General features: G+C 38.0%; 2 protein-coding genes across 9 annotated transcripts; one reads left to right on the top strand and one right to left on the bottom strand.

Moving 5' to 3' along the window:
* Positions 1-599: 599 nt before the first annotated feature.
* LOC108718477 (A-kinase anchor protein 9) lies at positions 600-145,608 on the bottom strand. 6 transcript variants are annotated; one of them, XM_041565885.1, is made up of 51 exons: positions 145,379-145,608; positions 129,133-129,369; positions 125,002-125,046; positions 118,939-118,992; positions 118,340-118,513; positions 115,101-115,256; positions 114,505-114,702; positions 110,211-112,604; positions 108,902-109,115; positions 108,441-108,520; positions 108,081-108,204; positions 105,215-105,297; positions 104,571-104,664; positions 104,187-104,409; positions 101,594-101,687; positions 98,050-98,415; positions 95,084-95,470; positions 86,967-87,191; positions 81,931-82,053; positions 81,328-81,452; positions 74,048-74,256; positions 66,158-66,360; positions 45,771-45,933; positions 38,614-38,826; positions 35,849-35,887; positions 32,911-33,143; positions 31,998-32,117; positions 31,472-31,648; positions 29,732-29,836; positions 29,431-29,583; positions 28,604-28,768; positions 24,683-26,566; positions 24,131-24,262; positions 21,936-22,448; positions 21,159-21,222; positions 20,560-20,672; positions 19,174-19,365; positions 17,414-17,602; positions 16,369-16,513; positions 16,022-16,244; positions 15,008-15,158; positions 13,660-14,328; positions 13,211-13,422; positions 12,973-13,081; positions 12,561-12,743; positions 10,789-10,992; positions 9,730-9,962; positions 8,318-8,403; positions 5,531-5,663; positions 3,343-3,467; positions 600-1,093 (listed from the first exon to the last, which is right to left on the bottom strand). In XM_041565885.1, exons 1-51 carry the CDS (start codon positions 145,433-145,435, stop codon positions 1,056-1,058), a joined length of 12,831 nt encoding a protein of 4,276 aa, XP_041421819.1. In that variant the 5' UTR covers positions 145,436-145,608; the 3' UTR covers positions 600-1,055. The 6 variants fall into 6 exon arrangements, with proteins under 6 accessions (XP_041421819.1, XP_041421820.1, XP_041421821.1 ...); XM_041565886.1 differs by having other exon boundaries at positions 66,158-66,357; XM_041565887.1 differs by having other exon boundaries at positions 118,945-118,992.
* A 20,597-nt stretch (positions 145,609-166,205) lies between these two features.
* mterf1.L (mitochondrial transcription termination factor 1 L homeolog) lies at positions 166,206-184,162 on the top strand. Of its 3 annotated transcripts, XR_001936080.2 has the most exons (4): positions 166,206-166,358; positions 169,564-170,687; positions 182,760-182,926; positions 183,243-184,162. XR_001936080.2 is itself a non-coding variant. In XM_018267303.2 (3 exons), the coding sequence occupies exons 2-3, from the start codon at positions 169,582-169,584 to the stop codon at positions 182,842-182,844; spliced, it is 1,191 nt and encodes a 396-aa protein (XP_018122792.1). In that variant the 5' UTR covers positions 166,206-166,358; positions 169,564-169,581; the 3' UTR covers positions 182,845-184,162. The 3 variants fall into 3 exon arrangements, 2 of the variants coding, with proteins under 2 accessions (XP_018122792.1, XP_018122793.1); XM_018267303.2 differs by having other exon boundaries at positions 182,760-184,162; XM_018267304.2 differs by having other exon boundaries at positions 166,219-166,375; positions 182,760-184,162.
* The last annotated feature ends 59,771 nt before the right edge of the window (positions 184,163-243,933 follow it).

The following is a 243,933-nucleotide window of genomic DNA, read 5'->3' as shown; positions in this document are numbered from 1 at the left end:
AAATTATGGTCAGGCCGTCTCCCATAGACTCAATTTTAAAAATGGTTTCCTTTTTCTCTGTAATAATAAAACAGTACTTTGTACTTGATCCAAACTAAGATATAATTAATCCTTATTGGAAGCAAAACCAGCCTATTTGGTTTATTTAATGTTTACTAGAGATGCACCAAATCCAGGATTCGGTTCGGGATTCAGCCTTTTTCAGCAGTATTTGGATTCGGCCAAATCCTTCTGCCAGGCCAAACCGATTCCGAATCCGCATATGCAAATTTGGAACGAGGAGGGAAATTGCGTGAAAGCAAGAAAGTAAAAAATGTTTTCCCCTTCCCGACCCCCTAATTTGCATACGCAAAATAGGATGCAGATTCGGTATTTAGCCGAATCTTTCACAAAGGATTTGGGGGTTCAACCAAATCCAAAATAGTGGATTCAGTGCATCCCTAATGTTTACTTTATTTTCTAGTAGACTTAAGGTTTGAAGATCCAAATTATAGAAACATCCATTATCAGGAGAAGCCCAGATTCCAAGCATTCTGGATAACAGATCAGATTTAGCTTGTGTGAATACTGTATAGAAAGGTAAAAATTGTACAAAAGGGTTAAAATGATGAAATTTATTTTGTTTCAGTACCTTGACAAAATACCCATAAAATTCAAAACTTCTACCTTTACAAAAATAGGTCTCTACATATAAGTTCAATCCGCATTGCCAGTAGCAAATATGAGGACACAACGTTTTCTTCAGCCTCCAAGCAAGGCCGTCCGTTCCGCAATACATAAAAAGTTCGTTCACCCGTTTGATAAATACGTATAAGTTAATCGTTTAAATTAGAAATCCACAAAATGTACATTTAATTCAGAGGCTGATTTTTTTTTTTATAAGGAAACACAAAATAAAAATGCTCATATACAGAAATTCCAGACTGCTGGACGGGTGTGGGTGAAATTGTGTGCGATTGTGTCTGTGGGCTGCTGTTGGTCCCATTCGTGTGCACAATACGGAATCACAGAAGCAGCGCAGATTTACAGGAGGCAGGTCAAGTATTGCAAAGATATTACCTTCTTGTAGTGTGATGTGATGTGTTGGTGGAACCTGTAGGAATGAACACACTGGTTATTGAGCACAAGGAAGGACTGCTGGGGCACAACATCACTCTATGTCTGAACATTTCTATTTTGTCATACCTTTCTATACATGTGCGGCACATTAAAGCAGCCGATATCAGTCCTTTAGACCAATTCGGCAACTTATCTGCCCCTGTATGGGGGCTTCCTATGGGTCTGTGCGATCCATATCTGACCACAATATCAATCGGGAAGGTTTCATTTTTCAGGTGATCGAGCCGTCTGGCCCATTGCTCCTCGTTGCAATCCCTAGGGCCGAATGTTTGGAATATAGCCCTGCGTTGGTGGACATATCGGGAAAAGATCAGCTAGTTTGGCAAAGTCGCCAAACGAGTATGACCAGTTTTACACAAGCCTGGGCTTTGCGGCTGCCACATATATGTACGTGTTACACTGATTACTGCATGTACTGAACCTCTAGTAACTACTAGGGGATGCATGGAATCCAGAATTCAGTTCAAGATTTGGCCTTTTTCAGCAGAATTCAGATTCGGGCGAATCCTTGTGCCTGGCTGAACCAAATCCAAATCCTAATTTGGGAGGGAAGGGAATCGCTTAACTTTTTGTGACAAAACAAGGATGTAAAAAAAAATGTTTTTCCAACTTTCCCCCTTCCTGTCTCTAATTTACATATGCAAATTAGGATTTGGATTTGGTGTTTGGCCGAATCTTTCATGAAGTATTTGGTGGATTCGGCTGAATCCCAAATAGTGGATTCGGTGCATCTCTAGTAGCAACAAAGCGCAAAAGCTTCAGTTACACGTTTCTTTTCTATTTATTCAGCAGGACAATATCTGTTCTTATGCACAATCACAGTTGTAGAGTACAGGGTAGTGTACAGAATTACTCATAACAATGGGGTGATTTGCTCCTTATACCCTTCACCTTGGAAGAATAAGAGGGGCCAGTGCTAAGCAGCTAGACCCACACTCACCCATCTTTTGCCTGCTGGACCTGCTATAGCATCTGACCTGTTAAATGCCCATCCTCTTACCCATTCGTAGCCAAAAAGTGATGTCATTACTGACCAGCAGACCAGCTGCCCCGCCCCCATACCTACATGTGCACATACTAGCATGAAGAGTAAGGATTACATGGGGGCTGCACCCCACACTACTGATCATTATACTATAAAACTGTATAACGGTTTAACTACACCATATAGGGTTGACACTTGACCAGTTTTTACCCTAGTTTTCTTAAAGGGGTTGATCACCTATGTGTTAAAGTTTAGTATACTGTAGAGAGAGATATTCCGAGACAATTTGCAATTGGTTTTCATTTGTTATTTTTTTTAGTTATTTATCTTTTTATTCAACAGCTCTCCAGTTTGCAATTTCAGCAATCCAGTCGCTAGGGTCCAAATCACCCTAGCAACCATGCATTGATTTGAGTAAGAGACTGGACTATAAATAGGACAGGCCTGAATAGAAGTAATAGCAAAGTAGCAATAACAATAAATGTGTAGTCTTACAGAGCATTTGTTTTTAGATGGGGTCAGTGCCCCCCCCCCCATTTGAAAGCTGGAAAGAAGGAAAATAATTGAAAAAAAAAAACTATACAAAATAAACTACAATTATTTTTAACAATTTAAAAATATTTTAACAATTTAAAAATTTGATTAGAATGGGTCATTCAATAACCTACTAAAAGTAAGCTTAAAGGACCAGTAACACATTTTTCTTTAAATTTGTTTGTACTTAACGAAAAAAAACACCAATACAATTTTAACTTTAAATTCTTTAAAGTCTTTATTAAGAAATAACTTACCAATTCTCCCCCTATGCTCCTCTTCAGAAACGCTGACAGTGCGACGATCCATTGTGCAGTGCTCAATTTCTCCTCCCTGGCTATCTCCTATAGAAGGCAAAGAGGTGAAATCGAGTGCCGCACGATGGATCGGCGCCCTGTCGCCGTTTCTGGAGAGGAGTGCAAGCAGAGAATCGGTAAGTTATTTCTTAATAGATCGCAAATTGAAGGTTAAATGTGTCTTGGTGGTTTTTTTTCGTTATATAGAAAGGAATTTTTTTTACATTTTTATATTTTTAAAGGTGAACCACCCCTTTAAGGTATGGTGATCCATATTACGGAAAGATCCCATATAGGGAAAACCCTAGGTCCCAAACATTCTGGATAATAGTTGCCATACCTTATTTTCCCAATAAATAAATAAATAGTAGTATTTAAAGGTGTCCTCCGCCTGTAGGAATGGATTACCTGTGTGTACGCTGCCGAGCCGTTTCTGTAGTGCTTCTAGGCGGGTTATGTAGTCTGTTAAAGCTCTGTCAGGGTCATAATTCCGGAGATAGGAGGAGGGACTGGCATCAGAGACCGTATTATTCCTGTGCAAATAAAACAAGGCTCATTCTGTAGCTGGAATTATTTACAGGACACTTTGAAAGCAAAGGTATAACGCTAACAGAGGCAGTGCATTGATATCGCTGATCGACTATGCTGAACTGCTGTTTCAAGACAACAATGGCTTCCATCCATGAATAAGAATTAGGATTGTAATGAGCCTACAGCTTTATGCAGATCCCACAGTCACTCGCTGCAATGGCTTCAACCATGAGCCATACACTGACTGCTGGCAGACGTTTCAAGATAATAGTTTAATTTACCTCTGTAGTCTCAGGAGAACACAGAAACGTTTGGAGTTAAAGGAACAGTAACACCAAAACATGAAAGTGTTATAAAGGAATGACAATATAATGTGCTGTTGATTTGCACTGGTAAAACTGGTGAGTTTGCATGAGAAACACTATAGTTTATATAAACAAGCTGCTGTGTAGCCATGGGGGCATTCATGCAATCACAGGACACACAGTTAAAATCAGATAAGTTAGAGGATTCCATTTTCTACTACAGAGCTTTATTGTTATCTGCTGTGAATCCTGTGCCTTTTCTCATTTTTCAGCTTTGAATGGCTGCCCCCATGGCAACACAGTAACTTGTTTATAAAAACTATAGTAGCCTTTCTGAAGCAAATATGACAATTTTACCAGTGCAGGGCAACAGTACATTAAATTTCTGTTCCTTTAAAAGACTTTCATTTTTTTGTTTTACTGTTCCTTTAAGCTTTATCCTCCTGGAGACATGACAATTGACGTTCATTGTTCTTATTACTATTACCCTCACAGTAAAAGTAATGACACTAAGAAGCCCATGAGAGTACATATTTATTCCCTTGAGGGATGGAGACACACTTCGCTCATTAAAGGGATTCTGTCATGATTTTTATGGAATAGTTTTTATTTCTAAATTACACTGTTTATACTGCAAATAATTCACTCTACAATATACCATTTCATTCCTGAACCAGCAAGTGTATTTTTTAGGTGTAATATTGGTGTGTAGGAGCCATCTCAGGTCATTTTGCCTGGTCATGGAGCCAGGATGGAACTGCTTTCTGGCAGGCTGTTGTTTCTCCTACTCAATGTTACTGAATGTGTCGCAGTGGGACATGGATTTTACTATTGAGTGTTGTTCTTAGATCTACCAGGCAGCTGTTATCTTATGTTAGGGAGCTGCTATCTGGTTACCATCCCATTGTTCTGTTGTTAGGCTGCTGGGGGGGGGGAAAGAGAGGGGGTGATATCACTCCAACTTGCAGTACAGCAGTCTGAGCACAAGTCACATGACTGGGGGCAGCTGGGAAACTGACAATATGTCTAGCCCCATGTCAGATTTCAAAATTAAATCTGTTTGCTCTTTTGAGAAGCTGATTTCAGTGCAGAATTCTGCTGGAACAGCACTATTAACTGATGCATTTTGAAAAATGTTTTCCCATGACAGTATCCCTTTAAACTTACGCAAGTTTTTGGATCCTCATCCTGAGTATGCGTTCTCCCTAGGGTCTTAATACCAGATTTGAGATTTCTCGTCTTACATGAAAACACTTTCTATTTTATATGAAAAAAATTCTCTTTTGTTTTTTGGATCATTCATTATTAATTGATGCCTTTTTGACTATTTTGTTTATAATGTTTGGTTCTTTTGCATACTGAATTTTTACTTTGTTTTCTTCTGTTTTTTTGTGACAAGATATTTATGTATTACGAATGCCCATAACTAGGTGCACTGTGAAAATATTTTACATCCACCAACAGAGGGTGCTGTGAAATGCATATTATATATATATATATATATATATATATATAGCGACAATCTAGATACTGTTTTTTTAAGCCTATGATTAAGGGCAGAAACACTTGAAACGCGTCAGGCGGAATATGCTGCGACTGCGAGTCTTTAAATGCGGATAATTAATAAATACACATGTTTCCGGTGTTGCGGAGCTCTATTTCAACTTTATTTATCTAGCAGAGAGGCCAAGAAACATGCATGCTGTGCAGGATAACAGCAGTACAAAACCAAAAGGCTGCCCATTTTACAGACTAAATACCTGTGTTGGGAATTCACAGTGGACTGTGGGGAATCAAACTCTGATCTGGAGCGACATGCCAAGTGCCTCTGCTCCCCGTAATTATCCAAACTGCCGCTGGGAGGGTAGGGGGACTCTGTCCTCAGCTCATTGCCTGAAAGACAAAGAACCTGTATCAGGGGGGGAATGTTTTGCTGTTGAACCAACAGTTCTTCTGTGTAACATTCAAAATCAGGCCAACGTTGATTACAGGTAGACATGAACAATCTGGTTGAGCAATAGTGATAATTAATTATAGTCACACACAGCAGCTGACATTATTAATCACACTCAAGCTGGTTTTGTGAATAGGAAGCATTATAGATACAGAGAATGAATGAAGACACTAATATGAGAAGCCTCCCAGTTCTTGAGCATCATGAACAAGGGATGCACTGAATCCAATATTTTGGATTTGGCCGAACCCCCGAATCCTTTGCGAAAGATTCGGCTGAATACCGAACCCTAATTTGCATATGCCAATTAGGGGTGGGAAGGGTAAAACATTTTTTACTTCCTTGTTTTGTGACAAAAAGTCACACAATTTTCCCCCCCAGCCCCTAATTTGCATATGCAAATCAGGATTCGGCTGAATCCTGCTGAAAAAGTTAGAATCCTTGCCGAATCCCAAACCAAATCCTGGATCCGGTGCATCCCTAACATCTACACGCATTTCTGTGTTTTAAAATGACAAATATATTACTAAATATATTAGAGTTACACTAAATAAACTGTATACACTAAATATATACAGTTGAGCACACTAAAGTGATTCTATATATGTAATTCTTAGGACAAAAATGTTAAAGTAGAAATTGACCCCACCACCCACCATTTTAACCCAATGCTCACCCCCATGCAGAAGGCCTGCTGCTCTTTCCCAATACAAATCTATACCTGACCCCAAAAGTCCTCAGGGTCCCAGTACCAAAGCTGCATCTTTACCATTGTCAGATATGGTGTCTGGCTCCTTGGAAGAGATCACTGACCAGGAAGCCAAAAGCAAATCTACATTACAAATAGTAAGATTAACAGGATGGATTTGAAAGCAAATTGACTTGCAGTACAGGCCATATAATGCATCGGTGGGCTAGCAAATGCATTTCAGAGTGGGAAGACACTGGGTTTCATTTATAAACACTGGGCAAAATTTTCATCTGGGCAGTAACCCATAGCAGCCAATCAGTGATTAGCTTTTTTCAGCCATCTGTAGGTTGTATGGTGAAAGCAATCATCTGATTGGATTACTGCCCAAGTGCAAATTCATCGATTGTTTGTATGGTGGCCATACACGGGCCGATAAAAGCTGCTGACAGACCGAGTCGGCAGCTTATTGGACCGAAAGTCGGCCAGATCTCGATCGAATGGGACTAAAAATGCCGTTGGATCGCGGCCGCATTTGTTCGTTGATGCGGTCCTGCGATCTGACCTCCCGTTACTATTCGTTAGGATCCGATCGTTGGGCCCTACGGCCCACGATCGGATCAGCCCGATATTGCCCACCTCAAAACTTCCTTGTTTTGTGACAAAAAGTTATGCGCATTCCCTCCCTGCCCCTAATTTGCATATGCAAATTAGGATTTGAATTGAATCGGGCGAATCCTGCTGAAAAAGGCAGAATCCCGAACCGAATCCTGGATTCAGTGCATCCCTATGTACAACTGAGGAGCATTTCTTTTTGGGGAATATGGTTTATGGGGAATATGGTTTATGGGGAATATGGGGATATGGTTTACGGGGATATAGTTTATGGGAAATATGGTTCATGGGGAATATGGTTCATGGGGAATATGGTTCATGGGGAATATGGTTCATGGGGAATATGGTTCATGGGGAATATGGTTCATGGGGAATATGGTTCATGGGGAATATGGTTCATGGGGAATATCGTTCATGGGGATATGGTTTATTGGGATATAGTTTATGGTGAATATGGTTTATGGGGAATATGGTTTATGGGGAATATGGTTTATGTGGAATATGGTTTATGTGGAATATGGTTTATGGGGATATGGTTTATTTGGATATAGTTTATGGTGAATATGGTTTATGGGGAATATGGTTTATGGTGAATATGGTTTATGGTGAATATGGTTTATGTGGAATATGGTTTATGGGGATATGGTTTATTGGGATATAGTTTATGGTGAATATAGTTTATGGTGAATATGGTTTATGGTGAATATGGTTTATGTGGAATATGGTTTATGTGGAATATGGTTTATTGGGGACACAGTATGGCTGAGAACAGAAGGAAGCAATGCATTACTCTAACACACAAATCTGGTGTTCAGCAATGCAGGTATGGGGTCCATCATCTGGAAACCCGCTATGCAGAAAACTCTGAATTACGAAATGACATCTCCCACAGACTCCATTTTAGCCAAATAATCCAAATTTTTTACAATTATTTCCTTATTCACTGTAGTATTAAAACAGTAGCTTGTACTTGATCCCAACTAAGATATAATTAATCCACATTGAAAACAAAACCAGCCTATTGGGTATGAAGATCCAAATTACAGAAATATCCATTATCCAGAAAACCCCAAGTCCCGAGCATTCTGGATAACAGGTTACAGCAATTTGAATTAAAGAAAAAAAAAATCTTCATTCAGCCTCGGTGTATATTTTTTATGCATGTTTGTTATATACAGGTGCCTCCGTGACACCAAGCTGTACCAGGTATGAGCTGTTACTGACAACAACAATTAAATGAACGCCTTAATCATGTCATTAAGCAGAATACAATTATCGAATGTCACGTACCTGTAATTTGCCCAAATACGTTTCTATTTATACTGCTTGGACTAGAGCCAGTTGCTCGCTGCCACCTCCGAACTAAGAACTTCATTCTGTGCAAAACAAGAATCTTCACTTAATGATAATAGGAAATAAGAAAATAGTTAATAAAAAAAACTATAAAGTTTTACTATAGAAATACGATTGTACTTATTGTACCACTGACTGGCAGAAGGAAAACCCTGCTGTGTAAGTAAATAAATAATACAACTTTTATTGATACATGAGCTACATTTAATGAGCTGGCACTATATATAGTACTGATTACCTGACCTACAGGTTTTTGTAACATTAAGTAGGCTAATTTTGGCAGTACTTATGATTGGTTAGTAAATACATCAGGGATAGGCTGAGGTGGCAATTTCCCTGTTATGGATTTAAAGGGGTGGTTCACCTTTGAGTTAACTTTTAGTATGATGTAGAGAGTGATATTCTTATTATTTGTGGTTTTTGAGTTATTTAGCATTTTTTATTCAGCAGCTTTCTACTTTACAATTTCATTAGTGATTTGAATAGGAGACTGGAAAATGAATAGGAGAGGGTCTGAATAACAAGTAGCAATAACAATAAATCTGTAGCCTTACAGAACCTTTGTTTTTTTAGATGGAGTCAGTGACTCCCATTTGAAGGCTGGAAAGAGTCAGGAGAAGAAGGCAAATAACTAAAAAAAACTATAAAAAATAAATAATAAAGACCAATTGAAAAGTTGCTTAGTATTAGCCATTCTATAACATACTAAAAATAAGCAAACTACCCCTTTAAAAGACTTGTCTATGGCAAATACAACAATGGATGGATCACACGGGCACATTGGACTTAATTGGACTTGAATGGACTAAAGATTTTTTAAAAAACAAATTTGAATTAGATTTTCAAGATTTATCATACTCTGGCCCTTTAAGAACTCGAATTCGACTATTCGCCACCTAAAACCTGCTGGATTGCTTTTGAAGTCAATGGGAGAGGTCCAGGGATCAATTTTGAGTTGTTTACAGCCTTCCTGATATTTGAGTTTTTGGATCGATTCAATTCATCAGAGTTTTAAAAATTCAATTTTATTAACAAATTTCGATTGGACGCATTTCAAAATTTATGGGAGTTTTTAAAAACTAATATGAACTGAAATTCAACCCTTGATAAATGTGCCTCGTAGTGTATTTACACTGCTAATAACAGCAGACTTGCCGTTTGTAACTACTGCCTTGGAGCTGTTCATTCTTTTTCTATGTGAATTATCCGTTGACAGGCAAAGGGGTAGTGACAAACCTTTTAGGGTACAGTGTGCCCGATGTTAAATTGAAACCCCCCCCAGAGGAGCTGCTCATAGGGAATACACAATACTGTTACACACAGATGAAACTGGCCTCAGTATCACTCACCTTGAAATGGCTATGGACACTCTAACAGCGGAGCGGAAGCGCGTGAAGGCTCTCGTATGGTGCGTTATGACTTCTAGGTCTGTGTAGCTGGGTTGCCCACCCATTCTGCCAATTAGAGCTAATGTGGCATCTTCACATTCCTGAAATCCGCCAAGTAACAGTAGGAGGTATTTCTTCTGGTAAACAAGGGCTTTCCTGAAACTCTCTGCCCGGAGGTATTTGCTGTACACTCTCTGAAATACATGGAGGGAGATCAATTTTAGGAAGAACTTCTGCCTTCCTTGCTGCTGCATCTACAGTGAAACCTTGATTTTAAGTACCCTGATAAGTACCCTGTTTTCCCGCATTTTACATTTTTTATTTGTGGTCCACTAATTTATAATTCATTTCAATCGGAGCATTTCCATGATTTTAAAGGGATCCTGTCATTGGAAAACATGTTTTTTTTCAAAACGCAATTTTTTCAAAATTGAATATAAAAAAATCTGTTTGCTCTTTTGAGAAATGGATTTCAGTGCAGAAATCTGGTGTAGCACTATTAACTGATTCATTTTGAAAAAAATTTTTGTTTCCATGACAGTATCCCTTTAAGTAATGCTTTCCTGGATTTTACATCAAAATTTTGTCCTGATGTAGCCAAAACTGTTTTTTCCTCTATGAATGTTATTATTTGTGAAATAAAGAGGTTTAAAATACTAACCAGATGTATATTTTACCATGGTTCTGCCTTTAAATGGCCAATTCCAATTAATCTGCCCCTGATACAGTCCTGCACCAATCACTTATTGCTTTAGGTTGTGTAAATATTTTATCTCAAAGTAAAACAAACTTCTGTGTATCCTTTCAGTACTTGAAAATAAAAAGTTACTTTAACACATTTCACTGATTGATTTTTTCCCGGATTTTACATAATTTTTTCCTGGTCCCCTGAAAAATGTAAAGTGGGGGTTCTACTGTATGTAATAAAGGCGCCTGAAATCCCTCAGATTTAGCTGGAGACATAGGATAACGCTACCAGAGTCACAAAATTCATTTATATTAAAAAAACCTCATTATTACTTTCAAAGCAGTATTTTCTGATCCCCGTCCCGAATCCCTCTGCGTGGTTTCAATCCTCAGTTCAGCTTTCACTTTGGATAACTCTGCTTCTGTCAGTTTCAAAGACTGCTGTAGCCTTAGCTTCTCTCGGGTCCACAGCTCTCTCTCAGAGGCAATGAGTATATCGATATTAGTTGTATTCTCCACTGATAATGGTCCAAAGGACTGCAAATAAACAAATATTAGGATCATTATCAGGTGTTATTATTATTATGTGCATCACACATAGACAATCTCCCCAGAACACCAGAGTGGGGGTGACTCAGAGCCTATGAGTAAGGGCCCCTATAGGAATGAAACGAGTTAGGCCTCCATTTACTATGTCCTAATAAACATTTTTGTATTTTTATAAACTTTTGAATGACATTTTGGAGGGACTCGCACCTCTTGGTTCTCTTGGGGGTGACTCATAGTTAGACAAACTGGTGGAAGGATTTCGTATGTATAACAACATTACTATGAAATGTCTTTATACGGATATTCCTATCGGTTTATTTTAGCAGAAGTCTTCTCTTTGGAAAGTGTGGTATCATTCAGCTGCAGTCTAATGCTATATATCAAATAACGCTTTGGAGTATTAGCTATTAAAGGCACTCTGATGCTTTATAGAACATCTTACTACCTCCTTGTAATTGGTGGTGGAGGGCATAAATACTACCTTAGAACCCATACATTTTTGGGGATTTGTTTTGAATTGCTTTTTTTTAAGTTACAAGTCTTGTTCCACAGCCCATCACTTCCAAGACAAAAAAGAAACAATAAGGGGGTGGGGAGGATACCCAAATAGTTTAATGTTTTTGTTTGTGGTTGTGAAATACAGGGGAAGGCAGTGTGTAATGTGTAAAAAAATGTTTTTAATTTTTCACACTGCCTTCCTGCTTTAAAGAATTGTTGCAGGTCTCTTGTACTTCTGCCCCAGGTCTTTGTAAATGATCCCTTGTATCTACTTACACTATGTTATAAATATTAGCACATATATCCATATTCTCCTGTTTGCAGCCAGTAGATATATGTCCCAACACTAGTGCCATATTGTAGGTAGATATACTGTATTGTGCCAAACAAACTCACTGCAAAACCTACAATATTATGCTAACAGGTCTTTCCTTCTTTCCCATTTAAACAGGCAATTTGTCTTCACCGATTGTGATTGGTTAACATATGTGTTGCTTTTCTGATTGGTCACAACCCCTATATAAGCACTGTACAGGGGTGTGCCATTTAGCCTATGAGTAAGTGCAACAACAGGCACGAAACGCGTTAGGCCACATTCTAACATGTCCTAATAAACTTTTTGTATTTTGTTTACTCGTTGCTCTACTTTTTGGAGGTACTCACATCTATGTTTTGGTTCTTCTGTACACGCACCCTTGGACTGGGGTGAACTGTGAGTATGCCCTCCAATTGAAATTATATTTACTTCAGTAGTGCCCATATGGGCTTTGTGCACCATTTAATTTTGTAGGGCTTTCCTTTTTCCCTTTCTTATTCCATTTTTGTCTGAGTGCTGATGTTCTGAATATTACATAGGAACCAGTAGGGTTTGATAGGCTCCTAAAACTGAAGTTGCAAGTGTCGTGAGTGCTTTAAGACTAACCCCCTGATTTTCAATAACTTCCAAAACATGCTCACCAGAAGCCAAACAAACAGCAGCTGAGCTCGTTCTTGGTAAACACGAGTTGGCACCAAAGATGCCGCTTTGGGTTTGCAACCGCCCACAGTTTTGTACTTACATGGTCACCTGACGGTCCTCTCAGTCGATGGCGACAGGCCTCTTCCTCAAGTCTTAGTAACGCATTCCGGAGATCGTTCTTTTCCTCCGTCAATCGACTGACATATCCTGTAAGCTCTGCATTTTGTGTCAGCAACTTTTCTGTAAGTGTGTTTGTGGATATCCCGGGTGGGAAAACAAAATTCTGTGGTTCAGAGAGAAAACAATCAATCCAAATGGAAATAACAAGGGCTAATATATCCAATGTAAACTACTTCATGCAGGTCCTAAAGGAGGAATCTGATTCCTACAAGGTGCAGTATTACACCATAAAATGACAAAGTGAAAGGCCTATCACCAGTGTCAAATGTTGTATATAAAACAAAACATAAACACATTTGATATACATTTGATATACTGTATCACAAACTCACCTCTCCGTCAAGTGACAAAACTGCTACTTGTCCAAGCTGAAATATAATCTCCTGAATGCTGCTTTTTGACCAGGTCAAGTCTTCATGGTCTACATCCTCAAACTGTATCCTTCAATGACATAAATCAATAGGTAATTAGAAATAAAAAAAACAAAGTTATTGGGGGAAAAACATGCCATGGCTTGAAAATAAAAAGGAAACGCAAAAGGAAAAACAGCCGTCAATGGGCAGCTCTTACCTTTGGCTGGCTTTGTTGGACAAGTGTTTCAGCTTATCGGACACCCTCTGCAACCTTTGCCTGATGGTCTCTACACTGAAAGGGCCCCCTCCTCCAATATAGTCACCATTCAGTGCGATGGAAGGAACTTGTCTCAATGATCTGGGAGACCTTTCCTCGATCTGCTGGTGCCCATTACTTCTTGGTGTGTCTATGGTGCTTTTCCATCCACTCTAAAAAACATTTGTAATTAAAAAAGTTCAATTTATAGGGTTTTTAACAGGGAGGCCACAGACCTTACAGCCCTAAAGCTCATTGCTAATTTTGATATATTAATCACTGGTTTCCGTTGCTATAATGCAGTAATAATTACTTGAACATTATTAGGAGCAATACTTAAAGGAGATCTAAAGGTCAGCAAATGATTAATACTGAGTTTGTGGCATATGAAACATAATGACGTGACTTACAGTACTTGCACCAAGCTCTCTTCTTTCACTTCTCTGCTCAGCGACGACCTGTTGATTATTATTATTTTCCAGTCTGTGGATTGTCTCTTTCAAGTGTTTTTCCTCTGCCTTCACTTTCAGTAACTGTAAAGTTTTCTCATTTAACTTCTGCTGGAGGTCATCCACCATGGCCTTAAGCTCCTGTGCTTGTACATGAGCAGCTTTTCCAGAGTCGTTCTCTGCTTCTATCTGCTTTCTATGATTCTGCTTTTCTTCATCAATGCTTTGTCGCAACTGAACGCACTCCAGCTTATAGGACTCCATTTCTCCCACCAACTCTACAATGCGATGATGCTTAGCTTCCAACTGACTCTGCAGGCCTTTCAGTAAGTCATCAGCCTGGCTGTGTGAATCAGACTGTTCACCTCCTTCACACTTTTGAAGTTGTGTATGTAATTTTGTTCTACAGTCTAGTGCATTTGTCAGCTCTTTACACCGATTCCTCTCTTCGTCAAGGAAAGCTTGAAGCTCTGAAGCCTTGCTTTTCTCCTGTGACAATTCGGCATCAAAGGTAATTTCCCTAGACGCTATCCTTTCTTGGAGATCTTTTACCATCTGCTTTTCATTTTCCAAAAGGTTGCTGATCTCCATAATCTTCTCATTTTGTGTCTCAAACAACATTTTCAAGTCCTATTCAAATAAAATTACAGTTGAATATGTTTTATTTTCTATGAGCCAGTGTGGCCTATTATGTGCCTGATGGATATAAAATATGCATCTATATACATATGTACACTTTATATTGGCACCATGTTCATTAGTTAAATTGCAATAATGGTTGCAGGCAAAAATCTTTGGCCTGTGTAAAGCAGAAGTAAGCCATGTGATTGGTTTAGAGCTGCAGTATAGTGCATTATTCACACATTGACCCTCCCCCACTATGCACTAACACAAAATCTATTACTGAGGCTTAGCCAATAATTTTTAATTTGAAGCCCTGCTGTTTCTTTCATGGGAGATCAATATAAATGAATACAAGATGTTTGGCATGAATGCTATCACTAGTATGGTCCTAAGAATAATAAATATATTAACCGGCATATATAAAGTCCTGTCTGATGCACACAGAGAAACAACAGCGGTAATGCCTGGGTGCCAGTTAAAATTTACATCATATTTCCATTCCAACAAAACAAACCTCGCTCGCAGGGCTTTTCACTGCAAACAAAAAACAATGGTTTTATTCAACGTTTCAGCCCTTCAACTCGAGCCGAGTGTTTTGAGGATGGATAAGCTGCAGGAGACATATCTATAATAATACTCCGCTTCATCTCTGTAATATTTGCAGATGATGAAATGGTTTTCTTACCTCAAGTTCTTCTTTCCCCCTCTCTTCACTGCGCTCCACTTTGGATTTTTCTTTCTCCAGAGCCCACTGCAATTCTCTAGCCTTTTTTTGCTCGTTTGCTAAAGCTTCGCTGACTGCGTCAAGATCATCTGACCTCTGTTTGATTTCCAGCCTGTAAATTAATATGCCCTGTTAATAACAGTATAAATGGTACCTGATATCAGGATGGTGCCCAAACATTAGATCGTAATCTACTAGAAGCTACTGAGTTGGTCAATATTAAACTGCAACATTCGGATACATTGCTAAATTAGATTTAACATTACCAGACTACAACAAAATATACCAAGCAAATAGCCATGTTTGTTACCCACAACACTATATTTTCCAGAAGTCTAAAGTAATTGTGGGAGTTTGCTAAATGGTGTCCACCATAACTACAAATGCAAAGCAGAATCCATTTTGGTAGTGCACATGTATACTATTCTTCAGAGCAGGCCAGATGGGTGCATTGCTACTCCCCGCAAGTAGCCACAAGTTGCTAGGAGCATGTTAGGGCAGAGACACACGCTCAGATTCGGGGAGATTAGTCGCCCAGGGACAAATCTCCTCTTCTTCTGGCGACTAATCTCCCCGAACTGCCTCCTGCTGACTAGAATGTAAATTGCCGAAACTTCGGGCGACTTTGGAAAACCAAGCACTCCAAGTGCCATCCCGCTGGCGATTTCGATTTTAGCCAGCGGGAGGCAGTTCAGGGAGATTAGTTGCCCTGAAGAAGAGGTGATTTATCGCCGGGCGACTAAGTCTCCCAGAATCTGAGCGTGTTTCTGCACTAATAGTGAAGGTACTTTTGTAAAAAGAAAAAAAAAATTAAACAAATATAACAAAACAAACTTACTATTTATGCAAACACCCTTTACATATTTACATAGGCATAAGTGAAGTATTATTCTTTGCTTTTGTTCTTTGTTTATGTTTCTAATAACCAGCATCCAATGGTTGTTGTGCTTAAAGATCTACAATTAACTGTGTTACCTGAGAGACTCCAGCTCTTTAAAGTGCTTGTGCTGTAGGCTGAGGGTAGACTCCAGTTCAATCTTGGTTTGTGCAAGTTCATTTTTAACTTCGGCCACCACATGTCTCTCTGAGTTGAGCTGCTCTTCCAATTCACTGGATTTTACGCTTATCCTATTAAGTTGCAGGTGCAAATCTTGAATCTGATGCGCATGATCATTTTCCAAATTTTGATAAGACATGTCTGATAAGTAAACACACAAACATTTTTTTTTAAATGTGCTTTAGTCACAGCTAGAAATACTGTGTAATGATAATCCATGAATGAACTTCTCAACCATGAACTGGTAAAAACTTAAAAGCAGTACCTTCCACTATTGACACTGATAGTGGTTTAGCAGCAACATCATTCCTTAAACTTAATAGCTGAGAACGAAGATCCTGGACCTCGAGTAACAAGCTTCTCCTGTCTGCATTCTGTATGCAGTCCATTGCATTTATCTGCTCCATTCCCTTTAAGAAAAAATATTTTAGATTATATATATATATATATATATATATATATATATATATATATATATATATATATATATATATATATATATATATATATATATATATATGTAAAAATGCAACTCAAACATGCACATTAAATTATCTACATTAAAGTTACTTTACACAGCTGACACACTATATGCTAAAATACTTGCTACTGTTCTATTAACAACATTTGGCAGCTCCATGGCTTCTGCGCATATCTGCCCTCTTCCTTGTTCATTTGTACACCATTTATCCTACTGACAGCCAATTGGATTAATGCTATGCAAAATGAATAAATAGTGGGCATGTGTACAATATCATTTATGAACAGTCTCTGCACTCTGCAATCAGGTAAGCATGTTACACATCACACAAGTTGTATCAGAAAAAGTCTTTATTTTGCAATGTCCTACCACTTTAGTAGGACTTTGCAAAAAAGGTAAACAACCCATTTAAGCAGTGGCGTAACTAAATGTTACTGGGCCCCACAGCAAATTAATTTTAGGGCTCCAACATATCTCCTGGGGCCCCCTGCAGCCGCTGTAGTTATGCTCCTATATTTAAGTGTCAAGCAAAAATGATACTGAAGGGTAGGTTCAGAGTCCGGTCGTTTTCCTGGCGAAAATTAGGGTGAGTGCTTTCCTTCTTGTGTCTAATCAGGTTACAATTATCTTTTAGTATCTTGTATATGGAAGCAATATAAGTAATTGGTCTATTCATTTGTAGCCAATCTGCCTCCTTCCAAATTGGAATTTGCTATCAATGGTTGACCTAGGGTTTTATTTTTAAATATTGTTCTATTCAGGGCCTTTCCTGTGCATATTTTGGTACATCATTCAAACACCAATAACTTTTGAACATTCTTATAGCAACCTGCTCCTGAAGCCTGTGTTGCATGTGATTCACTAGTGTGGCTGCATCGCAGGTACCCAGAGATGTCAGCTGTGTGTGGAATGCAGAGATCATAACATCTTGTTCCCTGTCAAACACTTCCTGTATGGCTCTGAGAAGCTCTCCTCGCCAGTCCGGGATAAGGTCATACAAGTCAGGACTTGCTGAAGCCTACAGAAAATAAGAAACATCTGATATAGTTTTACATCAACATCAATAAATCCAATATTACAAAGAATAACCACAGAAAAGATGAACATGATGACATGAAAAGATGGATATTTGGTAACACAAACACATCTCATTGTCCCCTACATATAAATGTGTAGCCCAACACATCCTTAGCACTGCACCTATACCTTGGTCTAGTTTAGCTAATAAAACTGCAGAAGTTCCTCCCTGCTTATTCACTGGAATATAAGTTTGTGTCTGCTTCTCTCACAGTCTCTTCTTAATATACTCTTGGACCCAGAGCCTCCTTTCTGATACGAACCATAGAGTCCTGCGTGGAACCAATTTCTAAGACCCGGACCCGACCCAAACTGCAACCCTCATATTTACCCACTTTGATCTGCTTACTCTACTGACCCGGGCCCGCAACTGCCTTATCCGCAACCCGACCCGCCGACCACCATCAAACAGGAAGTGATGGTGCTACAAACCGGAAGTGACATCATCAAAAGTGGGCGGGACATAACGTTTTGTAAAACTTTAAAAGGAGTAAAATATAGACAATATTACATAACATAAGAAATTTAGATAAGACCCGCAACTCCACCCACCACCCACATCTATACCCGTACCTGAAAATCCTCCCCTCATTACACAGGGTGCCTGCTTTTTTTGCAGGTAACCCGCGGGTACCCGACCCGCTGCAGATCGCTAGTTCCTGTCTCTGGTGTTTCAGTCTGTCAGATCAGTAATTCAGGTGCAGAATTTAGTTGATACATTTCTCAGCAGTCACTGCTGTATTAGCAACAATTGTATCAATTCTAACAGCTGCCTTCTAAGAAAAGTATCAACTAAATGTATCAATTTAGAATAGTTTACAGAGTTGGCAAACCCACAGCTGCTTTAGAAAGACATAAGAAGATGAAGAATGAAACTTTAAACTTAAATATTAGAAAAAGGTCACACATAGAAATTAGAAAGTAATTGGAAATTACTTTCAGTACAGTACAGTAATTATTTCTGGTGAACTATATGAAACCAACTGAACAGGTAAAAGCGTTGGAAAGGGAACAACCCCTTTAAGAGTATTTTGGCATAAGCCTTTAACTTTTCCGGCACACGCTGCTATTTCGGGAGATTAGTCGCCCGGCGACAGATCGCTTCTTCTTCGGGCGACTAATCTCCCCTTATTGCCTTCCCGTAGGCTAGAATGTAACTCGCTGGCGGGATGGGACTCTGATCGCCTTGGCTTTCCGAAGTCTCCCGAAGTTTCCTTGTGAGGCAACTTTGGAAAATGAAGTGCTCCGAGTGCAATCCTGTCGGCGATTTAGATTCTAGCCAGCGGGAAGGCAGTTCGGGGAGATTAGTCGCCCGAAGAAGAAGCAATTTGTCGATGGGTGACTAATCTCCCGAAATAGCAGTGTGTGCTAGGTGCTAGTCTGACAGGTAAAACATGTCGGTCCATTTCCAAGATAAAAAAAAAAAACAATTAGAGTTGGTTTGAAGTGCTGACAAAGCAGCCACCAATAAAGGAACACTGCTTGAATGATTAACTTGTATGACAAACACACCTTAGCCTCCTTGTGAATTTGCATTTTGCCAATCAAATCTTTCAGAGATGCAATGGTTTCAAGCAAAGTTTTTCTCTCCTTGAGCCAAGGCTCCAGGTTGGCAGGGAAAGACTGGGAATCATCGTCAGCACCATCTGGCTCAGTTAGTGATAAAACCTGAATACTCTCTTGGTGAACTGCTCTTAACAAATTCTGCAATTAAAGAACAACAATTAGTGACGTAGACCAGACAGCTTTCAGATCATAACAGGAGAATAAATACAAAGCTATTCTCTACCCTGGTGGCTCTGACTTTTCGAAACAATATCACAGAAGCCAGCTCATTAATAAACAGGTCTTTGCTTGAGTAAAGCAAACATCAAAGCAAGGATTACAGAAAGTAATAAGCAAAGACTGCTTTCAATTGCATTTACAAATAACTTTAAAACCAATGAAAATGTGTTATGAATGTGTTTGTGTAATGACCTTGGAATTATATTTTCTCTCATTGGGCATAATTTTATTTTTAGGTTTATGTCCCCAAGTCAGTATATTAAGCAGACCCCAGTCTGTAAAAGATTTAGAATTCCTGGCCAGGGACCAACTAATCCAACTGACTATCTTCCAGCAGACAATACTGCTTTGTGCTTTCAGCTATTGCCATCTTAGATTTTATGAGCAGTTTTAATCAGTCTTTAAAACTGCTTTTAACGCTGTTTATTTTTCCACTATTCATTAAAGGAATAGTCCAGTGTGAAAATAAAAACTGGGTAAATAGATAGGTTGTGCAAAATAAAAAATGTTTCTAATATAGTTAGTTAGCCAAAAATGTAATGTATAAAGGCTGGAGTGAACAGATGTCTAATAAAACAGCCAGAATCCAACTTCCTGCTTTTCAGCTCTATAACTCTGAGTTAGTCAGCGACTTGAAGGGGGGCCACATGGTACATATCTGTTCAGTGAGTTTGCAATTGATCCTCAGCATTCTGCTCAGATTCAAAAGCAACAGATATGACCCATGTGGCCCCCCTCAAGTCTCTGATTGGTTACTGCCTGGTAACCAGGGTAACCAGTCAGTGTAAACCAAGAGAGCTGAAAAGCAGGAAGTAGTGCTCTGACTGACATGTTATACATCAAATCACTCCAGCCTTTATACATTACATTTTTGGCTAACTAACTATATTAGAAACATTTTTTATTTTGCACAGCTTATCTATTTACCCAGTTTTTATTTTTACACTGAACAATTCCTTTAACAAGGCAGGAAAATGCAGAGTTTAAAACTTCCATATCAATACAGCACTGTAATAGCATTCAAAGGCTTTATGTTTCATTCCAAATTGGCAACTTTCATCCGAACCCAAAATTTCATTACTGAATTTCATTTTTATAAACGAGTGGCCTCACCTTTATCTTGTTCGGAAATAAATCTGTTGTAACTTCATCGTCACTTCTTACTCCATCTGGAACAGATTCAAAATTTGGAACGTAGGCTCCTTGGCTCCAGTCAGAGCCTGTGTCTGAGAAAAAGATAACTTACATTATTACTAAACCTGCATGCCAACATCTAAGGAATGAATGTAAAATTAGCAGGACATCCCTTTTAATACTGTACAAGGTCTAAACGGTAAAAGGTTTCTGTTTCGGCACAACCATTATATAATTAAGCACTGCTGGCAGGCAGGAAAAGATAGGGCATATACCATTGAAATCAATACAACGTGTACCGAAAGGTAATCCACATACATGAACATAATACACAAATGTAATTTAGCTGTAATTTGCCATTGAATGCTTGTAACCTAAGATTTAAGATACTCAGGCCCCTGTAAAGCAGGTACAATATGAATATGAAGAATGAATGAAGAAAATGGATATGATGTAATAGCAGAATGTTCTATTTGCCAGGAAAACATCCACGACTGATTCGTGTTTAAAGCAGTTATTACAATGTAAACACCCATAATGACCATTTAAAGACAAAATGTAAGCAAAAAGTACCTTACCGCTAGAGGTGGTATCTGTAAATTGGTATGGAGTAGGAAGAAGTGAATCTGGCTTAACAGGCCCCTAAACAAAAGAAGACATTTTTGCTGTAAAATACATAAGAAGACTTCTATATTAACAGTAATGCTTCATAAAACTGAAATCCTAAGAAAATTTGCAGTGAGAAAATAACAGGTATGAGATTAATCTATCACTTTGCTGTTATCCTAATTTGTAAGCAAATAAGAATGGCTAGAGAAGAATTCAGCTACAAACAATTTTAAATGTCCCACTTAATTATTAGCAAGACCAGTTTTCATTAATATTAATTTATATATATATATATACATATATATATATATATATATACCAGGCAATGTGTGGCTGGTGCACACGGTGAAAAGAATCCCATGCCTGTGTGCTGGTTTATTATTATTATTATTTATATATATATATATATATATATATATATATATATATATATATATATATATATATATATATATATATATATATATATATATATATATATATATATATGCTATATAAATAAATGTTGATGATGAACCGAATCCTAGATTTGGTGCACATATATATAAAGAAAGACACAAATAGGTGTCAGCCTCAAACCTACAGGGCAGTAAGCTGACAATAACGTTTAATATGAAAGATCCTGATAATGATAAAAGTAAACTGTCTATAGCTTTCCCTGTTAAGGTCTACGAATATTCAGCTAGAGAACAATGGAAAAATATATCTATTTCATTGTTTAATGGGAAAAAATGTTAAATTCTTACAGCTGTGGCTCTCATGGATCCTATCACCGCTTTCAATGCTTCACATTCCTCAGTGAGAGCCTGAACTGCAACATACTGATCTGTTCTCAGTGAGTCTGCCTCTGAAATGTGTCTTGCCTCCATATCAAGGATTTCAGCAGCATGAAGATCCTGCATTTGCTCGATCTTTTCTATGTACGGTTTTATAATTGCTGCTACGTCATCAGAGGTGCTGCCCCACCGTGCTTCATCCAGCACATTTTGGACTCCCGTATCAGTAAGATGGATTGGTGGAGTCTGGTTGCTATTGTTAACACTCTGGGTTTTCTCAGTTTGTGAGGAAGATGTTTTTGTTTCTAGGGGAGTCGGCTCCAGGTTTCCTAAGCTGCCAGGTAAGTCATCCCTTAATTGTTTCTCTTCTGCTTGTTGTGCTTCCATTATCATATGAGCTTTAAGTTGCTCCTCTGCTTCCATCAGGCATTTCCTCACATGACATAGGTCTTCTTCTAAGTGGCTAATACTTGCCTCTTTTACCTGCAAGGTCAAAAGATACTTATTATTACCAGTCAAAACAACTTTTGCTCATCTTATTGCCTGTCTATAACCTCCGAGGCAAGTCATGCAAGAAATGTTTATCTAGTTATAGGGGTTGTTCCAAACACTTTTTTCAGTTCAGTTCCATTGTTTACAGATTGTTCGCCAGAAATAAAGATCTTTTTCAGTTGCTTTCCATTTTTTATTTGTGACTGTTTTTTTCAAAATTGAAGTTTAATGTTCCTGTGTCTGGTGTTTCAGTCCTGCAGTCCAACCCACTATACCCCACTACTCATCCGCAAGTGATGTCACTCCAGAGGCAAGCCAACCAGCTAAAGGAAATAAATTTGCTAGATCGTCAAGGCTGGGAGGGAAGGCTAAGACCCGCAGCTCAATCGGATAACCCAGGCAGGGTACCAGCAGACCACTCACCTAGTTTGTGAATTAGGAACGTTCTACCTGACTGCAATGTGGGTATTCCACAGGTACCCAACCTGCTGCAGGTCTCTAGTTTCAGTCTGCCAGCTCAGTAATCCTGGTACAGATTCTAAATTCTTATAATTTGCTACATTAGTTGATACATTTCTCAGCAGCATCTGTATTAGCAACTATTATATGAATTCAAACCACTGCCTTTAAAAGGGAACTCCACAAAAACATAACTTAAGCTTTTTAAAAAGTAAACACAATTTCAAGCAACTATGCAGACTTTTCATGATTTGTAATGGTTTGGAACAGTTTCCTAAGCCTAGCCCCCTGCTCTCCTTCTGATCTGTCTGACTACTTTGCTGAGTTGGCTGACTACTGTTACTTTGTATCAGCAGCCATCTGTCCTCAGCCTGCATCCTCCAAACCCCACAAATCCCTGCACATGTGATTTTAATAAGGAACAGAACATCACAGTGCAATGCATTGTGGGTTATGTAGTTCCTGCATGCTGTCTGTAAGATATGGAGAAGTTGTTACAATTTGTCATTGTTTAGTTCCTCTTTCCCTGCTAGGATTTCAAATGATGCAGAAAGAGAAGAACTGTTAAACAGCTGGATTTCAGCATAGAAAATGGCATGTATTCATACTTTTTGAAGAAACCGATAACAGTAATGGGTATATTAGGGATTTCTGTGTTATGTGGGTCTCTTTATCAAATTTGGGTTTGGAAGCCGGAGTTGCCCTTTAAAGAAACTCAGGCTTTCTGCTCAGCGGGGACAAAGATAAGAAATGTAGCAACTAAATGTGTGACGCCACTCCCAGAGCTGCTTCAGAAAGAAGGTGAAAAGTGAAACACAAATAGAAAACAGAAAGTAACTGAAAAAAGTATTTCTGTCGAACCATCTTAGAACAACTGAATGGAGAAGTGTGTTGGAAGGTGAACAACCCCTTTGAGGAGCATTTTAGGTACCTGATAAAGGTACATCCAGCAGTCACCGATCCAAAATGAACTGCGCTAAAGGTTCTTTAAAGATGGAGGATGTTGACAGTGGTATAACAATATGACTTACATTTAGCAATATATTATAAGCTCTTCCGATTGTAAGTTTTTTTTGTAATGTAAATCTGTTTGTTCAATGTATAATATATTGGCACTTAAAAAATGTGATAATTATGATATATCCTAGACAGTGCTTCATAAATAAAATACAAATACTTGTATTGTGGGTGTAAGTGATGTATGTATTGCCTACCAAAAGCTCCTCTTTCAGTTTCTCTGCCACCTCTCTGTAGTGAGCCAATTCTTCCCTGGAAGCTTTAGCCTCTGCTTTGAGTCTTTCAAGCTGCTCTTCTGCAACACTGCCTTGAGATGGCACATGTAAAAGCTGCACAAAAATAAACAATTGAAAGGCAATGTTTCCTCACTGGAAAGGTGACATTTAAAAAGTTACCAATTGATTTATGTTAAACGGTTTATGACTCTAAACAACTAACACTGCTTAAAAAACCCAACAATCATGGTGTTTGAAGAATTAGACTGATGTAACTGTTCTGATACGTGTAATTGATAACAATATATTCAAAACATTAAGATCCCTTCTTCAGGCAAATTCTGATATGAACATTTGACTTAAATAAAATCAATATCTGTAGAACATGCATTAATAGAAATTCCTATGTTTCAAATTGCAGGGTATTCTGGTGGCACTAATAAGATAAATAAAGGTTGTGCTTAAGACTTCAGAATGCTTTATTTCATAACAATGCAACGGATTATAAAGAAACAAAAGGAAGCAACCGATTACCTTTGCAGCATCAGGTGTTTCCTCTAGAATTCTCTCATCACTTCTATCATTAGTGCAGTCCAAAAGTTGCTGCAGTTCAGCAAGTTTCTTATCTTTTTCAGCAATCTGTTGATTCGCAGTGACGGCATGCTCCCGTTCAGCCTGCAGTTCTTCATGGAGGTCTGATAACTGCTTCTCTAGCTGTAAAAGTCTTAATGATAGAACAGAGAAGTTGGTCTCTGCTACTTCTTTTTCATGAGATTTTGAAGTCTGAGTTCCTTTGGATTCTTCTTGCAGAATGTGCAAATCTGTCTGTCGCATCAGCTTAGAGTGCACTTGGATAGCCTTCACTTGAGCTTCACTCACCAAAGCTGCAGCCACCTTTTCCCTGAGTGTGTTTTCCATAGCTAATATCACTTCATCATTGTGATTTCTTTGAGTCTTTACTTGCTCCTCGAGCAACTCAATTTCATTTGAACACTGTAGAAGTTCTAGGTCTTTTTTGTTAATATCTATCTGAAGTTCTTGTAACTGGGACTCCATGTTCTTCATGGCTTTCTTCATGGCTTCTTCCGCAGAAGCAGACAAAGCCTGGTTTTCCAAAAGTTGGACCTTTTCACTTAATGCCTCTCTTAAATTCTCCTCACTCTTAGAAAGAGATGCATGCAATTTGGATAACTCATCTCTCAAGAGTTTAACCTCTGCCTGTGCATTTTCTAGTTCTATCTTTAAAAAGGTGGCCTCCTCCCCATTTAATTCTGTGTTTTGCAGCAATTTGTTTTGCATCTGATCTGTTAAAAAGTCTTTGTCTCTTTCCACCTTCTCTGGTACATGACTTTGCTCTACTTTGTCTAGTTTGTGACGAAGATTTTCGATTATCCCATTTAGTTGTTCAATCTGCACTTCTTGTTTTTCTAGAAGCTCCTTCTGAACTGCATATTGTAGAAGTTCTGCATCCTTTTCCTTAACAACCTTCTGCAAACTCTGTACTTGAGACTCTAAGTTCTGCATGGTGCTTTGCACAGTCTCCTGCACAGAGTCAAGCAGAGCCTGACTTGTCAAGAGTTCAGCTGTCTTTTCTCTTAATGTATCCTCCAGTTTCTCTATAACTGCAGACGTATTTTCTGGAGACTGTTTCAGTTTTTCTAGTTCTTCTTTCAGCGATTTCAATTTTGCTTGTGTTTCCTCAAGCTCAATGCTTTGTAGACCCTCTTTGATACCAGAACTTCCACCACCTAAAGACATTTCCTCCTCATCGGTTTTATTTTGGTATTCTGAATTGCCAGAGACTTCAATGCTAAAGACTGAATCTGCAACAGTGCTCTCTTCCTTTTCAGCCAATGCCACCTGGAGTTTCCTTATATCTTCATTCAGTTGTTCTATGACTTGGCTCTGTTGTTCTAGTAGCTTAACTTTATCATAATATTGCAGCAGCTCTAAATTCTTTTCTCTTATAATTTGCTGAAGTTCCTGTAGAAGAGAATTTGCTAAAGGCTCTGATGTAGCTTCCACCTCATTGTCTAATCTTTTATCAGCAATTTGGCCTTCTCTCACATTATTTAATTCCTTTTTCAGCAACTCCATTTCAGCTTTTGTTTTGTCTAGTGCAGTCCTTGTAATGGCCAGCTCCGTATCACTGAGCTCCATCTTCTGCTGTAGCAAATCTTTTTCTGCTGTTATGGCTTCAAGCTGGTGCTTACTGCTATCCGAATCCTCTGTCATGCTAGTAAAGTCCACAGACACTTTGCTGTCTATATTTGCCAATTCATCTTGAAGTTTCTCAATGATTTCATTAAGTTTTTCTATCTCTTCTTCACTGTTCCTTTTAAGACGTTCTTGGTCGCTTTTTAAGCATTTTATTTGACTCTTATATTCTTTAATTTGATTATTCTTATCCTCAATAATCTGTAAACATACAAAATTAAAGCTATTTATAATAAGAAATGGAATTGTTCAATATGATCTAAAACAATAACTTTAATAATGCATTCATTGGTGCAACAGCCCTTCTGTAGAGATTTAAGGTGGCCATGTTGCTTTACCATCTGGATGTTGCACACCACCACAAGGGGTCATGCAACATTTAACAACAATCCAATTTCCTTTGCACAAGCTGTCTCACAGATATGAAGTGGGGTGAATATATAAAAGCTGCAGAGATAGCATGATTTGATGGTGTGTTTAGGGAACAAGGCACATACATTTAAGATAGTAAATAGTTGTAAGTGCATGAAGTATACTGGCTTTAAATTACATATCTGTTAAGAACATTTACAGTCTCCAGTGTGTTTCTATATATATATATATATATATATATATATATATATATATATACATATATATATATATATATATATATATACATATATACAGTGGTGTGAAAAACTATTTGCCCCCTTCCTGATATCTTATTCTTTTGCATGTTTGTCACACAAAATGTTTCTGATCATCAAACACATTTAACTATTAGTCAAAGATAACACAAGTAAACACAAAATGCAGTTTTTAAATGAGGGTTTTTATTATTTAGGGAGAAAAGAAATCCAAACCTGTGTGAAAAAGTAATTGCCCCCTGAACCTAATAACTGGTTGGGCCACCCTTAGCAGCAATAACTGCAATCAAGCGTTTGCGATAACTTGCAACGAGTCTTTTACAGCGCTCTGGAGGAATTTTGGCCCACTCATCTTTGCAGAATTGTTGTAATTCAGCTTTATTTGAGGGTTTTCTAGCATGAACCGCCTTTTTAAGGTCATGCCACAACATCTCAATAGGATTCAGGTCAGGACTTTGACTAGGCCACTCCAAAGTCTTCATTTTGTTTTTCTTCAGCCATTCAGAGGTGGATTTGCTGGTGTGTTTTGGGTCATTGTCCTGCTGCAGCACCCAAGATCACATCAGCTTGAGTTGACGAACAGATGGCCGGACATTCTCCTCCAGGATTTTTTGGTAGACAGTAGAATTCATGGTTCCATCTATCACAGCAAGTCTTCCAGGTCCTGAAGCAGCAAAACAACCCCAGACCATCACACTACCACCACCATATTTTACTGTTGGTATGATGTTCTTTTTCTGAAATGCTGTGTTATTTTACGGCACATGTAACGGGACGCGCACCTTCCAAAAAGTTCAACTTTTGTCTCGTCGGTCCACATGGTATTTTCCCAAAAGTCTTGGCAATCATTGAGATGTTTTTTAGCAAAATTGAGACGAGCCTTAATGTTCTTTTTGCTTAAAAGTGGTTTGCGCCTTGGAAATCTACCATGCAGGCCGTTTTTGCCCAGTCTCTTTCTTATGGTGGAGTCGTGAACACTGACCTTAATTGAGGCAAGTGAGTCCTGCAGTTCTTTAGATGTTGTCCTGGGGTCTTTTGTGGCCTCTTGGATGAGTTGTCTCTGCGCTCTTGGGGTAATTTTGGTCGGCCGGCCACTCCTGGGAAGGTTCACCACTGTTCCATGTTTTTGCCATTTGTGGATAATGGCTCTCACTGTGGTTCGCTGGAGTCCCAAAGCTTTAGAAATGGCTTTATAACCTTTGAAATTGAACTCAGGTGTGATAAACCACAGTTAAGTTATTTTTTTAACAAGGGGGGCAATCACTTTTTCACACAGGCCCATGTAGATTTGGAGTTTTTTTTCTCCCTTAATAACGTAAACCTTCATTTAAAAACTGCATTTTGTGTTCAATTATGTTATCTTTGACTAATAGTTAACGGTTTTTGATGAGCAGAAACATTTAAATGTGACAAACATGCAAAAGAATAAGAAATCAGGAAGGGGGCAAATAGTTTTTCACACCACTGTGTATATATATATATATATATATATATATATATATATATATATATATATATATATATATATATATATATATATATATATATATATATATATATATATCCATAGAAAATGCATGCAAACCCATGCAGTAAAAAGCAAATTTACTTTGTTATCTGTTGCGGTCTCAAGTTGTGCCTGTAGTCTTCCGACTTGCTCATTCAGTTGATCAATTTCCTGCTCCTTCAAAAGTAGTACCTGTTCAAACACTTCTGGTTTCATGTGGTGCGTCTTTATAGGAGAGCCTTTATCATCATCCTCTACATTTTCATCCTTTAACAAATGCAAACATAAAAATTTGAATTCTAGATAAATCAGCCATTACCAGCTCCTGAGACAAGGATTTCCATAACTATATTTGCCTCTACTACATTTGCAAGTGATGACACAATGTCACATATTTTAGGAATATAGTTACTTAGAAAGGGATCTAACCTGGTCTTGCATGCCAAAAGGACCTTGTTGCATATGCCGCCTGTCATTCTATGTGCAACAGCCTGGGAGCTGGATGAAGCTTATGGTGAAAGAGTGTCTATAGACTTAACTTGCTTTCAAGTCCTTCTATTTTGTTAGCCCTATGATCATTCTACACATACACAACTTTCTGCAGTCACATCAGAGCATATTAATAAAGCAGCAGTCTAATTAAAGCAATGAATTGGTAGTGGCAAGGGGTCTCTTAATATCATTTGGTAACTCTCTCACAAAGTCTTAAGGGAAGAATTTAAAAGCTACTGCCTTTTTAATAAAGGAGCCCTGTGTCAGTTTATCACCCAATATAATTTTTTGCTTCTGCTCATAAAAACATGATATTCCATCTTTTAACTATATTTCAGAAACAAATTATGCCATAAAGAATAGAGTATATTGTGAAGAGATGTGCTGCTTCAGTAAAGAGAACATAGGTGGATGCTGCTTTGGTCCTGTCTATTTACCTTGAGCACTTTATTTTCCTGTTCCAGCTCCAGTAATCGGGTAGAAGATTCTTTTCGCTGAATTTCTAGCTGCATGTGGAGCTGCTGTACTTCTTCATTCTTGTTCTCCAGTTCTTCCCGGAATTGTTCTAGTTGCTCTTCTAGGTTTGTGATCTGTGAGATAAGCATGTAGAAAGTTATATGTATGTACGTATGCATGTAAGAACAGAATTGCATGCAGGGAGAAAGGATTCAGATATTTATAATAAACCGATAATAAATTGGCCATATGTCTTCTAAAATGGAAAGAAGGAATACTCACCTCATTCTCTTTTCGATCTATTGCATCACGCTCCACTTGGAGTTGTGCTTCCAGAGGCATTTCCCCCTTGGAACTAATGATGATCGACTGTCTTCTGAGCTCCACCTTTAAAAAAGTTGACATTTCCAGTCTTTAATATTTCGTCTCTTATCCATTTCATAAGCCAGCACACAAAATCACTACAAAAGTTGGATTTCCTATTTTTTTATCAATAGAATTTTATTTAGGATGATTGCAGAGTACATAGCAGTGCATTATTATTTTGTAATTAGGTTGTAAAATATGACACTTGGTCTTTACTACTTGTTTAACACCAGTGAGGTAGGCTCATAAATGTTTTTAACCATTGGAAACCAAAAACTAAAATAGGAAAAGAAAAGGAACAATACACAAAGGAAACATGTAATCTGTCTGTATATATTAATAAACACATTGTCCCAATATCATCTGTGTTGCCAGTGTCTTTCTTTAGAGGGTAGGCATTGGGGATGCTGTTGTTATGGGGGGGGTCTTTCTTTGTACATAAACATCCTGAAATCAGAGGGCATGTGCAGAGATAATTAGGGTTAATGCAGCATTTCTACCCAGGGTGACCAGACCTTTAGGTATTTATCTGGACATCTCCATCTGGGGTAGATGTGTTTGTATTGTGGCAAGGTTCAGGTCTTTCAACCTCATAGTAATACTTTTCTTAGCATAGGCTAATAATATAGATATCAGTGTTCTCTCAGCTCTAGTGGGGGCTAGATAATTTACTTGGTTGAGGAAAGCCACCTGTGGGTCAAGAGGGATTGGTAGGTCTAATGCCTGAGCATCTCACCTATAAGCTTTAATATCCTCCCCTCTCATTACTGTTTTCAAACCCCATTCCTTGGCCCAAAGCAATCAACTAGAGAGACCCCCACCCCCTCCCAGTCAGCAACATCTAGTCCCAAGAAAAACAGGTCTCATGTGCCTCCATTTAAAGAATTGCAGCCTTCTTTTACTTGGTTGAGGAGAGCCACCTACGGGTCAAGAGGGGTTGTCAGGTCTAATACCCGAGTTATAAAATCTGTTACAGAAAACTAAAAATGTCTTAATTTACTACAGGTCAAACCATGTGCAAGAAATTTGCAGGTCATAGGAGGCACATGGGCATTCATCTGGGTATCTTGGGGAGATTTTGTGGAGTCTGTGGAGTGCAAGATATGCCAGATGGAGAAATTTAAATTGAGTTAACCTGTCCCTAGCTGACACCAAGTTATCAAGTAGGGTGTCAAGAGTGCTTTCCCAATCCTCATCAGTTAGCATAGGTATATCTCTTTTCCACTGTTCAAAGAGCTTGGGTAATTTACAATCATTAGCCCGCATCAGGTTTCTGCAGTTTCAGAGAGTGGGCTAAATCCTCTAACCACCATGGGGTGGTGTTGATTGGGATATTGGGAAATTCAGTTTAAACCGTATGTATTAACTGAAAGTAGCGAAAAAACGAATTTGGAGAGTGTATGGTTATGTTTGAACTCCTCAAAACACGCTATACCTGAGTCTTGTATAATATCTTAGGAAATTCTATTCTCGCACTCTTCTTGCCTAAACACACAGACCCATTACAGCAATGTGCTGTGCCTATGTTTTGCTTCTTTTGTATAGTTGATGCCTAGTTAACCAAAGCTCTACAGACACAACAAGATAAAAAGTGGAGGCTACTTTTATGTGTGTGCACGTATTTAGGTCGGTAGAAGGACAAGTAAATGAACTCACCTTCTTAAGAGTATCATCACTGGTGAGCAAGGCTTGCTCCAGTTCCCTGATCCGACACTCCAGCTTCTCAATCTCTTCATTCCTTTCCTGAATATCCCGCTGGAACTGTTCTTTGCAGAGCAGAAGTTCATTGCATTTGTCTGTCTTTTCCTTTAAGTTAGTTTCCAGTTTTTCAAGCTTGAAAAGAAAAAGGGAAAAAAATCAATTATGATTTACTTTTTGTATACTTATGTATAATTATATTTAGTAATAGACTGATAGTATTCAGTTAGTCTGCTCATTTTCCAGGTGCCTCTAACTTAAAACGGATCGTTCAATGAAAAAAAGCTCTAGTCTTTAATAAAATCATTATTATACCCCAGAGGAGACAACCTTCAATTTGCAGCAATAATTACTAACAAGAAACCCAGCAATACAACTGACCTAATGTAACATAAGACATTATGCATACATTAAGGCAAAACTATGTTCACAGTTGGATCACCTTCTTTATTTTATACATTATTGTTAATAATTTTCTCTTTACCGCATTGCTTTGATGATCTGTAACAGGCTGGTGCCTTTGTGGCATTTTAAGTTGCTGCTCAAGTTGCAGGATTTCCTGCTGAAAAACATCTCTTTCATGCTCTCGATCCACTGCCTGTTCCTGGAAAAGAAAATTCATAAGAGCACTGTTAGAGAGAGAGCAAAAGTTTACATAGTGTAAGAGTCTTATGGCCATGCCACAACCTAGCAATTGTGTGGGCAACTAAACAGAGACTAGCAATGATCTAAAAGCAGGCAGAAGCATAGCACAAATATATATAAATGTATATTTACAACAAAAATACAAAAATGTATTACAGGTACTTGTCCCTGCTTCTTGCATTCACGTATAGTTAGGCTAGGTCCCATTGCATCTGTCCTGCCTCTTCTACTGAATCAAGTGGAATCGCACCTGCTGGCGCTAAAGAACCCTGGAGCTCTCTCCATCCTAAACATAGAAGTAATTCCAGCTGGTTGTATCAATAGTGAAAAAGCTAATACAGTAATAAAACATTGTGCTGCATCTTGTCACTCCCTGTGCAGCTGCAATTACTCTGGAATTCAGGGGGGAAAACTGCTGATACAGTAAAACCCCCATTTTACGTTTTTCAGGGTACCAGAAAAAAATGGTGTAAAATCCAGGAAAATGTAAAATCAGGGAAAATGTATTATGCATAATATATAGGTGGGACCAAAAAACAACAATGTAAAACTAGGGAAAACTTAAAATCAGGGGATGTAAAACTGAGGTTTCACTGTAAAAACCATGGTGCTTTGTGTCCAAAACCTGCCCTTTGCACACTGCACTTCTTAATTGACCCCTGTAGTGTGTCATTTAAGAAGTGCAGTGTGTTAAATGTTTCCCTTTTTATCCAGTATGCTATACTGATTTGGTCCCTTTCCTTATAACTTACATCTAAAAATTTGCGTGTTTTTTCGAGTTGCTTTTCCAAGGACAGATTCTTTTGGCGAAGGTCTTCTAGATCTAAATTCTTCTCTTGCTCTATTTCCATATTCCGGCTCATCTGCTCTTCCAGTTCTGTTTCCAGCACTTTGACTTGTTTGTAAAGGTCCCCAGAGTCCTTTTCTGCCTGACGCTGCACCTCTATTCTCTCCTTCAGCAGTTTCTCAGACTCCTCCATCAACTCTGTTCATAGAAAAGGTCCCCAGAAACATGTCAGCTGGATTTCTTTAGTGTTGCTTTTCCAAGCCAATCATAGATGCACCCGTGGAAAGCTCTCATCAGGTTAAGAGAATATATTGGATTTGATTGAAATATCAAAACTTGTTGTGAATTGCAGGGAAGGTCTCTGTGATACTATTTAAACAGACTTTCAAGCAGTGTTTTGGTTTGCATGACAGGGCACTAACACCATCACTGGTTTATAAAGCACCAAAATACAGCTACTGTGCAGCAGAGCATAATAGGGAAAAATAGACAGGCTTGAAAAATGGCAACTAATTATAAAAATACTAAATAACAAACATCTCGGTCTTGAGGAAAAAAGCTCACAAGGTAGGTGAACAGGATTATTTTCTGAGGACCTGGGAACTAATTCTTCAGTTAAGAGTGCTAATCATTTAAGCTGGCCATTTACTATTACTGATATACTTCACCCCAAGTGAAACTGGCCATCCTATATCCTATATAATAAAGTTGAAGTGTCTCTGCGTCCAGTCCCTGTGTCCGTGGGATTGCGCTACTGCGCATGTGCCCCACGGACCGTCTCTGGCGGCCCGTTCTAGCCCCCGTTAATTTAACGGGCTTAATGTCTAGTACACTATAATATACGCTTGTTAGGCAAGGTTGCCAAACAAGCACATCTTCTCCCTAATATGCCCACCTAAGCTTGGCTATATATCGTGCAAATTTGTTTGTTTGCCCCTAGGGCCAAACAATCAGATTTCAATGGCGGCAACACGAACAGTTGGGAGGACCACATCAATGAGTTCAAAACGAAACCCACCAAATTGACATGTGGCCAATTTTCGACCAGATATTGGTCGGATGGGCTGTCGGTGGGACCCATACATGGGCAGATAAGCTGCCAAATTGGTATGATGGGCCCAAATCGGCAGCTTAAAGGGATACGGTCATGGGAAAAAAATCTTTTTTTCAAAATACATCAGTCAATAGTGCTGTTCCAGCAGAATTCTGCACTGAAATATGTTTTTAAAGATTTTTTTATATTTAATTTTGAAATCTGACATATTGTCAGTTTCGCAGCTGCCCTTGTCATGTGACTGGTGCTCTGATAAACTTCAGTCACTCTTTACTGCTGTACTGCAAGTTGAAGTGATACCACCCCCCTCCCTTTCCCCCCAGCTGCCTAACAACAGAACAATGGGAAGATAACCAGATAGCAGCTCCCTAACACAAGATAACAGCTGCCTGGTAGATCCAAGAACAGTACTCAACAATAAAATCCAGGTCTCACTGTTACACATTCAGTTATATTGAGTAGGAGACAGCCTAAAGCAGTTCCATCCTAAAGTGCTGGCTCTTTCTGAAAGCACATGACCAGGCAAAATGACCTGAGATGGCTGCCTACACACCAATATTACAAATAAAAAAAGAAAAAAAAACACTTGCTGGTTCGGGAATTAAATTTTATATTGTATAATGAATTATATGCAGCGTAAACAGTGTAATTTAAAAAAAATACATCATAAAAATCGTAACAGAATCCCTTTAAAATTTTTATTTTGTATGGCCACCGTTATTAAGCTCACCCGGAGTCAATAAGCAAAGGAACAGCATCCATCACTAGTTACCCAGCTAGGTGACACCTTTGAAAATGATGGTGCTTTATAAAATGTCTTTTATATCACCTTTTTATGAAAACCTCTCTGCTCTTCTAGCTGCAATGAATGAATGCTGTATTACTTTTTTTTTTTTTTTTATTTGCTCAAGTTACTGCCTTGGTGCCTCATCCGTGGCACAAATCAGATTGTGGTGCTGTTCTATGGCGGCCCAATGGGAAAAACTATCTGTTTCCATGGCGAAACAGTGGCACCGTAACTACTAATCCTTTCATTTACTTGCAATAACATTTCCATGAGATTACCTATTTATTATTTTTTTTTTTTATCAGAAGTGATAAAAACCCTTAATAGATCGACTCTGCTAGACATGCCAACTCAGTAAGAAATCTGATTCTATTAAGCCTGATATAAGAACACTGCAATTACACATTGTTTGATATATAAATAAATCAAATCCAATATTTCTTCCTAGAATAGGCTTTAGGCCAGAAGATATTCCAAGATACAACCCAGTGTAAGTGTAGGTGTAGGAACAGTTGAAACACAGTTCATGTTGTTTTAGATGTAAGAGAAACAGCAAACACCTAGTGCTGTTACAAGAGAGGAGAACCATCACAAACAGGGTTAATGTGAAAAAACCACAAGAAAGAAAATCAACCCGCCCCCAAAAAAAACAAACAAACAAGTGCAATTTTCATATCTCTGCCTCACACCATCATCTTACTGATTATGTGAAAGTATAATAATAATAATAATAATAATCAAAAAATCATGTCAAATTTTTTATTTAGATCATGACTTTTTTCTGTTCAGGAAAGTATGAGATGATGGTTATTGACATATATAGATGCATATTAGAGACAATGAGTAAAAAAGGAAATTCCATGTTAGTTCCTTGCTTGGTAAAGGAGGATAAGCACCTTGAAAGAGTATGATCAATGCCAGAGGGAAAGAAGCAATGGAGCATTTGAAAGTTAATAAAGGTTAGTGCAAGAAGTAGAATCCCAAAAACCAATGATTAATTCAATCTTCCCAATCCGTGATTAGGCACCCAATTACAATTGGCCATGCGGGATACAAACACACCTTCAGTGGGAGCTGCATCGACTGCAGCTTCTACTAAGCCTAGGAGAACAGAGAAAGAAAACAAATGCAGAGTAATTCACATGCCGTCTAGCGTTCTTCCGCAATGTGACAATGCTAGAGAGGAAAGAGCAGCAGACATGGGGGTGAATTATGACAAGAAATACGATGGTTTGATAGTCAAGGAAAGAATATGATGTTCCTAAGTGTGCTCAGTACTATGGGTCCATCGATATCCATGGATTCCCTTAACCATAGCAGGATAAAGAGAATCCAAGGAGATCCTGATTTTGTTTTTGGACTTACTACAATGATGATCTCACTCGTGCTGGAGTTTATACATGCATCACTGCTTGTACATTTGTTTTTAATGTTTCCTAATATGTTCCCATGAAAAGACCATATTAAAGCCTTTACAATGGCACATCAGCTGGTTGCAATCCTTAACATTTTTAATCAGGCAATGTTTTCCTTTTACACAATGAATAAGAGCATGCCCTAATGAGATATGAACAAAAATGGTAAGATGGAATTCCACGAGGCCTGTGTGAAATAGATACAAAAAAGAAGCAAATTATGAGGAAAGTAATATAAGTAACAATTACATTTTTTAAATGGTTAACAGGGACCAGTACTAATAATTAATATACCGGCTGTTGAGGAAACATAGATGAACCATTTGGCAAAGCAAACATGTAAAAGGAGGTAAAACGATGAGGATGGGATGAGTGGAACTAGGAAAGGTTAGGAAACCTTGAGTAGAGCTTACTATTAAGGAAACAGTTATAATTATTTAGTGATATATCCATCTAACACAGTGTCAGTTATATGAAATCTCGAACCCCCGTCAGTTCTACTACCAATATCAGGAGTGGTGTGACTTCAAACTTTAAGTAAATGTACATGTCTGTGTATTAGGGATGCACTGAATCCTCTATTTGGGGATTTGACAGAACCCTTCATGAAAGATTCAGCTAAATTCCGAAAACTGAATCCAAGCCCTAAGTTGCTTATGCAAATTTATGCAATTTAGAATAAGTGCACATTTTCAGCTTCCTTGTTTGTATGATGAAAAGTCATGATTTTTAGGATTTGAATCCTGTAGAGCCAGGCACTTGGAATTGGCTGAATCCGAATCTTGCTGAAAAAGGAGGAATCCAGGCTGCATCCCAAACCAAATCCTGGATTTGGTGTATCCCTACTGTGTATACACGTAATGCAATCTTAATTATATACATATGCCATGATATGATAAGCTCATTAAACTGCAATGGAATTAATACAGGACTGGAATTTAGGATTATTATCCTAGGATTAGATCTATGGCACCTGAACAGCAAGGTGTGCAATAATGAATCCTGGATCTAGATTCACAGCTTATGTGAACAAGAAATGAAAAGCAACATTGCTGAGGATCTATCAAAGGCAACTTACTGTACACCTTCTTTATAAACTTTATTTTCTATGTCTTTTCCCTAGAAAGTTTAAAAAACCTTTAGAAAGAAACATGAATGTGTTGCTAAGAATATTACAACAGCAGATTATACTTCAAAAGCAATTCAGCGAATGTTTAAAGGGATACTGTCATGGGGAAAAATTTTTTTTCAAAATGAACCAGTTAATAGTGCTGATCCAGCAGAATTCTTGCACTGAAATCCATTTCCCAAAAGAGCAAACAGATTTTTTTATATTCAATTTTGAAATCTGACATGGGGCTAGACATATTGTCAATTTCCCAGCTGCCTAAGTCATGTGACTTGTGCTATGATAAACTTCAATCACTCTTTACTGCTGTACTGCAAGTTGGAGTGATACCACCCCCCTCCCTTCCTCCCCCCCAGCAACCAAACAAAAGAACACGGGAAGGTAACTAGATAAGAGCTCCCTAACACAAGATAACAGCTGCCTGGCAGATCTAAGAACAACACTCAATAGTAAAAACCCATGTCCCACGGAGACTCCTTCAGTTACATTGAGAAGGAAAAACAGCAAACAGTATTCTCGTCACTATCGGCGCTGATCCAGGACACGGCACACAGACAACGGCATCAATGCAAAAAGGTTGGCTTTATTTGAACACACACATGCGGTTGTGGATTACAGCGGTGGAAGGCTGTCTGACTTACGCGTTTCTTGCCGGATCACCCGGCACTTCCTCAGACCGGGAAAACACAGCGCTACTGGGTGAGCTCCGATGCGGATCGCATCATTCTTTGTATTATTACTTGTAAGGAAAAACAGCAGCCTGCCAGAAAGCATTTCTCTCCTAAAGTGCAGGCACAAGTCACATGACCAGGGGCAGCTGGGAAATTGACAAAATGTCTAGCCCCATGTCAGATTTCAAAATTGAATATAAAAAAAACCTGTTTGCTCTTTTGAGAAATGGATTTCAGTGCAGACGTCTGCTGGAGTAGCCCTATTAACTGATGTGTTTTGAAAAAAACATGTTTTCCAATGACAGGATCTCAGCAATTTTCATATGTTGCAAACTACACACCATTGGGCGCTTGGATCACACAGGAATCAGCCCTGGTCAATTGTTTTGAGTGACTCTTCATTTAAGCAGAAAAAAACCTGTCTTTTTCAAAAAAATATTTTCTACAAGCGACTAGGGAAACATATGCCAGCTGTTGGGTGTCTGTGATTCCATAAGAGGTTTTTTTATGGCACTGCGTGATATAATAAAAGAGTACTTATCTAGAAACATGTGGTTGCAAGATAAATACTCACAGGTATGACAAAAAGACTTAAATGAAAAGAATACATACGTTGCACAACAGGTTCTGCCTCGGCCCTCAGTGCAATTTTCTGCCTGGAGAGAAGCTCCCTCTCCTCCTGTAGCTGCTGGCGCTCCTGTTCAAATTCCTGCAATCTGTTACCTGTACGCTGCAGCTCCTGCTCCATATGCTGGACCAGATCATTTTTTTCCTGAATTTGCTTTTCAAGAAAGACTCTCTCATCTGAATATCCATCGAGGAGGCCTGTGGGATTAAAAAGACACACTACAGTTGTAAAACACAGACTATGTAAAAATGACTAGAATATGTAAATGAAAATAGAGATTAAACTAACCGAACTTCAAAGGAATTCTGCTTGCTGCTGAAATACCCCACTCAGAAGCTCTCACTCTCCAAAACTAGAGAGGGGCTTGATTAGACCTGTATTCTACAAAGAGACCAAGTGCCAAAGGCTGTCAAAGTACTAAACACTTTGAGAAGGTACTGTGTGCACTTTCCCCCATTAATTTGTCTTTTAACATTTGAGAGTATTTGTAAAATCTGAGAGTGGGCAATTATTTAAATATGTATGGGACATAGGATCCCCATCATCCATCCCCTAACTTATGTGTCACACAGATGCACAAATTAGGGAGCAGCAGGAAGTACACCCCGCATCAGGGCTGTGCTGCATCAGGGTCTGTTAGCTACATCTGCCTCCGGACTGCTCCTCAGGCTGTTTTTTCTTTAAGGGGAACTATAGTAAAAATGAAAAATTGTATATAAGCTTCAGCATACTGAAATAAGAAACTTTGTAAATACAATCAATTAAACATGCTGCATCGTTTCTGAAAAGTTTATGTTCATTATCCCTCTCTCAACATCTGTAGACTGTTTCTCTTCATTCTGTCTTCATGCAGCAGTTGGGTGTCAAAAATTCATTGACAGTTAGATCCAATATATCTTATAGGGGGGCTCCTTTCCTAGCTGATGTATTAGAGCTCAATAAAATAACAGTACAATAATGAAACAAAATAACTGCCTTTTGCACAAATCCTGCATGTAGAGAGACATGATGTCTGGTGCATCTTCTAGGCAAAAGGAGCCCCCTATAAGATATATTAGATCTAACTGTCAATAAATATCTGACACCCAACTGCTGAATGAAGACAGAACGAAGAAAAACAGATGCTGAGAGAGGAATAGTAAAGATAAATTTGATTATTACATAAACAGTAAAGATTTTTTAATTGATTTTATTTATAAAGTTTCTTATTTTAGTATGATGAAGCTTATATTAAAATTTCTTTTTTGCAATAGTTCCCCTTTAAGTCCCGGTAAAGCGCATGGGGATTGGATGGGCAGTTCTTCATTCCCAAGTCTGCAGCTCACTAGAGCACTTAACTATACAACGATCTCTATGAATAAATGCCCTCCAATGGTCAGTAGCCTCAGAGACAGTATATAATAGTGTAAGGCAAACAGAGCTGGACTCAATTTAAATGTGTAATGTGCAGCAATGTATTTCTGTTTTATATAGATCTTCATTTGCATCAGCCAGATACAGAAAATAAACTGAGTGCTCATATTCACACCATTTGACAGAAGGATGAATCATGGTGGGACATTCACTAAGATTCGTTATTGCGCCAGCGTCCGCTTTGCCGCGCTTCGCTGCACTTCGCCAGGCGTATTTTCGCCAGAGCTACGCAAATTAACTAAAATCCGAAGTTGCGCTGAGGGGAAGCGTAAGGTTGCGAAGTTGCACTACTGTTAATTCGCCAAGCAAGCAAAGTTACGCTAGCGATGCTTAATTTGCATACTGCGCCAAATTCAAGTTACAATGGAGGTATATGTAGCAGCAGTACAAAAGCCTGGGAAACCGTCAAAACAGCAAATAAAATTTTTATTTTGCCCTACACATGTGCCCACTGTATAGTTAAGTTGCCATGAGTTAGGAAATGTAGGGGGGAAGGAGGAAATTTTTCGATCTTTTTCAGCCTATCACCTCTAAAAAATGAAAAAACGCCAGCGTTTTTTGGGACTTTTTTTTTTAACTTTTTTTTAAGCAATCCCTATCTACTCTACTCTATTGCACTTCGCCTGGTCTGAGGTGGCAAAGGAAGTCTGGCGTAAAAGGTAGCCTTCAGAATAAGGTGAATAAGTGAATTTGCCTAGTTACGTCCAGGCGTAAGGGTGCGAAGTAACACTAGCGAATTTACGCCAGCGTCCATTAGTGAATCGGCGAATTAACAAAAATGTGCTACGCTGGCGTATTCACGCTAGCGTTAGGCGCTTCGTCGTTTAGTGAATTTGCCCCATGGTGCATTTCCTCACTGGTAAAATTAAACTTATTACGGGATGAGATTCCTTCCTCAAATCTGTATGTTTATAAGCACAAATTTATAAAAATGGTATATAATATAAATAAATGTATATTAGGATAGGTGGGAGGGGGCACCCTAATAATTTTGTTGTACGGGGCCTTGTGGTTTCTGATGGAAGCCCTAATTATGGAGCACACACTATCATCTCACGGTATGGTACGTGACCCCTAGCATATTTTTTGTGGAAGTTCTAGGTGGCACAATCTCAGCACATCAGTTGCAACGCACACTGCAAACTAATAATGAAAACTGACTTTTAGCAGCACAAATGCCCCCAATTGAAAAAAAAAAATTAATTTCCAGAAAGGAGATACCGGAAGAATCACAGAAATTGCGCACTTACAAAATATATTTTATAGTTTACAGTAGAAAATTTACACTTCCTATCCTAACATAGTTGATCTTATGTAACCTTACATTTTACTGTAATCCCATTTATTCATAATCCTTTATCTTTCTCACTAGCACTCAAGAAGTTAAGTAAAAAAAAAAAATAGAAAAAGGAATTTGACTCAAAGAACCACTCTTTAAAAAATTAGCAGATGTATCTACATTTACAAAAAGGTGTTTCTCTTCCTCTTGGGAGCATGACACAGCATGCAAAACGCAAACAAAAACGTCTATTTTGAATACCTGAAACAGGCAGAAGACGGTGTGCAATAAAGACAACCTGTGCTGGGCATGCATTCTGACCATTGTTTCCATTAAGAATTATCTAGACTTTTTGCTATTGACTTCACTCCTTCACACAGAACAGTGACATTTAAAACACTTTCTATTCTGCAAGTTTGTTGGAGGAGAAGGAAGCTGCCAGTCCCTCTCAAACACCTTGTACAATGAATTCACTTTGATTATGAATTGTATATTTTCAGCATTGTTACACTGAGGTCTTCAAAAATACTAACATTCTGTTCATTTCTATTCTGGTGATGTTACAAGGGAATACGCATTGAGAAGCAGCAAGCTCCTGTCTCACTGCTTTCATTAGAAGAATGACTATTAAAGGCACTGTATTACACAAGAACAAAAGTAGCAGATATGAGCCCCATTGATATCCTATGTCCTGTTTAGCAGAGCGCTGTGGAAGACACTGTAACGCAGGGTCAGACTGGGAGGGTGGGAGACATTGGGGAAGAAACTCGATGAGCCCAGCTGACCCAGACCCAATTCCCGTCTGCCTTCAGGAGTATTGTGGGGCGGGGAGCCAAGTATCACACACAGGATGCTTGTTAATATCTGGGACCAGCAAGGTAAAATGGGTAGAGGCTAATTGGATTAAAGGAAGGAGAAAGAAAGGTACAATAGGATGATGTGAGGGATGTGAGTGCAAGGACGATCCATACAAAGTGCAAGTAGAGGCAAGTGATAAGCAGGAGAAAGTTGCGTGACTTCTGCTGTTAATGCATTACTATCAGCTCAAGTGAAAAAAAACTAAGAAAATCCCGCTTGCTGCTGTTGCCTTTCTGGGACTATTGCTTTTTATGTGGTGTGCTGTTATAGCTGTCTGTCCTTATGTTCGCACACACTCTCTCAGGGCCCTCGGGTAACTACAGACTGGAGATTTGCCCCATCCCGGGGTTGCTTTGTAATGTTTGTCCCATGGGGCTGGAGTGCATCCGCTAGTGTGTAGTTTGTACTACTTCTTAGGGCCTAGATCTGTATTGTAGCCAACACTCATAGATCTTCACTTGATACTATCAGTTGTCTAGGAAATCTCATTGTACACCCTTGTAGTAACATCACATTTCTCTGTACAATAGAGCAATCTCATTGGATTCAAGCTCATCAGCTTTCAAAACCCCTAGATAAATTTTTTTTTCTTTTGTCACAAAATTCTGTCAAGTAGTTGAAAAAACAGTGGAATGCTCCATTTAGTATAACTACATAGTGATGCCCCACCCTGCAAAAAATCTTCCAAGGAACCCAGGCACAGAGAGCCTCCTGCCTACAACCTTTTTGCAGGCCCAGATTTGTGGAAAGACCAACAAGGCCCGGGCTCAGGGCGGCAGGATTTTAGGGGGCAGCATGTTGCCCAACCACACCCACATTGGTTCAGAAACACTGGGGATGCGCAGGAGATATAATAGTTTTTTAAATTTCCCATGCGCCAATCCCCATTGCTCCTGATAATGAAAATTTGAGCGATTAAAAGAGAGGGATGGGGGGGCGACGAAAGACAGCGGGCCTAGGGACGCCCTGCTGCCACCCTGATCATGGCAAAAGTAAAAATAAGGTGGGCAGGGGGGGGGAAGGGCTGGCTGTGGGTGGGTGGCACGGGCCTCAGAGGGGTGTGGGGGCCTCTGGGGTAGCAGGCCCCGGAGGGCCTTGCACACCACAGTCCGACCCTGTTGTAATGTTACTTAGTTACCTCAAGTGAAAGCTGCAGTTGAAGGCAGTTTAATTTTCAGAACATAATCCTAGATACATTCACCATCTGCATAATCTAATCCTGCCCAGGCAAGTCAATCTTACATGGAAATTTCTCTCCATGTACTGACACTGATTTATGCCATGTTAATACTATGGGGCAAATTTACTAAAGGGCGAAGTGACTAACGCAGGAGAAAACTCACAGCGTGACATCATTTCGGTACTTCGCCAATTTACTAACAGTCGCTGGCGTAACTTCACTAGCAAAGGAGATGGACTCTAGTGGTTCTTCGCTCTCTAATGCCTGGCGAATTTACATAACTACACAAATTCGCTAAAAAGCGGATTTTACTGAACGTTACCTCTTGCGCCAGACTTGCCTTCGCCACCTCAGACCAGGCGAAGTGCAATAGAGTAGATAGGACTTCCCAAAAAACGCTACCATCTTTTCCTCATGTGTAGGGCATTATAACAACTTTATTTTATTTAATTAAGGTTCCCTGGGCTTCTATACTGTAACTTCCGGCCATATGCAAATTAGCCAACACTCGTGCAACTGCGCTTCACTTGGCGCAGTAACGCTAGTGCGACTTTGCCAGCATTCGGCGCCCTTGAAGCAACTTTGGATTTTAGTGAATTAGCATTGTCCTGGCGAATCTACGCCTGGCGAAGTGTGTCGATGTGAGTGAAGCCGTCGCTGGCAAATTTTCAGAGGTTAGTGAATTTGCCTCTATTTGCCTTTAGGGTGAAAAGTAATCATTTTTTTTTATTAAGGTCAATTTAAATAGTTGTTAAGTTAATTTATCATGAAAACAGATATAGAAAAGATTATTCTAAAGGCAACAGAGGTGTTAATTTAAAGCAGGCATCCTTTATAATTGGGGGGGGGGGAATGTCTTTTCATGCCATTTACTCTAACATGTTTGGAAGAGAAGCTCAGAATACATGAGAGATGCTGTATGAGCTAGAATTCCATTGCAGCATGGTTTGATATTTTATAGCATACTACAAGAACTCTTTAAGTCAATGCTTGTCTAGGAAAAAATCCAACTGGTATTGTTGACATTAAAAACACTCTTGCTACTCGCCTACATAATAATTAAAATTTCAAATTACTTAAGTGGGGGTTGTTTGCTTTCCTTTATTAAACAGGGTGATTAGATAAATATTGAACTTCAGTCACAGGAATATCAACTTTCACATGGTGAGGCAAACTTTCTAAAAACGTATCGTAAACAGGAAAGTTCTTTGACTTTCTACTGGGCCATAATGTCAGACTCTGCCTAAAGTGATGCTCTAGCCCCCTTAAACCCCACATGTACCATTCACTAATCATTTGTTTATAAGCTCTGGAACCAAAGTTCAAAGGCTGGAATTGTTCCCGGTTAAAACCTGTACATCATTATCATCATTGCTCAATAATGACAAAATATGATATGAATATTGAGAAAGGCAGGTAAAGCTCAGAGAGCAAATGTATTATATAAAAGTTTTATTTTGCTTTAATCTGTAAAGTTTGAGAAGTAACATCTGTACAACTTTTCTTTTTCACTGTGCCAGAAACTATCATATGGAGCAACTTTCTCAGTGGTGTAAAGCTCCAAGAATGTCAATACTGCCAGGTACTATGGATCATATACTACTGCCCTAGACAGAGTACAACTTAGAAGGGAAAAGCAGGCTTTTCACTTTACTGCCCATGTATACCCTGCCCAGGCCACAGGGGAGAATGAAAAAGTGGAAGAAGATTGTGACATGATGCTCTTACATAAATACCCTGGGCCAGTGCTGTTTTTAGGTAACAAGAGCACCAGCCCAGGGTCCCAAGCAACTTTACCTTTCCTTCTCTTTTAAAGAGGTGCTACATAGGATCAGGAGATCAAACATTTGAGTAACGTTATCCTTAAGATTTTACTGTCATGAGAATAAAAAAACAATGGAAGCTATTGTTTTTGCTTTAAAACAAAGTTTCTAAGTGGCAGCTCCACTAACCCACAAAATTATGAAATGTTATTTAAAATGACTACTCACTTAAATATGCAAAACTGAATTAACAATGTAAAAGAAAGGTAAAAAAAAAAAAGGTCAGTAGACAAATTTTTAAAAAATAAATACCGGTAAAAGGTATTTTATTTTAATAAACAAGTATAATAATTTGATCATAGTTTCCCTTTAAACGTGGTTTTGTAAATCACAGCTCAGCTAGAAAATAAATGCAGCTCCTTACACTATTGCCTAATTATTAAATTTTTTTTTTTCTCCGAACCGACAATCATCTGAAAAGTAGTTACACTATTACCTAACAAATGCAGCTCCTTACCAGCGGAATGTCAACAGAAGGAACTGGCAACGGTATTCTTCGTTTTTGAAGCTCACACAATGTTATAATTGTGAAGTTTTGCTACAGGCAGCTTGTAACCTAAAATTTGGTGAGGACCCAAATAAACCCACCTTCTGCTCTGCTGAGTTCCAGTGCCAAGTGCTCTCTAGCTTTGGCCTCCTCGTTGAGTCTTTCTTGAAGCTCCTCTTGGCATTGGAGCAAATTTGCAGTCTCCTGTTTCCTTTTAATGGATTCACGTACAAGCTCTGTCTGGGCAGCTTTGGCATGTTCAAGCTGTGCATAGAAAAGGGACAGAATCCAACATGAAAAACATAAATGATACAAAACAACCCAATCTGATTACATAGCATTTCTTTTTTTACCTTGTTCACTACTGGTGTGTCTTCTAAACTACTGGGAAGCCTACTGTATAACTTGACAGCAGTTAAATTAACAAAAATAAGCTTATGTCTTCACCAGAAAGATAATGTCAAATTGTCCCACAGCTATTGTGTTACCTAAAACGTGACCAATATTCTCTACACACCCAATAAGGCAGTCACCAGACCTAGCAAATGTGGATTTAGTTGTATGATAATTGAACTACAGACAAACATGACAGAGAAAACAAATGTGATTGGTTGATATTATTATTATTACTGTTATTAATATCATTTTTGATATTTCTGAGGTACCAACATTTTCTTCAGTGCTGTACAATAGAAGGTTGTATACATCCAAGAGACTGACACGGGAGGTAAAGAGAACCCTGCTTATTGAAAGGGGAACTCCGGCTTCCAAACCAAAATTTGATAAAGAGACCCACATAACACAGAATCCCTTAATATACACTGTTATGGGAGTCTTCAAAAAGTATGAATAAATGCCATTTTCTATGCTGAAATCCAGCTGTTTAACAGTTATTCTTTCTGCATCATTTGAAATCCTGGCAGGGAAGGAGGGACTAAACACTGATGTTACAAATTGTAACAACTTCTCCACAGCTTACAGACAGCACGCAGGAACTACATAACCCACAATGCATTGCACTGTGATGTTCCGTTCCTTATTGAAATCATGTGTGCAGGGAATTGTGGGGTTTGGAGGATGCAGGCTAAGGACAGCTGGCTCTTGATAAAAATGAACAGTAGTCAGCAAGAGCAGCAAAGTAGTCAGACAGATCAGCAGGAGAGCAGGGGGCTAGGCTTAGGGAACTGTTCCAAACCATTAAAAATCATGAAAAGTCTGCATATTTTTTAATTGAAGTATAATGCAAAGTTGCTTGAAATTATGTTTACTTTTCAAAAAGCTTAAGTTATGTTTGTGTGTAGTTCCCCTTGGAGCTTACAAGCTAAAATGAGAGAGGGTATAAGAGTCAGCAAAGTGAGAGATGTACAGGGGTGTTTCTGAGCCCCTAGAGAGGGCCCAAAAGTGCTCTCTCATAGCAAAAATGCCCCTAGATAAGTGGGCTTTTAGCATCATGAACATCATGGGTCCTTTAAAGAAATCTTTTCAAGAATGTTTTCAATGGCTGAAAAATTGGAATCTTAACATATTGGGACTAGAAATGAAGAGCAGCTCCATTGAAGTCTTTAATGTGTATGCATGATGAAATAATAAATGAGGTGTTGCGGAGTAGATCAATAGAATGAGAGGTAATGAGAGGTTTGGTGTAGACTTAGTGATATATTCACAGATATAGGTTGGAACAGTTGTGAAGTACACATGGATGCCCATTTATGAAAGATCTAATTTCGAATTCTTTGGATTTTTTTTCACTCTAATAAATACTCACAATTGGATTGGGAGGTTATTTAAGAAAATATTAGAATGTCTAATATTCGATCGAATAGGTCCGAGTAGAAAATTCGAATCGTAGTCGAAATGTACGAATTTAGTTTTTATTAAAAAAAAAACAAAACTTGAATGTCAGGAAGGCTATTAACATCTCCAAATGGCTCAACGGACCTCTGCCATTGTACATGATCTCAGCAGGTTTTAGGAGGCGAATATTCGAATTAAGACCGTTTCCATGGTCGGGTGTGATAAATCTCACATTATAATTTACATTCGAATAAGGGGATTAAAATTTGAATGTGTGAATTTTGACACTCAAAAAAAAATATTCAAATTCACTATTCAACCCTTAATAAATCTGCCCCTGAATGCCAGGGTCAGTAATTGAAATTGTATGATGAACAGAAGTGGAGCCCAGTGTAGGGATAAACACAAGGAAGAGGAAGAGCAGTTGGTGAGTGTATGAGCCTGGCACTGATATTTATTAGGGACTAAATTAATTATTCCAGTTGCTAGCTATTTAGCAGACAAGCAGCAAAGATTAAGGTCAGCCTAAGAGACATTGGGGCAAATTCACGAAGATGCGAAGTTGCGCCAGGCGCAACTTCGCCGCACTTCGCCAGGCGTAGTTTCGCCAGGGCTCCGCAAATTCACTAAAATCCGAAGTTGCGCACAGGAGTAGTGTAAGGTTGCGGAGTTATGCTAGCGAAGGCTAATTTGCATACGGCGTGAAATTCAAATTTCAATGGAGGAACACGTATCTGCACTACAAATGCCTAGAAAACCTTCAAATCAGCAAATAAAAATTTTATTTTGCCCTACACATGTGCCCACTGTCTAGGTAAGTTGCCATGAGTCAGGAAATGTAGGGGAGGAAGGGGAGCCCCAAAAAATTTTCGATCTTTTTCAGCCTATCAGCCATCATGTAGAAAACACGCCAGCGTTTTTTGGGACTAAGAAAAAAAATTGACTCTTTTTTAAACAATCCCTATCTACTCTATTGCGCTTCGCCAGGTCTGAGGTGGCGAAGGAAGTCTAGCCTAAAAGGTAGCGTTCAGTACACTGCGCAAGTAAGTATTTTCGCAGTAGCGAAAATGCCAAACGCTAGCGAATTAACGCTAGCGTTCGGCGCTTCGCAGCTTAGTGAATTTGCCCCATTAAGTGGGCTTTTTGGATCAACCAACCCCCTGGCCAGTAGAACCAACCTGAATGCCTCAATATTTCCTCAAGGGGATATCAACATTTCCACTTCCAGTACAAGACCGAGTGACAAATTAAACCACAGATCAAAAATTAACCTCATTATAAGAGCTCAACATTTGCATACCTAAACCAATACATGTCACACAGAGGGTAAGGTGATGTTCACTGTCTCTGACATGGATAACATCGTATTTCTAGAACCTGGTGCATGTCCCCAGTATCTCACACAGTCAATTTCAAGGTGATTGTTTAAGTTTGGTTGTACTTCAGGACTATGTTTGACAGTTTAAAGGGTGAGCTAACTTCCAGGCATCCTTTATAACAGAGCACTTTTTACTCCCCTCCCTCTTTCTTGACATGGAACAATCAGGCATTACTTATTTATAAGAGGAAGTCACATTTATCTATACTACCCAGAGCAAAAAAGGCATACAGAACAGCAAATGAAAAACATTACTGAAGCATTACGAATATGGAAAAAATATAAATTAAATGGTTTACAACCAATATATAAATGTTGAGTTCCAAAAATGTACAATATTGCCAGGCTTGTTGAAATATAAATACATTAACAAGAATTTTATACAGTGAATACAATTACACAGTGAATGTAGAGTGTTATAGACTTGGTCACTACATGCCAGGTAAATTTAAAGTATAAGAGAAAGAAGTCAGATGTATGTCTAGCCCCATGGAGTTTAAACCCAATCATCTTCTGAAGTTGTTTGTTTTAAAGTGAATAAATGTGTGTACAGTTCAAATCTCCTCCTTCTACAACCAAGGCAAACAAAGAATTAGAAACATCTTACAAATTCTTAAGTCTTAAAAGAGGGCAAATTGGTTCAACACTTATTACAAATACTGCATTAGCTCCCTGAAAATGGCAAATCCTAGTTTCTTTGCTAAACTTGAGTATACATGTAGATCATGCAGGATTGTAGTCCCCATGGATAATATTTCAATATGGATATAAGCTTGGATACATATGAAACAAAATGTTTGCTACATTTGTACATGTGATCTTGCTGGGCTTTAAAGTCCAGAATATAGAAGTTCTCTTCTGGTACTTCCCTTTTTAATCCTGATCTGTCCTAACTCATCCTCAGTTCTGGACATCAGTCCAGTCATCCAAACCGATTCATGATGCTTGTGATTTAAACATATACCTGACGTCTGAGAATACACATTAAGGCTCTTTTACACATACAGAGTATTTAAAAGAGAAATAGCCAATGGGAGACAGGTAGGCGGTACTACCAAATGTGCCATTCCATTGCCAATTGGCACATTTGGTAGTACCGCCTACCTGTCTCCCATTGTCTCTTTTAAATACTCTGTATGTAATTTTCAATGTTCAGCCTATGTCCAAGTGTCCCTGGTAGACACGAAACGCGTCAGGCCTTAGTTCTTAATTATGGAGAATAAAATGTAAGCATTTTAACCTTTTACAATCTGACTCCGGCTTTACTACTTTGTGGGTCCAGGCTTGTGCCAGCCTCCTTTGATGTTTCCCGGTGTCTGCTCCCTTTGTTGAAGGTCTGGGGCGTGTGCAACCGGGCCCACCGTACATATCGGTAAGCTCATTCAACGCATTCAAAACACTGCATATACTGGTTACATATTTGTAATGCTGTATGTAACCTGACAACTAGAAACGATATTGTGAATAACATCCTTAATTTTGTTTCTTATTAAAGACAGACCAAATTGGTAAACGCAAAATGTTTCTGAATAGAGCCTACATTTTGGAAGCTACTACAACTGTAGTTGGGTAATTTTTGGGTAAGAGCTCATGGACCCTCATCCTGAAAATGGATGCCTTAATATGAAAAAGAAGACGACTGAAAGATAAATATTGCATATATAAGATCACTACATAAATTATGTAATTGTATTAAAATGAACTCATGAGACAGCACTGCCCCAGTTAAACTGGAAATAGATGGGATAATTAAAATAAGGTAAAATTATGTGATGAATAAGCATCCCCTTAGGCAGATACTTGTGGTGAAACTATTCTAGGGTAAAGCAGTACAATGGGACTTTGTAAATGTGATCTGCTCTTGTGTATTGTGTTACCTCCAAACATTGATATTCAGTGTCATGAACAAAGAGCTACACACCAGATACAAACACATAATGAAGGCTAGCCATTTAAAATTTTAACAAGCAGGAAAATAGTCATTACTACAAAAAGAACTTTATCTTGTAGGAGACAATCATTTTTATTTGTATACTGTATAAAGCATATACTTGCTAATTAAATACAGTGTAAGAACCATCAGATTAAGCCTGACTGTTGGCATTTAATACAAATGCACACATTATGAACAGATCCAGTTAACAGGATAAGACAATACTTTTGGAAATGTTGCAGGTAAAAGAGAATCAATAGAAGATAGATAAGACTCAATCACCTGTTTTGGTCTTCAATGAAATGCTTATGCATGCTACTGGAAAACCTAAAGACCCATTCTAAAGAAAATTCTGGAGAAACATATGGTCAACAGTCAAAGTTGACCTTAAAAGCATCTAATATTACAAACAAATACATAAAACAAACTAGGAGAGGCTGTGAAGATTCAACTTGAAAGAACTGCAACTCACTAATTTAAGGTTTATCTTAAAGGACAAGGAAAGTCTAAAATAGAATAAGGCTAGAAATGCTGTATTTTGTATACTAAATATAAACATGAATTTACTGCACCACAAGCCTAATCAAACAAATGATTTATGCTTTCAAAGTTGGCCTCAGGGGGCTGTCATCTTGTAACTTTGTTAAACATCTTTTCAAGACTAAGACTGTGCACATGCTCAGTGTGGTCTGGGCTGCTTAGGGATTGTCATAAAAAAAGCTCCCCCTGCTGTTCATAAGTATGATTGTTTCCCTGCTCAGCAGTTAGGGACCGTCTGACAATTCCTATCCACAGCAGTAAATGAAGGGAGAATTTCACTGCATACAGTCAGGTTTCTTATAAAAACTGTTCACATTTTTTAATTAAAGTATATTGGAGATAGGTTTCTTTTTCATTAAAGAAAGCAAAAATGGGATTTTATTTTTTTGCCTTTCCTTGTCCTTTAAATATCATTGTCACGGCTGTCTTCTAATAAATATATCTTCTAAGAAATGCTCAAGTTATCTCTTTTGAGTGTAGGACCTGCCGTCTCTGCTACAATTGTTTTTTGAAAAACAAAAACACCAGTAAAACTTCTGATGTGAAACTGGTGAAAAAGGGTTTTATTATCTCAAAGAGCAGTGGCAACATTTCAGGCCAATACTGGGCAACAGCAAAAGTGACCAAAGTAGCGAAAAGGAGGCTCAGTCTGATTCCAAGTATGCTTCAGACACAACGTTTGTCATAGATCAACTAGGGAATGGCGGAGTGGGGCTTTTTGACTGTTGATAGTAAGTAGGAACATATAAGAACCAGTACCCAAAAGATGTGCTGCAGACAAACCATTGAGGTTAAAAATTAAGTAATTGCTACGTTTATTTGTACCGTGTTTTCAGTATTATGACTGTTTAACCTATTATTCTTTGAAAAATCAATAAAATGTTCAAATGGAAAAAAAAATTAAGTAATCACTAAATGAAAAACCTTGTAGAGAAGCAATGGCCCACTAAAGAACCCCAACCAGTTTAACAACATATTACTGGGATGAAGAGGATGAATTGATACATTTGCTTGCTTGCTTTACATCCAATTTAATGACATGCAGAAGATAGGGGGTGTCCATGTAGCTGGATAAAGCTAAACATAAAAAAATTCAAACCTTTTTGTTTTTTTGTTTGTCCCATAATATATTTTTTTGGGTTCAAACTGTACCTGCCAAGCACCGAAGTTCTGAAGCCATTTCATCAATTTTCTGGCCCTATTTCATTGCATATTTTTGGTGATCATACACAAAGTGAAGTATAATTTGAACACTGGTAAAAGACTAATGTCTCCAGGTCCTTTGTTGCAGTCTCTTTGTTGTATGTCTCATTGTTAACATAATAAGACAGGTGGTTCCTTTACCTAATATAAAATAAACAGAGCAAAGGCACATCCTTGTTTTTATAGCTCAAGTCCTGGCACAAATCTGGGAGTGTTTCCGTGTTTGTCAAATGGAATGTACTATTTGCTCATCTTTATACAGTGTACTTGCTAACTACATACAGCTATACAAATTGGGGTACAGTAACTATACCAATATTTGTAATGCAATTCTGGTTACAAGAAACATATGCTTGAAGAAGCAAGGGAAGGAAATATATACACAAACACACACAGAGGATATGTTATGGAGTTAAGGAAAGCCCCTCTGATCATATCATAAGTAATACCATCATTATTTACATCATGCTGGACCACTGCTAATGAGTTCAGATGCACAAAGCAGAATGCCATTACATGTATTCAGCAATATAGCATTCAGCTAAACTAAATACAAATCCATCGTGCAGTGGATTGCTATAGACACGCCGCGTTAAAGAGACACCTATAATCCTACCCTTTTAAAACGAATAACCTGTATAATCCGCATTGTGTAAGGTTGATTGGTAATTAGTTCAGGTGTACATTGCTTGGCTGCATAGAAATTCATGATAGCAAACAGAATGCATCAGAGCGGATTGGGAATCAGTCAAGCATTATGTGGGTTTCATAGGTGTTCGCTTTCAAATAAATGGGTCACAAACTCTGTGCCGCAGGCAGAAGTTTCTCCTGTTTGATATAATTGGCAACCCAGCTATAAAACAAGTCAGAAACGGAACCCCAGTCATTTATTTGTTTTGGTAAAAACTACGAATTTTTTTCAATTCAGACATACCCTCAAGTTCTGCTTATTCTAATGTATTGCTTCTCACCAGCAGCTTTACTTTGACTTGAGTCACTGTAGCCACTATGATATGATACTATGATATTGAATCATCTTAATGAGTCCTAAGCGAAGGCATGGGCTCCTTTGCTCAAGTTGCCCAGGCCAGGCCAAATAACAGCATGAGCGGATTGGTCCACTGCCAAAGCTAGGGTGAGCCCCATCATCCCGACCTACAACAACCCTCCGAGGGTGTTTGGGGCCGTTGGACTACCCTTCGCCATTGCAACTAAGGGGAGTCTCCTCTACCCTGGGTTCTGCTGAAGCTTCCTACAGGATGCAAGACTGGGCCTGGGGTCAAGCCCAGAGGACTATGACACCCATCCAGTGAAACAAGATTAAGCAAGAAGTGAATGTGCATTGTGCAAGACCCAAAATAATGAATCAAGCACCCCTCCCGGGAGCACAGTGCCTCCACTTTCATCAAGCTTATCTTGCCAGCCGTAGGACCAAGTGTTTCTCCGTTCTTCACATAAGATTATAAGAACGGATATTAGTTCCTAGCCAAAGGGCCCAGATGACACTTGATCTTAGCCAAAAGGCAGAGAAGGGATTGATTACTATGATATATCTAATTTTTTACATCTAAAACTACTAATTGTGAATCTTTAAAGGAATTGTTCAGTGTAAAAATAAAAACTGGGTAAATAGATAGGCTGTGCAAAACAAAAAATGTTTCTTATATAGTTAGTTAGCCAAAAATGTAATGTATAAAGGCTGGAGTGATTTGATGTATAACATGTCAGTCAGAACACTACTTCCTGCTTTTCAGCTCTCTTGGTTTACACTGACTGGTTACCCTGGTTACCAGGCAGTAACCAATCAGAGACTTGAGGGGGGGCCACATGGGTCATATCTGTTGCTTTTGAATCGGAGCTGAATGCTGAGGATCAATTACAAACTCACTGAACAGAAATGTACCATGTGGCCCCCCTTCAAGTCGCTGACTAACTCAGAGTTATAGAGCTGAAAAGCAGGAAGTTGGATTCTGGCTGTTTTATTAGACATCTGTTCACTCCAGCCTTTATATATTACATTTTTGGCCAACTAACTATATTAGAAACATTTTTTATTTTGCACAGTCTATCTATTTACACAGTTTTTATTTTCACACTGAACTATTACTTTAAGCATGGAATCTAGTTGATGGTGTTACCCTACATTCTATATAGGGAATCCACTATTTGGAATTCTGCCGAATCCCTGAAACCTTTATGAGAGATTAGACCGAACACCGAACCAAATCCTAATTTGCATATGCAAATTAGGGTCAGGAAGGAAAGGGATCCCACTATTTGTGATCCTGGCAAATCCTTCATGAAAGATTCGGAAAAGTGGAAAAATTATTTTTTACTTCCTTGTTCTGTGACAAAAATTTACGTGATTTCCCTACAGATTCAGTTCAGCCAGGCATGAGGATTCTGCCAAATCCGAACCCTGCTAAAAAAAGGCTGAACCCCAAACCGAATCCTGGATTCAGTGCATCCCTAATTCTATATGAACTAAAGTACCCTGTCTGAACAGAACATTCTTTTTTTCTACACTTGCATTTATACATACATACTGCTTGTGTCGGATAAGCCATTCACAGTGAGATAAAAGCATGTTTAATGCACTTAATAATTATGTGGTGTTTGACTGCAAAAGTCTTTCCTGAGAGCAATAAAGCAGTCAAAACAAAAAGGACAAGAAAAGAGTAAAGGAATAGGATATAGTAATGATAATGAAAAGTTTAAAGGGGGAGTTCACCTTTACATAAGATTCATTTATATTGGTCCTACATAGGCACAAACACTGATTTGGCAGTTCATGATCTGAGGCAAAAACCTGATGTGGAAATTGCGTAAATTGAAGAAAAAAGCAACAGGTTGACAATCATCCCAAAACATGGAGATTAGAGCAATAGTGCCACATATTTACAGGAACAGATACAGCCGGCTGAAAAATTTTACATAATGAGCAGTGAATTGTGGCCTGATCGGAACAAATACCCAACTAAAGCTGATGGTCGTATATTTAGAACGAGTGGACGAAGCGCCACCCAGATGCTGTTTTGAAATGAAGGAAAACGTAGCATTTTTTCAATATATATTTATTAAAAAGTTCAATGAACATATTAATGAAAAATGAGAAAGAACATATTTGTCATGTGGGATTTGGTCTTCAGTAGAATGTTTGAATTGGATAAAGATTGTAATATTTCCATGGTAAAGCTCTATAGACAAAAATAAACGTGAGAGTACACTAACCATGCCAGTTTCTTTTCCAGAATCCATGAATACTAACAACTTGATGGTTTATTTATTAACTCCTATTTCTATAAGAGTAAATGTATGGCGAGTGAAATTATTTCCTACTTTCTGTATGTATGCATTCATTCAGATAACATCTAGTTATTTCCTATAAAAATACTTTATCTCCTAGATGATAAAGATGACCACAAATGGGTCAATGTGCTCATATAAAAAATCTTTTAAGGCTCTGTTTCTTAGCCCTGGGTTCAGAAATGTTGTTAGATTGGAACTCCCATCATACTTTAATATAATTAGAAGTTAAATCATGGAATTTGTAGTCTAGCAATATCTGAGGGACCCAAGGTTAATATAAGGAGACTGCAAATCAGTGAGCTGTGTATTACTTGTCACTTTTGGATCTGGCAATAACCTACCAATTGTGCTACAAAGGAACTGGCAGAACTTTTTATCAATGATTTAATGGAGTTTTCTGCTACAATACAAGTGGAAATATCCATTGACTCTGTCTATTGTAGATGGTCCATGAGTGGGCTAGCAGTTGGAGCCCCCAAATACTATGTCTGACGAACATATTGGTGCATTCAGTCATAATGCCAAAAATATTTAAATAAACAAACGTTGACCTCGGAATTTCAGCCTAACTGACCCTAATCAGTTTGGGTCCCAGGAGTATTTAGGAAAGCAAATAGACCTCCCAAAATATTACTTCAACTAATCATTAGGCTGGGTCCCCCAGCCACTCATTTGTGGCCAGCCCTACGGATTATATAGCACTTCTCTGTGAGATGTACAGGCACAAAGAAGATCTTTTTAAAGGAGAGCTAAACCATAAAAATGCATGTAGCTAAAATTACCATATTTTATGTACTGAAATTATTACTCCAGCCTAAAGTTTCAGCTTCTCAATAGCAGCAATGATCCAGAACTTCAAGCTTGTCACAGGGGGGGGTCACCATCTTGGAAAGTGTCTGCAACACTCACATGCTCAGTGGGCTCTGAGCAGCTGTTGAGAAGCTAAGCTTAGGGGTTGGCGTAAATTATCAAGCAGAAAATGAGGTTGGCCTGTAATATAAACTGATGCTACAGGGCTGATTATTAAATTATGATGCTAGTTGCAATGGTTTCTGGGCTGCCATGTAGTAATTATCTGTATTAAATAATAATCAGCCTTATATTGTGACATTTCTATTCTATGTGTAATGTATATTGTGAGTGGGTCCCTAAGCTCAGTAAGTGACAGCAGCACAGAGCATGTGCAGTGAATCAGCAGAAAAGAAGATGGGGAGCTACTGGGGCATGTTTGGAGGCACATATCTTCACTCCTAAAGGGCTGTGGTTGCCTTGGGCTGATACAGAAGCCCAAAACATAATGTACAACATTTCTACCCTAATTCTTTAGTTAAGCTTAAATTCCCCTTTAATAATAGATTCAGAGACAATTGTTCTGGCTAGCACCAAAAAGACACTCATCATTTAACACCATTGTTTTCCATTGAATTACAGCAGTGGTCAAAACTGCTATGCACCTAAACATATACATATACAACCACGTAGGTTGTTAGCAACAGCTCTCAGGAGATGCACATTCACAACTCCCCTGATTAATCAGGTATATAATAGGGACAATTATTTTGGCTATTTAGTGGCATACAAATATAACGTTGTGCCTACATTGTTTTTGTTGTTAAGCACATTAGAGGAGATGAATGATAATGCCCTTGGGTGTTGGGTTTGGCATTTCAGTATTAGTAGTTTGGAAGAGTGTCAAAACAATAATGCAACCAGCCAACAAATAAATAGTGTATTTTATCCGAGGCATATTAAATAACACATTCACGGTTCCACAGTGCACCCCAGATTATCTGCAATAAACAGTTCACTTGCTGAAAATTGTGGTGTTCCCATTGGGCAGTGGCACGGGAAGTCATACTGGGCATCATCTCAAAAACCTAGTTCATAAAAAGCCACAAATCAACCCCCCTGTGGCAATAGTATAAAGGTGAAAAACCTACAAATATCTGAACTTCCCCCTAAGTGAGGGCTAATTTCAGATTTAGTTTCATATAAAATATCCTACCAGATTAAGATCATTTTCTAAAACCACAGTGTTCCACTGAAACAATCCCAAATGCAAAATCCCTGGGCTGTGACTGACAATTTCTACTAGAATTCATATACATAAAGTTCTAAATACACTGTAACTAGACTGCAGTTTTAGACAGACTTTTGCAATGGCATTTAGGAAATTCTTTCACGCTACATCTAACGTAATAATTCTTCCATGACTTTCACAGTTCATTGGTCGCATGGTACTGAGCATCTAACTTTTCCTTTATGTGACAGACGGCGCTGGAAAGGTAGAAAGATAAAAGCACATACAATATTGTCTCCGCCTTCTACACGATAGGATGTTTAGAAACCTTGCGATGAGAACAAAAGCAGGAATATTTTTGCACATTATTGTTCAAATATCTTCAAAATAGGTTAAAAAATGTGTGAACACGTACACATTACATTTAAAGGCAATAGTCAATAGTATAGGGAGCTAAACGATGACTGCAGCTGTTGATGAACTACACCTTGAAGCCTGTTGTTATGATGCGACTGAAGTTAGAAGGCTACAGTGCATTTCTTGCACATGAATATGCCTTTAGGGCAGAGACACACGCTGCTATTTTGGGAGATTAGTCGCCCATCGACAAATCGCTTGTTCTTCGGGCGACTAATCTCCTAGAACTGCCTTCCCGCCGGCTAGAATGTAAATCGCCGGTGGGATGGCATTAAGATCGCTTCGGCTTTCTGAAGTCGCATGAAGTTGAGGAAACTTCGGGCGACTTCGGCAAACAAAGCAATCCTAATGCCATCCCACCGGTGATGGCATTAGGATCACTTCGGGCGACTTAGGAAAACGAAGCATTGCGAGGGCGATTTACATTCTAGCCAGCGGGAAGCAGTTTGGGTAGATTAGTCGACAGTAGAACCAAAGAAGAAGCAATTTGTAACTGGACGACTAATCTCCTGAAATAGCAGCGTGTGTCTCTCTGCCCTTAACAGAAAAATGCAGAAACATAAATTAAGGTTTAATCTGAACATATCCTGACATGTTATCCTCTAGTGATCTGGCACAATATTCCATTTCCCAGTTAGCAATGAAGTCATCAGATGTCAATGAACTATAGATTTGCTTTCAGCCAAAGCAGATCCGCTGCACTATTATCAGTGTTAACACTCTAATTATGATTCTAAATGCAAAATAATTTTCCATAGGCTTATAGGTGGTGTTAAAGTACCATTAGATTTTTTTTTTTTGGGGACAAGGTTATACTTACAGAATATGGAGGTGTTGGCAAGGAAATTTCGGAGACTACTTTTAATAAATGCCCGTTTTTTTTGTGGTTGATATGTGCAATGGAAGTGTTCACCACGATGGCATTGTTTTCGTTCAGACTCCAAACAAACGGATACGGGTCTGGTAAAGGGATAACCGATTCCACTTCATAGGTATCTTCCTCGTGCCCAGTAGGCCACAAGTCGCTAAGAACGTCCGATGACCACAAGGACTTGTGTGAATCCATTTGATTTGATTTCAATCCGTATCTGATTACGGGATATCAACCAAGATATTAAAGGTGATCTTTCCTTGGGGGAACCCAGGTTTGTTATAACATTGCCTTTGTAACATAGTACTCCGAGACAATCCAGAGTCCAAGGTAAACATTTCATAAACAGGAACCATTCAATAATCCTCAAGTGTTTTGGAAGCCTCCACTTTTCCTAAAGAGTTCCACCGAGTACAGAATTGGCATGATGCAGAATAGGTGCTGTTAAAAGGATCCGTGGCAGAGCAAGTGAAGGTGCACCTGTAGTTAATTCTGCAACGTCAAAGCAGGTTGTGTCTCCTGTCAACGAGACTTCATCTCCATAGCAGCAAGGAAGCGTGAGACCTCCACCAGCAAAGCTTTAACTCTCCATACGCACCAGGTGAAGTCTGCAGTGCAAGCAAAGCCCGAGCATTCTCTACAAACACATCACCTCCGTCTAAGCCCCAGTGTTTCTCTCCCTGCCTGTTCGTGAGAAAGAGGCAGTGACAGAAGGAGTGGCCTAATACCTTCGGGCAGGTAGACTTTAACTCATTAGAGACGGGGGATTCATGCAAAAAGCTCTCAGCAGTGCACAACAGGGCCCTGGAGCACTAAAGGTGTTTAAGGCACACCCCACTATTACCACAATTTGGCAGAGCTTAAAATACACGTCACTGATTGGACAAAGGGACCTCTGGCTGAGATTTAATAAGCCGACGGATTTATCTCCCTACCTAAGCTATTTATGTAGACAAAATTAAAAGTCAAACGAGACGGACAGGTTGTCACCGGCTCTGAGTGAATTCAGTGTGATCATATGGTAATCCAAGCTACTTTTAGCCTTAATAGCAATAATTCCACTGGCACGGAGACATTTTAATCAGTAATAAATATGATACAGGTATGGGACCGGTTATTCAAAATGCTCAGGACCTGGGATTTTCAAGATAACGGATTATTTCTGTAATTTGGATCTTCATACCTTAAGTCTACTAGAAAATCATTTAAACATTTAATAAACCAAACAGGCTGGTTTTGCTTCCAATAAGGATTAATTATATCTTAGCTGGGATCACGTACAAGCTACTGTTTTATTATTACAGAGAAAAAGGACATTTTAAAAAAACTATTTTGGATTATTGGATTTAGATCTCATACCTGTACCATTAAATGAAAACTGCATTTAATTCTAAAATTGAAATTCCTGTATAACCTCTTAAAAAGTGATGTTGAATCGCAGTATTAAATCTTTAAATGTGTCGGTGAGGTTATTAGACATGGAATGTTACTCATACAATTACGGAGTTGGAACATATATTTAAAAAACAGTTTAAATATAAACCAAACAGCTTCATAAGTATACAGCCATTAAAAGTTAAGCAACTGGGAACGTTAATATGTAACTCTGCAAACCCTAAGGATCATCAGTGTTTCCATACTTTTTTACTCTCAGCCTGCTAAAGAGGTGCACTGCCATTTCTATTACAACTATTTGTAGGCATAGTATATTACTAATAGGTAAAATAAATAATTGAACAACTTAAAAGGGTTGTTCTCCTTTTAGTTCTGATGTAGAGAGTGATATGCTGAGACAATTTCATTTTTTATTTGTGGTTTTTAAATTACTGTGCTTTTTATTCAACAGCTCTTCCGTTTGCAATTTCAACAATCATGTTGCTAGGGTACAAAGTGCCATAGGAACCATACATTGATTTGAATAAATTGCATAGGAATATGCATAGGAGAGGGTCTGAATAGAAAGACAAGTAATAAAAAGCATTAACAATACATTAGTAGCCTTACAAAGCATTTATTTTTATATAGGGCCAGTGATTCCCATTTGAAAGCTGGAAAGAGTCGGAATAATTCAAAAACTATAAAAAAAGAAAGAAAAGGAAGGCCAATTGAAAGGTTTATTAGAATTAGCCATTCTATAACATACTAAAAGTTAACTTAAAGGAGAACCGCCCCTTTATGGATAAAGTCTCCGTTTTTGCTAAACCGTGTCAAGTAAAAGAGATTGAACGTGACTCTTCGGACTGAAATATAGTGCAATAATGGATTCACAGATATTTCATTGAGAATTAAATACAATTTACAGGTACTGTAAATGAAGTGAATTAGAGTTCTCAGACTACAACTCCCAGGATTTTCCAGTTAGCCCGGGACAGGCAGTGTGGGATTTAGGATTAATAATAGCACCATATGCTAATTTGTTTAGCCTCTCTCAGTGTTAAAGAATATGATACATACAGATGCATTGAGCTAGGTCTTCAGCAATACAATGATCCAGGGTTTAGTGATATCCCTGATTAAGAACAGGTAGGCAAGCAAATTACCTAGCCAATCATTAACTTGCATGGGGAAGATAAACATTCTGAAGCTATTAAGTAATGTTAAGTAAAGTTCTACCCAAATGTGCTGTATGCATCTGATCCGCCAGCAGCTAACTATGCTTTCCTATCCAATAATAGTACAGGTATAGGACCTGTTATCCAGAATGCTTTGGACCTGGGGTTTTCCTGATAACGGATATTTCGGTAATTTGGATCTTCGTGCCCTAAGTGTACTAGAAAATCATGTAAACATTAAATAAACCCAATAGGCTGGTTTTGCTTCCAATAAGGAATAATTATATCTCAGTTTGGATATGTACAAGGTACTGTTTTATTATTACAGAGAAAAAGGAAATCATTTTTAAAATTTTGGATTATTTGGATAAAATGGAGTCTATGTGAGACAGCCTTTCCATATTTCAGAGCTTACTGGATAACAGGTTTCCGGATAGCGGATCCTATACCTGTGTAATAAAATACTTTTTTGGTTGCATTAACTGGATCCAAGGGTGTCTGCAGAAAAAAATGGGAGGTGGGGGTATGGAAGCAAAGTCCTCAACCAAAAGTTACCTGTATTTGAAGACAATAGGGGTAATTTACAATGCTCCATGCAGTGTGCAAAAAGGCCACAATCGGGCAGAAGCAGAGCACAGCAAAGTGAAGAGCATGGCTTACCCTATGGCACAGGTGCTTTTAAGTTCATGTCAGATTCAGAAGCATGGTGCAGCTTTCTTCTTCACCTCACAGGGCTGTATTTTGGTATGGGACTGCCCTAGGCACTGGACCTTGGCCATTCAAGTACAGGATACACATTAGATAACAGATAAGTTCTGAAGAATTCCATTGTATACTACAGAGCTCATCTGTTATCGGCTGTGTATCCTGAGCTTTTTCTTCTTTTTTACTTTTGAATGACTGCCCCCATGACTACACGGCAGCTTGTTTATATAAATTATAGTTGTGTTTCTGAAGCAAACACACCAGTTTTACCAGTGCAGGGCAGCAGTACATTATAATGTCATTCCATTAAAACACTTTGATTTGTTGGTGTTACTGTTAGGTGATACCTATAAGCATCACTACAACTGTACCTCCATTCATTTTAAAGATCTGTAACTTGTGTAAATGCTGATCATGCTACTGCATGTTACATAACTATATGGTTTTTATTCCTTTGTTCTACACAAACTGTCACTGTTGGATTTAGGTGTCATTTTCCATGATTTATAGGTATAAATGGGATGGGTCGGCATGTTTATTCTGATTGCAAATATTGAAAACCATTTTTCTCTGGTTCACTTTATGCACCTATGGGGGGAAGACACTAAACTGGAAGTGGAATGATGGGGCCCCATATAACTTCCTTGAACACAAGCCTGACTTTGTGTTAATACATCTTTGTGTTACCCCTTGTCTAGCAGAGTTAGTGGCAGATACAGAGCAGCTGACATGGGATGTGGAGAGGGTCTAATTAAGAGCCACCCAGAAAGTGAGCTGCTGTGCATACCAACAAATAGCTAAAAAATATTTGAGAGAGGAAAAGGTTGTATCCATTGTATAATGGATAGACATTCGTTATCTTAACAACTATTTTATCCATTTTATGAAATACTGAAATACGAGAGTCTTTATTGCCACAGATACAGGATGCCACAAGATGATATAATAGAGCATGGATTTCATTTAGTGTAAATGCTGTGGTTTCAGTTCCCATAAAGAAGAATGGGGTCAGACAACGTGTGCTGTGTTTTTTTCTTTTTGGTGTTATACCACATGGAACACTAGAAACTAGACCTTAAAGGAGCAGTTCAGTGTGAAAATAAAAACTGGGTAAATAAAAAAACGTTTCTAATATAGTTAGTTAGCCAAAAATGTAATGTATAAAGGCTGGAGTGACTGGATGTGTAACATAATAGCCTGAACACTACTTCCTGCTTTGCAGCTCACTAACTCTGAGTTAGTAAGTGACTTGAAGGGAGGCCACATGGGACATAACTGTTCAGAGAGTTTGCAATCTATCCTCAGCATTCAGCTCAGATTTAAAAGCAAACAGTTATAGCCCATGTGCCTCCCCCTCAAGTCATTGATTGATTACAACATGGTAACCAATCAGTGGAAACCAAGGGGCAAATTCACTAAGGCGCGAAGCGCCAAACGCTAGCGTTAATTCGCTAGCGTTTGGCATTTTCGCTACTGCGCAAATTAACTAACGAACGCTGGTGTAGTTTCGCTAGTGTTACTTCGCAACCTTACGCCAGGCGAATCTTCGCTAGCGACGAAACTAAGCAAATTCACTAACTTGCGCAGTGTAGGGAACGCTACCTTTTACGCTAGACTTCCTTCGCCACCTCAGACCTGGCGAAGCGCAATAGAGTAGATAGGGATTGTTTAAAAAAAAGTCAATTTTTTTTCTAAGTCCCAAAAAAAGCTGGCGTGTTTTCTACATGATGGCTGATAGGCTGAAAAAGATCGAAAATTTTTTGGGGCTCCCCTTCCCCCCCTACATTTCCTGACTCATGGCAACTTACCTAGACAGTGGGCACATGTGTAGGGCAAAATAAAATTTTTATTTGCTGATTTGAAGGTTTTCTAGGCATTTGTAGTGCAGATACGTGTTTCTCCATTGAAATTTGAATTTCACGCCGTATGCAAATTAGCCTTCGCTAGCGCAACTTCTCTTTATATAGCGAATCAACGCTAGCGCAACTTCGCAACCTTACGCTACCCCTGTGCGCAACTTCGGATTTTAGTGAATTTGCGGAGCCCTGGCGAAACTACGCCTGGCGAAGTGTGGCGAAGTTGCGCCTAGAGCAACTTCGCATCTTAGTGAATTTGCCCCCAAGAGAGCTGCAAAGCAGGAAGTAGTGTTCTGGCTATTATGTTACATATCCAGTCATTCCAGCCTTTATACATTACATTTTTGGCTAACTAACTATATTAGAAAAATGTTTTATTTTGCACAGTCTATCTATTTACCCAGTTTTTGTTTTTATACTGAACAATTCCTTTAAGCGTTGTGTGCACAAAAAGTATGTTTCCATGCAACCTACTTGGACCCACCTTCCATTCCGCATGCAAGGCAGTTAAAAAATGCAAACAAAAGATCATTTTTATCACACATACTTCAAACATCAGAAGTAACACTGTCCATACAATGTCCCTTCTGAGTCACTGAGAAGTCACAAAAGCAAACCACAAAATCTAACCTTGAAATGTAAGTTAAAGCCTGTAGAATATTGATGATATGTATACAAACATTTTTTGTTTCCAATATGAATTTAGGGCAGGGAGTAGAAACATGTTCAGCAACAAATACTGATAATGATAAGGTGCACTGAAGAGTATCTCAGGTTCACATATTACTTGCCCAAAGGAAGCTTTTCATAACAACGCTGACCCATGCTTTGCAACACTCGTTTCAATTGTTTGTGGATAATACACTCGCCAGGTAAAGACTATAATCAAAGGATTTATGCAGCCAACACAAAACAAATCCAACACAAAACAACTGAAAAGAACATAACACACTAAAAGAGTTAAACCAAACAAGCATTGGCATTACATTTTCTACAAGAAAAAATATTGTAAATATCACATTAAAATCATGTATATGGTCTGAAATATAGGAACAGGTTTTAAAATAACATGTTATTGTGTGAAAATGCACCTGTAATTTATCTGCTCTGGACAGACTTGAATCACAAGCCTCTCAAAGGCAAATCCCAAGTCCTCAAAGGCTTGTTTTCCTTCCACTAATTTATAAAATGTTATAGGACTTTGTCTGACCCACCAAAATCTGGTCTATTTGGTACAACACAGAGACTGGTAGACCTCACTCACACTGCTTACAGTGCCCTTTTCTTACTTCTTACTTAATATGACCAACATAAATCCCTACACAAATAAATCAGTCGCCTACAAAATAGGGGAACAAAAAGATAAGGCACACAGTAATAGTTTTTTCATCTTTATAATGATTACATCTAGGGGCACATTTACTTAGCTCGAGTGAAGGAATAGAATAAAAAATACTTTGAGTTTCGAAGTACGTATTTATTTGGCTACTTCGACCATCGAATTGGCTTCTTCGACCTTCGACTCGAACGTTTTGAACTAAAAATCGTTTGACTATTCGACCATTCGATAGTCGAAGTATTGTCTCTTTAAAAAAAATTCGACCACCTACTTCGACACCTAAAACCTACCGAGCATCAATGTTAGCCTATGGGGAAGGTCCCCATAGGCTTTCCTAGCTTTTTTTGATCAAAGGAAAATCGTTCGATCGATGATTCGAAGGATTTAATCGAATGATTTTTCCTTTGATCGTACGAACGAAGGAAATGCGGTAAATCCTTCGAAGTCGAAGGATTTTACTTTGACGGTCGAATAAAGAGGGTTAATTAACCCTCGATATTCGACCCATAGTAAATGTGCCCCCTAGTGTGTGGTTAATCTCATTATTCTGCATTTAGTATAAGGTCTGTACCTGATTGTTGGTTTCATTGATGGCTTCCAGAAGTTTTTCCACTGCTGCTTGAAGTCTTGTGCTTATGTGTAGCACTTGGGCTTGGTCCTCTGAAATCAGAGCATCTCCTGCAAGCCCTCTATCCGTGAGATGCACAAATAGGTCCAGTTCTTCTTCGGTTGCTTCCGTGGATCCAATAAAGTCTTTCAGAACAATAGGACCTGCTAGCAAGCACACAAAAAAACTAGTTAGGATAGCTGATAAACACTTGGTGCAGAGATAATACACAGCTAAAATGTATATTCCTGTAAGCAGAAATCTGCACTTCCGAGGTCTTTATTAATACAAATGGATGGGAAAAACAAGTTCAATTTATTTTCCAAAAAGTGGGTTCCACAGTTATCCATAGAACCTTTAACAAAACAGACTTGTCCCTGTAAAATGATAGCGTATCCTATATAGAACAGCTTCAATCTAATTTTGGTTTTAGGATGCACAGTTTTTGTATAATTACAATGTCTATTGGTCTGACATGTTGCACTGACCAATAGACTTTTCTTATGCATTCTATTGCATGGAACACCGAAAAATAAAAGTAAAGGAATTTTAAGGTTTAAAGGAATGACAATATTTTCATTATTTTAAAAGACTTTCTTTTTTGATGTTCCATTAAGGAATAAATAGTATTAATAGATACACACCCTAGATAGCAGTTTTATAGATTTATTTCATATCACTGTGAAGGTTTATAAATTAGATATCTACAAAGAAAACAAGGAGAACATAACCATAAACTGGGAAATGTAAGTGTCAAAGTTCACTCCATGTGCCAGGGTCTCCACATGTTTTTATACAAAATTAAATTGGTACACACTACTGAGAAATTGTTTTCTCAGCATCAAGAAATTATATACAAGCTACAAATTAATTCATTTTATTCTGATACTTTGTATTAATGGTTACTTTGGTTACTATCCCCTGTGAACCAGAACAGTTGCCTAAGGTGCACCAAGCAGGACCAGACCCAGATCTCAATGGTTTACACTGATCAAAAACAAAACCAAATCAGCTGTAAAATTTTTGGAAATCAACCAAAAGACACACCCTGCCATACGATGTGCAGATTATCATGTGTTAAATAAGAAAATGTAGAGTAAATCATACCTTTTATTGGCTAACTAGACTATAAAATAGGGATGCACCAAATCCACTTTTTGGGATTCGGCCAAATCCCTGAATCCTTGGTGAAAGATTTGGCCGAATACTGAACCGAATCCTAATTTGCATATGCAAATTAGGGCCAAGAAAGGAAAATGAGGGGAAAATGTTTTTTTTATTTCCTTGTTTTGTGACAAAAACTCAAGTGTTTTCCCTTCCCACTACTAATTTACATATGCAAATTAGGATTTGGTTCGGCCATGCGCAAGGATTTGACCGAATCCGAATCCCGCTGAAAAAGGCCGAATCCTGGCCAAATCCCAAACTGAATCCTGGATTCAGTGCATCCCTACTATAAAACGATACCTTACAGGGCTATTTAGGCAGTGTCGGACTAGCCCGGCGGGACACTGGGAAAAAACCCAGTGGGCCCTAACCCTTAATGGGCCCCTGCCGGGCCAGACCCCTCTCCTGAAAAAAAACGTTTTTTTTTTAGGCACCGTGCAGCACCATCTGTGCATGCACGTGGCACCTTTCACTCATGAGGCACCTTCATGCAGCGCGCTCGGCGTCATGGTAGGGGGCGCGTAACGGTCAGTCGGAGCGGGGTCCTTGACAGTAGTCCCGGTGGGCCCGGGCTCCCCAGCCCAACCCTGTATTTAGGTCCCTGCTTCATGCATCAGTCTTGGTTGATAATCCCCACCAGTTGGGTTCTATTAGAATATACAGAACTTTCTTATACAAGCTGCAGTTGCCAAAGCAACTACAGTAAATCCTCAATTTTACAGCCACTAATTTTAGGTTTTCCTTACACTGTTTTTTACACAATATTCTTGAAAAAGGTCCCCAGGTGGGACAGATTTGTCGTATTAAGATGTAAAATCACTTGAATAAATACTATTTTCTTCATCAACAACAATGTGAGTGCTGATCCTCTCTATACTATATATATATATATATATATATATATATATACATAGTATACAACAATGTGAGTGCTGATCCTCTCTATACTATATATATATATATGTGTATGTATGTATATATATATATATATACATACATACACATTTCCCTGATTTTACACCATTTTTTCTGGTCCCCTTAAAAAATGTAAAATGAGGGCTCTACTGTAGTAAATTTGAACAACACATAATGAGAAATAAATAAAATTGTAATTGCCGTTCTCCTTTCTGCAATTTCTTCCAAGCAATGCTTGCATCTGCTCATTAGCTCTTTTGCTCGCTGCCTTACGAAATTCAAGGACTTTCCCTCTTTTACTTTCTTCACTTGGTACATGATTATATCAATATGGAGTCCTACTGACACCTAGTGACAATAAATGATTTAATTGGGCAGTTAGGTTATCAGCCCATTTAGAAGTAGTTTTAAAGTTTTGTGATACTGTTCTATGATGGATCATGGTCAAGGCAAGTCAGGCAAAATGTCAACACAATCCGCATTGTTTGTGTAGATCAGGATTTTATTTTTTCGGACAGCGGAATACAATGGATTGCTTGTCATTCCTTACTACACCAAGTTTACATTTATAAAATATCTGAACACTAATTTTGGAGACATCCCAACTAATTACACAACAAGGGGATTAAGAGTCACACATGATGCTTGTAAATGGAATTCAACTTCCCAGAGTCCTTTGCAAGCACAGAAAACGCAAAATACAGTCAAAGGGTCGTACAAACCACTTGAGAGTCTTTGTGTGAGGATTTAGTTGCATTAAGCCTGTTAGGATCACTCAGGAGGCTGACCTGCAAACCAGGTGCCCTGACCAGAAATATAGTGTCTTTATATAACCGTTTATTAAATATTTTATGCATGTTTTTTAGTCAATTATTTCAAGTACTTGCTCCATCTAAACTCAATAAAAATACAAATTGAAATTAAATCACAGTTAATTACACCAAAGATAAACAACTGAGAAACTTCACGTAGTGTAATAAATGTTGCAAATTTGTTATTGGGTAACCCATAGCATTAGTAACCCATAGTAACCAATTAAGATGTTTGCTTTCAAAACAGAAGACTATGATACCCGCTGCTTGTTGTTATGGGTTACTAGACCTGGTGTGCCTTTTAGTGCAAAACTTTAGGTGTGCCATAGACTTAGAAACACGCTACCGGAGAAAAGGTTTTTCTTTTTAGTTGCTTTCAAAGCAGCTTTGGATGCAGTAGAAGAGGAAGAGATTCTACTGAACCCATGTGTCACTGCATATGAATGTTTAATTAATTAAGTTCCTCTTATCCCTGTGAATGCCCGTCATAGAAGTGTTCCAACTATGGCCTTAAACCTTTGTGCTGTACCTTTATATGGTCACAGAGCTCCTTGATGACTTATAATACTGTAATACATTATAAAAAGGGGTACATTATTCCCTAGGCAAATAGGAACTTCAGAACTAAATCACACCCATAGAAATTGCACCGAAGATAGACCTGCCAAATAAACATAGCGGACTTGTTCACTATGACCAGGTATCAAAAATTCTGTTATTACATAAAACTGGCTTAATAGTCAAGCAATGTACACTTGTCTCTACTTGCTGCTAACACTGGGCATGTTGGCTCTTGTTGAACGTGATAACTAGTTTCACAATAACAGTCTAAATCTTCCAATAGGAGGTCAATTTCAAAAAGCCCTCAGAATGCCACAGCATGGGGGAAATACAAAAAAACCCTGCTAAGCTTAATATCATTCTGCCCAGGAATGAAATCAATCTAATATCATGATTAACTACAAAGCTTTTAATTAGCAGAGACATAGGGGGCTATTTACTAAAATCCGAATTTATCTCATATTTTATTAAAAAAAAACAAGCCCAAACTCCCATGCCCGATTTTAGTTTATTTGTTAATAAAAAAAAAACCTTGATTTAATCAGATCGTAGAAAAACGTGATAAAATTGAGCGAAAACCCGAATTCCTCAAATTTTTCAGGCTTTTTCCCCAAATTGCTCAAACTTTTCATGTTTTTTTCAGAAAATCCCAGGAAAGTTGCATTTTAAACCCAGAACAGACCATGAAAATTTCAAATTGAGAGAGGTGTCTCTCCCATTGACTTTTACAGGGCCTCGACAGGTCTGTAAATGAGATGGCGGATTTTTAGATTAGGGTTTTTTGCAGCATCGGGGTATAATAAATCTTGAAAAAAAAAAATTTTTTTCCCTCTAAAAATTAGTTTTCTAGTGAAAAAAACCCCATAAATTTTTCGAGATTTTAAAGGAGAAGGAAACCCTAAAAACTAATAGAGGACTAAATATTCCATGTTTTATATAATGACCTTATTGCACCAGCCAAAAGTTTCAGCTTGTCAATAGCAGCAATGATCCAGGACTTTAAACTTGTCACAGGGGGTCACCATCTTGGAAAGTGTCTGTGACACTCACATGCTCAGTGGGCTCTGAGCAGCTGTTGAGAAGCTAAGCTTAGGGGTTGTCACTAATTATCAATAAGAAAATGAGGTTTGTCTGTAATATAAGCTGATGCTACAAGGCTGATTATTAAATTCTGGTGCTAGTTGCACTGGTTTCTGAGCTGACATGTAGTAATTATCTGTATTAATTACTAATCAGCCTTATATTGTGACATTTATATTCTATGTGTACTGTATATTGTGAGTGGGTCGCTAAACTCAGTAAGTGACAGCAGCACAGGGCATGTGCAGTGAATCAGTAGAAAGGAAGATGGGGACCTACTGGGGCATCTTTGGAGACACAGAACTTCACTGCTAAAGGACTGTGGTTGCCTGGGGTTGGTACAGAAGGCCAAAACATAATGTACAACATTTCAAGCTACTTCTTTAGTTTAACTTTCCTTGTCCTTTAACATTCAGATTTTAAAAATAAGCCCCTAAATATACTTGACTTCAGCGTCACCCTAGAAAATTCTGCATTTTATCGGGTAGTTCTTTATTTAAAAGAGCACTTAGAAATCTTCAGATTAGAGCAATGGAACAGGGGCATCATGACAGCCATTGAGCCACTGCCCTCCGGAAGAGAACAGAGATGGACAAGACACCCGTGTCTACCTGCGACTGCTCCTGATAGTAATGAATGCAAAGAACTATAATGAGCACACAAGTAGTAGCAGGTAAAATAGCAACAAAACCACTAACAAGTGTTATTAGCCAAGGTCTGATTGTCACAGCTTTGTGTGCACATGTTCTTTATTACTAGCAGTATGAGAAGCAAGTATGACTAGCAGTGGATAAGGAGGTTTAGCAGCAATATAATATGGGCAGAATAAAAAATAGTGATAAAATGCCATTGTAAGTAAGTAAGCATTTATTTTGTGGTGGGCAATTCTACAATGTTAGGTATCTACCTCCCACTTTACTAATAACGTCATTTATATAGCCTGACTCATGATACATACTGATATTTCACTGGAGGCATGCAAACTGTAGCCTACAGAGTCTATTAAAAGAAAGACCAAAGTTTGATGTAATTTAAACTGCAGAAGCATTTAACTTTTTTTAAATTGGATTTGTTACATTGAAAATCACCCTGGAAACCAAGCAGCGGTTTGAACACTGTAAGAACCTTCTCTTACAGTTACATTCTATTAGATCTGTTCTGCAGAATGCTTAGGACCTAGGTTTTCCACATAAGGGGTCTTTACTTATTTAAAGCACTATGACTTAAGGGTAATAAAAAAAGGTTACTTAAAGGGATCCTGTCATCGGAAAACATGTTTTTTTCAAAACGCATCAGTTAATAGTGCTACTCCAGCAGAATTCTGTACTGAAATCCATTTCTTAAAAGAGCATACAGATTTTTTTATATTCAATTTTGCAGCTGGTAAATTGACAATATGTCTAGCCCCATGTCAGATTTTAAAATTGAATATAAAAAAAATCTGTTTGCTCTTTTGAGAAATGGATTTCAGTGCAGAATTCTGCTGGAGCAGCCCTATTAACTGATGCATTTTGAAAAAATTCTTTTCCCATGACAGTATCCCTGTAGCCTTTGACTTCCCCTCAAGACTCATTGAAGCTGGGACTAGACTAGAAGTAGTGTAAATGATTTGGTTTAATTTCTGTTTAATTAAAGTTCCACATTAAGCCCTTATGTGGAAAAAACAGGTCCTAATCATTCTTTTTTCATTTTCCAATCTGATGTTAGCATAAAACCAGGAATGTGTACCATCCTTTTGCATACTATGTAACAAAGTTTGTATAGACTATTTACAACAATAGAGAACATTCCATTAATGGGCAGTATTATTAGTTTTGTCATGTTAGTGAGTTATTAGTGAGGCAAGTTGAAACAGGCCCAGAACCATAAGTAAGAAGCATTGCATTCTTGCTCAGCAGGAGGGGATACAGCTAACAACTAGAAAGATACTTGGCTTCACAATAACCTTCAAACACTTTACTTCTCAGAGATGTAACTAGTTCCAGATCTCCTTTAATCATAGGGGTGCTTCTTTACAAAATACTATACCATAAATTATCATCTGTTGATGTACAAGTCCCGGCAGCACCAAAAACAGAATGCAGACATGAACCAAGTCTTTCTGAAAATTCCACATAAATATAGTTTATATTTTAACAGCTTCCACGTGCAACTCAGATAAAGTGTAATCAAGAAGGGGTAAACTTTGGTGCCCTCTATCAATGATGAAACTATAGACCTGTATATGTTTGGTGTAGGAGCAAAACCTATTCTTCTCTAATCATATTAATGCCACTTTAAAACCTGCTGCTTTTTCCTCCATAATACTACAAAGAAAAGTGAATTTCTTTCACAATTAACTGATAAAATATAATTCCATGCCCTTATCCTATCCTACTTAAATTACTGCAGCCTCTCACTTAAAGGTTTCCCAGACTCCTACCTCTCTCCCCTGCAATCATATTTAAAATCTGCTGCTAGAACCCTCCTGCTCTCTTCTATGAGGAAACCTGTTCATTCCCTAATAAAATCTCTATCATGGCTGCCTGTTAAGCAAAGGATAGCATGCAAAATCCTATTGCTAACATTCAAAGCCCTTCACTCCTTTGCGTCTCACTACATTTCACATGTTTCCCCATAAGCTTCTGGCTGTATCCTCTGCTCACCATTTTTCACACTATCCACACCCACTGCTATCACTCGACTTTAACCTATCTATCATGCTACTCCTTACCTCTAGAATTTGTTCTCTCAATTTCTCCTTTAGGAAAACTCGCTGAACCCCTTCAAAAACAAACTCAGATCCTACCTTTTGGAGCATTCAACTCTACCTGCCCAGACCTGAAACTTGAGTGGCAATTTTCAAACCTTTGTGCACCTTGCCTATTTGTGGCTGTATGTTATACACTTATTTAGATTGTAAGCTCTGCAGGGCAGGGACTTCCTTCCTACTGTGTCTTTTAACATGTGGCACTTAAGCACTGTATATTTATACTTATTACTTACTAAACACCTATTGTCTGCCACATACAAAGCTGTTTTAGCACCTCTTCCTGGACATTTTAATAACACCTCATAGCTCCAATCATGCTAATACAATCAACATTTTACCTCCATGAGGTCTCTGACCCCATGCTTATTATACAGATTACAGAAACAGATTAGTTTGATTGGAGTAAGATTCCATGGTATATAACCACAAATATTTTTGTACAAGGTCATTCTGAATTGAGAAAGCCAGTCGGATGACTAGCGAAATGTCTTCAAGAAAAAAGAAAATACAGCAAGTCCAGCTGATTTGACTTTGAGAACCTTCACAGACTTCTTAAATTAAACTTACTTGTTTTAGGTGCCTCTAAGTCAAAAGTCGCCCCCAAATCTTCACTTCCAGGGTTCCAATCGAACGCTTGGGAAGCAGATGAACGTCTTCCAGGTTTGTCTAGCAGTCCCAGGACATGGTGTCCTATTGTTTCCTCCACAGCACTGGTTGTTTTTACTATCTCAAGCAGGATCTTAAGGAATTGCTTATTTGTCCTTATCAAGTGTTTCCTATACATGAGAAACAAACCATATGTCAAGAATTGGATATAAACCTTAAATTAATTTCATACACAGTGTTGAATGGGACAATTTTATTGAAACAACAGTAATAAGTATGAATTGGCCATCATCCTTGTTTAAAAATAAATTATACCCCAAGCCTGAACTTGTGCTTAATATACAGGAAATCAACTTGTTATACAGAATGCTTGGTACCTGGATATGGGATCTTTCTGTAATTTGGATCTCCATACCTTAAGTCTACTAATAAAGCATTAAAAAAAATGAATAGGGTTGTTTTACCTCCAATAAGGACTAATTATATCTTAGTTTGGGTCAAGTGCAAGGTTCTATTTTAATTATTACAGAGAAAAAGGAAATCAATATTATAATGGAGTCTACGTAATGGGTTTCCGGGTTAAAGAATCCCATAGAATATTGTGTGCACAGAAGACTGTTGTCTATAAAAAATGATTTAGCTTAGGAAAACAAGTAAACACACCCAGATATGTTTTCGTGTAAATATGCAAAGATAAACAGCAAGTATATGTTACAAGAATAATGTTGTTGGCCACGTGTACACATGAAAATAAGCTGTTGACAGATATGGGGTTTGGCAAAGCAAATACAACTGAGACTTTTAAGTGCATAAACCAGTAGCAGAAAGGTTACCTGCGTGAGGAACTACAACCAAAATGGTCACACAACATTAACAGATTGTTGTCATGGAAACAAGAAGCAACACTATCTTGCTTTATGGCAGCTGCGCGCTGCCAATATGGACAGACCGACTGTGATCCAGAAGGACTAAAGAACGATTTGAAAAAACTGCCTACACCCCTACACACGCCATGCCTGTCCGTGTTTACTACTGGGGGCAATCTGACGTTCATTTGGAGCTGGCAGACAAAACGCCATGTGTCACATTAATCTATATAAAATCTGAACCTATTACAAAAAAAAAAATAACACATGGTGAATAAAACTTGAGAAAAATAAAGAACCAGAGCATAAAGCAGACGTCAATAATAAAATTAACTTTGCGGGTGGCTGCAAGTTGGCTTTTCTTACTGGCCCTCTTAAGAATTTACCTGACTTGCATTCAAAACTACTGCGGGACTCAGAGACTCCAAGCAGCTGTTTAAACAAGTGTGGTGCAGAACTAAAGATGTTCGCACATGGAAAGATTATTCATACAATTCAATTTCCAATCAAACTGCATAATCCTTTGTGTGTGTGTGCATGATTAAAACAAATAGAATATACTGTGGTCTTTACCATTTCAGGTCTTTTTTATTATGACAGAACAAGATACAAACTGCAAAAAAAAATGTAATTGCTACTGGTTTTTGCAAGTTGCACCATGTACTGTTTCTTGTGCCCCTATAAAGTTATATCTCACTCTATATGCAGTGATGTGTGGAAGGTACATATCACACGGCTATCCCCTGTAAAGCCAGGGGATTCATGGTACTGGGGTGCAGGACCGCCATCAGAAATCACAGGGCCCCATACGACAACGTTACCTGGGCCCCTGGGCTGCGCCCACTGCAAGCCCCACTACAGGACCGCCCTCCCCACCCCACAGGTCCGCCCCCATCACACAGTAAAAAAAACCAAAAAAAATATTGGTGGCTAGGGTTCCCACATGTTAATAAAAAATAAAAAGATATTGGTGGTCAGGGCCCCCCATAAAAAATATTGGTGGCTAGGACCCCACATGAGAAAATTATGAGAAAATTGGTGGCCAGGGCCCCTTAAACGTCCATGCCTTCCTGAAGTCAGCAGCTCTCAGAAAGATGGGGGGCCCGGCTAATCAAGTAAGTGTGGCATGGCCAGGGTCCCCCTTACCCTCGGGGCCCCCTACAACTCTCCCCCGTCCCCCCCCTGATGGCTGCCCTGCTGGGGTATAATATATGGAGTAAAGTACAGGTCTCTTTAGCCAATGTGTGAGCTGAACTCTGCATATCAGCATTTTATATTGCACAAGGTTCAGAGAACAGCTTCCACCAATCAATATTAATAATTTTGCAACCTCTTGGCACTCCTGCCACACCTGCACCTTTAGCACTGGTAAATTATTTTAACTCAGGCCTTAGCCCTTTTGGAGTGAGCTTGCGGGATGACAGTAGAGATATCCTAGGGTAAAAAACTTCAACATTTTGTACCTGTGAGTCACATTCAGATGTAGAAACTGTTAGGGAGCCACCACAGCATTACAAACATTTTCAGAGGTTTCCAAATAAATGCTATATTTAGCTGCTCCTTAGCACCTTGTGGATGACACCCTGCAGGAGCCTATGTTTGTAAAAATATTTGCTGCCTTCAAGACTTAGTTTCAAGTCAGCAATTCAGTAATCACTGTTTTGAAGCCACTGGGACCAACATCAAAGAAGTATAAGGCAACGTGTTACTCATGACCTATTGGTTAGGCATTGTTTTACTAGTAATTTCCTGCTGGTCTAACTGGCCCAACTGAATTCCTTCTGCCTGAACTGTAGAATCGACTCACAATTGACGATGAGGTCTGTAACATTCCATTAGAACTAATGCCCCATGCGACTTTACCTTACAAAGAGAAGGATAATGATTTAGGCCTTGGGAAGAGTAGATAATGGATCCTTCACGGATCTATGGCAGTTTAAAATAGATGGTACTACTTTATCAGTCCAGTTCAAAGGGACACAATGGCCAAAATAAAGCTGGATGCTTGCATTCAAACAGGTGACCTGTAAATGCTACATGCTGATTGGCTGTGATACAGTATCCAACAATGTGGGAACTTTCGAACTTCTGACATTACCCGCAAAATCTGCTGCAGAGCCAGAGAAAGGGTAGGAAGAGGAGTAGTTGCACAAAAGATATTTTTAGGTACTGAAAGACTAATGGCAATTTTAAGTAGTAAAAATTGTTTGCAGCACCCAGTTGTATCAATTATGAGGTAGGTATATTTCCTTTCACTAGGCAACAACAAACTATAAACAAAAGCTAGAACCTGACAAACAAAGGCATGCCATTCCTTAAATAATGTGCACAGTAAACTGGTCTGCAACAAGAACAGTAATTCCAAAATTCAGCACGTGTGTGTGTATGTTGCAGGCCACTTTCAGGATATACATGGGCTGAATATATATTGTAAATAGCAGGCATAAGCACTTGTGTGATGGGGTGTTTTAAATTAATCTGCTTCCCCCATCATATAGGTATGGCATCTGTTATCCAGAAAACCATTATCCAGTAAGCTCTAAATTACAGGAAGGCCATCTAGCATTAACTCCTTTTTTTCCACTCAATTTTTTTTTATTTTCGGGGGGGGGGGAAAAACTTGTGGATGCACAATATACATATTGTTTCATTTATAATTATATGCTTCATATCAAGTATAAAATGTGCTATTCCAAGGATCAGAACAGTAAAATATAGTAAAAAGAGAAAGGATAGCAGGAAAGATAGTAAAGGAGTAGAGTCCCCCCCCATCATTATGACACAAATGTAAACTGCATATGATACATTGCCTAACAAATTTTCCTTATTGAAAGTTAAGCTGATTCGTAGCAACATAATTTGACCATGGCAACCAAATCTCAACACTTAAACTCCATTTAAGCGAAAATGCTAATTTTTAAAAATCATTAGGGATGCACAGAATCCTGGATTTAGTTCAAGAGCCTAGCCCTTTTTGGGCAGGAGTTGGTAAAACCAAAGTGCCTGGCCAAACCAAATCCAAACCCTTTAAAGGACAAGGTAAGTTAAACTAAAGAAGTAGGCTAGAAATGTTGTACATTATGTTTAGCAGGGAAGGTGCCACAGTAGCTCCCCATCTTCTTTTCTGCTGATTCACTGCACATGCTCTGTGCTGTTGTCAGTTACTGAGCTTAGGGACCCACTCACAATATACAGTACACATAGAAAAGAATTGTCACAATATAAGGCTGGTTAGTAATTAATATGGATAATTTCTACATGGCAGCACAGAAACCAGTGCAAGTAGCATCAGAATTTAATAATCAGCCCTGCGCTTATATTACAGACCAACCTCATTTTCTGCTTGATAATTTTCAACGACCCCTAAGCTTAGCTGCTCAACAGCTGCTCAGAGCCCACTGAGCATTTGAGTGTCACAGACACTTTCCAAGATGGTGACCCCCTCGTGACAAGTTTGAAGTCCTGGATCAGCAGAATTTAATAATCAGCCCTGTAGCATCAGCTTATATTACAGGCGAACCTCATTGTCTGCTTGATAATTTGCAACGACCCCTAAGCTTAGCTTCTTAACAGCTGCTCAGAGCCCACTGAGCATGTGAGTGTTGCATACACTTTCCAAGATGGTGACCCCCTCTGACAAGTTTGAAGTCCTGGATCATTGCTGCTATTGACAAGCTGAAACTTTAGGCTGGTGCAATACTGTAAGTGCAGTATGGCATTTTTAGCCATATTCATTTTTAGGGTTTAGTTCTCCTTTAAATAATGTGACTTTAGATAATGTTACTACAAAAAAATGCCACACATTTCCCCCTACCTTAAAAATGTGAATTATGCTCTTTTTTTGGTTTCCTTTGTAATAAAGTAGAACCGTGTACTTGCTCCAAGCTAAGCTACATGGGTCCATATTTGTTGCAAAACAATCCTATTGGGTTTATTTTATATTTAAATGATTTTTAGTAGACTTAAGGTTTGGTCATCCAAATTATGAAAAGGTCCCTTATCCTGCAAACCTCAGGTTCCATGCATTCCAGATAAGAGATCCTATACTCACACTACATATTTCCCATGTAAAAATAAATGCTTAAACAGTGACCCCCTGTGGCACAAACTTCAAGGCAAAAAAGTCACTTATGCAATTGTATGTTTTCATATGTGACATTGAGGGTGGCATTGTAAGCACTGTTTCTGATATGAGAGCATGTGTGTGGGGCGAAATTAGTGTTTTATGGTCATCCACCTCCTTCATTAAATTGTGTTATTTACAAGAGAGTGCCACTGAATTCATTTTTGTTGTTGGGTGGTGCGTGTTACCCTACAACACAGACCCCTCAACTGCCCAATGATTATATGGAAACACCAATAAAAAAATGTTGCTGTCCCAATCATAACCTATTAAACCTTATTATCCCCATTGCTATGGGTATCATCACACTCTACTTTACCAACTATCCTACTAGGTCTATAAGAAATACATTTTTAAAACTAATTCACATAAATGTAACGGGGAGTGTGGTAGTGCAAATGTTAGCACTGCTGCCTTGTGTTTTTGAGGTTGTGGTTTTGATTTTAGCCAGAACTCTATCTGTCATTTTTCTGTCTTCTCCCTATGTTGCGCAAGTTATTCCACACTCCAAAAACAAGCAGGCAAGTTTATTGGTTCCTGATAAAATTGACCATAATGTGATAGGGTTGTTAGGGTGTAAGCTTCACTTCCCATACCTGACTGCCATATTCTGCATCACATCAGAGCGATTCTACATCATTCACTGCCCAGTGAATGATGTAGAATCTCTCTGATGTGATGCAGAATATGTCATATACAAGGTAGTCAGCACAGCCTCCTGGCTTTTTCTTTCTTGTGGTGCAAGTTATCCAGTGGCCACTTTTCCACGGGTATACACTTAGTAGTACAAGACGAAACAGCACCACCTTCTTTTTAGAAATTAAAACGCCTTTATTGGAACCCTTTAGGGCATTACAGCAACGTTTCGGGTCACACCTGACCCTTTGTCAAGCTTGTCAAGCAGAATATGTCAGTCAGGTATGGGACCCGTTATCCAGTAGTCCACAATTCGTTTATTTATGCATTAATAGCAATTGCTATGTAGAGTTAACACCAATATTATTTACTTTTCAGCACTTCTTTAGTAAAACATATTTCACTCTAACAATCATATTCAAGTACAGGTATAGGATCCATTACCCGGAAATCCGTTATCCAGAAAACTCCAAATTACAAAAAGGATGTCTCCCATAGGGGCAAATTCACTAAGATTCGTAGTTGCGCCAGGCGTAACTTCGCCGCACTTCGCCAGGCGTAGTTTCGCCAGCGCTTCGCAAATTCACTTAAATCCGAAGTTGCGCTCAGAGGTAGCGTAAGGTTGCGAAGTTGCGCTAGCGTTGCTTCGCTAAGTAAAGAGAAGTTACGCTAGCGAAGGCTAATTTGCATACGGCGCCAAATTCAAATTTCAATGGAGGAATACGTATCAGCACTACAAATGGCTAGAAAAGCTTCAAAACATCAAATAAAATTTTTATTTTGCCCTACACATGTGCCCACTGTCTAGGTAAGTTGCCATGAGTCAGGAAATGTAGGGGGGAAGGAGGGGAGCCCCAAAAAATTTTTCGATCTTTTTCAGCCTATCACCCATAATGTAGAAAACACGCCAGCATTTTTTGGGACTTAGAAAAAATGTTGACTTTTTTTGAAGCAATCCCTATCTACTCTATTGTGCTTCGCCTGGTCTGAGGTGGCAAAGGAAGTCTAGCGTAAAAGGTAGCGTTCAGTACAATGCGCGAGTTAGTGAATTTGCGTAGTTACGTCGCTAGCGAAACTTCGCCAGGCGTAAGGGTGCGAAGTAACACTAGCGAAACTACGCCAGCGTTCGTTAGTGAATTTGCGCAGTAACGAAAATGCCAAACGCTAGCGAAGTAACGCTAGCGTTCGGCGCTTCGGCGCTTAGTGAATTTGCCCCATAGCCTCCATTTTATCCAAATAATGAAAATAATTTTCTTTATCTCTGTAGTAATAAAACAGTAGCTTGTACTTGATGCAAACCAAGATATAATTAATCCTTATTGGAAGCAAAAGCAACCTATTGGGTTTATTTAATATTTACATGATTTTCTAGTAGACTTAAGGTATGAAGATCCAAATTACCTGTACAAATAAAATAATAATACACCACATTATCTGCAATATTAAAAAAAAAAAAAAGGAAAAAAGAAGCTTTAATGTAAATATATATATAGAAAGTACCTGCACTCTGTCCAGATTGTGATTCACAAAAAACCAAGTGCTACTTGGGTCTCATGACTTGAATCTACTTCCTATGGCTTTAAAAAAAACAAAAAAACCACATGCGTGCAGTCTACCTGTCACAGATGGGGTCATCTGGTACGGCATCCTCGCTTTCATCATTATTTCCGTCTTCCTTCTTGCTTATACCATCCCAGAATTCATCCTTACTTTCGCTCTCTTGTTCTTCCACGTGTTCTTCCTGTGCAAGTTGTTGCAAAGGCAAATAGGAAAAAAGAGACAACAATCCTGTCATGCCGATGTCAGTGAGACTGTCTGTCCTCATGTACACTGGGCATTAGCAGACTCCATTTTCCACAGTTTCCAAAACAGTCAATGTGTTTTTTTTTTGCCCACACAAACCCCCAAATGTAATCAGCCTAAAATGAACTATGCCTATATCTAAACATAAAACAAGGTGGGATTAACAGACATACACAGTTCTTATGGAGATAGCTGCAGTTTCCTTGTTTAAACAAACAGCTCCTGACAACACTACGGTAACTATAGATTCCTTTCTGTCAAACACGGAGATCCCTCCCACATTGGGCCTAATAAAAGAACAATGCAGCTAAAACCTGATACCTACCCAGAGAGGAAAGTTTTCAGGCAATCAGCTTAATATGAAAAAGAAACTACAGGCTGGTGCCCTGTTTCAGTTAGGGCAAACATGATCTTACCAGTGTTAGTGAGCTATTATCCCACACAGTGACAGTCGGATTCTCTTCAGTTTCAGGGCTCTGTGAATCTTCCGACAATGCTTCTGTTTCACTGGCTTGGCTTTCTGTGGCCATTGAAGTATTCTAAACAAACAGAGTTTCATTTACTTCAAATATACAGTACATTAACATTCTGTGACTCAAGGCATTTTATCCACAGATTGTAGATTCTACTATCTGTGGCACTTAAAGGGTTAAAGGAACCTATACCCCTCAAACAATGTAGGTCTCTATAAAAATATATTGCATAAAACAGCTCACATGTAAAACCCTGCTTCATGTAAATAAACCATTTTCATAATAATATACTTTTTTAAGTAGTATGTGCCATTGGGTAATCATTAATAGAAAACTGGCATTTTAAAAAATAAGGGCCGCCCCCAGGGATCGTATGATTCACGGTGCACACAAACATACCAAACAAACTATACTTGTTAGGTCACATGAGCCAATTAAAGGGGACCCGTCACCCAAAAAAATTATTCAAAATCCTATTTTATCACATTAGTCAAGCAACATGAACTTTAATTACACTATATAAATGATCTGAATCTTGTTTCCTTCAGTCTCGGAATTCATAATTATAGCATGCAGGTAGGAGCCATTTTGTGGGGGGACCCAATGTCCATCCCATGCCCTGGCTACACAATTAAACAGTGAAGAGAATGGGCGAATGTGGGGAGAGAAATAACATCTAGGAAGTGCTGAATGGAAAATGAAAGTAATTGTCTGCCCTGCCTCTATGCCTAAGGCATAGAGGAGGGGCAGACAATATTTGATTGACAGCTGTAATTTTTAAATGAGCTTACAACAGTTATGAATAGGAATTGGATTTCATATTTGATTTGAAATGGACTTCTATTATACAGATTTTTGTGTCTGGGTGACAGGTCCACTTTAACAGACAGAGTTGTGTCTTTTGCTTCCGTATTTCTTCCTGTTACAGTTACACTTGCAGTATTTCTGGTCAGGTGATCTCTGAGGCAGCACACAGACCATCACAAAATGGTGGTTCAAGGCAGGAGATGTAAAAGGGCAATATTTACTTCAATATATAGACCAGATTGGGGAGATTCTTTTATATGCCACTTAATTTGATATAAAATCTGTTGCTCAAGTATTCATTTTGGGGGTATAGTTTTCCTTTAATTGTTGCCCTATAGTGAGGATTTTTAAAATTATACAACTGAAGGGCTGCAAGATGGGAAAAATTTAAGTGTTGCGGTCGCTATAGACAACTACTCTATATTCAGTGGCAAAGCCATAGTTCCTTCCTAAAGGCTCCTGTCCATATTACTATTACATGCACTGCTGAATTGCCTGCACAGCCAAGATGCCAATATAAAGTAATTAGTGTCTCAATTGCTCTGTTATGGGAACCAAGGCAGCAAGCAGTACACAGAATACAGTAGAGAGACTACCCATTGAAACAAATGATTCAAGTTCTGTTGCTCTTACATTTTAAACCAATGCAGTTGCAAATATTTCTAATGGCTATGTTACTTGCTGACCATCTAATTGCCCTGTAATTGATGAAAGATCAGCGCTGCGCAATATGTTGGTGTTCTAAAAATACATAATAACCCTAGACAGTAATTTAACTGCTGTGTTAAAGGCCATGTAATGAATGTCACAAAAACACGCTTACAATGTCTCACTAAAAGAAACATGAAGTTGTCAGCATCACTTTGTAACCCAGAGGAAGACAATGAAATGATTTCCACCATGTCAGCAATCTACAGATTGTACTCAGCTGGTACAGACGTTCTCTCCTTTACCACTTCAAAACTTGTAAAGCAGCCATTGTAAAATGGTGGAAAAAGATGAGAACAGGGAATGGAGAAAGAAAACAGCTGAATAAAAACAATACATACACTTAGGGGCAGATTTATCAAGGGTCGAAGTAAATCGTATAGGATACTACAACTTCGATTCGAAGTAAAATAGTTTGAATATTCGACCATTCGATAATCGAAGTACTGTCTCTTTAAAAAAAACTTTGACTTCAATACTTCGCCAAATTAAACCTCCCGAAGTGTTATGTTAGCCTATGGGGACCTTCTAGAGCATTTTTCTAAGTGTTTGGAAGTCGAATTAAAATCATTCAATCGATCGCTGAAATCCTTCGATTCGAGGGATTTAAATCGACAGCAGGATACCCAAATTTGCTGAAAAAAACGTCAACTTCGATATTTGAAGTCGAAATATTTTAATTCGATGGTCGAATTTCGAAGTATTTCTATCTTCGAAATTCGACCCTTGATAAATCTGCCCCTAAGGAGCAGATTTATCAAAATGTAAGTTCTATTCATTCCTATATGATTTTTACAATTGTATTTATCAATGGGTAAAAGTTTATAATTACGTTCTAAAAATCCCTTAGGAATGAATAGAACGTGGGCGAGTTTTTATTTATTAAGCTCTAAACTCACATTTAGATAAATCTGCCCTCAAAAACACAATAGCTGCTTTTTCTCCCCATTTTTCTTTTTCCCATGTTCTACAAGTGCTGATTTACAAGAGACAACAAGTTTTACTGTATAGTATATTTTCCCTGTCTGTGTGGGTTTCCTCTGACAACTCAGGTTTCTTTCCACGCGCCAAAAACATACAGGCAGATTAAAGGGGTGGTTCAACTTTCAGGTAACATTTAGTATGTTTATATTTTTATATATGTTTAGTATGTAGAATGTCCATTTCTAAGCAACTTTTCAATTGGTCTTCATTGTTTGTTTGTTTGTTTTTTTACAATTTTTTTTTATTATTTGCCTGTTTCTTCTGACTCTTTCCAGTTTTCAAATGGGGGCACTGACCCCATCTAAAAAACAAATACTCTGTAAGGCTACAAATGAATTGTTATTGCTTTTTTTTCCCATCAAATCAGTGCATGGTTGCCAAGGTAATTTGGACCCTAGCAACCAGATTGCTGAAATTTCAAACTGGAGAACTGATGAGAAAAAGCTAAATAACTCAAAAGCCACAGATAAAACATTAAAAACAATTGCAAATTATTTCAGACTACATTATACTAAAAGTTAACTCAAAGGTGAACAACCCTCAATAAGGAACAGAACAATGCATTGTGGGTTATGTAGTTCCTGCATGCTGTCTGTAAGCTGTGGAGAAGTTGTTACAATTTGTAACATCAGTGTTTAGTCCCTCCTTCCCTGCCAGGATTTCAAATGATGCAGAAAGAGAAGAACTGTTAAAACAGCTGGATTTCAGCATAGAAAATGGCATTTTTTCATACAGGTAACTGTGATGGATATATTAGGAGTTTCTGTGTTATTTTGGACCTTTTCAGCAAATTTTGGTTTGGAAGCTGGAGTTCCACTTTAAGCTTAGGGATCGTCATAAATTATCAAAACAGCACAAGTCAAAAAATATCTGCCATAGAACCCATAGAGCAAGACTGATTACTAATCAGAATATACAGACTGCACTGGGTCTGCAGATACAAATCTCTACACGGTCGCTGGCTGCTGTATAGGGAAACCAACAAAGTTGCTCAAGTTCTGGGAAGTAAGGTGGGAGGGCTCCCTATGCCGTTTCAAAGTATGATTGTTTCCCTGCAGAGCAGCTTGGGACAATCTACCTTAGGGTTGCCACCTGTCCGGTTTTGACCTGGACAGCCAGGTACTTTGAGGTGCTGCCCGGGTCTATACTTCCTGCCCGATTTTCCAAATAAGGAAAACCGGGCGGGATTCCCTTGATTGACACGGAGATCGACCAATCGCTGATCGCCACACCATAGCCCCGCCCACTGGTGGCACGGGTCCGCCCACTGACGTCATAGCCCGCCCACTGACTGCAGGGGTCCGCCCACAAACGGTACACATTTTTCAATTAAAGTATATTAGAGAAAGATTTCGGCTTCATTAAATAAAGTAAAAATGGGATTTTATTTTTTTGCCTTTACATCCCCTTTAAGACAATGACATGCCCATAAATAACCATCTATTATGCTTTTAAATTCCTGCCAGCATGTAGGCTAAAGACTGTAGTCACAATAATATAGCAGATAGTTTTGCATGACTAAGTGATTTTACCGTCACACTGATTCCATTTAAATACTCTACAATGGAAAGGCAGTTTCAATGTATTGTTGCCCATGAAATCACAGTCAACAATATACCCTATATGTCAGTGTCATTTTGTCTCACATTTTGATTATTTTTGAGAGTTTTGTCTGACTTGTAAGGGTTGAGATTCAACAATTGAGATTTGGACAACAATTCATGCTCCACAAATCATCAAGCCTCAGTAGAAGTGAGACTACTAAGGGGGTTATTTATTAAAACTCTGAATGCTAAAAACCCCAAAAAAATGGTGTGTTTTTTTTTTTATTATTATAAAATCTGAATTTTAAGTGGGAAAAAAACCCCAATTTTTTCTGGATTTATTATACCCCGAGGAAGTCCGAATCCAAAAATTCTGCATCTCAGAACTGCCGAGGTTGCATATAAGTCAATCAAAGAAGTCCTGAAGATATCTTGATCTGCACTGGGTTTCATGCAACAATCCAAAGATGTTGTGGTTTTCAGCAAAAATTCATACGATTCGTTTTTTTCACTATTTTTTCAGGAGGTTTTCCGAACAGAAAATTTTCGGGGAAATGTATTGATAAATATTGGATTTGGTCGGAGTTTTTTTTTCAGAAAATAATGAGATAAATTCGGACTTTGATAAATGGGCCTCTAACGGTACATAAAACATTTTCTGAACACTAACCCATACTTGAGGGATGAGTGTGTAACTGTGTCCCTGCTCTTCAGCAGAATTACAGAAGTGACCAACATGCAAGATTATATATGCATTAATCCAATGAACTTCACAGAAATCCATTTATGTCAACAATTCTTTTCTAATATACCACTGTCTATGAAAATCACTAGTGTGGTGAACCCCTAACACTGCAGTGCTTCAACCCTCTGGACAAATTGGATTCCTAGAACATGGACTCACTGGCTGTGTGAAAGGATCTTAGTGCTACTTACCACAATTAGTTGTGCTCGGACCACATGCAGCTCAGAGAGGAGTTGCTCCTGGTCATACATCTGCCTTTCCAGCTGTTCCATGTGAGCATATTTCATGGCCTCAACAGACTGCTGGTGCTCCTGCTCGAGCCTCACCAGTTCTTGTCTCATGTCTTCTACATGTTCTTCATACAAAGGCCTTAGCTTGGCATTTTCTGCACCCATCGCAAGCATCCGGTTATAGTCCTGCAAAATAGTGAATTGTCACCATATAATTATGGTAATAATAATATATATCACACATAATTAGAACAAAAAAAGATTTGTTTATAGAGGTATGGGATCTGTTATCCGGAACGATCTGCCATCTCCCATAGACTACATTTTTATCAAATAATTCACATATTTCAAAATGACATCCCTTTTCTGTGTAATAATTAGTGATGGGCGAAAATTCTCAAAGCGGCGAAAAAGTCGTCAAATGCATTGAAATTAATGGGTGACAATTCTTTTAACTCATTGAAGTCTATGGAGTTTTTTTTCTGCTGGGAAACCTGGTGCAAAACTTTGCTCATTGCTAGTAATAATAAAGCATTACCTTGTACTTGATCCCAACTAAGATATACTAAATCCTTGAAATTTAAAGCAAAACAATCCTACTGGGGTTAATTTGTTTAAATTACCGTCCAACGGTTTTTTTTCAGGTCAGTTCAGATAGTTCTTCAGAAATAAAGACGTTTTCCAATTCTATTCAAATTCTATTTTCTCTTTGTTTTTCTAAAATTAATGTTGAATGTTTTGTTTTTTGTTTTTTTGTGTGTACCTTCTTATGTCTTTCTCAAGCAGCTCTGGGAACACTGCTGAGAAATGTATCAACTAACGTAGCAAATTGTAACAGTTCAGAAGATTACTGAACTTGCCTGCAGCATGGCACACGCGGCACTTGATTACTAAAGTCGCTCGAAATTGCCTCACGAGGAAACTTCGGGCGACTTCAGAATACGAAGCACCGCGTGTGCCATGCCGCAGGCGGTTTTTTTCATTATAGCCGGCGGAAGACAGGGGGAAGCCGTTCGGGGAGATTAGTCACCCCAAAGAAGAGGCAATTAGTCGCCAGGCAACTAAATCTCCCCGAATTGCCAGGTGTGCCCTTACCCTAAAACCACTAAAATCAGAATGTTGATGAAGAACCACTGAATTGGCGAGGTTGCTAAACTAGTGGATCCCCCCTCCAATATGACCACCTAAAGTGGACTGATGGTTAAAAGATAAGAAACGTAGATTTATGAAGATAAGCAGATAATGTTTACTCAATTAATGCTAAATAATGGCTTACACGTTTTGAAAGATTTATTGGCAGACTTATCAAAGGTCAAATTTCGACCTTTGATTTATTAACTCTAATAAATTTGAATTTACTCACAACTCGAATGGGAGGTTATTTATGAAAAAATCTAAAATTCGGTTGAATGGGGACAATCCGAAAATTGGTTTTGTATTCGAATCAAATAGGAACAAAACTCGAATCGAATATTCCTCTGAAAAAAACTCAAATGCCAGAAAGGCTATTAACATATTCAAATGGATCAATGGACCTCTGCCATTGACTTGTAAAGGAATTCGGCAGGTTTTAGGTGGCGAATATTCGAATTAGAACGGTTTCCAGGGTTGAGGTGTGATAAATCTCACATTCAAATTGGGGGATTAAAATGTGAATGTGTGAATTTGCACCAAACAAAATTTGAAAATTCGAATTTACCACTCGACTCTTAAAGGGGTGGTTCACCTTTAAGTTAACGTTTAGTATGTTACAGAATGGCCAATTCTAAGCAACTTTTCAATTGGTTGTCATTGTTTATCTTTTATAGTTTTTTTAATTATTTGCCTTCTTCTTCTGAATCTTTCCAGCTTTTAAATGGGGTCACTGACCCTATTTAAAAACAAATGCTCTACACATTTAGGGGGTTATTTATCAAAGTCCGAATTTATCTCAATATTTTCTGCTGCAAACTCCGATCAAATCCGCTCTGGTTTTTTACGCATATTTGTTATTACTTTTTCCCGAAAATTTGTGGTCAAAAATCAGATTTTCACGATTTTTTCATCCAATTTTCAAGTTTTTTTCAGAATTTTTAACCGAAAACTCATAAAAAATTCGGGGTATTGCAGGAAACCCATCGCATTCATCCAGGGTTTAATACATTTTAAAAATTTTTTGATTTTTTAAAAGTCTGGTTTTATAAAAAAGAAATCACAAATTTTTTTTGCATTTGGAGTTTAGTAAATAATCCCCCTTATTGTTATTGCTATTTTTTATTACTCATCTCTCCTATTCATATTCCTGTCTCTCATTCAAATCAGAGCATGGTCACTAGGGTAATTAGGACCATAGCAACCAGATGGCTGAAATTGCAAACTGGAAAGTGGCTGAATAAAAATATAAATAACTCAAAAACCACAAATAATAAAACATGAAAACCAATTGCATATTGTCTTAGAATATCCCTCTCTAAATCATACTAAAAGTTACTTTAAAGGTGAACAACCCCTTTAATAAATCTGCCTCTAATTGTACATATGCGGAAATTGTCCAAAGGAGAAAGATTATTCTCTTGCAAAATCCCCACTTTCACGGAGTTCTTTTGTCTTGGCCAAGAAAAAACATCTTTTTTTCCAGTTAAGAGGGTTTATGCAAACATAAACAATCTTCACAAGACCCATTTTCCATGAAGCTGAACACAAGTCAAACACTCCAGGCAAAATAAAATTGTGGGAAAATGGATTCTTCGCTAGGGGTGCGATGACTCAGCTGTGTAGTTTCTCCCATGAGGTAAGTTGAGAAACAAATCTCTGTAGCTGTAATGTGGCTCTCTACACTGGCAAATTCACCCCCATCTTGCCTCAGCCGGCGTACTTAAAGGGGCACATTTATCAAGGGTCGAATTCCGACCCTCGAAGTTAAATCCTTCGAATATCGAATTCGAAGTATTTAGCGCAAATGCTTCGATCGAACAATTCAAACGATTTTAAGCGATCGATCGAAGTATTTTTATTCGATCAAAAAAAAAAAAATGTTAGAAAAGTGCTGGGGAAGGTCCCCATAGGCTAACATTACACCTCGGTAGGTTTAAAGTGGCGAAGTATGTAGTCGAAGTATTTTTTATAGAGATAGTACTTCGACTATCGAATGGTCGAATAGTCGAACGATTTTTACTTAGAATCATTCGAATCAATCGATTCGATCAAATTTGACCAATTCGATGGTCGAAGTACCCAAAAAAATACTTTGAAATTCAAATTTTTTTTCATTCGAATCCTTCACTCAAGCTTAGTAAATCTGCCCCTGAGTATGCTGGCTGCCAGGACACAGAGTAGTACATAACCTGGAAGATACCATCCAAGGCCCGTTTCGTGCTGTACTTGCAGTCCCAGAAATTCAGTGAATGATCTTCGTATGCTAATAAAAACTTGGATGCAATTTTTACACTATAGACACCACCCGACTTTCTACGTAGATGCTTTAATAATGAAACTTCAGGTCTTTATCTATTCCCTATTTGGGCCAGTTTTACCACTTCTGAATTATATATAGACAAGGCCCCCAAAGCCAAACCTCAACTTGAATGGCTGCCCCATGGGTAAAGAACAGCTTATTTATAAAAACTTGTTTTATTAAAAAAAACTAATTTTACCAGAGTAGGTTAGTACTGCATTAAATTTAAATGGCAACGAAGCCCTTTGCTTCTTTAACATGCAAAATATGTTCATAAAGTACATTTCATAAGCATAGTAGCTGTACTATTTATTCTTCTGCAACGCCTATTCTAGTGATGTGCAGGCCGACCCGAGGCCCGAGGGTCGGGCAGGTTCGGGCCGACCCCTGGACAAAATGTGCGGCTTGCGGTTCGAGCTCTTCTCCTGCTCTCCCCGCCCGCGACGGAATTTATAGACTTCCGCCTGCCCTGCCCCTTTTGTGAAGTCACTGCGGGGCGGGCGCGGGTCTATAAATAAAGGCGAGCAGCGTGCCCGGGTCGGATCCGGGTAGGGAGCTGGCGGGTTAGGGTCGGGTGCGTGTCAAGAAATTCTCGACCCGTACATCACTAGCCTATTCCTATTTTGTCTAAAAAGATACTAAAGAAGAAAAAAAATCCACATTTCTTATCGGAATAAATAAAAACCTTATATGGCCATGTCTAACTGACCCTGATATCTTTATCTTACTACAGATATGGGACCTGTTATACAGAATTCTTGGGACCTGGGGTTTTCCAGATAACGGATCTTTCCATAATTTGGATCATGTAAACATTAAATAAACCCAACAGGCTGGTTCTGTGCCCATTAAGGATTAATTATATCTTCATTTGTATCAAGTACAAGCTACTGTTTTATTATTACAGAGAAAAAGGAAATAATTGTTCGGGTAAAACAGAGTCTATGGGAGACGGCCTTTCCATAACTTGGAACTTTCTGGATAACAGGTTTCCAGATAACGGACATACAACCTACCATATCCTCCTACCAAAATATATTTTACATAATGCTATATAATTCCATAATGTGAGATGTGACAGTTTTACTACCCTTTCTATATATATATATATATATATATATATATATATATATATATATATATATATATATATATATATATATATATATATATATATGTCTTTTTCTAAAACTATAATTGACTGTTGACCTGCTCAATATGTAGGCAGCACGTAAATCCATATGTAATGATTTCTGCTTTGTAATGATTTTATGTGACGTTACAGGCATCTCATTGTAGCAGTGATCCCGGTTCCTTTCAACCAGCTTAACCTCTTAGTGGCTGTTAAAGGCCAATTCAACCCTCCTCCCCCCAGCCTACCTGCAACCCCAGGCAAATGCCCCTCATTTTTTACTCGCCCCTCATTTTTTACTCACCCCTCTGTGCAGATTCTGGCCTCGGAGTTTATGGCAGCCATCTTCTTTCTTAGGAAGTTTTAGCGCATGCGCAGTTGAAATTTCTGGTTCCGAACAACTGCCGGAAGTCACAGAAATTTCCGAAAAATCTGAAATTTTCGTGACTTACGGTGCATGCAAAGCTGTTTGGGACTGGAAATTTACTCCGACTGCGCATGCACTGTAAATGCCGTCAAGACACGAAGATTACCGGAGAAGAAGATGGCTGCCGTGAATTTCGGGGTGAGTAAAAAATTAGGGACATTTGCCCGGGGGGGGGGGGGGGTTTATTACAGGTTGAATTCTCTTTTAAACACAACAGGTTAAGCTGGCCATAGATGTTGAGATTTTTAAAAGATCAGATCCTGATCGTGAGACCACGATCTTCTCAGAACGATCGTACGAATTGACCACCAACTAAAAAGACCAATTTGCCAGGAAAACAATGGGGAGCTGCCTGCTTGGCCCTGCAAACATAGATAGATTGAACTGGGACCGACAAAGATTTTTTGACCTCGCAGATCAATTTCCTGACAGATGTCAGCCGATAAATCGTAAGATGTACGATCGTTCGAATCCCACTAACCGCACGATAATTTCGAAGGATTGGTCGGACTTCCCTAAAATCGGTCGTTCGGCAAGAAGAATCGTCGCGTCTATGGGGAGCTTTAGAGTACTGAATTTCACAATCTTCCCGTGGACTATATATAGACCACGATCCCTTTATTTATGCATTATTAGCAATTACTATGTAGAGTTAACGCCAATATTATTTGCTTTTCAGCACCCCTTTAGTAAAATATATGTCACTATAACAATCATATTCAAGTACAGGTATAGGATCCATTATCCGGAAATCTGTTATCCAGAAAGCCCGAATTACCAAAACGCTGTCTCCCGTAGACTCCATTTTATCCAAATATTTAAAATTTTTAGAAATGATTTACTTGTACTTGAAGCAAACTAAGATATAATTAATCCTTATTGGAAGCAAAACCAGCCTATTGGGTGTATTTATTATTTACATGATTTTCTAGTAGAGTTAAGGTACGAAGCTCCAAATTACAGAAAGATCCATTGTCTGGAAAGCCCCAGGTCCCGAGCATTCTGGATAACAGGTCCCATACCTACATTTTAATGTTACACATTGAGGCGAGATTTGCCCACAGCAGCGGAACAATGAATCAAGCACGATTACTGCAGTGATACTGTGTTAGAAAAACTGGAAAGCTGAAGCTACACTCACAGAACACGTCAGTAAATCTAAAATGCACATTATAAAAATGTCCTCACTGCACAATATAAGCAGAACATTTCTACTCACAGCACCGCAGGTAAGCTCCACTTTCTTCCCCGTCTCTTTCCCTTCTGCCTCGGAGAGATCCTTTGTGACACTACCTTACTAGCAAAGCAAATATTTGAGCTTTCCTACACCAACAGGTGCATTCACTCTTCTCATCCTTGTGTGAATGGTATGTGAAAATGTGGTTCAATGAGAGTGCTTACATGGGTGCACGTGGCCAGCGTGCCCATAAGAAAAATGGCTGCATAGGCACGGTTAAAACTGGAAAATCAGCCAGTAATAATTTCACAGAAACTTAGACATTAACCAAAATGTAAATATGCTTTTAGCTCTCAATATTTCCATTAGTCATTTCACCCTTCTCTATGACCTGCCTAAAACGTCTATCAATCAGTCTGCGGCACATTTTAAGGGGACAGATACTGGCTGCCACAACACCTAGGGGTAAATTTACTAAGCAGCGAAAATTCGCCAGCGACGGCTTCCCATCCATCGATACACTTCGCCATGCAAAAATTCTCTCAGACAACGCTAATTTACTAAAATGAGAAGTTGCGTCCAGGGCGCCGAACGCTGGAAATTTTCGCTAGCGTTACTTCGGTAATCAAAGCAAAGATGCACTAGCGGTCAATTATGCCTACAGCAACTTTGTTAGAGGTGTTCGTTCAGGCTAATTTGCATACAGGCGGGAAATTATAAAGTTGAATGGAAGTATATGTTGCAGCAAATACATTACATTACACAAGTCCAGGGAACCTTAATAAAAGAAAATAGAGTTGTTATATTGCCCTACACATAAGCCCAGTGTATAGTTTATGTTCCATATGTTAGAAAATGTATGAGGGAACCCGGTTACCCAAGAAACTTTTGCAGGCTATCATTCTGAAAACAGGAAAAGACGCCAGCGTTTTTTGGGATTTAGAAACTTTTTCCACTAAAAATATGATGTAAGTGACAGAAATTTGAGGAAGATCTATGCACTCCAATGCACTTCGCCTGGTCTGTGCTGGCGAAGGCAAGTCTGGCGAAAAAAGTAACGTTCAGTAAAATCCGCATCTTAGTCAATTTGCGGAGTAACATCCATTCGCCAGAGTGAAAATTCGCCTGGTGATAGAGTGCGAATGATCACTAGCATCTGTCTCTTTCACTGAAGAAGTTACACCTGTACCCTTTAGTAAGTCAGCGAAGTGCCTGAAAGCGGTTACGTTTGTGAATCGTCGCCAGCGATAGTCACTTCGCCCTTAAGTAAATCTACCCCCTAGTGGCCCAAAGCATTGTCACCTTTCTTAAGAGTCCGGGAGTTGTGGTGCAGAAGATAGCAAATCATGCTCACCCACCAATATTTTACATTATTAAGGGGCAGATTTATTAAGGGTTGAATAGTAAATTTGAATTTATCTTGGTGTCAAAATTCACACATTAGAATTTTAAACCCCAATTCAAATGTGAGATTTATCACACCTCGACCATGGAAACAGTTGTAATTCAAATATTCACCACCAAAAACCTGCCGAATTAATTTACAAGTCAATGGCAGAGGTCAATTGGCCCATTTGATTTATGTTAATAGCCTTCAATTTTTCTTCGAAGGAAAATTAGATTCGAGTTCAAACATTAAATGAATCTTCGGATAATTCCCGTTCGATTGAATTTTAGACGTTCAAATTTTTTCATAAATAACTTCCCATTTGAGTACATTTGAATTTTTTAGAGTAAAAAAAAAATTCACCTCAGTTCGAAATTCTACCTTTGATACATCTGCCCATAAATAAATTGTGTGGCCAATACGATTGATAATTGTGGGAGAGGAACTGAAACACTGGCAAAATATAAATAGTATTAACATAACATATATATAAATAAAAAGGTAAAATAAAGGCATGCTTACTTCTTCTTTGAGGACAACGGTTTTTTCATTGAAATGTGAGTCGACAGTCACATTTTTTTCTTGGTGTTTTGGGTGCAGGTCACTATTCTGTTCTTGGCTTAAAGAAGTGTTTGGTGTGCCTATGATTACTGCAGCCACATCTCTTGTAACGCGATGTGGAACATCCGTGCCATCTTGTATGTGGATGTTGTCAAGAGATGAGGACTCAACCACCTGCAAGCTTTTTTCCTCCTCGTGGAATGGTTGATGTTCCTCCTCCTTCTTCTGTGTTGCCCCAGCTGTTTCTTGAGAACCTTTATAATTCCGTGCACTTCGGCTATCCATAGGTGCAGCCAGCCTGGCAAGCTCACTTTTCTGGGCAAATGCCACTGTCATCTCTACAATAACCTGAGTAAAAAAAGGAAAAACAGTATATAACATTTTACATTGTTTACATCAAAATAACATAAACGTTAGTCTCTCATGACTAAAGTAGGATATAAATACAATGCCTGCTGATCGCACAAGGATAACCCACTGCAATAATCATATGTCAGTTTGGCTTTATATTTTAGTTAATTAGTTTTTTACTCAGCTCTACAGTTTGCAATTTCAGCAATCTGGTTGCTAAGGTGCAAATTACACTAGCAACCATGCACTGATTTAAATAATATAATATGAATAGGAGAGGTCTGAACAGAAAGATAAGTAATATAAAGTAGCAATAAAAATACATTTGTAGCCTTACAGAGCATTCGTTTTTAAGATGGGGGTCGGGAACACCCATTTGAGTCAGAAGAAGAAAAAGGCAAATAATTAAAAAAAATATAAAAAAGCCAAAGGTGAAGGCCAACTGAAATGTTGCTTAGAATTAATGGTTTTATAACATTCTTAAAGTGAACCACCTTTAAAAACAAATAACCAGGAGGTTCTAGTTTGTAGCCTTTTTACAGGGGAAGTACAGCACTCTTTGTTAAAATGATCAGAGCATACAGGCTTTAAAGGAGGGAGACATGAAATCAAACGGATAGAATTCACCAAAAAATGTGAATTAAATTATATCTGACACCTTCGAGTAGTAGTAAAGAAAGATTTGGCTTTTCCTCTTTCCAAAGGAAATCAGGGCAACTGCACATTAGTACTGTGTAAAGCACGCATAGTGAATGGATCTGCATATTCAAACATCGAAACACACAAGCAGTGAAGAATTACTGTTTTGTAAAATTCCCACCGTGAGCCCCACATCGTTTATATGGGTCATTTACAAAGCTGTTCTCACAATGCCAATCACAAGACACTACAAGGATGTAATGGGCTGAAAACAAAAACAGCTAAACGGAACTGGTTTGCACAGCAAACTAGAACACCCATGCAAATGATGCATGAAACAACCCATGACACACTACAGCTAACGTCAGTAACAATATATTCTACTACTACCTACGATGGGAATTCACCAGTTTCTTGACACTCAAAATACAGCGCAAGAAAACATCCAGACAAGTATGGAATTATGTGGCGGATTTATATAAAACTAAAACCATAGCTGTATATAACTGAGCAAAGAAAACAATTAAGGAGAAAGTGGGAAGATTGTGCACCATAGCATAGCAAATATAAAATACCATAAAAAACAAAAAACCTTGGTTACAACTCTTACAGGGCATTAAAGTCTCCGATGACAAACAAAAAGGTGGATAATTCTACGCACTAACATACGGAAAGACCCCTTACCCCCCCACAGTTGGAAGCATTCCTGATTATAGATTCCATACTGGATACACAAGTAAATAATAAGCAATGAAAATAATAATAGAAACAATTATCAAAGGGATAAAAGACAGGACTGTACAGGCAAAACATTGCCTTAAAGGAGAAGAAAGTTCTTTTTACTTGGGGGTGCCAAAAGTTACTCCTTACCTGACACCCCAGGCCAGTGCTCCTATCAGGAGAAAACTGCACAACCCGTAATTCTTCCAGCGAGCACCACGGAGCGATTGATTTCCTGCTTCTTCTCTCTTCAAATTTCCCGGGGCAGGTGCATGCTCAGTATAATAAAATAGCCGACTTCTTCGTTAAAGTTCGGCTTTTCACTTTACTGCGCATGTGCATCAGCGAGAAGAAGCCAGAAGACGATCACTCTGTGGTGTTCGCTGGAAGTTTGTAGCACAAAATATTGAGATAAATTCGGACTTTGATAAATAACCCCCTATAGTCAGAATCAGAAAATCCGGCATCTCAGACCTGTCGAGGTTGCATATAAGTCAATGGGAGAAGTCCCAATGATTTTTTGATGTGCGCTGGGTTTCGTGCAATACCTTGAAGTTTTCAGGAAAAAATGAATGAAAAATAAAAAAAACAACCTATGAAAATCTGATATTTTTTTTTCAGCAAAGCAAAATTTCAGGAAAATGTAATAATAAATAAGTGCAAAAAACCGAGTGGATTTGATCGGAGTTTGTAGCAGAAAATATTAAGATAAATTCGGACTTTGATAAATAACCCCCTATATATCTGGATGTCTGTCTGTCTATCCTATCCAAAAGGGTCTGCACTATGACAATAATCTCTTATGGTGTTAAAACATTAGTATATACATCTAGGACTAGTGCCTTTTCCTTTGGTATTTAAATGTTTGTTCACTTCTGCACTATACTTCAGAAAGGTGCCAATGGGGACTAAAATGTCGAATTTGCAGCGATATGTGTGAAACAAAATACACTTGCTACAAACCTGCACACATGCATGGGACAAACTGATAAATGCGGTGTCATGTGGTGGTAGAACCTAAAATAAGTGGTGCAAATTTAACATATTGTCATTCTTAATTCACAGTTGTAAACACAACAATAATCACTCCATTATTCATGACCCTCAAAATTATGATTACCTACAAACACCGTATTGCATCTACCATAGTCTATTACAATTTCTTATTGGGATATATGTAATGTATAGTACGCCATTCTTGTAAAACATTGGCCTACCTTTGCTACTTCCTCCTGTATTCTCTCTTGGTAGCGTTCTTCCAATAACTGATTTATATCAGCTGGAGTCTTGCCCTCTTCTTTGACAGGAGACCGCTGAAGTTTCTCAAAATTTCCAGTTGAATTATCTTGCTCAGTCTTTGTCAGTAGTTTAATCTGTTCTTTCAGGGTTGCATTCTCTTGGTAATATTTTTCATTTAGATCTTCTCTCAGCTGTATCAATTCTGCTTCATGTTGTTTTTTCAGTCCACTCACTTCTTCTAGGTACCTAGAGTATGAAGCCTGGCGGAGTGTTTGCAACTGCTCATAAATAGGACCAATGGGCCTCTTGACAGGCTTATCCCCTGCTTGTCCTTGTTCATCCATCTAGAAAAGACCAAAAATCATAATTTTTTTTAAAAAAGTCACAATGTACCTGCAATATGACTTAGGATGTCCCTTTTTTGAAGTACCGCTCTCTTAAAAACAAAAAAATGTAATGAGGCATGATTGATTATTTTTGGAAACAATTAATGAACTGATGCGGATAAATATTTCTAGAGATATCCCAACCATTTCCTACTGGCAATTTTTTCCCCACTCTCCTTTGAATACATGTAATCATTATCTGTGTACCTTTTTAAGGTAGTAGTGAATCTTTCCATTCTGCAGTTTTTCTAGCAATAAAGGTTATAATATATGAAAAAGGAGCAATAATGGACAATGCAGTGGTTAAATTCTCCTTTATTTTTCTTTGGAACTCAAGGATTTTAGAGTTTTGGTTGGTTGAACAAATCATTTGAATGTACAATAGGCATACAGTAGGTAACATTAAAGTCCAATAGTCTATTCACAATAGTGAAGCAGAAGATTTGTAGGCCGCGCACTCCTGAGCACCCACACGAATCGCTCGTCTCCAAATATTTTAAAAAGGTAAATTCTTTATTAGGACATACGATCAATCAAACAAACAAAAGCGTCTGTTTTTTTTTTTGTTTGTTTGATTGATCGTATGTCCTAATAAAGAATTTACCTTTTTAAAATATTTGGAGACGAGCGATTCGTGTGGGTGCTCAGGAGTGCGCGGCCTACAAATCTTCTGCTTGACCTTTGGCGTCCCTTCCTAGTGACGGACTCGGGGCTGGCTGCACCCGGGTCACCTTTCCAGCGGGGTAAGATTCGTAACTTTACGCTTACTGTTCAACTATCTGAATAGCGGAACTGGAAAACCCGACGTTTATATTTAAGAGTGGGGTCCGGGGCATTACGCACCCGGACCAACCTATTTTTACGGTGAGCTGGGTCCAGTCAGCTTTAAGCTAATTAATTAGAATCTATACCCACATCATTGCTGCTTTTTATTAAGATTAAACAAAGCTACGGAGCCGGATCTGTTTTTCTATTCACAATAGTGAGACCACTTCTAGGGAAACTGGAGTGTATCAAACTAAAAGGTATGATTGACCACAATAGTTTTAAATGTTTCTTGTAAGAATGTTTAAACTTTAGTTTCCTTGAAGTATTTACCAAGGTCGGATATCTAACAAATTATTTCCTATTTCCTTCTTGTATATATTAATTATATATATTAATTACAAAGTAATGATTACTGGTATCTAGGCTTATATTGCAGTAGTTTTGATTCTTGTAACAGAACCAGGGATAGGCAGAGATGACAATTTCCATTTTATGGACTTTAAAAGACTTAAAGGACAAGGCACTGCTGACAGAAGATAATTTTAGCATCCGCTGGAAAAAGTTAGTATTCAGTTAAAAACATAGAGGATGCAAAATGTTAATATATCCACTGGAGATAGATTTGCAGCCAATTATGTGTTATTCGATTTTAATCTTGAAAGCTTGTTATGCCAAAGAAAAGGAATACAAATTTAAATGAAAAAAATTAAAAGACTTTTTGTACACCATACACAAAAATGGATGACCACTTGGTTATACTGGATTGGACTATGAAAAGAGAACAGAAATGTATTTGTATTTTCTGTATTTTTTGTTGCACTCTGCAATTATGTCACTTCATTTGACTTTAATGAGGTGAATGGGGGAGGTTCCTGGGTTGGATGAGGGTATTTAATCCCATAATACCCTGCAACCTGGAAAATAGTTGAGAAAGGGCTTGTACCCGAAACATGTAGGGGCCGATTCACAAAGGGTCGAATATCGAGGGTTAATTAACCCTCGATATTCGACTGGGAATTAAAATCCTTGACTTCGAGTATCGAAGTCGAAGGATTTTAGCGCAAATAGTGCGATCGAACGATCGAAGGATTATTCCTTCGATCGAACGATAAAATCCTTTGAATCGAACGATTCGAAGGATTTTAATCCGACGATCGAAGGAATATCCTTCGATCAAAAAAACTTAGGAAAGCCAATGGGGACCTTCCCCATAGGCTAACATTGAGTTCGGTAGCTTTTATATGGCGAACTAGGGGGTCGAAGTTTTTTCTTAAAGAGACAGTACTTCGACTATCGAATGGTCGAACGATTTTTAGTTCGAATAGTTCGATTCGAAGTCGTAGCCGAAGGTCGTAGTCCTATTCGATGGCTGAAGTAGCCCAAAAAACACTTTGAAATTCGAAGTTTTTTTTACTTCGAATCCTTCACTCGAAGTTAGTGAATCGGCCCCGTAGTGTTTACACTGCTAATAAAAAAAACACTTGCAGTTTGAAAATACTGTCTTTAAACTGTTTATTTTTATACAAATTATCCTTTATTCCCAGTGTCTCACTGGCCCAGTCCGACCCTGTCTGTAATTCACACTGAAACCAATTCAAAAAGTTATTTTTGAAAGATGTTTCACCGCCAAGACATCCCGCAGAGGGCAAATATGCCTGTGTGCCATAACCCTTAGAAGTGTATCTGATGGAACAGGTAATCTGATAGAGGCATTCTGATTTTAGTTTTGAGTCCTAGTTTTGTAATCATATAAAAACAATAACAAAAGAAAACAAATACTTATCTGCAATATTTACATAATAATAAGGCACTAATAGTTTTATGATTATCATACTACGTCAAAACTAAGTGCAAATAAAATGATTTCAGAAAAATAATCGATTTTCTAACAAATTATGGAAACTTTAAATAAACATAGTTATTGTCATGCCTATCAGTTAGGCAGATTAAAATAGAGTTACTATTCAAATAACAATAATCTTATACTCAAATACAGTTTGACTGTCTCTTTAAAAACAGACAAAATCTAGGACATTCATATAACCTGCAATGCAGAAATTGATGTAAAACATGTTATGTGGTACATAAGCTCACACCCAGGGTAGCTCTGTGAATGTCATTGTAGTTCCTAGTACTGTACCTTAAATAACCCTCATGGAGTCGAATTCTGAACCCAATAAAAGGAATTTAAATATAACTAGAGAATGCACTGATATGATTCACTGCCTGTTTCCCCAGGTGATTCTACTTCCTTGTATTATTGTGTCTGTAACCAAAAAACACATGCACAACTATGTAAAGAGGTAGCACAGTACAAACAAAGGCACATAATGTACACAATTCAAACTTGCCAGTATGTTTTTTTTACCTTTTCTGTATCTGTAACTGAGGTACTGAGACTTTTCAAAATGTCAGCTTCATGTAAGGCTTCTTCCACTTCAGACTGCATTTTAGAGAGTTCCCTAATAGGAAAACCAAAAATATAGGTCTGTTACAAAATAAACGTTCAGCAGTCTTATTTCTATTGCAAGAAAATAATTCTGATTTGATTAACCAGCAAATTACACAAAATAATACTTCGAGTGAGTGCTCCCACTCCCACATATAAATGAAGTTTATATGCTATACACACAAATTTTTCTTGTTTAAAGGAGCGAAAGGCTAAAATTAAGTACATTTATCAGAAAGGTCTATATAAATACACTAGAAAACCCTCAAAGTAATGCTGCTCCTCTAAATCCTCTGTCAAAAGAAACACAACATTCCTTTCCTTCTATTGTGTATAAATGAGCTTCTGTATCAGACTTCCTGCTTTTAGCATAAACCTCCAGGGCAAGGGCTTGAACATGCTCAGTTTGCTCCTCTCTCCCCCCCTGCTCAAATCTGAGCCCAGAGCTATGAGTGAGCAGGGAGAGACTCAGGCAGGAAGCTATTTCACACCAACCTAATATGGCAGCTGCTATACTAAGCAAACAATGCAGGCAACAATGGTGATTATTATCTTTAAAAATGGCCCCTTTATTGGAACTTCCTATAGATCTGCTACAGACACTGTCCATGTTTCAAATGAGAGATGGGTGTGTTCTAGCAGTGCCTGCCAAAAACACAGTAGAAGGTGTATAGCCAATCACAGCCCTGCATAATAAAAGACAGGCTTCGGTTCTGTATCAGTTCAGGTTAGCTGCTCATTGGTTGCTATTCTACAGTGAACTGTGCTGAGAGCCGTCAGCTTCCCTGCACAGCCTGGGAAAAGTGGAAGCAGAAAGTGTAACACATGGGTGTGACTAGTAGGGGTTTGGAGACATTTTTAATAAATCAGCCACAAATACAATTTTTTAAAGCACATTTCTTCTATATTTAAAAGAGTATATAATGCAATGGAACATTCTTTACACAATTTGTCCCCCTATAATGATAGATAATTAAAATCAAATTAAAAAGCACTGATCGTATATCCCACACAGTTTAAGAAGTGTATATCTGGATCTTCTCCTCAATGGCAGGTAGTACTCCCAAAGAACATGCTTTCCTGTTTGATGATGTGGGGTCTGGGAATAAACGGATTCTTAAAAAAGCCACTTGGGTCCTACATTGGTCTTATTATTAATAAAAAGCCATATCAATCCTAAAGAGGATGTGGGGGGGTGGGAGAGAGACAGACAGACAGACAGACAGACATAGAATTATGGTTTAAGTGTTGAATATATATGTTTCCACACCTCTGTCAGCCCCAGGCCCTCTACCAGTTGGAAAATGTTACTGCTGGCATGGATTATATAAAGGACTGTATTAAGTGTTGATGATAGAGCGGTGGATGCTACAATCACGGCATAAGGGAACTGTGCAAGGTATAACAAACACTCATGTGAGAAACAAGGTGGGATATAATTATAAATCTGCTTCCTCCCTATAAATCAAATGGGATTAACCAAACACAGCTGGTACAGGTGGTTTTCATCTCAGACTTTAGGCAGGTGTCAGGCAATTCTCATCAAACTCAATAAAGGTGAATGTTTTGGTTTTGAGGGCCTCTTTGCCACATGGACTATGTGCCAATAACAGTATAGTTTTGTCTTTTTACTGTTCATTAGGGAAAACTTAAAGGAGAAGGAAAGCCACCGAAGCAGTTTATTGCAAGCTATAACAATATATTTATTATGCAGAATGCTTTTTCGTACCAGAGTAAACAGCTCTGTTTGTTTAGGATAGCAGCTGCCTTATTAGTTGTTGTCACATTACTTCCTGAGTCTCTGCCTGCTCACTCATAGCTCTGGGCTCAGATTACAGCAGAGATGGGAGGAGAGAGAGAGGAGCAAACTGAGCATGCTCAAGCCCTAGTCCTGGAGGTTTATGCGTAAAACAGAAAGTCTGATACAGAAGTCCATGTGTACACAATAGAAGGAAAGAAAAGCTGTGTTTCTTTTGACAGAGGACTCAGAGCAGCATTACTTTGAGGGTTTACTGGTGTATTTATATAGGCCTTTCTGATAAAACTTACTTAATTTTAGCCTTTCCTTCTCCTTTAACAAAAAATTGTAATACACAAAAGGTCTAGCAGATGAAGTGAAAACTAAAAGAAAAGTAGTTTAAAATAATTGGAGCAGATAGAAGTACATTTAGACTAATGGCATTCCATGCAGTTCTAGGCACTTTTGCTGTTGCATTAACTCAGACAACACAATCACAAGTGAAACATACACAGGCCCGGATTTGTGGAAAGGTCACCTAGGCCCGGCCTAGGGTGGCAGGATTTTAGGGGGGCGACATGCTGCCCAAAAACAGTGGGGATGCGCTGGAGATACAATATTTTTTTTAAATTTCCCATGTGCCAATCCCCATTGCTCAGGTCCAGATGATGAAAATTTGCACAAATAAAGGGGAGGGAACAGGGGTGACGAATGGCAGTGGGCCTAGGGGTGCCCACTATGTAAATCCGGCCCTGAACATACATATAAACCTACCGGAAATCCAGTGAGGTCTCACTGACATTCTGAATGTGTTCTTGCAAATGGATAATCTCTGTAGTGTACCGTTCTTCATTTTCCTTTAACTGTTGTTGAAAATAAAATCGTAGGTGCTCTATTTCTTGTGAATGCTTCTCCTCAAGTTGGGCTCTTTGATGGCTGAACTCAATTTTAAGTTTTTCAACTTCATGTGACCGAGATGTGGCAGCCCCCTGGACATCTTTGAGCAATTAAAATACAGTCACTCTCAGAGGACAATTGTGACATGATAAATATTTACAATAGGCTAAGTTTACAGTGAAAGAACATCCCGTACTTGAAAGATAACAATTTTACATTTAGATTCACAAAACAGCTATACAACAGGACGGATTTATTTACCAACAATGCCTCCAACTGGAGAATGCATGGTAGTTAAGCTCTGTAAAGTAGTAGCCCCCTCCAGGTCATCTCTGATGGTTTGATCCTTCTCAATCTGAAAATGTTAAAATATATTCGTATATATATCTCCTATTTCATTCTTAACTGACTTAGAAAACTTGTATACTTTATAGACAATTTCTGTTTTCCATCTTTTTCTTTTTGAATATGTAGAGTAAATATTAGGATTAAATGACTAGTGAGTCATTAGAATAAGAGCAAACTGACGTTCGTGGAAACGTATTCATGTCATATGAATGTTTTAACTAACACGAGACTTGTGTTCCTCACATCAGGTGAACACCTACACATACATTTTAACTCTGTGGGTGCCTGAGCTGTGACGCATTTCAATGCACCCTTTATTACTCTCCATTCATAAATAGCATATTTATCAATTTGTGTCATTCAAAAATCAAGGGACACAAATTAAGGGATACAAAAAAATGTTTTACTTCCCTTCACTTCAGTATTTGTAAGTTTTATATATATGTGTGTGTGTGTGTATAGGATCTGTCTGGATTATGACTAAATTGATACAGATTATAATTGTACATCTGTCAAAGGACACATGGGACATCGGCAGTGCAGATGCCTTTTCTTACCTCCGGATTGCTGTAAAACTGGGTTATCTGCTGATATTCTTTTAGGAAATCTTTCAGAAAATGTGTCATTTGTGCGTATTTAGCTGTAATGAAAAAAATTTAAATAGTCTTCAGTGATCTGCTTCTTAACAAAGGGTTTATGACAAATATTATCGTGACATTACCAGAGAAACAATAGTTGTAAATGTTTAACAAAATATTATTTGTTAATCACTTACTGTGGATTCAGGATGTATTAAGTGTTTCAAGCACATCGCCAATCGTTGCATTTGCAGTGCAAAGGTCAAATGAACTGAAATAATAAATAAGTAATGCAGTACATCGGTTTCCCTACTATTAAAATAGTTCTGTGTCTTTCTCTATTACATTTGTATATGACTGCTACTGCCAACTGCAGGATTATGTTTCCCAGGTACTCAGCAGCACATCTGATAAATGCACTGTACGGATTAATTAACTACTGTGCTGCCCTTGTAGCACGTTTTTCTAGAAGTGTGCACCATTTTTCACTATATCTGGTTACCTTATTTTGGAAAAGATATTTCAAAGTTCATTAACCATTCCAGGGGGATTACCCAAATGACTAAGGCTAATGGAATACCAGGCTTTTGCTCTACCTGCAAAGCCTATCACTGTTTGTGCTGCCTACCACATACTTAAATGGCAACTGCTTAAATGTGCATTGCCAATCCACCTGTCATGAGTTCCATTAATTTCAATGGCAAACAGCCCAAAGAGACAATTAAGGTAGGAGAGAGGCTGGGGAGAGGGAGTGCAATACATCAGACCAACATTGTCCAGGGCCCTTTGTAGTTAAATCAGTGCAGACACAGGCATTTCTTTGACAGCAGAGAAAGGCCTGGTTTGGAAGATTTAAAGGGATACTGTCATCAGAAAACATGTTTTTTTTCAAAATGAATCAGTCATTTCTCAAAAGAGCAAACAGATTTTTTTATATTCAATTTTGAAATCTGACATGGGGCTAGACATTTTGTCAATTTCCCAGCTGCCCCTGGTCATGTGACTTGTGCCTGCACTTTAGGAGAGAAATGCTTTCTGGCAGGCTGCTGTTTTTCTCAATGTAACTGAATGTGTCTCAGTGGGACATGGGTTTTACTATTGAGTGCTGTTTTTAGATCTACCAGGCAGCTGTTATCTGGTTACCTTCCCATTGTTCTTTTGTTTGGCTGCTGGGGGGGAGTGATATCACTCTAACTTGCAGTACAGCAGTAAAGAGTGATTGAAGTTTATCAGAGCACAAGTCACATGACTTGGGGCAGCTGGGAAATTGACAATATGTCTAGCCCCATATCAGATTTCAAAATTGAATATAAAAAAATCTGTTCGCTCTTTTGAGAAATGGATTTCAGTGCAGAATTCTGCTGGAGCAGCACTATTAACTGATTCATTTTGGAAAAAAATGTTTTTCCCATGACAGTATCCCTTTAAGGAGAATACTTGTCACAGATATGTAAAGAAATGAAAAATAGCACGCTTGATAGATAGATGTAGTAGGATGAATGCAATATCATGGCAAAGTAGAACATCACATATCACAAGTGGCCCAACTCCTTAAGATAAGAACATCAAAACTACTATAGAGTCTTTGGCATGGTAAATAGTGACCCATATACCACATCTATTACTATCAGTGTACCTAGCCAAAAGTGGTTCCAAAGTATGACTCTGTCCATTCAAGTAGGCAATTATCAACAAGTGCTGGCAAAACGTTAACTGGTGAAAATTGTATCAGGTGTCAGGTGCTGAGAATGATTCCAAGAAACACATGCTGCTGCACTCTGAATCCTGTGAAAAGTGGTTTATTGTGCTAACAAACTAGGCAACGTTTCGGGCCAAGGCTCATGAGAAAGGGCGCTGGCCCAAAACGTTGCCTAGTTTGTTGGCACAATAAACCACTTTTCACAGGATTCAGAGTGCTGCAGTGTGTTTCTCTGAGTTATAAGTGGGTCCCTGGCAGGGGGACCAGCAGCTTGCACCCGACGCTACAACAATCGGCGAGTTATAGTTGAGCATCGCCCGCATTTGAAGGTGCTGAGAATACTATTACACACATGGTATTGATTGCTAAAAAAAAAAAAAGTGTCAAACAACAAAACATAGTCCATAGTGAGCAGCATTCATCCCCAATCACTATGTGCACTTTTAACCAGCAGGCTTGGTATGATTATAGCACCGTAGGCTGGTACTGAACAACTGTATTAGGTTGGAATGATTGCACTGTTTGTATGTCTTAAATGAGAACTAAACCCAAAAAATTAATATGGCAAAAATTGCCATATGTTATATACTGCACGAATTGCACCAGCCTAAAGTTTCAGCTTCTCAATAGCAGCAATGATGCAAACTTGTCATAGGGGGTCACCATCTTGGAAAGTGTCTGTGACACTCACATGCTCAGTGGGCTCTGAGCAGCTGTTGAGAAGCTAAGCTTAGGGGTTGTCATAAATTATGTAGCCAAAATGAGGTTTCTGTGCTGCCATGTAGTAAGTATCTGTATTAATTATCAGTCTTATATTGTGACATTTCTATTCTATGTGTACTGTATATTGTGAGTTGGTTCCTAAGCTCAGTAAGCAACAGCAGCACAGATCATGTGCAGTGAATTAGCACAAAAGATGATGGGGAGCTACTGGGGCATCTTCAAAGACACAGATCTTCCCTGCTAAAGGGCTGCAGTTGCGTTGGGCTGGTACAGAAGCTCAAAACATAATGTACAACATTTCTAGCCCATGTCTTTAGTTAAGCTTTACTTCTCATTTTTGAACATTTATATACCCTCTCGCTAGCAGTTCACTGAGAATCAACATCCTGTACAATAGGCAAACAAAAATACACTAAAGCTTACCTTGCACTTCAGTTAGATGTTGCTCCAAGGCTATAGGACATGAACTTTCTTGCAAAGAGCTTTCCTTGTTTTCTGTTCCATCCATATTTTCTGGCTTTTTCTCCAGGAAATGTCTGTTTATGTTCTGAACAAAAAAAGATATATATATATATATATATATATATATATATATATATATATATATATATATATATATATATATATATATATATATATACACACACACATATATATATATATACATATTTCACACATATCTCTCCTGCTAATGCTCAACTTCGAATCCCACTCTACTCCAATAAATGAAGACATTTTTAAATTTAGACAAACAGCTATTGAACATGAAGACTGCAGTCCTACCTCATTAATATGATTTAGTTCATTACTGATCCTCTTAATTAGCAATTCTATTAAGATCTGACACGATTTTGAATCTCCACCTGAATAAAACAACAAAAAAACATACTAAAATCAAATGTAGTCAAATGTTAGTAATGAGTATAAAACTAGTAACTAGTATACAAAAGATATCTGAAAACTGATGGAAGTTGTTTTATTGTATGCTTTGACCATATTTAACCCGTTTCATTATAACAGATTTTTCTAACCATCTCAGACTTCTGATGGCTGTAGGAAGATTTGGTCATTATTGCCTATTCTGATTTCATAGCTGAATGGAACGGGCATTTTCTTTCTGGGCCCCAAACACAAATTCTCCCAGCTTTAAATGAATACCAAACATCCTGCTGTAGAAATGTATGTCCTACTACAGAATGAAAGGCTATTACTATAATTCATTGCTTTAAAAATATGCAGAATACCTGTTTTTGGTAACTGGAGGGCTTGCAGGTCTTGCTGGTGTACATCTTGCAGCTCTTTAGTTTTCAGTTCCTGGATCTTTAGCATCTCCTTCTTAAGACTGCAGAGTTCATCCTCTTTATGTTTTTGCATGTTTTCATTGATTAGTTCGATGTGAGCATTGTAAATCTGAGTAAGACTTATTCGTTGAGCTTCCAACTGAAGCTTCAAGTCAGCCTGAGAAAAAAAATGAGTGAACAAGCATTCAAAAGACTGAAACTTTAGAATATTCCCAGTGGACAACTAAGTCTTTGTTAGATGCTTTGACAGCCATCTGAAACATCAACTTAATCATTCCAATACAGGTATGGGATCTGTTATCCAGAAACCAGTTATCCAGAAAGCTCCGAATTACGGAACTGCCATATCCCATACAATCAATTTTATCCAAATAATCCAAGTTTTCATAAAAGTTTCCTTTTTCTCTGTAATAATAAAACAGTACCTTGTATTTCATCCAAACTAAGATATAATTAATCCTTTTTGGAAGCAAAACCAGCCTGTTCTGTTTATTTAATATTTAAATGATTTTCTCGTAGACATAAGGTACAAAGATCCAAATTATGGAAAGATCCGTTATCCAAAATACCCCAGGTCCCAAACATTCTGGATAACAGGTCCAAATTGAAGGGAATCCCCTTTTAAAGGGTCTTTCAGCTAAAATGAGTTAACAAGGCATTAGTTAATGAGAAGAATGGCAGCTCACAAAAAACTGTGAAAAATTGGTAAATGGCCAATATACATCTGTCTTCAACTTGAACAAAAGAGAGTCATTGGGTTGAAAATATATTCCGCCTATTCTTTTCTTGCATGCATATATTATAAAAGCATTAATAAATCATGTTTAAAGATAGATACCTCCCCCTCTATTGTAATCAGGACAGTTTAACTAGAGATAATGAATAATGAGGTCTATTGAAGGAGAATCTCCCTCCCTCAGCTGCTGACTATGTTTTAGCATTAACTGCCTTCACCTCTAATTAACAACCGATGAAGTTGTAAAAAAAAGTACTTTCAGATTCACTGTACACAACAATAAAGAGCAAAATCCATAGATATTTTAACACAGCAGGCATAAATTATACCTACCAAAAGCCTTATTCATTGAACTCATGCTGAACACACAGTTGTTGCCCCTTGAAATTTCAAAGCTATGGCTTAATCTGGGTCCCATTCAGAAACACATATTCTTACCACTACTGACCCTTCTAAAATAAATAAATTGATTTAAATAAGCCTATTTAAACCAAAAAATAAGCAAAAGATACCTACCTGAGCATAGTGCAGTTCCTGTTGAAGACCGTCTCTTTCTTTCTGTGTTCTTACCAAGAGAGCAGATTCAGTGTCTACTCTGTGTGACAATTCGTGGAGCCTTTGCATGGTGAACTCTGTCTCTTCCTCAACCTTTGAATCACAAGTTTCCGGAGATAAGTGTGAAAGTGAACAGTTATTTAGATGCTGAATATCTTCATGCACTTCATAAATCAAACTCTCTTCCGCAAGGGAGGTGTCACTCTTGTCGATCTCTTCATTTGACATTATTTCCAATCTATTGTTCAAAGATTTTTTGTCAGATTGAACACTTAATGTCTCTTTCATGCCTATTACCTTGTCCTTCTGGTGATCAGACAAAGCATTATCTCTTTCTTGGCATAATGATTTCACATGTTCCTTCAGCAGATTAATTTCATTTTGCTTCAACTGCATCTGCTCAGAGAGATCAGAAAGTTTCAAAGACAATTCGTGCTTATCACGTTGGGCAATCTCAAGCTTTTCCATTAACTCAGTAGTATCTTTCTCAACAACTTCTCCAGCCTCAAGTGCATCTGCTTTGACAAGTTTAGGTGGACCAGGAACCTCATGCTTGATGTCTTTAAGAGCTAAGTTTTCCTCTGTACAAATGCCTTTTAACTTTGCCAACTCTTTATTAAGAGAGTTAAGGTTTGTGCTGTATTCTTCTTCTCTTTTTGTTATCCTATCTTCTAGTTGCTCCTTTATCTTCAAAAGGCATGTATATTCTTCTTGTAATTCATGGAAGTTGACCTCAAAATTTTTCTCTGCAAATGAAAATGTGTTCTTTTGTCTTTCAATCTCCTCCTTTAATATAAATTCCAATTTATGAAGTTGCTTAATCTCTAACGTAAGCTTTTCTATTTCATTTCTTAACTCTGGGTTTTTATCATCACTCTGTTCACTGACAGAACCAATAATGCTGTAGTTTTTTAGAGTAGTCTGCAAAGTATTGTTTTCATCTCTGAGAATTCTAATATCCACCTTTAGAGATGCAATCTGCTCATCTAGAGCATCTTTTTCTTTAACTTCTTTTTCAAGCAACTTAATTTTAAGTTGAAGCATCTCAAAGTCTTGCTCTGTTGTTTCCTTTTCCTTCTCTTCCATCTTGTAAGGTTCAAGCTCTTTCTGAAGTTCATTCATCTGAATCATCATTTCTTCAGATCGGGGATCACCAACTGAATGTAGTAGGTCTTTCAGCTTTGAAATCTCCAGCATTAAATTGTTCTTTTTGGTTACTAAGCTATCTTTTTCACATTGCATTGTGATTATAGTCTGGCTCATATCTTGTTGCATATTATCAAGTTGTTGCCTAAACTGTGAATCAAGATTTTGTTTTAGATTCTCAATGTTAACTGAATGTTCTCGAGTTAAATCTTCCCTAAGTTTTGAGAGTTCCTCTTCTTGGCTGAACAAAAAATGTGTCCTAAGCTTCTCTAATTCAGCTTCTTGAGATTCAGCCATCCTATCTAAAACAGCATCTTTTTCCCTCTCTAACATATCAAGCTTAATTTTGTAATTTGTAATTTCAGCTTCGTGTTTGGTTTCTAACTCTTTCATATATGCATTTACAGCTGCCAGCTCTGCTTTCAGATCATCCGTTGTGACAAGTAAACTGCTAGCTTCACTGAGTTTGCTTTCTTTTTCTGTTATGCTTTCTTTCGCTTTTTCAATTTGCTCTCGAGCAAGACTCAGATCCTGCAACAAGTCTTTGATTTGCCCTTGTAACAGAGATTTCTCAGATGATACAGCTTTAATTTGCAAGAAAAAATCTTCCTTCATTTTACTTTGATGTTTCTTAGAATGCTGCAGTTGGGCATTCAATTGGTTTATTGTAATACTGAGTTCATTGATTTGTTCATTGGTTATACTAACTGTTGACTGGGTAGAAATGTTATCTAATTCTGCTTTATGCTGTGCAAGAAGCTTTTCAATCTCAGATGCATGTTGCTTGATTAATGCCTGTTTCATCTGCACTATCTGTTGACCATACATTTCATCTAGTTCTGCCCGAAGCTGATCTAGTTTCCTTTCTGCTTCCAGCTCCATTCGTTGAACTACGTCTGCCTCAGACTGATTGCCTTTATAGTGTTTTCTCTGTAGCTCTTCCACTGTACCCATCAGCAGCTTTACTTCTTCGGAAGATTGTCTTTCTCTCTGTTTGGAAGTGCTAAAGTCTTCAGTCAGGTTATTTATTTCTTGGTTTTTTATTACTAACTCTTGCCTCAATTCTTCGGCTGATTTTTCAACTAGTGATATTCTTTCTGTTAGCTGGCTTGATTTTCTTTCTTCCTCCTCTAATGCTGTTTTCATGTTATCAATGGACACATCTTTTTCGTTTAGCTTTCTTTCATACAACAGTTCAAGTTCTTTAAGCTAATGAAATAAAAAGCATAGCCTGGATAAAGTGACAACACAAGTATGGAACAGACTCAACAGAGGACATAATACAATGTGAAGCAAACGTTCGCTATGTTAACAAATTAATTTCACTTGATGTTTCTTCTCATTAAAACCTGTAACTCTGACACATAGAAAATATAACAACACAAAAATAATAAGTAAAATGAGAGCATTTATTTTAGATCTGATAAGAGGCCCTAAACAGCATCCTTTTGTATCAACTCAATCTCAAACTAGTTGAGTTATTCTGGCAATGTTTGTAAATAATACAGTGGTGTGAAAAACTATTTGCCCCCTTCCTGATTTCTTATTCTTTTGCATGTTTGTCACACTTAAATGTTTCTGCTCATCAAAAACCGTTAACTATTAGTCAAAGATAACATAATTGAACACAAAATGCAGTTTTTAAATGAAGGTTTACGTTATTAAGGGAGAAAAAAAACTCCAAATCTACATGGGCCTGTGTGAAAAAGTGATTGCCCCCCTTGTTAAAAAATAACTTAACTGTGGTTTATCACACCTGAGTTCAATTTCAAAGGTTATAAAGCCATTTCTAAAGCTTTGGGACTCCAGCGAACCACAGTGAGAGCCATTATCCACAAATGGCAAAAACTTGGAACAGTGGTGAACCTTCCCAGGAGTGGCCGGCCGACCAAAATTACCCCAAGAGCGCAGAGACAACTCATCCGAGAGGCCACAAAAGACCCCAGGACAACATCTAAAGAACTGCAGGACTCACTTGCCTCAATTAAGGTCAGTGTTCACGACTCCACCATAAGAAAGAGACTGGGCAAAAACGGCCTGCATGGCAGATTTCCAAGGCGCAAACCACTTTTAAGCAAAAAGAACATTAAGGCTCGTCTCAATTTTGCTAAAAAACATCTCAATGATTGCCAAGACTTTTGGGAAAATACCTTGTGGACCGACGAGACAAAAGTTGAACTTTTTGGAAGGTGCGCGTCCCGTTACATCTGGCGTAAAAGTAACACAGCATTTCAGAAAAAGAACATCATACCAACTGTAAAATATGGTGGTGGTAGTGTGATGGTCTGGGGTTGTTTTGCTGCTTCAGGACCTGGAAGACTTGCTGTGATAGATGGAACCATGAATTCTACTGTCTACCAAAAAATCCTGAAGGAGAATGTCCGGCCATCTGTTCGTCAACTCAAGCTGAAGCGATCTTGGGTGCTGCAGCAGGACAATGACCCAAAACACACCAGCAAATCCATCTCTGAATGGCTGAAGAAAAACAAAATGAAGACTTTGGAGTGGCCTAGTCAAAGTCCTGACCTGAATCCTATTGAGATGTTGTGGCATGACCTTAAAAAGGCGGTTCATGCTAGAAAACCCTCAAATAAAGCTGAATTACAACAATTCTGCAAAGATGAGTGGGCCAAAATTCCTCCAGAGCGCTGTAAAAGACTCGTTGCAAGTTATCGCAAACGCTTGATTGCAGTTATTGCTGCTAAGGGTGGCCCAACCAGTTATTAGGTTCAGGGGGCAAATACTTTTTCACACAGGTTTGGATTTCTTTTCTCCCTAAATAATAAAAACCCTCATTTAAAAACTGCATTTTGTGTTTACTTGTGTTTACTTGTGTTATCTTTGACTAATAGTTAAATGTGTTTGATGATCAGAAACATTTTGTGTGACAAACAGGCAAATAGTTTTTCACACCACTGTAGATGTCCTAGATGTTGCAACAAGCAACTGCAGGAAAATACATGCTGAACGCTATGGCAAACATAGTATATTGACTACCACAGAAGTAGAACGTTAATTCTTGTCTTGATAAACTTGATTAATGCATAACTTACTTCAGTAAGGAAGAGTTTAAGGAACTCTACTTAGTGAAATGTGTGTGTTTACAAACCTGTTCCATATCCTGAATCTTGGCCTGCAGGGATACATTATGTGCCTTGTAGCTTTCATTATCTTTCTGAAAAAGTTTTAGCTGGCGCTCTTGTTCTTCCAGCTGTTGGTGATAAGTGAGCATTTGCTGCTTTGACTGAAGAAGATCCGCTGCTGTACTTGTATGACTATTGTTTCTAAGTGCTTCACTTGCCTGTAACTGTACATAACATACAATTAGAACATGTGACAAACAAATAAATTATTTTCTTTCTTAACTGGAAAATGGTTAGGGTGATTTCTGGAAAAACTACAGTTGAGCATGGATCTCAGCCAATGGAATTTTCCACCCAAATGGTGTACCTGATCAGGTATACGGCAGAGAAGCAAAAGATATGGTCCTATACATGGGATGATTAGCTTCCAAATTGACCAGTAAATGACATATTAGCTGCTAATTTTGAATAACCAAATACTAATGCCTTTAGCAAAATCTCCTTGCCTTGTTTATACAATGCATAGGTGCAACTGGAATCAATGACTGTAAATAATTAATAAATTGCCACTGTTTTTCCTGGATGCGGAAAAATATAGAAAAGTGAGAAGGAAGTTTCTTACATGCTGAAACTGAATCTTTAATTTTTGGCTTTGTTCTGTAAGTTCAAGAAACTCTTTCATTATTTCATCTTTTTCCTTTCTCGCTTCTTGGAGGTTTGTTGTAAGTTGGGTGATGATATCGTCTCTTTGCTTTATTGCCGTTTCAAACTCTTGAAGCTGCACAAAACACAAAAAGTTATGAGGGACACATTTACTTTACCTTTTCATTATTCCTTACATAAAAGGGATATCTGTTCTGTTTCTGAATGCCTAACTGCAACTGACAAAAGCTGTGCCAGTATACATATTCTAGTTATTTCTGAAAAGCTAGCAAGTACATAGTGCATGAATACATCATTTTATATGAACTTGACCTCTTAAGGAACAGGAAACTAGACATAACTCTTGAAAATAGATGTGAAAAGCGAATGATAAATGTTATTGTATTGGGAAAATAAAATTATTCTGCCTTTAAAAAGCTTCTCATATTCTTTTACATTGAAATGGGAAAAAAATGCTTGTTTTCTTTAGGGCTCTATTCTGCTCATACCACTGTACATTCTGCTGCTGCTTGTGTATAGCAGGGCAAGGAAGAGTACGGGTAAATGACTTGTGCGTCTGAGCATACAATGTAAATGAATGCTTTTTTTAATTGTTGGCAACAGATCACAGTGAAAGTTTTACAGGTACACAATTCTTTTTTTCAACTGGAGTTTTGAAAGTAACACAAATAACACAAAACAATATTATCTGTCTCTGGGGGTGAGAGGGTAAGGGTAACATAAAAAGTAATCAGCATGATCAGTGTGATCCATTTACATGAAATCCGTCGAGTAACTATGCAACATGAAAAAGGAAAAAAAGAACAAAATAAATATTTTAAAAACATAGTAATGTTTGATAGATAATACCCATGTAACATATTGTCACTCTTGGAAACAGAACAGAAAAAATATTTCTAGAGCACAACAAGGTACAATTCCAAAACAGGACAAGTTGCACTAATCTACACACCATTTACATATGTATCTGAGGTGTACAAATACATTCGCTCACCATAAAACTTCCTGCCATTTGAGCAGATAGGCGGCACACAGTTTTCCTGATGTGCAACTTGACATGAGAGGAAAATATGATTAAAAATAGGTATGTAAGTATTAAGAAATAATCTGGGTAACAGCAAACTAAAACCCAAGCAGTAAAATGCTTCTAAAGCATAATGGTGATAATTCAGTGTATTATATACTTATCACTGCACATTCGTGTTTGGCACGAATGAGTGCAAAGTCAATGAACAGTTACAGACACCAAACTCTGAAGTTTTTAATCTCAATAAAAAGCATTAGTCTAAAGAGATGTACTATATCTGTTCCAATTATTAAGAATTATATGAGAGTGCAGTAATATGGTTTTGTTAATTAAGATAAAGCACAGTAGCCCTAACAATCTAGTCCTAAATGAGTGACGTTAAAGGGATAATGTCATGGAAAAAATTTTTTTTTCAAAATGAATCAATTAATAGTGCTGCTCCAGCAGACTTCTGCACTGAAATCCATTTCTCAAAAGAGCAAACAGATTTTTTTATATTCAATTTTGAAATCTGACATGGGGCTGCCCCAAGTCATGTGACTTGTGCTCTGATAAACTTCAATCACTATTTACTGCTGTACTGCAAGTTGGAGTGATATCACCCCCTCCCTTTTCCCCCCCAGCAGCCAAACAAAAGAACAATGGGAAGGTAACCAGATAGCAGCTCCCTAACACAAGATAACAGCTGCCTGGTAGATCTAAGAACAACACTCAATAGTAAAAACCCATGTCTCACTGAGACACATTCAGTTACATTGAGAAGGAAAAACAGCAGCCTGTCAGAAAGCATTTCTCTCCTAAAGTGCAGGCACAAGTCACATGACCAGGGGCAGCTGGGAAATTGACAATATGTCTAGCCCCATGTCAGATTTCAAAATTGAATATAAAAAAATCTGTTTGCTCTTTTGAGAAATGGATTTCAGCGCAGAATTCTGCTGGTGCAGCACTATTAACTGATTCACTTTGAAAAATATTTTTTTCCCATGACAGTATCCTTTTAAAGATTAAATGATCCTGAATCATGCAGTGGACAGCTCACTTGCTGAAAAAGAAGCAATGGCTTGGTTCAGCAATAGCCGAGATGACACCATGCTCAATATTTTAATTTTTAAATGTAAAGGAATACACACACACAAAGTGTAAGAAACAATGGGTGGCAATACAAGCATTGCTCTGTAAGCAGAATGAAAAAGTCACTCATGGTGCCACTTAAGCAGAGCTATGGTGACACTATCTGCCATGTAACTTTGCTATTTTTATGGGCTTTTCCCCAAAAAATCCCCTATACATAACTCAACCATGTCAGATCTTCCTTAACATGAAATGAAATTGCACTAATGCACTAGTCATCAATAAAACTGGGATGATAGTTCAACACTGTGTTATTTGTAGAGCAGGCATTCAAAGAGACAGTCCTCTATGCAGTTACAGTTAAAAAAAACAAATGTTTATTGAAGTACAAACATAGATTACAGCCTTACGCTGTTTCATGTTCTCACAAAACGTCATACTTAATCAACTTAAGACACTGTGATATCTGCTCCCCTTAGCTGAAGATTCAGGGCAGGGCACCTGGGTCTCCTCATAAACTGTGTGTCTCTTTAAAAAAAAAAAAAAAAAGGTTTTTTTTTTTTTATGTTTATGTTTTTTAGATTCAGAATGCATGTCGTGGCAAATCTACTGCTTGATTAGATACCTTTGCATTGTGTAGAACAGGGGTCCTCAAACCTTTTTTACCTGTCAGCAACACTCTGTAAAAGGAGTTGGGGAGCACTGCAAGTATGAAAAATATTTCTGGGTTGTGTAAAATAAGTGCTGTGATTGCCCATTTTGTATGTGGACTGGTAGCCTACAAGGGGTTTTTATTCATATTATTTTTATGCAACCAAACCTTGCCTCCAAGCCAGGAATTCAAAAATAAGCACCTGATTTGAGGCCACTGGGAGCAAAATCAAAGGGGCTGGTGAGTAACATGTTGCTCATGAGCCACTGGTTGGGGATCACTGCTGTAGAGGCTGAGGTAAAAGAAAATCATGTAATTACTGTTATAAACAATCACAAGTTAAAACCAAACTGGGGATGATTTCACTTGTATAGCAACCATCTACAATTCCAGCTGTAAAAGCTAAAAGAAGATACAAGAGGTGTCATGCACAACAAAGCCTATGTACCTGCTGCAGTCCTTGTGTGCCATAGGCTGCCCTCATCTCCTCCAGCTCTTTGTTCAGCTCTTCAATTTCTTGCTGCTTTCCAGCCAGCTCATCCTCCATCACCTCTAGCCTTGTCAGAGAGCTGCATGTGCCGTGCTCAGAGAAAGTCTCTCGCACTTCGAATTCTTCTTCTTCCTGAAACAATCCAATAAGGTGGTTAATGAAGCCAGCTCGAGGAGTCTTAAAAGTCCAAGTGCTCCTCTCTAGACCCACCACCACTACTTTTCTCACATTAGAATATCAGGGCTGAGCGAGCTGACTGCCATGACAACCGTTCTCGAGATAATTTGCGCTTCAAGAGCACTGACACATTTCCACCAGATTCTTTACTGTCTCTGAAACACTGACAGGACAAATCGGATAGATCTTGCCGGTGTTATGCAAAAGACGTGAAAGATACAGAGGAGAAGCAGAAAGCAACACTGCATCACGCACGTTTGTTATTAAGGAAAGTTCTTTTGTTATATATCCTGGTTGTTCAGGCAGAAGTGAAGGGGTTACAGAATGTCAGGCATGTTGTGTTAGTGATAGAGCAAAATGCTTCTGATATCATACTGTACCCTCACAAGCTCTGCTGTACTGTTTGCTCTCGGGAGAAAACTGGCACCAGTTACCTGCAGCAAAAAATAATTTCAGAACTGTTGTTACCATGCATTTTCTAAATGCAACACGGATTTGGGAACATAACTCATACTTTCTATGTAAAACTGCAAATAAACAGTACAGGTATGGGATTCGTTACCCAGAAACCCATTATCCAAATTATGGAAAGGCCATCTTCCGTAGACTCCATTATAATTAAACCATCCAAATTTTAAAAAATTATTTCCTTTTTCTCTGTAATAATAAAACAGTACCTTGTACTTAATCCAAGCTAAGATATAGTTAATCCTTACTGGAAGTAAAACCAGCCTATTGGGTTTATTTAATGTTTACATGATTTTCTAGTAGACTTAAGGTATGAAGATCTAAATTATGAAAAGATCCGTTATCCATCAAACCCCAGGTCCCAAGCATTCTGATAACAGGTGCCATACCTGTACCTATCAAATTGAAGGGAATCCCATTTCAAAGGGTCTTTCAGCTAAAATATGTTAAAAAGGCACTGAAAGAACTGGAAAACCCCAGGTCCGGGGCATTCTGGATAACAGGCCCCATACTTGTATAAAAAAAGGTGAATGGTTTATTTCTGTTTTTTTTTTTTTTTTTAGAAGAGAGTTATTTTATTTGTGGCTTAGTAATTTTATAAACTTTTCTTGGATATACCAGGTTACACAATTGGAGATACAAGGCACACAGTGCAAGTTGGGCACTTTCTCTCTCAAAATCCCAACTGACAAGATTATGGGATAGTAATTTAATGTTTACAAAAAAATCTAAATTTGCTCAAACCTACTTTCATAGCTACAGATCCTTTAAAGGAATAAAATCCACACATGGTTTTTGTGTGCCAAGTTTATTTTCTGCAATACCAAGAAATACATTGCCTTTAACCAAAGCTCACTCTCAGTGGTAACTGCACAGTAACTGGCTTACCTAAAGGACAAAGCTGCAGTGTTATACCATAATACTGAAAAAGCCATGTTTATTTCTGGAAATTCATCTTCCAAAAACTGTAATCATAAATAAAGCTCATTCACACTCGTATTAGAATCACTTCCAGCTTCTAGGATTATGCTAGCTTTGACTTGGTAGGACATATCATTTCCCGTAGTCTAATGCCTACTTGAAACACTGGGCAAATCTGTCATTGTTAGAGGTTGGAAATAGAACTAGGGTAAGATTACACGAGAGTGGGTATGAATATTAAGCCTATATCCTGTTTATCTGTTGCTTAAGTATTCATTTTGCAGGTATAGTTTTCCTTTAGTTATGATCACACAATAATTCCAAAACTAGTAAGCAAATAAAGGCTCCCCGGAAGGGCCCTGCATTTCTGGGGGGGGGCCCTTACTTGGTTAGAGTGGAATTATTGTGCTAATGCTACGTATTGTGCAAGCAGAGCAACATTATACCTATCTAATGTGATATTGTAGCTAATGCCAGAGTAATGTGCTGGCGAGCCTGATGAGATTTGGTCTTCAATCCTACTTTTGACTGCTTTGATTTTACAACTAATGGCAAACAATCACTTGATTCATGAATCTTTTAAAGGAACACAGTGATGCTCAGGTGTGAATGAATGGAATAAAGCAGCATTGTGGTTTCATTTGCTTTATATTTGCAGGCTCCTTGGAAACAGATTCACTAAAAAGTAATAACCGCAATGGAACCAGCATTCGGAAACTTGGCCCGACAGTTATTTACGGTTACAATTATATTTGTTCCGGATATGTTCCTTTGCTTCATTTTTGTAGCAATGCATCTTCTCTTTCCTCAACTAATACTAATAAAAACTATCATTTGAAGGCCCTTAACAGGCCCCTGTTTCCATGTTGGACTACGTGTATGTTTTTAGTAAAGAGAGAATTATCAACAGCCAATGTTTGTCACACATGCACCAGATTTCTCCATAAAATGCATGTATACATATACCAGTCAGTTTGTATGATAACTTGCTCCCAATACTGAAGAACTCTTAACACACTACTGGCTTGAATGTGACTACACAAAGTATGTGCATGGTGCAACTAGCAAAAATGAAAAAAGCAAGCCAATCATTTCCCCTTAGGGATTAGTATTCCCCTTTATGCATATAGTGCCAACATATTCCACAGCAATACCGTATATACTCGAGTATAAGCAGAGTTTTTCAGCCCCCAAAATATGCTGAAAAACTCTACCTCGGCTTATACTCGGGTCAAGCGCAAAAGAATATTCGGCGGCGTCCAAGAATGGTCGCCGGCATCCAAAAACGAGACGCCGGCACCTCCAATGGGAGCAGAAACCCTCAATTTTTTGATTGAAACTTACCAGAAGCTGCTGCATGTCTCACCCTCGGCTTATACTCGAGTCAATAAGCTTTCCCAGTTTTTGGAGGTAAAATTAGGTACCTCGGCTTATACTCTGGACAGCTTATACTCGAGTATATACGGTACATCATTAAAGGTTCTGTTCACCTTTAAGTTAACTTTATTTTAATGTAGATTGATATTCAGAGACGATTTGCATTTGGTTTTCATTTTTTTATTATTTGTGGTTTTTGAGCTATTTAGCAGCTCTCCAGTTTGCAATTTCAGCAACCTGGTTGCTAGGGTCCAAATTACCCTAGCAACCATGCATTTGATGATTTGAATAAGAGACTGGAATATGAATAGGAGAGGGTCTGAAAAGAAAGATGAATAATAAAAAAGTAGCAATAACAATAAATTTGTAGTTTTACAGAGCATTCATTTTTTAGATAGGGCCAGTGACCCCCATTTGAAAGCTGGAAAGAGTCAGAAGAAGAAGGCAAAAAAGTCAAAAACTATACAGAGTAAATAATGAAGACTAATTGAAAAGTTCCTTAGAAGTGACCATTTTATAACATACCAAAAAATTTACTTAAAAGTACTTTAATAAAGATAAAGACATTGTATAAAGACATTGTTACTACAACTGCCTGGAGGATTGCTCTTTAAGTGCCTACCCTACAAACAATACAGTGAAGTCTGCTCCCTTTCGCTGAAGGCTCGGGGCAGAGCACCTGGGCCCCCTCATGTATGTGGGGGAGTCTCTTTAAAAGAAATGTTTTGGTGATGACTGCCTGGAAACAAACCTATCTCCACAGTACTGCAAGTCTAACCACTGCACCACTCTGCTGCCCTCTTCTCCCAAATCAAGGAAAGCTAAATGGCTTCACTCCACATAGTGATCTAATAATGAAACTATGACTCAGATTAGCAACCTAAATATAAATGGCCAAATTGCACAATATTTTAAGGGTCACCCCAGCAACTGTCAGAGGCTGCCAGTGAGTAGGCTTCTGTGTTACCCTTCTACCCCCATTCCCTGGCTGAGGCTGCTCATACAGCAAGCTGTTTATTGTGTGCCAACTTGAGTCTGACAGTTGCTGATAGCAGATGTTTGGGAAGCCTGAAGCGTCTCCAAATGCGACTCCGGGCTAATCGCTGTCTCTGCTTCAAACTGAAGCCGATGTGAAGTTCTTTCCAATACACAGAGAAAGTCCCCATTGGAATATTATTTTAAGAAGGATAATTACTTGTGAGGCTTTAGCAAACATTCAAGTGCCTAAATGGCTTCTTATCAAAAATACATATTTGCCTTGTCAAAAAGAGTGGGGAATAGCCAGGAGGATAACCTCTGCTCAACTATCCACAAATACCATCCCAGAATAAAAATATACATATATAATGTTTCTGTAGGCTCAAGTTAACATTACAGTATCTTCTCAGGAAAGTGACCAGCACTGCTGTATCTGTGTCTTACTTTATTGTTACAGTGATAAACTGGTAACCATTTGTTCCACTTTATAACAAAACACTCACTGCTGGGTACATTCTATTCTGACTCACTCCAGGGAAGCACAAAATATGTCAGTACAACTGCTCTCCTCAGTCGACAGCAATACACAAATATACATGCCATGTCACTAGATTTCTGTAACTACCATTACATTTCCATCGCAGAATCCTTTGTGAAAGATTCGGCCGAATACCGAACCAAATCCGAATTTGCATATGCAAATTAGGGGCGGGAAAGGAAAAAGTGTTAACATTTTTCTCACTTCCTTCTTTGGTAATGAAAAGTCAAGCGATTTCCTTGGATTTGGTTCGGCCAGACAAAAGGATTCGGCCGAATCCAAATCCTGCTCAAAAAGGCCGAATCCTGGCTGAATCCCGAACCAAATCCAGGATTCGGTGTACCCCTAATTTAAAGGAAACAACGCTCCGTATAATGGTACATGTTCAGCATCAAGTAAGTGATGCACCCGGAATAGTTCCCCTCAAAGCCGCCCCCAGCCCCGCGAACCGGCATTAACCTGACCCTCTGACACTGCTAAAAGATCTTCTGTGCTGTTTCAGTGACGCTGGGCTAGGGGCGGAGTGATCCTTTCATAGGCTAATTAGAAATAAAAACAGGACTTCAGCCTATGGAAGGATAGTTCTGCCCCCAGCCCAGCGTCACTGAAGCAACACAGAAGTTAGTAGTGTCAGTGGGTCGGTTGCACAAAGGTTTGCGGGGCTGGGGGTGAACTATTCCTATTGAGGGGAACTATTCCGGGTGCAGCACATACTTGATACTGACACATTCCTATGATTTTTATAGGAACGTGTTGGTATCACTTTAAAAACAGTTTTTTCTTTTTTATTATGTCTTAAGCCTGAATTCCAACTCTCTTTTTCTTCTCACTCCATCTGTTATCAGGCTATTTAAACCAAGCTAGGGGTCCATTTTAAAAAAAGAAAACCTTGGGGCAAATTTATTAAAGGGCAAAGTGACCAACGCTGGCGTAAATTCACTAGCGAAGTAGAGACTGTAGCGCTACTTCACACTCTAACACCAGGCGAATTTTCGCTCTGGCGAATGGAGGTAACTACGCAAATTCACTAAGATGCGGATTTTAATGAACGTTACCTCTTGCGCCAGAGTTGCCTTCGCCACCTTAGACCAGGTGAAGTGCAATAGAGTAGATAGGAATTCCTCAAAAAAAAAACTTGACTTTTCAGTTTTTCAGGGTGATAGGCTGCAAAAGATCGTAATTTTTTTTTAGGGTACCTGGCTTTCCCCCTACATTTCCTTAATGATGGCACATAAACTATACACTGGGCACAAGTGTAGGGCATTATAACAACTTTCTTTTATTTTATTAAGGTTCCCTGGGCTTGTGTAATGTAATGTATTTGCTGCAACATAAACGTCCATTGAAATTTAACATCCCGCCATATGCAAATTAGCCAACACTAGCGCAACTTCGCTTTGCTTGCAGAATTAACGCTAGCGAAACTTCGCCATCGTTCAGCACCCTGGACGCAACTTCGCATTTTAATGAATTAGTGTTGTCCTGGCAAATTTTCGCCTGGCGAAGTGAGGCGATGTGAGCGAAGCTGTCGCTGGCGAATTTCTGCAGGTTAGTGAATTTGCCCCCTTGTCTCTTCTACAGGCACAGCCCTTGTCAAAACTTTAAAAAGCAGTAATTCATTATACAGAAGGCTTCTTGGTGGACGGGTAATTTGTTTAATTACCTTCTCCATCTGTTACACTTGCTCAAAAAAACAAAGCAAGGAAAAAGAAAGGTTTCAGTCCTGGTCTTTTTTAAAATATAGATATATAATAGCTATATAATAGATATGATATAATATCTAGACACGTTGGCAAAAAAGTAAGTTGATTCCAAGTCTAACAAAACACATTGCATCACTGGGGTCTGCTCTTTAGACTATACCTAACACTGCGGCTATTCCCAACTGGAAGCATGCTGCTTATAGCACAACCGGATGATATTTACACTGACACATGACTTAAATTGTTGCACTAAATACTAGTTAATGGAAGAATAAAATGGAAATTATGATACTAACAAAATGAACACTGGAACTTGTGGAATATATATTTTTAATCAACATAAAGTAAGCTTACAATATTCAATATGTGTAGAATAAAACAATGGTCAATAATACGGACAAGAAGATGGGTGGTTTCCATGTAGCATGCATATATATCACTTTAAACATCAGTCTTACCTCAGAACTATAATCATCAGCTGTACTGGAAATTTCACTTTCGTGCTAAAATTGAAACAAAATAAGGAAGCCATTCAACTGTGTTTATTTACATGCTTACTGTATGTTTATAGGTCCAGTAGCTCTCAATTATGCAATTTTGCAATCTGAAATATACACTTTGAAAACTGTATAAGAATATTACATGAAGTTGTACCTGGTATCACAACATGACCTCCACGATGAGTCTACAACTTAAAGGAAAAGTAACACCAAAAAATGAAAGAATTTTTAAGTAATGCAAATACAATGTACTGTTTTACTGCATTGGTAAAACTGGTGTGTTTGCTTCAAAAACACAAAAAAGCCGTAGCCATGGGGGAAGCAATTCAAAGCTGAAAAAGGATAAAAGGCACAGGATACACAGCAGATACCAGGTAAGCTCTGTAGTATACAATGGGGTTCTTCAGACTGTATCCGTTATCTACTTTGTATCCTGTGTTTGAATGGCTGCTCCCACGGCTACAGAACAGCTTGTTTATATGAACTATAGCTGTGTTTTTGAAACAACACACCAGTTTTACCAGTGGAGGGCAACACTACATTATATTTTCATTCCTTTAAAACACTTTAATTTGTTGGTGTTACTGTTCCTCTAAGTGCCCAATTTTATTTTAGAAAGGAATGAAGGAGAGAGAGAGAGAAATAAAGTTGCAACAACTGTAACCAGCAACTCACGTCGCACCAAAATCATTTATTCATAATGCACAGATAGTATGATTAGTAAGAGACTCCTATATTCTGCAATGTCAGTAAGGGGAAACTATGTTGAGTACACAAGCAAGGCAATGATAAAATGTATCTTTGGCCAAAAGAGTACAAAGTTTGCAGGAACACCTAAGGAAGATCAGAGTCAATGGGGTATATTTATCAGAGTGAAGTTAGAGATCTCCACAGTCCTCTAGAGTGAAATTTCGATACTCTCCATTCATTTCTATGGGATTTTGAAAGGCGTATTTATCAAAGGGTGAATTTTCACTTTCACCCATTGATAAATACTCTTTTAAAAATCCCATAGAAATAAATGGAGAGTGGTGGAATTTCACTCTAATGGACTGTGGGGGTCTTCAATGTAACTCTTTGATAAATATGCACCAATATTTGCACCAGGACCAATAGCTATGCATCTTACTTCTGTAAGACTGCAGTCATATTAAGAAGGGAGAAACTCTGAAGACTGATCTAATAGTTGCTTTTTTATTGTTTAATTAAACAGAGTGCACAGAGCATGATGTAACTCCTGCTGGGTATAAAGAGATCATGATGTAGCTGCTGCTGGGTCTAAGGATATTAGAAGGCACAGGGGATTAGGATTACTACAGTACTAACTTTTTTTTATTAGTAATAAGGCAAAAGGGTCGCAAGGTTAAAATCCATAGAATAAAGTACTGCAAAAAAGTTATAAATAAAAATCAATCTTAATAATGTAAATAGTGGTCTCACAAGCAGATCTATAATTTATTTAAAGGAGAGTTCAACCCTAAAGTAAAAAAAAAAAAAACTCTACCCCCCTACACTACATCGTCCCCCGGCGCATGCGTAGTTGGAGCAATTTTCGTAGTTGGAGCAATTTTCTGTTTAGCGACAACTGCGCATGCGCCGAAAGTCACAGTAATTGCAGAAGCGGCGCTCTCATTCCATAGATTACCAAAGAGGAAGATGGCTGCCGTGAACTCCGCTGGACAGACTTTGCAACGAGAGGTAAGTAAAGAGTTAGGGGCATTTGCCCGGGGGAGCAGCTAGGCTGGGGAGGGGGGGAAGGAGGGAGGGGGTCTATGTAGGGTAAGGTTTATTTTTAATTAAGGGTTTAGTTCTCCTTTAAACATAATGTCAACCCAAAAAAATACATTTTGTCTAATAAAAGAAAGAATTCTAAGCAACTTTGCAATATACATTCATTCATTTTTTATGGTTTTTAAGTTATTTATATTATATGGTTTTTAAGTTAGTTATATTAGTGATGTGCGGGTCGGGGAAAGCTCAACCTACACCTGCACCCTCCAACACCCAGCTTCCCTCCTCCTTTTATAGACCTGCCCCGCTAATGACATCACAAAAGAGCAGGTGGGCAGGCAAGCACCTATAAAACAGAAGTCGGCCATCTGCAACCCACAAAACGGCACAGCAAGGTCAACCCAAACCAGTTTGACCAGTGGTTCACGTGGGTATCGGACCGGCCTGCACTACTGTATATATAAATTACTATTGAATGCAGTGCTTGTCTGTTCCTTTCTATTCTCTTCCTGGTGGCTTAGACTGTTGATACAATGTATGACAAGGCAGTTGATTTACTGACCCGTCTTTGCTGGGGAACCAAGACTTTTGCAACATTGTTTAAAGGGGTGGTTCACCTTAAGTTAATATTAAGTTAAGTTAATATAAAGTTATGTTTTAGCATGTTATAGAATGTCTTATTCCAAGAAACTTTTCAATTGGCCATCATTTTTTATTTTTTGAATTATTTGCCTTTTTCTTCCAACTCTTTCCAGCTTTTAAATGGGGGTTCACGTTCCCCATCTAAAGAAAATTCTCTTTAAGGCTACAAATATATGGTTATTGCTACTTTTTCTTACTCATCTTTGTATTCAGGCCCTCTCCTATTGCTATTCAAATCAATGCATGGTTATTAGGTTAACATGAGCCATAGCAACCAAACTGCTGAAATTGTCAACAGGAGAGCTGCTGAATAAAAAGCCAATTAACTAAAAAAAAAAACACAAATAATAAAACAAAAAAACAATTGCAAATTGTCTCAGAATGTCACGATCTACATCATATTAAAAGTTCATGTAAAGGTGAACAACCCTTTTAAAAAAGTAACAACCAGGAATTAGCCAAAACACTGTTTTTTAATTTTTTTATAGCAATTACAAGTTTTAATAAATGTATATTGGAAAGTTGCTTAGAATTAGGTTTTCTTTTATTAGGCAATTTTTTTATTTTGGGGTTGACTTGCCCTTTATGGCTTTTGGGCACAGGTCTCCTTTGCAGTGCAGTGTCTGGTCTCCCCACTTAGTTTAAAACAAGATTACAGATTGATATGTGACATATAATAGTAGAAGTCATGCTGCTATAGCCTCAGGAATATTAACTTTTACCCCCTTTCCCACTAATTGGGAAAACACAGTTTGGGAACCTATGGTATAAAGCAAAAAGTTTTTTTTTGCAAAAGTGGACTCCTAATTACAATGCAGGAAACAAACTGTGGCCTATTGTGAGTTCAGACATCCTCGCTATAGCCGTCAGAAATGAAATATGTTGCCAATGTTGTTTGCTCACATAGTTTGCAATTATATTTCGTTAAAGCTTTTTGACCCTTTAAAGTTGTGGATATCCAAACCAGTGCAGGACATGTTCTGAAGCGAGCAGACGGGATTATCTGCAGCTGACATTTACTTCACTAAGCATCAATGACAGTAGAGTTGCTCACTGGAATGTCTGGTCATCTTTAATTCATAAAGGTAAAATATTCCTCTACTCTGACCACTGGGGAACGATGCATACACACGAACTCCAAAGAGAAAAACAGAAAAGCTGGTGCAGAAGGAAAGAAGGCTCACAAAGGTTTGAATGTCATTGTTATTGGCTGCTCATAATAAGCCACACATAATTATGCACAGGAACTGACCAAGAACATATAAACTCTTGTCAATAAATTCACTACAGTTGATAAGGCTTGAACTGTAAATACATTTGCTGGGCGTATACTTTAAAGGAATTGTTCAGAATAAAAATAAAAACCGGGTGTGCAAAATAAAAAATGTTTTCAATACAATTAGTTAGCCAATAACGTAATGTATAAAGGCTGGAGTTACTGGGTGTCTAAAATAATATCCAGAATACTACTTCCTGCTTTTCAGCTCTCCAGGCAGTAACCAATCGATCAGAGACTTGAGGAGGGGGAACATGGGTCATAACTGTTGCTTTTGATTCTGAGCTGAATGCTGAGGATCAATTGCAAACTCACTGAACGGTTATGTCCCATCTGGCCTCCCTTAAATTCACTGACTAACTCAGAGTGAGAGAGGTGAAAAGCAGGAAGTAGTGTTCTGGCTATTATGTTAGACAAGATTTATTTCTGGAAACACTTACTTCTACTGTGTAAGTCTTGTCATGTTTTATAGTTTCCCCATGGGGTAAAGTCCTCATGATGGAGAACTCTTCGGTAGCAGCAGCTCCATCAGTGCTTTGGGAGTGACCATGATGTGAAGAAGTTGTTTCTTGGGCATCTTCAGCCGTTTTCTGTCCTTTGGAGCCAGCTGAGGATTTCTTTTTTTTAGGCTTCTTTGATGGATGCTGGCCATCTTTACGCTGTCTGAACTGAGCAAGCTGCAACACACAAGAGAAAGGATTAATACATAATATATATAATTTATGTGAGGGTAGGGAGGGGTCGGTGTGTATATGTATGGAAGCTGGATTTCATTTGGAGGGGTTTAGCATGATGGACTTTGGTCTTTTTTCATCCTGATTTAACTATGTAACTATGCAATATAAAGAGGTTGTACTGTTCATATCCAGCAACCTGATATAGGTATGGGATCCGTTATCCAGAAACCCATTATCCAGAAAGCTCCAAATTACAGAAAGGTTGTCTCCCAAAAACGACATTATAATCAAATAATCCAAATTTTTAAAAACAATTTCCTTTTTCTCTGTAATAATAAAACAGTAGCTTGTACTTGATCCTAATTAAGATATAATTAATCCTCTTTGGAAGCAAAACCAGCCTATTGGGTTATTTAATGTTTACGTGATTTTCTAGTAGACTAAAGGTATGAAGATCCAAATTATGGAAAGAACAATTATCCGGAAAACCCCAGGTCCCGAGCATTCTGGATAACAGGTCCCATACCTGTACTTAGAAATTGGGAAGGCTGTCTCCAATACTGTCCATTTAGAGGGGTGGTTCACCTTTAATTTAACTTTTAGTATGTTATGGAATAGCTCAATCTAAGCAACTTTTCTTCGTTTTTTTCTTTTTTATAGTTTTTTAATGATTTTGCTTATTCTTCTGTCTCTTTACAGCTTTCAAATGGAGGTCAGTGACACCACCTAAAAAAACAAATGCTCTGTAAGGGTACACTTGATTTTTTATTACTCATCTTTCTATTCAGGCCCTCTACTATTCATATTGCAGTCTCTCTTTCAAATCAATGCATGGTTGCTAGGGAAATTTGGACCATAGCAATTATCTTAGTATCATTTTTACATTATACTAAAAGTTAATTTAAAGCTGAACACCCTCTTTAAAGGGGAAGAGCAGTGACATCTAGGAAATGCAGAGTGGAAAGTGAAAGGAATTGCCTGAGGCATAGAGGCTGAGATTTTTTCCAAATTTTTAAAAATGTATAACAGGTATGGATGTTTTAATTAAAAAAATAATTTGGGTTTCATGTTTAATTTGAAAATGATTTTTATTAAACAGTTTTTTTTATGCCTGGGTGACAGGTCCACGTTAAATGGGTTTGTTCACCTTTGAGTTAACTTTTAGTATGATATAGAGAGTGAAATTCTGAGACAATTTGCAACTGTTTTTCATTTTTATTATTTGTGGGTTTTGAGTTATGTAGTTTGTTATCCAGTAACTCTCCAGTTTGCTCTCTGGTTGCTAGGGTCCAAATCTCATGCCCCAATTTGAGTAAAAGACTGGAATATGAATAAGAGAGGGCCTGAATAGAAAGACAAGCAATAACAATACAATTGTAGCTTTACAGAGCACTTGTTTTAAAATGGGGGTCAATGACCCCCATTAGAAAGCTGGAAAGAGTCGGAAGAAGAAGGCAAATAAACTGAAAACTATAAAAAATAAATAATGCATACGAGTTGAAAAGTTACTTAGAATTGGCAATTCTATAACATATTAAAAGTTAACGATTGGTGGCTACAGAATCCCATTGGGATTATTAAATGGTTAAAACATTTTTTACATAATTAAGTTATGGTGATCCAAACTAAAGAAAAATATGAATATGGTAACCCCCAGGCCCCAAGCATTCTGGGTAATACATCCCATATATACACAGTAGATCTCTCTCACACAAGCTCTCTGTCTCTCTGATTTGCAAACACAGAAGCAATCCAAAGGAGCAACTAAACTGCCTATAATAAATTGCGACACAGGTACTTGTGGACGTTACACACTGGCACTACACCATTAAGGGAAGCAAAGGTTTATTTGCTCAGTGTTTCAGTCATGTTTACACGCCCTACTGATGACAAACCCGTATTACCTTGCTGGGAAGAAGAGAGTATTTCTACAGCTAGCGATAGTCATATAAAAAGTCTTACAGACAAATTAAAAAATCACTCCTATTTTGAGCTTGTGTGCTAAGTGTTGCTATTCCCGACTCATATTTGCTATTGTGATCCATTATGTATGTAGTGCCAATATACTATGCAGCGCTTTAAAAGATATTATGATTTTAATAGCACATTTCATTTACCTAACCACTTCTGCTACAAATCTACTCACTAATCTTGCAAATTAAATTTAGAGATGGGTTGCCATGCCTACCATGATCTTATTAGGAACAGCTACTCACCACAGTAAGTAAATATTATGCACACAAACGGTCCTGGTCAGAAGTGCTAAACCAGCTCCATGCTGCTCCAAGAGAAAAATGATCTCTACATGGAAACATGCTCTACATTCCCATAGCATATGTGCACAGCGCATTGCCTCTCTGTATACTTGTTATTAAAGATACATAGTACAGGTATGGGACCTTTTATCCAGAATCCTCAGGACCTGGGGCTTTCCGGATAATGGATCTTTCCGTAATTTGGATCTTCATTTAAGTCTACTAGAAAATCATGTAAACATTAAATAAAACCAATAGACTGATTCTGCTTCCAATAAGGATAAATTATACAAGGTACTGTTTTCTTCTTACAGAGAAAAAGGAAATAATTTTTTAATGCTCGGGTTATTTGTATAAAATGAAGTCAGCCTTTCCGAAATTCGGATCTTTCTGGATAACAGGTTTCCGGATACCGGATCCCATACCTGTTCTTGCTTGGCTGTGCAATGCAAGTTCACCATATATCTGTTCTACAAAAATATACAGAACAGAGACCTATGTGCACAATAAGTTATACAGGTATGAGATCTGTTATCCGCAAACCCGTTATCCAGAAAACCCGTTATCCAGACAGCTCCGATTTACGGAATGTCAGTCTCCCTTAGACTCCATTTTATCAAACAAATCCAAATTTTTAAGTTTTTTTCCTTTTTCTCTGTAATCACAAAACAGTAGCTTGTACTTGATCCAAACTAAGATATAATTAATCCTTATTGGAAGCAAAACTAGCCTATTGGGTTTATTTAATGTTTACATGATTTTCTAGTAGACTTAAGGTATGAAGATCCAAATTACAGAAAGATCAGTTATCTGGAAACCCCAGGTCCCGAGTCTTCTGGATAACAGGTCACATACCTGTAACTTCAATACTGTATTTAGTGTATGGGGAAAAGAAATCTTTCTGATCAATACTTTCCCTTACCGTAAAAACGGTGGGTTCTAATAAAAAGCTTCGGTAATAATTTATCCTTTGTACTTAGCCTTTCTTAATATGCAGGAACAATAGCTATTTATATACAAGCAGAATAAAATATGGAAATAAGACAATATATGGCATTTTGTTCCCTGTGAACCATCTGCACTGTGAATACACAAAGAACAATAAAAATTTTTTTTTTTTTTAAAGACTACCTTTCTTTCCATAAGAAATGAACAGAAAACAAAACGATGCCCTAATTAGACACATTGGTACTGCAGAAGAAAATATATGCATACACTGCAGACATTATTCATTCAGTACGGAACTATATATATTTTTTTTTTAACGATTTATGATTCCTGTAGCTATACAAGGTTTCTCTGAGCATAATGAGATAAAAGTATAGACAAAAAATTAACAGTTATGGGGTAGGTTGTCTTAATATTAATTTTAGTACAGGTATGGGGGACCTTTTATCCAGAAATCAGTTATACAGAAAGCTTGTCTCCCATAGACTCCATTTTACCCAAATAATCCAATAAGACTCTGTAATAAAACAGTAGCTTGTACTTGATTCCAACTAAGATATAATTAATCCTTATTGGAAGCAAAACCAGCCTATTGGATTTATTTAATGTTTACATGATTTTCTAGTAGACTTAAATAAGATACAATTTATAGAGAGATATTATCTGGAAAACTAGGGATGTGCCAAATCAGCTTTTTGGATATGGCCAAACCCCTGAATCCTTCGTGAAAGAATTGGCTGAATACCAAAATGAATCCAACCCCTTGTTTGCATATGCAGCTAAATTTTTACTTGTTTTGTGACAAAAAGTCACATGATTTTAAGAATTCAGATTTGGTTTGGCCAGGCTAATCCTGGATTCAGTGCATCCCTAATATGTCAAAGTACCATATCTGCAGCCGGAATGGACAGAATCATTAAGGGGCAGATTTTTTTTTTTTATGGTCAAAATGGTCAAATTCGACTTAACCAAAATCGATTCGAGTTTTTTCTTTATTTTTTTTTTAATTCGAATTCGAGATTTATCATACTTTGTCCCTTTAAGAATTCAAATTAAACTATTCGCCACCTAAAACCTGCCAAATTACTGTATAAGTCAATGGGGGAGGTACAGTGACCAATTTAGAGTTGTTTGTAGCCCTCATGACATTCAAGTTTTTTTCTGAGAAAAAACTCGAATCGAGTTTGGTTGAATTCGATTCAAATTTGATTCGAGTTTTCGAGTCGGTAAAATTTGTCTTAGTTTTACATTTGATTTTATTAATAAATAGTTGAATTTCCGAATTCCTCACATGAATTCAAAACCTGACCCTTGATAAAGGTGCCTTTAAAAGTTGAGTGGCGGAATTTCCCTCTAGCAGACTGCCATCTGGTTGCTAGAGGGTACATTTTCCTAGTAACTGTGCAGCAGTCTGGAAGTCCGAATGGAGGATAAATAAGAAATGGCTTACAGGCAGTTGACAAAAAGCCTGCTCATACCTTTGCATTGAATAGCATTGTAATTGCTGTATCCTTGCTGGTGCACTTATGTTATTGCTTATATATGCAGCCGTGAGCAATTTGGAGGAATGACGCAAATGCACCGGCTGGGATACCGAGATCACAATGCAATTCAATGAGAAAAAAAATTCTGGCCGTTTTGTAACCTGCCTGCAAGTGTGCCATTGCCATAAAGTTATCCTCGCAGACTTGGCTTCTGCAGTCATTAACCAAATACAATTTTCAGCTGCCTCCTGCAAATGGGCAGAATAGGAAGGGTAATCGTTCAAAAGTTGCTTAGACTGAATGCATCTACAGAATACGAAAACTTCATTTAAAAATGAACTGCCCCATTAAAGGGGTGGTTCACCTTACAGTTAACTTTTATTATGTTATACAATAGTCAAGTCTAAGCAACTTTTCAACTGCTACTTTTTTTTTTTTTATTTCTTTTTTTTTATATATAGTTTTTAAATTTGTCTTCTTCTTCTGACTCTTTACAGATTTCAAATGGGGGTCAATGGCATTATGTAAAAACAAATGCTCTGTAAGGTTACACATATATTGTTATTGTTACTTTGTACTACTCCTCTTTCCATTCAGGCCCTCTTCTACTCATACGCCAGTCCTTTGCAACCAGATTGCTGAAATTGCAAACTGGAGTACTGCTGAATAAAAAGCTATATAACTCAATACAACAAATAATGAAAAATGATGATCTTACTAAAAGTTAATTTAAAGGTGAACAATCCCTTTACACCAATTGAAAATATGTAATGAATTGGAAATGTTGCTTAAAATGTACAGTACCTGTAACCTATGGGTGTGACTCCATAGAGGTGTCTTGGTTTGGGAATTAATTTTTAAGGTAATTTGGGGACATGGGTTTTTGATGGATTTTCAGAGGGGTGCTTGCCTTGGATCCCCAACCTGACAAAGCCCACTACGGGAGTATACAAGGCTGCTGTCAGGGGGAAACAGGGGCCCCATAACTAGTGATATGCAGGTTGGGGTTGAAATGTGGCCAACTGTTGTGGGTTAGGGTTGGGTGCGGATCAGACTGGGGAAGTACACTTCTCCACTGCTCAATGTGTGGTTGCTGGGGGAATTTGGACCCTAGCAAACCAGATTACTGAAATTGCAAACTGGAGAGCTGCCGAATAAAATGAAAACCAATAGCAAATTGTCTAGGAATATCACTCGAAAAGTTAACCCAAAGGAGAACAACCCCTTTAAAAAGACTTATCTTCTGCTGTTCTGCTTACTATCAATGACAATCTACCTTTGCTGGAAAAAAAGCAGAAGTTCAACCTAATATATATATATATATATATATATATATATATATATATATATAATGATAAGTTGTACCTTATAACAAAACATTGCCAGCTGGAAACATCTCTGTCCTGTGTCGAATACAAGTGAATTGTTATTTGCTACAGCAAAATGATCTAATGGGAAAATCCTATCAGATTATATTGCTGGTAAACCAGTAGCAAGATGGTCACTGTGAGCATTAATTAGGCTTCACGGACATCACAAATTAGCAACCCTGAAGCATTCTGGAAATAGACTAAGGACAAAAACACATGGCCATGCAAATCTTAAAAGGCTTTCTTTTTGGGTACTGGTTAAAGGATGATGCCAGGATAGCATGTAACCCTTGAAGTAAATGGGCAACTGCTACATGAGGTCAGTGTTATATTTGTGAAGAGTTATATACACAGAGAAGAGGTACTAGTTCATAGAAACTGGCATATAAGGAAAAAATTTCAACTATGCTGAAAAAAAAGATTAAAGGGGCACTATTGCGAACATGAAAATTTAATATAAGTTTCATCATACTTAAAGGGATCCTGTCATTGGCAAACATGTTTTTTCAAAACACATCAGTTAATAGTGCTACTCCAGCAGAATTCTGCACTGAAATCCATTTCTCAAAAGAGCAAACAGATTTTTTTATATTCAATTTTGAAATCTGACATGGGGCTAGATATTTTGTCAATTTCCCAGCTGCATATGTAAATTAGGAAAAAAGTGGGGGGGAAAAAAACACAATGTTGACTTTCTTGTTTGTGTGACAAAAGAAAAGTCATGTGATTTTTTTGGCTTCAGATTTGCTTCGGCCAAGCCATTGTATTTGGCCGAAAAATGCGGAATCTTGGCTGAATCCCGAATCGGTGCATCCCTACTAAATAGGAAGTTACGTGTTGTAATAATTTTCTACATTTGGATTCATTGTAACTGGGTATTTTACACATTAATGACAATATTTAAGTTTTGGCATAAAGCTTTAATAAATTAATGATGTGCAGCTCAACAACGGTATTAGCAGCAGATGTCTTTTTAAAAATACTTTTTTTTGTTCTCTTAGCAAAATATAACCACCAACATAAATCATGTTAGATGGTCCAGTTTCCAAAGTATAAAATTGTTTCTATTTCTAGTGCTTTGTCTATGAATTTCTATTGCCACACAATAAATGGATTATGGAACCCCATTGAAGTTTATCCTTTCAGCAATGTGTACTGTATGAAAGTGTAAAGACCGTGCTATTTACCATTATTATTATTTTTTCTCTCTTTTAAATAATGATGTCATAGAGTGGTGTAGCTTAACAACTACTTCAAAAGAAGTAGTCTAATTACAAACTGTTTTTTAAAAACTTGAAGGAAGTGACCTAACCAAACCTGTGGGAAGTGACCAGGTCTGGACTGAGAATCAAAATAGGCCCTGGCATTTCAGGTGCACAGATGCCCAACCAGCCCACAAAGAGGCCCAAACAGCCCACTAAATACTGACTTTCTATGGCACCTTATAGCAGCCCCTCTGGCATTTGCCAGAACCTACAGATTGCCAGTCCAGGCCTGGAAGTGACTTAATTACAAACGGTTTAAGAAGCTTGCAAGGATTTTAATTACTCTGGGGGCTCTGAGGAAGTGCAGTGAACTGCAAGAAACTTAAAATATATGCACTTGATTATTGTACTCTTTTTTTTTTTTTTTTATTATTGTAACTTTGTATTGCACTGGACCTTACTATTATATTCTATAATTGTGTATTACATTGTAAAAAAAATCTAAATGTGCCTTATTGCCCTATGCTGCACAAGAATTCCTATTCAAATGGCAATAAACTCTGACTTGACTTGATCAGCATTTCTGGCCATAATGCAATGTTGCAGAACATGGATGCCACTTTATAAATATGCAATAATTCAGAAGCAATCGCTGGTCATTCATTTGTAGCTGTATAAATTCTGCTGTTATTCTGCAAGTGAGAAAATAACACACTTGGCATTTCCGGGAGGGTTTCTCTCTCTCTAGAGATGAAGCTTCTGTAACACACAGGAAAAAAAAAACCCATCGGCCTGTGATTAATCTCTTGAGATATAGATATATCTCGCCTCTGCTTTCCAGATCACAAACGCAACAGAGAATGAAGCACACTTCCAGTCACGTATATGTAAATCTGATCTGCTTAACTTTTTGAGTGCCAGGTCTCCATTGGTAGGGCAGTACAACGGTGCTGTCGAATGAGCCAAGGTTTATGCAGAGAAAAATAAATGAAAGAGGTTTGGCAGTAAAAAAAAGTAAAAGTGGGAAACCATATTACATCACAAAAACACTTTTATTTGTGTTAATCAGACTCAGGAAGCCAAAAAGCATTTGCAAACTCGACTGATGCAAAATTAAATGTATCAGACATGTCCTTGAAGATTTCTAGACATAGGAAAATAAATCAGACAGCTGCTATTGTGCAGCCAGTCCTATGGTATACGTTCTTGAAGAATAAAAGCCGACAATCATTCATTTCACCTAATGTGGGGGCAGACACAAAAACTTCCCAGTTATGTGCAGACTCACCTATCCAATTGACTAAATGTAAATGTACTTTTCCGTTCTTTTCAAAAAAACAAAATACAGTTCATTTAGTTTATTCTGGGCTGGCAAAAGAGTTTATCAAGTGACTATGGGGAGAGAAAAAATTTGTGTCTAGAGGCCAATTTCAGTGGTTGCATTAGATGTTGCATAAGCTGATGTTCTGCTCAAATTTCCCCCCCCCCATAGACTTTTGGTTAAATGTGGTGCCCCAACCTTTTACACTGTGTCAAAAGATTTCTGTCTTGTTTCCCTTTTTAACAGTTAGTATAAACTAGTTCTCAAATTTGAACCATTGTTGACAACAGGTAATTGAAGAAATATTTCAAGAGTTCCCTGAAATTAAGAGGTGTTTTCCCCTTTTTGTGAACATATGTTCAACAAGTTGTTATTGCCAAAATAATTTTATAACAGGCACATGTCAAAAATAAATCCAAATAAGAATATGAAAGCCTCAAATTACTTGTTTTCGTTAGAATTTTTGTGCAATTACGTACAAAAGAAACCCCTGGAAACCTCTAAAAGTTCCAAGCAAATAAAGATTTTGCAAAGGACAGCTCCCATTGACTTCTAAATGACCCCACCAGCTTTTACATGGAGTCATTTTTTATTACAGTATTTCATGGTTTTTACATTTAATACATTTTACATTTTTCGAGGTGTAGAGTAATTAATTGAATACAAGATTTTCAGTGCTAAAATTCTGATTCAGGAAAATTAAAAAAAAAAAATTACAAACCTTAGTAACCTTAGTTCAAACAACCTGTGTTTTAGGAATGATGCAAGAAACCAAAACACACACGGAAACCCACACAAGAATAGGGAGAACATACAAAGTTCCTTGGAATCCATCCTGGGGCCTAGGTTTAAGATGGTAATACATAAAAAAAAATGCCACCTATGTGCAGGGTCAAATAGGGCTTGTCTGATCTGTTGGCCCCCGGGCAAAAAATGGGATCTGTTGGGATTACCAAGTAAATGCACGGATGCAGTCCTCTCCCGTTGGGATTTTTAAATCTGCCCAGTATATCGGTGATTTATAGGCAGATAAGAAGGACCCATGCAGATAAGCTGTCAACTTGGTTTGTAGAGGCTGAATTGGAAGCTTAAATCTTACTATACATGGCAAGTTTTACAGTAACTCTTTGTGCAAATTATCCCATTACATGTATAGGATTGGTTATCCAGAATTTGCGGGACCCGGGGCTTTCCATATTAGATGACCATCTGCTAAAAGTCATTGTTGTTGTTTTTGCAACAATGTGGATGCATGCAACTTTGTTACTATAAAGTAAGATAAGATACTGTTTTATTATTACAGAGAAAAATTTAATTATTTTTCACTTAAAATGGACTCTATAGGAGATGGCCTTCCCATAATTCTGAGCTTTCTGTGTAACTGGTTCCCAGATAACATATACCATACCTGTACTAATACTGATACGCAGCTAATTCTTCTTCCATTCTAATAATTAAACACTTAGTTACACTGCATTAAACAGCAGGGTGCATGTACCACTCAGGACTTAATTGATTTTTTTCCCCATTGGTCACACTTTTTATTAATTAGAAAGCATTACCATCATTTATATGTTATACCATTGATACGATAATGGCACTATAGAAAGAGAGAATGACATTCAACTAGGGATATAGAATGCCCCTCTACATACAGTTTAGCACATTGAAAGATAAATATGCTTATAAATATAGTTCCTACACCAGTAGGAAATTACCTAAACAGGAAAAACTAGGAAATTGAAGTTACTCAATGTTTGGATAATTCAATTCCCAGTGCACAGATAAAGCATAATGGACTTCTCAGAGTTCTGGTAATTTCGGTATTTCCTTCACAAGGACCACCAAACAAGGAGTAGCTTCAATTTCTCTGTTTATCTCAAGAAACAACAAAAAAACATATATTTTTCGTAATTAAAGGGGTTGTTCACTTTCCAAACACTTTTTTTTTTAGTTCCGTTGGTTTCAGATTGTTCCCCAGAAATAAAGACTTTTTCAGTTGCTTTCCAACTTTTATTTTGTACCATTTTTCCAAAATGAAAGTTTAATGTTCCTGTCTATAGTTTTTCAGTGTGGCAGCTCAGTGAGCCAGGTACAGAATCTGAACAGTTACAATTTGATACATTTAGTTGCAATATTAGTTAATACATTTCTTAGGGAGTATCTTTGGAATATCTGCAACCATAGTATCAATTCTAACAGCTGCCTTTAATGAAACTCAGGGATTTTGCTAAACAGGGACAAAGATTACAGGGGAACTCCACAAAAACATAATTTAAGATTTTTGAAAAGTAAACATAATTTCAGCAACTTTGCAATATACATAAATTAAAAAATATGCAGACTTTTCATGATTTTTAATGGTTTGGAACAGTTCCCTAAGCCTAGCCCCCTACTCTTCTGCTAATCTGTCTGACTACTTTGCTGAGCTGCCTGACTACTGTTACTTTGTATCAACAGCCATCTGTCCTTAGCCTGCATCCTCCACAATTCCCTGCACATGTGACTTCAATAAGGAACAGAACATCACAGAGATGTGGGTTATGTAGTTCCTGCATGCTGTCTGTAAACTGTGGAGAAGTTGTTACAATTTGTAACATCAGTGTTTAGTCCCTCCTTCCCTACCAGGATTTTAAATGATGCAAAAAGAGAAGAACTGTTGGATTTCAGCATAGAAAATGCCATTAATTCTTTTTGAAGAAACAGGTAACTGTGATGGATATATTAGGGGTTTCTATGTCATGTGGGCCTCTTTATCAAATTTTCGGTTCAGAAGACAGAGTTCCCCTTTAAAAATATATACCCCCCCCCCACAGAGCAGCTTTAGAAAGACATAAGAAGTGGGGAAATGAAACTTTACACTAGAACATTAGGAAAAAGGACACATATAGAAGATAAAAAGTAATTGAAAAAGTATTTTTTTTCTAAACTGAAAACAACTGAAAAAAGTGTTTGAAGGTGAACAACCACTTTAAAACAACAAAAAAAAAAAAGTATGTTCAGAACAAGCCCTATTCACTGCAGTCAGGTTTTTGTCTTGACAGAACTGGGCCATGAGCAACGGATAATGATCAGCAGCTGCTTTTTGTAGACATAGCATCAACAGAATTATCTATGTTGTCTTGTAGCCAAAGAGGAATATCATAAGGACTTATTAAAGCCCAAGTCACTTTTAGGGAAAATAATGCCAAGTGTCCTGATCAATAAGAAACGTGAGCTGGTGCAATGATTAGCTTTACCACCTTGTAGACCTGGGGTACTAGGTATGATTCCAGCCAGAATTATCTACATGGAGTCTATCCATGTTTGCAGGTGTCTCTTCCCAAACACCATTATACAGGAAGGTTAACTGGCACTTTATAAAATTAGCCGTAGTGCATAAATAGGGACCTTAGACTGTAGGTAGCACTAGGGCATAGATTAATGTGAATGATATAAAGTTCTGCATAATTTGTCAGGGCTATATAAATAAAAGATAACAATAAACTGGTAGTGAACACCATGCTCAGCATAAGTGCAATGAATAAGGTTTGGCTGAACATACCTGTATCCTGTTGTTTCAATGAAGAAAAATCTATGCATGTTATTTCTTTAGCTAAACAGGGCAGACAAAGAAAATTAAACTGCTTTAACTTGAAACTGCTTTAATTTGCCAGTTTCTTGGTTTCTTGTGAGTAGATGTGGGAGGAGGAGAAGGTAATTAATCAGATTATCAGTGCACAGGTAACCCGCCCCAGCTTTATAGTGTACTCCTATCAGTAAGCCAGTAACAACAACGCATCAGTTAATAGTGCTACTCCAGCAGAATTCTGCACTGAAATCCATTTCTCAAAAGAGCAAACAGATTTTTTTATATTCAATTTTGAAATCTGACATGGGGCTAGACATATTGTCAATTTCCCAGCTGCCCCAAGTCATGTGACTTGTGCTCTGATAAAATTCAATCACTCTTTACTGCAAGTTGGAGTGATATCACCCCCTCCCTTTTTCCTCTCAGCAGCCAAACAAAAGAACAATGGGATGGTAACGAGATAGCAGCTCCCTAACACAAGATAACAGCTGCCTGGTAGATCTAAGAACAGCACTCAATAGTTAAAACCCATGTCCCACTGAGACACATTCAGTTACATTGAGAAGGAAAAACAGCAGCCTGCCAGAAAGCATTTCTCTCCTAAAGTGCAGGCACAAGTCACATGACTGGGGGCAGCTGGGAAATTGACAAAATGTCTAGCCCCATATCAGATTTCAAAATTTAAAATCTGTTTGCTCTTTTGAGAAATGGATTTTAGTGGAGAATTCTGCTGGAGTAGCACTATTAACTGATGCGTTTTGAAAAAAACATGTTTTCCGATGACAATATCCCTTTAAGTAGCCCAATGCACGGAGATAGGTCCATCAGCACCTCTGCTCACTGGCTGTCACCCTGACACTGCTTCTTCTGACAATCTGCGCATGTGCAAACTGAATCAAAAGATTCCCTGTGGCGAGTGGGAGTGGTGGCATTATTTATTATTAGGGAACATGGCTGCAAGCAAAAACTCAAACCAATAAACTAAGCAGTTTTACAAAATGTTATACTTGTACCTTCCCCAGCAGTGGCACGAATCATGCACACAGGTGATAATCTTCCCACCAGGATCACAATATGGTTCATGAAAACAATACAAGACATTGCAAATTCAACTATGACATTGCTGCTCAGTGGTGAAATAGTTAAACAAGCCTTTTTGTATGGTTACATTATGTTTACAAGTAATTAGCTGTGATTTAGTTAAATCCCCCTATAATCTTAGTTTAGACCAAAAGGTGAAAATTACACAAAACCTAATGACTTTGTAACAATTTTATGTAACAGAGTTGCACACCAGAAATACAGATGCAACGAATGAAAGCAAGCAGTTTGTAATCCAGTTTTAGAACTAAAAAAAAAACCTGCAGCAAGCTCTGTTATACAGTAGAACCCCTAGTTTTCAGGGGACCAGGAAAAAGTTAAGTAAAATCTGGGAAAATGTGTTAAAGTAAATTTTTCTTCAAGTACTGAAAGGATATAAGCACAGGAATCTGTTTTACTTTGAAATACAATAACTGTGTTAGTAACAAGGGGTAAGCATTGCAGCATTAATGTTACACTATGGGGGGCATGTGCAAGCCTCTCTGTCACATACACAAGTAAAGCAATAAGTAATTGGTGCAGGACTGTATAAGGGGCAGACTAATTGGAATTGACCATTTACAGGCAGAACCATTGTAAAATATACATCTGGTCAGTATTTTAAACCTCTTTATTTCACAAATAATAACATTCATAGAGAAGGAAAAAAAAGGTACATCAGGACAAAATTTTGATGTAAAATCCAGGAAAACATTACTTAAAATCAGGGAAATGCACCCATTGAAATGCATTATAAATTGGTGGCACCACAAAACAAAAAATGTAAAATGCTGGAAAACTTAAAATCAGGGTAGTAAAAAAATTGAGGTTTCACTGAATGTTATAAGAATAATGCCAGATCAGCAAAGAAAACAGAAACTTGCTATGAACAAAGACAAAGCAGTAGTAGCAGACTCCTACATACACTGAATAAGAGCACTAAGCAATGTGGCAAAAGGGTTACATGTTAATCCTGCTGAAATCTAAGCAGCCAGGCCATGTGCTGCAGCTGTCCCACAAACAGCCATAAATGCACCATTTATGTTTACACCTGTTCACAGATACATGTGTTCACCAGCCAACATTAATATAAAAGGGGACAGGGCTATAAATGATTTATGTTTTTACCGAAAACCCATACACACATCCTTTTAGCAAATATGAACAACTATACAGTATATTACAAAGTTTTTGCACTGAAGACAAACTACAGGCAAAACAGACATCCAGCCCAGCAGGCACAGAAAGCAGTAGCATGAAAAACAAACAAACACAGACACTTATGCAGACACACAATTACCTTAACTGTGTATGGGCACACTTTCCTGCACTAACCAATGGCATACATATGACACTTGTCACAAATACAAAAGTGCTTTATGCTCTTCTATTTACATGAATTTAAGTATCCCACTGCAGCAAGAAAACAAACACACAAGTACATGCACTCATATTTATATTCTCTATACACACACTACAACATTAACCTATGGTATACGCATGAAATCTGACACCAATGGAAAAGATGATTTAACAACACACGTTCTATACACATGCCATTTGGTAAAGTTGTGTGTATAAACGTGTGCTGAGTTTTAAGTACAGGCAGTCCCCGGGCTACTTACGAGATGATTTGTTCTTAAGTTGAATTTGTATGTAAGTTGGAACAGGTACATTTACCTATTAAATTCAACATAGATATTTGTCTTAACATAGTATTTATTTTTACCTTTCTGTCCATATTTATTTTTACATTTCTGTGCTCCGCAGTAGACCATGCACGCCAGAAGGGATTAGGATGGGTGGTTTATTAAAGCTAAATGCTAATTAAGGACAAGCAAACCACAGTACATTACTGTAATAGTCTCTGTATGTAAGTGTGAGTTGTATGTAAGTCAGATGTTTGTAACCTGGTTACTGCCTGTATTCCTCTGCAACTAGAACACACACACCAGTATTAACCCATGGTATGCACATGAAATGGACTGCAATGGAAAAAATTATTAAAGCACAATACAGATTCAAAAATTTATTTTTTATGTTAACTTTTAAGGCATCCACAAAACATATATCATTCTGTGTACATGGTGACAGAGAAGTGACACACACACGCTATAGAACATGCATTGCATTTGGCACAATATGACAAAGGATCGAGGCATACCAAAAGCACACAGACACACAATGAACCCATTGCATAAAGTCACAAAGAGAAGTGTTACAAGCATCTTATATTACACAGTAAATGGAATACACTGGCATACACAAAGAAACAGAATGACACACAGCCCCATGGAATGTAGTGACATCTGCACAAAGGTGTGTATAGGTACAGTGGTTAGGCGACATCTACACAACGTGGCTTAAGGAATGTCACAGTGACACATGGACAGAATAATATAAGGTGACACAGGTAGGATGGTGAACTAGTGACACATGGAGACAGTGACATATACACAGCAGACAGTGACATATACACCGCAGACAGTGACATATACACCGCAGACAGTGACATATACACAGCAGACAGTGACATATACACAGCAGACAGTGACATATACACAGCAGACAGTGACATATACACAGCAGACAGTGACATATACACAGCAGACAGTAGTACATGTTACCCAGACAAACAAACAGGGAGTTGGGAGAACAGGCAGAGACACATGCACAGTAGAACGCCAGGGATATGCAAACAATGAAAGCCATTCCCCAGTGACAGCTGTCAAGGGGAGACCCACACAGACACAAAGCCTCCCCACATTCCCTTACCTTAGCCTTGCCAGCCTCCAGCTTCCTCTTCCTCTCCTGGTCCTCCTCCTCCTCCATGCCGGCCCCTGTACAGACACACACACAGTAATGCGCAGCGTTAGCTACAGCGCCTGCCGCTTTCTACCATCTCCACGTAAACATTCGGCGCATTCCACTGACGTCACCCCAGCGCCCGGCAGCGGCGAGAGAAGTGGGTGGGGGCCGCACCGATTGCCGCACTGGGAGAAGTGGGACTTGAGAGACAGCTGTGCTTGTGCTGCACTTCCCACACACTTAAAGGGGCACTGCCCACGCCAAGGCATTGTTCTCTATACAAAGAGAAGCAGAGATTCTCCAGCATGTGAGATGTGCCTTATCAGCAATTCTCCTTGGTAATGGGAAACTTCTTACAGGCTACAGCCCGATATTTCAGTTATCACTAGTCGTATTCATTTCCTTTTAGATACATCATTATTATTATTGAAAAAATAAATTAATTCTTAGGTATCTGAAAAAAAATCGAAAATGTCCAGTCCTTTTGTCTATAGCATTCTATACTACTACTACTACCACTATTATTATTATACTATATCATTATGATATAGTATAATAATAGTAGTAGTATAGTAACATAACTAAAGAGGTTGCACACCACTGAGTTAACTTTTAGTATGATACAGAGAGTGATATTCTGAGACAATTTGCAATTGGGTTTCATTTTTTATTATTTGTGGTTTTTGAGTTATTTAGCTTTTTATTCAGCAGTTTGCAGTTTCGACAATCTGGTTGCTAGGGTACAAATTACCCTAGCAACCATGCAGTATCAACCTGGACCATCGGGATACCAGGCCCTTATTTGGCCTATTTCATGGCTATTCCCTATTTCTTTGAAAACAAAGAGGCTAAATAGATAAAATAATAGATTATAGTATGTAAAGTAAAGAGACTTGTAGAATAGAGGCTGAGTGAGGAGAAGAATAATAATAGTATTGATAGTGGGAGGGCCCCTGGTCCAAGCTCTTCAGGTGGGCCAATGGTATCACAGTCCAACACTGCAACCATGACTTGAATAAGGGACTGGAATACAACTAGGAGCAGGCACGAATAGAAAGATGAGTAATAAAAAGTAGCAATAACAATACATTTGTAGTCTTAAAGAGCATTTATTTTTAGAAGGGGTCAGTGACCCGCATTTGTTAGCTGGAAAAAGTCAGAAGAGGAAGTCAAATGATTGAAAATCTATAAAAAAATAAATAAAGACCAGTTAAAAAGTTGCTTAGTATTGGCCATTCTATAACATACTAAACGTTAACTCAAGGTGAACCGCCCCTTTACAAGAGCTGTACACCTTTAAAGGACTAGTAACATAAAAACTGCTAAAAAAAATGTGTTTCTTTTTAACGAAAATAAAACACCAAGACAGTTTTAACTTTTAAATCGAAAAGCTTTTATTAAAGGGATCCTGTCATCGGAAAACATGTTTTTTTCAAAACGCATCAGTTAATAGTGCGTCAATTTCCCAGCTGCCCCTGGTCATGTGACTTGTGCCTGCACTTTAGGAGAGAAATGCTTTCTGGCAGGCTGCTGTTTTTCCTTCTCAATGTAACTGAATGTGTCTCAGTGAGACATGGGTTTTTACTATTTAGTGCTGTTCTTAGATCTACCAGTCAGCTGTTATCTTGTGTTAGGGAGCTGTTATCTGGTTACCTTCCCATTGTTGTTTTGTTTTTTGCTGCTGGCGGGGAAAGGGAGGGGGTGATATCACTCCAACTTGCAGTACAGCAGTAAAGAGTGATTGAAGTTTATCAGAGCACAAGTCACATGACTTGGGGCAGCTGGGAAATTGACAATATGTCTAGCCCCATGTCAGATTTCAAAATTGAATATAAAAAAATCTGTTTGCTCTTTTGAGAAATGGATTTCAGTGCAGAATTCTGCTGGAGCAGCACTATTAACTGATTCATTTTAGAAAAAAGATTTTTTCCCATGACAGTATCCCTTTAAGAAATTACTTACCGATTCTCTGCATGCGCTCCACTTCAGTAAAGGCAACAGGGTAACGATCCATTGTGCAGCGGTTGATTTTTCCTCCCTGTTGCAGTTTCTGAAGGAGTGCATGCAGAGAATCGGTAAGTAATTTCTTAATAAAAGCTTTGCTATTTAAAAGTTAAAACTGTCTTGGTGTTTTATTTTCGTTAAAAAGAAATGAATTTTTTTTAAAAAACATGTTAATGGTCCTTTAAATTAACTTTTAGTATGATGCAGAGAGTTTTATTCTTAGACAATTTGCAACTGTTTTTTATTGTTTATTATTTGTGGGTTTTCAGTTATTTAGCATTTCAGTCAGCAGCTCTTCAGTTTGCAGTTTCAGCAATCTGGTTGCTAGGGTCCAAATTACCCTAGCAACCATGTATTGATTTTAATAAGAAACTGGGATATGAATAGGAGAGGGTCTAAATAGAAATATGAGTTTAAAAAAGTAGCAATAACAATAATTTTGTAGCCTTTTAGAGCATTTGATTTTTTAGATGGGGTCAGTGACCCTTATTTCAAAGTTGGAAAAAGTCTAGATGAACTCCTGTATTTCCTGCTTGACCTCTCTATCCATCTATTACATTCCAGTTATAAGTGTACTCCCGACATCCTCAGTGGACCCTGGAATTACTAGAAGCTCAAGGCAGGAGCTAATTCCAGGGCTCCTGTCCAACAGTTAAAACATGTACTTTGCACTTATGTTGCTCATTGCAAGATGCTAAAGAGTGTTTATAAAATCACACTGTATGGCCTCCTAGAATAGGGATGAACAATTTGTGTCTTTACCACATTCCATAATACGTTTTTCTCAGGTCCCTGTTCACAATGGACCAGTTATCCAGAATGCTTTCTGTAATTTGTATCTCTAAACCTTAAAGGGATACTGTCATGGGAAAAAATGTTTTTTTTTCCAGTTAATATTGCTGCACCAGCAGAATTCTGCACTGAAATCCGTTTCTCAAAAGAACAAACAGATTTTTTTATATTTAATTTTGAAATCTGACATGTGGCTAGACATATTGTTAGTTTCCCAGCTGCCCCCAGTCATGTGACTTGTGCTCTGATAAACTTCAGTCACTCTTTACTGCTGTACTGCAAGTATAACCCCTTTCTCCCCCCCCCAGAAGCCTAACAAGAGAACAGAGCAATGAGAAGGTAACCAGATAGCAGCTCCCTAACACAAGATGCTTGATCAGGGCAGAAACTAGGGGTAGGCAGAGTAGGCACGTGCCTAGGGCGCAAAGCTGAGGGGGCGCCAGGCACGTACCTGCTCTGTCGCCTACGCCGTGTCTGGTCCTGTCTCTCCCCGACTGCCACTGGTGGCTTGCACATAAATGCTATTCTGCGCATGCACGAACACATTTTGCGCATGCGCGGCAGAGCGAAATTTTGCGCATGCGTGGTGGAGCGGAACTTCGCTCATGCGCGCTGGAGCGAAATTTCGCGCATGCGCAGTCAAGCGCGCACAGAGCCGGCCCTGATCAGGCATCTTGTGGCCCGCCAGGTTGCCTAGGGCGCCTGGCCGGGTTGGCCCGGCTCTGTGCCTGATAGATATAAATACAGCACTCAATAGTAAAGTAGGAGAAACAAGAGCCTGCCAGAAAGCAGTTCCATCCTAAAGTGCTGGCTCTTTCTGAAAGCACATGACCAGGCAAAATGACCTGAGATGGCTGCCTACACACCAATATTACAACTAAAAAAATATACTTGCTGGTGCAGGAATGAAATTTTATATTGTAGAGTGAATTATTTGCAGTGTAATTTAGAAATAAATACTACATCATAAAAATCATGACAGAATCCCTAAAAAAAGTATTTAAACATTAATTAACTCCAATAGGCTGGTTCTCCTTCCAGTAAAGATTAATTATATTTTAGTTTGGATCAAGTAAAATGTACTGTTTTATTATTACAGAGCAAAATCATTTTTAAAAATTAGAATTATTTTCTGGATAATGGGTTTCCAGGTAGCTGATCCTGTACCAGTACTAAAAGATAAGTGCATGGTCTTTTAGTCAGGTGCTCCTGCACAGTCTGATGTAGGATTAGTTAAGCTGCTTTTCACCTAAGGCACTCTTTTTCATGATAATTGTAATAAATATGAAACATATATTTGCAAGGAAATGAATGCCAATTGCAGGTTAGCTGTATACAAAGTGAAAAAAAATCTTTACGGAAAACAGATTTTTGTGAATATTTCAGTTGGTAACACCATCAAAATCTTGTTTGTGAGATAAGTAATATACATTTGCTCTGTTCTGCTGACTATAAATTACCACTTCAGGAAATCCATTGTTATGAGCAGTGAGTCTGAAGAGCACTTCCACCTACCAGATAGAACAGGAGCCTGTATAAATACATATTAATGAGCTATTATTCACCAGAAAGACAATACTGAGAAATAATTACATATCTTTCCAAATATGAATATAAAGTATTTTTGTCATTTTGCAGCAGTAAAGCATTCTACAGGAAGACATGAGCTTTTTGTTTTCATTTGGTTTTCATTTTTTATTATTTGTGGTTATTTATCTTTTTATTCAGCAGCTCTCCAGATTGCAATTTCATCAATTTGGTTGATAGGGTCCAAATTACACTGATTTGAACAAGAGACTGGAATATGAATAGGAGAGGGCCTGATTAGAAAGATGAGTAAAAAAGTAGCAATAACAATAAATGTGTGGTTGTTTAGATGGGTTCAGTGCCCCCGATTTGATAGCTGGAAAGAGTCAGAAGAAGAAATAATTTAAAAATTATAAAAAATAAATAATGAAGACCAATTGAAAAGTTGCTTAGAATTGGTCAATCTATAACATACTAAAACGTAATATAAAGGTGAACCACCTCTTTAAGGCTTTTGCATTGGATTCACAAATGGAATAAAGATTATTTTATATATGTATATGTATGTTGTTTTGCTGCTAATTATAAAGAAAACAGCCAAAATGTTGAGGGCTGACATTTAGATTTCCAGCCTATAGAGAAGCATGGGCAGGAAAAAAAGATGAATGCCAATGTAGCGCTACCTTATCAGCAAATCTGTGTGAAGGGAACCCAAACCCTATTGGTAAACTGAAATATTCTTTCATTTATTTCCACAAAGGGAGAATGTGCCCTATTTATTAGGGTCTCAGATGCCTTTGATTGTAAGCTCTCGTAAACAGGGCCCTCTAATCGCATTTTTCTTTCTATAACTCTTGTCTGTTAAATTATTGCAAGGCCCCTGTTGTTCATAAATTAATTTAAAGCATTGCATAACTTGCTGGCGCTATATAAATCGCAAATGATGATCTGCAACTGCTCAGTCTGTTGAATAGCTTTGTGCTTCCTACAATTTGGCACACACCAAACCTGCAAAACTCCATTAACAGCGGGGCACTGGAAATGCACTGGAAAATTGTGCTCTTATTTACTTCTCAGGTCCATAGTGCACCTTTTGTGCACATTTTAGTGCTGCTGTTTATATACTTAATATGTTTACACATTTTTACAGTTTTAAAGAGTTCTGTTTCAGATAGTACTGGTTTCAATTAAGTGAGAATACTGAAAAAAAAATATGTTGCTCCTACCTACAGTATATGAGAGAGTATATTTTAACCATCAAAAGGGGTAACTTACAAAGTGCAACAAGTGAAAGAACCATTAAAGAAACAGGCAAATACTTAATAAGGGGTTTCACTACTGAAGGTAGCATTAAAAAGACATGCTTTATTAGTTCCTCAATGAAAAAACACATTAAAAATACACCTTCATCACCAGCAATGTATTGAGGTGAGATACAAATCAAACAAATACAAATATGTAAAGTTTATATATTTGTATTTGTTTGACTTGTATCTAACCTCAATACATTGCTGGTTATGAAGAAGTATTTTAATGTGTGTGTTTTTTTCTTTCTTTATTGCAATTTTTTTTAGGATAGATAAGAAAAGAAGAATAGAGTTTAGAAAAAGAGGTAGAACTTCAGAAGGGTCGGAAGTAGAATAGAAGAGTAAGGAGGGGATGAACCCCCTTTGGGTATCTCAAAGTGAGACTTGGAGCAAGCGGGTCTAAGTGGTCAGATTGAAGTAAGAGTAAGGGGTATGGTTTATGTGCTGTTCAAATAAGCCACTGGTTCAAGCCACCTCACCTCCTGTATACAAAGTTCCTATACTATCCCCTGCTGAGGGAAAGTGGAAGACATTTAGATGCCCTGGATCTCCCCCAGCCAGGTGTTCCATATTTTCCCAAATTTCCCTGGGCAGCCTCTGGCCTATACGTTAACTTTTGACTGGGAAGAACGTTATTGATTAGCTTTTTTTTAGAAGCTTAAAGTCAGGGGGTGCTGTTGCTTTCAATGTCATCAGGGTGGCTTTTTTGGCAAAGTGAAGAAGTTGCAGAAGGCATACTCATTCGCTGGAGTTCAGAGATAGTCCTTCTGTTATTCCCAGTAAGTAGAGTTCGGGAGAACGTATGTTGGGAAGCCCGAGCTTCGCTTCAGCATAATGCAATATTTCTTTCCAAGATCTTTGTATTTCCGGCAATCCCAAAATACATGTCTGCAGTTGCCTTGGTGCCATGTTTGATTTTGATAAGCTCCTCTAATTTCCGTCGGGACAGGAAGTGCTAAAGTGAACCTGGCTTTATATTCTTGTTTAGTGCCATATTCTTGTTTATTGTTTTTTATTGAAAACAATAGTGCTCAGTCCCTATTCATTGAGCTAATGTTAAAAAGGGTATATACTTTGCCTTTAAATACAAAGTACTGTTTTATTATTACAGAGAAAAAGGAAATTAGAATCGTTATCTTAAAATGCACTCAGCGGGAGGAGTCATTCCTGTAATTTGGAGCTTTTTTTATATCAGAGCCAAACCACCTGTATGTTATCAACAAAAATGAAAATGCATCTTTATAATTTAGAAATAAATTGCTGCAAGCATTTTCCTTCATAGATCAGAGCCATTTTAATGAATCCTATGTATATTTATGAATAGGTTCCTCAAGGAACCTATCTACCCACAGCCATGGCTTCAGATGTCAACACTGGCTTTTTCATGGCACTCAAAATATTGGGAAATGTAACATACAAATGGAAGTGCAAAATAACATAACGATAAATAATGACACATAAAGGAAAGTGATATCCAGACCATACGGGGTTTTAGGGTCATTGACTCCCCTCACCTCATAGTCTCTGCAGGTCATCATTGCTTATGGGTTTAGGCAAAGGAAAGTAAAGGAAAACAGCTGTATTTTCTTTTTTAATCATATTAAGAGTTTTCTCATCCATATGTGACTGATTTCTCAAAAAGACAATGTGCAGCTGTTTGCAATAAAAACCCCATAAACTACAAACTGTCATAACTGGGTGCTTTAATCAGAGGAACTAAGCTTATATCACAAGTATAACACTGCATTGCCTTCCCATGACACATTGAAACTGAATGCTCATATCTGCTCATGATGATTAACAACCATAGTGACACAAGCCTTAGAGTGGCTGCAAGAAAACTGATATTTCTCACATGTTTTGTCCAAACCACTTGATGATTGCTCTGTACATTGCCACCCCTCCTGCCCAGTGATTTGGTTGATCATGCTAATGTGATAGGGACAATGTTGACCATCCAAAAGGGTACCTAAAGAAGTGACATTATGATTTGCTGCATGGATAGCTCTGATTAGCTGAACCAGAATTACATGGGCCTACTTCTTTCACTTAGCCGCGTGACTGGCTGGGTCAGTGCAGTGTAGCCATCCTAATGTGAGAACCACTTTCATTCTTATATTTCTCTAATACAGTGTCAGCTGTCTGAAATTAATCAATTCATTTCTTCTCCAGTTTAATTTGCTTGCTTGGCCACAGTGTAGTTTATTTCACAGGTTTCTCTTTCACTAAAGGACTTACAATTGGAGAACGTCACATGATCCTCTTTATAATCAACTGAAGCAGAGGAAAGAAAACTGTGCAATGGGCTCTGTCCCATGTTGATAAAGGATCTCTGCTCCATATTTCAGAAGAAAGAAGTATCAGCTGATGAAGCACTAGAACAGTTTGCTGCAACCACTGCTGGCCAAATAGCCCCACCAATCAGGTTAGTCCTGTTTTATAGGGGGAAATATTCAGGTTAGTCCTGTTTTATAGGGGGAAATAATCAGGTTAGTCCTGTTTTATAGGGGGAAATAATCAGGTTAGTCCTGTTTTATATAGAGAAAATAAGGGACCATTGATGACAGAGCAAAAGCTGTAAACCTTTTGTGGAGGGTATTATTAGTGATAGAATGATACTTAATGCCACTATGAAGGATAACACTGCTGCAGCAACAAGCAAATCTCAATGTCAGTATAGACCTATACACACCCAGCATCTTAGGCCTAATGCATGTCTATGAGCTTGGTCAGACCATATGGAATCATGTCAATAAAACAAGGTTGCATGCCTGGAATTGTCAGAATCCATATATGTCAGATATGAGTTCTGGTAACGTTATCTGAACTAAACTGTCGGGCTAGACTGTTTAGGGTATGAGACCTGTTATCCAGAATGCTCGGGACCTGGGGTTTTCTGGATAACAGATCTTTCCGTAATTTGGATCTTCATAACTTAAGTCTACTAAAAAATCCTGTAAACATTAATAAAATGGCTGGTTTTGCTTTCAATAATGATTAATTCTATCTTAAGACAGAATAGAGTGGATTCGACCAGACTGTTCAATTACTAAGCCTCCGTCCAAAGAAGCCAATATCAAATAGAACAAGAAAGTGATGAATTTCAGTCCAACGCAGTGGGTTGCTGCAAAATCAGTGCTTTATTCGACACGCTTTATTGTGTCGAATAAAGCACTGATTTTGCAGCAACCCACTGCCTTGGACTGAAATTAATCACTTTCTTGTTCTAATTCTATCTTAGTTTGGATCAAGTACAAGGCATTGTTTTATTATTACAGAGAAAAAAAAAGGAAATGTTTTTGACAATTTGAATTATTTGGATAAAGTAGAGTCTAGGGTTGAGACGGCCCGGGAGACTAGCTTTAGAATTAATTGTGAGAATTTACATCCCACTGTATTGCATGTTAATGGATGGCAATCCTGACATTCCTGCTAATCTTGCACTTGTGCTTGAGGTAGCTGTCTCATGCCGTATGACATGCAGAATGATACAGAGAGATAAAAATAAAATGATTGTGCTAAGGCAATATTAATACAAAAGCTAATGCTCGCCCTTGGGGCCTATTTATCATGCTGTGTAAAAAGTGGAATGAAACATTACCAGTGATGTTGCCCAGATCAACCAATCAGCAATTAGATTGCAACAGTTAGAAAACAAAAGCAAAGATCTCATTGGTTGCTATGAACAACATCACCAGTAATGTTTCACTCCACATTTTACACAGCATGATAAACAGACCCCATGTAGGAAAATTACAAAAACAAAATAAACAAAAAAAACCTAGCAAGAGCAAAATCCTAGAATTACAGTATATTTCTCAAGCTGTTAGTTAATGGTCAGTTTATTTGGCAGACATGGCTTTCAACCAACAGATTTCACAGAATGAAAATGTTCAGCAAGTTACGTTTTCCCGGAAAATTTCTGGGAATAAACAATGGAGCTCGTTTATAAACACTGAGCAAATCTGCACATGGGCAGTAACCCATAGCAACCAATCAAATGCTTGCTTTCGCTGTTCGACCTGCAGCTGCCTGTAAAAAGCCAATGACTGGTTGGTTGCTATGGGTTACTGCCCAGGCGCAAACTTGCCCAGTGTTTAAAAATGAGCCTGATACCTGATGAAAGTACTGTGCTTGGTCAAGCCTTTACAGGTTGATTGTTTAAATGTCACACGTGCACATTTCATGGAGTGTCAGCGCCATCTACTGTGAGACTGCAAAGATGCATTTATCGTTGGCATTTCAAAAGACCAAACCTACCAAGAACATTTTTAAGAAGAGATGACTGAATCTCTATAAAATAAAGTTTAAAACAACTAACCAACCAAAACAAACACACCATTCATTATAAATTATATTTAACTTCCACATATAGCGTTATAAGCTCAGTCTTATAGATAAAATATTTAAATTGTACTATCCTTTCCATCCCACATACAGGCTAAATACTCTACAGGTGCAGTATGTGATCTGCCAATGGGGTATAGGTTGCGTCATCCGGAAATCCATTATCCGGAAAGCTCAGAATTACAGTAAGGTTATCTCCAATGTTATTGAATCAAATAATTAAAAAATGTAAACCTTTTTCTCTGTAATAACAAAACAGTACCTTGTACATTAATTAATGCTTATTGGTGGGAAAACAATCCTATTGGGTTTATTTATGGGGTTATTTATCAACTACAGAGTATGAAGACTCTGCGGCTGCAGGGGGGCCAGGAGGTATAGGGGGCCCCATGAGGCCCAAATTCTGAGCGATTTCAATATATTGGACAATCACTGGATATGTTGGGGGCCCTCAAATTCATTTGCTGTGGGGCCCAGTAACATCTAGTTACTCCACTGTTATCAACTGTTGAATGTTACAGTTTTTTATACCTTGAATGAACTCACATCTTAAATGGTTTCTTATTTAGGAAAACTCGATTCTGCGAGTTCAGGTCGTGAAACCCAAAAACCTCAAATCGCTCGTATTGACAAAGTTTTCGAGCAAAACCCTCTGAAAAAACCCCAGAAATCACGAAGGCTATTATCATCTTCAAGTGGTTCAAGGGACCTCTACCATTGACTCCTACATAACCTCAACAGGTTTTAGAAGGTGTATTTTTGGATTGAGCTATTTCCAGGGATGGGGTATAATAATGAAAAATTCTAGTTTTTTTTTAAACCAAAAATGTGAGTTTTGACCAAAAAAAACCCCACCTCGAAACCTCGAATTTCGTGGAAAAAAAAAAAACTCGAACCTTAATAAAATAATGTTTAAATATTTTTTGTAGCACAAAAGACCACCTTATCTGGAAAACCCCAGGTCAAAATGTGCAATACTACTTGCCAAAATATAATGTTTAAACGAAATACTTTATTTTTGATGTTGTGCTCTGCGTTAAGTAAGTCACCAGGAAGTTAATTGTACTGGATCTAGTAGAATTAAGTCAAAGGCAACTGGACATTTAGAGGTTTTTTTTCCCCATAAAAACGTTTCACCAATCATCGGAGTGGCTTCTTCAGTTCAAGATGAGTGGTGCACCGTTTTCATGGGGGAAAAAAACCTTGAAATTTCCAGTTGCCTTTGCCTTTTAATTCTACTAGATACTGTATATATAATGAAGTTGTCATTAGCTGCAAATGATACTTTGTCAGCTTGAGAAAGGACCTGGATAATACGAAACGTTGCTGGAGTTGCCGTAATAAATAATAAAGGCGGTTTTATCTTTACAAGATGGGATTGCTGCTATCTTTTGACTTTGAACTGTATATATAATGACCTGGATAGATAAGAATCTTCATAGATTTAATTGTACTGGGTTTTAATGTATGTGTGTATATATGTATTACTATAGCTCTACTTGTATAAGCAGTGCTGTATACTTTTACAATACAGTAATAGCACAGACAGGGACCAAGCACTACAATAAATACATGTAGATATAAAATGAAGCACCACATTTTAAACAAGAGAGAGGAGGACAGCTAACGTTAAAAGCCACCTTGTCAATGGGATGCACATCAGTGTCATAAAAAGCCTGACGTGATTCTCAGCAGATCACCTCCAATTCTCTGCATGTGTATCATTAAAATTGAAATATGAAAGTCACTTTCTTCTCTTCGTCCTATACCAGTTGCTCCCTTGAATGTGCCAGTGCTGTGTAGGGATACAGGTTGTACACAGAGCAAGATACCTAGTGATATGGATATCTGGAGTCTTTAGCAGAGTCAGGTTTCCCATTGAAAAGACTGTAAATTGAGACACCATAGAGGTCCGCAGGTGGGTATATAGTCAAAACCACATCCACAATATAAACTAGCAAGAACTAAACAACATGCAACATCAGCTTGCCTTGGACAAATGCCCCTTCTGCCTCACCCTAAAACAAACATCCACCCTGTACTGTGTGATGTTGTAACAACTACCTGACTAATTTTAGACCAGTATTTGGATTGGGTGTTTTATAAACAGTTGTGGCCCAATAATTGCCATATTATAAAATGCCATGCCCACAGTTAGAACATCAACTGCACATAAGGAGAATATTCTTATAACTATCCACTGATGGTCACTGATTCCTACAAAGTTGGAATAAACTTTTTAAAAAGATAATTAATGAGTTATAAAAGAACATATTATATATTCTATAATCCTGTCCCACAGAATGTACCTGTATATACATGGGGATAATATTACAATTATATTTAAAGACAATGTAAAACCCTTAAAACAGATTTATGTGGAACTGCTCAGAGCATTCTTCTGACCACTTTTTCAAACTACATTTATTTCTTGTTAACTAGGTAGCTACTTTTATAATAAGTGGGTCAAGGGTAGGGGGGCAAGTAGCCTAGGGGCACACCATTTATAGATCATTAAAAGTAATGAAAATATCACCTACTGTTGTCCTGCACTGGTAAACTGATGTGTTTGCTTCAGAAACACTACTATAGTTCATATAAACAAGCTGCTGAGTAGCAATGGCAGAAATTGAAAAAAGGCTATATGGCACAGGTTAAATAGTGGATAAAAGATAACACCATTATGTTCTACAGAGCTTATCTACTATCTGCTGTGTAACCTGAGCCCTTTTCTCCTTTGAATGGCTGCCTCCATTGCTACACAGCAGCTTATTTATATAAACAATAGAAGTGTTACTGAAGAAAACACAGCAGTTTTACCAGTGCAGGGCAACACTGCATTATTATATACGTATTATATAATAATAATATATATTATTATATTTTTATGACTTTAAAACACTTTCATTTTTTGATGTTAATGTTCATTTAAATGGCAAATGTTTCCTTGTAAAGGCAAAAAAAATCCCATTTTTATTTTCTTTAATAAAAAAGAAACCCATCTCCAATATACTTTAATTAAAAAATGTGTACCGTTTTTATAAGAAACCTGACTGTATGCAGTGAAATTCTCCCTTCATTTACTGCTGTGGATAGGAATTGTCAGATGGTCCCTAACTGCTGAGCAGGGAAACAATCATACTTATGAACAGCAATGGGAGCCCCCGCCTTCGTTCCCAGCCATGCAGAACTTTGTTTATGATGATCCCTAAGCAGCCCAAAACACACTGAGCATGTGCGCAGTCTTGGTCTTGCAAAGATCTTTAACAAAATTACAAGATGGTGACCCCCTGTAGCCAACTTTGAACGCATAAATCATTTGTTTGATTAGGCTTGTGGTACAGTAAGTTCATGTATATATTCAGTATACAAAATACAGCATTTCTAGCCTTTTTCTATATTAGACTTTACAAGCCCTTTAACAGCAGGAGGCCCTGTTGTTTCAAATTAATTATATTAGTCGTTTAAAAACTGCATATATCTTAAAAACTAGAGAAAAAATAACGAATGCCAATTCATTTGCTTAGAAGAGGCAACTGACCAATTTTATATACATTTATTTTGACACATTACATTTCTTTGAATACTAAAGTGACCCTCATATATAATGGTCCCCAAATATATTTGTAATACTTATTGTGTTGCCATTGTCTGGTTTGGCTATTTAGGGGGTTATTTACTAAACTTCAATGCCAAAAACATGAAAAATTCTTGTTTTATAGTATAAAATCCGAATTTTTAGTGAAAGAAAAATACAAATTTTTCGGGAGGATGGAAAAGTTCTGAATCTGAAAATCCAGCATCGCAGACCTGTCGAGTTTGCATATAAGTCAATGGGAGAAGTCCCAAAATTTTTTTGATCTGCGGTGGGTCTCGTGCAATAACCCGAAGATTTCTGGGTTTTCGGGAAAAAACAGAAAAAAATCGAGTTTTCTGGTGGAAAATCTGAAAATTTTGTACGATTCATATTTTTCAAGATTTTGAGAAGTCCCAAACATTTTTTGAACTGCGTTGGGTCTCGAGTTTTCTGGTGGAAAATCTGAAAATTTTGTAATATTTGTATTTTTCATGATTGTACGATTTGTATTTTTCACAATTCCGCAAACAACATTTTCGGAAAAGTGTATTAATAAATAAGGCAATTTTTTTATAGAAAAAATTTAGATAAATTCAAACTTTGATAAATAAACCCTTAGTGTATAAATACATATTCTCTCTGGTACAATATGCCAATGCTTTAAAGCAATATGAAAGCAATTTATGCTGCCACCAAAGAACCCCACAGACATGTAATGGTGTGAGTACATACCTCTGTTGGACTGGGCTCTGTGCCGTCTGTACACAGGAGTGGAACAGCTTATGGTCTGACAGATTTTAAGCTCAATGCATCTTCTTTTGGACATGATCAGCTCCCAACAACTTAACTGAAACTGTCAGCACAAGAAGAAGAGAATAATGCAGGGACGCTGAATAGACTGGCTGCTTTTCTTTCTGCAGTGCACCCATCTATAGCAGATTAGAAAGTTTGGTCGGATGAATAATTGATTATGAAGGAGTAAAATATCAGGTGCTGTAATTCAAGAAAGCATGTTTGTCTAAAATAAGAGCTAATTCTGCTTCTCGATTTCCCCTGCTCAGTGGAACAATTTGTAGGGTGAATTAATTTTGTTTCTAGTTCTTAATACAAGCACCATGGAAGTTGCAGGACTGATCTAAATTATAATAATAAATTATACTGAATTTAGTGTGGGACATGCAGAACAAATAGCATGAGGGAAAGAGAAAGTTTGGCACAGCTCTACAGTGCCTTGAAAGATACATATATCCATGGAAAACTGCACAGAAAAGAGTGGCCAATTATATGTACGGTTAAAGGGTTTGTTCACCTTTAAGTTAACTTTTAGTATGCTGTAGAGAGTGATATTCTGAGGCATTGTGCAATTGATTATAATTGTATTATTATTTGTGGTTTTTGAGTTATTTAGCTTTTTATTCAAAAGATCTTCAGTTTGCATTTTCAGCAATCTGGTTGCTAGGGTCCAAATTACCTTAGCAACCATGCATTGATTTTAATAAGAGACTGGAATATAAACAGGCAAGGGTCGGAATAGAAAGATCAGTAATAACAACTAGCAATAACTATACATTTTTAGCCTTCAGAGCATTTGTTTTTAGACCCCCCTCATTTGAAAGCTGCAAAGAGTCAGAAGAAAAAGGCAAATAATTCAAATATCTATAAAAATAAATAAATAAAGACAACCAAGTTTTTTACACTTATCTCCCTGCCATGGAGCCAGCATTTGTGGCTTAGGTCTTTGCACTTCACAATGGGGACAAGGCTGCACAAAGTGCAGAGAACATCAGTGCAAATGGGTATTGGTGAGACTGTGCATTTGTGTATGGGGCTACACAAGAGGAACTTGTATTTGAGTGAGGATATGAGTAGCCTCCAGCTAATGGCCGCATCTACAAAACAATCTACTTCAAATACAGGTATGGGATCCGTTATCTGGAAACCCGTTATCCAGAAAGTTTAGAATTATAGAAAGGCTATCTCGCATAGACTCCATTTTATCCAAAGAATCCAAATCATTTTATCTGTAATAATAAAATAGTACCTTGTACTTGATCCCAGCTAAGATATAATTAATCCCTATTGGAAGCAGAACCAGCCTAATGGGTTTATTTAATATTTTACTTTTAGACTTAAAGGGTTGGTTCACTTTTGTTAACTTTTAATATGATGTAGAGAGTGATATTCTGAGACAATTTGCAATAGAGCATTTGTTTTTAGATAGGGTCAGTGACCCCATTTGAAAGATGGAAAGAGTCATCAGAAGACGGAAAATCATTCAAAAACTATGAAAAATAAATAATGAAGACCAGAATTGCCCATCCTATAACATACTTAAAGGTGAACCTCCACTTTAAGATGCGAAGATCCAAATTCTGGAAAGATCTGTTATCTGGAAAACCAAATGTACCGAGCAACCGCGGTGGGGGTTCCTTTTGAAAGCCAATTATACTTCTCTGTTGCATCATCTCTGAGCCAAATGTACAATTATTTCAGTTGTATGGCTATGTGTATAAAGCCACTCTACTCTTTCTCCCCAAGATTTAGCTATTTAGCTTCCTGAACGTTTTATATTAGTATTCTCTATATTTTGCACCATCCATACTTCCTTTGGTGTTAGAAAGATGCCCAGTCCGTGCCGATAAGGAACCCCACAGAATAATATTAACATTCCAAGAGCAGGAAGACAGTCAATTAGGGATGTACTGAATCCAGGATTCGGTTTGGGATTCAGCCTTTTTATTTGGCCGAATCTTTCACCAAGGATTCGGGGATTTGGCCGAATCCCAAATAGTGGATTCGGTGCATCCCTAAATTAAATATAATGGGGATGATTTATTAAGATAGATGCTTTATGAGTAAATCAGTATCTCAAGTATTTTAACTTCACTGAAGTTCTTTTTTGTAGGCAGGTGCTCATATAACCCTCATACAGCAGCCACTTTCCAGGCATTGTAAGAAACCCCTGTACAGAGGCTTGATGGGAGAAATACAATTAGAGGTCAGCTGTGTATCTGCCTATGTATGGGGCCCACTGACAGAGTTGCTAGACTGATATCTCCAACTCCAACTGGTCTCTGTAGGCCCCCAAATTATGATTGGACAGTTGCAAGAGAGTCAATGATCGGATCATTCTGATTTAGTCGGGATGTGGTGTCATATCAGGCACAGGTTTGCTTGTTTGGCAACCTCACCAAACAAACAGATCTGGTGGTGTATGGTCACCTGAACAGATGCAAGATACAACTGTTATAGCACTGCTATTAAAGGGAAACTTTACCTCCCTTTTTGAGATGAGCTCATTTGAGTTCATGTAGAAAAGGTGCATAAACACTGCCTGACCTTTCATATAGAAATGTAAATGTATTTATACACCGACATACCTGATTCTACAGACTGAAAGCAAATCATGATAGTTTGTCTATGTGTTTGCCAGAACCCCAACCCCTCCCTTTGTTTCATTGTGATGCAGGGGTGATGCACCAATAAGAGAAGTTGAAAAACTCGCTTCAGACAACAATGCCCCACAAGTTACTAGGGGCAGCAAAAAACAGCTCCTGGTAACTTTAAGAACTAAATTTCCAGTTTTCAAACCAGAAAAATTCCTAGATCTATGGTTGCCACCTTTTCTGGAAAAAAAATAGTCAAAAGGTGCGACGTGCATGTGCGCACAAAGACCCAATGCGCTGCAGAATTATGTTTCTTTTCTGGGGAGTAGGTCTGGACTGGTGGGGGCCCATGAGGGCTGGGTTTTTTCCCGGTGTCCCGTCGGCCCAGTCCGACCCTGAATGCCAGAGGGGCTGTTGTAAACTGGGAAATTGACAAAATGTCTAGCCCCATGTCAGATTTCAAAATTGAATATAAAAAAAATCTGTTTGCTCTTTTGAGAAATGGATTTCAGTGCAGAATTCTACTGGAGTAGCACTATTAACTGATGTGTTTAAAAAAAACAACATGTTTTCCAATGACAGGATCCCTTTAAGGAAATATTTTCTCTCCTGGTGTTCAATCCAACATTTTAGCAACCACTGCCATCTAGTGGTCATTTAAATTAGTAGGCTAAATGCAAACATCTTATTTCCATTAGTCATCTCAAACGCTACTGGGTATATTTATTAAAGAACGAAGTTAGAGATCACCACAGTCTGCTAGAGTGAGAGGCGGTATTTCACTCTAGCACTCTAGACTGTGGTGATCTCTAACTTCACTCTTTGATGAATCTATGGACTCTTAGATGAGGCACTCCTTTCATATACACATATAATCAGCACAGTTATCATTAGTATTCAAGAAGAAAAGTGGCAGCTACAAATATTATTTTAATGCAACAGCATCATTATCGATTTGTTTTTTTTAAAGGGGTTGTTCACCTTCCAACACTTTTTCAATACAGTTGCTTTCAGATTGTTCTCCAAAAATAAAGACTTTTTTAAATCTCTTTCCATTTTTTATTTCTTACCGTTTTTTCAAAATAAAGTTTGAATGTTCCAGTCTGTGGTGGTTGAGTCTGGCAGTTCAGTAATTCAGGCGCGGACTAAACTGTTACAATTTTACAACATTGAGTTGATACATTTCTCAGCAGCATCTCTGGAGTATTAGCAACTATTGTATCAATTCTAACACCTGCCTGTAATGAAACTCTGAGATTCTGATAAGAAATGTATCAACTTAATGTATCAATTTAGAACAGTTTACAGGGTCGGCGACCCCGCTCCCAGAACTGATTTAGGGCCCGGGTGTGTGTGGAAGGGCCCTGAAGCAGCAGCCGCAAAGCCTCCGGGTCAGCCAGTTCGACGTTGGCCATATTTACAAATAGAGTTACCGCCAAGGTAGGCTGGGTGGGTAGGGAAATGACATAAACATAAAAGGGGTGGGGCTTGCTGTGGATTCCAGGCCATCTCAGCAGAAAAGAGGTATGACTGAGCCAAATTTGGGGTGGGTCAGGGCAGTTACATTGCCAGGAAATTTGTAACAGCAGCCCTGGCCTGGTTTGGTGTTTTACTGGTAAGAGAGGTAAAATCCTGACTAGGGTACAATTACAGTCTCTGTTATGTATTTTCGTGACCTTTATAGTCCCCTCTTTGCTTTTCCTCTTCTTTCTTGTGTTTTCTATCTGTTTCTGTATAGCACTTTGCTTTGTGTGCATACACATGGTATGGCTAGCTAAGGTCGGGTCCGGAGGCAAAGCAGATTTTGTGGTGCCCCATTACTTATATAACATATGAGTGCCCAACACCTGACTCTTCAACTGAATGAAAACTGTCAAAGCTGTTGTGTTTTGGTAGCCGAGGATGAGTAGTGTATAACAATGCTTTATTAGCAGGCTCACGCAGCCATTACACAACAGTAACTTTCACTTTTAAGCTGTCCAGGAAGTATACACAGTATAAGTATGAGCAAACACCACAAAAGCCACTTCCCAACAGAGATTGAACAGATTCTGGGCACCACAGTATGATCACATATTCAAAGTAGTGTTTGCAAACTTTTTCCATAGGATATAATGGTGAGCATTGTTTCGGGTGGCTCAGGGCGTGCGGATGCATAACTTGGTTGGGTGTATATCCTAAATTGGTTGGGGGACAAAAACGTGGAAGGCATAGTATGGCAGTATATGAACACACTGCTCTGCTCCCACTAACAATTAAGACATACACACAATGGTAATACTTCTTCTGTACATAAAGGGGCAAATTTATGAAAGGGCGAATTGACTAACGCTGGCGAAAATTCGCCAGCATGACATCATTTTGGGACTTTGCTGATTTACTAACGGGCGTTGGCGCAAATTCACTAGCGAAGGAGATAGACTCTAGAGCTTTGCACTCTAACGCAAGGCGAATTTTCGCTCTGGCGAATGGACGTAACTACGCAAATTCACTAAGATGCGGATTTTACTGAACGTTACCTCTTGTGCCAGACTTGCCTTCGCCACCTCAGACCAGGCAAAGTGCAATAGAGTAGATAGGAGTTCCTCAAAAAAAAACATTTTTCTAAGTCCCAAAAAACGCTGGCGACTTTTCAGTTTTTCAGGGGGATAGGCTGCAAAAGATCGTATTTTTTTAGGGTACTCAACTTCCCCCCTACATTTCCTAACATGTGACACATAAACTATACTCTGCGCTCATGTATAGGGCAATATAAAAACTCTATTTTCTTTTATTAAGGTTCCCTGGGCTTGTGTAATGTAATGTATTTGCTGCAACATATACGTCCATTCAACTTTAACTTCCTGCCGTATGCAAATTAGCCAACGCTAGCGCAACTTCGCTTTGCTTGCAGAATTAACGCTAGCGAAACTGGACACAACTTCACATTTTAATGAATTAGCGTTGTCCTGGCGAATTTTCGCCTGCCGAAGCGTGGCAATGTGAGCGAAGCTGTCGCTGCCGAATTTCTGGAGGTTGGTGAATTTGCCGCAAAGGGTTTATTTTGATACAGGTTTGCTATAGGTCTAGCAGCCCATAGCAACCAATCAGCAGTAGCATTTACTGGTGACTTACTTGAAAGCAAACGCCTGATTAGCAGCACTCCTTCAAAACGTGCTTCTCACACTTAAAGGGGTGGTTCACCTTTACGTTTTAAGTTCATTTTTAGTTAGATTGGTTGATTCTAAGCAACTTTTCAATGGATCTTTTTTTTTTTTTCATTATTTGCCTTCTTCTTCTGATTCTTTCCAACTTTGAACTGATCCATCTGATTTACACATTTATTTTTATCGCTACTTTTGATTATTCATCTTTTTTTTCCAGTCCACTCTTATTCAAGTCAATGCATGGTTGCTAGGGTAATTTGGACCCTAGCAACAAGATTGCTGAAATTGCAAACTGAAGAGCTACTGAATAAAAATCGAAATAACAAAAAAAAACATGAAAACCGATGGCAAATTGTCTCAGAATATCACTCTCTGCATCATACAAAAGTGAACAACCCCTTTAAACAGACTGCTTAGTGGAATGTACCAAATACCAGTGTAGGGGAAGGTACCAATCACAAGTAAGCCACACAACACACACAGTAGTATGACAGAGCATAACAGTCACATGAGATCACACAGGCTGCACTATTGTCAATGTACTGGCCGAAAGTACTGAGCTCTATTCCACAAGGCAAAGTATGTCCCCTTGCGGCTCCCCTGTTCCTTCCTCGTCTCTTAAAAGTTCCCATGTGCTGCTGTGCGCCTCTCTACGGTTTATACGGGCATTTCTACAGTGTCAGCAGCTCTTTTATAGTCATGGAAAGTTACTTAGCCCTCCCCTTTCCTCTCCTCCCCTTTTCTTTGCACGTGGTTGTGACGTGATGACTTCCTGAAAGACTCACTCTGGAGCTAATCCGAGGAGATAGCAGAAGATCCGAGGGTAGAATTGTGGTGGAGGTTGGAGCAACAGTACACAAGGTTAGGCTTTGCTAGAGGTGAGGGCTGCAGGGGAACTGTACTCTACTTTCCAGCGAGTTTTGTTCCTTACATTACATGGTGACCCTGCTGAAAAGCCTCCTCGTATGTGAGTGCTGATAGAACTGAGCAGCTGGAAGAGCCCAGTATATCCAAAGGGGAGTGTCAAGTATGATGAGTACAGGCTGCTGGGAGTGATTAGTGTCCTGTGTACAGGGCTGCTGGGAGTGACTGGTGTCCTGTGTAGAGGGCTGCTGGGAGTCCGCTGTGTGATGTGTACAGGGCTGCTGGGAGTGACTGGTGTCCTGTGTAGAGGGCTGCTGGGAGTCCGCTGTGTGATGTGTACAGGGCTGCTGGGAGTGTGATGTGTACAGGGCTGCTGGGAGTGTTGGTGTGGGGTGTCATGTGTACAGGGCTGCTGGGAGTGACTGTTGTCCTGTGTACAGGGCTGCTGGGAGTGCGCTGTGTGATGTGTACAGGGCTGCTGGGAGTGTGATGTGTACAGGGCTGCTGGGAGTGACTGTTGTCCTGTGTACAGGGCTGCTGGGAGTGCGCTGTGTGATGTGTACAGGGCTGCTGGGAGTGACTGTTGTCCTGTGTACAGGGCTGCTGGGAGTGCGCTGTGTGATGTGTACAGGGCTGCTGGGAGTGACTGGTGTCCTGTGTACAGGGCTGCTGGGAGTGCGCTGTGTGATGTGTACAGGGCTGCTGGGAGTGCGCTGTGTACAGAGCTGCTGGGAGTGCGCTGTGTACAGGGCTGCTGGGAGTGCGCTGTGTACAGGGCTGCTGGGAGTGCGCTGTGTACAGGGCTGCTGGGAGTGCGCTGTGTACAGGGCTGCTGGGAGTGCGCTGTGTACAGGGCTGCTGGGAGTGCGCTGTGTACAGGGCTGCTGGGAGTGCGCTGTGTACAGGGCTGCTGGGAGTGCGCTGTGTACAGGGCTGCTGGGAGTGCGCTGTGTACAGGGCTGCTGGGAGTGCGCTGTGTACAGGGCTGCTGGGAGTGCGCTGTGTACAGGGCTGCTGGGAGTGCGCTGTGTACAGGGCTGCTGGGAGTGCGCTGTGTACAGGGCTGCTGGGAGTGACTGGTGTCCTGTGTACAGGGCTGCTGGGAGTGACTGGTGTCCTGTGTACAGGGCTGCTGGGAGTGTGATGTGTACAGGGCTTCTGGGAGTGTGGGTGTGGGGTGTCATGTTTACAGGGCTTCTGGGAGTGTGGGTGTGGGGTGTCATGTTTACAGGGCTGCTGGGAGTGCGCTGTGTGGGGTGTCATGTTTACAGGGCTGCTGGGAGTGCGCTGTGTGATGTTTACAGGGCTGCTGGGAGTGTGCGGTGGCATGTGTACAGGGCTGCTGGGCGTGAGATATGTGTAAAATTATTTGAAAAGATCGTTTTTTATTGATCTGAACAATAATAACTAGAATCAGGACTTCACCAGCATAGTCCAAAGGGGGTGGTTCACCTTTAAGTTAAATTTTAGTATGATATAGAACAGTGATCCCCAACCAATGGCTCGCAAGCAAAATGTTGCTCACCAATCCCTTGGATGTTACTCCCAGTGGCCTCAAAGCAGATGCTATTTTTGAATTCCAGACATGGAGGCAAGTTTTGGTTGCATACAACCAAGATGTACTGCCAAACAGAAACTTCTGTAGGCTGCCAGTCCACATAGGGGCTAGTAAACAGCCAATCCCAGCCCTTCGTTTGTACCACCAGGAACATGTTGGATGCTTGAGTTGCTCCCCAATAATTTTTACATTTGAATGTTGCTCACGGGTAAAAACGGTTGGGGACCCCTGATATAGAATGACCAATTCTAAGTTACTTTTCAATTGGTCTTCATTTTTTATTTTATAGTTTTTTAATTATTTGTCTTCTTCTGACTCTTTCCAGCTTTCAAATAGGGGTTAATGATCCCATTTAAAAAAACAAATGTTTTTAAGGCTAAACATTTATTGTTATAGCCACATTTTATAACTCGTGTTTCTATTCAGGTCTCTTATTTGAATCAGTGTGTGGTTGCTAGGGTAATTTGGACTCTAGCAATCAGATTGCTGAAATTGCAAGCTGGGGAGCCACTGAATAAAAAGCTTAATAACTCAAATACCACACATAATAAAAAATGGAAACCAATTGTCTCAGAATATCACACTCTGTATCGTATGAAAAGTTAACTCAAAAGTGAACAACCCCTTTAAGGTCAATGGCGAAGCAAGTCCCAAGATATTTTTGCCCACCCACTGAGCTGGAAATCACATAGGGTGGTAAAAATCTGGGTATATTCCCTTGTGCCATTGCCCTATACAGTATGAGACCTGCTATCCAGAATGCTTGGGACCTGGGGGTTTCTTTCTCTAAATTGCATCTCCATACTTTGTCTATTTAAAAATTATTTAAACATTATATAGGATTGTTTTGCCTCTAGTAAAGATTAATTATATTGTCGCTGATATCAAGTACAAGGTACTGTTTTATTATTACAGAGAAAAAGGAAACATTTTTTTTAAAGTAGACATATAGGATAGATAAAAAAAACTTAATTTTGTAGGCAATTATGAGTAATATGTGGTGTTGCTTTTACATGGTAATAAAAATTAACATTATCCTTAAAAAAAGCCCCTTTATTAGAGCTCCCTATAGATGTTCTCTGTCTGTGTTTCAAATGAGGGGTGGGCGTGTCGAAACGGTCCCAGCCAGAAGCACAGTAGGAGGGGACAGCCAATCACAGCCCAGCAGTCACACAAAAAGACAGGCTTCGGTTCCCTATCAGGTCCTGCTAGCTGCTGGTTGGTTCCTGTCCTACATTGCATTGAGCTGACAGCTGCCTGCTCCCTTCCACAACCTGGTAATTCAGGGAGCAGGAAGTGGGAGGGATATTAGGGTTTTTGCAGAAATATTCAATAAATCAGCCTGAAACACTACTTTTTAAAGCGCAATTCTTCTGTATCTAAATGAGTATAATGCACTGGTACATTCTTATTTTTTACACAATATGTCTCCTTTAAAATTTTAATTATTTGTATATACCTATAATGGAGTCTGTTGTAGATGCCCTTACAATAATGTAGAGCTTTCTGGATAACGGATCTTATACCTGCTACATTCATTAAACCAGAAGTAGTTCAGCCATGTTTGTTTATGGGGAAGGGGTTTCTTTAACTGACGATATTTCAATGGTGATATGACTTAATGTTGTGTTCTTCATTCTCCAGTAAACAGGCAGCGGAACCATGGCAATGAAAGGGCTGATTCGCACCACCTTATTTTGCTTGCGTCATATGCCTCCTACATGCACGATAAGGATTGCAAGCTTTCCGCATGTTAATTCAGCATGGTCCCGATTTTATAGTGAGCAACTTCTGGACACCAAAAAACCTGAATCCAATGAAAACCAGAGCCTGCTGAGCAACCTAGAATATATGGGTGTTGACATTACAATGGCCAGAAAACGTCAGCCTGGAATCCTGAAGAAGATGATCACACACGAGGAAAGCCTGAGGAAGTTTCTGCAGTCGAAGGGAGCAAGCCGAGAAACAATCGCCAGTATTATTTCTCGTTACCCCAGGGCGATCACACGCACCTATGAACACCTGCAGAAGAAGTGGGAGATTTGGCAGAGCATTTTGAAGACAGATTTGCATATATTAAAGATCGTGGAACGCTCCCCAGAGTCTTTTTTCCGATCTGGTGACATTGAGAATTTGCAGGAAAACATTTCTTTCCTTAGTTCCCTAGGCTTGACTCCTAAAGATCTGAGCCAACTGCTGGCCAAAGCCCCTCGAACATTCTCCAATCGAGCAGAACTCAACAAGCAGATGGTTTACTTTTTACAGGACCTGCATGTCTGTTTAGGAGGAGAAAATCCGCAGGAGTTTGTTAAGCAAATCATTACCAAAAATATATTCATATTAATCAGAAGTACGAAGCGCCTTAAAGCCAATATTGAATTCATTCAGTCAACGTTTAAGATGATGGATAAGGAATTGCTGCTGTGGATTCAAGGCAGCGGAGCAGACATTCTGGACCTCTGTAACACCTACATAAAGAGGAACTATAAAAATGTGCAGCAAAAGTTGCACTCCCTCGGCTGTACAGAGAACGAGATTACTCGCATTATTACCAGCTACCCTAGCATACTTTATCTGTCCCCGGTGAACTTTCTTGTCAAGATAGATCTGCTTCTTAAGCGTGGCATTGGTATCGACCTTGTGCTAGAAACGCCCAGAGTCTTAGAGGTCAGCGTCGACAATATAAAAAGTAGAATTGACGATTTGAAAGAAATTGGCTATAACTTCGAGGTGAATGGAATCGGTATTTTGGTTTTAAGCCAGACAAGGTACCAAACTAGATTAGGGAAACTTTCTGTTTCTAAATAAACTGATGATATACATAAAAAAATACTTTATGTTTGTGTAGATTTTTGCAGCATAACGTAAAATACTTGAAAAATCGTGACTTCTTTTATCCAAAAAAGCTCCTAAATTGTGCTTTGTACCTTTTTTTAGATACAGTACAGGCATGTATCAGAATGCTACAGACCTGGGGTTTTGGGATAATGGATGTTTTTTTTTTATTTGAATCTTCATACCTCAAAGGAGAAGGAAAGCCACGGAGGCATTTTATTGCCAATGTATTAGCTGCAATAGTGCAAGCTAGAATTCTATATTTAATCTGTAGAATGTTTTACCATTGCTCTCTGTTTGTTTAGGATAGCAGCTGCAGTATTAGCTTGGTGTGACATCACGTCCTGCCTGAGTCTTTCCCTGCTCACTTATAGCATTGGGCTCAGATTACAGCAGAGAATGGAGTGGGGGGGGGAGGAGCAAACTGAGCATGCTCACGCCTGGGGCAAGGAGGTTTAAGATGAAGGCAGGAAGTCTAATATAGAAGCCCATGAGTACACAATAGAAGGAAAGATATGCTGTGGAAAGATATGCAGCATTACTTTGAGGGTTTACTGGTATATTTAGGTGAACCTTTCTGATAAGGCTTACTTAGTTTCAACCTTTCCTTCTCCTTTAAGTCTACTAGAAAATCATTTAAACATTATGGGGCAGATTTATTAATGGTCAAATTGAAAATTTTAATTTTCAAAAAAATCTTATGGTCTGAATTGTCAAATTCGATTAGTGAATTATCCACAATTCGATTAGAATTTTTTACAATTTGTCCGAGTTGGAGTTATTAGATTTTTTAAATAAATAACCCCCCCACAATCAAATTTCGAGGTAAATCGAATTTTTTAGAGTTTCGAAAAACCCACATGAATTCAAAAGTCAACCCTTGATAAATCTGCCTCAAAATCAACCCAATAGGCTGGTTTTGCTTCCAGTAAGGATTAATTATATCTTAATTTGGATAAAGTACAAGCTACTGTTATTAAAGGAATATCTTAGTCAGCTTCTTAGGGCAGAGACACATGCGAAGATTCAGGAAGATTTAATCACCCGGTGACAAAACGCCTCTTCTTCGGGCGACTAATCTCCCAAAAAGCCTTTCCGCCAGCTAGAATCTAAATCTCAGACGGGATGCCAGTGCTTCGTTTTCCAAAGTCCCACGAAGTTTCCTCATGAGGCGACTTCAGAAATGCTCCAAGTGCCATCCCACCAGCAATTTAGATCCTAGCCGACGGGAAGGCAGTTCGGGGATATTAGTCGCCTGAAGAAGAGGAGATTTGTCGCCAGGCGACTAAATCTTCCCAAATCTTCGCGTGTCTTTGCCCTTATAAGGCTAAAACCTGAATTGTATCTAGGTTATGCTTATCAGAAGTGTCAGTCACCAGCAAAAGCCGAGTGAGCTGTTCAGAAAACGAGATTAAAATGAAATCCAAAAACTTGATCAAAACTGGCTTTCGATGCACCACACGATTGTAATGATAATGTGATATAAGATTAGATCAGGGCCTTAATGTGCCTTTATTATTTATTGATAGATTTCATTGTAACATGTGTATATATATATATATATATATATATATATATATATATATATATATATATATATTTATTAAAAACGTATAGTTTGTACAGTTGTCGTGATATTTTGTACATTTAATTTTACACATTTCCATTAAAATAATTTTTTTGTTTAGTGAAGTGTGCATTTGCTGAATTTTAATAAGCCTGCCATTTTTAAAGGATAATTTTAACCCTGTTTTACTTTCCAACATATTTACCCTGTGTATAATCAACGGTTATTTATTATCCACAGACATCTCAGATAGGAGGAATGGGCACATTATATATGCCAACCTGGATAATGAACGTTTCCCATTCCAAATTCTCAGGCAGACCCTGCTAAAATTAAAGCGGTTGTTCACCTTAAAATTAACTTTGATTTAGATAGTGATGTTCTCAGACAATTTGCAATTGGTTTTTATTTATTTTTTAATTATTTGTGTGTTTTTTTTTTTTTTTTAGTTATTTAGCTTTTATTCAGCAGCTCTTCAGTTTGCAATTTCATCAATCTGGCTACTAGGGTCGGATTTACCCTAGCAACCATACCGTAATTTGAATGACAGACTGGAATATGGACAGACGAGGGCCTGAATAGAAAGATACATAATTACAAGTAATAATATCAATACATTTGTAGCCTTACAGAACATTAGCTTTTTAAATGGGGTTTGCGACCTCCATCTGGAAGCTGGAAAGAGAAGAAGAAGGCAAATCAACTATAAAAAAAAAAAAAAAGAAAAAATTAATGCCAATTGAAAAGTTGCTTAGAAGTAGCCCCTTTTATATACTGAAAGTTAACTTAAAGGGGTTGTTCACCTTAAGATTAACTTTTTGAGTTTGATTTAAAGAGTGATATTCTGAGACAATTTGAAATTGGTTTTTATTATTTGTGGTTTTTAAAGGACCAGTAACATCAAATTGTTTTTTTTTTTTTAAATGTTAGTATACAATGAAAAAAAACACAAAGACAAATGAAACTTTGAAATCGCTAAGTCTTTATTAAGAAATAACTTACCAAAACTCCACTTGCGATCCTCTTCAGAAAAGGCTACAGGGCGACGATCCATCGTGTAGCGCTCAATTTCTCCTCCCTGGTTATCTCCTATAAGGCAGGGAGGAGAAATCGAGTGCCGCACGATGGATCGCCTTTTCTGAAGAGGAGCGCAAGCAGAGTTTCAGTAAGTTAATTCTTATTAAAGACTTAGCGATTTATGTGTTTTTTTTCGTTGTTACTTGTCTTTTAAGTTATTTAGCTTTTTAGTCAGCAGCTCTCCAGTTTGCAATTTCAGCAATCTGGTTGCTAGAGTCCAAATTACCCTAGCAACCATGCATTGATTTTAACAAGAGACTGGAATATGAATAGGAGAGGCCTGAATAGAAAGATAAGTAATACAAAGTAACAATAACAATAAATGTGTAGCATTGGTTTTTTAAATAGGGTCAGTGACCCCCATTTGAAAGCTGAAATTATTCAAAAACTATAAAAAAAAATAAAATAATGAAGAGCAATTGAAAACTTGAATAAGCCATTCTATAACATAGTAAAAGTTAACTTAAAGGTGAGAAACCCCTTTAACTTTTAGCAGTAAGGCAGGATCTATATATGATGCTGTTTTATAGGTGGAACATGTGGAAAGATGGCATGTCATGAATCACTCTTGTTATCAGGTTTACCAAAAATATGTCAATGAAAAACCTTTCTAAATATAATATACATGCTTACATTTGCAATGCAAAATGGTGGTACAGTTTTATTAAGTTTAACTTAAAATGTTAATATATCACAGCACTTTTAGTTGCCAATTCACACATGTATATTTTGGCACTTCAGATTGAAGAGGTGAATGTAGCTTTTGTAGAAAACTGCTGCGGCTGCCAGTAAGGGAACTGTAACACATTGATACACAGCAAAGATTGGAATGAAGTGTCAAGGCAGAAAACCAGCTAGAAAGGCAAACTTTAGCAAAGTAAATACTGATAGTGATAATACACTTCCTACTGGGTCTCTTCAATTCATCGTGAATATAGACTCATTTTAAAAGTTGCGGTAAATGCACGCAGTACTCTTCTGCAATTTCTACATGCTGTGCAAAGAGTCTACAGGATATAATAATGTTGCAACTTCTTAGTACAGGTATGGGACCTGTCATCCAGAATGTTCGGGACCTGGGGATTTTCTGGTTAATTGATCTTTCCTGTAATCTGAATCTTAATACCTTAAGTCTACTAGAAAATCATTTAAACATTAAATAAACCCAATAGGCTGGTTTTGCTTCCAATAAGGATTAATTATATCTTATTTGGGATCAAGTACAAGCTACTGTTTTATTATTAGAGAAAAAGGAAATTTGAATAAAACAGAGCCCATGGGAGACGGCCATTCCGTAATTCGGAGCTTTCTGGATAACGGGTTTCCAGATAACAGATCTATATGACATTAAGGCTACGGCACACGGGGTGAAATTAGAATGTTCTGCCACTGGAGAAAAACTGGAGAGAACTTGCCGGTGCACATGCAATTCAGCCCTGAAGCTTACTGCTTAAAAATTCCTCATTTAGGGGGTTATTTATCAAAGGTTGAATTTTAGAGTTTTAGACCTAGAATGAGCTCACAACTCAAACGGTTTCTAATGTAAGAAAAAAACTCAAATGGAAAAAACTCAGTTCAGTGAGTTTGAGGTTAACAACCTGGAAACTCGAATTAATTGAGTTTTTTGGCCAAAACAAACTCGAATTGTTCGAGTTTCCAGGCAAAACCCTCTGAAAAAAACTCAAGCATCATGTAGCCATCTTCAAATGGTCCAAGGGACCTCTGCCATTGACTCCTACATGACCTCGACAGGTTTTAGATGGTGTATTTTCAGATTGGAGCTATTCCCAGGGTCGGGGTATAATAGATCTCAAAAGATTCGAGTTTTAAAACTTTTACATGAACTTTTAGTATGTTAAAGAATTACTAATTCAAAGCAACTTTTTTTATCATCTTTGAATTATTTGCCTTCTTATGACTCGCCACTGACCCCATCTAAAACAAATGCTCTGTAAAGCTACACATTTATTGTTATTGATACTTTTTATTACTCCTCTTTCTATTCAGGCCTCTCTTATTCATATTCTTTATTCTAATTCAAATTAATGCTTGGTTGCTAGTGTAATTTGGGCCCTAGCAACCAATTTGCTGAAATTGCAAACTGAATAAAAAGCTGATTAACTCAAAAAACACAAATAATAAAAAATTAAATCGTATTGCAAATTATCTCAGAATATCACTCTCTACATCATACTTAAAGTTGATTTAAAGGTGAACAATCCCTTAATAGATGATTACTAGTGAAGATTAATTTGTCTTTATGGCAACTTGAAGGACAAGGAAATCCTAGGACAGTGTTGGGTATTTTTTTAAGGTACCCCTGTAACCATATGGACTGCATTCGTCTCCTGTAAAAAAGAAACTCTTGCATTCTAGTATATTGGCACCTGACTGTGCATAGTAGGTTGAATACTGCTGATTTAGAGTCGTCTCATACATATTACAGACTTTAACAGGCAGTGGGGTTATAATGCATAATAGCTCCAAGAACAACATGGGGCGAGAGCATATTGTACAGAGAAGTGCTGGCTGCCAAACAGGAGTAAGTGACCTATGTAACTTTTGGGTACAGGTATGGGACTTGTTATCCAGAATGCTCAGGACCTGGGGTTTTCTGGATAACAGATCTTTCCATATTTTGGATCTTTGTACCTTAAGGGGTCCATTTACTTAGCTTGAGTGAAGGAATAGAATAAAAAAAACTTCGAAATTCGAATGTTTTTTTTGGCTACTTCGACCATCGAATTGGCTACTTCGACCTTCAACTACGACTTCGAATCGAACATTTCGAACTAAAAATCGACCATTCTATAGTCGAAGTACTGTCTCTTTAAAAAAAAAAAATAAAAAAAAATTTTGACCCCCTACTTCGCCACCTAAAACCTACCGAAGTGCAATGTTAGCCTATGGGGAAGGTCGATGGATTAAAATCCATCGATTCGAACGATTTTTCTTCAACCAAAAAAACGATTTGAAGGATTTAATCGTTTGAAGGATTCGAAGGATTTAATCGATTCGAAGGATTTAATCGATTTAATCTATCAAACTATTTGCGGTAAATCCTTCGACTTCGAAATTCGAAGTTGAAGGATTTACATTCGGCAGTCAAATATCGAGGGTTAATTAACCTTCGATATTCGACCCTATGTAAATCTGCCCCCAAGTGTACTATAAAATTATGTAAGTATGAAATAAACATAAATAGGCTTATTTTGCTTCCAATAAGGATTAATTATATCTTAGATGGGATCAAGTACAAGTATGGGACCTATTATCCAGAACCCTCGGGACCTGGGGCTTCCCAGATAAAAGATCTTTCCGTAATTTGGATCTTCATACCTTAAGTCTACTATAAAATCATGTAAATATGAAAAAAACATAAATAGGCTTATTTTGCTTCCAATAAGGATTAATTATATCAAAGATTGAATCAAGTGCAGTGTACTGTTTTATTATTACAGAGAAAAAGGAAATGGGAGAATGCCTTTCTGTAATTCAGAGCTTTCTGGAAACTGGTTTACAGATAACAGATCCCATAATTGTACAAGGTACTGTTTTATTATTACAGAGAAAAATAAATCATTTGTAAAAATTTGAATTATATGGAAGACTTTCTGGATAACAGGTTTCCGTATCCCATACCATTACCTTGCAAAAAATATCCTAGGCTTTTCTTGTCCTTTAAAATCCATTTGCTAAGGGTTATCTGCTATCTGTGCAGTATTGCTACTTAATTAAATATAAAGGTGTACCTATTGGAAAACTATCAAGATAACATTCATATGCTGATATTTAGATCATAAGTGGCAATTCATTTTTCAATTAATTAGGACTTTGTGTGAAGGAAAGCAGTGTCTGCCTTTAAACTGAATAAAGTAATTTCATTGTCTTCTTTCTTCACACATCTCAGCCATATCTGACCTACTTCTATACCCCATGCCACTTACATGGACTTCTGCCGACATCCTTCACAAGCTTGTGAATTTAAATAAATGAAACTGTGAGTGAAACAGCGAGCACATTATAGAGAGCAAGGAGCCCAACTGAGGCAAGGAACCAGCGGGTCAACTCAACAAGCCATTCATTAATCAGTTCCATACTTCAATATTTGGTTCTAACCAACTGGTTACAAAGTGGCTACTGACAGCGCAGACATATGAAATGTGCGATAAAAGTATTTCTGGAAAAACATTAAAGAAGAATGAGATGTTAAGAATGTTCCAAGACCCAGAAAAAGCAGGAAGGGAAAGGGACTGCGGTCAGAAAGCAGCATTAGGTATAGAAGTCCAGCCCTTATAAAGAAAGCCTTTCTAAATGCACCTACTAAGCTATTTTCTGTTTAGATTTTTTACATTTTGAATTTTAAAGGGGCGTTTCTTAAATGGATGCGACCACCCGAAAATATCCTTTGATATAATTTTTTTTTTTTTTTAGCGATGGGCATTACTTGCTACTAAACATCTGTATATCCAACTTTCATACAATTACAGTTTTCTTATTCTGTTCTCTAAGTAACCAGCAGGTGGGGCTGTTGTTACAAAATTCATAATATTGGCAGCTAATTAAAACTTAAATAGCTCGAAAACTGAAAAAAAACTAAATTGATATTTCACCTTTAAAGGAATAGTTCAGCGTCAAAATAAAATCTGATGATGGATGAATAGATAGGCTTTACATAATAAAAATATTTTCTAATATAGTTAGCCAAAAATGTAATGTATAAAGGTTGGAGTGACTGAATGTGTAACATAATAGCCAGAATACTACTTCCTGCTTTTCAGCTCTTTAACTCTGAGATAGTCAGCGACTTGAAGGGGGGCCACATGGAACATATCTGTTCAGTGAGTTTGCAGTTGATCTTTAGCATATTCAGCTCAGATTCAAAAGCAACAGATATGACCCATGTGACCCCTTCAAGTCTCTGATTGGTTACTGCCTGGTAACCAGGGTAACCAGTCAGTGGAAACCAAGAGAATTGAAAAGCAGGAAGTTGGGCTATGTTCTGTTATGTTACACATCCAGTCACTCCAGCCTTTATACATTACATATTTGGCTCACTATCTACTGTATATTAGAAACATTTGTTATTTTGCACAGCCTATTTACCCAGTTTTTATTTTTACACTGAACAATTCCTTTAAGGTAACTTTTAGTATGTCATAGAATGGCTACTTCTAAGCAACTTTTCAACTGGTTTTCATTATTTATTTTTTGTAATTTTATAATTATTTGCCTTTTTCTTCTGACTCTTTGCAGCTTTCAAAAGGTGGTCAGTGACCCTATCTAAAAAACAAATGCTCTGTAAGGCTTGCAACTGTATTGTTATTGCTAATTTTATTACTCATATTTCATTCCAGGCTTCTCCTTTATATTCCAGTCACCTATTTAAATCAATGCATGGTTGCTAGGGTAATTTGGACCCTAGTTACCAGATTGCTTAAAATGCAAATTGAAGAGCTGCTGAATAAAAAGCTAAATAACTCAAAAACATGAAATAATAAAAAATGAAAACCATTTACAAATTGTCTCAGAATATTACCCTCTACATCATACTAAAAGTTATCTCAAAGGTGAACAACCCCTTAAAAGATGAAATATTGTATATTGTAAGTGTAACTTGCAGTAACATTTCTCACCTGTAGGGAGGCAATTTGTTTTTCCAGGCTGCAATGTATAATTTCTGCTCCAGCCAAATCAATGGCTGCTTGAAATGCAATAACAAAATTGGCAAGACTTTACTTAGCTGGAACAACATATTTCATGTCACAAAAATGGCTGCACTGCCTCTTTAACAGAATCAGCGGCAAACACTGTCTATACAATATGTTATTTATTACCATTGTTGCATAGCCATTTATTTCCCAGACGTTTAGCAATAAATGCATATATTAAACTGGGGCTTCAGCCCTTTTCTGTGAAACGACAAGATTAAACAAAAAGGTTAGCCAAAGACTAGTCAAAGCAAATGTAATAATTTATAGGTTTAAAGGAATTGTAAACCCTTAAAACAAATGTATGTGAAACTGCTCAGAGCGCTCTTATAAGCATATTTGCAATGCACGTTGTTTTCTAGTGTTCAAGATATTAGCAGGTTTTATCTACTAATAAAATGAATTTAAAACAACAGTTCCTTTTTTAAAGGAAAACTTTACCCCCAAAGTAAATACTTGAGCAACAATTAGTTTAAATCAAATTAAGTGGCATATTAAAGAATCTTACCAAACTGGTATATATATTTAAAGGAGAAACAAACCCTTTACCAAATAAACCTCTACCCCCCACCCCACGTAGACCACCTCCCTCCCCCCCTCAGCCTACCTGTCCCCCCAGGGAAATGCCCTAACTTTCCACTTATCCCTCGGGGCAGAGTCACATCATCGGCGTTCACGGCAGCTATCTTCCGAGTCTTCGGTAAACTGAGATGGAGACCGGTGAATCGGCGCGTGAGCAGTTGGAGCGATTTACCGGTTTGAGACAATGGCAAATGCAACGAAATGGACGGAAATTACAGAAGCGCCGGGAGGAGACATGAAGACCTGGAAGATGGCTGTGGTGAACTCTGATGCCTGAATCTGCGCCGAGGGGTAAGTAAAAAGTTAGGGGCATTTCCCAGGTGGGCAGCTAGGCTTGGTAAATGGGGTTGTTTCTCCTTTAAGTAAATATTTCCCTTTTACATCTCTTGCTTTGAACCATCATTTTTTGATGGTCTGTGTGCTGCCTCAGAGATCACCTGACCAGAAATACTACAACTCTGTAACAGGAAGAAGTGTGGAAGCAAAAGACAGAACTCTGTCTGTTAATTGGCTCATGTGACCTAACATGTATGGTTTGTTTGTGTGCACCGTGAATCATACGATCCCAGGGGATTTCGGTTTCATCAATGGATGTTGGCTACACTACCATAAATCCTTCTCAGATCCTTCTGATGACTACTAGGTTCACTTTGGGCTTCCCTGCATGCTGCATTTTTCATGAAAGCCCTGGTTTTAAGTCCTATCTTCTCTTCTTCTTCTCAGCCATCCACATTTGCTTTGGCTTTCTAGTTTCTGAGAGTTTTATACTGTATGTGTTAAATTTTTTTTAAAAAAAACGTTCAAAATACTGGTTATAAAGTGTGTATATATTATCAGAACTCCAACCCCATATTCACTTTCATATGGAAATAAAATAGTTTCATATAGTAAATCAGGCAATCAGTAAATCCTAAATGAGTATGTATACAGCACAAGGTGAAATACCATCCCATCAATAGAAAAGCATATTTTCAGAAATATTATTGTCCCACACGGACTAGGACCATTAGTTAAAATATATTGCAGTATAAACCTTTGCAAGCTATGATAAGGAATTTACTGTGTGCCCTGCCGGGCTTGACACATTTTCACCACTAGAAGTCACTGTTGGACTCCGAAAATTACTTTTGTGACCTTATATAATGGCTCTGTTCTTCAGTTCAGTTTGATTTACTAGTTGATTGCTGAAGCAAGGACTAACATACTTGATTAGGTCAGAAAATGCTTCCACAGAGAGCTAGATAATGTGTGGAAAATGGTGAAGGAATAAAATGTACTGTTAGTTCTAGCACAAAGACCCTGATGCGTATAGTAATCACTGGCAATCAAATCTTTTCATAATGTGGCTTTATGTATCTGCTGTTTGGCAAGAAAAGAACAATGGGCATCTGACTAAGGCAACCGCTCTCAGGAATGAGGTGGGGCAGGTGTAGAGGTGTGGGGGGCTTGAATGATGCTTGAGAGATTTATTAGGTAACGGGGCACCCCTAAAAAGATTTGGATTTTGAGCCAAGTGACTTCTCTATATGCCAATGTTGTTTGAGTAAATCATATGAATATTCTTTGTCCAAGCTGGGTCTATTGTGCTTCAGAACCTACTAGAGCCCTTCCTAACAATGTTGTTTATCATGCTGCCTGCCAAGTCAATTGATTAAGATAAGGAGAAGAAAAGGTTAAAACTAAGTAAGCTTTATCAGAAAGGTCCACCTAAATATACCAGTAAACCCTCAAAGTAATGCTGCTCTGAGTCCTCTGTCAAAAGAAACACAACATTTCTTTCCTTCTATTGTGTACACATGGGCTTCTGTATCAGACTTCCTGCCTTCAGCTTAAACCTCCTTGTCCCGGGCTCGAGCATGCTCAGTTTGGTCCTCTTCCCCCCCTTCTCTGCTGTAATCTGAGCCCAGAGCTATAAGTGAGCAGGGAGAGACCAAGGCAGGAATTGATGTCACACCAAGCTAATACTGCAGCTGCTATCCTAAACAAACAGCTTCTAGATATTTTTACCAAGGTATGATAAAACATTCTATAGAATAAATATAGCATTCTAACTTGCACTATTGCAGCTAATCTATTGGCAATAAAATGCCTCTGTAGCTTTCCTTCTCCTTTAAGATACTAGCTCTGATGATTGCTGCCTGACCCATCTCATCCCTGGATACTCACCACATATCTGGTTCTGTATTAAGTTAGCTGTCTAGCCTTCTATGTTTCCAGTACATTCCACCCCACCAAAAGGAGCTTACCATCTTTATAATATGTCTGAATATGGTGAAGCCATAATTTTTGCTTACTATGTTTTATTCCTCTAATGCCAAATGGATGGCAGCTCTTGCTGAACAGAAAAGCATAATTAAAGGGATACTGTCATTGGAAAAAAAAAATTCAAAAATGAATCAGTTAATAGTGGTGCTCCAGCAGAATTCTGCAATGAAATCCATTTCTCAAAAGAGCAAACAGATTTTTTTATATTCAATTTTGAAATCTGACATGGGGCTAGACATATTGTCAATTTTCCAGCTGCCCCAAGTCATGTGATTTATGCTCTGATAAACTTCAATCACTCTTTACTGCTGTACTGCAAGTTGGAGTGATATCACCCCTCCCTTCCCCCCCAGCAGCCAAACAAAAGAACAATGGAAAGGTAACCAGATAACAGCTCCCTAACACAAGATAACAGCTGCCGGGTGACTCTAAGAACAGCCCTCAATAGTAAAAACCCATGTCCCACTGAGACACATTCAGTTACATTGAGAAGGAAAAACAGCAGTCTGCCAGAAAGCATTTCTCTCCTAGAGTGCAGGCACAAGTCACATGACCAGGGGCAGCTGGGAAATTGACAAAATGTCTAGCCCCATGTCAGATTTCAAAATTGAATATAAAAAAATCTGTTTGCTTTTTTAAAAAATTGATTTCATTGCAGAATTCTGCTGGAGTAGCACTATTAACTGATGCGTTTTGAAAAAAACATGTTTTCCGATGACAGGATTGATCCCTTTAAGTTTAATTAGTGTGCAATTTCAGACACAAATCACCATGTTTTTTTCCCTCACATTTCATCATTACAGCCAAGTGCAGGATTGTGCACATTTGCACACTTTGAGGCATCGGGCACAGAGTAAATGTTGCATCACTTCCAGAGGACATCCTTAAAATTAGAAGACTGCTGTGGGAAGCCTGGAGCTAGCGACTGGTTCATGGAGGCCCATATGGAAGCGCAGGAGCATGTTTGGATGTATGTACCTGAATTAATTCAATATGGACTCTGCAGTGTGTCCTTTTTGGAGGCATCTCACTGTGGGTGCATTCATAAAATAACTCCTTGTGGAAGATTAAACTAATAGTATATTTTCCTTTAATAAAAAAAATATAGGCTTATGATATGATGCCTAAGAAAGACTAATCTAGCCAAATTCAGTAAATATATTCAGCTAGTATCAGCTTACTACCCTCAGAATCCTCTACCTGGCTGATATATGCAATGGCTTGGCCCATAGATCTTGTTACAAGTTACTTACTGTTAAAGCCCATCTTTATTCACTCATCTACAGGTTGCATCCATGATATTCTTCTTCCCTAGCCAATGTAAAGAAGTCCTGATGTTCTATTAGAGGAGGGAAAAAATGAGAAATGCCTGACATTATGGCTACAACTCTTTTCTCAATACTCACGTTTTTCAACATTCGTTATTCCATTTCATTATTGACCAGCCCTGAAACACCATGCTTCTGGGAAGGTATAAAGGTTTGAATTTGCAAGCAGCTACTGGAAATGACTGTTTTCTCATCTCGTGACTCCAGCTGCTGGCATTTCTTGGCTAAAGGACAGATCCAGATCAGAGACATGATAGGTGATGTTGAGAGTGAATTAATAAAAAATTTTGCACCTGGGCTATGATTCAAAAGCACCAAAGTTCAGAGATGGGCAGATGACAAATTGGGTTTCTGTGTTTTCTCTATGTCTTCATGGGTTTTCTCAAAGGCACTGCTTTTCTTTCATTCATGCAGGAAAGGTGATATCGGTATCCTCATAGGATGAGTTTTAGCAGCAGTCTGTTGTACTGTGTATTTCATACTGATGTGTCAGACTAATTGCTAAGGATTTTGTTTGCCTTATTCTGGATCAGTTTGGAGAGGGCTTTGGTTGAAGTCTATGTACTTCTTTTTCAGCCTCAGTTACCATGTGACTATATTGGGTTGATATGATATTCAGCAGGGTTTAAAACAACACAGAGAGTAATATAATATTTAATCATTCCAGCATTCCAGCAACATCAGCAAACTGAAGGATGTGGGCAATATACATTATATCAGTAGGGGAGAATCCTGCATGCATTACCTAGGGGGGCTATCTACATCTGAATAGTACTGAGCTGGGCAGAGATGATATAAACTACATTTTGGAGTCAAGAAGGAATTTATAATGTTTCTGTTGTGAGACAGGATTAAAATAAAAAAGTTGTTTGCCCTTTTAAATGTCTTACCAGTCTTATGCTTTATATTGCTGTGTGCCATGCCTTGAGGATGGTTTTGTAGTAGCCCCCTAGAGAGCATCAGCCATAGAGATGGGTAATAAAACAAAATAATGTTTCAGGTGGGCAAACCTCCCTATGATGCCTCTAACAAAGGTCTTGTTCCACACTCTATGAGTAAACACTTTTAATTGTGTGAGGCATCTGATCCTACTTATTGCTCTCCCAAGCCCAGACTGTAACTTAATTATCTGAAGCTAAGGGCTCTTACAGACGAGCGTTTTTACCTGCGCTCCCCTGCGTTCCAGCCGCAGGGGAACGCAGGAATAGACGCATTACATTTTTTCCAATGGGGCTGTACTCACACAGGCGCGTGTAGTTGCCGAACGCAGGTTGAGACGCAACATGCTGCATTTTTCCTGCGTTCTGCGCCTACACGCGCCTGTGTGAGTACAGCCCCATTGGAAAAAATGTAATGCGTCTATTCCTGCGCTCCCCTGCGGCTGAACGCAGAAAAACGGAACGCAGGGGAGCGCAGGTAAAAACGCTCGTCTGTAAGAGCCCTAAGGCTTGCTTCAAAATGTTTTCCAGATCTGTGCTCCGTGGCTACAGGTGAATGCAATGCACTTAATTTAGGGTTTGTTTCCCCAGGGCTGCCACTTGAATTTTCTGTCAGTGTCTATGTCCAGAGCTCAGCAATATGTGTTTTGCTATGCTCATATGTCATATGAAAGCTCCACAGTTCTTTCCTGTGCTTTGACTTAATCCTTTATTGTACAAACAGAATATATACAGCATATATACCCATTTTTTTTTAGATTTATAATTTATTAATAATTTATTTTAGTCAATTTAATGCGTGTAAATCATCAAATTTCATTTTTTCCAAGTCTTCTTTGAAAGAATTTTTTTTGTATAGAATGATGTTTTTTTTTATCCCCAGCTGCTTTTATGGAGATTGAGTAATAAGTAATTAATGAGCAATGATTTCAGGGAAAACAATTTTCCTTAGCAGAGGACACACAAAGGATGACCATAAGACTCGCAGCTGCTTCATGCCTAACATTAGCATACTCTCCCAAGGAAGAAGCCAGGCTCATTAATAAGATAATGGGAAATGCTGCTTTGTGAAGTTGGTTGCTGTTTTGACAAAGATGTGCAAATACAGAAGTGATAAGAAAAGGTTCTTAAAGGGCATATAAAGGCAAAAAAAATAAAATCCCATTTTTACTTTCCTTAATGAAAAAGAAACCTATCTCCAATATACTTTAATTAAAAAATGTGTACCGTTTTTAGAAGAAACCTGACTGTATGCAGTGAAATTCTACCTTAATCAGACGGTCCCTAACTGCTGAGCAGGGAAACAATCATACTTAAGAACAGCAAGGGGAGCCCCCGCCTTACTTCCCAGCCATGCAGAACTCAAGCAGCTTTGTTTATGACGATCCCTAAGCAGCCCAGACAACACTGAGCATGTGCACAGTCTTGGTCTTGCAAAGATGTTTAACAAAGTTACAAGATGGTGACCCCCTGTAGCCAACTTTGAAAGCATAAATCATTTGTTTGATTAGGCCTGTGGTGCAGTAAGTTCATGTTTATATTTAGTATACAAAATACAGCATTTCTAGCCTTATTCTATTTTAGACTTTACATGCCCTTTAAAACATGTTCAGTGGCTATGTACTGTCTAAAGAATTATTGGATTTAAATGCACTGTGAGTATGATATTTATAAAAGACGTTCAGGGTTACGATTAGGGATTAAAGGGGTGGTTAGCAACGTGATCTGATGTGCTGCGACAAAATGCTACACGCTGCGTCTGCATCCGTCAGTCGTGTCGGATCAACCCTGCGCCACCATGCGACAATGCATTCACTTACCTTATTTTTGTTGCATGCGCTTTGTCGCAGCGCATCAGATCGCGCCTAAAATGTCCATGTAGTCCTACCCTTAAGGTAACTTTTAGTATGTAATAGAAGAGCCAATTATAAGCAACTTTTGCACCGGTTTTCATTATTTATTTTTTATAGTTTTATAATTATTTGCCTTTTTCCGTTGCCTCTTTAAAATGGCGCTGACCCCGTCAAAAAAGCTGTAAGGCTACAAATGTATTGTTTTTTATTACTCATCTTTACAGAAAAGGTCCTCTCCTATTCATATTTCAGTCTCTTATTCAAATCAATACATGGTTGCTAGAGTAATTTGGACCCCAGCTACCAGATCAACTTCTAAGAAATGTCCAGCTTGTGACCTTCTAGCCTCCCCTACTTCCTATATATATTTTATGTTTGCTCCCAGGGCTAGCATCAGAAGTCACAGTGCCCTATACAGCTATGTTAGCAGGGCCCTCTCTGTTGGGTACCTGGCCCACAATTAGTGGAATGGGGCCCCAATAAAAAAAAAGGCCTACCACTCACAACAATGCCCTTAATCCATAGTCATACCCCATTATACTGAAACCTATCCATGATCCACATTGCTAGTCATGGGCCCCTGCCTACAGTACCCCCTGTATCCCCCTGACGGCAGCCTTGTATGTTCCCTGAGTGGGTTCTTTGAGGTTGGGGATCGAAGGCAAGCCCCCCTCTGAAAACCAGCCTAACAGAAAAATCCATCAAAAACTCATGTCCCCAATGAGTCTATGACATCATTTTTGCGGCGAAACTCGGCGAAAATGTTTTCTTATCACTATCAGTGACCCCCATTTGAAAGCAGGAAAGAGTCAGAAGAAATCATTAAAAAACTATAACAAATAACTAATGAAGACCAATTGAAAATGTGCTTAGAATTGGCCATTCTATAACGTACTAAAATTTAACTTAGAGGTGAACCACCCCTTTAAGGGAAGACCCTCAAAACAAAAGTAAACTTGCTCCGCTGCATTTCTGCAGTATTTACATCCATTACATTTTTCTAGTTTTCACAATATTAACAGTTTTTAAACATCGAATATAATGAAACTGAAAGAACAAGCCCACTGGTGATTACCTTCAGAGCAGACAAATGTCTGATGTGATGAGTCTTCTCAGCCTCCTGACTTAAAGGGGGGTTCACCTTTAAAGTAACTTTTAGTATGTTATAGAATGCCCATTTCTAAGCAACTTTTCAATTGGTCTTAATTATTTTTTTATTTTTTTTATAGTTTTTTAGTACTTTGTCTTTTTCTTTGGATTCTTCTCAGCTTTCAAATGGGGGTCACTGACCCCATCTAAAAACAAATGCTCTGTAAAGCTACACATTTAGGGGCAGATTTACTAAGGTTCGAGTGGATTTTCGAAGTACAAAAAGTTTGAATTTTCGAAGTAATTTTTTGGATACTTCGACCATCGAATAGGATACTACGACTTCGAATTTAACTTGACTTTGATTCGAAGTAAAAATCGCTCGAATATTCGACCATGCGATAATCGAAGTACTGTTTCTTTAAAAAAACTTCGACTTTAATACTTCACCAAATTAAACCTGCCAAATTGCTATGTTAGCCCATGGGGACCTTCTACAAACTTTTTCTAAGTCTTTACACATTGAATAAAAATCCTTCGATTGTACGCTAAAATCGTTTGATTCAAACGATTTAATTGTTCGATCGAACGATTTTTATTCGATCGTAGGATTGCCAAATTCGGTGAAAGAACTTTGAACTCAAAGTTTTTCAATTCAATGGTTGAATTTCGAAGTTTTTTGTACTTTGAAATTCAACCCTTGATAAATCTGCCCCTTATTGTTATTGCTTCTTTTTATGACTCATCTTTCTATTCAGTTCCTCTCCTATTCAGATTCCAGTCTCTTATTTAAATCAGTCCATGTTTGCTAGGCTAATTTGGACCCTAGCAACCAGATTGCTGATACTGCAAACTGGAGAGCTGCTGAATAAAAAGCTAAATAAGTCAAAAACCACAAAAAATAAAAAATGAAAACCAATTGCAAATTGTCTCAGAATATCACCCTCTACATCATACTAAACGTTAATTGGAAGGTGAACAACCCCTTTCATTTTAAAAGCAAAACAAGTTTTTGCCTATTGAAAGATATCATTTAAGCAACCTATTAAATTCCTTAAAAACCCTCAACCTTTTGGGTTGACAGAATGTTATTGGGCAGACTGATAGGGAGTTCTCTCGCAGTATTTCCCTGTGTTTTGCACCACATATTCGTATAATTGAACAAGATGGCCAGTCCCCGCTGTTTAAAGCCAGCCCTCAGCAGGATGCAACCTTCATGTGTCGTAGCAGGAGCACCATGAAACATGTGCCTAATCATAAATATGTCTTTCCCTGAAACACCGAGTCAATCTGTGCAGTGTAGTCTAAACAGCACGGCCTTATTCCATTCATACTGTGTTCCTTCTTCACTGAAATATGAACTTCATCAGTGTCTGCCTTAGATTAACTGCATTTTATCAGGTGCCAGACTCACCCTCTCACATGTGTATTATCAGGAGTTCCAATGCCAAGTGCCACACACAGGTTGTTTTGTGCATTCCACGGCACGCAGAACCCATATATCTCCTTTCAGATTGTAAACCATTAAAGCCCTGTCCTAAAAGGAGCTATTATACTAGGGGAAAAACATCTACTGGCATATGTGATGTGCAAATCCTTATACTTCTCCAGTGGCTGGTAAAAGCTGAGTTAGGAAGGCTCAGGTATGGGTTTGTGTACTCCAGATTGTATTCCTCTCACAGCGACACATTTAGGGGCAGATTTATCAAGAGTCAAATTGAAAATTCAAATTTTTAAATTAGAATTTTGAGTTTATTTTTGTGTAATTCGACTAGGGAATAGTCCAAATATCGATTCGAGTTTAAAATAAAAATAGAAATTTATCATGTACTGTCTCTTTAAGAATTCAAAGTAGCATATTCTCCATCTAAAACCTGACGAATTGTTGTTTTAGCCTATGGGGGACCTCCTACAATCAATTTGGAGTCGTTTGGTCGACTTTTGAAAATTGTTTTAGGTGAACAAACTTGAATCAAATTCGATTCAAATTCAATTCAAGTTTGCAGGCCGATCCTAACCACCTGAATTAAAAAACGACCATAAACTCTTAAATTCAACCCTTGATGAATTTGCCCCTTATAAACAATGGGTCCCTGGGCAGTAACCTATGGCAACTAATCACATTTTTGTTTTCACTGTTCAACCTGCAGCTGGCTGAAAAAAGCCAATCACTGATTGGTTTCTATGGGTTACTGCCCATGTGCAAATTTGCCTAGTGTTTATAAATAAGCCCCATTGTGTCACAATCCTTCCAAGTAAATGTACCGCACACTTTGCTTGAGTTGTAGCTGCAATATAAATATATACCAGCTGGTGATTGAACAAAACGAAATTGAATACGGCAAGTCCAGAGGGATCACTGCTGCATACTAAAATAATTAGATTCCCATTATCCAGAAAGATCTGAATTACAGAAAGGCCATCTCCCACAGACTGCATTTTAATCAATTTATTAAAAAAAATTCAAAATAATTCCCTTTATCTGTGTAATAACAAAACCGTACCTTGTTCTTGATCCAAACTGGATTTAATGAATCCTTGATGGGAGCAAAACCAACCCATTGGGTTGATTTAGGAGGTTATTTACTCAAATCCAAATTGATCTTATATTTTATTTGAAAATAACACAACCAAACTCCCATGGGCAATTTTAGCTTATTTATTCATAAAAACCTCCGATTTCATCGCATTGCGAAAAAACTTGATAAAATCTAGCAAAAACCAAGAATCGTTCAAATTTTTCAGGCTAATTTCCAGAGTTTTTGAGTTTTTGCCTGAAAACCCTGAAAAAGTCAGATTTTAGGGCTAAACCCAGCGCAGACCTCAACTTGGCATAGGTGCCTCTCCCACTGACTTATATAGGACTTGGAAGGTCTGAGATGGTGGATTTTTTGGATTCAGGCTTTTTGCAGCATCAGGGTCTAATAAATCAAAAAACTTTCATATTTTAATAAATAAACCCCTTAATGTTTACATGATTTTCTAGTAGACTGAAGATCAAGATAACAGAAAAGATGACCTCTGCCATTGACACCTACATGACCTCGTCAGTTTTTAGCTAGAGTATTTTTGGATTCAAACTATTTCTAGCTTCGGGTTATAATAAACCTCAAAAAAAAAATTTAAAAATCTAAAATTCAATGTATTTTAATGAAAACTACCCTTGAAAACTCAAATTTTTTGGGTACAACACAACTGGACCTTTAATTAATAGCCCCTTAAGTGTCCTTCCAATGTAACTACCATTAAAGTACCTTTGTACCTCTGGATTCTTAACTCTGCAAGTCTTTGTAAACAGAATATACTGTATATACAAATATGGTATCTGTTATAAGGAAAACTGTTATCCAGAAAGCTCTGAATTACTATCTGGATAACAGGTTGCTACAAGGTACTGGGTACTGAGTGGTTGTCTCCCATAGACTCCAAGAATTTCCTTTTTCTCTGTAATAATAAAACAGTAGCTTGTTCTTGATCCCAACTAAGATATAATCAATCCTTATTGGAAGCAAAACTATTATTATTATTTAAAAAAATTATTATTATTATTTAATGGTTACACAATTTCCTTGCTGACTTAAGGTATAAAGATCCAAATTAAGGAAAGATCGATTATACGGAAAACCCCAGGTCCCGAGCATTTTGGATAACATCCCATACCTGTCCAGACTTTATCCAGAAAGCACTGAATTACGGTCCATATCCCTTAGACTCCATTTTATTAAAATAATGCAAATAAAATTATTTCCTTTTTCTCTGTAATAATAAAACAGTATCTTGTACTTGATCCCAACTAAGATATAATTAATCCTTATTGGAGGCAAAACCAGCCTATTGAGTTTATTTAAGGGGTTATTTACTAAACCTCAATTTTTTCTGGATGTTTTTTTTTGGCCAAAAATTTTTTTGTGGAAAAAATAACTTGAATTTTTTGAGCTTTAATTATACCCAATGCTGCAAAAAGTCAGAATCTGAAAACCCAGCATCTGAAACCTGTCAAGGTCATATATAAGTCAATTGCAGATGTCCCTATCCCAATTTGAAGATATTCTGATGTGCTCTGGGTTTATCCCGATAATCCGAAAAATTATGGGTTTTCAAACGATAACCAAAAAAATCAAGCAATCAAATCTGAAATTCGTACTAATCGGGGTTTCACTCGTTACCAAGTTTTTTCTCGACCCAACTTTTTCGACTTATTTTATGGATAAATAAGATAAAATCGTGGATGGGAGTTTGGTCGAGCTTGGTTTAATAAAAAATATGAGCTAAATTTGAGTTTTACTAAATAACCCCCTTAATGTTTACATTTTTTTTAAGTAGATTTAGGGTTTTTTTTTCCGAATCCAAAAATCCGCCATTTCAAACCTGTTGAGGTCATGTATTAAGTCAATAAGAGATGCCCCTATCCCAATTTGAAGATGTTTTGCTCTGGGTTTAGCCCGATAATACGGGGGAAAAAATCTGGGGTTAGATTTGGGTTTTCACTAGATTTTATCAAGTTTTTCCATAGTTCTGATTTATTCGAGCTAGGCAAAATTGTGTATTGGAGTTTGGTCGAGCTTTGTTTAATAAAAAAGTTAGGTAAATTCAGATTTTAGTAAATAACTCCTTTAAAGTATGGGGATTCACATTGTAGAAATATCCTTTATCCAGAAAACCCCAGGCCCGAGCATTCTGGATAACAGGTCCCATACCTGTATATATATATATATATATATATATATATATATATATATATATATATATATATATATATATATATATATATATATTTCCACTTTAAGACCTGTGAGTGCTAGCTTTTTTTGAGTCATTGCACATACCTTTATACAGCTCTGCACCCGGGCACCTTATACCTGTATACGTGTTGTGCCGGCATTCTTCGTTCGACATTAATTAATTAAACCCAATAGGCTGGTTTTGTTTCCAATAAGGATTAATTATATCTTAGTTTGGATCAAGTACAAGCTACTGTTTTATTATTACAGAGAAAAGGGAAGGAAATCATTTTTTAAACTTTCGATTATTAGATTATAATGGAGTCTATGGGAGATGCCTTTCCGTAATTTGGAGCTTTCTGGATATGGGGTTTCCGGATAATGGATCATATATATATATATATATATATATATATATATATATATATATATATATATATATATATATATATATATATATATAGTATCAGAGCAGCAGCACACCATCGCTGGCCATATGAGACATTTGGTTCAGAAACAAATGTTTATTTTATGTCTACTGAAGCCTCATATCTGCTGAACAGCCCTTTCATACAAGAGGTGCAAAATTCCTGGGTGCCTCTTTAGCGAGGAAGTCGCCTGCAGATCCTCAAACACATTTCTGCAAATCTTTTATAATATCAGTCTATTTAACTCATTTCAGAGAAAATGTTGAAAAACAACAAGCAGAAGTTATAGAAAAACATCTCTTTTTCTTCATATTGCCGTGCATTAAGATTCTATTTCATCACTCCTCCAATGCATCCTCACTTACTCACACTAAATAAATAGACATGGCCTTTAACCAAATAAATAGTCTGGAAGTACACTATTACTTTTGTAGAAGCCATGCCACCTAGCAGGCTAGACCCATATGGCACAGACAAGTGTTCCTAATACATACAGAACTGTTGATTATTGGCCTCTCTGTGGGGCTTAATAGACAGCAGACCTGTCAATCCTCCAAAAATGTTCTTCTTTGGTTTCAGTTAAAGGAAAACTATACCCCCCAAACAATGTAGCTCTCTATTAAAAGATACTGAGTAAAACAGCTCATGTGTAAAACCCTGCTTCATGTAAATGAACCATTATCATAATAATATACTTTTCTAGTAGTATGTGCCATTGGGTAATCATAAATAGAAAATTGCCATTTTAAAAAATAAGGGCCGCCCCCTGAGATCGTAAGATTCACTGTGCACACATACAAACCACATGTAAGGTCACATGAGCCAATTAACAGACAGAGTTCTGCCTTTTGCTTCCTCACTTCTTCCTGTTACAGTTAGAGTTGAAGTATTTCTGGTCAGGTGATCTCTGAGGCAGCACAGATAGAGTCACGAAATGGTGGTTCAAGGCAAGAGATGTAAAAGGGCAATATTTATGTAAATATATATTCCAGTTTGGTAAGATTCTTTAATATGTCATTCAATTTGATATAAACTATCTGTTGCTTAAGTATTCATTTTGGGGGTATAGTTTTCCTTTAACAGAATTTTCAACTGGCTGACTTTGAACAGGAGCTGCCCTGTTTAAAAAATAGCGTTAAACAAGTTGCTCTTACACAAAAAAAAAGCATTTTGTGATATTCATATACATGATTTTTACAAATTTTAATGTAAGATATTTGGACCAGAATAAACAGTTTACCCATGAGCCACATTCAAATGTAAAAAAGAGTTGGGGAGCAACATAAGCATGAAAAAGTCCCCTGGGATGCCAAATAAGGGCTGTGATTGGCCATTTGGTAGCCCCTATGTGGACTGGCAGCTACAAGAGGCTTTACTTGACACAATACTTAGTTTTTATGCAATTAAAACTTGCCTCCAAGCCTGGAATTCAAAAATAAGCACCTGCTTTGAGGACAAGCAGGAGCAACATTCAAGGGGTTGGAGAGTAACATGTTGCTCACAAGCTACTGGTTGGGGATCACTGGTCTAAGGAGTAGCATTACAGAAAAAACAATCATCAAAATCAGTGTCAGTCTTGACAGTGTGGGCCTGTGAGAAAAAAGTGGAGTGAAAAAGGGCCTCCAACATGTACCCATATTTTGGTTCCACAAAAACCTAACAACAGCTTTTCTAAGAATAAAGTAGCAAGTGTAGCTCATGTATAGCATTGCCATTCTATTAATGACACAATCTGCTTGTTTGCCATGACAGCCCTTGGTATTTTCTATTTCTTAGCACAATTATTAGCCAGTAGTTTGTTATTCCCGCTAGAGTCCTAGTTGCAGCTGTATACATACAGTGAAGCCTCCCGATTACATACCCTAATATTAAGTTTTTCCATATGTTATACCATTTCTTGTGGTCCCACCAATTTATAATGCATAATACATTTCCCTGAGTTTACACCGTTTTTTCTGGTCCCCTGAAAAATGTAAAATGGGGGTTCTACTGTACATAAAGTAGAGTAATAACCGCAGGAAGAGGCTGTTCACAACAAAATGTCACTAGTATAGAATCTTTGCTTATACATTCTATTTCAGTCTAGGGGAAGCTGCTTTGTTCCCAGAGCAGCAGAAGGGTTAAAAGATAAGTCATCCAAAAACAAACAATGAGGTGGATACAGGACAGGAGCAGGAGAGGGGGATGAGATACAAATATATATAATATAGATACAGTGGAACCTCAAGAATTTCTATCTATACAAATATATAGAGTGAGTGTTGTTAGCAACGGTCTACTAATCTCTCTCAATCTGCCTGTGTGCCCTGACCCTATACTTTTTTTCCCCAGTTTTTGTTTGTTGCCCATTATCAAGTCAAATGATGTCACTTCCAGTTTGTAGTAACAGCACTTCCAGTTCAATGTTGGTCACTGTGTTGCAGGTCGCTTCTGAGTTGTAATTCTAGGTATTGACTTTTGGCCTTGTCTTGTATTGTCCGCTCTTGGTATTTGAGCCTATAATTAAATGGTACAGTGATCCTCAGCATAAAGGCTCCAAATGCACAATGGCTCTCAGCCTTTAAATGGAGCAGTAACCCTCATCATTAAATTACTGTATATAGCAACCAAACACTAAGGGGCGGATTTATCAAGGGTCGAATTTCTAAGTGCTAAAACTTCGAAATTCGACCATCGAATTGAAAAATTCGATAGTCAAAGTTTTTTTTGTTTAAATTTAGCTGTTTGCGATCGAATGACAATTGTTCGATCGATCGTAGAAATCGTTCGAATCAAACAATTTGACCGATTTAATCGATCGACCGACCGATTTAAAAAAAAAAAACTTTGAGTTTTAAAAACTTAGCCAAACATTGGCAATCGGTTCTAGGAGGTCCCCATAGGCTAACATAGCAATTCGGCAGGTTTAAGGTGGTGAAGTTTCGAAGTTGAAGTTTTTTAAAGAGACAGTACTTCGATTTTCGAATGCTCGAATATTCAAATTATTTTCAATTCGAATCAAGGTTGAATTTGGCCTATTCGATGGTGGAAGTGACCAAAAATTTATTTGAAATTCGAAGTTTTTTATTTTGAAAATTCACTTCTACCTTTAATAAATCTGCCCCTTAATTATCCAGTAACCCCCAAATGCCACCATTAAATTGTCAGCGACCCACAGCATTAGATAGAACAGTGATGCCTAGCATTAATTGCTAAGGTGACACAGAATTAAAGGGGCCGTATATCCCTTTGTTCATGAGCTTAATAAACCTTTAAGGGCATATTTATCGAAGGTCGAAGGTCAAAGTTAAAAAAACCTTCGAACTTCGAATTCAAAAAGACCAATCGAATGGAGGTCAAAGGTTAAAGAGACAGTAGTTCAAAAAAAATTCGACCTTCGAAGTTTTTTCAAATTCGAATCGAAGTATGGCTATTCCCTAGTCGAAGTACACAAAAAAAATTGCTCGAAATTCAAAATTTTTCACTTCGAAACTTCACCTCGACCTTTGATAAATCTGCCCCTTCGTGTATTGTTTTTATCAGGAAATTCTATTTTTTTTTTAATGACACAGTGACTCCCAGCAATTAATGGTACAGTGACTCCCAGCATTAAATAGCACAGTGGCTGCCAACCCACCCCTCCACTTTATAACCTTTAAATCTCAATCATACTCAGGGGTGGCACAGACAGGCAGGCTTTCCCTCTCAACCTTCATTTCTACTCTCCTACTCGCTTCATTTCTACTCTCCCACTCTCCACTCATTGGATAAGGACGTGAAGGAATTACTAGCCAGTGTAGCTAATTTAGCCTTGTATTAGCAACAACTGTCTCCTTGGCAGGCTGGCCAGTGAACTGCAAATGGCCAGTTACTCTCCATGGACTAGGATTTAAGTAAAATAATACTTATACGGTTTAATATAAATCTATTTTTCTTATTTCCAACACACTATTTAAAAAATCACAATAGGAAAAGTGACTGTTATCAGATAATAATGCTCAATTTACGGTTGTCCCTGCAAATTATTTGCATACTGTGTATCAGTTATTGTCAAAGAACTTCTTTTGCCTGTAGGATCTATCTGCTTCTCCAGATTGCTTTCTGTTTTTATACATTCACATGTCATTGACATTACTCAAAGATGCATGTTTTGCATTAAAAGAGGAATATCCTGTTAATTAACAGGTTTCAAAGGACATATTCAAAACTTTAATTTGCGCCCCCGAAGATTTTCATCCTTTAAATCCTTTTTGTCTGATTCCAATACCACACTTTCCCCCCCCCCCATAACACTTAATCATTTCTTAAAAGCACATTGCTTTGTGACTCATTGCTGGTAATTTGAGATTTCTAAAGGCTCTAATCCGGATATGATGAGTCAAAGGCCAAGGGAAGAGATGCACTAGTTATGAAAATCATCAGTAATGCAATGTGGTCTTTCTAGTTCCTTGTAGCAAAAAAAAAAAAAAAAGAATTTGTAATGTCTTTAAAAAGACTAAAGAAGGGATAACTAGCTTGAACACCACTTACATAGAAGGAGCTCAGAGAATGATTCAACTAAAGGAACCTCAAATACCATAATTCCCCATTTTAATATCCAAATGTTTGTCATCTGCCAGCTGCTTGGATCAGTCACTACTTTAGTTAAGTCCAACTTTGCTTTGGGGTATCTAACACTTAGAAGACCTCTTGTGTTTTTTATGGCACTTTGTTGAGCCAAGTACTACATCTGTACAAGTGTATAATCTGATATGATGGAAACGATGATGAAAGCAGAGTATGTCCCCTTTTTCGATAGATGGTTCTCTCCCTACTGACCAATGTTTCTGGACTCAATATCCTTGAAATGTATCTCTGCCTGTGAGTGTGCCTTGACGCATTATACTGTCTTGTCTACTTTATACTTAGGATACCCTTTTGGAGAGCTTGAATTAATCTGTTATCCAGAAAGCTCTGAATTATGGGAAGGCCATCTCTCATAGACTCCATTTTAATGAAATAATTCTGATTTTTAAAATTGAATTCCTGCACAATTTTTTTTCTTGGAATTGCTAGATTTTTTTAATTCTTTGCACAAAAACCCCCAAGAATTCAGATTTTCTGGCTAAACCACTCTCAGACTGATGATAACTTCAAATTGGGACATGTGCCTCTCCCATTGACTTATACAGGACATTAACAGGTCTGAGATGGTGGATTTGCAGATTCAGGGCTTTTTGCAGCATTGAGTTTTTTTCCATGAAAAATTGTTTTTGGAAAAAGAAAGCTTGATCGGAAAAATTTGAGGTTTACTAAATAACCCCCTTATAACCTCCAAATTACAGAAATATCCCTTATCTGGAAAACCCCAGGTGCCAAGCATTCTGCATTACACGTCCCATATCTGTATTACCTTCTCTTCAACTACTCCAAAGATTCTGTGTTGCAAGTGATTAATTTATCCATAAAGTGAACTCGGTGGTTTCAGTAGGTATTTAAAAACATCAATATTGATTTAATCCCCTTTACTATAATTGCAATTCCTCTTTGTTGGAAGATCGATCAGTGATCAATAATGTTGGATAACTCCATAAAATATCAGTTAGATTTCTTATGGATCGAGCCATGCAACATTAAGTACCATTGATCATTATTGACTGACTGCCATTGATTGTCCAGCAACAATAAATGGTAAAGGTTTAAAGGTTGTGCCTTTTTTTCACAGTAAAGCTTCAGAATTCATATATTTATATAATTTTAAAATTAAATGCTTCTGTTTACCCTGCCTTAGCTGAGTTACCTTGTTTCTTTCAGTGTCACTGCTGACAGATTCTGAGACAATTTGCAATGTGTTTTCATTTTTTATTATTTGTGGTTTTTGAGTAGCTTTTTATTCAGCAGCTCTACAGTTTGCAATTTCAACAATATTCTTGCTAGGGTCCAAATTACCCTAGCAACCATGGATTAATCTGAATAAGAGATTGGAATATGAATAGGAGAGGCCTGAATAGAAGGAATCAGTAATAAAAAGTAACAATAACAATACATTTGTAGCCTTACAGAGCATTTGTTTTTTAGAAAGCGTCAGCAACGCCCATTTGAAAGCTGCCAAGAGTCAGAAGAAAAAGGCAAATAACTATAAAGCTATAAAAAATAAATAATGAAAACCAATTGAAAAGTTAGAATTAGAATTGCCTGTTCTATAACATAATAAAAGTTACCTTAAAGGTGAACCACCCCTTTAAGATGGCCAACTACGTCATAGGGGCAAATTCACTAAAGCGCGAAGCGGCTAACGTGCAAATTCACCAGCGTGAATTCATTACTTTGCCGATTTACTAATGGGCGCTGGCGTAAATTCGCTAGCGAAGTGGACCTACTCTAGCGCTACTTCGCACCCTTACGCCAGGCGAAGTTGCGCTATGGCAAAGGGACGTTACTACGCTAATTCACTAACTTGCGCATTTTACTGAACGTTACCTCTTGCGTCAGACTTGCCTTCGCCACCTCAGGCCCTGCGAAGTGCAATAGAGTGGATAGGGCTTGCTTCAAAAAAAGTTGTCATTTTTTCTAAGTCCCAAAAAACGCTGACGTCTTTTCCTTTTTAAGGGTGATCGGCTGAAAAAGATTGTAAATTTTATTGAGGGTACCCTCCTTCCCCCCTACATTTCCTAACAACTTTATTTTATTTTTTAAAGGTTTCCTGGGCTTGTCTAGTTGCTGCAGCATATACGTCCATTATATTTTAACTTTGCGCCGTATGCAAATTAGGCAACGCGAGCGTAACTTCGATTTGCCTGACGAAGTAATGGTAGCGCAACTTCCCTACCGTTCGCCTCCCTGAGCGCAATTTTGCATTTTAATGAATTTATGTAGCGCTGGCGAAACTATGCCTGGAGAAGTGAGGCGAAGCTATCGCTGGCGCAACTTCGGATCTTAGTGAATTTCTCCAAGTCATCCCATATCTGGCCAGTCCTACACTCACTTTCATCTGATTCATTAAGAATTCTATTGCTTCATTCATTATACATTTTACACAGGGACTAAGTTTTACCTGCAACTTGCTTGCTTTTAAGGCTAAAACTCCCAAATGGTTATCATTTCATTGGCCACCACTGGGTCACTGGACTGTAGCTGGCTTTTTGTTTTTATTAAGATGACATGTTCTCTTGAAAAACACATAATAATGTGAACATATTTAATACTTTTTTTTTTTAAAGTAATGCCTTTTTAATGCATTTCCTTAGAAACCAGCCTCAGGTTATATAAGAAAAACAAAAGGCTGTAAGGCTGTTTGGGGCAAATCGTAATTGTTTGGTATTTGTGTTACCCAGATATTGACTGTAGAAATAGAACTGTCAACCTGGTGATTCTGTATAGGCTTTAATCCAAAACGGGTGATCTGGTATTTCTAAAACCATGGCTGCTACTTTCTCAGGAACAAAAATGGTTGTCCTATACAATGATATTAAACTTTAAAAGTTCTCAATTTATTCCTTTAGGTAATATGCAAAAGACTAAAAGCCGAACCAATGTGGTCTACATCAAATGTAAGGAAATGGCAACACCTGAAATATTTATGCCTTGTGGTACATCATTTAAAAGCTATACACTTTTGCAAAGCAGCGATAAAGAGGAAAAAAAACAGATACTAGGACTTGGTTGCGCCACATGTTAAGGCCAATCACCAAAAATGGGAAATTAGGAAATATTTTGATTAGAGGAGTCACTGAAAAGTCAAACAATCTCTTTGTATCTGTGCCAAGGCTGTGAAATGGAAGAAATATACTCAACGAATTGGGTATTTAATACTGACAGATCCCTCACTATAAATAGACAAAATATGAAGATAAAGGCTGTCTTTACAAAATAACCTATGATAATATGTATCTTTCTATTTCTAATAAAAGATTCATGTGAATTATACCCCTTGTTATTAAACAATAACAGTATATATTCATGACATTCATGATAATAATGAATATACATTAGTATTTTTTTCTCTCTTCCTTTTATAGTTAGGGCAACCATTTCTTTAAATGTACGATAACTGCAGGGTACTAGGGAAACTAGGGATTCAGGATTAAAGAGAAGGACCTGTCACCTTGGTTTTCATGATACAAAGAGGTACAGGCCACCTCAAATTTACAGTTTTTTTTCCCTGTTTCACTGTTTGCATGTCTTTTAAGAGCTTGGGAGTTTCTAATGTTTGAATTGAAAAGAAGAGAAAAAGAATACATATTCATTATCAGTTGTAATTGCCGTTGGCTTCTCTTCCTGGGAATAGCTGTCATGTTACCGTTTGCAATCAATACAGGCAGTGCTGTTTGTAAAGGGCTTGGGGAATAAAAGGATGCCCAACAAATAATAAAAAAATAAATAAATAAAAAAGGAAAGAGATCTATGCCTCGAGCGCTACCCTGCGAGTTCTGCTCCTCTGGGGATTTCTTTTAGAGATGTGATAGAAGTTATGTAAAAAATAAAAGTGATTTGGCAAAGTAAACATTGTGGAATTTCATTGAGAAGAGATTAAAAGAAGAGAACACAGTTGGAACACAAGAGATTACATGGCGGAATAAAGTAGGGGAACTCCAGAGGCAATGGAGAAATTAAAATGTCATGACAAAACAGGCCTAGTAAAAGCTGATTATCTTACAGGCAAATTCACAATAAGGAAAAGGAAAAAGAACAGAGTATATTTTTATGCAGCCAGTTTCACAGGCAAATAAGATATCCTCTATTGTTCCTATGGAGGCTTTGATAAATACAGGTGAGGTAGAGTCAGGGTCATGTATCAAAGTGCTGCAGCCGTAATATTCATGCATAATTCTATATGGAGTTACGTAGTAACATGGGCAGAATTTACACAGTCCAGTAACTATAGCAACCAGGACTGAACAGCATGCTCTTACTGGTCTAATCAACTTAGAATAATGAAAACAATCATCTGATTGGACTGGGGCAAATTTCCTGCATGATACTGAATAACGTGGTGTTGTTTGTAGCTAAAATGCATTTTATAATTACATTGGGGTTTTGGGTACATTCCAGGGGAACTCTGGAAGCACTAATAAAAGCTTTGGATTAAAGCCAACCATAGCAACATGTGCAACAAATAGCGATGAGTGAATCTGTCCCGTTTCGCTTTGCCAAAAAAATTTGTGAAACGGCTGACAAATTTGCAAAATGGCAAAAAAATTGCAAAATGCATTAAAGTCTGTGGGAGACTTTTTTTGTTGCAGTAACTTTTTCATAGCGACATATATTATAGTCCATGGGTGACTTTTTTTCTCACTTTGATTGCAATAAAGTAAAATGGGCGATTTTTTGATTTTTATTCTCACTCCAAATGTGGAATTTCCCTCATCACAACAAACAATGGATAGAGCCATGCACATTGCAAATAAATGTGCAAGAATGTAATAAATGTGCAAATGCAATATACAATTGAGTGGTCTCAAAATTGGCAGCTGGTAGGGATAATTTCTGTCATTGCACAGAAACAGCAGCAACTCTGAATTGTAAGTGAAATCAAAATAATTTTCCATTTCAATCTATTACAATTTTTTTAATGTTTGTACTTTTTTTATGTTTTGTTTTAAACAGCCATGTTTACATTTAGTTCGCCTAGAATAACCAACGCTATTGGAAACAGTGGCTTACCTATAGAGCAGGTATTATGAATTTTGGCGCCAACCAGTGACGCCATTGCATCAGCGTCAATACACCTGCGTCTGCACCGACGTCGTTGCGCCGGTGTCTGTGTCGCCATCCGCCGATCCGCAACCACTAGCTCGTGAGCAACATGTTGCTCCCTAACCCCTTGGATGTTGCTCTCAGTGTCCTCAAAGCAGAGGTGCTTATTTTTGAATTCTTGACTTTGACACAAGTTTTGGTTGTATAAAAACCAGATGTACTGCCAACCAGAGCCTACTGTAGGCTGCCAATCCACATAGGGGCTACAAATAGCCAATCACAGCCTTTATTTGGCACCACCCAGGAACATTTTTCATGCTTGTGTTGCTCCCCAACTCTTTTTACATCTGAATGTTGCTCACGGGTGAAAAGGGTTGGGGACCCCTAGTCTATAGTATTAAAATCCCCCTTCCCCCCACTCATCTTTTATACATTTTTGTGCTTGCGTAGGCATGAACACGTGGAGGGGGTTGCGAGCGGTGGAGGCTATTCGCACTGGGCCCCTCTGAAGATTTTATTGGTGGGTGGCCTGGCACACTGACCTTACACCACTGCTTGGAGAAGTAAGTATACATAATAACAAGCTTTATCTGATTTGTTGCTATGGCTATCTCTAGCTGGGTAAAGTTTGCACCTTTTATCATATTACCCCATAAAAATCCCCCATGATGTACAGTATATGAAAGAGGAAAATACACTTAGGTAAAGAAACACCTCCAGAACAGCTGTAGCAGGGGATCCACATATTTCACTAGTATTTTAATGACAATACTGGATTAATATTGGACTGACCTAATGAAAGAGCAGGGAGATCCTTTAACAAAATTAAAGGGATACTGTCATGGGAAAAAAAAAATTTTTCAAAATGAATCAGTTAATAGTGCTGTTCCAGCAGAATTTTGCGCTGAAATCCATTTCTCAAAAGAGCAAACAGATTTTTTTATATTTAATTTTAAAATCTGACATGGGGCTAGACATTTTGTCAATTTCCCAGCTGCCCCAAGTCATGTGACGTGTGCCTGCACTTCAGGAGAGAAATGCTTTCTGGCAGGCTGCTGTTTTTCCTTCTCAATGTAACTGAATGTGTCTCAGTGGGACATGGGTTTTTACTATTGAGTGTTGTTTTTAGATCTACCAGGCAGCTGTTATCTTGTGTTAGGGAGCTGTTATCTGGTTACCTTCCCATTGTTCTTTTGTTTGGCTGCTGGGGGGAAAAAGGGAGGGGGTGATATCACTCTAACTTGCAGTACAGCAGTAAAGAGTGATTGAAGTTTATCAGAGCACAAGTCACATGACTTGGGGCAGCTGGGAAATTGACAATATGTCTAGCCCCATGTCAGATTTCAAAATTGAATATAAAAAAATCTGTTTGCTCTTTTGAGAAATGGATTTCAGTGCAGAATTCTGCTGGAGCAGCACTATTAACTGATTCATTTTGAAAAAAAAATGTTTTCCCATGACAGTATCCCTTTAAGACGTAGGTTAGAACAGTTAATGCAAGATAAACTTGGAAGACTTTCGATTGGTTAAGAATGCTAAAAAACCTTTGGCCAGCTGACTAGGAGGCAGATATATTTTAAAAATCTATGGAAAAATAACACCTTCTAGTACATGTGCTTTTATTAATTTTGAGTATATATTACTAATTTTAAGGTATTACTCCTAAGACATGAGAATATCTGTGAAAGGGGTTGTTCACCTTTAAATTAACTTTTAGTATGATGTAGAGAGTGATATTCTGAGACAATTGGTTTTGATTTTGTATTATATGTGAGTTTTTGAGTTAACTTTTTATTCAGCAGCTCTCCAAATTACCCTAGCATTGATTTGAATAAGAGATTGGAGTATGAACAGGAGAGGCCTGAATAGAAAGATTAGTTATACAAAAGAGCAATTACAATACATTTGTAGCCTTACAGAGCATTTGTTTTTAGTAACCCCCATTTGAAAGCTGGAAAGAGTCAGAAGAATAAGGCAGATTAGTCAAAAACCATAAAAAAAGAAAAACTGAAGGCCAATTGAAACATTGCTTAGAATTGGCCATTCAATAAAATACTATTTGCTTAGTTCGAGTGAAGGAATAGAATAAAAAAAACTTCGAATTTCCCCATAGGCTTTCTATCAATTTTTAGGTCGAAGAAAAATCGTTCGATCGATGGATTAAAATCCTTCGAATCGAACGATTCGAAGGATTTAATCGTTCGATCAAACTATTTGCGATAAATTCGATATTCGAAGTCGAAGGATTTACATTCGGCAGTCAAATATCGAGGGTTAATTAACCCTCGATATTCGACCCTATGTAAATCTGCCCCTAAATGTTAAATTAAAGGGGTTCTTCACCTTCCAAACACTTTTTTCAGTTCAGTTGTTTTAAGATTATTCCCCAGAAATAAAGACACTTTTTAATTACTTTCCATTATTTATTTGTTTACTGTTTTCCCTATCTCTGGTGTTTGAGTCTGGCAGCTCAGTAATTCAGGTGCAGACTTTAAATTGTTAGAATTTTAACATTGAGTTGATACATTTCTCAGGAGCATCTCTGGAGTATTAGCAACTATTTTATCAATTCTAACAGCTGCCTGTAATGAAACCCAGAGAACCTGCTCAGCAGGGGCAAAGATAACAAATGTATCAATTTAGAACAGTTGACAGGGTCGGCGACCCCCTTACAGCGCTGCTTGAAAAGGTGAGAAATGACACTTTACACTTCAATATTAGAAAAACGGTGACACATAGAAAATAGAATGTAATTGAAAAAAGTCGCTATTTCTGGTGATCTATCTGAAAACAACTAGTTGTTTGAAGGTGAACAACCCCTTTAAAGGTGAACCACCCCTTTAATCAAATTAGCCTCCATTTCAAGCCAGTGCGGTACCTAAATATTGTTACATAGCACAGGGGGCAGGAACAGTTGCACTCAGTGCTTCCTTACAGAAGCTTTTTTGGGGAACAAAAGAGAAGTTAATATGTCCAAACTATAGCAGTTCCCAAGTATGGAAAAATTATATTTACTGATGTGCAGTCCTTCATCATGTCAAGCATGTTCTCTTTTAAATCTGTTGACTTTTGCCCCCCAAAAAATATGTATATAACAACTGCACGACCTTTTGTTTTCTAATTTGGAACATTTTCTTTCCCTACATTAAAAAGGGCCGAGTGTTTTATGTTGAATGTTAATGATAGCAGCCATCTCCATGGGAAGCCACATGCTGACTTCTGCCAGCTGTACTGTACGGCCGCTCTCCTCTCTGCACAGTGTAACTGTTTAGCTCTCTGTGCTTTATCTGTAGTGTGTTATGATTACAGACAGAAAGGCAGTCACACTGGGGATAATAGATGCTCAGCATGGCTGTGCTTGCAAATAGTTTGCCTAAGGCAGCCCAGCAGCTTCCAATTCCCATCCACAGAAAGCACACCAAAATATGAATGCATCACTCCATAAGAGTCAGTCATTATTACATGGCCAGTCAGACAGGCTGTATTCCTGCAAGGGATTCATGTGCCATTTACTGCATGTTCATATCAATCTGCTGTGTTGTCTCGTCTCATTTCTCTCTCTCTCATTCATTTCTTTTTCCTTAGAAATGAATAGTCTTTCAGTAGTCACATTTCAGGATGGCTAGATACGAAGTTCATCTCTCATTTACACACTGTTGATTCAGAATATGGAGAATATATGTAGCATATACCCTTATATAACCTTATTTAGAATCCATGTTTACATGTAAGTACATGTAAGGATACTTACCTGCCAGTGCGTCTTCGTCTGCATTGATTTGGGGCCCTGCGTCAATTCCGAGACTCGCGTGCTATCCACCGTTATTTCCAGACTTAATAGGCATCATGACGTAAGAGCATCAAGTTAAGCAGGTGTTCATCGTCTGTGTCAATCAGCGCATGTGATCTGTGTATTTAAGGACACCAGGGACCATTGGCATATTGCTAAGGGATCTTTTTGCTCCTGTGGATACTAAGCCTTGTCCTGCTTTTCTGATTTGATTTCCTGGTTTGACTTTGGTTAGTTTGACTCTCGATTCTCTACTGCCTGACCCGATCTCTGCCCGTTTCCTGATTACGATTCTTCGCTGCCTGAACCAACCTCGGCCTGATTCCCGACTTTGAATCTATGCTGCCTAACCTGACCTTGGCTTATCCTTGACCTCGTTTGGTTCCTCGGATCCGTCATTTCCCGTTTTCGGCACTCCTGCCGATTAATACAATCCCTCTCCTGTCCTCAATTCCAGGGGTTAGTATTGTGGAATCTGAAGGTGTTGCTTTTAAGCATCTAACAGCAAGTAACAAACCTAGGTATGTGATAGTACAGAAAGAAGAGCACCCCCCTCAAAAATAAATGAAACCCCTGGGTGCCAACAATACATAGTTAAGGAGGTGGTTCACCTTTAAGTTATATTTTAGTATGTTATAGAAAAGCAACTACTAAGCAACTTTTCAGTTGGTCTTCGTTATTTATTTATTTTTAAAAAATTATTTGTCTCAAGGGTTGCCACCCCGGCCTAGCCGGTAAAACACCTGCCAATGCCGGGGCCAATATTACAAATTTACCGGCAATGTTGTTGCTGGTTAATTTGTAATACCCTTAACAAAAGCCCTCTCTACGTTATACTAAATGTTACCTCGAATGTGAACAACCTTTTTAATTACAAAGTACAGCACTCTGCAGGTCTTTTCAACAACACCAAAGTGTGTTTATTTTTCAAAAACTTGATGTTTCTCAGTCACTGAATGTGACCTTTCTCAAGGCAACAAACCTTGAGAACAAGAGTTCACATAGCTTGGTTCTCTTCCTTAAAACGGATGCTATAAATGTTTTGTATGTTTGACATGTAGCAACATGCCCCAGGGCAGCACTTTCTGTCATACCATATATAACGCAGACTACAGGCACAAGATCATATGTGCTTTATATGGCATGGTGCCCATGTGGTATATGTGAGGAAGGCCTCTACCACAGATGTGCAATCAGATCTGCACTTTCTAGGGGAAAGCGGAACAGCCCACTACAAAGCATTATGTTAATAATGGTGGAGCAACAGCTGGAAAAGAGAGGTTGGCGACTGAAATCCAACAGGCCAGGTGGACTTGCAGAGTTGCAGTACATTACTCCTCTACATTACAGCCTTCCTTCCTTTAGGCATTTATTGCACTGCATTTGCATTTCAAAACAACAGTATGATTATTACCATCTCAAGGTGATTTCTACCACCATCAGCCAATATTTTGAAAACATAATCTGGAGCAATTGCAATATTTGCATCAATTTCTTGCTTATTATGGGAAAATATAGACGCCAATTGGTACACATTTTGAGAGAATTGCAGCAGCTCCTTTCTGGTATAGAAGCCAACAGATGTCAGCCTCACACCATTCCCACACAAGCGCTTCTGACAAATTGTTACTTCTATTATTAAATATTATCACATTGTGTAATGTGTAATGTAATATATAACCTTGTTAAGCTGTATAGAGGAAAGAATGTGGCGCAAGTATGAAATGTCCTCTATAAAGGCTTTTACAAAACCCATAGTATTATTATTATTATTATTATCAAGCAAATGTTAATGTTAGAATTAAATAGGAAAAATTAAATCCAGCGTAATTCGCGGCGCCAAGGAGCGATCCATCGACATGCCATGACAGATGTCCAGAAGATAAAGGAAGTAATTGAGAAATCGCAGGTAAAAACGACATATATCCGACTGTCGGATGAAGACGCAGCATGAAGCATTTCTCACCTAGCCAGTAATGCCAGACAAAAAAAGGGGGCTCCTTATCTGACTTAGACCTTATACTACTTCTTCAAAATAAATATGCATAGGGCAAGGGTTCACCTGTTAAATTGTATACCACTCTTAAAGGGTAAGTAAACTCTAAAATAGAATAAGGCTAGAAATGCTGTATTTTGTATACTAAATATATACATGAACTTACTGCACCACAAGCCTAATCAAACAAATGATTTATGCTTTCGAAGTTGGCTACAGGGGGTCACCATTTTGTAACTTTGTTAAACATCTTTGCAAGACCAAGACATGTGCACATGCTCAGTCTAGTCTGGGCTGCTTAGGGATTGTCATAAATTATCAAAACAGCACAGGTCAAATAATATCTGCCAGAAGCCAATACAGCAAGACTGATTAATAATCAGAATATGCAGACTGTACTGGGTCCAGTGTTGTCATGTAATCTAATGTGGATTTTATCGTTTTTGTATTGTTTAATACAAACTTTCTCCAACTTTACAGAACCAGTGGCTGCAGCAAAATAATCCTCCAAATAGAATCCCAGTTTATCTGTTTAATTCTGGCTCCATGATCTTTGACCCTGCGGCTTGAGTTGGAAACACTAAAGGGGATGTAAAGGCAAAAAAAAATCCAATACAAATTTCTACACAGTCGCCGACTGCTCTACAGGGAAACAAACAAAGCTGCTTGAGTTCTACATGGCTGAGAAGTAATGCGGGGGCTCCCCCTGCTGTTCATAAGAATGATTGTTTTTTTAGGGACCGTCTGACAATTTCTATCCACAGCAGTAAATGAAGGGAGAATTTTTACTGCATACAGTCAGGTTTTTTTTTATAAAAAACATTTTTTAATTAAAGTATATTGGAGATAGGTTTCTTTTTCATTAAAGAAAGTAAAAATGGATTTTATTTTTTTGCCTTTACATTCCCTTTAATGCTATAGTTTAATAAGTTTACTGGTCATTTTAAGGAAAAATACATTGATAGTAGATAATAAATCCTGCTAATTAGTAGTAAGGTGTATATTTAAATGAAGTTGTCTGAACAGCTGAATGAACATTTTCGAACTGAAATGCAGGTTGATTTGATATAGCCTGAAAGCCCCATTATCCTTCTCACCTCTAAAGTGCACAGAGAAGATTGTGGTGTGTTTCTTAAATTTCTGTCCTAACCACAATGCAGAGTTCCTAATTATTATGCTCATTTATATGTACAGGTATGGAATCCATGGATCCATTATCCAGAAAGCTCCAAATTAAAGAAAGGCCATCTTTCCATAGACTCCATTATAATTAAATAATTCAAATGTTTGACATTGATTTCCTTTTTCTCTGTAATATTAAAACAGAACCAATATAATTAATCCTTACAAGAGGAAAATAATCCTATTGTGTTTATCTGATGTTTAAACAAGAGATCCAAATTACGGCAAGACCCCTTATATGGAAAACCCCAGGTTCCGACTATTCTGGATGACAGGTCCCATACCTGTATCTATCTGCTGTTTCAAATGGTTTATTCTATAACAGTCTACAGAAAATACACACTTCTACCTGCACTTAAACAACAAATTATTGGCCACAATATATCAAACTTGCTAGACATTTCCGAAAAAAACGTTTCCTACCGTGATAGAACCAATTGCACAAATTAACTTTGAACAGCATTTTTCTTTGTACTTGAATTGGTTCAAAGCGATTGTGTATCATAACATATGTGGCTTTTATCAGTGTAACTTATTGTTAATAGCACTATGAATGTAGACATGCTGTGGATGTATTTGTCGGATTTCCAGGCAAAATCTTTCCCCTGTCTCGTGTCTTTAGAACTTATCTGTTATCTACTGTGTGTCCTGTGCTTGAATGGCTGCCCCCATGGCTACACAGCAGCTTGTTTATATCAACTATAGTTGTATTTCTATAGCAAACACACACACACTACGGGACATGATATTGTCATTCCTTGAAAACATTTTCATTTTATGGTGTTCCTTTAAAAAACACATTTCATTAAGGAATTCCCTTTTGGGACTTCTATATAACAGGTCTATGGAAAGCTGTTTTCAGCAATATGGGCAATATTAACTCTCCAGAGAACTAATGTGTGTTTGGGGGGTGGGGCAGGTGAGGGTTTTATTTTAATTTCTGTTTTTAGTACAGTAAGTCAAAGCCCAGCATTTCTTAGCGTTACATATTCATATTAATGATATATACTCATATATCATCATAAAAATTCATATATGGATATGCATGCATTTCTGTCCATTAATTCTTGGTCACGCTGCTTACTCTCTTTAAGTGCGATAAAACCATTGACGTAAGCACGTCGCAGTTCCTCAAAACAGAAAACTCCATAATATGTCAGGTTTCTGCACATTAAACAAGAAAATTGAATACATACCCTTATTAAATAGACAGCACATCTCGCAGTTAGGTTTAAGATGATGGATGCCATTTTTGACAGCCCTGACGTTTGCTCACATCTTGCTCTACAAGTATTTGCAAGGTCTATAACGATTTAATTGTGTAAATGAAATCATGTGAAAGAATCTATAATTCCTAATTCCCTTGTTTAATTCATGTTTCCTAGAATTATTTAAAAAATTAAAAAATATTCAGCTTTTTTTCAAGTAAACCAGTGGACTTCCTCTATATGTAACACTACATTTTATAATAATGTACACAAAAGCACAAAAAGCCCAAGTAATAAGAAAGGAAAACTAATTACAAATTGTCTCAGAATATCACTCTCTACATCATACTAAAAGTTAACTTAAAGATAAACACCCCCTTTAAGGACTTATGTACAGTAGGGCTGAGTGAAGAATCCTGGACTGGGAATCAGAACTTCATCCTATCCTCAACTTGTCTTTAATTCCATTGCTGATGGCAAACAACTCTAAGGACCTGTTTATTAAACCAGATTATAATGCTTATCGTACAATTTAAACCCAGTGTCTCAATCTTGGTGTGAAATGTGCCCTTAACCACAAGTTGCATCAGAGTCAATAGGCTCTTTGACAATGATTCACCTTGTACATTTGGGAGCACCTATAGGTGCAACAAGCAAACAAGCCTTGTACTTTCTGCCTTAATACAGGTTTCTTTGCACTAGAGCAGGGATTTCCAGCCTTTTTTATCTGAGAGCAACATTCAAATGCAAAAAGAGTTTGGGGAGCAACATAGGCATGAAAAAAGTTCCTGGGGATGCCAAATAAGGGCTATGATTGGCAATGTGTTAGCCCTAAATGGTTTGGCAGCCTACTGGAGGCTCTGTTTGGCCATAAACCTGGTTTTTATGCAACCAAAAACTTGCCAGGAATTAATAAATAATCACCTGCTTTGAAACTACAGGAAGCAACATCCAAGGTGTTGGTGAGCAACATGTTGCTCGGGAGCCATTGGTTGGGGACCACTGCACTAGAGCATTCTATACCATTCTGCCTTATTCTGCAATTTAGGCACAACTTATATATCAATGCACCATGCAGATATAGAGGAGCACATACAGTATACTTTTATGAGTGAACCTATTTCCATTTCTAGAGCTGCCCGTCATCATTATAAAAGAGTCCTTAAGTGTACCCATTTTACTACATAAAAAAATACGTTTTTATTTAAGCTACAATAGCCTGGAGTAATTTTCATGCTTTTCAGTTCATATTTAACTGGAGACCTCCTTCCTGGTTGACCATGGCGAAGTAGACCAGCTCCTCTACACATTATCTCAAATGAACTGTAAAAGGAAAACATGAAAACTATTGTTGGCTCATTCTGTGAAAGCAAATATTTCTCAGTCTGTCTTCTGCTCTAATGGGGGGAAAAAAAAGAACGTAGACCCCCACGAAATAATACACAGTGGAAAAGTTTAGTCTATCTTTGTGCCTCTGTATAATTGGCTCTTGGGCTCTACAAGGATGTAACATCTTTGGGTGACATTCTTGCCCTCACTAACGATAACTTTTTAATAAAATAGCACTTTATTTTCTTTTCCTGATCACTGTTGGATTTGAACTTTTGGCTCCTGAGTATATTTTAAGAACATTTTTCATGCATTTTTCCTCCCCAATTTCCCATCGATAACGATTTAGACAAATCGAAGCTGTGCCTTTTCACCCCCACAACGCCTCATTGTTTTTTTTGGATGTCACAATGAACAACTAACTTTGCAAAGATTATTTACTCAAAACTGTCAAGCAGAAGAGAGAAACCATGCAAGGGTTTTGGAAATGAGTAAGCAAGGAATGATTTAGTGCAGAGCACCTCATAGACATCTCCTCATTTGCATGTGAGACACTGTACTGTTGTCTGAGAGCCAGTAATGTAAGAAACTGGAGCAATAAAATGTGCAACTTGTTAATGGAACGTATGCCTTAAATAGCAAACAAGAATCCGGCACTTCATATGACCTAATATCTGGGAGCACATGGAGTAAAATCATGTCGAAAATTTTCAATATTTTGCTGTTCTGTTCGAAATACCGAAATACGTGCTACGTTTCTAGAACTACTCAGAGGAATTGTTAGGCAGTGTGATCGTTTCATAGCAATGAATAGGTTCCGCTGTTCTAGAACTCAGTAGCTTCCAGCAAATTCATTCCTATTTGTAAGCCTGAAGGCAGGATGCACGCACAGACCGTAAATCCTACCATTCAATACAAAGGAAAACGGGCACACCGGGATTCCTATTAACGAAGGAGTTAACAGGAGATTGATAATTACTAGCCTTGCTATGTCCGGATTTCCCAATAGGCACTGATAGGATGTGCTAAAGGGAGTTTAGGAACTGGGGAACACCAGACTGAAGACTTCCACAGTTAATAATCAGCGTACAAACACTTGACAAAGCACAGACCTAAATGTCTGATGGTTGCCTTTTCATATTTCCTGAAATTGGTCATACCAGGAATTTGGCTACACATTGACATCGCATATGGTCAGTGGTTTATTGCCAAAGGGAACATTATAGTTGAAGCTTGCCCTGCATTTTTTTTATAGTACATTGCATATCTAACTGATAAAAAACAGTATTCAGTGTTTCATATTCATGTTTAAAGAGTTAGAGATCATGTTCTTTGCAATGTATTTATGGAAGTTTTGGCACATTTACATGTACATACTGTATATACACAAAAGGCACCTTATAGACCTGTGTTATTAGGCTGCCTGAGTGATATATGGCCAAAAATCAGCCAGATGTCTATTGGGTAGGTTTATAAAAATGATTGGGGGAGGGGCTGCATTAGTGGGTTGATGTGATTCTTGACTGACAAGTCCCGGTAGGCCCAGAGTATGATCAAATTGTTGCCCCCCTGCCCAATGAGTGGGTCAACCTGACTTTACCAAGTTTACCAAGTTCATGGGTGGCCAAACTGGATAAAGAAGTCACCAAATTAGGGTAACTATGTGTTTGCCCAGCTTAATGCCCTAAAGAATCTGAGCCCTAATTTACATATTCAAATATGGGCAAAATCTGAACTGTGTGGAAACAAAGATTTCACTCCTTCAGCTGCCAAAGCATTAAAGTCACGTCACATTAATGGAGAACTAAACCCTAAACATGTATGTGGCTAAAAATGCCATATTTTATATCCTGAACTTATTACACCAGCTTCTCAAAAGCAGCAATGATCCAGAACGTCAAACTTGTCACAGGCGGTCACGTCTTCGAAAGTGTCTGTGACACTCACATGCTCAGTGGGCTCTGAGCAGCTGTTGAAAAGCTAAGCTTAGGGGCCGTTGCAAATTATCAAGCAGAAAATGAGGTTTGTCTGTAATATAAGCTGATGCTACAGGGCTGATTATTAAATGCTGATGCTAATTGCACTGGTTTCTGTTCTGCCATGTAGTAATTATCTGTATTAATTAGTAATCAGCCTTATATTTTGACATTTCTATTCTATATATTCTTTATGTGTACTGTATATTGTGAGTGGGTCCCTAAGCTCAGTAAGTGACAGCAGCACAGAACATGTGCAGTGAATCAGCAGAAAAGAAGATGGGGAGCTACTGGGGCATCTTTGGAGACACAGACCTTTAAAGCTAAAGGGCTGTGGTTAGTGATGGGCGGATTTATTCACCAGGCACAAACATGAGGCGAATTCCCAGCGGAATTGCCAGCGGAAATTCGCCGCCAGCAAAAAAAAATGGATGCTGGCGTCAAAAACGAGATGCCGGGGACGTTTCGCGATTTTTTTTCCGTTTTGCAAATTTCACAGGAACTTTGTGAATTTTTTGGCGAAGAGAAATGGCACAAATTTTCCCATCACTAGCTGTGGTTGCCTTGGGCTGGTACAGAAACCCAAACACATAGGGGCCCATTTACATAGCTCGAGTGAAGGAATAGAGGAAAAAAACTTCGAATTTTGGAATGTTTTTTTTTTTGGCTAATTTCGACCATCGAATGGGCTACTTCGACCTTCGACTACGACTTTGAATCAAACGATTCGAACTAAAAATCGTTCGACTATTCAACCATTTGATAGTCGAAGTACTGTCTCTTTAAGAAAAAACTTCGACCCCCTAGTTCGCCACCTAAAAGCTACCGAAGTCAATGTTAGCCATGGGGAAGGTCCCCATAGGCTTTGCAAGTTTTTTTAATCTAAATACCAATGTATCAATCATCTATCTTTCTACATAAAGAAATAATAAAGAACAGTCACAAAATAACATATGTGCTGGAAACCTTTCTTGAAACCATTTCATCATGCATCACAGTTTCCATTGTTTCTATTACATTTGACAGCATATTAATTGAAGTGCGTTAGTTGCTTCAGTTCTCCCTAAAATATAACATGTCAGTGTGAGGGTGGACATTATTGTATACATTATGTTCAACCTTCCAAAAACATGTCTTATCATAGATGATAATTTGAAAATGGTCTTTTCAGTTTGCGCAACATTTTGGCAGCCTCCGCACTTGGAACTGTAAACCGAGAACCGTCATCACGTACATTACAAGTAACTTTATTGACTATAAGATACACAAATCATCTGTGCAAAAAAAAGTGCAATCACGGGGCGAAATATATACAACCTAAAAAAATCGTTGAATGGAAAGTCAAATATAAAACGTTTGTATGTGAAAGGAGCTCTGTGCAGCAAGCACTTTAGACTTCTGTTTTTCTCTGCATTTTTCACACTTTCATTTCAATTTGATCTATGTTTTACAGCTTCTGTTTTCCTTCCTGTGAAATACGCCTTAAAGTTGGATGATTTAAAGTTTTTCATAAGAAGTCTATCTTGTTGAATTTTTAAACATATTCTCTATTTGGAATTATTTCAAAGCAAACGTGCCGTTATGTTCACTGTGCCATTAATTTTATTGTGTACTTTATAAATAAATAAATAATTATATATATATTTATATATATTTATAAGATGTATACTGTATAGGGACCTGTTATCTAGAATGCTCGGGACCTGGGGTTTTCCGGATAACGGATCTTTCTGTAATTTGGGTCTTCATGCCTTAAGTCTACTAGAAATTCATTTAAACATTAAATAAACCCAATAGACTGGTTTTGCTTCCAATAAGGATTAATTATATCTTAGTTGGGATCAAGTACAAGCTACTGTTTTATTATTATAGAGAAAAAGGAAATCATTTTTAAAAATGTGGATTATCTGGATAAAATGGAGTCTATGGGAGACTATGGGAGCCATTCCGTAATTCGGAGCTTTCTGGATATCGGGTTTCCGAATAAGGGATCCTATACCTGATACAGTTATAGTTATACAAATATTTTAATTGTATATATATATATATATATATATATTGCATATATTTTAACTACATATATAAAAGAATGTATATATATCATTAGCATATGCATTTTGATAGTTAGTAAGTATACATAATGCATTTAGACTCTATGAAACATTGTTTATATATTTTCTCCTACAGATGAAGCAAAGCCAAGGTTGCACTGGATGTTGGTTAAACGTCATCCATCTGAAGTATGTACTACAATCTTTACTTACGCAAAGCATAGGGATTTAATCCTTACAGAACAGAGCTTAATTATTTCTTGGAAGCCCACTCTCATAAACCCACTTCTCAGCACATGTGGGTGTGTATGTAGCTTCAAGGCATTGCACTTAATCCATCACTGTCTGTGCAGGCCCATTTAACCGCCTAAAGGCTTCTCATTACTAACCACAGACCCTTCATGGAACCAGTACAAAAATGTTAAAATCTCACCAAGTTTCATGTATAAATATTGTCTGATATTTGTTGTCTGATGTGCTGAATATCTTCCTCTTCCTCCAGATACAATCATTGGATTTCCAAAAGCCAAATACACAAGTCCCCCGCAGGTGGAGCCCTTTATTTACCTTAGGCTGTAGAACGTATGTCAGGAAAGTAACATCATGCTGGTTGTGCAGACATGTAGTGTGCCAAGATGAAAAGAGCCTGGCATGTAAAGGATGAATTTATGCACAAGGACAAACTTAATTTTTATTTCTATGTAAATTTGCTTGCATTATGCCATGCTCGGTTCATTATTTATGGTGAGTGCTGTTCAAAACAAAAACAAATTATGTTACTTAGCATGAGGAACTTTGAAGACAGATGTGGATCTCCCCTGATCCTAAGACTACCCAAGACCCCAGAACCAGAGCTCCTAAGACTAAGCACAGATATGGGAAATCTATTATTCAAAGGGGTCAGTGCAAGATATAAAAAAATGTAAAAATGACATGAAAATGATATAAATTACAAAGCTGCTGAAATTCTATGAATATTAAATTATAAACCGACCAAACACAAGCCTAATCCTGTCTTTTTCAAGGAGATTGGAAACACTGGCACATACAGTGCCGCTGAAATCAACAGTGATGTCCTCCAAATTGTAAATTGTATAACACCTTTAATAAGTTGTTCCATGGAGCATGCGGTGCCGTGCCAAAGGGCTTACCCTCCTGCAGTCTGTACACTTTGCTGCCTCAGAACTGAATTCAGAATTTGATTATAGAGGCATGAATAATTCTGATTTACACAGTCTACACTTTCAAAGTAAAACAAACCAGAATGATAGAATTTATGAAGTGCATGTCATATGATCCCCCAGATTGGCTGCCACACTCGCAGGCTGTTTCACAGTGCATCATCGCTGGGCTCCCTCCCGCAATTGACAGGGATTCTTTTAGGAGTATCTAACTGAGGCAGAGTTTAGAGTTGTTAGTCATGGGTGCTAAACCACACCTAGACTATAAGCAGAGGTTCCTTCTGAAAAGCAGGAGAGATGGGCTAAGGTCCTTGGAAAGAGCAGTAAGAGAACTTAGCAATACAACCAGTAGTAGAGGTGTTTTTCCCTGAGAAGTGTGGCAGAGGACAAGACCTTCAAGAATCAGAATAAGAGCTTTATGCACTGATGTTCCTATTGCTTTAAATGAGAATTCAACCCTCATGTTAAAAAAAACCCTATTACCATACCCTACATAGACCCCCCCTCCCTCCTTCCCCCAGCCTAAGTGTTACCCCAGGCAAATACCCCTAATGTTTTACTTACCCCTCGGTGCAGATTCTGCCATCAGAATTCACGGGCACCATCTTCTTCTCTTCAGAAATCTTCGCAATGAGACCGGCAGTTGGGGCAATTTTCTGTTTCATATAAACTGCGCATGCATCGAATCTCATGAAAATTGCTGAAACCATGGTCTGGCGCCCGTGAATTTCCATGCCCTGAATCTGCACCGAGGGGTAAGTAAAACGTTAGGGGCATTTGCCTGGGGTAACACTTAGGCTGGGGGGAGGAGGGAGGGGGGTCTATGTAGGGTAGGGGTTTTTTAACATTAGGTTTGAATTCTCCTTTAAAGGACAACTGAAGCCTGGAAGTAAATACTAGATATACCGCACCAGAGACAACCCCCATAGATTAGAGGGAAAAAACTTTAATTTGAAGCAATGTAGGTGGTGTGGACAGTGAGGTTGTGGAATGCCCTGCCAGATGATGTTGTGATGGCTGATTCTGTTAATGTCTTTAATTAGTATAGATATTGGTGTATATATAGTTTATGCTAGTGTATGGAGGGGTTGGTGTGAGTGTGTGTATGTATGGGAGCTGGGTTTCATTTAAGGGGTTGATCTTGATGGATGCTGGTCTTTTTTTCAACCCAACATAACTATGTAACTACTATGTATTTTGGACTTACTGTAATATGTTGGACTTGAAAAAGGCTTGACAAAGGGCCTGAGTAGCCCAAAATGTTGCCTAAGGCACTTTCAGTAGAGTTCTTTTCTTTTTCAACAATACCGGAGTGCTGCTATTTTCATTGATCCATGTAAATTTGACCTGGCAGGGGGTACAGCTTGCACCTGGGGCTGCAAAGAACCTGTTCCACTCTTAAAGCACACATGAATTGAATCTAACGAATGTTGGACTTGGACTGTACCAGCCTGGAAGTGAAGCAGCATTATAAATCTAATAATCCAGACCATCAAAATTGTCTCAGGACCACAACATTTCAAATCTTGTTAGACCATCTTTTGAGTGTCAATGGCACTGCACATGCTCAGTGTGCACCCATTTTCCTGGTCTTTAGTAAGCTGAGACCAGCGAAGTGGCGCATGCACAGTTGGAGCAAGTTACCGGTTTGCAACAACTGCGCATGCGCCAAAATGGACTGAAATTGCAGAATAGCCGGAAGAAGACACGAAGACCCAGAAGATGGCTGCCGTGAATTGTGATCCCTGAATCTCCCCCGAGAGGTAAGTAAAAAGTTTGGGGCATTTCCCTGGGGAAGAAAAAGAAGAAGTGAAATCAAAACACTGTTAGTCCATAAACACTCACTTCAAAGCAAACTAGTTCAGTGTGGCGCCTATGTAGTATGATTGGCAAAACTGCCTTAAATAAAACTTAACTTTTAATAAATTAGGCTAAAAAGAAAAATACCCGGAAATCGCGCCCAGCGTAATCTCGCGTGAACATGCGGCACGAACACCTATTTAAACTTTGAAAAGATGAGCGCCCACCAATTATGCCCCTGAGGAAGCTGATGTAGTCAGTTGCGTTGGGCGGCATAGGTGGACGGTGGCAGCCTAGCTCCCACTTTGTCCCTACGTAGACAGGCAGGTTCTTGCTGACTAACTTGGGGCACAAATGGAAGGGTGGGAGCGGGTAGTGCTTGCACTGTAACCAATGGTTTATACTACTGCCGTCGAAGTATTTTTGTTGGCTGATTAAGATACCACCGTTTCCACCATTTGCTGGTTTTTAAATGAATGTTTTTTAAGGACACTGTTCCTGCACTGCGGCCTTATGGGCTATTAGCAGTGGATTTTGTCTTTTGTGGGCGCTCCTCTTTTTAGCCTAATTTATTAAAAGTTAAGTTTTATTTAAGGCAGTTTTGCCAATCATACTACATAGGCGCCACACTGAACTAGTTTGCTTTGAAGTGAGTGTTTATGGACTAACAGTGTTTTGATTTCACTTCTTCTTTTTCTTCTTCTGTGATTAGTAGTTTAATCGACACAAACTTGCAGTGTGTTTGCCTTCGTTACACTGTGTTCACTGCTCCTCATTTAATTTCCTGGCATTTCCCTGGGGGCAGCTAGGCTGGGGGGAGAAGGGAGGGGGGTCTACGTAGGGTAGGGGGGTAGGGTTTTTTTTTTTAGTTACGGCAGGTTGAATTCCTCTTTAAGGGTAATTGGAAATCATAAAGTAGAAAATCATCATTCAGATGAGTAAGTTAGGGAGCAACAGATGCTGCAGACCACAACGGGACTCTGTCCTAAGTGCCTGGCCTATGGCAGGACTGACCAGCACCTAATGATGCTTCGGTCTGTATGTTGTGCCAGACCACAGCCAGAGTGGGGGTAGAAGTAGTTGCTAAATGAGCATAAAGCAGGGCACATCTATATTTCTTTTCCCAGTTTATTGTATTATTCCAAATATATAGCATTTCTCGCCCAATTATTTGTTAATTTTCAGTTCATTTACATATATGTCACTGTTTTTGCTTATTTTTGTATCCTTTTCCAATATTATTTGTCCTAGGCACATCCGAATTTTGTTTGGTTTTGCTTTTCGTTTAGAGACACCAAATTTCAAGTTCGTCTATAATGTCATGATTAAAATCTATTGAAGCATAGAGTGGAACAGCCTTAAATGGCCAACAACTTATCCAAGCATATTTTGGGAAAATGTCCAGGTTGTAAGAAATTATCATTTCTGAATATCATATGCCTCTTGTTTCATTAAAAAAAATTAAATTAAGAACAATGCCGAAAAGCAATATCCAGAAATCTTCTTTCTTTCCAAGTATTATTCTTTGAACGCATTGTAAGGTCAATCAGATAGAGACACAAATGGGTAATCTAGAAAGCCAATAGCCCAGCATATTAATATTAAATTTGCTTCAGTGAGCATCACAAGCTTTCAGTGCGTCTTAATTCGTTCTGTAAAAAGAAAGATATCAGACAGGAAATCCAATCTGCAAGTAGCTCCTTGATATGCGGCCTTTGTCACCTTGTTACGGAATGAGATCGATACACAATTGCTTATTTTGACCCTCCTATGTTGCTGCCTCTCCGGCATGAAGAAAACAGGGAAAGAAGCTGCAGATGATAGCTCTTTTTATTTAATGTTTACTCAATGCATCGGGCAGGCCTGAGCCGTCTGATAGCTGGGGAGATTTGCAGACCTCTGGATGTTTTCTTAGAATGCCAAGGAGAGAAAGTGCATATGGAATATTCTATCACCATTCCTTAATCATCTTACATATTTTACAAAGAAATTTGTCAAATCTGCTTCAGGCTATGGAACATTCACTTTGAATTGGCAGTTCAAAGCTGAGAATAGAACTGAATAGAGTAAGATAAGCTCTATACAATTCAAACAGTAAACTTAATAGTACTGAATAAAGAGGCAGGGGCCTTATTGTGTACTAAACCTGCACAGTCCAGTTCTCTCTTGGCTTCTTAAATCTGCAGTTTAATCCTGAATTGTGTCGGCCCAGCATTGAGTGTAACGCGAAAATAAATGACGTTAATATGAGGCATTAGCCAAAAAATATTTCAGTGATGTAAGTTTCTGTTTAAATTGAAAATAATCACAGAGGAAAAAAAAGGCAACCTAAAAGTAGTGTACAGGTATAGGATCTATTTTCCGGAATGCTTGGGACCTGGGGTTTTGCTGCTGAGGAGTCTTTCTGTAATTTGGATCACTGTACCTGGTCTGCTCAAAAACATCTAAACATGAAATATACCCAAAAGGATTGTTTTGGCACCAATATGGATTCATGCTGCTTAGTTACCATTAGTGATGGGCGAATTTGCGTTGTTTCGCCGACAAATTTGCGAATTTTCTGCGAAATTCATCAAACTGTGAAAAATTCACAAAACAGCGCTGGCGTCTCGTTTTTGATGCCGGCGTCCAAAAAAACGGGAAAATGCGCCAGCGTCCAAAAAAACAGACAACGGCGTAAATTTTTTTGGATGCCGGCACACATTCGCCGGGGGAAAATGCGCCGGCGTTCAAAAAAAAATGGACACCGGCATCCATTTTATTTCGCCAGCGGCGAAACTCGCAAATTCACTGTGAATTTGCCTGGCCGAATAAATTCGCCCATCACTAGTTACCATCAAATACAAGGTACTGTTTTATTAATCATTTCTAAAAATGGACACTATGGGAGATGGTCTTCCCATAATTCCAAGCTTTCTGGATAATGGGTTTCCTTGATAAAGGATCCCATACCTGTATTACAATTTCTTTCTTCCGATAAATGTTAACCAAAACATAGGTTATTGCATACATAGTGTTAAAAATAAAACAGCAATAGTTTTTCCACTTGCATTTAAAGAGTATTGTTTGCCTTGCCATATTACAGGTATGGGATCTGTTATCCGGAAACCCATTATACAAAAAGCTCCAAATTACGGAAAGACCGTAGACTCCATTTTATCCAAATAATACAAATTTTTAATAATTATGAAAAAAATTTCTGTAATAAAACAGTGTCTTGTATTTGATCCAACTAAGATATAATTAATCCTTATTGGAAGCAAAACCAGCCTATTGGGCTAATTTACATAATTTTCTAGTAGACTTAAGGCATGAAGATCCAAATTACTGAAAGATCCATTATCCAGAAAACCCCAGGTCCAGGGAATTCTGGACAACAAGTCCCATACCTGTACCACATATTTGCAATAGGGTTGCCACCTAGCCGGTATTATACCGGCCTGGCCGGTAAAAATGATGGTTGATCCCAATGTTATTGATAGGGAAAAAGATAAATAAATAGTAATGCCGGTATTTTTTTCCAGAAAAGGTGGCAACCCTAATTGGCAACAAGCAAATAGCTTGGTCAAAACTCTCAAATTCGAATTGTGAATTATCCTAACTCTATTTGACTTTTAATTTGAATTCGAATTTCCAGATTCATTATACTCTGGCCCTTTAAGAACTCGAATTCGACTGTTTGCCACCTTAAAACCTGCAAAATTACTGTATACGTCAGTGGGAGAGATCCAGGGATCAATTTTCCTCCGAAAAAAACTCAAATGTCAGGAAGGCTACAAACATCACCAAATTGATCCATGTACCTCTCCCATTTACTTATACAGTAAAAATCGAGTTTTTATTATTGAAATTGAATTCAATTCGAGTTTCCAGGTCGTTTAGATTTGAGTTTTAAAAATTCGATTTTACTAGACGAATTTCGAATTTATGGGAGTTTAGGGGAGTTTTAAAAAAACTCACAAGAAGTCGTAATTCATCCCTTGATAAATGTGCCTCTATGTGTAAAGTTTTCCAAGGCATTTTCCCATCCATTTTCAAGCCAACGTATAAATCGGTGTAAAATCATGGAAAGATAACCAACTTGCTTGAATGCTGAATAGTCACTTCCTATGGCATCTCTGCAGGTTTCAGGTAGTAACTTTCATTTGTAATTTTTAGTTATTTTTAAAAAATATATCTCACGGTACATAAATAATGCTTTTTTTTGCCACAGTTTGCTCAAACTGTGGTGAAATGGCTAAATTGTCCCCTAAGGGGCAGATTTACTTAGGGTCGAAGTGAATTTTCGATGTAGAAACGTAGAATTTCGAACTAATTTTTGGGTACTTCGACCATCTAATAGGCCTAAATTCGACTTCGACTTTGATTTTAAGTAAAAAAAAAGTTTGACTTCGAAAACCGAAGAACTGTCTCTTTAAAAAAATTCGACTTCGACACTTCGCCACCTTAAACCTGCCGAATTGCAATGTTAGCCTATGGGGTCCTTCTAGAACCTTTAGCCAATGTTTGGCTAAGTTTTTAGAAGTCAAAGTAAAATCGTTCGCTCGATCGATTAAATCATTCGAATCGTTTGATTCGAAGGATTTTATTGTATGATCGAACGATTTGACTTTGACCGAAAACGGCCAAATTCGATTAAAAAAAACTTCGACTTCGACATTCAAAGTAATCCAATTCGATGGTCGAATTTCGAAGTTTTTTCCACTTCGAAATTCGACCCTTGATAAATCTGCCCCTGAGAGTCGCTCGCACACAAGTTCCTTATTTCTTTGAATTATTGTAATTTTACATATTTTACAGTGGACTGGACCACTGTCTGTGCTTCACTGCAATGTTTTGTCATGGATCAAACTGAACTGTAAAGGATAACTCCATTGTTTCATCCTTAAACAAAACTGGTAATGGTTAATTAGTGTATCAGATGTGCAAAACATTTTGACAGGTCTGGTAAATATTTTAAAATTCCGCGGTTGTTGTTTTAAGCCTTGGTCATTTTACTTGTGTTCTCTGGATCTCTTCTTCATCCTTTCAACCCCGAGATATTAATCTTATCTTCTGCTTCTGCTGTTCCTGTTCGGTACAGTCGTCTAATGAATAAAACACTATACAGTCAGAATTGTGGGAAAATGCTGTAAATGCAAACTGGTAGAATTTTGTATGGCTTTCTATTTTCAAGTATTTATACAAGTTACAAATGAAACGTCTGCTTCCAGCTATAAATGTTCCATTCACTAATGTATGTTTATATGAAGAGAAGGGCAGAACCCATTAGTCGATCTTACTGTATATGCTGTATATTTCTGGGATTGTCAGCACCTAAGTGTAGATGCATGGTTTCTCTCTGTGGGGGAAATGTAATATTTACCTGGAGAAATACATATCATATCATTTTCGCAAATTTATGACAAATAGATGAAAAAAAAGGGAATATATACTGAACAATTAGGTGAACGTAGTGAGAGGGTTATGTAGATAGAACCAATTTAAGTGCAGGGATGACAAACTTGCCTGTTTCTGGAAAACTTTTTTGTCTACAGAAGATTTATTTTAGAAAAATGTTCCAGAATAGAAACATTATATACCATTTTTTTAGGGACTTCGCCGAGTTACTAGTGGGCGTAGGCGTCACTTCGCTAATGAAAGAGATAGACCCTAGTGGTGATTCGCACTCTATCGGCAGGCGAATATTCGCTCAGGCGAATGGACGTTATTCTGCAAATTCACTAAGATGCAGATTTTACTGAACGTTACCTCTTTCGCCAGACTTGCCTTTGGTAGCTCAGACCAGGCGAAGTGCACTGGAGTACACAGGACTTCCTCAATCTTTAGTGCAAAAATTTTGCTAGTGAATCTTCGCTTTGATTCGCTCGCATTGTAACGCTAGTGAAAATTTGCCAGCGTTCGGCTCCCTGGACGCAATTTTCCATTTTAGTAAATTAGCATTGTATGAGCTAATTTTCGCCTGGCGAAGTGTTACGATGGCTGCGAAGCTGTTGCTGGCGAATTTCCGCTGTTTAGTAAATTTACCCCTATGGGGTATATTTATCAAAGAGTGAAGTTAATAGTGAAGTTCCGCCACTCTCCATTCATTTTTATGGGATTTTTATAGGCGTATTTATCAAAGGGTGAACTTTCACTTCACCCATTGATAAATACGCCTTTCAAAATCCCATAGAAATGAATGGAGAGTGGCGGAATTTCACTCTAGTGGTGGAACTTCACTATTAACTTCACTCTTTGATAAATTTACCCCTATGTGTCTCTCTTCATGCAGGAGTTGGAGTCAGATTTTGATTGACCGGTCTGATAAATTGGCGTATGCTTCGTTTTCCTAGACAGCGTATCAGAGCTTATAACGGATATGGACAAAAAAATTGCACATAGAGAGACAGATAGTGGAGAAGGGGATAGTGATAAATAATTTATTTTAAAAAAAATGCTACAGAATTTTCATTTTATTTTAAATTAATTATTTCCACAAGACGAAGCTTATCTTACCTTATCTTTCGTTTTCACAATAGTTCCCTTTTATGAAAAGGAGACTAGCACATCAAGTTGATTATTATTTTTACTGGTTTAGATTTAGAAAGCTTTCCCACAGTGATATGAACGTGGACAATTAGGGGCCGATTCACTAAGGGTCGAATTTCGAAGTTAAAAATACTTCGAAATTCGACCCTCGGATTGAAATCCTTCGACTTCGAATATCGAAGTCGAAGGATTTAGCGCTAATCCTGCGATCGATCGATCGAAGGATTTTCCGTTCGATCGAACGATTAAATCCTTCGAATCGAACGATTCGAAGGATTTTAATCCAACGATCGAAGGAAAATCCTTCGATCAAAAAATCACAGGCAAGCCTATGGGCACCTTCCCCATAGGCTAACATTGACTTCGGTAGGTTTTACCTGCCGAAGTAAAGGGTCGAAGTTTTTTTTAAAGGGGAAGTACTTCGACTATCGAATGGTCGAATAGTCGAACGATTTTTCGTTCGATTCGTTCGATTTCGTTCGAATTCGAACGAATTTAACCAATTCGATGGTCGAAGTACCAAAAAAATACTTCGAAATTCGAATTTTTTTCATTCGAATCCTTCACTCGAGCTTCATGAATCGGCCCCCAAGTGTATGTGGGAGGTTGCATTATACTGATCTAACTGACAAAAATGTCTGTTCTGCTGGCTTTATATCACATGTGCAAAAATGCTGTGCACATTCAGTTAATACATTTGCAAAATTCATAAGGAATTGAGCAAGGGAAATGGCCTGTTGCAGTTTTGCAGATGCGATGCTCCAGCTATGAACCTTCTCGTGCCACTATTGGCTGGCAGACGAAAACAGATTCATTACATGTCTGTTTATGGTTATTTACTTGTCCACAAGCTAGTGATATTCAGAATTAAAAGGATGAAATTGCTTGTATCCCACACTGTGATTTCTCTCTGGAATAACAACTGGAGACAACGCGCAACGTGTAGCAACAATTTCTCAGTCTGTTCTGTACATGTACTCGGATAGAGGATTATCTGCTAAAAAGATCTGTTTTTGTTCTTTATCTGTTATTTCATATGCACAGATGTAAAGAGTGTTACCAGATTCAAAACCTATCCATAGCTCAGTTGAATCCCATTTGAAGGTCCTACATTATCTAGTTTTCATTATGCCAGTTAGTGTTTATTTTTGAATTCCTGGCTTGGAGACAAGTTTTGGTTGCATAAAAATCGGATGAACTGTCAAATAGAGATTCCTATATGCTGCCAGTCACATAGGGGCTACTAAAAGGCCAATCACAGCACTTACTTTGCTCCACCCAGAGACACTTTTTTATGCTTGTGTTGCTCCTCAACTCTTTTTATATGAGGAGCCTTGGATTGGGTCAGTTGAGTGATATTTCAATGCTGTTTTACTATATACCTTTAAACTCAGCCCTGCCTGAAATCATCTAAATTAGAGAGGAATTACTGCCTTTAAAGGAGAATTCAGCCACCCCAACTCGTTGAAGAGTCAGCGCAGCGGGGCTTGCAGGCGTCATCTTCTGGCGCTTCAGTAACCTTTGGGTCTTCTTCCAGTGCATGCGCAGTTATCACAAAGTAGAAGACTGCTCAAACTGCACATGTGCTGATACGGTGCTTACCTACCAAAAGTTACCAAAGTGCTGAAGATGGCTCCTGTGAGCTCCGACGTGCTTATTCTGCAACGAGGGGTAATTACCGTTTTAGGGGCATATACAGGTGTTAACACCTGTGCGGGGTGGAGCAGGGAAGGGGGGACTATAGGGGGGTAGGGTATATTATTATTTGGGGGGTTGAATTCCCGTTTAACTGTAGTTATGTCTTAAGGCTATTGGATTACGCTTAGGGGCAGATTTATCAAGGGTCGGAGTGAATTCGAGGGAATTTTCGAAGAAAAAAAATTCGAAATTCAAAGTAATTTTTTGGATACTTCGACCATCGAATAGGATACAACGACTTTGAATTTACTTCAAATTCGATTCAAAGTTATATAGTTAGAATATTCGAATATTCGGTAATCGAAGTACTGACTCTTTAAAAAAACTTCGACTTCAATAGTTCGCCAAATTAAACCTGCCGAAGTGCTATGTTAGCCTACCTTCTAATGCATTTTTCTAAGGATTTACACATCGAAGTAAAATCGTTAGATCGTATGCTAAAATAGTATGATCCGATTTAATCGTTGGATGTAACGATTTTACTTTGATCGTTCGATGGCCAAATTTGGTGAAAAATCTTTCGACTTCAATATTCGAAGTCGAAGTATTTTAATTCGATGGTCGAATTTCGAAGTATTTTTTACTTCGAAGTTTGACCCTTGATAAATCTGCCCCTTAATGTTTGTTTTCTTGTTCAACCCAAAAGTAATGTGATCCTTTTTTAAGTGCTTTTTTTTTATAAAACATACAGTATTTAAGATATTTTTTTTACATATAAAGAAATTCTTCTTCCTCTAGACTTTGGGGAGTGAAATTAGAGTTTGCCACATTCCTCTAGAGTGAAATTCCGCCACTCTCCATGCATTTCTATGGGATTTTGAAAGGAGCATTTATCAAGGATGAACTTTCACCCATTAATAAATACTCTTTTAAAAAATCCCATAGAAATGATGAGTGGCAGAATTTTACTCTAGAGGACTGTGGTGATCTCTAACTTCACTCTTTGATAAATATACCCCATTGTGTCTGTAAATCTAACCGCTAGATTTCTCATACCTGCATTTCTTCTGCCATAGATTCATTCAGGCTACATTACACCTGAGTCTATGGAGCAGATTCACTAACTGCCAAAAAGTCGCCAGCGACTGCTTTGCACCCATCGCTACACTTTGCCAGGTGAAAAGTCACTCAAACGCTAATTCACTTAAATGCAGAGTTTTGTCGTGGGCGACTTTTCGCTAACGTTACTTCGCCAATGTGAGCAATTCAAAGCAAAGATGCGCTAGCGTTCATTTCTGCCTAGTGCAAATTCGCTAGAGGTCTTGCGCTCAGGTAAATTTGCATACGGCGGGAAATTTAAAGTTGAATGGACGTCTTTATGTTATATGTTGCAGCAAATACATTTCATTTCCACTGTTAATTACACAAGGCCAGGGAACCTTCATAAAGACAATAGAGTTGTTATATTGCCCTACACATGAGCCCACCGTATAGTTAATGTTCCATATGTTAGAAAATATATGGGGGAAACCGGCCACCCAAAAAACTTTTTAAGGACTTTTGCAGGCAATCACACTTGAAGCCAGCGGTTTTTTATCTTTGATGCTTTTTTCACTCACAGAATATGATGTAAGTAACAGAAGATTGAGGAAGATTTATGTACTCCAATGCTCTTCATCTGGTCTGAGCTGGGGAAGGCATGTCTGGCGAAAGAGGTAACGTTCAGTAAAATCCACATTTTGGTGAATTTGTGGAGTAACGTCCATTTGCCAGAGCGTGAATGAGTGCTAGCAAATTGGCGCCTGCGCCCGTTAGTAAATTGCCTATGTCATTGCGGGTGGAAAAGCTGGCGAATTGTCGCCCGCGTTTGCCACTTCGCCCTTTAGTAAATCTGCCCCTAAGGAGCCAAATCATTTTTAGGTATTTAAGGTAGAAGGGAGTGAGAAGAGGACACAGACGGCTGGCCTCCTTGTTTTCTGGGGGCTTTGCAAAGAAGAAATGATTTTATCAGCATGGATTTTTTTCTATAGAACATCCAATATGTAAAGAAATGTTAATATTCATAAATTCTGGGTTGGTAAAAAAAAAATACTAAAGGTAAAAAGCATGAAGAGAAAGAATTATTGGGAAAAAATCTTGTAGTCTGACTAACCCCAGCCCTGCCCTAAAATAGTTGGCTGCCCTTTGTTTCTCTTTTTCCGTAGGCCCATCTTGGGTCAGCTGGATACAATTCAATGGCTGGGGTCTTGCTAGTTATTCTGGAACAACATATATAGATTTATTTCTGCGTTAAGAACTTCAGTGAATATTTTTATTGGAATAAAATTCTTTTCCCCTCCTTCCACGTGCCCTGTGTATCCTTTCACAATTCCCTGGCTTCTTTTATGCCATGTTAAAGAAAAAATGAAATTGAAAATCCATCCTTATAAATAATATATTATAATGTAGTGTCATTTCTGTGTATTATTTTTAGCAGGAAATCGGAAATGTCTGATTTCATGAATATTTCTTACATTTACTACAGCTGCAGAACTAATGCTATCTATACCTTTTCTCTTTCAAATGACTTTTTTCTTTCAATGCATTTTCAATTTATGAGGTTTCTCTCTTTTTTTTCTTACTGGCTAACGTCGAATCTATTTACAGCGTTTCAATCGAGATAGTGTTGGAACCACTGGTGTTCTAAATGTCACATTGCCATATTTCAAATTATTTTCAGCAGCCTATGTTAACAGGATTTCACATACTATCTCTCACACATGCAGATGTCTTGCAACTTGGAGCTTCATTACCAAGTGTTTTGAGAAGGGTCAGGCTTCTGGAAATATTACATTCCATTGCTTCCCAAAGGGATCATTTATTTCTGCTTCTTTCTTCAGTGGTGCATAGCTGCTCCCCTTCACAGGTGCTGTTCTCTGTGTTTATTGTATCTCAGAATCATTCTCATCCTCCCTACTCTTCCTTTCATTAACTTTCCACTTCACTCCCGATGACCCCAGATTTACTTCATTCCGCCTTCTCTTTTTTTTTCATCAGGAAGAACAAATTTGAGCAAATATGCCTGAAATATTATCCAAGTCGTTATAAAACACATTCCTTATCTACAGTTATCATAACTCAATGAAACTGCCCAATTTTTTATAACAATGTAAAGGGAAAAGAACAATTTTTGTCTATTTATGAAGACTATATTTTATATGGACCTGTCCCTGCCCACTTGCAGTAATACATATGAGAAAGATTGCCATTTTTTAGGCAGAATTAGGTTTAAACCTAGTAACATCAGTCTCCAACACAATGGACAAATTAGATCCACTAAAGGATGAAGTGGCAAACGCTAATGACTTTTCGCTAGTAATCCAATCTGCAGGGACATCGCCATTTCACTAACAGGCACAGACGACAATTCGCTGGTGAACAGGACCGTCGCTAGTGTTCATTTGCACTCTATCACCAGGCGACTTTTCGCTCAGGAGAATGGTCGTTGATCCGCAAATTCAGTAAAGTGTGGATTTTACTGAACGTTACCTCTTTCGCCAGAGTTGACTTCGCTACCTCAGACCAGGCAAAGTGCTAAAATGAAACTACATCTTCCTCAATCTTATATCAATTACATCATATCCTGTCTGCTGAGAATGCATTAAAGTTTAAAAAACACTGGCGACTTTTCCTTTTTTTAAGTGGGATTGCCTGCAAAAGTCCTGACTTCAGGGCCGGAAATAGGGGTAAGTAGAGTAGGCACGTGCCTAGGGCGCACAACTGGGGGGCGCCAGGCACATACCTGTTCTGTCACCTACCCCATGTCTAGTCCCGTCTCTCCCAGACTGGCGCTTGTATTCTTTGCGTAAATGCGCTCCTGCGCACAAGTTGCTTCGCGCATGCGCAGCTTTGTGCATGCACAGTCGAGCACGCCGCCGTGGCCGGCCAGGTTGCCTAGGGCGCCTGACTGGGTTGGCCCGGCTCTGCCTGACTTTAACTTTTTTTAGCTTAACATTTCCCCCCAGATGTTTGAGAACATATGGAACATATGGAGCATTAATTTTACAGTGGGCTCATGTGTAGGGCATAATATTAACTCTCTTCATTAAGGTTCCTTGTACATTTGTAATAAAAAGTGGTAACTTCATGCATTTGCACCAACATCTCTAATAAAGACCTCCATACAACTTTAATGTACCCGCCCTACTGAAACTGAATTAGGCGTAAGATCACAAGTGAATTTTCGCTAGGCACAAACGAATGCTAGCGCATCTTCGCTTTGAAATGCTCGCACTGCCAAGGTAATGCTAGCGAAAAGTTGCCAGCATTCGGTGCCCAGGATGCAACTTTGCATATTAGCTAATTAGTGTAGTGGTGGCGAATTTGCATCTGGCAAAGTGGTGCAAGGCGCGATAATCAGTGACTAAGACAATTCGCCCTTTAGTGAATCTGCCCCAAGGACTGAAATGTTGGACATTTGTATGATGTTTACAAAGAAAGAAATGGTTTCGATCTATTTTTCTATATATATTATTTATGTTATGAGTTCAAAAGCTGAAATATTGATATTTTATATTGAAATATATTATACATTCCAGTCGTAATATTTTGAGCATGAAAGTGAGCTTTACATACCCTATTGAATTGAATGTAGATCAAGAAGTCTACTGGTATCTGTCCAGGACTGGAAGTGAGCCTTCCAGCTTGGAAAACTAAAACAATCAATGAAAATTGCAAAATCTTATTTTTTTTGGTTTCATTGTATATAGAAAGCAGTGCTTTTCGATGGATCATTCCTATAAGCACGCCAATGTTGCTGTACAGTATATGGAAAGCAATATACATTTTGTTAATTGTGATTGTCTGGAACAGGCAGTCTAACGTTTAATTTTGGGCCGATTTATCCTCCTCCCACTTTCAGCATGGAAATTGTGGAATTGTTTTTTCCCATCTCTTTAGTGTTCTTGGTAAGGCTTGTTCATTGTGTTTCTTTTTATATAAACAGGAAATCAAAATACTCATTGACTATAAAATTAATTTTAAATACTGCAGATGTTAGGACTACATATTCATTTCTTTGCTCATAGTTGTGACCTCTTCCAGCTTAACTGAGCAACCTCCCGGAATATTCAGTAAAATAACACCTGGACCTTGGAAACATTCTCTAGCAATCATCCAGGGAAAAATTTAAATAAGGTGCCAATTTAATCAATTGATTTATTTTACACATGAACTGGTTATTGGTTCAAGCCTAATCTCCCAAAGAAGACCTAGCAAGGATTGTCCCCAAGGAAGACAAAGGAATAACAAGTAAAGATTCGCCCCTGGATGGAATCTGGAGACCTCTCTTTGCCTTGTAAATGCTGCTAGAAATTGGCTTCCACAGCTGTCAGTTCTGGCTTGTACCTTTAAAAGCGTCAACTTGAGTCAATTAATGAGAAATGTATGCTTTTTAGAAGTAGATTTTAATAATATTTCCATAAATATTCAGTAGAACATATGGTGATGAAAAAATGTTAGAATGCGAGCTTGACTTTATAAAGTAATGACCTTTATGAATAAAGAGTCAGGGGGTTAGTAAATAAAATCAGAATTTGTTTAAAATATTTTATTTGAATTTCATATTAAACAAATGAAATCAAAATGACGACAAATGTTATGCAGATGAAGAAAATATGTTGCAAAGGAGACAATGGCATGATAGTATCAAAACTATATCATTCATGAAAAATAACAAAAAACGAACTAAAAATTAACTAAGCCAGTGGATGCACAAGTAATAAAAAAAAGAAAAAGCCCATTTATCATCTGGAGTGTCAGATAGGTCATCTAACTATTGAAGAAAGCGCATTATTTGATCGCCAGTATTGGAGTTACAGATTTCAAAATAAGGAGACCAAACCAGCCTAAAAGAATCTTTGGAAATACTTCCTTTAGTTTTAGTTATTAAGGCTTCTTGCCAAGTAAGCTGATTCATATAAGAGATGATGTCCGATAATGAGGGGGGTTCCTTTTGTAACCAGAAATTAAATAAAGCTTTCCTAGAAGCAGCTAGAAAAAAGGAAGTCAATGATTTACTTTCATGGGAGATAATATTTGACTTAGGATTTGCAGAAAGCATATTAATATCTAGATGCAGTAAAGCAATACACGGAGATAGTTTAATTTTTATCTTTAGTCTAGAATTCAAAAAATTAGTAACTTCCCTCCAAAAAAGGTTAATTTTTGGACAGGACCATAAATAATGAAAAATTGACACATTAGTCTCGTCACATTTAGGACAAAATGATATAGGACTATTAGAGGTACTTTTAGCAAACATTTTCCCATATCCTAAATGAATAAGCTTAAAGTGTTGTATTCTCCAACTCTCTGCCAAAATTAATTTATTATAAGTATTAATAGATTTCACCAAATCTGAGGGAGACACTTGACATTGTAAAAACTCAGTCCATTTAATGGACGATTTAGATAATGGATGTGAGTCTGTACCATAAATATTCCAAAATTTTTTAGATAAAGAGTTAATTGAAATCAAACAGGGGAGTTCCAAAAATTCTGCCAAATCATCTGCTAGCTTGTGGTCAGCTAAAATCAAATTGTTTTTATCATGCAGTAGAGAAAGACCGCATTGACAAGCTAAGTAATAATATCTATCAGATTCATTAAGCTTGTACTCATTTTTGAGTTTTGACCAAGACAATAAAGTTTTCTTATGTGGATCAAATAAGTCTTTAACTAAGACTAGTAAATTTCTCTTAGCAGAATAGAAAGGAATCAGACTTTTGATAATCTGAGGGTTTAAGTAAGAGCTTTGCTGGCATGAAAGGGGTTTCTGTATAACTATACCCATGTTGAGAGAATAAATGTTTCCACACAAAAATAGAATCACGATAAAGAGGATTCCTTTTAAAGTCACAAGGAACATTTCCCCATTTGCTATGTAAAACAGATAAAATATCAAAGAAGGGTTCTTGAAAGATCTCGATGTCAGGGTTTGTAAATCTATTGCCTTGAGAGATCCACTCAATACAGTATCTAGTGAGGGCTGATAAATTAAAAGCTCTAAAGTTAGGAAGATTTAACCCTCCTAGTTTAACTGGAGCTCTTAATTTATGAAGTGCAATTTTTGCCTTTTTACCATTCCAAATAAATTTATTTAAGGCAGAGTCAAGTTTCTTAATATCAAAATGTTTTATAAGCAAGGGGAGATTAATTAATGGATATATTAACTTGGGAAATATCAAAGATTTAAAAAGAGTGCTCGTCCCTTTATATTAAGGGGAGAATTAGCCCATTTTTCACACATGGAAAAAACCTTTCGACAGGCTGGAGTGATATTCAAAGAATATAAATTATTTAGATCTGATGGAATTATTAATCCTAGATATTTGATCTGATTCTTTGGGTTTTTAAGTTGGAATTTCTTAAGTAAAGATTTAGAAAAAGAACCATAAATATTCATTACTTCCGATTTCTCAACATTAATTTTATAACCAGAGAAGGACTGAAAGTCTCGGAATAAATCAAAAACAACCTTAAGTGAGGACTCAGGATTTTTAAAATTAGTAATAAGTCGTCGGCAAAGGCTAATACCTTGAGATGTCTTCTATTAATGGTAATTCCCGAAATTGACTTGGATTGATCAAGGAAACGAATTAGCGGTTCTAGAGCAATATTAAATAAAAGGGGTGACAAAGGACAGCCCTGTCTTGTCCCTTTAAATATTTCAAAAGGTGGCGACCTAGCTCCCCCCAAAATTATTTGTGTTCTGGGATTTTTGTAAAGATATTTGATATATTGGAAAAAGGGGCCTGTGATACCAAATTTCTTAAGGCAAACAAATAGATGATCCCAGGTAATATTATCAAACGCCTTTTCAGCATCAATATTAAAAATAGAACTGGGGATTTTATGTTTTTTGGCGAAGTATAAGATATGGATCAGAGCCCTAATATTCTTTACTCCTGACATATTCTTAATAAAACCATTTTGGGCCTTGGATATTATAGAGGGAAGAATTAAAGAAAGCCTATCGGCAAGGACCTTGGATAGTATCTTGATATCTTGATTTAACAAGGAAATAGGCCTATAGGAGGAGGGAAGGGATAAGTCTTTGTCTTTTTTTGGGATAACTCTAAGATTTGATATTTCACTAGAAGGTAGGCTCTTTCCAAAGAATAATATATCATTGAATAGGTTTGTTAAAAAGGGTGAGATTTTATCTTTCATAATTTTGTAGAAAGAAGGAGTTAGGCCATCAGGGCCACCTGCCTTTGCAGTTTTCAGATTATTAATAATAGTGGACACTTCCTCAGAGGAAATTGGACTATTTAGCTTTTCCAACTGACCCTTTGAAATCTGGGGGATTTTACAATTTACAAAGAATTCTTGCATTTTCTCAGAGTTTATATTTGGATTAGAGTACAAATCTTTATAAAAATCTTTGAAAATGCTTACAATTTTATTGGGATCATTTGTTAGCTGATCATGAGTATCTTTAATCTTAATAAGTTTAGCCTGCTTATTTTCAGCCTTAGTAAGATTAAAAAGCAAATTATTTGCTTTGTTACTTAAGTTTTTAAGCCTAGCCTGCAAAAAAATTTTGTCTCAATTTAATCCATATTTTAAGTTCATCTAAAATATTCTTATATTTTTGAGCATTCTCAAATGAGGGATGTTGTTTAAATCGAATGTAAGAGATGCTTTGTCTTTTACTCAACTCAAGAAAGTTTTTGTGAACATTCCTAAAGAAGTGAGATTTAAAAGAAGATATTTCCCCTCTAACCACTGCCTTCCAAGTTTCCCATAATAAGGATGGATCTTTTGAATGTAATTTGTTTTCCTTGAAAAACAAATCCCATCTGCTATGTAGCATCTTAATGAAGTCTGGATTATCTTTAAGCGAATCAGGAAAGGACCAAAAGACATAGTTTCTAGGTGCAGGTGAAATGGAGACCACAAATGAGATTGGTGCATGGTCTGAGATATTAATGTCTCCTATAGTTGCTTCAATAGTTCTATTTATCAGATTATTGGAAATTAGAAAATAATCTATTCTTGTACCTACATGATGAGCAGATGAGAAAAAGGTAAAATCTTTTTCAGCAGGGTGAAAAAGTCTCCAAACATCATTAAGGTTAGTATCTCTGCAAAAATTATGTAGGAGCATAGATTTCTTACAAGGATTATTCAATTTCCAATCCGATCTGTCTAAAGAACTAAGAAAAGACTCATTTAAATCTCCTGCTAGAATTATATTGTTAGCAGGAAGCATAGAAATTTGTTTTTTGAGCCAATTAAAATAATCAGACTTAGAACTATTTGGAGCATAAACGGAACACAAGTGCCACACAACATCATTAATGAGTACTTCAGTGTAAATAAATCTGCCAAGTTCATCTTCTATCGACTTTGTTATAGCAACATTCAGTTTACGATGAAATAAAATAGCTACTCCACATTTTTTCTTAACAGCAGGGGAGAAGGCTAGCTCACCAACCCAATCTTTTTTCAACCAAGCATTCTCTGAACCATTAAGATGGGTTTCTTGTAGGAATGCTATGTCACATTTGGTATTTTTTAAACTACTAAGTATACTCCTTCTCTAGAAAAGTGATTTAATCCATTGACATTCCAGGAAACAAAGGACAAGGAATATGATCTAGATGAAGACATCAACCTGAAAGATGAGCTTGAGCTGATTTAAGTAAAATAATACATATATAGCTACATCCACTGGTATAAACAAAACAGAGCAAACAATACTGATCAGTAATAACATGTAAAATTAAAAGATAGTGACTTATAGAACCGAATAACAAATTTGGTATACTAAGTAATAGGACACTTCCTTTTTTCCCTAAGGATGGAAAACTAACAACTCTCTCTCTATGAGACGAGTTAAACAGAGAATATAACACCCACTACAGGGTCATATTGAAGAAAAAGTTTATTCCCTTTTAGAGTCAAGTATCAGGGATCATATCTTCTTCACTGGAATGTGGAAGACTGCCTGTTCTAGGAGTAAGTGGAGATCTCGACCTAGACCTAGATTTGGTCTGAACTTGAGAAGGTTTTGAGTCCTTAGAAAATCTAGACTGTCGAGGGGTATCGTATCTCTTCCATCTTTGATCCTTTGGGGGAGAGCCACATTTTGAGTTAGATGGTGTTACCAAAGCAAGATTTCCACTATTCTTCTTTTCCATATGTGAAACAAAAGTGTGCGCCTCTCTAGGATCACTAAAAACCCTGGCTCCAGAAGGCAGAAAAATCTTAAATTTAGCAGGATACATCAAGGCAAAATTGATATGAAGATTAGCCAGTGATTGGCAAGTTTTGGAAAATTCCTTTCGTTTTTGAGACAGAAGCAATGAGTAGTCTTGAAATATCAAAATTTTATTTCCTTCAACATCAAGTGTATTCAATTTTTTGTAGGCTTGAAATAATCTATTTTTATCTGTGTAGTCCAGGTATTTGACAATTACTGCTCTTGGTCTCATGGGTTGGAGATCTTTAGGTGGACCAATCCTATGAAGTCTCTCTATTTTGAAACATTGACAATCCTGAGGAAGACCCAGTTTGATGGGAATTGTTTTGGAAATTAACATGCTTAAGGAATCATTCTGGAAAGATTCAGGAATGTTTATGAATCTGAGATTGTTTCTCCGAGATCTATTTTCCAGGTCATCCACTTTCAACTTAAGCTCTTCATTTTGTTTCTCTAAAGAGTCCAACCTGGATGAAGAATCAATCATATCATCTTGGAGTTGAGAAACCACATCCTCGATCTCGCCAAATCTTTTATCATGTGTAGAGAGCTTTTCTGAGATGCTAGTAATTTTGATCTGCAGTTTGTCAATGGCCTTACTAATTGTTGACTCTATAACTGGATTGATGAGTCTGGCTACTTCAGCCGCAATAAGAGAGTAGTCGTCAGATAAAGATGTTCTTGTAGGAGCAGAGTTGTGAGATAAGAAAATACTATTTGTATCCCTATCCTGTAGCTTTACATTTTTCTTGTTAGCCTTCTCATATGTTTTGCCATTAGCTTTAGAAGACATTGTCAAGGAAGGAGAATACGTTTTCATATATTAGAAAACCTGAGCAACAATCCCAATATTAATAAAACTTTTATTACAAGTCAATTTTTCCTTCTTGTTTTATTCTTTGTCTCTGTTTTCCTTTCACAAAGAAGTAACCATTGATTTGTTGCTATGGTTACAATCCTCCTCAAGCAACTGCAACATTGTATACAATAAAGGTGTAACAAAAGTCTCAGTAATGACAGCAATCACTAACAATGTTTAGTCTTAGTCAGCAGAGAGATAACTGTTTTTCTGTGACAAATTCCTGTCACTAAGATTGAAACAATGTGACACAAAATAAGACTCAGCAAGCAGCTCTGACTAAGTTAGCTGATAACTCAGTGTCCCAGCAGGAAATCAGAGGCCACCATTTTGTTAGAAATATGTTGCTTAGAACTTGCCACAACTGACTCAAAATGTAGTATATAACCAGTATGCAGCAGAGCCACCGGTTAAGAGAACCGCAAGTTCACAGGTGAATCTCGAAAACAGCTTGGGCTTGACAAATGCAATGGCAGAATCTGAGGTAACTAAAGAGCTCAGCACATCAGGAACACCTCAACAGTCATACGAAGCCAAATCACCAAAAAAACTGCTTCCTCTCTGCTCCTCTGGCTCTCCTCACTCCGGGAACCAACACGAACAAATTTCAAATGAAGAGAACAGCTTCTATGTGCCGACTCTCGACCCTGGTAAGCAGGAGCTCTACCTCTGTGCTTCCATCACCTCAGGCGCCGAACAGGAAGTCCAAAATCAGAATTTAACTCATTGTCCCAATAGAAAAAGCTTGACCAACTCTCATGCCTGATTTTACCTTATTTATTAAATAAATTAACTTGATTTAATCGGATTGAAAAAATTGAGAGAAAAACCCGAAACGTACAATTTTTCTGGCTTTTCTCCCGAAAAGCTCGATTTTTAAAAAAGTTTTCAAGTTTTTTCACAAAAACCCCCAAAAAGTAAATTTTCTGGCTAAACCCACCGAAGATATTTTGATAATTTGATGTTTAATAAATAACCCCCTCCATGTCATGCTTCAGCACTGAAGGTTGAGCTAGAAGAATTATCGCCGGTGTTTGCCACTTAGCCCTTTAAAAATAGTTTTTAGGTATTTAAGGTAGAAGGAAGTGAGAAGAGGACTCAGAGGGCTGGCCTCCTTCCCTGGGTGCTTTGCAAAGAAGAAATTATTTTATCAGCATGGATTTTTTTTTCTATAGAACAAGTTTTTTCCCAAAAACTCCCAAAAAGTAAATTTGATGTTTAATAAATAACCCCCTCAATGTCATGCTTCAGCACTGAAGGATGAGCTATAAGACATCAGTAAAAGCTGTCCAAAACTAGGCATTTTTTTCTTTTATCTGATGCATGTAAATTGGAACGTCTTTTAATCAAACCTATACACGTATTACATCCCATTAAATATGGGTCTTGACAAAATGAATTAGTCCTTTTTGTAGAAAATGGATTGCTCCTTAAACTGCGAAATAAAAACCTTTTGAGTGATAAGCAGCTGATATAATTTTTTCCAAATAACCTGGAAGGGTGAGATCAGGAAAAAGAAAAATTGAGTACTAATATCTAAAAAAGGGCTTTCATTAACAAGAAAGGTATAGAAAAAATACAATGGCCAATGAGCACTCTTTTCAGAACCGCTTTGTTATTTACTAAAACTCAAATGAATAAATTTGTTTTATTGAAACAAAGTCGACCTAACTCCCATCCACGAATTGAACTCATTTATCAATAACTCTTCTCTAAAATGTCCTAGCAAAAAAACGTTGCAACAAATTTGTGCATCAATTTAAAAAGTACGATTGACCCTCCGAAAAATTCGACTTTATCAAATTGTTGCGCACGAAAATTCGTCTTTATCGGATTACCGAATGAAAACCCCAACTTTATTGGTTATTGTTTTATAAGAAACAACTTCAGGGACATCTGCCATTGACTTCTACATGACCATTACAGGTTTGAGATGGCGTATTTTCAGATTTGGATTTTTAGCAGCTTTGGGGTATAGTAAATCTTTACCCCTGTAAAAAAAAGCATGCTTGAGAAAGGGGCGTGACCCTGAAACGTTGCATTTTGCAATAAAAACACAAGGCAGCTTGCATGCATTGACCCAGTGTGCCTTGGGATTCTTTCTGCTAGACTGTTTGAGAGGCGGCCAAAGTTGAATTACCACTGATACTGTAAAGGCCTGCTGCCGATGCTGGTGCAAAAACTCAATAGGCTTGAGAGAATGTCTTTGCTTAGTCCCTAACCCTGATATTAAAGCTTCTGCAGCAATGGAAGAAGGCATATCAGAGTCTGGCACAGGTAAGTGATGGTGGTTAAGGTTGGGGGAGAGGGTTCAGTTTTCAAAATTATTATTAGTGGTCTATAAATTCGTAATGTGATACAGTGTATCTGTTAAAAGCTGCAAAGTTTCAATACAGGTATTGGACCTGTCATCCAGAATGGGACTTGGGTTTTTCCTAGGGACGCACCGAATCCAGGAATTGGTTTGGGATTCAGCCTTTTTGAGCAGGATTCGGCTGAATTCAAGTGCCTGGCCAAACTGAATCCAAATCCAAAAAATTTGCGTGATTTTCCATCACACATTTTTCAGCGAGAGCTGCACGTGTGGTTCTCTTAATTTACATATGCAAATTAGTAAAATTCTGTACTGTATTCGCCCGAATCTTCACAAAGGATTTGGGATTCAGCCGAATCCTAAAATAGGGGATTCAGTGCATCCCTAGTTTTTTTGGATAAAAGATCTGTCTGTAATTTAGATCATACCTTAAGTCTACTAGAAAATCATGTAAACATTAAATAAACCCAATAGGCTGGTTTTGCTTCCAATAAGGATTAATTATATCTTAGTTTGGATCAAGTACAAGGTACTGTTTTATTATTACAGAGATAAAGGAAATCTACGTTAAAAATTTTAACTATTTGGATAAAACGGAGTCTATGGGAGACGGCCTTGTCATAATTCGGAGCTTTCTGGATAACAGGTTTCAGGATAACATATCCCATACCCGTATCACTCAAAATGAAGGCTAATCCTGGAGTTTAATTTGTCAGAAGTGTCCCCAATCTTCTACTTCAGTGAGAAACAAGGGTCTTACAATAGTTTCATAAGAAATCTGTAGTTATTTTTTATTGGTCTATTGCAGTTAACAATAATAATTAACAGTATTATAGCAAGTATCTCATTGATTGGTATAGGTTACTGCAATGCATCATATTTATTCTTTAACACTATAAATAACATTTGGTATAAAAAAGATTTTTGGAATGTAAGGTTAATTTACTGGAAAACTAGACAGGTTTGAGTTAAGGAGGAATATGCATTAAAGACTGTCTTGTTTTCCTCAATAAATGAAGAGGACAAGTCTGTGCTTGAGTTAGCATGGTATTCAGTGTGTAAATGATACCTGTTATCACATTCTAATCTAGGGATACAGTCATTAGAACTCTCCCCATTTCTATAATGCTGATTAATATTTACACAAGCTTACAATTATCACTGACAGTGCTTTTCACATTGCAGGTTCATATTTCATAGACTTATGTATTTTAAATGCTTTTGGTTCTTTCTCAGCTAGCTTAATCTATTTCTAAATGCTTTCAGGTAGATCAAATCACAAATATCTTAAGCAATGCAGTTAAGGGAATCAGCGAGGTGGCTTCTGAGATATTTACTTAGATTATGAATATCTGCCTAAAAACCCTACCATAAAGCAAGGCAGGGCTTCTGTGTTTTCAAAGAGAGTAGTTAAAGAGAAATTATTACCAGGAAATGCATTCCCCCAAATAACCAGAGAAACAGATATTGGTGCGAAAATGCACCAGTGCAGATATGAGTTGCAATCAAACCGACCTCATAATGAGATATATATATATATATTAATAGATTATAGGCAACGTGATGCTTACTGCATAATTAAGCCACACTGCATTTGTTGGGGTAAAAATGTATTGTATAGAAAAGTAAGTATCAAATGAAGGGATTTTGGACAATTTCTTGTATAAAACCAGTAAACACTATCCCCCAATTAAATAGGGATGTAGCGAACGTCGGAAAAAAAGTTCGCGAACATATTCGCGAACTTGCGCAAAAACGCGAGCGGTTCGCGAACGGTTCGCGAACCCCATAGACTTCAATGGGAAGGCGAACTTTAACATCTAAAAAAAAAATTTCTGGCCAGAAAAATTATTTTAAAGTTGTTTAAAGGGTGCAACGACCTGGACAGTGGCATGCCAGAGGGGGATCAAGGGCAAAAATGTATCTGAAAAATCTGCCTGTGTGTGCTTGGAAGAGATAGTGTAGGGGGAGAGCTGTTAGTGATTTCAGGGACAGATGATAGTAAGTTTGCTGGCTAGTAATCTGCTTGATACTGCTCTGTATTGGAGGGACAGAAGTCTGCAGGGATTTGAGGGACATTTTAGCTTAGGTAGCTTTGCTGGCTAGTAATCTACTGTTCTCTTTAAACAACTGCCATACGTTGACCTTGTAGGCATTGTTTGCCCAGTTTTTTTGGACGCAGCCACTGAAGCACAGTTGCCAGAAAAAATATGCCATATAAATGCTGAAAATAGTCATTTTTCGCCATACGTTGACCTTGTAGACATTGTTTGCCCAGTTTTTTTGGTTGCAGCCACTGAAGCACAGTTGCCAGAAAAAATATGCCATATAAATGCTGAAAATAGTCATTTTTCGCCATACGTTGACCTTGTAGACATTGTTTGCCCAGTTTTTTTGGTTGCAGCCACTGAAGCACAGTTGCCAGAAAAAATATGCCATATAAATGCTGAAAATAGTCATTTTTTGCCATATACGTTGAGTCAACGTATGGCAAAAAATGACTATTTTCAGCATTTATATGGCATATTTTTTCTGGCCTCTGTGCTTCAGTGGCTGCGGCCAAAAAAACTGGGCAAACAATGCCTACAAGGTCAACGTATACACTACTACAGCGGTGGATACGGATTACGTAAAATATATTATGGCTGCTTGAAAAAAGTCACTCCGGTGTTTTTTCTGGAGACGGTAATATTATGGATATTTAGACAGAATGTGAACAAGGTCACACAGCTAGATGGCGGGTTGAAGAAAACAGTGTGCAAATAATGCCTACAAGGTCAACGTATACACTACTACAGTGGTGGATACGGATTACGTAAAATATATTATGGCTGCTTGAAAAAAGTCACTCCGGTGTTTTTTCTGGAGACGGTAATATTATGGATATTTAGACAGAATGTGAACAAGGTCACACAGCTAGATGGCGGGTTGAAGAAAACACTGTGCAAATAATGCCTACAAGGTCAACGTATACACTACTACAGCGGTGGATACGGATTACGTAAAATATATTATGGCTGCTTGAAAAAAGTCACTCCGGTGTTTTTTCTGGAGACGGTAATATTATGGATATTTAGACAGAATGTGAACAAGGTCACACAGCTAGATGGCGGGTTGAAGAAAACACTGTGCAAATAATGCCTACAGGGCAAATAATGCCTAAAAGGTCAACTTATACACTACTACAGCGGTAGTAAAATAAAAAAAAGTAAAATAAAAAAAAAATGAATATTAAAAAAAAAAATTAAAGTTGGTGCTGCTGAACTACTAGGAGCAGCAGATTAGCACACCAGTCCCACTCCCCAACACTGCTAGACTAATAGCACTGGGCTCTTATAGTAGTAGTAGTAGTAAAACAACAAAAAAATAAATAAAAGCAGTCCTTACAAGGACTACTGTTATTGCAGCAGTCAGCAGATGAGATCAGAAGCAGGACAGCTGCCCACTGCAGCTACATACAGAGCACTGCAGTAGAAGGTAGATTACTAGCCAGCAAAGCTACCTAAGCTAAAATGTCCCTCAAACCCCTGCAGACTTCTGTCCCTCCAATAACAGAGCAGTATCAAAACGATTACTAGCCAGCAAACTTTCAACTGTCCCTGAAATCACTAACAGGCAGCAGCTCTCTCCCTACACTATCTCTTCAGCACACACAGGCAGAGTGAAAAAACGCTGCAGGGCTTCGGTTTTTATAGGGAAGGGGAGTGGTCCAGGGGAGAGCTTCCTGATTGGCTGCCATGTACCTGCTGGTCTGGGGTGAGAGGGCAAAAAAAAGCGCCAACAATGGCGAACCCAAAATGGCGAACGTCGCGCGACGTTCGCGAACTTCCGGCGAGCGCGAACACCCGATGTTCGCGCGAAC

Source organism: Xenopus laevis, chromosome 6L (assembly GCF_017654675.1).
Source record: "Xenopus laevis strain J_2021 chromosome 6L, Xenopus_laevis_v10.1, whole genome shotgun sequence".
Taxonomy (NCBI): Eukaryota; Metazoa; Chordata; class Amphibia; order Anura; family Pipidae; genus Xenopus; species Xenopus laevis.
The sequence above is the reverse complement of the archived record's forward strand: the minus strand, read 5'-3'. Positions and strand labels throughout refer to the sequence as shown.

Bases quoted from the DNA above. Each gene is read 5' to 3' on its own strand.
- LOC108718477 (XM_041565885.1), bottom strand. From the start codon at position 145,435: ATGGAGGAGGAGGAGGACCAGGAGAGGAAGAGGAAGCTGGAGGCTGGC. The intron at 109,116-110,210 runs GTAGGTATCTTT...TTTTTTTCTCAG, and splicing joins AGGAACTGCACTATGCTCAG to GCTGACTTGAAGCTTCAGTT. The intron at 31,649-31,997 runs GTAAAGAGAAAA...TTTCTTTTCAAG, and splicing joins CAGATCATCAAAGCAATGCG to CTTGAAAAACTGGAAACTAA.
- mterf1.L (XM_018267303.2), top strand. From the start codon at position 169,582: ATGGCAATGAAAGGGCTGATTCGCACCACCTTATTTTGCTTGCGTCAT. The intron at 170,688-182,759 runs GTACCAAACTAG...TCATCATTACAG, and splicing joins TTGGTTTTAAGCCAGACAAG to CCAAGTGCAGGATTGTGCAC.